The 288358-nt window shown below is 45.6% G+C and overlaps 1 long non-coding RNA gene across 1 annotated transcript; it reads left to right on the plus strand.

Annotated features, from left to right (window-relative positions):
- Positions 1-21470: 21470 nt before the first annotated feature.
- On the plus strand, positions 21471-144823 carry LOC141164972 (uncharacterized). Its single transcript, XR_012251007.1, has 3 exons — positions 21471-21543; positions 141912-142046; positions 144236-144823. It is a non-coding gene; the product is annotated as an uncharacterized lncRNA (long non-coding RNA).
- Positions 144824-288358: the final 143535 nt, after the last annotated feature.

Genomic DNA, 288358 nt, shown 5'->3' on the forward strand with positions numbered 1-288358 from the left:
CAGCAGCCAGCGTTCTGTCTGAACGTGTGTTCAGCCCTGCTGGTGGTGTGCTGACAGATAAGCGCACGCGGCTCTCCACTGATAATGTAGACAGACTCACGTTCATAAAGATGAACAAATCATGGATCCGAAAGGACTTTTCTACCCCTGTGTCATCCTGGGGAGAGTAAAAGCTTGATAATTTGTTAAAATTACCTCACCAACCATTTTAACCTTTCAAATTACTAATCATGTTTATCTGTATCTTGGCTGGAAAATAATTTGGGCCTTGTAGCAGTTTGCAGTACTGATTCTTTTATTCCATCTATACTAAACTCCACCAGATTTAAAATTACTAATCATGTTTATCTGTATCATGGCTGGAAAATAATTTGGGCCTTGCAGCAGTTTGCAGTACTGATTCTATTAGGCCATCTATACTAAACTCCACCAGATTTAAAATTACTAATCATGTTTATCTGTATCTTGGCTGGAAAATAATTTGGGCCTTGTAGCAGTTTGCAGTACTGATTCTATTAGGCCATCTATACTAAACTCCACCAGATTTAAAATTACTAATCATGTTTATCTGTATCTTAGCTGGAAAATAATTTGGGCCTTGTAGCAGTTTGCAGTACTGATTCTATTAGGCCATCTATACTAAGCTCCACCAGCTTTCAAATTAATAATAATTTTTAGCTGCATCTAGCCCGTAAAATAATTTTGGGGCTCCTAGATGCGCAAGACACATGAAGGCCTTCTTGCTGCACTACCTGCAACATGACCCTCAGATTGTCAGAATTCGAAATAATCCTGACTACTGGGTTGCCACACTCTTAGATCCCCCACACTCTTCGATCATTTTTTTCATTTTAATAAAGAACAAAAAGATGGTAATTTTTGAAATTATAAGCAGTAGCAGGTTATTAGAAACTGAAATCAAACAGTTTTCAACTCAAAACTTTATTCTAGATGATGTTACATTTGCACATAGGTCCCCTTGTTCGAAAGGAGCTTCTGAACTCTCTCGTCCATTGAATTTTTCAGGTTTTGGATGGTTTCTGCTTCAATTGTTTTGCATGAGGACAGAATACCCTCCCAGAGCTGTTGCTTAGATGTGAACTGCCTCCCGCCATCATAGACACTCCTTTTGATGATGCTCCAGAGGTTCTCAATGGGGTTGAGGTCAGGGGAGCATGGGGGTCACACCATAAGTTTGTCCCCTTTTATGCCCATATCAGCCAGAGATGCAGATGTGTTATGTGCAGCATGAGACGGTGCATTATCATGCATGAAAATGATCTTGCTGCAGAATACACGGTTCTTCTTCTTGAACCATGGCAGGAAGCATACATTATGGAGTTCATCTTTACCCCTTCAGGGATCCTAAAGGGGCCGACAATCTCTCTCCCCATGATTCCAGCCCAAAACATTAATCCACCTCCTCCTTGTTGGCGCTGTAGCTGTGCTTGCATGGGGTGTCCATCAGCCAGCCATCCTCCACTCCATCCATCTGGACCATCAAGCGTTGCACAGCACTCATCGGTGAACAAAACAGTTTTGAAGTCGGTCTTCATGCATTGTTTGGCCCACTGGAGCCATTTCTGCTTGTGTACAGTGGATAGAGGAGGTCAACAGTAGTGTTGAGCCACCCCCGTAGTGTTCGAGTTCGGTTCGGTTCGTCGAACACCCGTGTGTTCGCCGAACTGTTCGTCGAACTGTTCGTCGAACACCGAACACCGTTAAAACCAATGGCAGGCAAACAAAAACACATAGAAACACATAGAAAACACCTTCAAAGGTGTCCAAAAGCTGACAAACTGCTCAGAAGACATAACTAACACATGGAAAAGTGACAAGTACATATAGTCATGCGAAAATAAAAGAGGTGGAGGAGTAAAAGGAGGGGGAGACACAGATATAGGCATGTCATGCCCTTCTAAAATCCAAAAAGTGAGAAGCCGACACGGCCAGTCCGCTCCTGCCCGTGCCACCTCCGTGTCGCCGGGTTTGTGCCAGAGCCGCAGTGAACCCTGATGGCCAGCCCCCCTCTCCCAATACTGGTGCCTGTCCGCTGGTGGGTCGAGCGAGCCCCCCAGTGGGGGAGGCAGCTCTAAGCTTTTTAATTTAAATTGTCTCTCTAATTTGAATGAATACACTTTAAATCCATTTACAAGGATCTATTGGAGGGCAAGTCTCATGCCAGCAGCCGCGTAATTCCAGCTCCAGTAGCGTCCACTAAAGCTGCTGCAGTTAAAAAGCTTTTATAAGGATCGAGCTCGGCTGTCCACCGCAAGGCATCCTAGTGCCAGTCCCAGCCCCTATGCCTTGGGGTGCCTCCTGATGCTCTTCACTGAGTATCCCATGGTCCCGAAGCATTTCCTTTGAAAAAATTAAGTGTCTAAACTACAGGTGGTGTAGCTTGCTTAACAGCCGGGATAATCCGCTGACTAGCAGACACTGCTACAAGGCACAAAGTATTTCCTGGGCTAGATGCAGTTAAAAATTTGTAATTAGATAATCTCGTTGGATGCTGAGAAAGCATTCCATAGAGTCTCCTGGCACGCCATATATGATTCTCTTAAAAAGCTTGGGGTAGGGGTGTAGGGGAACCTTTTATAGCCAAAATCACGGCCCTGTATCACAATACGTCACCTAGGCTGAAGATAAATGGAACTGTAGCACCCTGAGGGCTCGGTTGCTACAGAGGTATTGCACCTCACCCAGAGGTGTGATATCTCACTCTCAGGTAAGGATGGAGTGTGGATCAGGACCCGACACCTGCATGCATTACACCACATTGCCGTGGGGCAGGGTGACCAATATGCCTCTGAGATGGGCACGACAGTCCCTGTCCCTGGCTGGAGTGGGGGGAGGGAACACTGAGGAAGGGGAACCCTGTAGTGCAGGAGCAGGGAGGAAGCAGTTCCTGGGTGCATTGAGAAGGGAGTATAAAAGGTGGGCACCTTCTTAGTTCAGTGCAGAGAAGTCTGAGCAGAAGTGGCAGGGAGCAGGGGCTCTGCATGAGCTCTGCTCCGGAGGCGGGCCTAGTAACAGAGGCCCAGGCCTGGAAGAGGGAGAAGGAAGGAAGAGGAGCAGAGAAGGCTCCAGGAACGAGGAATGAAGGGATCCCAGGGGTGCGGACGGGCGAGTCGCCACCGCACGCCCGAATCCACCTGCGTGGAGGGGTCAGGCCAAAGGGGGAGACCGGTCCCCGAAACTAGTGGAGGCAGGAAACGACCCTCAGCTAGAAACCGGAGGCTGTGACATTTTATGTGGCGCAGCCCCTTGCTACACCCGCTAGGAAGGCACCACATAGGGTCAGGGAAACTGGCGCCAAGTTTACCAACAGGAGGCCCGAGGCAGCCGGACAGAAGGGTTGGTAAGAAAGGCGAGACAAAGGACACACAAAGGGGGTCCTGTGAAGTGCTCCAAAGTTATCTGGGAGTTGTCTGAGCCCCTCACCTGGTGAGCACAGTACGACGTGGGCAGCTGTTACCTGCAGACGTGATCTGTATAATAAGAACTGTGAGTAAAGGCCCTGGAATGCATCACTGACTCCGTGTCGTTACTGCTGCTGCCCTGCACCATCACCCCCATCCTCCGCATACACTGCCCTGAGGCTATACTCCTCCCGTGGGGAGTTATGCTACGCTCTGCTGCACCCACAACACCAGCCTCAGCGGTCTGCCCTGCAGCGGCGGTTCACTCTGACCGCAATCCACGGGTGGCGTAGTCGGACATTTAAACATCAAAACCACATAAATAGTTCCGCTACTGGTTTGACCACCCTGAGCCACGGAACCGGGTCGCCGCCACGAAGACTACAACCACCAGCATCCACCAAAAAGGGTCCGGCTCCGGGTGTCCCAAGGCCCAGGGGGTGCATCAAAACATTTTCATCACCTTTCACAATCACCAATGGGACAAGGCAGGGATGTCCTCTGTCCCCTCTCTTATACATCCTAGTGACGGAGCACCTGCTCTCATCAATTCGCCATAACCCCAATATTAGGTGGATTGAGGTGGGAGGCACCGAGTACATGTGCTCTCTATTTGCTGATGATGTCCTAGTATATATCACTCAATCACATATATCCATCCATGCTGTTATGGCTGAAATAGATCACTTTGTTACATGGTCAAATTTTAAAATCAATGCAGCGAAGTCTGAGGCCCTTGATGTCTCCCTCCCCAAATCCATATACGATTCCATCCAGTCCAACTTTCCCTTTGCCTGGCCCTCACAGGGTATCAAATACTTAGGAATTCCTATTCATAGAGACCTCTCCTATCTATGTTATCTTAATTTTGGGCCCTTTATTGAACAACTCCATACAGACCACGGTTGGCAAGTTAGAACTGTAAGATTCACTACGTGAACCACTGGTGTTTTGTGGAAAAGCACATGTACACTGCGTTCCAAATTATTATGCAAAAAGTGTTTAGGAGTGATAAGGGAAGAATTTGTTTGTTTGTCAGTTAAACTCATTGATGGTGATGTGTGTCAGGGCTCTTTATTAGTGTTGAGCCACCCCCGTAGTGTTCGAGTTCGGTTCGGTTCGTCGAACACCCGTGTGTTCGCCGAACTGTTCGTCGAACTGTTCGTCGAACACCTTCGAACACCGTTAAAACCAATGGCAGGCAAACAAAAACACATAGAAACACATAGAAAACACCTTCAAAGGTGTCCAAAAGCTGACAAACTGCTCAGAAGACACAACTAACACATGGAAAAGTGACAAGTACATATAGTCATGCGAAAAGAAAAGAGGTGGAGGAGTAAAAGGAGGGGGAGACACAGATATAGGCATGTCATGCCCTTCTAAAATCCAAAAAGTAAGAAGCCGAGACGGCCAGTCCGCTCCTGCCCGTGCCACCTCCGTGTCGCCGGGTTTGTGCCAGAGCCGCCGTGAACCCTGACGGCCAGCCCCCCTCTCCCAATACTGGTGCCTGTCCGCTGGTGGGTCGAGAGAGCCCCCCTGTGGTGGAGGCAGCTCTAAGCTTTTTAATTTAAATTGTCCCTCTAATTTGAATGAATACACTTTAAATCCATTTACAAGGATCTATTGGAGGGCAAGTCTCATGCCAGCAGCCGCGTAATTCCAGCTCCAGTAGCGTCCACTAAAGCTGCTGCAGTTAAAAAGCTTTTATAAGGATCGAGCTCGGCTGTCCACCGCAAGGCATCCTAGTGCCAGTCCCAGCCCCTATGCCTTGGGGTGCCTCCTGATGCTCTTCACTAAGTATTCCGTGGTCCCGAAGCATTTCCTTTGAAAAAATTAAGTGTCCAAACTACAGGTGGTGTAGCTTGCTTAACAGCCGGGATAATCCGCTGACTAGCAGACACTGCTACTAGGCACAAAGTATTTCCTGGGCTAGATGCAGTTAAAAATTTGTAAGTAGATACTCTCGTTGGATGCTGAGAAAGCATTCCATAGAGTCTCCTGGCACGCCATATATGATTCTCTTAAAAAGCTTGGGGTAGGGGTCTAGGGGACCCTTTTATAGCCAAAATCACGGCCCTGTATCACAATACGTCACCTAGGCTGAAGATAAATGGAACTGTAGCACCGAGGGCTCGGTTGCTACAGACGTATTGCACCTCACCCAGAGGTGTGATATCTCACTCTCAGATAAGGATGGAGTGTGGATCAGGACCCGACACCTGCATGCATTACACCACATTTCCGTGGGGCAGGGCGACCAATATGCCCCTGAGATGGGCACGACAGTCCCTGTCCCTGGCTGGAGTGGGGGGAGGGAACACTGAGGAAGGGGAACCCTGCAGTGCAGGAGCAGGGAGGAAGCAGTTCCTGGGTGCATTGAGAAGGGAGTATAAAAGGTGGGCACCATCTTAGTTCAGTGCAGAGAAGTCTGAGCAGAAGTGGCAGGGAGCAGGGGCTCTGCATGAGCTCTGCTCCGGAGGCGGGCCTAGTAACAGAGGCCCAGGCCTGCAAGAGGGAGAAGGAAGGAAGAGGAGCGGAGAAGGCTCCAGGAACGAGGAATGAAGGGATCCCAGGGGTGCGGACGGGCGAGTCGCCACCGCACGCCCGAATCCACCTGCGTGGAGGGGTCAGGCCAAAGGGGGAGACCGGTCCCCGAACTAGTGGAGGCAGGAAACGACCCTCAGCTAGAAACCGGAGGCTCTGACATTTTATGTGGCGCAGCCCCTTGCTCCACCCGCTAGGAAGGCACCACATAGGGTCAGGGAAACTGGCGCCAAGTTTACCAAGAGGAGGCCCGAGGCAGCCGGACAGAAGTGTTGGTAAGAAAGGCCAGACAAAGGACACACAAAGGGGGTCCTGTGAAGCGCTCCAAAGTTATCTGGGAGTTGTCTGAGCCCCTCACCTGGTGAGCACAGTACGACGTGGGCAGCCGTTACCTGCAGACGTGGTCTGGATAATAAGAACTGTGAGTAAAGGCCCTGAACTGCATCACTGACTCCGTGTCGTTACTGCTGCTGCCCTGCACCATCACCCCCATCCTCCGCATACACTGCCCTGAGGCTATACTCCTCCCGTGGGGAGTTATGCTACGCTCTGCTGCACCCACAACACCAGCCTTAGCGGTCTGCCCTGTAGCGGCGGTTCACTCTGACCGCAATCCACGGGTGGCGTAGTCGGACATTTAAACATCAAAACCACATAAATAGTTCCGCCACTGGTTTGACCGCCCTGAGCCACGGAACCGGATCGCCGCCACGAAGACTACAACCACCAGCATCCACCAAAAAGGGTCCGGCTCCGGGTGTCCCAAGGCCCAGGGGGTGCGTCAGAACATTTTCATCACCTTTCACAATCACCAATGGGACAAGGCAGGGATGTCCTCTGTCCCCTCTCTTATACATCCTAGTGACGGAGCACCTGCTCTCATCAATTCGCCATAACCCCAATATTAGGTGGATTGAGGTGGGAGGCACCGAGTACAAGTGCTCTCTATTTGCTGATGATGTCCTAGTATATATCACTCAATCACATATATCCATCCCTGCTGTTATGGCTGAAATAGATCACTTTGTTACATGGTAAAATTTTAAAATCAATGCAGCGAAGTCTGAGGCCCTCGATGTCTCCCTCCCTAAATCCATATAGGATTCCATCCAGTCCAACTTTCCCTTTGCCTGGCCCTCACAGGGTATCAAATACTTAGGAATTCCTATTCATAGAGACCTCTCCCATCTATGTTATCTTAATTTTGGGCCCTTTATTGAACAATTCCATACAGACCACGGTTGGCAAGTTGGAACTGTGAGATTCACTACGTGCACCACTGGTATTTTGTGGAAAAGCACATGTAAGATTCTGCAACAGTCTCTGCTGATACTCCTGCATGCGTGCATCCCTTTCTATGGCAGGAATAATTTCTGCAAATTTACTTTTGTACCAGGGATCTAACAGTGTGGCAACCCAGTAGTCAGGATTATTTCTAATTCTCACAATTCGAGGGTCATGTTGCAGGTAGTGCAGCAAGAAGGCACTCATGTGTGTTGCGCATCCAGGAGCACCAAGTCCCTGTTGTGTTGGTGGCGAGGTAACAATCATGCTTCCTTCCTCTGTCCTCTCCCCCCAACCTCGCACAACAGAAATGTGATCAAGGTCTCCCTCATCTGATGAGTCTTCCATCAGTTCGTCCTCCACTTCTTCCTGGGCTCCTGCACCTTCCTCACTAGTTTGGCTGCTACCATGCGCCCTGATAAAATCATCTACCCCACCCTCACATGCCTGCCGCCCTGGTGCTGCCGACCGTCTGGACCTTGCAGATGTTAGCCCTTCCGCATACAACTCCTCCTCCTCTACTTCCTCCACCTCCTCTTGTGCCACCACCTGACTCCGAATTCTGTTTAACATGTGCTCCAGCATGTAAATCACCGGAATAGTCATGCTGATAATGGCATCGTCAGCACTAAACATCTTCGTCGCCATTTCAAAACTGTGCAGAAGGGTGCATAGGTCCCTGATCTGAGACCACTCCTCCAGCGTGATTTGCCCCACCTCCGAATCTCGTTGGCCCAGGCTATACGTCAGAACGTATTGCACCAGGGCTTGTCGGTGCTGCCACAGTCGCTGCAACATGTGCAGAGTTGAATTCCACTGGGTAGGCACATCGCATTTTAGCCGGTGAAGTGGCAGGCCCAACGACTTCTGTAGAGATGTAAGTCGCTGAGCTGCGGGATGCGAACGGCGGAAGTGAGCACACAGCGACCGTGCCCTCTGCAGAAGGCCATCTAGTCTGGGATAGTGGGCTAAAAATTGCTGGACAACCAGGTTCAACACGTGAGCCATACAAGGCACGTATGTGACATTGCCCCGGCGAAGGGCCGCACCCAGGTTTGCAGCATTGTCGCACACGGCCTTCCCTGGTTTCAGGTCCAGTGGAGACAACCATTCATGAAATTGGTTCTCCAGAGCTGACCACAACTCCTCAGCTATGTGACTCACATTTCCCAGACATTTCAATGTAAAAACCGCCTGATGACGTTGAGCCCTACTGCCAGCATAGTAAGGAGGTGTGCAGGATCCCTTCTGCGCAGTTAGAAAGCTTGTGGCATGACCAGACAGGCTTTGGGTGCAGGTGGAAGACCGAGAGGAGGTTGAGGAGGCAGAAGCAGTGGAGGAAAAATGACATAAAGAGGATTGACGCACAACTCGTGGGGACGGCAAGACTTGGACAGCAGCCCCTTGTCCTGCTGTCACCATAGTTACCCAGTGCCCAGTCAGCGACATGTAATGCCCCTGTCCATGCCTACTCGTCCAAGTGTCTGTGGTGAAATGCACCCTGTCACACACAGAGTTTCTCAAAGAAGCGGTGATGTTGTGTGCGACATGCTGGTGGAGCGCAGGCACACCTTTCTTTGAGAAGTAGTGCCGACTGGGCATCTGGTACTGGGGCACTGCGACGGACATAAGGTCTCGAAAATCCTCTGTGTCCACCAGGCGGAAAGGCAGCATTTCTGTAGCCAAGAGCTTGCAGATGGTGAAATTCAACCTCTTAGCTTTCTCATGGCTAGGAGGAAATGGTCTTTTACTTGTCCACATCTGAGGGACCGAGGGCTGGCTATTGTGCTTAGACGGGGTTGATAAGGGTGTCCCCGGCAAACTGCCGGTCTGTGAGGAAGATGCAGGCGGACATGTTAGGTTGCCTTGATCCAAAGGTGGTGCTATCGATGTCGGACAGCGCTCAAGACCAGCTGGTGTTACCACCTCCAAAGAAAATGATGACCTGCCAATCACGCTGGCTGTTGCGGGTAAAGAGGTGGCAGGTCTGCGCCCCAAAACAGGTGTGACTGCTGTCCCCCCAGTCACAGAGGTTGAAGAGGCCGCGGATGCACAAGATATGGCAGACGGTGGTTGGCCCGGCCGGCTAGACCGCATTGTAGCACACTGAGCTTCCCACTGCAACTTATGCTTCATGTCCATGTGCCGGTTCATGCATGAAGTACTCAAACTATGTATTTTTTGGCCTCTACTTAGCTTTTGCTGACAAATGTTACAGATAACACGAGTTGGGTCATCTTTATCGATCTGAAAAAATGCCCAGGCTATGCAAGGCTTAGCACCCATGCGACCTGAAGAGCCATCACGACTTGTGGTGAGAGGCAGAGTTGTGTTTGAGGATGCAGTTGTTGACGTGCTTCCAGTACTACGTCTCTGTCCAGGAAGGCGCAACCTGACCTCGTCGTCACTAGCATCTTCCTCCACCTCCTCTGCTGACCTCATCTCTTGGCTGACTGTGGGTTGACAGTAAGTGGGATCTCCGACCTCATCATCATCACCCTGTGCGTTATCACACCCGTCGTCCTCAGAGCCAACCTGTTCCTGCCCTGACAAAAAACTAAAGTTGTCGCTCCAATCAGGTATTTGAGTCTTATCATCGTCTTCCTCATTGTCTCCACCAACAGGAGTTACAGTTTGGGAATGAGGGTCTACATTATGGTCAGAACCTTCTGCGTCTGGTCCTGGATCCGACTCATAAAGATTCTGGGCATCAGTGCAGATCATTTCCTCGTCTGGATTCACAGAAGCACTGGAGTCGACCTCTGATTCCCAGGCTATAGTATGAGTAAACAGCTCTGCAGACTCAACCATCTGTTCTACCTCATACTCAGACGGGCAGCTGGAGATTTGGGAGCTGTGAGGAAGCAAGTGCGATTTGGGTGACACCTTTGAGGACTGGAGTATTTGTGATGTTGAAGTTGATGTGGAGGAGAGCCCACTTAAAGGAGCACTTGATATCCGTTGAAGCACCTGCTGTTTTTGTGCCTCATCTGGAATTTGTAGCGATTGGCGTGGCCGTAAGAAAGGGATCTTATCACATTGTCCGCTAAAAGAAGTAGACATTTTAGTTTGGCTGGAAGATGGTCTTTCTTCTGCACCTACCCCACGGACACAACCTTTTTTCCCCTTCCCAACACGCCTATTCCCCTTTCCACCAGCAGCACTCCTTTTTCCACTCATTTTGGTGGTTAACTAATTCACAACTCTGGAGTTGTTTGCACAAAAAAACAATGGATGGTAACCGAGCAGAGCTGAGTGGCCAAACTGTGGTATTAGGCCAAAACTATTGGCTGGGTTAGATGCAGAAAAAAATTATTTTTAATTTGCAACCTGATGGAGGTCAGTATAGATGGACTAATAGACCAAGTCCCACACACCGCTAGAAGCCCAAATATTTTTTCAGAGCTAGATGCAGAAAATTTTTTTATTCAATTTGCAACCTGATGGAGGTCAGTATAGATGGACTAATAGACCAAGTCCCACACACTGCTAGAAGCCCAAATATTTTTTCAGAGCTAGATGCAGAAAAAAATTATTTTTAATTTGCAACCTGATGGAGGTCAGTATAGATGGACTAATAGACCAAGTCCCACACACTGCTAGAAGCCCAAATATTTTTTCAGAGCTAGATGCAGAAAAAAAATATTTTTAATTTGCAACCTGATGGAGGTCAGTATAGATGGACTAATAGACCAAGTCCCACACACCGCTAGAAGCCCAATTATTTTTTCAGAGCTAGATGCAGAAAAAAATTATATTCAATTTGCAACCTGCTGGAGGTCAGTATAGAAGGACTAATAGAACAAGTCCCACACACTGCTAGAAGCCCAAATATTTTTTCAGAGCTAAATGAAGAAAAAAATTATTTTTAATTTGCAACCTGATGGAGGTCAGTATAGATGGAATAATAGACCAAGTCCCACACACTGCTAGAAGCCCAAATATTTTTTCAGAGCTAGATGCAGAAAAAAATTATTTTTAATTTGCAACCTGATGGAGGTCAGTATAGATGGACTAATAGACCAAGTCCCACACACTGCTAGAAGCCCAAATATTTTTTCAGAGCTAGATGCAGAAAAAAATTATTTTTAATTTGCAACCTGATGGAGTTCAGTATAGATGGACTAATAGACCAAGTCCCAGACACTGCTAGAAGCCCAAATATTTTTTCAGAGCTGGATGCAGAAAAAAATTATATTCAGTTTGCAACCTGATGGAGGTCAGTATAGATGGACTAATAGAATGATGCTATGCCCAAAAGATTTTACTTCACTAGGTGCAGTAAAAAAATTGGTATTCTATACACAGGTGGTATATCTTGCAACACAGATAGGCTACTCCACTGACTAACACACTCTGCAATAGGCCAAAAAGGATTAGCTTTGCTAGATTCAGCCAAATGCTGTAAAAAAAACTTGCACAGCACTGGCACAGACCTGCCTGGCAAAAACTGATAGGAACTGATGTAACCTAGTCCTGAAAAGGACTCCAATTACAATTAGTCTTTACTCCCACAATCTATCTATTTAAGAGCACAGACCTGCCTGATAAAAGTCGTAGGAAATGCTGTAACCTAGTCCTTAAAAGGACTGCAATCACAACTATTCCCTACTCCCAAGCTATCTGTATATTTGTGCGAAAATTGGCTTGAAATTAACAAGGTATAGCGCACACAGCAACAGCGGTGCCGTCTAACACGCAGCTGCAGCAGTGAGAAAATGGTGGCGATGGGGAAAATGGCTTGGTCTTATAGGGCAAGGACATGTGACATACACTGCCAATCACACATGCCCTTGCTTGTGTGAAAAAAAGCACTTCGCTCCGTGTGTGCGCTGCTGATAGGCTGACAGATTGCACCTCCCCACTGCAAATGCGGGAAAGAGAAAAAAAAATGGAGATCTTCATTGTTCCTGCAGAGATCCATCCCCTGCCCCTCCCCCCGCCCCGCTGTACACTCAAACTGCGTATTAACATTAATTTTCATCATTACTGAGAAAAAATCCAGTTATGATTTTGGTGCACGAACAGTTATCGAACATAACCTCGAACAGCCGAATTTTTCTCAAATTGTTCGTGTTCGCCGACCGGCTCGAACACCGCCCAAAACAGCTCGAATTTGAGATTGGCGAACAGTTCGAGTCGAACAACGCTCATCTCTACTCTTTATATCACTGTAAGCAATTGCAGACACCTGTGCTAATTAGTTTGGCAGGTGTGTCCAATGAAAGGCAAGACTACTTAAGAAGGTTGTCTCACATTCTTAAGCAGCCTACATTTTCTGCCAAAATGGGAAAGGAAAAGGATGTGTCGGCTGCTGAGAAGCAACAAATTGTGGAGTGTTTAGGTCAAGGCATGACTACAATCAACATTGTGCGATGATCAGGATGAAGTGTCTTGGCAATCAAGAAGTATGTAGCTGATTCACAGTACACACGTGTGCGTGCTGATAAGGGCAAATTGAGGACTCTTTCCTACAGGCAATTACGTCAGGTTGAAAGAGCAGCGGCAAAAAAGCCTTGTCATAGCAGCAGACAAGTTTTTGAAGCTGCTTGTGCCTCCAACGTCCCCCGAACAACAAGATGCAGGGTCCTTCAGAGGTTTGCAGCTGTGCATACGCCATCCTGTCGACCTCCTCTATCCACTTCACACAAGCAGAAACGGCTCCAGTGGGCTAAACATTACATGAAGACTGATTTCAAAACTGTTTTGTTCACGGATGAGTGCCGTGCAGCGCTCGATGGTCCAGATGAATGGAGTGGAGGATGGCTGGTTGATGGACACCCCACGCAAACACGGCTACAGCGCCAACAAGGAGGAGGTGGAGTAATGTTTTGGGCTGGAATCATGGGGAGAGAGATTGTCGGCCCCTTTAGGATCCCTGAAGGCGCTAAAGATGAACTCCATAATGTATGTGGATTTTCTCAAACAGCACTTCCTGCCATGGTTCAAGAAGAAGAACCGTGTATTTTACAGCAAGATCATTTTTCTGCATGATAATGCACCATCTCATGCTGCACATAAAACATCTGCATCTCTGGCTGATATGGGCATAAAAGGGGACAAACTTATGGTGTGACCCCCATGCTCCCCTGACCTGTACCCCATTCAGAACCTTTGGAGCATCATTAAAAGGAGTGTCTATGAAGGCGGGAGGCAGTTCACATCTAAGCAACAGCTCTGGGAGGGTATTCTGTCCTCATGCAAAACAATTGAAGCAGAAACCATCCAAAACCTGACAAATTCAATGGACGAGAGAGTTCAGAAGCTCCATTCGAACAAGGGGTCCTATGTGCAAATGTAACATCACCTAGAATAAAGTTTTGAGTTGAAAACTGTTTGATTTCAGTTTCTAACAACCTGCTAATGCTTATAATTTCAAAAATGATCATTTTTTTTGTCTTTATTAAAATGAAAAGGTTGATCGAAAAGTTTGGGGGATCTAAGAGTGTGGCAACCCAGTAGTCATGATTACTTCGAATTCTGACAATATGAGGGTCATGCTGCAGGTAGTGCAGCAAGAAGGCACTTATGTGTCTTGCGCATCTCGGAGCCCCAAAATTATTTTCCGGGCTAGATGCAGCTAAAAATTATTATTAATTTTAAATCTGGTGAAGCTTTAGTATAGATGGCCTAATAGGATCAGTGCTGCACACTGCTACAAAACCCAAATTATTTTCCAGTCAAGATACAGATAAACATGATTAGTAATTTGAAAGCTTAAAACGGTTGGTAGGTTGATTTTAACCAATCATTAAGCTTTTACTCTCCCCAGGATGACACAGGGGTAGAAAAGTCGTTTCGGATCCATGATTTGTTCATCTTTATGAACGTGAGTCTGTCTACATTATCAGTGGAGAGCCGCGTGCGCTTATCTGTCAACACACCACCAGCAGCGCTGAACACACGTTCAGACAGAACGCTGGCTGCGGGGCATGACAAGATCTCCAAGGCGTAAGTGGCTAGCTCCGGCCATTTATCCAGATTGGAAGCCCAAAAAGAGCAAGGGTCCAGTGACACAGTCGTGGCTTCAATGTTTACTTGGAGATACTCCTGTACCATCGTCTCTAGGCGTTGACTATGTGTCAGACTTCTTGTCTCCTGTGGCCTTGCAAAGGATGGGCTAAAAAAGTGGTGAAATGATTCCGCAAAATTGATGTTACCAGCAGATACTGTGGTTCTGTTACGGTTTGAGTGCTGAACACTTGACGGTCCCACGGTTGGCAAGTTGGAACTGTGAGATTCACTACGTGCACCACTGGTATTTTGTGGAAAAGCACATGTAAGATTCTGCAACAGTCTCTGCTGATACTCCTGCATGCGTGCATCCCTTTCTATGGCAGGAATAATTTCTGCAAATTTACATTTGTACCGGGGATCTAACAGTGTGGCAACCCAGTAGTCAGGATTATTTCTAATTCTCACAATTCGAGGGTCATGTTGCAGGTAGTGCAGCAAGAAGGCACTCATGTGTGTTGCGCATCCAGGAGCACCAAGTCCCTGTTGTGTTGGTGGCGAGGTAACAATCATGCTTCCTTCCTCTGTCCTCTCCCCCCAACCTCGCACAACAGAAATGTGATCAAGGTCTCCCTCATCTGATGAGTCTTCCATCAGTTCGTCCTCCACTCCTTCCTGGGCTCCTGCACCTTCCTCACTAGTTTGGCTGCTACCATGCGCCCTGGTAAAACCATCTCCCCCACCCTCACATGCCTGCCACCTTGGTGCTGCCGACCGTCTGGACCTTGCAGATGTTAGCCCTTCCGCATACAACTCCTCCTCCTCTACTTCCTCCACCTCCTCTTGTGCCACCACCTGACTCCGAATTCTGTTTAACATGTGCTCCAGCATGTAAATCACCGGAATAGTCATGCTGATAATGGCATCGTCAGCACTAAACATCTTCGTCGCCATTTTAAAACTGTGCAGAAGGGTGCATAGGTCCCTGATCTGAGACCACTCCTCCAGCGTGATTTGCCCCACCTCTGAATCTCGTTGGCCCAGGCTATACGTCAGAACGTATTGCACCAGGTCTTGTCGGTGCTGCCACAGTCGCTGCAACATGTGCAGAGTTGAATTCTACCGGGTAGGCACATCGCATTTTAGCCGGTGAAGTGGCAGGCCCAACGACTTCTGTAGAGATGTAAGTCGCTGAGCTGCGGGATGCGAATGGCGGAAGTGAGCACACAGCGACCGTGCCCTCTGCAGAAGGCCATCTAGTCTGGGATAGTGGGCTAAAAATTGCTGGACAACCAGGTTCAACACGTGAGCCATACAAGGCACGTGTGTGACATTGCCCCGGCGAAGGGCCGCACCCAGGTTTGCAGCATTGTCGCACACGGCCTTCCCTGGTTTCAGGTCCAGTGGAGACAACCATTCATGAAATTGGTTCTCCAGAGCTGACCACAACTCCTCAGCTGTGTGACTCACATTTCCCAGACATTTCAATGTAAAAACCGCCTGATGACGTTGAGCCCTACTGCCAGCATAGTAAGGAGGTGTGCAGGATCCCTTCTGCGCAGTTAGAAAGCTTGTGGCATGACCAGACAGGCTTTGGGTGCAGGTGGAAGACCGAGAGGAGGTTGAGGAGGCAGAAGCAGTGGAGGAACTTTGACATAAAGAGGATTGACGCACAACTCGTGGGGACGGCAAGACTTGGACAGCAGCCCCTTGTCCTGCTGTCACCATAGTTACCCAGTGCCCAGTCAGCGACATGTAACGCCCCTCTCCATGCCTACTCGTCCAAGTGTCTGTGGTGAAATGCACCCTGTCACACACAGAGTTTCTCAAAGAAGCGGTGATGTTGTGTGCGACATGCTGGTGGAGCGCAGGCACACCTTTCTTTGAGAAGTAGTGCCGACTGGGCATCTGGTACTGGGGCACTGCGACGGACATAAGGTCTCGAAAATCCTCTGTGTCCACCAGGCGGAAAGGCAGCATTTCTGTAGCCATGAGCTTGCAGATGGTGAAATTCAACCTCTTAGCTTTCTCATGGCTAGGAGGAAATGGTCTTTTACTTGTCCACATCTGAGGGACCGAGGGCTGGCTATTGTGCTTAGACGGGGTTGATAAGGGTGTCCCCGGCAAACTGCCGGTCTGTGAGGAAGATGCAGGCGGACATGTTAGGTTGCCTTGATCCAAAGGTGGTGCTATCGATGTCGGACAGCGCTCAACACCAGCTGGTGTTACCACCTTCAAAGAAAATGATGACCTGCCAATCACGCTGGCTGTTGCGGGTTAAGAGGTGGCAGGTCTGCGCCCCAAAACAGGTGTGACTGCTGTCCCCCCAGTCACAGAGGATGAAGAGGCCGCGGATGCACAAGATATGGCAGACGGTGGTTGGCCCGGCCGGCTAGGCCGCATTGTAGCACACTGAGCTTCCCACTGCAACTTATGCTTCATGTCCATGTGCCGGTTCATGCATGAAGTACTCAAACTATGTATTTTTTGGCCTCTACTTAGCTTTTGCTGACAAATGTTACAGATAACACGAGTTGGGTCATCTTTATCGATCTGAAAAAATGCCCAGGCTATGCAAGGCTTAGCACCCATGCGACCTGAAGAGCCACCACGACTTGTGGTGAGAGGCAGAGTTGTGTTTGAGGATGCAGTTGTTGACGTGCTTCCAGTACTACGTCTCTGTCCAGGAAGGCGCAACCTGACCTCGTCGTCATTAGCATCTTCCTCCACCTCCTCTGCTGACCTCATCTCTTGGCTGACTGTGGGTTGACAGTAAGTGGAATTTCCAACCTCATCATCATCACCCTGTGCGTTATCACACCCGTCGTCCTCAGAGCCAACCTGTTCCTGCCCTGACAAAAAACTAAAGTTGTCGCTCCAATCAGGTATTTGAGTCTTATCATCGTCTTCCTCATTGTCTCCACCAACAGGAGTTACAGTTTGGGAATGAGGGTCTACATTATGGTCAGAACCTTCTGCGTCTGGTCCTGGATCCGACTCATAAAGATTCTGGGCATCAGTGCAGATCATTTCCTCGTCTGGATTCACAGAAGCGCTGGAGTCGACCTCTGATTCCCAGGCTATAGTATGAGTAAACAGCTCTGCAGACTCAACCATCTGTTCTACCTCATACTCAGACGGGCAGCTGGAGATTTGGGAGCTGTGAGGAAGCAAGTGCGATTGGGGTGACACCTTTGAGGACTGGAGTATTTGTGATGTTGAAGTTGATGTGGAGGAGAGCCCACTTAAAGGAGCACTTGATATCCGTTGAAGCACCTGCTGTTTTTGTGCCTCATCTGGAATTTGTAGCGATTGGCGTGGCCGTAAGAAAGGGATCTTATCACATTGTCCGCTAAAAGAAGTAGACATTTTAGTTTGGCTGGAAGATGGTCTTTCTTCTGCAGATGTTACTGTTGCTTTAACACCTACCCCACGGACACAACCTTTTTTCCCCTTCCCAACACGCCTGTTCCCCTTTCCACCAGCAGCAGAGGCCTTTTTCCACTCATTTTGGTGGTTAACTAATTCACAACTCTGGAGTTGTTTGCACAAAAAAACAATGGATGGGAACCGAGCAGAGCTGAGTGGCCAAACTGTGGTATTAGGCCAAAACTATTGGCTGGGTTAGATGCAGAAAAAAATTATATTCAATTTGCAACCTGATGGAGGTCTGTATAGATGGATTAATAGAACAAGTCCCACACACAGCTAGAAGCCCAATATTTTTTCAGAGCTAGATGCAGAAAAAAATATATTCAGTTTGCAACCTGATGGAGGTCTGTATAGATGGATTAATAGAACAAGTCCCACACACAGCTAGAAGCCCAATATTTTTTCAGAGGTAGATGCAGAAAAAAATATATTCAGTTTGCAACCTGATGGAGGTCTGTATAGATGGATTAATAGAACAAGTCCCACACACAGCTAGAAGCCCAATATTTTTTCAGAGGTAGATGCAGAAAAAAATATATTCAGTTTGCAACCTGATGGAGGTCTGTATAGATGGATTAATAGAACAAGTCCCACACACAGCTAGAAGCCCAATATTTTTTCAGAGGTAGATGCAGAAAAAAATATATTCAGTTTGCAACCTGATGGAGGTCTGTATAGATGGATTAATAGAACAAGTTCCACACACAGCTAGAAGTCCAATATTTTTTCAGAGGTAGAGGCAGAAAAAAATATATTCAGTTTGCAACCTGATGGAGGTCTGTATAGATGGATTAATAGAACAAGTCCCACACACAGCTAGAAGCCCAATATTTTTTCAGAGCTAGATGCAGAAAAAAATATATTCAGTTTGCAACCTGATGGAGGTCTGTATAGATGGATTAATAGAACAAGTCCCACACACAGCTAGAAGCCCAATATTTTTTCAGAGCTAGATGCAGAAAAAAATTATATTCAATTTGCAACCTGATGGAGGTCAGTATAGATGGACTAATAGAATGATGCTATGCCCAAAAGATTTTACTTCACTAGGTGCAGTAAAAAAATTGGTATTCTATACACAGGTGGTATATCTTGCAACACAGATAGGCTACTCCACTGACTAACACACTCTGCAAAAGACCAAAAACTAGTAGCTTTGCTAGATTCAGCCAAATGCTGTGAAAAAAACTTGCACAGCACTGGCACAGACCTGCCTGATAAAAGTCGTAGGAAATGCTGTAACCTAGTCCTTAAAAGGACTGCAATCACAACTATTCCCTACTCCCAAGCTATCTGTAGATTTGTGCGAAAATTGGCTTGAAATTAACAAGGTATAGCGCACACAGCAACAGCGGTGCCGTCTAACACGCAGCTGCAGCAGTGAGAAAATGGTGGCGACGGGGAAAATGCTTGGTCTTATAGGGCAAGGACATGTGACATACACTGCCAATGACACATGCCTTTGCTTGTGTGAAAAAAAGCACTTCGCTCCGTGTGTGCGCTGCTGATAGGCTGACAGATTGCACCTCCCCACTGCAAATGCGGGAAAGAGAAAAAAAAATGGAGATCTTCATTGTTCCTGCAGAGATCCATCCCCTGCCCCTCCCCCCACCCCGCTGTACACTCAAACTGCGTATTAACATTAATTTTCATCATTACTGAGAAAAAATCCAGTTATGATTTTGGTGCACGAACATTTATCGAACATAACCTCGAACAGCCGAATTTTTCTCAAATTGTTCGTGTTCGCCGAACGGCTCGAACACCGCCCAAAATAGCTCGAATTTGAGGTTGGCGAACAGTTCGAGTAGAACAACGCTCATCTCTAGTCAACAGGATGGCTTACGCACAGCTGCAAACCTCTGAAGGACCCTGCATCTTGTTGTTCGGGGGACGTTGGAGGCACCAGCAGCTTCATAAACTTGTCTGCTGCTATGACAAGGCTTTTTTGCCGCTGCTCTTTTAACCTGACGTAATTGCCTGTAGGAAAGAGTCCTCAATTTTCCCTTATCAGCACGCACATGTGTGTACTGTGAATCAGCTACATACTTCTTGATTGTGCGATGATCAGGATGAAGTATCTTGGCAATGTTGATTGTAGTCATGCCTTGACCTAAACACTCCACAATTTGTTGCTTCTCAGCAGCCGACACATCCTTTTTCTTTCCCATTTTGGCAGAAAATGTAGGCTGCTTAATAATGTTGGACAGCCTTCTTAAGTAGTCTTGCCTTTCATTGGACACACCTGCCAAACTAATTAGCACAGCTGTCTGCAATTGCTTACAGTGATATAAAGAGCCCTGACACACATCACCATCAATAAGTTTAACTGACAAACAAACAAATTCTTCCCTTATCACTCCTAAACACTTTTTGCATTACAGTTTGGAACACAGTGTACGTGTGCTTTTCCACAAAACACCAGTGGTTCACGTAGTGAATCTTACAGTTCTAACTTGCCAACCGTGGTCTGTATGGAGTTGTTCATTAAAGGGTCCAAAATTAAGATAACATAGACGGGAGAGGTCTCTATGAATACGAATTCCTAAGTATTTGATACCCTGTGAGGGCCAGGCAAAGGGAAAGTTGGACTTGATGGAATCCTGTATGGATTTGGGGTGGGAGACATCGAGGGCCTCAGACTTCGCTGCATTGATTTTAAAATTTGACCATGTAACAAAGTGATCTATTTCAGCCATAACAGCAGGGATGGATATATGTGATTGAGTGATATATACTAGGACATCATCAGCAAATGCAGAGCGCTTGTACTCGGTGCCTCCCACCTCAATCCACCTAATATTGGGGTTATGGCAAATTGATGAGAGCAGGTGCTCCGTCACTAGGATGTATAAGAGAGGGGACAGAGGACATCCCTGCCTTGTCCCATTGGTGATTATGAAAGGTGATGAAAATGTTCCATTTATCTTCAACGTAGGTGACGTATTGCGATACAGAGCCATGATTTTGGCTATAAAAGGGTCCCCTAGACCCCTACCCCAAGCTTTTTAAGAGAATAATATATGGCGTGCCATGATACTCTATGGAATGCTTTCTCAGCATGCAACGAGAGTATCTAATTACAAATTTTTAACTGCATCTAGCCGAGGAAATACTTTGTGCCTAGTAGCAGTGTCTGCTAGTCAGCGGATTATCCCAGCTGTTAAGCAAGCTACACCACCTGTAGTTTGGACACTTATTTTTTTCAAAGGAAATGGTTCGGGCCCCCGGGACACTCAGTGAAGAGCATCGGGAGGCACCCCAAGGCACAGGGGCTGGGACTGGCGGTAGGACGCCTTGCGGTGGACCGCCAAGCTCGATCCTTATAAAAGCTTTTTAACTGCAGCAGCTTTAGTGGACGCTACTGCAGCTGGAATTCCCGCAGCTGCTGGCATCAGACTTGCCCTCCAATAGATCCTTGTAAAAGGATTTAAAGTGTACTCATTCAAATTAGAGAGACAATTTAAATTACAAAGCTTAGACCAGCCTCCACCGCAGGGGGGCTCGCTCGACCCACCAGCGGACAGGTACCAGTATTGGGAGAGGGGGGCTGGTCGTCAGGGTCCACCGCAGCTTTGGCGAACATACGGGTGTTCGACGAAGCGAACCAAACTCGAACGCTACGGGGGTGACTCAACACTACTAACCACTGAGCTATAAACTCAGTTAAAAAAACCTGAGAGTTCTATTTGGTTATATGAGACTCATTGGGATTTATGCACAGACAGCAAGCAAGCCAAATTCAAATGATGTTTGATTTTGATGTGTGAGTCTGATGTGTGACTTTCTTCAAACATCAGAATCAGAATCACATTGACTTTTAATCACCCTGAGTATTTTCATGGTTGATCTCATAAGACAAGAAAAGCTGCCAGCTTCAATATCTTGACTGGATAGCGCAATGGTAAGGCATCAGTTTCTGAAACTACAGTGTCAGATTTCAAATCCCGATAGGAATAAGAATACTTTTTTTTTTTTAATTATGCCTATTTAGCACACAAACTACAGGGGTGTTTTACTTTAAATATCTGACACTCTGATTGTCATCCTGATGTGTTAAGAGTTTCAGACACACTGTCTATTTGGTAAATTACATAGCCAAAGTAAATTGGGACTTTGCAGCCAGTACTTGGGTGGATGGAAATAAAAATTTACAATAAAGAAATTCTATCATTACACCCCTTTAAGAAATTATGCAAATATAAAGTCACTTGGAAATAGATATGTAGTAAATTATTGCCTCCCAATTTACTTTGGCTATGTAAATAGCCTCAATAATAGAGGATAAGGCTGTGCTCCACCGATAATTATTCTGGTGCTCAGGAAAAAGACATTGAATATATAGTATACTATCCTGGCACACAAATTAGGAAGACAAAGAGATAATATGCAGAAAGAAGATCCTTTTATTAATTTGATCCAAAAAAAAAAAATCAGACTATCGTTTCAATCATAACATGATTTTCATCAGGGATGAGGATCTATACAGAAACAATGACATATTTTATAACATAATCATAAATACATAATTTCATGATACAACGAGTAAACAGTTAGGAAGAGACACTATAGTGCTGTCATACATGTATATGTGTTATAAAGCAAAAGAAAAAGAAAGCAGTGTATAAGGAGAGTTTAAGTGAAAAATATACAACGTATACCTCAGATATATCGTCTTCAGGAAAGCTACTAATGGAGCACAATAGGATGACCTGTGTTTGGGTCCTATAATTAGAGGATAAAGATTTGCAGTGATCACTTTAATCGTATTCAGAATTGTTATAATAAAGTGATGATAGGTAGTCACCTGTTAGCCCGGTAAGGGGAGCCTGATAGGGTTCTAATTCATTAGAAGAAAAAATGTTTTTGGAACTCTATAAGACATATGAATGACTCGCCCCCTGGGCCGTGGGGCACTCAGGACCGGACTTGAGGGCAACGCTGGGAGTAGTAGTGGCGACCCGGTCCCGTGGCTCAGTGTGGTCAGACCAGTGGCAGTCTTTTATATGTTGGGTTTTAAATGTTCAACTACGCCACCCGTGGATTGCGGTCAGAGTGAACCGCCGCGGCAGGGCAGACCGCTGAGGCTGGTGTTGTGGGTGCAGCAGAGAATAGTATAACTCCCCATGGGAGGAGTGTAGCCTCAGGGCAGTGAGCGTAGATGGTGGGGGTTGTGGTGCCGGGCGTCCCAGTACCGTTAGTGCTGGCGCGGTAAGAAACACAGAGTCAGTAATGCAGTCCAGGGTCTTTTACTCACAGTTGTTATCCGAGTCACTTCTGCAGGGAATGACTGCCCAAGCCGTGCTGCGTCCATCAGGTGAGGAGCTCGGTCAACCCCAAGGCAATTCAGGAGTATGGCACAGGACCCCCTTCTGTCCTTTCTCTGGCCTCTCGTGCCCCACCAGTGACCACACTTCTGTCCAGCTGCCTCGGGCCTTCTCTTGGTGAAACCTGTCGCTGGTTTCCGTGACCCTATGTGGTGCCTTTCTAGTGGGTGTAGCAGGGGGTCGCACCAATAGATGATCACGAACTCCGCTCTTTGGCTGAGGGATGATTTACCTCCAGCAACTTGGGAATCCGGTACCCTTATTCTGCCCGACCCTTCACCCGTTATCTCGTGGGTTCTTAGGGCCCCTTCTGCCTTCTTGTTTCTGGAGCCTTTCTACTCCTCTTTCTCTCCACCTTTCTTTCTTCCTTCCCCTTCTCCTCTTCTCCCTTCAGGCTCCGGCCTCTGTGCTAGGCCTGCCCAGGGAGCAGAGCCCATGCAGCAGCTCTGCTCCCTGCCTTCTCTTCTCACAGCACACTAAACTCCCCCCTAAGATGGCCCCCACCTTTTTATCTGCTTCACTGTGTCTGAGCTCAGGTGACCTGCAACCAATGAGCTCCTTCCTATGCTCCAGAAACCGTCCCATTCTGCTCCTACATCACTGGGTTCTCTTCCCCCTCCCCACTCCAGCCAGGGACATGATCAGTTGTGCCTGCATATATATACATGGGAGCACTGTAGAGCTGTCCCCCAGAAATGGGGTGTGTGTGGTGTATGCAGCTAACTGAGCCCTGGTCCATACTCCATCCTTACCTGGGAGTGGAATATCACACCTCTGGTTGAGGTGCAATACCCCTGTAGCAACCGAACCCTCGGGGCGCTACATTCCCACCTGGTAAACCACAGCACATCCTCGGGCTGGAACAAAGCAAAAGACAATTCAAGAACATGCAATACTTTTTCAATAACTTTTTACATTTAGAAAACGATCGACACTATTCAATTCCCTTTATGGGAAACACTTTCTCTTTACTAGATATTATACTGCACTTTTAATATTACTGGAACTCTTTTGTCATATAACATTTTCTAGCAGCATATAAAACTATTCAGTATATCAAACTTTTTCAGGTAAAACATTTTTTTAGTAGATTCTCTTCTTCACTGGCCACTGTGCAACTTTCGACCAGGTGTCCATTTTTTCAATAAGTGCAAAACTTCAGTAAACTTTCAAACATGTGGACACTTTGTCCAGAGGTAGACGTTGCAGTTTTTTTTTTTATTTTATAAAACCAGTAGGGGGCGCTTTTAGAAGCGCAACTATTTACAGGGACGGCCGCTCCCAGTCCTCGGCCAGGTAGGGAAGGGGATGGCTGTTCTCAGTCCTCAGCCAGGTAACTTGGGGAAGGGGATAACTTTAGCAGGTAACGGTCCCATACCAGTCCCAACGCGGACCACACTCAAATTTGAAACAGTCCCATGTACCCTGTCGGGTAACTATACACAATGGTATGCTACTGTTCACTGGTAGTGATACCCTCCATATGTGCCTTGTTCTTCATGGTGGTGGTCTTCAGACCCATCCGAGTCCTCAGCAGTGTGACTCTCTGCGTCCACCCGGTGGATGTCGAGGGCATACCCGCCCCCTGCGCCGCGGTGCAGTAGGCCTTGCGGCGGGGCCTGGAGAGGGCCGCTGTTGATGACGCCCGGAATCGGCGGCTCCACCAGGGGGCCTGGGAGCAGGCTGACGCTGGCAGCGTCCTGGACAGGGAGACTCCTCTTACCTGCTCCCGCGACCGCTCCTGCGTCACGCCTCTTCTCCTGGCGCTGTTCGGGACTCGCGACGGCTGGGGCACTGCCGATGCTGGGCAGCTTAGTCTGCTGCCGGTCCGCCATCTTGCTCTCCATTCCTGATGTCTTCCTCCCCCCTGGTTAACTGTGGCCTACCTTCCGGCGATCCTCTTCTGTAGGCCGCGGCTTCGCTGACGATGGTCTGCGTTGAGGACCTGGCGTCGCGCGCTGCTGACGTCAGCGCTCGCTGGGCTCCTTCCAGGACCTTGTGCGGCGTCAGCGCATGGGGCGGGGCCTCGGACTTCGCGTGTTTTTGACGTCCACACCCCTCTTCTTCCCACGCGGCGTCCCGAAGATGGTGTCCGATGGCGAGAAAACGGCTGAAGATGGCGGGAAACGGCTCCGGATGGCGGGAAACCTCTTTTAAGGTACGTATACAGTCTTTTTCAGGCACGCAATACCCGTTTGTGGCGGGTTGGTCACAATCCTGCCGACTACGCCAAAGCTGACTTGCCCCCTGGGCCGTGGGGCACTCGGGACTGGACTTGAGGGCAACACTGGGAGTAGTAGTGGCGACCCGGTCCCGTGGCTCAGGGTGGTCAGACCAGTGGCAGTCTTTTATATGTTGGGTTTTAAATGTCCGACTACGCCACCCGTGGATTGCGGTCAGAGTGAACCGCCGCTGCAGGGCAGACCGCTGAGGCTGGTGTTGTGGGTGCAGCAGAGAATAGTATAACTCCCCACGGGAGGAGTGTAGCCTCAGGGCAGTGAGCGTAGATGGTGGGGGTTGTGGTGCCGGGCGTCCCAGTACCGTTAGTGCTGGCGCGGTAAGAAACACAGAGTCAGTGATGCAGTCCAGGGTCTTTTACTCACAGTTGTTATCCGAGTCACTTCTGCAGGGAATGACTGACCAAGCCGTGCTGCGTCCACCAGGTAAGGAGCTCGGTCAACCTCCAGGCAATTCAGGAGTATGGCACAGGACCCCCTTCTGTCCTTTCTCTGGCCTCTCATGCCCCACCAGTGACCACACTTCAGTCCATCTGCCTCGGGCCTTCTCTTGGTGAAACCTGTCGCCGGTTTCCCTGACCCTATGTGGTGCCTTTCTACTGGGTGTAGCAGGGGGTCGCACCAATAGATGATTACGACCTCCGCTCTTTGGCTGAGGGTTGATTTACCTCCACCAACTTGGGAATCGGGTACCCTTATTCTGCCCGATCCTTCACCCGTTATCTCGTGGGTTCTTAGGGTCCCTTCTGCCTTCTTGTTTCTGGAGCCTTTCTACTCCTCTTTCTCTCCACCTTTCTTCCTTCCTTCTCCTTCTCCTCTTCTCACTTCAGGCTCTGGCCTCTGTGCTAGGGCTGCCCAGGGAGCAGAGCCCATGAAGCAGCTCTGCTCCCTGCCTTCTCTTCTCACAGCACACTGAACTCCCCCCTAAGATGGCCCCCACCTTTTTATCTGCTTCACTGTGTATGAGCTCAGGTGACCTGCAACCAATGAGCTCCTTCCTATGCTCCAGAAACCGTCCCCTTCTGCTCCTACATCACTGGGTTCTCTCCACCTCCCCACTCCAGCCAGGGACATGGTCAGTTGTGCCATATAGAGATGAGCGTTGTTCTACTCGAACTGTTCGCCAATCTCAAATTCGAGCTGTTTTGGGCGGTGTTCGAGCCGGTCGGCGAACATGAACAATTTGAGAAAAATTCGGCTGTTCGAGGTTATGTTCGATAACTGTTCGTGCACCAAAATCATAACTGGATTTTTTCTCAGTAATGATGAAAATTAATGTTAATACGCAGTTTGAGTGTACAGCGGGGCGGGGGGAGGGGCAGGGGATGGATCTCTGCAGGAACAATGAAAATCTCCATTTTTTTTTCTCTTTCCCGCATTTGCAGTGGGGAGGTGCAATCTGTCAGCCTATCAGCAGCGCACACACGGAGCGAAGTGCTTTTTTTCACACAAGCAAGGGCATGTGTGATTGGCAGTGTATGTCACATGTCCTTGCCCTATAAGACCAAGCCATTTTCCCCGTCGCCACCATTTTCTCACTGCTGCAGCTGCGTGTTAGACGGCACCGCTGTTGCTGTGTGCGCTATACCTTGTTAATTTCAAGCCAATTTTCGCACAAATATACAGATAGCTTGGGAGTAGGGAATAGTTGTGATTGCAGTCCTTTTAAGGACTAGGTTACAGCATTTCCTACGACTTTTATCAAGCAGGTCTGTGCTCTTAAATAGATAGATTGTGGGAGTAAAGACTAATTGTAATTGGAGTCCTTTTCAGGACTAGGTTACATCAGTTCCTATCAGTTTTTGCCAGGCAGGTCTGTGCCAGTGCTGTGCAAGTTTTTTTCACAGCATTTGGCTGAATCTAGCAAAGCTAATCCTTTTTGGCCTATTGCAGAGTGTGTTAGTCAGTGGAGTAGCCTATCTGTGTTGCAAGATATACCACCTGTGTATAGAATACCAATTTTTTTACTGCACCTAGTGAAGTAAAATCTTTTGGGCATAGCATCATTCTATTAGTCCATCTATACTGACCTCCATCAGGTTGCAAACTGAATATAATTTTTTTCTGCATCTAGCTCTGAAAAAATATTTGGGCTTCTAGCAGTGTGTGGTACTTGGTCTATTAGTCCATCTATACTGACCTCCATCAGGTTGCAAATTAAAAATAATTTTTTTCTTCATTTAGCTCTGAAAAAATATTTGGGCTTCTAGCAGTGTGTGGGACTTGTTCTATTAGTCCTTCTATACTGACCTCCAGCAGGTTGCAAATTGAATATAATTTTTTTCTGCATCTAGCTCTGAAAAAATATTTGGGCTTCTAGCGGTGTGTGGGACTTGGTCTATTAGTCCATCTATACTGACCTCCATCAGGTTGCAAATTAAAAATAATTTTTTTCTGCATCTAGCTCTGAAAAAATATTTGGGCATCTAGCAGTGTGTGGGACTTGGTCTATTAGTCCATCTATACTGACCTCCATCAGGTTGCAAATTAAAAATAATTTTTTTCTTCATTTATCTCTGAAAAAATATTTGGGCTTCTAGCAGCGTGTGGGACTTGTTCTATTAGTCCATCTATACTGACCTCCATCAGGTTGCAAATTAAAAATAATTTTTTTCTGCATCTAGCTCTGAAAAAATATTTGGGCTTCTAGCAGTGTGTGGGACTTGGTCTATTAGTCCATCTATACTGACCTCCATCAGGTTGCAAATTAAAAATATTTTTTTTCTGCATCTAGCTCTGAAAAAATATTTGGGCTTCTAGCAGTGTGTGGGGCTGGGTCTATTAGTCCATCTATACTGACCTCCATCAGGTTGCAAATTGAATAAAAAAATTTTCTGCATCTAGCTCTGAAAAAATATTTGGGCTTCTAGCGGTGTGTGGGACTTGGTCTATTAGTCCATCTATACTGACCTCCATCAGGTTGCAAATTAAAAATAATTTTTTTCTGCATCTAGCTCTGAAAAAATATTTGGGCTTCTAGCAGTGTGTGGGACTTGGTCTATTAGTCCATCTATACTGACCTCCATCAGGTTGCAAATTAAAAATAATTTTTTTCTTCATTTATCTCTGAAAAAATATTTGGGCTTCTAGCAGCGTGTGGGACTTGTTCTATTAGTCCATCTATACTGACCTCCATCAGGTTGCAAATTAAAAATAATTTTTTTCTGCATCTAGCTCTGAAAAAATATTTGGGCTTCTAGCAGTGTGTGGGACTTGGTCTATTAGTCCATCTATACTGACCTCCATCAGGTTGCAAATTAAAAATAATTTTTTTCTTCATTTAGCTCTGAAAAAATATTTGGGCTTCTAGCAGTGTGTGGGACTTGTTCTATTAGTCCTTCTATACTGACCTCCAGCAGGTTGCAAATTGAATATAATTTTTTTCTGCATCTAGCTCTGAAAAAATATTTGGGCTTCTAGCGGTGTGTGGGACTTGGTCTATTAGTCCATCTATACTGACCTCCATCAGGATGCAAATTAAAAATAATTTTTTTCTGCATCTAGCTCTGAAAAAATATTTGGGCTTCTAGCAGTGTGTGGGACTTGGTCTATTAGTCCATCTATACTGACCTCCATCAGGTTGCAAATTGAATAAAAAAATTTTCTGCATCTAGCTCTGAAAAAATATTTGGGCTTCTAGCGGTGTGTGGGACTTGGTCTATTAGTCCATCTATACTGACCTCCATCAGGTTGCAAATTAAAAATAATTTTTTTCTGCATCTAACCCAGCCAATAGTTTTGGCCTAATACCACAGTTTGGCCACTCAGCTCTGCTCGGTTACCATCCATTGTTTTTTTGTGCAAACAACTCCAGAGTTGTGAATTAGTTAACCACCAAAATGAGTGGAAAAAGGCCTGCTGCTGGTGGAAAGGGGAATAGGCGTGTTGGGAAGGGGAAAAAAGGTTGTGTCCGTGGGGTAGGTGCAGAAGAAAGACCATCTTCCAGCCAAACTAAAATGTCTACTTCTTTTAGCGGACAATGTGATAAGATCCCTTTCTTATGGCCACGCCAATCGCTACAAATTCCAGATGAGGCACAAAAACAGCAGGTGCTTCAACGGATATCAAGTGCTCCTTTAAGTGGGCTCTCCTCCACATCAACCTCAACATCACAAATACTCCAGTCCTCAAAGGTGTCACCCAAATCGCACTTGCTTCCTCACAGCTCCCAAATCTCCAGCTGCCCGTCTGAGTATGAGGTAGAACAGATGGTTGAGTCTGCAGAGCTGTTTACTCATACTATAGCCTGGGAATCAGAGGTCGACTCCAGCGCTTCTGTGAATCCAGACGAGGAAATGATCTGCACTGATGCCCAGAATCTTTATGAGTCGGATCCAGGACCAGACGCAGAAGGTTCTGACCATAATATAGACCCTCATTCCCAAACTGTAACTCCTGTTGGTGGAGACAATGAGGAAGACGATGATAAGACTCAAATACCTGATTGGAGCGACAACTTTAGTTTTTTGTCAGGGCAGGAACAGGTTGGCTCTGAGGACGACGGGTGTGATAACGCACAGGGTGATGATGATGAGGTCGGAGATCCCACTTACTGTCAACCCACAGTCAGCCAAGAGATGAGGTCAGCAGAGGAGGTGGAGGAAGATGCTAGTGACGACGAGGTCAGGTTGCGCCTTGCTGGACAGAGACGTAGTACTGGAAGCACGTCAACAACTGCATCCTCAAACACAACTCTGCCTCTCACCACAAGTCGTGGTGGCTCTTCAGGTCGCATGGGTGCTAAGCCTTGCATAGCCTGGGCATTTTTTCAGATCGATAAAGATGACCCAACTCATGTTATCTGAAACATTTGTCAGCAAAAGCTAAGTAGAGGCCAAAAAATACATAGTTTGAGTACTTCATGCATGAACCGGCACATGGACATGAAGCATAAGTTGCAGTGGGAAGCTCAGTGTGCTACAATGCGGCCTAGCCGGCCGGGCCAACCACCGTCTGCCATATCTTGTGCATCCGCGGCCTCTTCATCCTCTGTGACTGGGGGGACAGCAGTCACACCTGTTTTGGGGCGCAGACCTGCCACCTCTTTACCCGCAACAGCCAGCGTGATTGGCAGGTCATCATTTTCTTTGGAGGTGGTAACACCAGCTGGTCTTGAGCGCTGTCCGACATCGATAGCACCACCTTTGGATCAAGGCAACCTAACATGTCCGCCTGCATCTTCCTCACAGACCGGCAGTTTGCCGGGGACACCCTTATCAACCCCGTCTAAGCACAATAGCCAGCCCTCGGTCCCTCAGATGTGGACAAGTAAAAGACCATTTCCTCCTAGCCATGAGAAAGCTAAGAGGTTGAATTTCACCATCTGCAAGCTCTTGGCTACAGAAATGCTGCCTTTCCGCCTGGTGGACACAGAGGATTTTCGAGACCTTATGTCCGTCGCAGTGCCCCAGTACCTGATGCCCAGTCGGCACTACTTCTCAAAGAAAGGTGTGCCTGCGCTCCACCAGCATGTTGCACACAACATCACCGCTTCTTTGAGAAACTCTGTGTGTGACAGGGTGCATTTCACCACAGACACTTGGACGAGTAGGCATGGACAGGGGCGTTACATGTCGCTGACTGGGCACTGGGTAACTATGGTGACAGCAGGACAAGGGGCTGCTGTTCAAGTCTTGCCGTCCCCACGAGTTGTGCGTCAATCCTCTTTATGTCAAAGTTCCTCCACTGCTTCTGCCTCCTCAACCTCCTCTCGGTCTTCCACCTGCACCCAAAGCCTGTCTGGTCATGCCACAAGCTTTCTAACTGCGCAGAAGGGATCCTGCACACCTCCTTACTATGCTGGCAGTAGGGCTCAACGTCATCAGGCGGTTTTTACATTGAAATGTCTGGGAAATGTGAGTCACACAGCTGAGGAGTTGTGGTCAGCTCTGGAGAACCAATTTCATGAATGGTTGTCTCCACTGGACCTGAAACCAGGGAAGGCCGTGTGCGACAATGCTGCAAACCTGGGTGCGGCCCTTCGCCGGGGCAATGTCACACACGTGCCTTGTATGGCTCACGTGTTGAACCTGGTTGTCCAGCAATTTTTAGCCCACTATCCCAGACTAGATGGCCTTCTGCAGAGGGCACGGTCGCTGTGTGCTCACTTCCGCCGTTCGCATCCCGCAGCTCAGCGACTTACATCTCTACAGAAGTCGTTGGGCCTGCCACTTCACCGGCTAAAATGCGATGTGCCTACCCGGTGGAATTCAACTCTGCACATGTTGCAGCGACTGTGGCAGCACCGACAAGCCCTGGTGCAATACGTTCTGACGTATAGCCTGGGCCAACGAGATTCAGAGGTGGGGCAAATCACGCTGGAGGAGTGGTCTCAGATCAGGGACCTATGCACCCTTCTGCACAGTTTTGAAATGGCGACGAAGATGTTTAGTGCTGACGATGCCATTATCAGCATGACTATTCCGGTGATTTACATGCTGGAGCACATGTTAAACAGAATTCGGAGTCAGGTGGTGGCACAAGAGGAGGTGGAGGAAGTAGAGGAGGAGGAGTTGTATGCGGAAGGGCTAACATCTGCAAGGTCCAGACGGTCGGCAGCACCAAGGCGGCAGGCATGTGAGGGTGGGGGAGATGATTTTACCAGGGCGCATGGTAGCAGCCAAACTAGTGAGGAAGGTGCAGGAGCCCAGGAAGAAGTGGAGGACGAACTGATGGAAGACTCATCAGATGAGGGAGACCTTGATCACATTTCTGTTGTGCGAGGTTGGGGGGAGAGGACAGAGGAAGGAAGCATGATTGTTACCTCGCCACCAACACAACAGGGACTTGGTGCTCCTGGATGCGCAACACACATGAGTGCCTTCTTGCTGCACTACCTGCAACATGACCCTCGAATTGTGAGAATTAGAAATAATCCTGACTACTGGGTTGCCACACTGTTAGATCCCCGGTACAAAAGTAAATTTGCAGAAATTATTCCTGCCATAGAAAGGGATGCACGCATGCAGGAGTATCAGCAGAGACTGTTGCAGAATCTTACATGTGCTTTTCCACAAAATACCAGTGGTGCACGTAGTGAATCTCACAGTTCCAACTTGCCAACCGTGGGACCGTCAAGTGTTCAGCACTCAAACCGTAACAGAACCACAGTATCTGCTGGTAACATCAATTTTGCGGAATCATTTCACCACTTTTTTAGCCCATCCTTTGCAAGGCCACAGGAGACAAGAAGTCTGACACATAGTCAACGCCTAGAGACGATGGTACAGGAGTATCTCCAAGTAAACATTGAAGCCACGACTGTGTCACTGGACCCTTGCTCTTTTTGGGCTTCCAATCTGGATAAATGGCCGGAGCTAGCCACTTACGCCTTGGAGATCTTGTCATGCCCCGCAGCCAGCGTTCTGTCTGAACGTGTGTTCAGCGCTGCTGGTGGTGTGCTGACAGATAAGCGCACGCGGCTCTCCACTGATAATGTAGACAGACTCACGTTCATAAAGATGAACAAATCATGGATCCGAAACGACTTTTCTACCCCTGTGTCATCCTGGGGAGAGTAAAAGCTTGATGATTGGTTAAAATCACCCTACCAACCGTTTTAAGCTTTCAAATTACTAATCATGTTTATCTGTATCTTGACTGGAAAATAATTTGGGCTTTGTAGCAGTGTGCAGCACTGATCCTATTAGGCCATCTATAATAAGCTTCACCAGATTTAAAATTAAAAATAATTTTTAGCTGCATCTAGCCCGGAAAATAATTTTGGGGCTCCGAGATGCGCAAGACACATAAGTGCCTTCTTGCTGCACTACCTGCAGCATGACCCTCATATTGTCAGAATTCGAAGTAATCATGACTACTGGGTTGCCACACTCTTAGATACCCCAAACTTTTTGATCAACCTTTTCATTTTAATAAAGACCAAAAAAATGGTCATTTTTGAAATTATAAGCATTAGCAGGTTGTTAGAAACTGAAATCAAACAGTTTTCAACTCAAAACTTTATTCTAGGTGATGTTACATTTTCACATAGGACCCCTTGTTCGAAAGGAGCTTCTGAACTCTCTCGTCCATTGAATTTGTCAGGTTTTGGATGGTTTCTGCTTCAATTGTTTTGCATGAGGACAGAATACCCTCCCAGAGCTGTTGCTTAGATGTGAACTGCCTCCCGCCATCATAGACACTCCTTTTAATGATGCTCCAAAGGTTCTGAATGGGGTAGAGGTCAGGGGAGCATGGGGGTCACACCATAAGTTTGTCCCCTTTTATGCCCATATCAGCCAGAGATGCAGATGTTTTATGTGCAGCATGAGATGGTGCATTATCATGCAGAAAAATGATCTTGCTGTGAAATACACGGTTCTTCTTCTTGAACCATGGCAGGAAGTGCTGTTTGAGAAAATCCACATACATTATGGAGTTCATCTTTAGCGCCTTCAGGGATCCTAAAGGGGCCGACAATCTCTCTCCCCATGATTCCAGCCCAAAACATTACTCCACCTCCTCCTTGTTGGCGCTGTAGCCGTGTTTGCGTGGGGTGTCCATCAACCAGCCATCCTCCTCTCCATTCATCTGGACCATCGAGCGCTGCACGGCACTCATCCGTGAACAAAACAGTTTTGAAATCAGTCTTCATGTAATGTTTGGCCCACTGGAGCCGTTTCTGCTTGTGTGAAGTGGATAGAGGAGGTCGACAGGATGGCGTATGCACAGCTGCAAACCTCTGAAGGACCCTGCATCTTGTTGTTCGGGGGACGTTGGAGGCACAAGCAGCTTCAAAAACTTGTCTGCTGCTATGACAAGGCTTTTTTGCCGCTGCTCTTTCAACCTGACGTAATTGCCTGTAGGAAAGAGTCCTCAATTTGCCCTTATCAGCACGCACACGTGTGTACTGTGAATCAGCTACATACTTCTTGATTGCCAAGACACTTCATCCTGATCATCGCACAATGTTGATTGTAGTCATGCCTTGACCTAAACACTCCACAATTTGTTGCTTCTCAGCAGCCGACACATCCTTTTTCTTTCCCATTTTGGCAGAAAATGTAGGCTGCTTAATAATGTGAGAGAGCCTTCTTAAGTAGTCTTGCCTTTCATTGGACACACCTGCCAAACTAATTAGCACAGGTGTCTGCAATTGCTTACAGTGATATAAAGAGCCCTGACACACATCACCATCAATGAGTTTAACTGACAAACAAACAAATTCTTCCCTTTTCACTCCTAAACACTTTTTGCATAATAATTTGGAACGCGGTGTACATGTGCTTTTCCACAAAACACCAGTGGTTCACGTAGTGAATCTTACAGTTCTAACTTGCCAACCGTGGTCTGTATGGAATTGTTCAATAAAGGGCCCAAAATTAAGATAGCATAGATGGGAGAGGTCTCTATGAATAGGAATTCCTAAGTATTTGATACCCTGTGAGGGCCAGGCAAAGGGAAAGTTGGACTGGATGGAATCCTATATGGATTTAGGGAGGGAGACATCGAGGGCCTCAGACTTCGCTGCATTGATTTTAAAATTTTACCATGTAACAAAGTGATCTATTTCAGCCATAACAGCAGGGATGGATATATGTGATTGAGTGATATATACTAGGACATCATCAGCAAATAGAGAGCACTTGTACTCGGTGCCTCCCACCTCAATCCACCTAATATTGGGGTTATGGCGAATTGATGAGAGCAGGTGCTCCGTCACTAGGATGTATAAGAGAGGGGACAGAGGACATCCCTGCCTTGACCCATTGGTGATTGTGAAAGGTGATGAAAATGTTCTGACGCACCCCCTGGGCCTTGGGACACCCGGAGCCGGACCCTTTTTGGTGGATGCTGGTGGTTGTAGTCTTCGTGGCGGCGATCCGGTTCCGTGGCTCAGGGCGGTCAAACCAGTGGCGGAACTATTTATGTGGTTTTGATGTTTAAATGTCCGACTACGCCACCCGTGGATTGCGGTCAGTGTGAACTGCCGCTACAGGGCAGACCGCTAAGGCTGGTGTTGTGGGTGCAGCAGAGCGTAGCATAACTCCCCACGGGAGGAGTATAGCCTCAGGGCAGTGTATGCGGAGGATGGGGGTGATGGTGCAGGGCAGCAGCAGTAACGACACGGAGTCAGTGATGCAGTTCAGGGCCTTTACTCACAGTTCTTATTATCCAGACCACGTCTGCAGGTAACGGCTGCCCACGTCGTACTGTGCTCACCAGGTGAGGGGCTCAGACAACTCCCAGATAACTTTGGAGCGCTTCACAGGACCCCCTTTGTGTGTCCTTTGTCTGGCCTTTCTTACCAACACTTCTGTCCGGCTGCCTCGGGCCTCCTCTTGGTAAACTTGGCGCCAGTTTCCCTGACCCTATGTGGTGCCTTCCTAGCGGGTGGAGCAAGGGGCTGCGCCACATAAAATGTCAGAGCCTCCGGTTTCTAGCTGAGGGTCGTTTCCTGCCTCCACTAGTTCGGGGACTGGTCTCCCCCTTTGGCCTGACCCCTCCACGCAGGTGGATTCGGGCGTGCGGTGGCGACTCGCCCGTCCGCACCCCTGGGATCCCTTCATTCCTCGTTCCTGGAGCCTTCTCTGCTCCTCTTCCTTCCTTCTCCCTCTTGCAGGCCTGGGCCTCTGTTACTAGGCCCGCCTCCGGAGCAGAGCTCATGCAGAGCCCCTGCTCCCTGCCACTTCTGCTCAGACTTCTCTGCACTGAACTAAGATGGTGCCCACCTTTTATACTCCCTTCTCAATGCACCCAGGAACTGCTTCCTCCCTGCTCCTGCACTGCAGGGTTCCCCTTCCTCAGTGTTCCCTCCCCCCACTCCAGCCAGGGACAGGGACTGTCGTGCCCATCTCAGGGGCATATTGATCGCCCTGCCCCACGGCAATGTGGTGTAATGCATGCAGGTGTCGGGTCCTGATCCACACTCCATCCTTATCTGAGAGTGAGATATCACACCTCTGGGTGAGGTGCAATACGTCTGTAGCAACCGAGCCCTCGGTGCTACAGTTCCATTTATCTTCAGCCTAGGTGACGTATTGTGATACAGGGCCGTGATTTTGGCTATAAAAGGGTCCCCTAGACCCCTACCCCAAGCTTTTTAAGAGAATCATATATGGCGTGCCAGGAGACTCTATGGAATGCTTTCTCAGCATCCAACGAGAGTATCTAATTACAAATTTTTAACTGCATCTAGCCCAGGAAATACTTTGTGCCTAGTAGCAGTGTCTGCTAGTCAGCGGATTATCCCGGCTGTTAAGCAAGCTACACCACCTGTAGTTTGGACACTTAATTTTTTCAAAGGAAATGCTTCGGGACCACGGGATACTCAGTGAAGAGCATCAGGAGGCACCCCAAGGCATCGGGGCTGGGACTGGCACTAGGATGCCTTGTGGTGGACAGCCGAGCTCGATCCTTATAAAAGCTTTTTAACTGCAGCAGCTTTAGTGGACGCTACTGGAGCTGGAATTACGCGGCTGCTGGCATGAGACTTGCCCTCCAATAGATCCTTGTAAATGGATTTAAAGTGTATTCATTCAAATTAGAGGGACAATTTAAATTAAAAAGCTTAGAGCTGCCTCCACCACAGGGGGGCTCTCTCGACCCACCAGCGGACAGGCACCAGTATTGGGAGAGGGGGGCTGGCCGTCAGGGTTCACCGTGGCTCTGGCACAAACCCGGCGACACGGAGGTGGCACGGGCAGGAGCGGACTGGCCGTCTCGGCTTCTCACTTTTTGGATTTTAGAAGGGCATGACATGCCTATATCCGTGTCTCCCCCTCCTTTTACTCCTCCACCTCTTTTCTTTTCGCATGACTATGTGTACTTGTCACTTTTCCATGTGTTAGTTGTGTCTTCTGAGCAGTTTGTCAGCTTTTGGACACCTTTGAAGGTGTTTTCTATGTGTTTCTATGTGTTTTTGTTTGCCTGCCATTGGTTTTAACGGTGTTCGAAGGTGTTCGACGAACAGTTCGACGAACAGTTCGGCGAACACACGGGTGTTCGACGAACCGAACCGAACTCGAACACTACGGGGGTGGCTCAACACTAGTGCCATATACATGGGAGCACCGTAGAGCTGTCTCCCGGAAATGGGGTGTGTGTGGTGTATGCAGCTAACTGAGCCCTGGTCCATACTCCATCCTTACCTGGGAGTGGAATATCACACCTCTGGGTGAGGTGCAATACCCCTGTAGCAACCGAACCCTCGGGGTGCTACATGAACATACATATATATTTTTCTCATGCAATTTGTCATAGGGAGTAAAGAGAACGACAGTATAATGGGAGAACCCAAGAAGGTCAAACCTGTGCATATGAACGATTCTGTTTAGACAGGATCAGTGTTCCATTACTTTCAGCATAGGCCATGCAGTAGATACCGGGCTAAAAAAAGGGGGGGAATAGTGGTCTGCATTAGTAAATACAAATGCTGTGTCCACGTGTATCAGTTGAGGGGGATGCTCATGCCTACCTTTCGTGTGCCACGTCTCGGGAATGCGCGCCGCCGTGCAGTCAGGTGTACCGCCATAACCGCGGACCGCGGTTAAATACGTTCTCCAAATTAGGAGAAGAAGTGAAGGAAGTGCATGACTTCCGGTTTCCGGTGTGTGAAACACAAAGCGTAGAACGCAAAACCGGCGCATGCGCAATACCATTGTGAGTGAATTCTATAGGCAATCGCAGGGAAACAGTGACAGGGTGCCCTCAGATGGTGGTAACTTGTGCAGGACCCGGATAAATTCAATTCTATAACGGAAAGGAGACACAAAATTAATGAGCCGCGCAATAATTGAAAAGAAATACATAGAGAACAACGCTATATTATCAAGCCTGTATGGAGGTCAAAACACGTCACACCATTAAACTGCTATATCATATTCCCTATTAAGGCCCATTGGCTCCAGGGTTTGTAGGGAATGGATCCAAAATGCCTCTCTTTGGCGCAGTCTCAGAATTCTGTTCCCCCCTCTTCTTCCAGGGGGTACCTGTTCCAAAACTTGGAAGCGTAACTGAGAGATGTTATGTCCCATAGTCACAAAATGCTGGGGGATGGGGAGAACAGTCTGTTTGCACCGAATAGTGGATTTGTGTTTAGAGATGCGGTCATGGATATGCTGGATGGTCTCCCCAACATATCCGAGGCCGCAAGGACATTTAATTAAATATACCACAAATGACATGTCACAGGTAAAATATCCTTGTACGAGATATAATTTACCTGTGCGTGGATGCGAGAAATGTGTGCCCTTAATAATATGAGAGCATTGGAGGCAATGGAGACATGGAAAAGTGCCCTTACGTATAGTGGTTAGGTGAGTTTGTCTTGGTGTATTGGAGAAAGAACCTATATCAGCCAGAACTAAAATGTCCCTCAAATTTTGGGCTTTTACTACAGATTAATGGTGGTAAATCAAATTCTGGTATAGACGGGTATGCTTGTTTTAGTAGGGGCCAATGTTTGCGTATGGTGTTACATATCACAGTCTGATAGGGATGGTAGGTGTTGACAAAGGGAATGCGAGCTGGTTTAGGATGTTCAACAGTCCTAGTCGTTAATGATGGCATGCTAAGGGAGCGTGGATAGCCACGTTCTATAAATCGTTGGGACATTTCTTGATGATGGATTTCCCTAGTCTCTTGATCAGAAATGATTCTGGCTACCCGCATTTGCTGTGATTTGGGTAGTGACAGTGTGACATGTTTAGGGAGTGCACTGGAGTAGTGTAAAAGACTGTTTTTGTCGGTTTATTTTCGATAGAGGTCTGTGGTAATGTTACCTAAGACATCCAGTCGGACAACTGTGTCCAAGAAGCTAATCTCACTCTCACTGGTATGTAGAGTGAAGGCGAGATTGTTAGACATCCTATTCAGGTCAGAAAAAAAGGCATTCATCGATGTTGCATCTCCCTGCCACACTAGCAAAATGTTGTCTATATAACGTTTTCATGTTATCACTTGAGCTCTAAAGGCATGGTGTGCATAGACGAATATCTCCTCAAAGTGTGACATAAATATGTTTGCATAGGGTGGTGCGACGTTGGAACCCATCGCCGTACCCCTGCGCTGAAGATAAAATTGGTCACCAAATAGAAAAAAATTCTGTTCTAAAATGATTTGGAGAGCTTCGAGACAGAATGTTTTTTGCTTTGAATTCAATGAGTCACATTTATCAAGAAACCAGGAAACCGCTGTGAGTCCCTGGTAGTGGTCAATACTCGTGTATAGACTATTGATGTCCAACGTCACGAGAATGCAATGGTCTGGTGGAAAGGCCAATTGTTTAATTTGAGCCAAAAAGTCGTTTGTGTCCTTAATATAGGATGGTATGGATGGTATTAGAGGACTCAGAATTTTTTCTAGTGTGGCCGCCAATGGTGACAATATGGATTCTGTCGAGGCCACTATAGGGCATCCTGGTGGCCTCCACAGAGTTTTGCGTACTTTGGGCAGTGTATAGAACACTGGAGTAATTGGTTACTTTTTTATTAGAAACGTCGCGAGTTTATTATCTATTGAGCCCAATGAAAGGTGTCTGTCAACGAGTTCCTTAATGAGAGATTAAAGTGATCACTGCAAATCTTTATCCTCTAATTATAGGACCCAAACACAGGTCATCCTTTTGAGCTCCATTAGTAGCTTCCCTGAAGACGATATATCTGAGGTATACGTTGTATATTTTTCACTTAAACTCTCCTTATACACTGCTTTCTTTTTCTTTTGCTTTATAACACATATACATGTATGACAGCACTATAGTGTCTCTTCCTAACTGATTACTGATTGTATCATGAAATTATGTATTTACGATTATGTTATAAAATATGTCATTGTTTCTGTATAGATCCTCATCCCTGATGAAAATCATGTTATGATTGAAACGATCGTTGGATTTTTTTTTTTTTTTTGGGATCAAATTAATAAAAGGATCTTCTTTCTGCATATTATCTCCTTGTCTTCCTAATTTGTGTGCCAGGATAGTATACTATATAATGTAAATAGCCTCAAACTGACATCATTCTGATGTTTGATTTTGAATGATATCTGATCATGTCCTAAAATGGACACTGTATAGCAGAACAAATGTCAAATTGATGATTTTGTACTGCCCCCGAGTGATATACATGCCCCTGGCAGCAAAAAGGTTCCCCACCGGTACTTTACATGCTCACAGAATCCATGAAAAAAAGGCTAGCTGGAGTGGTGCTTCCCTTCTTCAGACCTCAAAAGAGCCACAGCTCCTGATTCTGTGATACACACATATGGTATACACACATACGGTATATATGCTCAGTCTATACTATACACACACACAGCATCTACATTATATATACATAATCTATACCATATACATTGTCTACACTATATACACAAGAAGACTGTAGAGAGATCACTAGTCTCTCTTCTCCTCTTCAAATACTAGGAGACTCCAAAAGGGTGAAGGACCTTTGTTAACATGACCATGGTGTCATCAAATGTCATTCAACCCTTCTAAACTCACACTACAGTGATATTCCAGTATAAGTGCAGTTTCTGTTTTTTTTCCCAAAGCATTTAGCCCCTCAAAACTGCAGCTGTGTAAAGTCTGGCAGAGCATCCGCTTCAATTTTTTATTTATTTTTCTGGCCAATTGAGTCAAAAATCACAGACAGCTCAAATTTGTTTGCGAACATACACTCTGCCCTTTTAGGTTGTATTCACAGGTTCATTTTTTTATGCATTTTTGTGACTTATATGTCTTTATAGTGCAGGATCTACTTCTAGCTTTGACTCAGAAAACAGCATAAAAAGCTGCCTAACACAATGGGTTATTGTAAGAAAAAAATCCTACAGTCTATCAGACGCTGACATGTAATACCTGGAGAACCAAACAGAGAGTATCTGAGAAATATCATATACCATATGCCAGTATGTCCATAAAAACATGGGGAATATAGTGGTAAATAAAGGAGATATCCGGGACTTTAAAAAAAGAATGTGCTTAAGCACTAACAGGCATGTGGTTGCTACCTGCCTACCTGTTGTGCCCGATGCTGGAGCGGTCACTGGATACAGCGCCGTGTACAACATTGCCTCTGTTAGTAACTACATGCCTTATTTTTTTAAAGTCCCGGATATCCCCTTTAAGGCCACAGTCCCACTATCAGTATTTGGTCAGTATTCGGTGAGTATTTTTTCTCAGGAGTGGGAGCAAAAACCAGGAGTGGGTGATAAATGCAGAATTGGTGACTTGTTTCTATTATACCTTTTCTCTGATTGTTCCTCACCTGGTTTTGGCTCCCACTCCCGAGAAAAAATACTGACCGAATACTGACCAAATACTGATAGTGGGGCCGTGGCCTAAGAGCTGCTATACTCCTAGGTTCATATCTACATTGAAGCCTCCATTGAGTAAAATGTCTCCATAGCAAATTTTGTCAATTTTACTTCTGCTTTTTTTTTCTAGTTAAATGACGGACAACCTAACAGAAATATGTTGTATCCGATTGTAAGCCAGTGGGGGCTGTCATGTAACAGATCCATTTGTCATATGAATTCCATTATTTTGTTCCTTATAAAGAACAGAATGAGATTGCTAGTGTGACCCCCACCTTATACTGACAGATGTATCAGCAGTGGACATACAGCTGCACAATATAGAAGGATTCCTTAAACTTAAAGGGAACCTATCATGCAATTCATTCTGCCCAAACTGTGAGCACCATGAATCAGAGCCTGGCTGCTCAAATGCAGCCAGGTATATTATTCTCTTAAATGGTCTGGGCTTTCAGAGAATATATACTTTGAAGATCTTTGGACCATAGAGGAAGATCAGACTAGTCCGGTAGTGCACCTTGCAGGCTCTTTACAGCACAGCAGCAGGCGACTGAAAGGTATTTTCCCCATGTGTACTTAAGGAGAGACCTAGCATTCACCTGCAGTGGAGCTAGGAGAAGAAAAGAATCTTTAGGCTATGTGACCACCTTGCAGAAATGCTCCGGATTTTTCCTGAGCATTTCTGCATCTCCCTGGCAGAAAAAACGCATGCGGATTGTACATGTGGATTGTACATGCGTTTTTCCTGCCAGGGACATGCGGATGTGAAGCGTTCTTCACATGCATTTCCACATGCGGGTTGGCAAGCGCTTTCCGAGCGATTTTAGCATCACTTGGAAAAGTGCTTGACAACTTGGTCACACTATATAAATCCATGCAACCGGCATGGATTTATATAGTGTGACCGAAAGAATGGTAAAAAATAAAAAATAAATCTATACTTACCTTCCGATGGCCCCCGGTGTCTTGCTTCACTCCGTCCTGGCTGCCGGCAGATCGCGATAAACTGAAGGACCTGCCGTCACATGACTATGACATCAGCGCAGGTCCTTCAGTCCATCGCGATCTGCCTGCATGGGAGGACGAGCGCAGCGGGGGCCATCAGAAGGTAAATATAACATTTATTTTTTATTTTATTCTTTTTTTTACAAGTTCTATGGTACCCAGGTCCGGAGGAGAGTATTCTGTCCTCTAGACTCCCGGGTACCATCTGCACATTGAAATGCATGGAATGCGCATCTACAGATGCAGTGATGCGTAATCCATGAGTTTCAATGCAAGTCAATAGCGGCAAAAACGCAGCGCTTCCGCAAAATAATTGGTAGTGCTGCATTTTTTTCTGCAATGATAATCCGCAGCGGAAATTTCCGCAGCATGTGCACAGCACATGCGGATTATCATTGGGGAACATGGCAGGCCTTCTACCATGCATTTTTTAAGCGTTTCTGCAGCATTTTTGCCGCTGCGAAAACGCTTAAAAAATGCATCGTGGGCACACAGCCTTAAAGTAATTTTTTTTCAGAAACATTGGAGCATTTCAAAAAATAATATACCTGCCTGCAATTGTGCAGCCAGGCTGTGATTCATGCTGCTCATGAATTGGGCAGCACTAGTGATGAGTGAGCGTGCTCGCCACTGCTCAGTACTTGCACAAGCTTCACTCTTCTCGACATGCTCGGCGAGTATTGCCGGGGAGCTCTTGTCCCCGCCCTGCATGTTTGGTGCTCTTTAGAGAGCCAATGAACATGCAGGGATTGTCTGCCATGCACTGTAATGCCGTAGCCATGTTGGTTGTGGCATTACAGTGATTGGCTGGCCCCATAGCATCATCGGATATTTATATAAGACCTGGCGCCGCTATGCTCATGGCAGTCTATCCTGGAAACAGGCAGAGTAGAGAGAGGTGCTGCTGTAACATAGTAACATAGTAACATAGTTTGTAAAGCCGAATAAAGACATGCGTCCATCAAGTTCGACCTGTTAGTTCTGTAGTTGCTAAAGTTGATCCAGAGGAGGGCAAAAACCCCAAATGATTTGGCCAATCTTCACCTGAGGAAAAATTCCCTCCCGACTCTGAAACCAGCAGTCAGAATAAATCCCTGTATCAACCTACTATTTTATTTTATTTTTAAGTATATGCAGAAATCTGCCTGGTATCTAGAAATGCATCCAGTCCCCGCTTGAACTGGTGTAGTGAATCCGACATTACCGTCTCCTCACTCAGTGAATTCCATATTCTCACTGCTCTTACCATAAAGAACCCCTTCCTATGCTGCTGCTGAAACCTTTTCTCTTCCAGTCTTAGTGAATGCCCTCTTGTTACCGTAATATCCCTCCTTTTGAACAAATCCCGGGCAAGATCTCTATACTGTCCCCTAACATATTTGTACACATTTATTATGTCCCCCCTCAACCTTCTCTTTTCCAGGCTGAATAGTCCTAGTTTTGCCAACCTCTCTGGGTATTGCAGTCCCTCCATTCCCTTTATTAATTTTGTTGCCCTCCTTTGTACCTTTTCAAGCTCATTTATATCCTTTCTATATATTGGGGCCCATAACTGAGCACAGTATTCCAAGTGTGGTCTGACCAGTGCTTTGTACAGTGGAAGAACAATGTTCTCATCCTTTGCAGCTATACCTCTTCTGATACATCCCATTACCCTGTTTGCCCTTACAGCAACGGCCTGACTTTGGGCACTCCAATTTAGTTTGCTATCAATCAAGATGCCCAAGTCCTTCTCCATCTCTGAATTCCCCAATGATTTCCCATTCAGTGAGTACTGGTGACTTCCATTTTTCCTTCCCATATGCATGACCTTACATTTCTCCTCGTTAAACCTCATTTGCAATTTAATGCTCCACCTACCCAGCTTATCCAAATCCCTCTGTAGGTCTGCACTGTCCTCTTTTGTATTAATTGTTTTACATAACTTTGTGTCATCTGCAAATATTGATATTTTACTATTTATCCCATTGACTATGTCGTTAATAAAGATATTAAATAACATTGGGCCTAGTACAGACCCCTGTGGTACCCCACTAGTGACGCTTACCCAATCTGAGTATATTCCATTTATAACCACCCTCTGCCTTCTATCCTTTAGCCAGTTAGCTACCCACTTGCAGACATTTTCCCCCAGCCCCATCATTCTCATTTTGCATACCAACCTATTATGTGGCACGCTATCGAACGCTTTTGAGAAGTCGAGATACACGACATCCACTGGTTCCCCCTGATCTAGTCGAGAGCTAACCTCCTCGTAGAAGTCAATCAGGTTTGTTTGGCAGGAGCGATTCTTCATGAATCCATGTTGGTTCGGGATTAAAAGATTATTAGCATCAAGATGCTCCGCAATTGCCTTTTTAATGAAGCTTTCAAAAATTTTGCCCACAACGGACGTCAGACTCACCGGCTGATAGTTTCCGGCGTCACTTTTCGCTCCCTTTTTGAATATTGGCACTACATTCGCCTGTCGCCAATCAAGTGGCACAGACCCAGTCTCAACAGAGTCCTTAAATATAAGATATAACGGTCTGTCTATCACATTACTTAGTTCCCTTAGTACCCGTGGGTGTATGCCATCAGGTCCTGGTGATTTGTTTATTTTAATGTTACTGAGGCGTTTCTGTACCTCAACTTGGGTTAGATTTGTCATACTTAGTGGAGGATTAAGCTTGTCACTTCTCATTTCTCCTGTTAGTTCTATTTCCTTTGTGAAAGTTGTTGAAAAAAAATTATTTAATAGATTAGCTTTATCCTCATCTTTCTCTATGATTTTGCCTTCCTCACTTTTTATCGGTCCAATATTATCCGATTTAATCCTTTTACTATTTATATACGTAAAGAACAGTTTGGGATTTGATCTACTTTCCCTAGCAATACGTTTCTCTGTTTCCTCCTTCGCTATTTTTATTTGTTTTTTACAGGTTCTCCTTTTTTTCCTTGTAACACATTAGTGCCTCCTTACTGTTTTCCTGTTTTAATCTCTTGAATGCTTCTTTTTTGCTATTTAACGCCCCTTTTACGTTCTTGTTCAACCATATTGGTTTCCTCTTATTTCTGGCCCTTTTATTCCCATACGGTATATACCTCTCGCACTGAGTATTCAGAATTCTTTTGAAGGTTTCCCATTTACTATTCGTATTCCATTGATTAAGTACTTTGTCCCAGTCAATAAGTTGAAGGTTTTCTATCAGCTGATCAAACTTCGCCCTCCTAAAGTTTAATGTTTTTGTTGTTCCCTTATTGATAACCCTACTGAAGGGCATTTTGAAGTCAATAATATTATGATCGCTATTACCTAGGTGCCCCCCTATCTGTACCTCAGTTATTCTATCAGGCCTATTAGTCAATATTAAGTCCAACACGGCCTTCCCTCTCGTTGGTTCCTGCACTAGTTGGGAGAACCTTTTTCCTTTCTGAGATCTACAGGTTTCTGTTTCCCAGTCAATATCCGGGTAGTTGAAATCCCCCATTACAATCACTTCATTATGTTTTGCTACTTTGTCTATTTGTCCTAATAGCAGATTCTCATTCTCCTCTGTTATATTTGGTGGCTTATAGCAGACCCCCAGTAATATTTTATTATTATTTTTTGCCCCCTCTATCTCTACCCACATGGACTCGACCCCCTCTTCTCCCTCTCCTATATCTTCCCTTAGTCTGGGTTTTAGACATGACTTTACATATAAGCAGACTCCTCCGCCTTTCCTCTGTTTCCGGTCCCTTCTAAATAAACTATAATCTAATAAATTTACCGCCCAGTCGTAGCTATCGTCTAGCCAAGTCTCTGTTATACCTACAATGTCATACCTCTCCTCCGATATAAGCGCCCGCAGCTCATCCGCCTTATTGGTCAGGCTTCTTGCGTTGGTCAGCATGCAAGATAAAACTTTGGTGTTATTTAGCATCCTATTCTTCTCTAACGATCTAACTGTACTATCCCCACCCCCCTCTCCACCCTCATTATATTCACTTCTCCCCTTCCCCCTTGCTTGCCTCACATCCCACCTATTTCCTTGGTCCCCCCCCCCCATCTCTAGTTTAAAAACTCCTCCAACCTATTAGCCATCTTCTTCCCCAGCACTGCTGCACCCTCCCCATTGAGGTGCAGCCTGTCCCTACGGTAGAGCCTGTAGCCGACCGCGAAGTCGGCCCAGTTCTCCATGAACCCAAACCCTTCTGCCTTGCACCAACTCTTTAGCCACTTATTTACCTCCCTAACTTCCCGTTAGCGCTCCTGTGTGGCTCGCGGGATTGGTAGTATTTCTGAGAAAACTACCTTGGAGGTCCTTGCCCTAAGCTTCCTACCTAGGTCCCTGAAATCATTTTTAAGGACCCTCCATCTACCACTCACTTTGTCATTGGTGCCGATGTGGACCATGACCGCTGGGTCTTCGCCAGCCCCACCCAGTTACCTGTCAACCCGATCCGCGATGTGCCGGACTCGAGCGCCAGGGAGGCAGCACACCGTTCGGCGATCCCGGTCTTTGTGACAGATTGCCCTGTCTGTCCCCCTAATAATAGAGTCACCCACTACCAGAACCTGTCTTCCCTGCCCTACACTTCCCCCCTTCCCCTCATTACTGGAGCATATACTCCCCCGGCGGTCAGAGGATCTGTCGTGCTCCAATAATGCCAGTTCTGAACCAGCCTTCCTATACTTCTTCCCTCTATCCCTCCTAACTGTTATCCAGCTCCCTGTCTGTTCAGCCTGCACTTCCCCTCTATGCTCCACCCCCAGTATTGACCCATTGAGTGTCTGCTCGGTGAGCAGCAAACTCCGTTCCATGTTGTCGATGCTCCTCAGTATCGCTATCTGAGCACTTAGATCCAGAATTTGGGCTTCCAAGTGCACGATATGCTCGCATCTCTCGCAGCAGTATGGATCCTCGAGCGGTTGCTCATGGAATGCATACATTGCGCAAGATGTACACTGCACGGCTCCGGCCAACATGGACGTCATTCTCTGTTTGAGAGTATATACAAGTGCTTCTCACTAAATTAGAATATCATCAAAAAGTTAATTTATTTCAGTTCTTCACTACAAAAAGTGAAACTCGTATATTATATAGAGTCATTACAAACAGAGTGATCTAGTTCAAGTGTTTATTTCTGTTAATTTTGATGATTATGGCTTACAGCCAATCAAAACACAAAAGTCATGATCTCAGTAAATTAGAATACTTCATAACAACAGCTTGAAAAATGTTTTTAAAATCTGAAATGTTGGCCTACTGAAATGTATGTTCAATAAATGCACTCAATACTTGGTCGGGGCTTTTTTTGCATCAATTACTGCATCAATGCGGTGTGGCTTGGAGGCGATCAGCCTGTGGCACTGCTGAGGTGTTATGGAAGCCCAGGTTGCTTTGATAGCAGCCTTCAGCTCATCTGCATTGTTGGGTCTGGTGTTTCTCATCTTCCTCTTGACACTACCCCATAGATTCTCTATGAGGTTAAGGTCAGGCGAGTTTGCTGTTATTGCTGATATAATGCTGTTATCATTGGCTGTAAGCTATAATCATCATTATTAACAGAAATAAACACTTGAAATAGGTCACTCTGTTTGTAATAACTCTATATAATATATGAGTTTCACTTTTTGTACTGGAAAACTGAAATAAATTAACTTTTTCATGATATTCTAATTCAGTGAGAAGCACTTGTGTATATCCATCTGAACTAACAGTCCTTCTGAGGACTAATCCAGCTGCATATATTAATCCTGACAGCAGGAGTTAGGTAGCAGGCAGGGTTTGTGGCAATGTATACATCACAAGAGGGTACATTGCGTTCTGTCTGCTCCTGCTGTTACAGATATCCATAGACATTGCCCCAGATATCAGGGGCCAGTGATAATTTTTTTTATCTTAATTGTTATTATTTGCTTAAAAGCAATCCAGAGTACACCATTTTACTGCTCCATTTGCTTGTTAGCAATGCAAATTACAGCTAGATCTTTTCCATAATCTGATGTGATCCCATATTACAGCAATAAAAATCCAGAAATTTGTAGCAAGCGTGGAAAATATTATCCTTCATTTACAGTTCGTAGCAGTGTGTCAGTGAAGCTATTCAAACATGGTCGCTGTGAATAATAGGAAACTACAAGCCAGCTATTTAAAACCGTTGACGCCCGTCAGACGTATCACATATAAATGCAGTACAAATCCAGCCATTTGTAGCGAGCATGGAAAATATTGTCTTCCATTTACAGTTTGTAGCAGTGTGTCAGTGAAGCTATTCACACATGGTCATTGTGAATAATAGGAAGCTACAAGCCCGCTATTTAAAACCGTTGGCACCCCTCAGATGTATCACATATAAATGCGGTACAAATCCAGCCATTTGTAGCGACCGTGGAAAATATTGTCTTCCATTTAAAATGGGCAAGGCGAGTACCAAGGGACGGGGAAGTGGATGTGATTGCTGATGGCGCATGCAGAGACTGAGGCCGTGGACATGCTGAAATTGTGCCACAACAAACACCCACTTCTAGTCACCCGACCTTCTTGTCCCAATTGCTAGGGGACCGCAGCATACCACTATTGAACGCAGAGCAGTGTCAAAAGGTTGTTGGTTGGATAGCAGATAATGCTTCCAGTCACTTTGCCACTTCCAACACCACCCTGTCTTCCACACGGTCAAGTCTCAGTAGCCGTGAGTCTGGACTGTATATTCCTCACCCTTATCCTCCTTCCTCCCACCATGCTGAGTGCCCGGAGACAACTGATCCAACACTCGGACACTCTGAAGAGCTGTTCACTTTTCCATTTTTAGATTTGGGCCACTTGCCCAGCCAGCTTCAAGTGGGGCAAGAGGAGAGCACATGTAGCGATGCCCAAATATTTGAGCAGCCACGGTCAGATGAAGGCGATGGTGAGAAAGTGCAATTACTGTCGCAAGAGGTGGATGATGATGATGAGACACAATTGCCTGAAAGTCAGGAAGAGGACCAGGGTGCGGAAGCGGAAGACGAGGTGGTGGACGATGAAGTTACTGACCCAACCTGGCAAGGTGACATGCACAGTGAGGACAGCAGAACACAGGGGGATTGAAGTGTAGCATCACAACAGGCAGGAACAAGCAGTGTGGTGGCCACAGACACAAGGCGGGCAACCGTTCCCCGGAACACCAACATGATGGAAGTTGCCAGTACAACTGTTAGGTCTTCTCAAGTCTGGTTCTTTTTTAAAGACTCTTCAGATAACTCCAAAAAGGCCATTTGCACCATCTGCCAGGCCTGCATCAGCAGGGGTAGCAAAGCTAGCAGTCTGACCACCACCAGCATGATCAGACACATGACAGCAAAGCACCCAACTAAGTGGGCCAAATGCCAGGGTCCAGAAACAGTGTCTGCGGGTAATACACAGCTTCTTCCGCTGTTATGCGTGCACGCCAATCCCCTGTCCATGGCGCATTCGAAGATGCCTCCTGCCCTGCACCTGTCGTTGCACATTCTCAACTAGCACGATCAGCAACCACGCCCACGTCCTTGTCCCAGCGCAGCGTTCAGTTTTCAATACCACACTCCTTGGAACGCAAGTGCAAATATGCAGCCAATGCCCCACAGGCCACACTACTAAATTCACACATTTTGTGAATGCTTGTGCTTGAAATGTTGCCTTTTAGGTTCATGGAGATGGAAGATTTCCGCAACCTGATGGCCATGGCCGTCCCTCAGTACTCGGTCCCCAGCTGCCACTATTTCTACCGGTGTGCCGTCCACGCATTACACTAGCATGTTTCTCAGAACATTAGCCATGCCCTCAACAACGCAGTTACTGGGAAGGTCCACCTAACCATGGACACGTGGACAGGTGCTTGTGGGCAGGGATGGTACATCTCAGGATTGCGGGCCCCGGGTCAATTAGCATCCATCTCTGAAATGCCCACATCAGTCAGAAGCTGGATGCACTGCAGCACTGCCTCGGCCAAGCGGCAACAGGCTGTGTTGAAGCTTAGGTGTGCTTAGGTGACAAATCGCAGACCGATGAAGAGTTGTGGACAGCTCTGAAAGAGCAGGCAGATATGTGGCTGTCACCGCTGAACCTACAGCCAGGCATGGTCATGTGTGACAATGACCGGAACCTGGTGATGGCTCTGAAATGAGGCGGGCTCACACATGTACCATGCCTGCCCCATGTGCTTAACCTTGTGGTTCATCGGTTTATCAAAACCTACCCAGATCTGCCGTATCTGCTTGTCAAAGTACGCCGCTTATGTGTCCATTGTAGACAGTCAGCTCTAACTTCCGCCGCCCTTGCCATGATTTAGCATCGTTTGCAGCTTCCAGCTCACCGACTGGTGGGCGATGTCCCCACGAGTTGGAACTCAACCTTGCAGATGTTGGTAAGGATTTGAGAGCAGCAGAGGGCAGTTGTTCAGTACGAGCTTCAAAACATCCGTCGGTATTCAGGTCAGCCTCGGCACATAAGAGCTGAGGAGTGGGTATGGAAATTCAGATATCTGTGCCGTCCTCCAAAACTTTGAGGACTCCACCAAGATGGTGAGCGGCGATGATACCACAATTAGCGTCATCATCCCGCTTCTCTGTTTTCTGTAATGATTGCTGCTCACAATTAAAGATGAGGCATTGCAGGCGGAGCACGATGAGATGGATCAAGGAACTATACATGGTGATTCCACACAGCCCAGCCTCATCTCATCCCAACATGGATTGGGTGATAATGAGGAAGAAGAGGAGGAGGAGGAAGAACAGGAGCTAGTTTCCTGTGCTATCGACGGTACTACCCACACAACTTTCATACCGTCTGTTCAGCATGGATGACCTGAGGAGAGGGAGGAGGAGGAGAGCATGGTCAGTCGTCCTCTTCGTGAGGACGCTGAAGTCTTGCCTCTTAGCAGTCTGGCACAAATGGCTGAGTTTATGCTACGCTGCCTTTCCAGTGACCCTCGCGTTCTCCAAATTTTGGGTGACAGTCATTACTGGTTGATGACTTCTAGACCCACGCTACATGGAGAACTTTATATCTCTTATTCCTGAGGCGGACAGGTCTACAAAAATGGGGCAGTATCAGAAGGCCCTTATTGGATTATAATTATTGGGTATCCAAGCTGGACACATGGCATGAACTGGCTCTCTACGCCTTGGAGGTCCTGGCCTGCCCTGCCGCTACCATTTTGTCAGAGCGGGTTTTTAGTGCCACCAGGGGAATTATAACTCATAGGCGCATCCGTCTATCAACTGAAAATGCTGACAGGCTGACTGTTATCAAAATGAACAAGGGCTGGATTGGGCCAGACTTCTCAACACCACTGAATGATAGCAGGGTAACATAAACTCAAATCCAGTGTCTTTTTTTTGGGAGGTCTTTTCCCATGCACCTCTTCACACCCAGACATGGGTATATACTTTCTGATTTTGTCTATTTGCTGTTGTCCTCCTCCTTCTCCTCATCCTCCACCACCATATCACCACCATATCTACCATATCACCGTGTCTACGTCTCTTGCAAGGGGCATTGGAGTGCCTCCAAATTTTTGGCAGCCCTTGCATTCACTGCATAGGCAATAACAGTATAGGAGACCCACTTCCTAATAATGGGAATCATTTTTTAATAAGGCCCTCCTCTACGTCTCTTCCTAGGGTTATTGGAGTGCAGTCACTGCATACGCAAGAACAGTATGGGAGACCCACTCCTTTATAATGGGAACATGTTGTTACTGAGGCCCACCTCTATGTGTCTTCAAATTGTTATTGGGGTATTTCCCAAATTTAGGCAGCCATTGTACTCACTGCATTCGCAATAACTGTATAGCAAAACTACTCCTTTCTAATGGGAACATGTTGTTACGAAGGCCCACCTCTATGTGTCTTTAAATTGGTATTGGGTTTTTTACCAAACTTAGGCAGCCATTGTACTCACTGCATACGCACTAACTGTATAGCAGAACCGCTCCTTTCTAATGGGAACATGTTGTTACGGAGGCCCTCCTCTATGTGTCTTTCACAGTCCCTCCTTCATAAATGAAACAGGATGTGTCTGATCATGTCTCACACACCACATGGCCAGATAAGGTAGTAAAATGTTAAAATGAAATTTAACGGTAAATGTATTTTTCACCATTGAAAGCAATGCAAAAGTGTAAAAACGCATAAAAAATCCTACCTGTAAACATAGCCCAAGGTGTGGAGGAGCATTTTTGTTTTTGGTTATTTATTTTACCTTACATACAAGGCATTACCCTGGAAAGGATGTTCCTTAACATTTTTCCAGGAAAATTAATTTTGGTTTCGTTTTTGTATGTTTTATTGTGAGTCCATAAAAGTGGCACAATACCTCTGAAAACCTGGGAGTCAGAAATGCTTCCAGTGGTCTTCCCCATGCTCTCATATCATTTGAGCACTGTTCCCATTGATTTGGACAATTTTTAGGCCCTCTGCAGACCTCCGGGGGGGGGCCCCCATAAGAATGCTCAAGTTTCCCATTGACTTACATTGGACTCGCTGCTCGGGTGGAGCCAAAAAAACCAAGCCAAAATGGATTTTCCTGGAAAAAATGTTAAGGACCATTCTTTCCAGGGTAATGACTTGTATATAAATCAAAATAAATAACCAAAAACAAAAATGCTCCTCCACACCTTGGGCTATGTTCACACGTAACGTTTTTGATGCATTTTTGGACTTTTGCATTGCTTTCAACGGTGAAAATTACATTTACCAGTAAATGTAATTTTAACATTTTACTACCTTATCTGGCCATGTAGTGTGTGAGACATGATCAGACACATTCTGTTTCTTTTATGAAGGAGGGACTGTGAAAGTCACAAAGCCTATTTTTACAAAGCCAACAGGTGTCCCTAACTATTGTTCGAAGGCCAGCAGTCGTCCCTCTCTATTGTTAGAGGGCCATCAGCCGGCTATTCTTTGCTGTTTCCATTATTAAGGAGTTGGTCTCCTATATTGTTATTGCATATGCAGTGACTGCAAGGGCTGCCAAAAATATGAACGCACTCCAATAGAGACATAAAGGAGGGCCTTAGTAAAAAAAAAATGTTCCCATTATAAAGGAGTGGGTCTCCTATACTGTTAATTCGTATGCACGGGCTGAAATACATTTACCCCTGGGGGGTATATATGAACATACTGTATAACATACAGAAAGTTAGAAGTAGGCCTCTAAAAAGATTTCCTATGAGCATCATAAACACCCTTAAAAAAATTATGTGGGTGTTGCATGATGGTCACCCTGTTAATATGATGGTGGAGGATGAGGAGAAGGAGGAGGGTGACATAAAATGGACAAAATCAGGAAGTGTATACCCATGTCTGGATGTGAAGAGGTGCATGGGAATAGACCCCCCCAAAAAAACACTGGATTTGACTTTATGTTCCGCTGCTATCATCCATTGGTGTTGAGAAGTCTTGGCCAATCCAGCCCTTGTTCATTTTGATAAGAGTCAGCCTGTCAGCATTTTCAGTTTATGCACCAATCAATTATAATACCCCTGGCGGCACTAAAAACCCTCTCTGACAAAACGCTAGAGGCAAAGCAGGCCATGACCTCCAAGGCTTAGAGAGCCAGTTAATGCCTTGCGTCCAGCTTGGATAACCAATAGTTATAAGGCACAGAGGAATCATGGAGATTGTTGGTATTATTGGCAAGGTACTCCTTCAGCATCTTTCAAAACATTTCCCTCCTTGTCAGAGTACCCCGCGCATCAGGGCCTGGGTACTCGGAGGGTCTGAGAAAACTGTCCCAGACCTTTGACAGTGTTCCTGTTAGAACCCTCCTGTTTGATTTTTCCATCTTGTGTTTTGCTGTCACGTGACCATCTGCCTTTATATTCCAGCTCCGCCCTTTTGGCTGTGCTGGACTTCAGTGTTGTTTGACTGTTTTGCTAGCCATGTGCTTTGGTGCCTATCTCTGTCAATTCGCTTGGTCCTTCTGTGACCTCTAGTACCTTTTTGTCAGTTTGTCTTTTTGTGTTCTGCAACAACTTTCTCTGTTCAGGAGGTGTCCCATTTTTGTTCCTTAGTTCTTTTAGGGACTCCTTCCTTTATTCTATAGGTCTTCGTTCAGACTAGCTGAGGACTTAGGCGGGTCCGTTCGCTAGGAACAGGCAGCCCGCTACATCGTAGGGATTCAGCTTAGTCTTACTGTAGGGACAGCTTTCCCCTTTCTTTCCTTAGTACATGTTGCAGATCATAACAGTTCCCCTGCCTCTGCTGCATTGTATTTGTGTCTCCCTTTTCCTGTACTGTTTGGTTGTCCAACAAACTGTGACCTCTGCTGCCAGCGTTTTCAGATTTTTTAAATAATTCTTCAACAAGGGCCTTCTGGTACTGCAACATTTTATTAGACCTCTCTGCCACAGGAAGGAGAGATTTAAACTTCTCCTTGTAGCGTGGGTCTAGAAGTGTGACCAATCAGTAATTAGTATTGGCTAAGATGTGTAAAATGTGAGGGTCACAGGAAAGGCAGCGGAACATAAAGTCAGACAGTCCAGGCCATGAGGGACAGTGTGGAGCTATAGAGTGTATAAGAGAAAATAGTGGAGAGAGAACAGTCATGGTATAGGCCTTTGTTCATAAGGGTAGACGGTGTGGCGGTTATAGCTGATAATGGTAGGCATTGGGGCGGTTATAGCTGATAATGTCAGGTAGGGGACAGTGTGGCAGGTGTAGCTCATAAGGGCAGACAGTGTGGAGGCCATATACTATAGGAAGCTTATTTATGTAATAATATGGAGTTTTCTGGCCTTGTGGGATTTCGCATAATGCCCTACTGCTATGACATCTAGCAGATTATCATACATACATTTTTGGTCGGTATATGAACCAGCACAGATCAGTGGTTCCTGGTGCAGCACAGTTTCCATTTCAGAGTCGTTTTCCATCTCCAAAGTAATTTAGTTAGTCTCTCTCTCCTGTAGCGTAAAATCTCTTTGGGAAGCAGGGTCCACTCTCTCTCTTGCTTTCTCCTGTAGATTGTAAGCTCATATGATCCTCCTATGTTCCTCTCTTTCTCTTGCCTCTCCCCTATGTCTACACTGTGTGTCGAATTATTAGGCAAATTAGTATTTTGATCACATGATGCTTTTTATACATGTTATGCTACTCCAAGCTGCATAGGCTTGAGAGCCAACTACCAATTAAGTAAATCTGGTGATGTGCATCTCTGTAATGAGGAGGGGTGTTGACTAATGACATCAACACCCTATATAAGGTGTGCTTAATTATTAGGCAACTTCCTTTCCTTTGGTCAGAAGAGAGATTTGACGGGCTCTGAAAAGTCCAAAATTGTGAGATGTCTTGCAGAGGGATGCAGCAGTCTTGAAATTTCCAAACTTTTGAAGCGTGATCACCAAACAATCAAGCATTTCATGGCAAATAGCCAACAGGGTCGCAAGAAGCATGTTGGCCAAAAAAGGCGCAAAATAACTGCCCATGAATTGAGGAAAATCAAGCGTGAAGCTGCCAAGATGCCATTTGCCACTAGTTTTGCCATATTTCAGAGCTGCAACGTTACTGGAGTATCAAAAAGCACAAGGTGTGCAATACTCAGGGACATGGCCAAGGTAAGGAAGGCTGAAAAATGACCACCTTTGAACAAGAAACATAAAATAAAACGTCAAGAATGGGCCAAGAAATATCTTAAGACTGATTTTTCAAAGGTTTTATGGACTGATGAAATGAGAGTGACTCTTGATGGGCCAGATGGATGGGCCAGAGGCTGGATCAGTAAAGGGCCGAGAGCTCCACTCCGACTCAGACACCAGCAAGGTGGAGGTGGGGTACTGGTATGGGCTGGTATCATCAAAGATGAACTTGTGGGACCTTTTTGGGTTGAGGATGGAGTGACGCTCAACTCCCAGACCTACTGCCAGTTTCTGGAAAACAACTTCTTCAAGCAGTGGTACAGGAAGAAGTCGGTATTGTTCAAGAAAAACATGATTTTCATGCAGGACAATGCTCCATCACATGCATTCAACTACTCCACAGCGTGGCTGGCCAGTAAAGATCTAAAGGAAGAAAAAATAATGACATGATCCCCTTGTTCACCTGATCTGAACCCCATAGAGAACCTGTGGTCCATTATAAAAGGTGAGATCTACAGGGAGGGAAAACAGTACACCTCTCGGAACAGTGTCTTTGAGGCTCTGGTGGCTGCTGCACGCAATGTTGATCGAAAACAGATCAAGCAACTGAAAGAATCTATGGATGTAAGGCTGTTGAGTGTCATCATAAAGAAAGGTGGCTATATTGAGCACTAATTTTTGGGGTTTTTGTTTTTGCATGTCCAAAATGTTTATTTCTGAATTTTGTGCACTGATATTGGTTTACCTGGTGAAAATAAACAAGTGAGATGGGATTATATTCGGTTTTTATTAAGTTGCCTAATAATTCTGCACAGTAATAGTTACCTGCACAATCAGATATCCTCCTAAGATAGCCAAATCAAAAAAAAACCCATTCCAACTTCCAAAAATATTAAGCTTGGATATTTATGTCTTTTGGGTTGATTGAGAACATAGTTGTTGATCAATAATAAAAATAATCCACTAAAATACAACTTGCCTAATAATTCTGCACACAGTGTATATTCTGAGCAGTTCCAAGCTTTCAACTATTGAGATTTGCGCAAATCCACTTTTCTGCGGAAATTTGGTAAACCTAGCGAATTCCAGTTTCAAAAGATCTGCTCATCTCTAGTAGCTGCCTCTTAAAGATTTCATTGTAAAATCCATAAAGTTCTCAGATTCACATTGAAGCAAAATTTAGTTCCATGATCTCCCTTAACCCATAACTGCGACTGAGACCCTCTAACTCCCCTTCTGCAAACACAAATAATTAAATATGGTCTTCTGATAGATCACAGACACCATTCCATTCCTCAACTTTCAGAAGAATGGAGGAGGTGACAGATTTATGGCCCTTGCCTGCCTGTGTCTCAGAAATGGCAGGCAAACTACTTTAAGTTACTCTGCCCTGCTTTGCAAGTTACGAATATTGAGGATTTAATGTACAGCATAGACAAACATAACGCCTTGTTTTATGGCACTGGGTAGTTGCGGTAACACTTTCACCACTTCACTTAGATGGATGATGCTGTCCAAGCCATGTTTCCTATCTATAGAAAGGTAAAATAGTGACATAAAACGTGACAGTAATATCTCCCGCCTGGGAGCTCCAGGGGTGAAGATAACAAAGAAGTTTGGGATCCCATAATTTTCTAACAAGAACTAGCCACATCCCTGACCAGCCCTGTTTTGAGTCACCAGAGTAGAGGCATATGCTCGTGACTTGTGTTTTTAAAAGCAAATACCGAAGGATGATTAGTGTCAGTCTTGGGAGACATAGTGAGCTGTGGTGCTGTACCGTTACTCCCAAAAAATGAAGAACCCCCCTTCATAAGAGATATGCAAATTGCCTCTTCAGAGAAAAAGAGGACTTGTACTCTATAGTGCCACCTATTGGAAGTAGCAATCCTACAAGTCACAATCAACTCTTTAACGAGTCGTGCATTATGACTTAGGATAAAAGCCAAATCAGAATCTCAATTTGCAGACACGGTGTTTCGGGCTGTTGGTCCTCATCAGTGCAAAGTATGAGTACTGATTTGGCTAGGTGAGAGGCTCTGGACTGAGGTCTAACGGGTAGCGTTTCTCCTTATGGAGAGTGACACACTAGCTCTGGCACGTCAAGGTAAGGAGGCTTATTCGCCATGCAATGCTCCTCTGGGAAATTTAATATGCAAATTGCCTCTTCAGAGAAAAAGAGGACTTGTACTCTATAGCGCCACCTATTGGAAGTAGCAATCCTACAAGTCACAATCAACCCTTTAACAAGTCGTGCAATATGACTTAGGATAAAATCCAATTCAGAATCTCAATTTGCAGACACGGTGTTTCGGGCTGTTGGCCCTCATCAGTGCAAAGTATGAGTACTGATTTGGCTAGGTGAGAGACAAACTCAACCCTGCAACATCAGGCTTAGTACATTTCTTCTGTTTATTCTTTTTATTTTATGTAACTGTTTATACTTTATTGTTTTGTCCATTTTGTTACATCTTTGTATATTTTTATAAACACTGCCTACTTTTTCAATTAACAATATAAAATGTAAAAGCTTTGTTCCTCTTGATCCATAAACCGCATGCCTGAAGCAATATGGTATCTGCAACAGGTGCCAATTGGCCTGTGTAAAAGATTGGTGGTGGCAGCCAGTTCCTTGTATTATTGGTTGTGATTACTAAGATTACTATGCCTTTAAACAATTCTGGACTGCCCATATGATGATGTCATGTGTTTGGAAGCTTTTTGCCAACATCTGAGTTAATTATAAACACACTGTGGATGTATTTTAATGCACACCTGAAACACACTGCTTCTTTGTGTAGCATCATGGGAAAGTCTAAAGACTTTGTTTCTTTTTTTTCACCTTAGTGATTGCTTGCTTACAAATTACTTTTTTTTTTTTCAGGCTAAGATTTTTGCTAGTTATTTGCTTGTTGCCTCTCAGCACATACTGTAGATCAGTTGTAGATATCAGTCAGGTATATTCAGACTTCAGCAGTGACCCAATAGAAGATAGAAAAGATCCATCATTTTCAGATGAAACTTCAAAAAGAATTAGAGTTCCATGCTGCTTGGTTTTCTGTTTTATTATGTTATTATGTGGATTGTCTGTGCCTGATCACAAAATGTAATGGATACATATTTAAAAGTGTCAAAATCAGGAATTCTTCAGCTCAGCAAAAGGAGTAAGATCTACAACAAGAAAAAGTACAACCCCTATTCCAAAAAAATGGTACGCTGTGTAACATGTAATGAAAACAAGAATGCATTGATTTGGAAATCTCGTATAGCCATATTTCATTTACAACAGAACATAGAGCACAGATCGGAAGGTGAAAGTTACACATTTTTCCATTTCCTTTAAAAAAAATTAACTCATATCTAAATGAGGTTTGTTTTTTCTTTTTTTTCTATAAAATAGAAAAATATATGTTCAACTTCTGATCTTTGTTCTATTTTCTGTTATGAATACAATATGGATGTTAAAATATTCCATTTGCATTCTTGTTTTCTTTACATTTTACACATTGTCACAACTTTGACCCATTGTAAGGTTTTAATACTAGAGGTTAGGACCATCCCGGTTGTGGTACACCTTGATGCTGGTGGGATGGCTTTTATGATTTTTTTTTGTTTAAAAATGGTGTTTACTAAGAACACTATATTATTTATATGCATTATTGATTTTACTTATTTACTTAGAGCAGGATATATGCTCATTTTGTTTCTATATTGGATTTTGTTTGTTTAACGGCCAGTGTGAACATGCTCTTATTTCGCATGCATACCAATTTATACTCCACTTCATTTTTTCAGTAAAGTTTCAAGTTTCTGTGTTTAATGCAGGTAAAGGTGGGGCTTCCCATTCTTTGAATTGGACATAACGTTTATTTAGCGTAATATCTGCTGGGTGTTCATTCGGGACCCTGTCCTGCTCTGCCCTTATTCACATTGTAATCACTTTGACACATGGTAAGGTTTTAATACTAGAGGTTAGGGCCATCCGGGTTGTAGTACACCTTCATTTCAATTAAGTTTTTTAGAAATGGTGTTGTATAATTCAGAGATTTATATTAATATCTTAAATATTAAAAGCTACAATGAATACACCAAAATCAATATTATCAGGATGTTAAGGATCCTATCAAATTCATATGTTTATTCCATTTTAGCCTAACCTTCGATATGCTGCTTTTTACTTCCATTAGCATCGGTGTGAGGCTTTACACAAAAAAAGTGGCCAAATGCTCCAAAATCTATCCTACCAGGTGACAATTACCACTTTGTTATTTTCCTTTCTTGCATTTCATCTATCATGCAGTATAATTAAGTCATCTCATTATTACTCACCCTCATATGTGCTTTTAATAAATCCATGTTCTATTAGCCTGCCTACAACTCTGGCGGGATGCAAGATTACTGATGAATGATGATTACTATCATACTGATACTATAATTCTTCCGTATTGACATTAAAATCAATGGTTACTTCAAGGTTGCCCTACTATAACTATGGTTCAATAAGAAATACTGTAAAGTGTTTATTTAACACATGCTGTAATTTATTTCTGTGCAAGGGTCAACTTCCATTTTTTTGGATGATGAGTGCAGGATATTTCAGTGCTTTCTTACTCTAATAGCTGGTAAGACACAGAGGGAGTCATATCGATTTACATGTACACATATACAATGCTTCTCAGTTCTCTGTGCTGTAGACGTGTTCCTATGTACCAGTAGTTTCAGCTTTTTTTACTATGGTATTTTGATGGTTTGGTATTACTACATCACATTGTCATGCTGGTAACTCGAACACCTTCTCAGGGTCGTCCTACTCAATGCGTTTGCCGCTCTGCTTATCCCCATGTCCGGCTGTCTTGCTGAGCTGCTTCCTGCAGTACTCCCAGCACTGCTGCTTCCTCCTGCTGTTTCCACCTGGCTATAGGGAGGTGCGACCAGACTCTGCAGGAATTTATCCCTGCTGTGTCCTACAGAATTTTGCTTCCTTGGCCTATCCCTTGACAGCAGGAGATATATTAGGCAACTCCTGCCTCCACACTTTGCCTGAACTTAGGTTTCTAGTTGCAGTCTGTCTCTAAAAATCTGTCAAGGTGCATGTTCAAAAATAGAAAAGAGCCAGCTAACAGTGTCATGTAGTCCAGCATGCAGGGACAACACTCTGACCAGCATGTAGACAATGGATAAAGGAAGGGTAGTCCAGCTTCTGGCTTTGAGGAAGAAAGCCGTCCTGCATTCGAAACATGTCGCCATGTGCTCTCCTGCTCCCCACTTTACCTGTATCGAATTTTAAAATATTTTAATAAAGAGGATTCAGAAGCTGGACTACCTTTCCTTTTTCCAAGGTGCATGTTCGTTTGGATTCTCCTGTTACCGACCCGACTTCTTCTCTCGTTTTGTCTGTCTTCTCCACTCCTCACCCCCCACCCCCCAGGCTTCATATTCTGATCCTGTGCTGCCCACCCCAACCTTGGATTGTCTGACCACATCTCTGTCTTTGCCCTCTGTACCTCGTGCTCTGCCTGACCCTTCGGTCAGCTGCTGCAGGTCTGGAAAATGCCCTGGAGTGGCACCTGATGGCTACCCTAATAGGCACAAGACTATCCTCACTATTAGAGGCTCTAGTGAAGACCAGGTAGCAACTTAGTCACGCCCTTGTAGGGTAAGCCTGGCCAGTGGTGCAGTTGGTACACAACCACCACCGTCACACACATGTTTAACATCACATGTGTGTTTTTAGAAGTATTATTATGTCTTAGCTTTCTCTTTCTTTCAGTATTATATTTATTGTTCTAGTATATCCCATATGATGTTCATCTTAAAATGTCAGGGTATAACTTGAATCTACAGGACTTCAATGCAAAATATCTAAGAGACCCCCCCACATAATCTGTGGTATTTATAATAATGGTATATTACTATGTGGCAGAGTGGTTTTAAGGCCTCCTCAGACATCAAGTCCCAAAGAGACTTCTACTTCTGAACCCGTGTTGTACCTAATGGATGTTTCATTAAGTCAGATCCATGATTCAATTGGAATTGTTTGGTACTCAGCTCAAGAATTGCAAAGGAAGGAGAGAAAAAAAGAAAACTGAACACCTTCCTCCCTCATACTGTGTAGGAGGATGACAGTCGAGTGCTCTCCTTCATGCATTCAATACCTTGATTAAAATAAGTCTACCAAAGGACCTAGCACTATTTGTCAAGCAGATGATTGTGCCAGGAGAGCAGCCTGCACTCCCAAGCAAGTAGCATGAAAAATTAAAACCTTTTATTCTGTGATTGATTGGAAGCTTTTTCATAGCTATAGGTGAGAATTCCTGGGGAAAAGGGGTTAATAAGATGATGGCATAGTGCAATGGTGCTTGAGATAGGATGTTCTGACAGCTCCAGTTGTTTTGCAGTCTGAGTCTCTGGCAGTTGTCTGTTTTGCCTCACACGTTGTCTTCGGTGTGTTATATACTGTTGCACATGCTTTTTTTTCTACAGCAATTCACTGCAGCAGACAGATGTTACATTGTGCATTAGCCAGATGTTACGCTGCAGTGAGAGTTCCCACTCATACATTAAACTGCCCATTTTTGGAGGCATTGATATAAAAAAAATCTTGCTTAATTGCAGTTTTGCTTTGTTTGTTTTTTCCTGTAGTTTTGGTGCAATTCATCCAATTTACTTTTTTATGAGCAGTAGCGCTATGCTGCTTTCTATAGATACTATTCTGGGAACATTGTCCTAAAAGTGTAATTTTGAACAAAGTTGTGATCTCTCAAAATGGAATAAAATACTAACCCTCCTTGTATTTCATTCTGTAGTGCGCTCTCTGCTGTACTATTCTGACAGAGGGTTCAAGAACTCTAAAGCACTAAAAGGGGTTGTCTAGGACTATTTAATTTTTTTTTACTATGGCCTAAAAACGAGTAAGCAGTTAATTGCTAACAGGGGCAACTACCTGCCTGATCTACCTGGCACCGGTTCCTCATGGTTAGGCAGCAGGGAACCGGATGGCTGTCAATCATCATGACATCAGCTGTCATGCTCTGTCAATAGAGTAGAGTGGAAGAGAAGCCGCTGCTCTGTCGACGTGATGTCAGCGGAAGACACAGAATTGCTGTCAGGAGCGGTCCAAGACCACTCTGTGCTGGAAGTGATCGGCACCGGGCACAACAGGCAGGTAGTTAGCAAGTTCCTGCCTGTTAGTCCTTAGGATCGTTTGATAAAAGTTAAATAATCCTGAATCACCACTTTATGCTGGGGACATTGAGGGGGTTAAAGTGTTTTGAAGAGGTCAATCATCACTTTCTTTAACTAAAAAAAAAAGTAGATAGTGAAAAAAGAAAAAAAAATGAAATTCCCTATACCATCATGTCTCGATGTAGGAAAATACTGCATTAGCTCATAATTGATGCAGACTTGACATTATAAAAATGAAAGGAAAATGTGTAGGTGCAAGGAAATGCAAGCAGAAAATTGCAGATTTTGATCCCAGCACAAGAAGGATTTCTTACAAAAGAGTGCGCCTTCAGAATGGTGCTGGAACTTTGCGAAGGGTTAAACAACTGAGAAAAGCTTTACAGCTCTCTGCTTCAGAGTATTGTATGGCAATTATAGGCAGGGATTAAAAGTAAGCGGCTAAGGGAGGGAGATGTGAGGGAGAAGCACTGAAGCGCCAGTGGGCAGATGAAAATCTAATCCTTCAATAATAATGTCCCTTCTACCTGAATGCATTGTGTCACAGGTCCCACGCAAAGGGATTACTTCAGGCAGGTGCCGCCAGCAGCAGATGAGTTAACGCATCATCAGTACTCAGATGTCCTCTCTGAGTATTTAATCATATTTAAACCAGAGAGAGCTGTATGAAGGAAGCGTACATGTTCAGACTGTGCTTAAGATGGGTTTTTACTGCTCGATGTTATGAGCGTAATATGTGATTCCATTTACATACAGAACATATTCCACCTTCCCTCGGGTGGCATCAGTGCAGGAAGAAAGTACAAAACACATGATAATCCAACTCAATCTTATGTCATCTGAACAAAAATCAGGTCCCAGAACCAAATCAATGAATCATAAATCATCTCAAAGCGATCCAATCAGCAAGGCTCATTAGAATGCAAATGTATTCAAACCTGTGGCTCTCTGCATTCTGCTTATTACTGGAACTATCCGAAATCATCACTGTCTGAAACATTCTTTAAAATAATACTGCTGCTAGGTTAAGTGGAGCACATTGCAGTCATACCGTACACAGGAGCTTAGATGGTAAGTGCAATTAGTAAACTAATGGTTTATTTACACAAGACAGTTTTGTAGCTTTTTTTGTCTAGAGTATCCAAAAATTGCTGCAAAAAATGACACAATTAATCAAAAGTGAGAAAATGTGCACATTAAGTTTAATTGAAAAGTAATGTTAGAGCTCTTGACGCACCCCCTGGGCCATGTTCAGGGGATACCCGGAGCCGGATCTGGATAGGGGTAGTAGTCCTTGTGGCGGTGACCCGGTCCGTGCCCAGGGTGTCAAACTAAGTGGCAGTCTATGGCAGTAGATGTTAACTTGGATGTCGACTGCGCCACCCGTTGAGTACGGCTTTGCAGCCGCCGCTGCAGAACAGTCCGCTGAGGCCGGTGGTATGGGTGCAGCGATGATGGTATAACCCCCAACGGGAGGGGTATGGCCTCAGGGCAGCAGGTGAAGATGATGGGGGTTGTGACGGTCAGTAAGAAGAGTCAGAGTCAGGAGATGCAGTTTCAGGGGTTTTACTCACAAGTGTTCTCTCAGTTACTCTGGCCTTGAGTGACCACCCGAGCCGTGCTGCGTCCACCAGGTCCTGGACTCGGCTAACCCCCAGGCAGTTCTGAAGCGTGGTCCTGAGCTCCCTTCTCTCTCTCTGTCTCTGGCCGTTCCCACCAGGGATCCACCTTTGGCCGGCTCCCTCGGGTCTCTTGGTGGTCAAACCTCCTCTGGGTTCCCTGACCCTATGCTTGGTGTGCCTTTCTGGTGGATTTGGTGAGGGTCGTGGCAAATCTTGACCACGACCTCCGGTTCCTGGCTGAGGATAAGTGGCCTCCACCAGTTCGGGTTCCGGTACCCGTGTCCGCCAACCCTTCACCCTTCTGTCCTTATTCTGGGATCTTGGGGTTCCTTCTTGTTTCCTCTCTGGGTCCTTCTCACTCCTCTCTCTCTCCTGCAGGCTCTGCTCTGGAGCTGGGCCCAGCCGGAGCCACAGCTCCCTGTCAGCCCTTCTGGCTGAGCTCCTCTGCTCTGCTCCTCAGGCTAAACTCTCACCCTGTTCTAAGATGGTGCCCACCTTATATACTCCCTCTATGTGTGAGCTCAGGTGACCAGCACCCAATGAGCTCCTATCTTTACCCAGACTACTCCCCCTATCTGCCCCTACACTACTGGGATGTTCCACCCCCCTCCCACTCCAGCCAGGGACAGACGCTGTCGTACCTGCACATATACTGGTGGGAGTACTGTCGTTCTGTCCCCCGGAAATGGGATGTATGTAGTGCATGCAGCCTACTAGCTCAGTTCCACACTCCATCCTTACCCGGGAGTGGAATACCACACCTCTGGCTTGAGGTGTAATACCCCTGTAGCAGCCGAGTCCTCAGGGTGCTACATTCCCCCCTGGTAAATCACAGCACGTCCTCGGGCTGTAAAAGAATAAAAACATCCACAAATATACAATTTTTTCAAAAACATCCCCTGTCAGCCCTCCTGCTCCTTTCTGAGGGTAATCTTCAAACCCGTCCGGGTCCTCTTGATCCTCCTCATACCGCAGCTCTTCCTCGGTCAGTCGGTTCACATGAAGAGCATATGGTCCCTTAGCACACTGATGCCGGGTGAAGATGACCTCGTCACCCGGGTAAAGGTCACGTCCTCTGTGTCCCTCCGGCAGATGACTCTCGACATCTCTGCGGGTGACAAAGACGTTGCCGGGGGTTCTGTGATCCCGGATAAAGCCCCAACCGTGCTCCAGTTGGAACTTGATTATGGTCCCGGTGGCGCAGGGACCGTGGGCTGCACGGGGGTTTCGCCGGGTCTGACGTTTCTGCTCCGCACTCTGAACTTGCAGCCGCTCCTCGCGGACCCGCCTCTCTCGCCGTTCCCTGTCGAAGACCTCCAGTTGTTGCCGGCAGCACTCCGCATGCTGGGCTGCGGCCGCCCGGGTCTCTTGGGTGAACCCGATGAGGTTTTCTCCAGTGGGGTCCCATGCGAACTACGCCTCCTCCAACGGGAGTGGGGTGATCTTGGCGGGCGCCGGAGCCGGAATCAGGGGCTCACACAGAGGCCATTCCTTCTGGAGTCGGGGAGTGGTGTACTCCGGAGGCCACACAAAGGGTTGCCCATCCGGGCAAGTATGCTGGGCGAACAAGTCTTCACCCAAGGGTAGCACTCTGGAGGTCGAGGGCGCGGTGGTGGCAACGGCGCCCGGGGGTACTCGGCCCTGCGACCAGGCCGGTGGCGTTTCCTGCTTGGCCACGCTCTGGATTGAGGCGCGTGACGTCACAGAGGGTGCGGCCGCGGCTCCTGCCGCTTGAGGCCTAGTTTGGAGCGGTGACGGTGCAGCAACGGGCTCGGTAAGGGGAATTTCGGGCTCTGCGACGGGGAGCTGGGGCAGGCTTACGGCTACTAGGCTTGGGGTGGTGACGTCCCCTTTACCTGCTTCCATCTCTTCAGCTCCTTCCACGGCGTCGTCTCCGGCCTTCGTCCCTCCTGCACCATCTTCAGGGGCAGGCGTGCTCCTCGTTGCGGGTGGCGGCCTTTGCTGGCGGGTTCCAGCTTGCAGGGCCATTTCTTTGCTCCACTCGGCCAGCACTTCTTGCTGCACTCGGGCCATCTTCCGAGCCAAGCCCTCCAGTGCAGTCTGTGCATGCTCCCGATCTCGGGGGAGCTGTGCCAGAATCTCCACCAGGCCTTCGGGGGTGGCGGCCTGCAACAGGCTCCTGACCACAGGGTCGGTGCTGCCTGACTCTCCCTCCATCTCCGGGTGCGATCTCTCCAGACTCCTCCAGGCTCACCCATCCTCTCTCTTTTGTTCTTGATCCGCCCATACTGAGGGCGGTCCTGGGGCAACTTGGTGATTGTCAGTTCCAGGGGCAGACCCCCCACTCTGATGGACATCTCTATCATTGCAGTCTCTGCTGGTGGGGGCGGTCTTTGCTTTTGGCGCTCTTCTGGGACCAGGCCCACGATGGGAGGTGGCCTCTTGCCACCCTCTGGCACGCCCATAATGGCGTCCACTCTGCCAGGGCGGGAAATCATCTCAGATGGCGGGAATCGTCTCCTAATGGCGGGAAACTCCGTGGATGGCGGGAAAAGGCTGCAGATGGCGGGCAAACGGCGGGAAACGATCCGAGATGGCGTCCGATGGCGGGGACCCTCTGGAATTGGCGGGAGACCTCCTCTTACGGTAACTGTGAACTTTTCTTCAGGCACGCAGTACCCGGTGGTGGCGGGCACGTGATCCTGCCGACTACGCCAAAGTTGACGCATCCCCTGGGCCATGTTCAGGGGATACCCGGAGCCGGATCTGGATAGGGGTAGTAGTCCTTGTGGCGGTGACCCGGTCCGTGCCCAGGGTGTCAAACTAAGTGGCAGTCTATGGCAGTAGATGTTAACTTGGATGTCGACTACGCCACCCGTTGAGTACGGCTTTGCAGCCGCCGCTGCAGAACAGTCCGCTGAGGCCGGTGGTATGGGTGCAGCGATGATGGTATAACCCCCAACGGGAGGGGTATGGCCTCAGGGCAGCAGGTGAAGATGATGGGGGTTGTGACGGTCAGTAAGAAGAGTCAGAGTCAGGAGATGCAGTTTCAGGGGTTTTACTCACAAGTGTTCTCTCAGTCACTCTGGCCTTGAGTGACCACCCGAGCCGTGCTGCGTCCACCAGGTCCTGGACTCGGCTAACCCCCAGACAGTTCTGAAGCGTGGTCCTGAGCTCCCTTCTCTCTCTCTGTCTCTGGCCGTTCCCACCAGGGATCCACCTTTGACCGGCTCCCTCGGGTCTCTTGGTGGTCAAACCTCCTCTGGGTTCCCTGACCGTATGCTTGGTGTGCCTTTCTGGTGGATTTGGTGAGGGTCGTGGCAAATCTTGACCACGACCTCCGGTTCCTGGCTGAGGATAAGTGGCCTCCACCAGTTCGGGTTCCGGTACCCGTGTCCGCCAACCCTTCACCCTTCTGTCCTTATTCTGGGATCTTGGGGTTCCTTCTTGTTTCCTCTCTGGGTCCTTCTCACTCCTCTCTCTCTCCTGCAGGCTCTGCTCTGGAGCTGGGCCCAGCCGGAGCCACAGCTCCCTGTCAGCCCTTCTGGCTGAGCTCCTCTGCTCTGCTCCTCAGGCTAAACTCTCACCCTGTTCTAAGATGGTGCCCACCTTATATACTCCCTCTATGTGTGAGCTCAGGTGACCAGCACCCAATGAGCTCCTATCTTTACCCAGACTACTCCCCCTATCTGCCCCTACACTACTGGGATGTTCCACCCCCCTCCCACTCCAGCCAGGGACAGACGCTGTCGTACCTGCACATATACTGGTGGGAGTACCGTCGTTCTGTCCCCCGGAAATGGGATGTATGTAGTGCATGCAGCCTACTAGCTCAGTTCCACACTCCATCCTTACCCGGGAGTGGAATACCACACCTCTGGCTTGAGGTGTAATACCCCTGTAGCAGCCGAGTCCTCAGGGTGCTACACTCTCAATGAGGCCAGTCATAGTTTTTCGATAAGCCCTTATGATTTCTCTCGACCTCTTTTCTGATCATTTAGTGACTTAAATGTATTCCATATCTTTAAAGAGATTGTCCAGGATTAAGATGCTAATGTTCCATCCATAGAATAAGTCATCACCAACAATCAATGTCAAATCAGTGGGCATCTGACAAACAGCACCCCCCACACACTCCACTCAGCTGTAATCTGTATCAGCAGGATGTAAATGTGACGCCTCATGCTCGAAAAAGCCCTTTAGTTTACCCTGGGTGATGGGGGACTCGGACTCGGGTCCTGTGATGGAGAGATGGGGTGCAGCCGTGGCCCGGACCCGACCCGTGCTCAAGACCGTCACATTAAAAAGGATGGTGTGGGCTTATCCGGGTTGAGTGGCTGATTTACGACTACGCCACCTGTGGCACCTGGTGAAGGCCTCCAGCGCCGCCGCAGTCCGCTGAGGCATGGTGTTATGGCGGCCAGAGTTCTTACTACTCCCCACAGGCGGAGCAGGGCCTCAGGGCAGAGGGCCAGGATGGAGGGGGTAGTAGTAGAGGATGACGGGCGCCGCGTCTCGCGGTGTGGCGCAGAATAAACAGTCCGGAGGCCATAGGGGTGAACTTCCAAGGCTTTACTCACTTTAGAGTTGGCAGAAGGAAGGCGACTCCCTGCTCCCCGCGGAGTCCTGCGGTCACCAGGGACGGGGGTCCGACAACCTCCGAGTAAGTCCAGCATTCAGTCGGGACCCTACACCAGAGTGTTCCTGAACTACAGACCGAATCCTTTCCTGTCTGTGTGTGTGCGAATAGGCCGGGTCTCCCTCTGAGCTCCTCTCAGAACTAGGGCACGGGTGGCAGCTCCGCTCCGTCCGATACCCGGTGGGATCCTCAGGGCCTACCGGGCTTTCCCGAGCAGGACATAGAGTAGCAAGGTCGGGTGTTGGGGGCCGGTACCCCTCTTGCAGCCGGAGTCCCTCTGAATATATCAGCATGGCGAGGACAGGTGGCGTACTCCGCTCCATCTGCATCCTGCCTGGGATTCATTTGCTGTGGAGCCACACTCTTGAGCTCCCGGGCCTTCTTGGTCTAGATCATTGGCCGGGTTGAGACATTTCCTCGTCTACAACCTGCCCCTCATCCCAAGGCTAAGGTACGAGGGCTGTGTCCCTTGCCGATGCAGGCCCACACAGGATCTGCGCGCCGGGAGGGAGGTCACATTTACACACAGTCTATGACAGCACAGAGAACAGCCGAAAGACCTTGACTATCAAGGACCAGCAAAAGACCAAGACCAAAGATGGCTTTTTATTAAATATGAAATCTAAAGTGTAACTAACTTGTAAGTCCTCCACCCTCACCCACTAACTGGTTCCCCTAACTCTTGGTTCCCCAGTCTCCCTGTAACCAGGGGAGCAGCACCTAGTGCATACTAGCCGCCTCTGGTGGAGAAATGTGGTGATGGAATGCAAGGTTGGGTCACGACTATCACACTGTTCTTACCTCAGAGGAGGAACACTACACTCCATTAGAGAAGTGCAGCATCCCTGTGGCGGTCGAACCCTCAGGGGCGCCACATAAACAATGTATGAACACAGAATGGTACAGCTCCATCCTTTGTTTAGTGGTCATTGCCAGATATTGCACCTTATCTCCTATTCCATTGAATGGAAATTAAAGTGCAGCACCTATGAGCAGCCACTTGACAATGTTTAGTGCCATGTTGCTCCAGCTCTGTATATTGTAGCAGATAACAGCTAATTGATGGAGTTTTCATGTGGTGGACCCCATCAGATCTGATATTGATGACCTATGTTTAAGATCTTTAGGATACGTTAACAATTGTTCGTCCCAGGCAACCCCTTTTAAAGGGGTTTTCTCAAGATTAATCTTCCCAAACCCTGGCGCTCCTGAAGATTGACAGTTCAGACTAGTGACACTGCTGCACTGCTGATCCAAATTATGCTCTCTCCCAAGCTGCTAGTTGAGGCAGAAGCATTAGGGGTTTGAGCCTGGCCATCTTCAGAGTAGCGCAAGCAGGTTGTAAAGTACAGAGATTGCATGCATAGCACAATCTTTGACTAGGTATCCAGCAACCGGCTTGGACCGCAGAGTTGCAAGTAACCTAGCCAAAGAGCTGGACATTATAAAATTAAAAGTCTCCCCATGCTTGAGAATGATTAGGATTTTTTTTTATAAAGGGTGAATTGCAAAATTTCATGTTTTTACAAACACTTGTAATGTTACCCATTTATGAACTTGATACAACCCCTTTACAAAGAGGTTATCCAGGTGTATAGTAAAATTAATTTTATACTACCTGCTATGCATTATGAACAATATCAGCACTCATCATTCAGCAACTTTGTCCTCTTACATAGTGACATAACTCCCTGCTGACTGCTATGATTAAAAAAAAGTTCATTTTTTTCTCATTAAAGTACACTCTGCACACCATCTTGACTGGAAAAAACAGAAATGTAGAAATTTTTGCAAATTTATTAAAAAAGGAAAACTGAAATATCACATGGTCATAAGTATTCAGACCCTTTGCTCTGACACTCATATTTGAGTCACATGCTGTCCATTTCCTTGTGATCCTCCTTGAGATATTTCTACTCCTTCATTGGAGTCCAGCTGTGTTTAATTAAACTGATAGGACTTGATTTGGAAAGGCACACACCTGTCTATATAAGACCTCAGAGCTCACAGTGCATGTCAGACCAAATGAGAATCATGAGCTCAAAGGAACTGCCCAATGAGCTCAGAGACAGAATTGTGGCAAGGCACAGATCTGGCCAAGGTTACAAAAGAATTTCTGCAGTACTCAAGGTTCCTAAGAGCACAGTGGCCTCCATACTCCTTAAATGGAAGAAGTTTGGGACTACCAGAAGTCTTGCTAGACCTGGCTGCCCAGCCAAACTGAGTAATAGTGGGAGAAGACCCTTGGTGAGAGAGGTAAAGAAGAACCCCAAGATCATAGTGGCTGAGCTCCAGAGATGCCGTAGGGAGATGGGAAGAAAGTTCCACAAAGTCAACTTTCACTACAGCCCTCCATTACAGCCCTCCCGCCTTTATGGCAGAGTGGCCCGACGGAAGCCTCTCCTCAGTGCAAGACATATGAAAGCCTGCATAGAGTTTGCTCAAAAACACATGAAGGACCCCCAGACTATGAGAAATAAGATTCTCTGGTACGATGAGACGAAGATAGAACTTTTTGGTGATATTTCTAAGCGGTATGTGTGGAGAAAACCAGGCACTGCTCATCACCTGCCCAATACAATCCCAACAGTGAAGCATGGTGTTGGCAGCATCATGCTATAAGGGTATTTTTCAGCTGCAGGGACAGGACGACTGGTTGCAATTGAAAGAAACATGAATGCGGCCAAGTACAGAGATATCCTGGATGAAAACCTCTTCCAGAGTGCTCTGGTCCTCAGACTTGGCCGAAGGTTCACCTTCCAACAAGACAATGACCCTAAGCACACAGCTAAAATGACAAAGGAGTGGCTTCAGAACAACTCTGTGACCATTCTTGACTGACCCAGTCAGAGGCCTGACCTAAACCCAGTTGAGCATCTCTGGAGATACCTGAAAATGGCTCTCCACCAACGTTCACCATCCAACCTGACGGAACTAGAGAGGATCTGCAAGGAAGAATGGCAGAGGATCCCCAAATCCAGGTGTGAAAAGCTTGTTGCATCATTCCCAAGAAGACTCATGGCTGTACTAGCTCAAAAGGGTGCTTCTACTCAATACTGAGCAAAGGGTCTCAATACTTAAGACCATGTGAGATTTCAATTTTTTTTTTTTAATAAATTTGCAAAAATTTCTACATTTCTGTTTTTTTTTCAGTCAAGATGGGGTGCAGAGTGTACTTTAGTGAGAAAAAAAAATGAAGTTTTTAGAATTTACCAAATGGCTACAATGAAACAAAGAGTGAAAAATGTAAAGGAGTCTGAATACTTTCCGTACCCACTGCATATAGTGCATATATGCAGGGTCGGTCTGGGCTGGCGGGATACCGGGAATTTTCCTGGAGGGCCCCGCCCCCTGCTGCAGAGGAGAGGGGGGAGAAGAGAGCAAAAAAAAAATCCTGCGGTTTTAAGGGGCACAGGCCCTTTAAAAGCGCAGGCACAGTGTATGCAGGGACGCGTGCACGCGGCGTTCATTACCTGAACCACCGCGGTGCACGTCCCAGTGAAGCAGCTGAAGCTGCGCGTCTCCCTTCGCCGGCCGGCGTATGACGTCATCGTCATGCGCCTGCTGTGAAGGAGGCGCGCAACTCAGGAGAAAGAGGACACCGCACGGGAGCGCAGGAAGGTAAGAGGTGTGTGTTTAATGGTCTGGGCCCCTGGCTGGACACACAAGGGGGGGCCTAGCTGGACACACAAGGGGAAGCCCAGCTGGACATACAAGGGGGGACCAGCTGGACAGACACACAAGGGGGTAGCCTGGCTGGACACACAAGGGGTTAGCCGACTGGACACAAAAGGGGGGGTCCTGGCTGGACACACAGGGGGAGCCCTGGCTGGACACACAAGGGGGACCCAGCTGGACACACAAGGGGGAGCCAACTGGACACAAAAGGGGGGAACCCTGGCTGGACACACAAGGGGGGAGCAGAATGGACACACAAGGGGGGGCCCTTGCTGTACACACAAGGGGGAACCCTGGCTGGACACACAAAGAGGGGGACCAGCTGGACACACAAGGGGGGAGCCGACTGGACACACAAGGGGGGGCCCTGGCTGGACACACAAGGTGGAACCCTGGCTGGACACACAAGGGGGAACCCTGGCTGGACACACAAGGGGGAACCCCGGATGGACACACAAGGGGGAACCCCGGATGGACACATGAGGGGGAACCCCGGCTGGACACACGAGGGGGAACCCTGGCTGGACACACGAGGGGGGCCAAGCTGGACAAACGAGGGGGGGCCAAGCTGGACACACGAGGCGGGAGCCCTGGCTGGACACACGAGGCGGGAGCCCTGACTGGACACACAAGGGGGGAACCCTGGCTGGACACACAAGGGGGGGCCCAGCTGGATGCACAAGGGGGGAGCCGACTGGACACAGAAGGGGGGGCCCTAGCTGTACACAGAAGGGGGGACCCTGCCTGGACACACAAGGGGGAACCCTGGCTGGACACACAAGGGGGGGCCCAGCTAGACCCAAAGGGGGGAGCCGACTGGACACACAAGGAGGGGCCCTGGCTGGACACACAAGGGGGAACCCTGGCTGGACACATGAGGGGGAACCCTGGCTGGACACACGAGGGGGGGCCAAGCTGGCACACGAGGGGGGCCAAGCTGGACACACGAGGGGGGTCAAGTTGGACACACGAGGCAGGAGCCCTGGCTGGATACACGAGGCAGGAGCCCTGGCTGGATACACAAGGGGGGCCCTGGCTGGACACGCAAGGGGGAACCCTGGCTGGACACACAAGGGGGGATCCCGGCTGGACACACAATGGGGGGGCCTTGGCTGGACACACAAGGTGGGACCCTGGCTGGACCCAGGCAAAGGGGGGTGGGCAGGATGGGTATATGGGGGCAGGCTGGACACATGGAGGCCAGGATGGATATATGGGGGGGCAGGCTGGACACAAGGAGGCCAGGATGGAAATATGGGGGGGCAGGCTGGACACATGGAGACCTGGATGGATATATGGGGGGGGCAGACTGAACACATGGAGGTCAGGATGGATATATGGGGGGGCATGCTGGACACATGGAGGCCAGGACGGATATATGGGAGGGCAGGCTGGACAAATGGAGGCCAGGATGGATATATGGGGGGGCAGGCTGGACACATGGAGGCCAGGATGGATATATGGGGGGGCAGGCTGGACTCATGGAGGCCAGGATGGATATATGGGAGGGGGCAGACTGGACACATGGAGGCCAGGATGGATCTATGGGGGGGACAGGCAGAACACATGGAGGCCAGGATGGATATATCGGGGGGGGCAGGTTGAACACATGGAGGCCAGGATGGATATATGGGGGGGTGTCAGGATGGATATATGCAGGGGGGAAGGGCAGGATGGAAATATGGGCGGGCAGGCTGGAAACATGGAGGCAAGGATGGATATGGGGGGGCAGGCTGGCCACATGGGGGGCTAGGATGGGTATATGGGAGGGGGCAGGCTCGATACACGTGTGCTAGGATAAATATATGGAGGGGTCACACTGGACAAATGGGGGCCAGAAGGGATATATGCAGGGGGGTGTCAGGATGGATACATGGAGTCCAGGATGGATATATGGGGGGGCAGGCTGGAAACATGGAGGCAAGGATGGATCTGTGTGGGGGGGCAGGCTGGCCACATGGGGGGCTAGGAAGGATATATTTGGGGGAGGGCAGGCTAGATACATGTGGGCTAGGATAAATATATGGAGAGGCCACCCTGGACATATGGGGGCCAGAAGGGACATATGGGGGTGCCTGGCTGGACAAGGGACTTAATTACTGTTTGGGGGCCAGATTGAGGAACATACTTTATTAGTTTATGGTGGCCAGTGGGGAACATTATTACTTTAGATTCCAATTATTATTATTACATTATTACTTCTGTAATATAATTTACATTTTAGGAAACTGTTTTCCATGGGATGGGACAAAAGAGGAGTCCTGTTACTGTGCAGGATGGCACTATGTTGCTTTTTTATTCAACTGGTATAGTGTAGAAGTCAGGGGGGAAAAGTGGGAATATTCTCTAGAAGAGATCAGTTATTGGTAACTGTGTGTTATTTTCTGCAGAGACGATTCCTGGCTGGAAGAAGTGATGGCGGTCTGTGCCTGATGAAGAAGAAAAAAAAAGATGAAGGACTTCACCTAGAGACATCACTGGTGAGTCAGTGTATTACATGTACACTTACACTACACACGTGGTCAAAATTGTTGGTAACCCTCGTTTCATGAAAGAAAAACCCACAATGGTTACACAAATAACTTGAATCTGATAAATTACAAATTTTTGAAAATGAACAAATGAAAGTCAGACATTGCTTTTCTGCTTCCACAGAATTTAAAAAAAAATTAACCTCATGAAATAGGCCTGGACAGAAATGATGGTTCTTCTTAACTTAATATTTTGTTGAACAACCTTTCGAGGCAATCACTGCAATCAAACGATTCCTGTAACTGTCAGTGAGACTTCTGCACCTCTCAACACGTATTTTGGCTGACTCCTCATGAGCAAACTGCTCCAGTTGTCTCGTGTTTGAAGGTTGCCTTTTCCAGACGGCATTTTTCAGCTCTTTCCAAAGATGCTCAATAGGATTTAGGTCAGTGCTCATAGAAGGCCACTTCAGAATAGTCCAATGTTTTCTTCTTAGCCATTCTTGGGTCACTATCCTGTTGCAAGACCCATGACCTGCGACTGAGACCAAGCTTTCTGACACTGGGCAGCACATTTCTCACTAGAATCCTTTGATAGTCTTGAGATTTCATTGTACCCTGCACAGATTCAAGACACCTTTTGCCAGATGCAGAAGAACAGCCCCAGAACATAACAGCCTCCCCCATGTTTCACAGTAGGGACAGTGTTCTTTTCTTGATATGCTTCATTTTTCCGTCTGTGAACATAGAGCTGATGTGCCTTGCCAAAAACTTCCATTTTTGTCTCATCTGTCCATAGTACATTCTCCCAGAAGCTTTGTGCCTTGTCAACATGTAGTTTGGCAAATTCCAGTCTGGCTTTTTTATTATTTTTTTCAACAATGGTGTTCTCCTTGGTCGTCTCCCATGAAGTCCACTTTGGATCAAACAACGATGGATAGTACGGTCTGACACTGATGTTACTTGAGCTTGAAGTTCACCTTTAATCTCTTTAGAAGTTTTCCTGGACTCTTCTGTTACCATTCATATTATCCGTCTCTTTGATTTGTCATCAATTTTCCTCCTGTGGCCACGTCCAGGGAGGTTGGCCACAGTCCCATGGATCTTAAGTTTCTGAATAATATGTTGACACTGTAGTCAAAGGAACATAAAGCTGCATGGAGATGGTCTTATAACCTTTACCTTTAACATGCTTTTCTATAATTTTCTTTCTAATCTCCTGAGACAACTCTTTCCTTTGCTTCCTCTGGTCCATGTTAAGTGTGGTACACACCATGTCACCAAACCTCACAGTGAGTATCTGTAGCCCTATATACAGGCCACTGACTGATTACAAGATTGTAGACACCTGTGAGGCTAATTAGTGGACACAACTTGATTTAACATGTCCCTTTTGTCACATTATTTTCAGGGGTACCATAATTTCTTTCCAGGCCTATTTCATGAGTTAAATTTTTTTTTTAAATTCTGTGGAAGCAGAAAAGCAATGTCTGACTTTCATTTCTTCATTTTCATAGATTTTTAATTTATTATTACTTTTGTCAGATTCAAGATATTTCTGTGACCATTGTGGGTTTTTCTTTCATTAAACAAGGGGTACCAACAATTCTGACCACGTGTGTATATAGTATATACATAGCTCCTGTGTATGTCACTGGTGATCACTGTATTACGTATACACTATATACAGAGCTTCTGTGTATAATGTCACTGGTGACCACTGTATTTCCTGTACACTATATACAGAGCTGCTGTTTATAATGTCACTGGTGATCACTGTGTTACCTGTACACTGACACAATATACAGAGCTCCTGTGTATAATATCACTGGTGATCACTGTATTACCTGTACAATGACACTACATACAGAGCTCCTGTATATAATGTCACTGGTGATCACTGTGTTACCTGTACACTGACACTATATACAGAGCTGCTGTGTATAATGTCGCTGGTGGTAATAACAGGGTTTTTAGTATTGTGGTTTGTATTCATGATCAGTATTGTAGTATTTGGTCACTTTGGGGTGGTAATATGTGGTCTGGTCATGGTGTGGCCATATTTGTTCCTTGTATGTGGTATTATTCAGTCACTATGTGGTGGTAATATGTGATCTAGTTGTGTCACCCTGGCCTGGATGCCACAAATATAATAAAGCTGTGTCTGAGAGCAAGGGGGAGGTTCTCTAGTCAAGGACCATTAGCATGCAATACCTCCTGTCCCAGGCCAGTAGGGGGAGCAGGCTGCCCCTATAAATGCTGGAACTGGGGGCAGGGTTAGGGAGAACTGGACAGCCTGTCTCTGGATTGAGAGGTGTCCCAGAGCAGGGACAGACAGTTGTGTTGCAGCCTAAGAGGACGTGTGGCAGTAGGAGAGCCACGAGCCAGGGACAAGAGGCGAAGTGAGTCTGTCCTGGCAGATAAAGAGACTAATCTACCAGACTTTGGTGTCTGAGGCTGTGAGGATTCCACGTCCTATAGCAGATAACCAGTTCGCAGGGGACTGTATGTTCCTTGGCCTAAGAAGCCCGGAGGCTCCGCCACAGCAGAAGGGACCAGCAAAGCCGTACCAGGCCGGGAGTAGAAAGGGACCCAAGTTGCAATCCATACGGGCGAGAGGACACGGTGAGCTCAGGAATGTGGGCTTTTACATTAAAGAAGGGAAATAGCCAGAAGGATCACAGAGAGCACGGTAGGCCTACCCCCTCTCCTTGACCAGGGCCAGCTTCCCACTTGTTCTCAGACATCCAGGCCCCCTCCTAGCCGGGCTTGTTTCTGGGTCATTTTACCTGTTCTAATAAAGACCCTGAGCTGTTTAAGAGGCCTCTGTTTCCTGGCTATCGCGGTCGGAATCATCCCCTCCATCCTCTATCTATACACTGCCCTGGGGCCATACTCTTCCCGTGGGGAGTTGTACTATTCAGAGCTGCACATTTACATTTGCCCCAGCGGTCTGCACTGCAGCGGCGGTTAGCACTGACCGCAATCCACGGGTGGCATAGTCGGACATTACTTAAAACTTATAAAGGACTGCCACTGGTCTGACCACCCTGAGCCATGGACTGCATTGCCACTACTACCCGGCTCCGAGTGCCCCACGGCCCAGGGGGCGAGTCATAGTCATGGTGTGGCGATATTTGTCCCTTTTGTATGTGGTATTATTGGTGTTGATATAGTGAACTGTGTTGTGTATGGCGGTCATTTTGTTCTTGCTGATATTAACTAGGAAAAGATTTTTTTCCATTAGGCCACAGCCCCACCATTAGTATTTGGTTAGTATTTTTTCTCAGGAGTCGCTGCCAAATCAAGTAGTGGGTGATAAATGCAGAATTGGTGACTTGTTTCTATTCTACCTTTTCTCTGATTGTTCCTCACCTGGTTTTGGCTCCCACTCCTGAAAAAAAAATACTGACCGGATACTGACCAAATACTGATAGTGGGGCCGTGGCTTTAGAGATTAAATACTTGGACCAGAGCAGCAGAGATGCACTTACAGAGGTTCTGCGGTGAAAACAAGTAATCACCTCTCCACAGGATCAGTGATAATATTGATTGATGGGAGCCTGACTGCTGGGACACAATTGGCCGAATGTGGAGCTTTTCTCCCCATTAGACTGGCGCTGCATGTGAGATGCGACTACTGATCCATTCATTCCTTCAGTGGCTGTGAGCGCTGCTCTTTTTTGGAAGCCCCCAAGAGAATGAATGGAGCTGCGGTCAGACGTCCCAGCTGTCGCTGCATTTTAAAATGGGGATAAGTGTCCTGTCAGTGATAAAACTTCCCCATTCTTCCGATAGGTGCGTTTTCCAATGTTCGGACCCAAACGATCAATAAGTTATCACCTATCCTGTAGAGCCCATGGATCGGTGATAACGTGTTTTAACCAAAGAAGCCCTTTAATGCAAACTACCGTAATTGTACATCCCAGTTAGTGTCGCACAGTAGATGTGCAGGAGCCGCCAGTCAATGCTCCACTATAACAGGGATAGCGGATAACAGATATTTGCATATGGCTGTAGGTGGGCCCCTAGAGTCAGTTCTCCCTGTGGGCCCCAGACACCCCAGTCCGACCCTGCATATATGTACACACTAGCAGCCTGAGTTCCGAAACAAATATGTTTGCTCTACATAATAAAAACTAACTCAAATTAGCCATGTCTATCTACTTTCATTCTTTTAACACGATAAACAACAAAGTTGTCATAATTAATAAATTAGTAAATGGCATTATGGAAAACAAAAATAAAATTTAGAAGATTACAGCGACTTTCGCCAATTCAAAAAGTGAATTTCCCAGGGCAGATCAGGGGGCCTCAAGAACATTTCTATTCGATGATGTTACAACTAATCGTGTACCATTGCAGTGTCCTTGTTTTGTATTCAGATTTCTCAACAACATAATAATGCTGCCCACCTTAAGTCTAAGGCAATGACTTGGCATGCCTGATGGGGTTAAGCTATTTAAAAATTCAATGGGAAAATGTTCCCTTTCATCGTCGTCATCTACAACAACTCAGTCTTCTCTCCAACGTCAGCTGATGTTTTTCTCAGACTCACTACAACATAAAGCTCTTTATGTAGTAAGAAAACCAATTCTTTAATTATAAAGTATATCTGATGTTTCATTGAAGGATAGATTTCCAATTACATAGTTTTGCTTCTATATGTGATATTAAACCAGAGGTGTATGTAGGTTTTCTGACACCTGGTGTAAGAATTCAGTTTTGCATTCCCCCAACCACCACCCCTCCCCCAGCACATATGCGATTTGCACACTTACAGTCAAGTGCCAATGAGCTGCTCTTCCTAATTCTCTCAATGTTCAGTGAGAAACTGAGAAAAGCAGGAAGAGAAGCTCATTGTCACGTGGCTAAGTATGAAAATCGCATATGAGTGAAGTGGTCATGTGATGATTGCTGGAACCAGCAAGCCGAGCTGAATCCTGACAGTGAGTATATTACACACTATTAGGATTGGCATGCTATAAGGCTTCATTTTATAATTAAAGGGCTTGTCCAGTTTTAAGATGAAAGTCTGCAGTCAGTCTATTTGATTGCAGGCTTCTAAATTCTCACACCGCATGCACTACACACTTTTAGGCTACTCCCTTGTTGGTGGCAAGAGTGGATAGTCATGTGAGCACAAGTATGTGATTTGTTTACTTCTGGTCATATTCCGATTAGATGTGTCTGGCCTCACTCAATTCATTTTCAGGCCACGCACGTCTAATCAGCACATGACCGCATGTTTGCAAATCGCCAGCACCAGAGAATCCTGACAGTGTGTGCAGTGTGCTCTGTGAGAATTTAGATGTCCTTATAGATGACGTTTCTGATTGGAGCCATTCTCTTTCTTTTCTTCATCTTGTCCAGGTGCCATGATGACTTTTCACAGCCACAGCAGGTCTCTGCAGACTTCCATCTTCTCTGCAGCACATCCCTACACAAAGCCCTTAAAAATAGCAGTGTCTTTATAATGGTCCTGAATAAAAATATCTGCCCTACGCTGGGCCCCTAAATAAATAATTGCCCCTCACTATATTACCTGCCCAAAATATGACCTACACACTGTCCCTCTTATGGTACATGCCCTCCACAATGTCCTCTCCTTTCCATATTGGTCCCTTCTTCACACTGTCTTCCAACACTGGGCCCCTCCTATAGGGCTAAGTCTCTATACATTCCCCCCCTCGCTACTCATACTGTGTCTGCACCCATCCCCCTACTCACCATACTGTGTCTGCACCCATTCCTCCATACTGTTTCCTCATACATTGCCCATCATACTGTGTCTTCAAATTCCTCCCTCTCCCCATATGTGTACGCACCTGTACCTTCCTTGCTCTCCAAACTGTGTACTCAAATCTCCTCCCCATTTAACTAAATCTTCCCCACCCCATCACCCCACTACACTAAATCTTCTCCACCACCCATCCTCGTTACACTAAATCCGTGGTCCCCAACCTTGTGAGCCACATTCAGCTTTCTTACTCCCACCCCCATTACACTAAATCTTCCCCCCCTCCCCTGTTACACTAAATCGTTCACACACCCCCGCCCCGTAACACTAAATCTTCCAGAAACCCTGCCCCGTTACACTAAATCTCCCCACCCCCCGCCCCCGTTATACTAAATCTTCCCCACCCAGTTACACTAATACAATAAATCTCGCCCATCCCCACCCCTGCCCCGGTTACACTAAATTTTCTCCACAACCCCAGCCCCCATTACACTAAATCTTCTCCACCCCATTACGCTAAATCTTCCCCACCCCATTACACTATATCTTCTCCACCCCCCTGCCCTCGTTACACTAGATCTTCCCCAACATACCGCCCCATTACACTAAATCTTCCCCGCCACTGTTACACTAAATCAGTGGTCCCCAACCTTTCTAACCTTGAGTGTCACATTCAGCTCTGATAGAAGGTCACGAGCCATGTCCAGCTCCCGCCCCCCTCACAGTAGTGGCAACTAAAACCCACATTACGGGTAAAATGATAAGCAAAGTTTTTACACAGAAATCATCCCAAAGCAGTATACCAAGTTCCAGGGCGTCCCACAATACCCTCATACAGCATTCTCCCATCAAGCACTCCCAACACACTGTTGTATCCAGCTTCAAGCACCTTCTCTGACAGTAGTATCATCTTGTCTCTAGCGTACCATACATATCTCTTAAACCCTAAGACCAGTATATGTGCATTCAGATCTACTCACAAACGTCACAGTCTGGAGTCCTGCTTTACTAGCTGTTTGCTAGACCTGCAGCTAATGCACTAAGCTGGCAGACAGCCACGAGCCACAATTCATGGGACCGAAGCCACATATGGCTCCCATGCTACAGGTTGGGGACCCCTGCACTGAATCTTTGCCACCCCACCCCATTACATTAAATCTTCCCCACTCCCCAGTTATACTCAACTCCACTGAAGCACTTACCACCATTTGCACCTTTTCAGAGCCGTCGAGTGACGTCAGCAACATGATCACATGACCTGATCATGCTGCTGACTTCACCCTAGCCCGGTGGTCAGAGCTTCAATTGTTCTCGCGTCTGAAAGATGTGAGTACAATTGATCACTGGCAGCTGGTGTGCTGCATCTTCTCATGGCCAGCGTTCAGTATGGCAGCCGGCTCACAGCCGACTCACATTCCGGGGGGCCGCAAAAAGTAGCCACCGGGGAGACACCTTGGACCGAAACACAATGCGGCCCACCGGTGTCCCCCTACCGGCTGGGCCCGGGAGAGGTGCCCCACCTGCCCCTAGATATGCCTCTGTATTAAACATTTCAGGCCACGCTGTCTTATATGTGAGAAATATGGCTCCATAAAATCTGTCCATGGGTAATAAAGCCACACAGCATATTCCTAGGCAGTTTAGATGTTCTGGGACCAAGTAACACTGCATAAATGTGACGCACCCCCTGGGCCATATTCTTTAGGGGGAATATCCGGAGCCGGATCAGATGGGGGTTGTAGTCTTCCGAGTGGCTGTGACCCGGTCCGTGCCCAGGGTGTCAAACTGAGTTGTAAGTGGCAGTCCTACAGATGTTATTAAGTTCTTTATTGTCGACTACGCCACCCGTTGTATTGCGGTCACTATGGCCGCCGCTGCAGCTGGGTCCGCTGAGGCTGATGGTATAGGTGCAGCTTGTGATGGTATAACCCCCAACGGGTGGGGTATAGCCTCAGGGGGATCAGGTGCAGAGGATGGGGGTTGTGGTGATGCAGTGTAGACGGCAATCAGAGACAGAGTCGGGTTATGCAGCTTAGGATGTTTACTCACTGCTGATGTTCCGGTCACTCCAGCTTCGAGTGACCTCCCGAGCCGTGCTGCGTCCACCAGGTTCTGGATCCAGCCAACCCCCAAATAAGTCCGGAGCGTGACCCTGAGCTCTCCTTCTGTCCTTTCCTCTGGCCGTCCCCACTAGAGATCCACCCAGGTCCAGCTCCCTCGGGCCTTCTGTTGGGAGACCCTTGGCCTTGGGTTCCCTGACCCTCCACGTGGTATGCCTTCGTGGTGGATGTGGTGGGTGGCCGTGGCAAACGCTGCCCACGGCCTCCGGTCTCTGGCTGGGGTGTGTTTTTGCCCCCACCAGCTTGGGTTCCGGTACCCTGTGCCGACTCTTCACCCAGGGATTTAATTTGGGGTCTTAGAGTCCTTTCTTCTGTTTCCCCCTCTGGGTCTCTCTTGCTCCTCTCTCACTCTGGGTCTCTCTTCTCCTCTGCTCGCTGACTTTCTCTCTGCAACTGACCCTGTTCTTAGTTGGTGCCCACCTTATATACACCCTCTATGTGTGAGCTCAGGTGACCAGCACCCAATGAGCTCCTATCTTTACCCAGGCTGCTCCCCCTATCTGCCCCTACACTACTTGGGATGTTCCACCCCCCTCCCACTCCAGCCATGAACAGACTCGGTTGTACCTGCACATTTCTAAGTGGGAGTACCGTCGGTCTGCTCCTCGGAAATGGGATGTATGTAGTGCATGCAGCCTACCGAGCTCAGATCCACACTCCATCCTTACCCGGGAGTGGAATATCACACCTCTGGGTTGAGGTGCAATACCCCTGTAGCAGCCGAATCCTCAGGGTGCTACATTCCCCCCTGGTAAATCACAGCACGTCCTCGGGCTGTAAGACATAACACCAAAACATACAAAATTTTGCATAACATATAAAACATATAAAACAATATATATATATTAGCATATAAAACATTCTCGTCGCCTCTGGCTCCTCCTCCGGTCACTGTGCAACGTGTGACCGGGTAAAGTGCGACAGTCTCTTAGAAAAATGGTTTTCCTATAAAACCGGTAGGGGGCGCTTTAGGACGCGCAACTATTTACAAGGGTATGGCCGCTCTCAGTCCTCGGCCAGTTAAGGAGGGAAAGGGAATGGCTGCTCACAGTCCTCAGCCTGTGGGATTAAGGGTAAACGGGTAAACAGTTCACTCAGCTGGTCCCAACGGGGACTATATTTGCAGTAACAGTTTCTTTATACCCCGATCGGGTAACTATTTACAGCACCTACTCCGCTGTACTCAACAACGTCTTCCTCCTGCTCCTTCTTTGGGGATCTCAGCTTCAGACCCGTCCGGATCCTCTTGCTCTTCCTCCTCACATCGCAGCTCCTCCTCTGTCAGGCGATGCACATGGAGGGCGTAAGGTCCTTTGGCACACTTGTGCCGGGTAAAGGTGACCTCGTCCCCGATATAAAGGTCACGACCTCTGTGCCCCTCCGGCAGATGGGACTCCACATCTCTGCGCGTGACAAAGACGTCGCCGGGGGTGTTGTGGTCTCTGATGAAGCCCCACCCATGCTGCATGTTGAACTTAATTACAGTCCCGGTGGTGCGGGGACTGTGCGCTGCACGGGGGTCCCTCCTGGTTCGGCTCTTCTGCTCGGCGCTCCTTATTTGGGCCTGTTGTTCCCGGACCCGCCTCTCTCTCCGCTCCCTCGCAAACTCCTCGAGCTGCTGTCGGCAGCACTCAGCACGCTCCGCTGCAGCTGCCCTGGTTTCTTGAGTGAACCCCATTAGGTCTTCTCCGGTGGGGTCCCACTCAAATTGGGTCTCTTCAAGCGGGGGCGAGATCCTTATCACGGGCTTCGGAGCCGGAATCAGGGGTGCACACATGGCCCCAACTCTCCTCTGGTGCTCCAGTTCATAATATCTCTGGGGCCAGATGAAAGGCTGCCCGTCCGGCCACGTGTGCTGGGCAAACAAGTCCTCTCCCAGACGCGGCACCCTTGGTTTTACGGGTGCGGGCGCGGTGGTGGTGGCGCCCGGGTTGCCCAGGCCTTGCGGCCAGGCCTGGGGCACCTGGAAGGTGAAGGGCACCGTCAGGACGGCGGCGCCCTGGGCTACCTGGCCTTGCGGCCAGGCCGGAGGCTCCGCGGAGGTAGGGGGCGCTGTTGGTGATGCGACGCTCGGGAATTCTAGGCCCTGTGACCAGGCTGGTGTTACTTCCTGTTTTGCCACGCTCGGGGTCGGTGCGCATGGCGTCACAGGGGTCGCGGCGGCGGCCTCCGGTTGGGGCCTAGTCTGCGTCGGTGACATGGCGTTTTCGGGCACAGCAGGGGGACTTTCGGGCTCTGCGACGGGGAGCTGGGGCAGGTAAGCGGTTTCCCGGTTTGGGGTATAGACGTCCCCTTTACCTGCCTCCATGCGTTCGGCTCCCTTCTCGGCGCCGTCTCCGGCCTTTGGTCCTCCCGCGCCATCCTCAGAGGCGGTCTGTCTCCTCATCTTGGCTGGCGTGCTCCGGGTCTTGGTTTGCTGGGCCATCTCACGGCTCCACTCCGCCAACGTCTCTCGCTGTACCCGGGCCATCCTCCGTGCGAGGCCCTCCAGAGCGGTCTGTGCACACTCCCGGTCTCGGGGGAGCTGTGCGAGGACCTCCACTAGGCCTAGTGGGGTCGTGGTTTCCAGCAGGCTCCTGACCAACGGGTCGGTGCTGCTCTGCTCTTCTTCCAGCAGGCTCCTGGCCAGCGGGCCGGTGCTGCTCTGCTCTCTGGCCATCTCCGGGTGAGCTTCTCTGCTACTCCTCTCCAGGCTTCTTGCCTCCGGGTGCGCTCGCTCTAGACTGCTCCAGGCGGCACCCATCTTCGTTCTCTCCTTTCGTCTCCTCCCACTTCGAGGGCGGTCCCGGGGCCACTTGGTGACTGTCAGCTCCAGGGACTGTTCTTTCACGCTGACAGACACCTCTAGCATCACAGTCTCTGTTGGTGGGGGCGGTTTCCACTTTTGGCGCCATTTTCGGTCCTGGCCCACGATGGGAGGTGGCCTCTCGCCACCCTCTGGCACGCCCATAATGGCGTCCGCTCTTCCAAGGCGGGAAACCTTTGGAAATGGCGGGAATCGCTTCCCAGTGGCGGGAAACTCTGCAGATGGCGGGAAAACGCGGTTAATGGCGGACAACCGGCGGGAATCGACTGGTGATGGGGTCCGATGGCGGGGACCCTCCGGAACCGGCAGGAGACTTCTTTTTGAGGTAAACTCGTTCTTTTCTTCAGGCACGCAGTACCCGGGTGTTGCGGGCACGTAATCCTGCCGACTACGCCAAAGTTGACGCACCCCCTGGGCCATATTCTTTAGGGGGAATATCCGGAGCCGGATCAGATGGGGGTTGTAGTCTTCCGAGTGGCTGTGACCCGGTCCGTGCCCAGGGTGTCAAACTGAGTTGTATGTGGCAGTCCTACAGATGTTATTAAGTTCTTTATTGTCGACTACGCCACCCGTTGTATTGCGGTCACTATGGCCGCCGCTGCAGCAGGGTCCGCTGAGGCTGATGGTATAGGTGCAGCTTGTGATGGTATAACCCCCAACGGGTGGGATATAGCCTCAGGGGGATCCGGTGCAGAGGATGGGGGTTGTGGTGATGCAGTGTAGACGGCAATCAGAGACAGAGTCGGGTTATGCAGCTTAGGATGTTTACTCACTGCTGATGTTCCGGTCACTCCAGCTTCGAGTGACCTCCCGAGCCGTGCTGCGTCCACCAGGTTCTGGATCCAGCCAACCCCCAAATAAGTCTGGAGCGTGACCCTGAGCTCTCCTTCTGTCCTTTCCTCTGGCCGTCCCCACTAGAGATCCACCCAGGTCCAGCTCCCTCGGGCCTTCTGTTGGGAGACCCTTGGCCTTGGGTTCCCTGACCCTCCACGTGGTATGCCTTCGTGGTGGATGTGGTGGGTGGCCGTGGCAAATGCTGCCCACGGCCTCCGGTCTCTGGCTGGGGTGTGTTTTTGCCCCCACCAGCTTGGGTTCCGGTACCCTGTGCCGACTCTTCACCCAGGGATTTAATTTGGGGTCTTAGAGTCCTTTCTTCTGTTTCCCCCTCTGGGTCTCTCTTGCTCCTCTCTCACTCTGGGTCTCTCTTCTCCTCTGCTCGCTGACTTTCTCTCTGCAACTGACCCTGTTCTTAGTTGGTGCCCACCTTATATACACCCTCTATGTGTGAGCTCAGGTGACCAGCACCCAATGAGCTCCTATCTTTACCCAGGCTGCTCCCCCTATCTGCCCCTACACTACTTGGGATGTTCCACCCCCCTCCCACTCCAGCCAGGAACAGACTCGGTCGTACCTGCACATTTCTAAGTGGGATTACCGTCGGTCTGCTCCTCGGAAATGGGATGTATGTAGTGCATGCAGCCTACCGAGCTCAGATCCACACTCCATCCTTACCCGGGAGTGGAATATCACACCTCTGGGTTGAGGTGCAATACCCCTGTAGCAGCCGAATCCTCAGGGTGCTACAAATGGACATAACTAAAATGTATTAACATACATTTATAGAAGATGGAAATACAGTAGGGAAAATAAATATTTGATACACTGCCGATTTTGCAAGTTTTCTCACCTACAAAGAATGGAGAGGTATGTAATTTTTATCGTAGGTACACTTCAACTGTGAGAGACAGAATCTAAAAATGAAAACCAGAAAATCACATTGTATGATTTTTAAATAATTAAATTGCATTTTATTGCATGAAATAAGTATTTGATCACCTACCAACCAGCAAGAATTCTGGCTCTCACAGACCTATTAGTTTTTCTTTAACATGCCCTCCTACTCTGCAATCATTGCCTGTATTAATTGCACCAGTTTGAACTCGTTACCTGTATAAAAGACATCTGTCAACACACTCAATCAATTACATTCCAACCTCTCCACCATGGCCAAGACCAAAGAGCACAACAACTGTTGGCACAATTATTAGAAAACAGAAGAATCACAAGATGACTGTCAATCTTCGTTGGTCTGGGGCTCCATGCATGATCTCGCCTCGTGGGGTAAGAATGATTCTGAGAAAGATCAGGAACCAGCCCAGAACCACGCAGGAGGACTTGGTCAATGGCCTAAAGAGAGCTGGGACCACAGTCTCTAATATTACCATTAGAAACACACTATGCCTTCATGGATTAAAATCCTGCAGGGTACGCAAGGTCCCCCTGCTCAGACCAGCACATGTTCAGGACCATTTTAAGTTCGCCACTGACCATCTGGATGATCCAGATGATGCATGGGAGGAGGTCATATGGTCAGATGAGACCAAAATAGAACTTTTTAATATTAACTCCATTCGCCGTGTTTGGAGGAAGAAGAAGGATGAATACAACTCCAAGAATACCTTCCCAACCGTGCAGCATTGTGGTGGAAACATCACGTGGCTGGGACTTCCAGCATGACAATGAGCCAAAACACACAGCCAGGGCAACTAAGGAGTTGCTCTGAAAGAAGCATTTCAAGGTCCTGGAGTGGCCTACCAAGTCTCCAGAGCTGAACCCAGCAAAAAATCTTTCAAGGCAGCTGAAACTCAATGTTGCCCAGCAACAGTCCCAAAACCTGAAAGTTCTGGAGAAGATATGTATGAAGGAGTGGGTCAAAGTCCCTGATGCATGCTGTACAAACTTGGTCAAGAACTACAGGAAATATCTGACCTCAGTAATTGCTGATGTGCCTTGCCAAAACAAAAACTTCCATTTTTGTCTCATCTGTCCATAGGACATTCTCCCAGAAGCTCTGTGGCTTGTCAACGTGTAGTTTGGCAAATTCCAGTCTGGCTTTTTTATGATTTTTTTTCAACAAAGGTGTGCTCCTTGGTTGTCTCCCATGAAGTCCACTTTGGATCAAACAATGACGGATGGTGCAATTTGACACTGATGTTCCTTGAGCTTGAAGTTCACCTTTAATCTCTTTAGAAGTTTTCCTGGGCTCTTTTGTTACCATTCGTATTATCGGTCTCTTTGATTTATCATCAATTTTCCTCCTGCAGCCACGTCCAGGGAGGTTGGCTATAGTCCCATGGATCTTAAATTTCTGAATAATATGTGCAACTGTAGTCACAGGAACATCAAGCTGCTTGGAGATGGTCTTATAACCTTTACCTTTAACATGCTTGTCTATAATTTTCTTTCTAATCTCCTGAGACAACTCTTTCCTTTGCTTCCTCTGGTCCATGTTGAGTGTGGTACACACCATGTCACCAAACAGCACAGTGAGTATCTGTAGCCCTACATACAGGCCCACTGACTGATTACAAGATTGAAGACACCTGTGATGCTAATTAGTGGACATAACTTGATTTAACATGTTCCTTTTGTCACATTATTTTCAGGGGTACCATCATTTCTGTCCAGGCCTATTTCATGAGTTTAATTTTTTTTTAAATTCAATGGAAGCAGGGTTGAAAAGCAATGTCTGACTTTCATTTGTTCATTTTCATAGATTTTTAATTTATAATTACTTTTGTCAGATTCAAGTTATTTCTGTGACCATTGTGGGTTTTTCTTTCATTAAACGAGGGATACCAACAATTTTGACCACGTGTGTATGTTCCTATTGTATGCCATTTGTTGTAGGTTTTTGTTAGCACTTGGAATGATGCTGAATATTTGATGGGGTTACCAAGGGATTGCCCTTTTTCAAACTGAAATTCATCCTTCTGAAAAGCTCTGTTCCTGCTAGTTATGTCCATCTCTCCTTAAATTATCCAATAATCTATGCTTCCAAGGTTAAAAAGTGACTCAAATATAATTTTATATTAGCCAATCAAATTGTCTCCATGCTATGGCAAGTCTCCACTTCCCCCTCAACACTCCAATGAACATAAAGGAAATCAGAGCTTCAGATATGAACAGTTTTCCAGCCTTTTACACCAAATGGTTCCTTTGGATTTAATCCCCTTTCTTTGCTGCCTGACTGGTTACTGGCTCTGTGCCACGTCAAGGAAAGCTCGTCTGACTGCATCTCATATAACCATATGAGAAAAAGTATTAAATAAGTAAGTGCATATGCAATTTTATCCATACCATACATACAGTTAGGTCCAGATATATTTGGACTGTGAATCAGGTTTTGGCATTTTTGCTGTTTACCAAAACATATTCAAGATACAGTTATAAATATAATCAATAAGGGCTTAAAGTCCAGACTCTCAGCTTTAATTTGACAGTATTCACATCCTAATTGGAGTAAGGGTTTAGGAATTAAAGCTCTTTAATAAGTAGCTGCCTCTTTTTTAAGGGACCAAAAATAACTAGACAATTATCTCAAAAGCTCTTTAATGGGCTTTCCCTCATTAATCCATCATTATTTAAGCAGGTAAAAGGTCTGGAGCTGATTCCAGGTGTGGAATTTGCATTTGGAAGCTGCTGCTGTGAACTCACAACATGGGGTCAAAAGAACCCTCAATGGAAGAGAAACAGACAATCTTTAGGCTGAAAAAATGAGAAATTCATCAGAGAGATAGCAGAAATGCTAGAAGTGGCCAAATCAACAATTTGGTATATTCTGCAAAAAGTGGGCACTGGTAAGCTTGGGAACTCAAAAAATGACTAGACATAAAAAAACAGTGGTGGATGATTGCAGAATCATTTCCATGGTGAAGAAAAACCTCTTCAGGAAGGCAAATTTCCAATGGTTGAGAGATGATCTTAGTGCAATAAACTGGGACGATATCCTGAGACATAAAACTACACAAAGCAAATGGGAGACATTTATTAGCATCCTGAATAGGACCTGTGCACAATATATACCCTATGGGAATAAACATGCTAGAAATAGGAGGAAACCACTATGGCTTAATATAGCTGTAAGGGGCGCAATAAGTGACAAAAAGAAAGCATTTAGAGAACTAAAGCAAGTAGGTAGTGATGAGGCATTAAATAAATATAGAAAATTAAATAAATTATGTAAAAAACAAATCAAGGCAGCAAGGATTGAGGCAGAGAGACTCATTGCCAGAGAAAGTAAAACTAATCCCAACATATTATTTAACTATATAAATAGTAATAAACTAAAAAATGATAGTGTTGGTCCCCTTTAAAATATTCTGGGTGAAATGGTGGATGAGGATGAGGAAAAAGCCAATATGCTAAATGATTTTTTTTCAACCGTATTTACACAAGAAAATCGCATGACAGAAAACATGATCAGTGATAACAAAAATTCTCCATTGAATGTCACTTGCTTAACCCAGCAGGAAGTACGGCAGTATCTAAAAATCAATAAAGTTAACAAATCCCCGGGCCCGGAAGGGATACACTCGCGAGTACTGCAGGAATTAAGTAAAGTCATAGATAGACCATTATTTTTAATCTTTAAAGATTCCATAATAACAGGGTCTGTACCACAGGACTTGCGTATAGCAAATGTGGTGCCAATATTCAAAAAGGGGACAAAAACCGAACTTGGAAATTATAGGCCAGTAAGCTTAACCTCTACTGTGGGTAAAATCCTGGAGGGTTTTCTAAGAGATGCTATGCTAGAGTATCTGAAGAAGAATAACCTCATGATGCAATATCAACATGGGTTTACGAGGGACCGTTCCTGTCAAACTAATCTGATCAGCTTTTATGAAGAGGTAAGTTCTGGACTGGACCAAGGAAATGCAGTGGATGTTGTGTATATGGACTTTTCAAAAGCTTTTGATACGGTTCCACACAAAAGGTTGATATATAAAATGAGAACAATGTGGGATAGGGGAAAATATATGTAAGTGGGTTAAGAACTGGCTCAGTGATAAGAAACAAAGGGTGGTTATTAATGAAACACACTCAGACTGGGTCACAGTAAACAGTGGGGTACCACAGGGGTCACTATTGGGGCCGCTTCTTTTTAACATATTTATTAATGACCTTGAAGGGCACATACAGAGTAGTATTTCAATATTTGCAGATGACACTAAACTCTGCAGGGTAATCAATACAGAGGAGGACAATTTTATATTACAGGAGAATCTATGTAAACTAGAAGCTTGGGCTGATAAATGGCAAATGAGCTTTAATGGGGATAAATGTAAAGTAATGCACTTGGGCAGAGGAAATAAAATGTATAATTATATGCTTAATTGTAAATCACTGGGCAAAACTGTCACTGAAAAAGACCTGGGTGTATTGGTGGACAACAAGCTCACGTTTGGTGGCCAGTATCAGGCAGCTGCTGCAAAGGCAAATAAAATAATGGGATGCATTAAAAGAGACATAGATGCTCATGAGGAGAAATTAATTTTACCTCTATACCAGTCACTAGTGTGACCACACTTAGAATACTGTGTACAGTTCTGGTCTCCGGTGTATAAGAAAGACATAGCTGAATTAGCGCGAGTGCAGAGAAGAGCGACCAAGGTTATTAGAGAACTGGGGGGTCTGCAATACCAAGACAGGTTGTTACACTTAGGGTCATTTAGTTTGGAAAAACAAAGGCTTAGGGGTGTTCTTATTACTATGTATAAGTATATGAGGGGACAGTACAAAGACCTTTCTACTGATCTTTTTACTCTGAGGCCTGAGACGGGGACAAAAGGGCATCTTCTATGTCTGGAGGAAAGAAGGTTTAATCATAATCACAGACACGGATTCTTTACTGTAAGAGCAGTGAGACTATGGAACTCTCTGCCGCTTGATGTTGTAATGAGTGATACACTACTAAACTTTAAAAAGGGCCTAGATGCCTTTCTTGAAAAGTATAATATTACAGGTTGTATATACTAGATTCCTTGATAGGGCGTTGATCCAGGGAACTAGTCTGATTGCTGTATGTGGAGCCAAGAAGGAATTTTTTCCCAATGTGGAGCTTAGTGTTTGCCACATAGGTTTTTTTGCCTTCCTCTGGATCAACTTATGCTATGGGTTGAACTAGATGGACTTCCTTAAATCTTAAAAACTATGTTACTATGTTACTATGTTCACAACATCCACTTACTTGAAGAACACTCTCCAGGAAGGAGGTGTTTCAGTATCTAAGTCTACCACAAAGAGAAGACTTCATGAAAGCAAATACTGAAGGTGTGACTCATTGGAATGACTCATTAATCAAAGGACACCACATCCTCTGTAAAACATGGTGGAGGCAGTGTGATTGCATAGGAATGCATAACTTTCAATGGCACTGGGTCACTAGTGTTTATTGATGATTAAAGACAGAAGCAGTCAGATGAATTCTGAAGTATACAGGGCTATACTTTCTGCTGTGACTCAACCAAATGCAGTAAGATTGATTAGACGGCACTTCACAGTACAGGTTGACAATGACCCAAAACAACCTATGAGTTTTTTAAGGCAAAAAAGTGAAATATTCTGCAATGGCTGAGGCAATCACCAGATTTCAACCCCATCAAGCATGCATTTTATATGCTTAATTTAAAACTTAAAGGGGTTTTCCCACAAACAAAAGTTAATTTTATTCAATTACTGTGTCTGACCATGTATGGAACATGGTCTGATCATACCCCATCTCCTGGGCAGGGGAGGAAACAAAAGACAATAGAGACATTATAGCAGGGGATCGCAGCTGATTCTTTTTGTGAGGTAAAAAATTTCAATGCCTGTTTTTAAACAATGTTTTGGCTTCAAAGAAAGAATCAGCTGCCATGCCCTGCTGAAATGTCTGTATACTCTTTTGCTTCCTCCCGTTCCCAGGAGATGTGGTATGATCAGACCATGTTCTGTACACGGTCAGACACAGCCATTGATTACAATGAACTTTTGTTCGTGGGAAAACCCCTTTAAGGCAGAAAGAGCCACAAACAAGGAACAACTGAAGTCAGCTGCAGTAAAGACCTGGAAAAGCATCACAAGGAGCAAGCCCAGCGTTTGATGACATCCACGGCTTCCAGACATCAGGCAATCATTGTGTTATAACCCTCCTGTTTGTTTTTTCCATCTTGTGTTTTGCAGTCACGTGACCATCTGACTTTATATTCCAGCTCCGCCCTTTTGGCTGTGCTGGACTTCAGTGTTTGACTGTTTCTCTAGCCAGATGCTTCTGTGCCTTTCTCTGTCAGTTCGCTTGGTCCTTCTGGGACCTCTAGTACCTTTTTGTCAGTTTGTCTTTTTGTGTTCTGCAACTACTTCTCTGTTTAGGAGGTGTCCCATTTTTTGTCCCAGTCCTTAGTTCTTTAGGGACCCCTCACTTTTTGCTATAGGTCTTCGTTCAGACTAGCCGAGGACTAAGGCGGGTCTGTTCGCTAGGAACAGGCAGCCCGCTACATCGTAGGGATTCAGCTTAGTCTTACTGTAGGGACAGCTTTCCCCTATCTTTCCTTAGTTCATGTTGCAGATCATAACAGTAAGTCCAGCCCAAAAAACTAAAAGGAAAGAAATTCAGGGATCAGTATGGTTTCCGTCCAGGATTTGGCTCAACACATGCAGGGATTGTCTCTGGAGGTGGCCGAGCTTCAGCAACATGTGAGAAGCTGTTCTGGAGCGCATTTTGTCAAACCCAACGTAGGACTGCCTGATGTTTTTTATGGTAAACAGCAAGATTTTTTTTTCCTTTAAAAATGCTTGTTTGTTATATTTTCGTTTGAGACCAAGGTCCTCTGGGAATGAATCACAGTGCATTGGTTTTATTATGTCACTTTTGTGCAATGAATCACAGGGGTGGGCCTTTTCTCTCCAACCTAATGATCCGTGATTAAGGTCTGTTGAAGAATTTTTTTCTGCTATGGGGCTATTATATGATGATTCTGATCAAATCTCATCTGCTGAGGCAGAACTCAGGCGTTTGAATCAGGGGTCAGGTGATGTTGAAAATTATTGCACACACTTCAGGAGATGGGCCTCAGAAGTTAAATGGAATGATCCTGCGCTGAAATGTTTATTTCTTGATGATCTGAGTGAAATGGTTAAGGATCTGCTAATTGCATTACCTGCACCTGAGACTTTGCAGGATGCCATGCAATTAGCTGTTCATGTGGACAGGAGGCTGAGGTTCAGGCTGAATGAGGTAAAGACTCCTGTAATGTCAGTTCCTAGTCCCCAGAAAATCTGCTCAGATGGCGGAGAACCAATGGAGGTTGGGGTGATGTTACTCCGCTCTCAGGAAAGAGACCGGAGGTTCGCCAAGGGATTGTGTCTTTATTGTGGTAAACCTGACCATTTGATTAAGTATTGTGAGCTTCGTTTAAGTAAAGAAAAAAAAAGTTCCGTTACGGCCGTATAGCTTGTTTACGCTCTGCAGGAGTATTTCTTTCTGGGAGTACTATTTTGCAGGGAGATTTGATTGAATTTCAGGTATTTTTGGATTGTGGTTGTGTATTTGGATGACATTTTGGTTTATTCACCAGATCTAGAGTCCCATTGGCAGAGTGTACGTGAAGTTTTGCAGTTACTGAGTGATAATTCACTCTTTGCTAAGCTCGAGAAATGTGAGTTCGCTGTGCAGAAAATTAGTTTTTTGGGCTACATTGTCTCCAGCGAGGGCTTTGAAATGGACCCTGTGAAGGTTCAGGCTGTTCAGGAATGGCCTAGGCCTATTGGTTTGAAATCTATACAGAGATTTTTGGGTTTTGCCAATTATTACAGGAAATTCATTAAGAATTTTTCTGTAATTGTTAAACCTCTAACTGATCTCACCAGGAAAGGTGCGAATACGGCCCAGTGAACTACTGAGGCCATTGAAGCGTTTCAGTATCTCAAAGAGAGGTTCAGTTCTGCCCCTATCCTCATGCAGCCTGATGAGACCAAGCCTTTTTTGGTCGAGGTCGATGCTTCATCGGTGGGGGTCGGAGCAGTTTTGTCTCAGGAGAATAACGGTGGAGTACATCCTTGTGCCTTCTTTTCGAAAAAAAATTTGGAAACCGAACTGAATTATAATGTTGGAAATCGGGAGTTGCTGGCTATTAAACTCGCGTTTGAACATTGGTGTCATTTTTTGGAAGGCGCTAGATTTCCTATTCAGGTTTTCACAGATCATAAGAATTTCATCTATCTGGATGCTGCCAAGCGCTTGAATGCCCGTCAAGCTAGGTGGGCACTTTTTTTTTCTCGGTTTCATTTTCTGTTACCTATATCCCTGGTACTAAGAATGTTAAAGCCGATGCTTTATCTCGCAGCTTCTCTCCTACGGTCGGTGCCAAGGAGGAAGATAGCGTTTTACAGAAAGGAGTTGTGGTGGCGGCATTGAACTCCGTGTTGGAGAATGGGATTCTGAAGGCTCAAGATGATGCTCCATCTAACACTCCCCATGGGAAGTTGTTCTTGCCTAGAGCCTTTAGGAGAGATTTGTTTGTGGAGTGTCATGAGTCTCGGTTGGCAGGTCATCCAGGAATTTCGGAGACTAAGAGACTTATCAGTCGCAGTTTTTGGTGGCCTGGATGGCAGAAGGAAGTCATCAAGTGGGTGCGTCAATGTACTGTGTGTGCTAAGTCAAAGGCCTCACATACTCCTGCTGAGGGGTTGCTTTGCCCTCTGGAGGTTTCTAGTGTGCCTTGGACTCATCACACAATGGATTTTATTACTGATCTGCCTGTGTCCGAGGGTTTTACTGTCATCTGGGTGGTCGTGGACCGTTTTAGTAAGATGTGTCATTTGGTTCCATTCATTAAGTTGCCCTGCGCCAAGACACTCACTAAGGCGTTTGTTAAGGAGATTGTCAAGCTCCATGGCGTTCCCACGGATATTGTTTCTGATAGAGGACTTCAGTTTGTGGCTCGCTTTTGGCATGCTTTTTGTAACAGGTTGGGAGTTCATTTGTCATTTTCGTCTGGTTATCATCCTGAGTCTAATGGACAAACTGAAAGAAAGAACCAGGATGTTGAACAGTTTTTGCGTTGTTTTGTGGCGGACAATCAAGAGGTGTGGTCTGAGTTTCTGCCTCTCGCAGAATTTGCTCTTAACAATCATACATCCTCCTCTCCTGGGTGTTCTCCATTTTTTGTTGTACTGGGAGACATCCGTATTTTGGTTCGTTCTCCAAATTGGGGTTGGCGGTGCCAGAGGAGGAGAATTTTTCCGGTGATTTGGAGAGAGTATGGACTAATGTACGTTGCAACCTTCAAGAGGCTAACAAGAAGTCCAAGAAGTATTTTGACAGGAAACGTAAGGAGTTTTGTTTACTGTGGGTGACATGGTTTGGTTGTCCTCGAAGAACCTGCGGTTGAGGATTCCCTCTAAAAACCTGGGTCCTAAGTTTATGGGTCCATTTAAAGTGCTTCAGGTTGTTAACCCATCTGCTGTTAAGTTGGATGTCCCTACTTCCTGGAAGATTAATCCTGTGTTTCATGTTTCCTTGTTGAAAAAGGCTGATGTATCAGATAGGGATGCCACTGTCACAGTTCCTCCTGTGGTGGAAGACGGCGAATATGAAATTTCTCGTATCTTGAATTCTAGATGGCATAGAGGGAGATTACAGTATATCGTCTCCTGGAAGGGTTTCGGTTCCGAAGACAACTCCTGGGTAAGGACGGATGATGTCTCTGCTCCTAGGCTTGTTAAAGCTTTCCACAAGAGGTCATCGGATAGGCCTGGGCCTGGAGGATCCGGAGGATCCTCATAAAAGAGGGGGTACTGTTAGAACCCTCCTGCTTGTTTTTTCCATCATGTGTTTTGCAGTCACGTGACCATCTGCCTTTATATTCCAGCTCCACCCTTTTGGCTTTGCTGGACTTCAGTGTTTGACTGTTTCTCTAGCCAGGTGCCTCTGTGACTTTCTCTGTCAGTTCACTTGTTCCTTCTGGGACCTCTAGTACCTTTTTGTCAGTTTGTCTTTTTGTGTTCTGCAACTACTTCTCTGTTTAGGAGGTGTCACATCTTTTGTCCCAGTCCTTAGTTCTTTTAGGGACCCCTCCCTTTTTGCTATAGGTCTTCGTTCAGACTAGCCGAGGACTAAGGCGGGTCTGTTCGCTAGGAACAGGCAGTCCGCTACATCGTAGGGATTCAGCTTAGTCTTACTGTAGGGACAGCTTTCCCCTATCTTTCCTTAGTTCATGTTGCAGATCTTAAAACATTGCATGCAAAGGATTCCCTGCAAAGCATTAAAAATTAACATTTTATTTATGTTAAAGTTAATTTGTCAAATTACTTTTGAGCCCCTGTAATGAGGAGACTTTGTAGAAAACTGATTGCAATTCCTAAACGTTTCACAGGATCTTTTTGTTAAACCCTTTTAATTAAACCTGAACGTCTACATTTCAAATGAATGTCAGTTGTTTCATTTTAAATAAAAAATAGTGGCATGCATAGACCAAATCACAAAGATTCGGTCACTGTCCAATTATTTTTGGACCTGACTGTACATAGAGGTACAATATATGGCTGTAGTTGCTACTTTTCAGAATATTTTTATTTGTTGATGGTCATTCAAGGTTTCGTTGAGTCAACATTGCCATATGTAGTTTACGGAATGTACTTATTTTATAAAAATAAGTACTTTTCATCTATGAAACTCCTAAGACATTCATTGAAAATAATAAATCAGCTTAGCTATCCACTCAGAAATTAGTATGAAGCTTGGAAAATTCAAAAGATTATATATTCATATATATTAGTAACAGGTGCTGTATGTGGGGCATATGAGTGGTATATAACAAACATAACTAATTTATAGCATCTCTATAGTAGAATAATAAATGCTTTGTCTTCAGCATTAGCACTGAATAAGCCCTTAGTCGGTCAGAACATTTTCCTAGGTTCCCCAAGCTGCTCCAACAATCCAATGCTCTTTAAGTTTATACTTTCTTGAACCCCGGACTGTATAAATTCACTACAGGAGATACAGCACATTTACTGGTTGCCAAGGAAATGGAACATAAAAAAAAGACTCAGAGGTAAAAGATTCAGTGAATAGTTCAAATGTCACTTTGTGCTGTAGGGTAAACCTTCAGATGTCTGAAAATAGATTTATATACATTTGGCAGAAAAATCAATATGGGGGATCATTGCATGCTTCACTCTTCTCCTGATTAACAAACCTCTCATCAGTAAGAACATTTCCAGTTAGTAATTTTTGCATGCTTCTTATTACCTGTATTTCCTCTGTAAGTAATTAAAAATGTCATTCCCCTCCCCCACCACACACCCTATCAGGCTAATAATGCCAATACAAATTTCTCCTGGGAGGCTCCACATAATCTGTAATTAGGCTGGATATTTTGTAATCTCTTAAACATTTGATAAATATATGTCATGACAAATTCTTAGTCACTCTGATTTGACATTTGTCCATTTTTTTTATTAAATGTTATTAATTACACAAATATTATACACAGAGAGAAGTAAAATGTAAAACCTAAAACCCAATTTGAATAGTTTGTGCATTTTTTATCCACTTTATTACATTTATCCAATATCTTTACTTTGGGAGAGGGACACAATAAGTCCATTAAATGTGCATCATTCAGACCACATTTAAGGTGTAATTTGTCCTTCTTTTTATTTGAAATAATAGTTTAAGTATGTAATACGGCTGTTGTCATATCATGAATTGAGTTGTGTCATATGATGTGCTCATTTTAACCAAATAATTTTCTAATGCATTTATTTATTGTGATATTTATGTCTCCTCTACAGTAGATCATTCTCCTATTTATCCTTCTATTATATCAAGTCTACGTCTTTGACCCAGCTGTTTTAATTTTCTGAGACAAGAGCACAATATTAAAGAGCTGTTACAACAGGACATTTGTGCATAGGGTGGATGGGATGATGCCTCCTAAAGATAAGCCAATGTTCTAAAATGCAGAGTTTTGCTATAAATGAATGGAGATGCGGTGGGAGTTTGGTGATCTGCAGTCAATCTAGCGTAGGTGTGAAGTGTGTTTCGCTTTGTAACACTATGTGACTCAATTTTGGTACTACTTTATTGTTTGAGTATTTTTTACTCATTATTTGCTTAGCTGCAGGAAGTGTAAATTATCCGAAAGTGGTGAAAAGCTAACTCCATTAAGTCCTCTGCAATTGCTATGCTAGAAAGTGTGGCATCATACTTTATTCAACATCCTGCCCTGCCCATTCACGTTAATGGGTTGATTGTTACTTGTAGGATTGCTGCTTCCAATAGGTGGTGCTATAGAGTTCAAGTCCTCTTTTCTCTGAAGAGGCAATTTGCATATTAAATTTCCCAGAGGAGCATTGCACGGCGAATAAGCCTCCTTACCTTGACGTGCCACAGCCGTTATGTCACTCTCCACAAGGAGAAACGTTACCCCTTAGACCTCAGTCCAGAGCCTCTCATCTAGCCAAATCAGTTCTCATACTTTGCACTGATGAGGGCCAACAGCCTGAAACATTGTGTCTGCAAATTGAGATTCTGATTTGGCTTTTATCCTAAGTCATATTGCACGACTCGTTAAAGGGTTGATTGTGACTTGTAGGATTGCTGCTTCCAATAGGTGGTGCTATAGAGTTCAAGTCCTCTTTTCTCTGAAGAGGCAATTTGCATACTAAATTTCCCAGAGGAGCATTGCATGGCGAATAAGTCTCCTTACCTTGATGTGCGACAGCCATTATGTCACTCTCCACAAGGAGAAACGTTACCCCTTAGACCTCAGTCCAGAGCCTCTCATCTAGCCAAATCAGTTCTCATACTTTGCACTGACGAGGGCCAACAGCCTGAAACACTGTGTCTGCAAATTGAGATTCCGATTTGGCTTTTATCCTAAGTCATATTGCACAACTCATTAAAGGGTCGATTGTCACTTGTAGGATTGATGCAATAGGTGGCGCTAAAGAGTTCAAGTCCTCTTTTTCTCTGAAGCGGCAATTTGCCTGTGAAAATAAAAACACAGTCACCTCCTGTGCCAGCATTATTCCAGAAGTGTCGGCGCTCACATTCCTTGGGCTCACGTGCGGTTGTTATGACATGTGATCACCACTGACGTCACTGTCTCCACCTTCAGACGTATATGTAATCAAGAGAAGGTGAGAGCTGTGGCTGGCTGCTCACTTCACCTTGATTACTAATTCGCCCAAAGGCAAGGACAGCGATGCCAGCACTGATTGGGAACAGGTCTCACGTGTCATAACAAACTCACTTGAGCCCCGGGAATATGAGTGTCGCCACCAGTGGAATGGCACCGGCACGAGGTGACTATAAATGTTTTTATTTTCATCAAGGTACATTCAGATCGAGAAGGGGTTGTCCTAGTAGCGGACAACCCCTTTAACAGGTTTTTTTTATCTGTTTTCTCTGCCAAATGCACTTCAAATTCCTCTATTCTTGAAATATCTATCAATCATTTTATCCAGAGTTGTAGCTAGGGGAGGGGGGAGTAGGGAGAGAGGAGTTGGAAACACATCTGAATGGGCCCCCAACCTGGGCAACCATGTTTATAACTATGGAGAGCTCCATCATTATAGTTGTAATAGTGGAAACCTCAGCAGATGATCATGTTGTTACTGAACAATATTCACTATACAAAGACCATGAATGATACAGACTATTAGTCCATACTATGGCATGAATAATATAAGGTGATTTCAACCAAATTTAGCAATTATAGCAGCATGTACATTACTTTGAAGCATTACATATGAATTCATGATAATAATTAAAGAATTTGTTAAATAATAGCCTAATTATGTAGAATATACTTTTAGGAAAAGCCTTGAGAGAAAGTATGACGTAGAAGCCAACAAAGGTTTTAAAGGAAAGAAAAAACATTGCGTGACTGAATTGTGTATTACATGGAACTTTTGGGATCTAGAAACAAAAGACATGTATTTGGTTTTAACGTTATTTGGGATCCCACATGAGCATCAGAATTGTCAGCAGGAGAGGTCTGTGACCACTCTGAGATGGCACCACTCAGAACAAGCAGATAGTTAGCAGCTGCCTGCTTATCAGTTCTTAGCCTCATGAGAAAAATAATAAACTAGTCCCAGATAACCCTTTTAAGCTTCACTGTTTTATAATCTTTGTTCTTTAAACTAATTAGTCTTTAACTATGTGTCCGATAAGTCTGGTCTGTATCTGTGATGTAGTAGTATACATCATGTATTGTACAGTCATATGGTCTTTGTAGTTTAAGGTGATGTGAGGACCTTAATGTTAATGTTACTATTAAACCTTCAGGAACACCAAATCGATTGGACATGCAAGTTTTGTATTTCTGTAAGCAACTTCCCTGGCCGAGGTTTGCTTCAGAAGCCCTAACCACCAAACAGGCACGTGGCAAGGGATAGGGAACTGGACGTCATGGTGATGATGGTGCATGCAGAGACCGAGGCCATGGGCAAGCTGAAATTTTGCCACAACAAACACCCACATCTTCTCGCTCGACCTTCCTATCCCAATTAATAGGGGACTGCAGAACACAACTATTGAACACAGAGCAGTGTGAAAAGGTTATTGGTTGGATAGCAGATAATGCTTCCAGTCACTTAGCCACTGCCACCACCACCTTGTCTTCCACACTGTCAAGTCTCAGTAGCTGTAAGTCTAGACCGCATATTCCTCACCCTGATCCTCCTTCCTCCCACCATGCCGAGTGCCCAGAGACAACTGATCCCACACTTGAACACTCCGAAGAGCTGTTCACTTTTCCATTTATAGATTCGGGCCTCTCGCCCGGTCCACTTGAAGCGGGGAAAGAGGAGATCTCATGTAGCGATGCCCAACTATTTGAGCAGCCACGGTCACATGAAGGCAATGGTGGGAAAGTGTCACAAGGCAAGGACGATGATGAGACACAATTGCCAGAAAGTCAGGAGGAGTACCAGAGTGCAGAAGAGGAAGACCAGGTTGTGGGTGATATAGTAACTGACCCATCCTGGCAGGAGGACATGCAAAGTCAGGACAGCAGCACACAGGGGGAGGGAAGCAGAGCACCCCAACAGGCAGGAATAAGCAGTGCAGTGGCCGCAGACAGAGGGCAGGCAACCGTTTTCGGTAACACCAACACGAAGGAAGTTGCCAGTACAACTGTTAGGTCTTCCCGAGTCTGGTTGTTTTTTAAAGACTCTGCCGATAACCCCAAAAAGGCCATTTGCACCACCTGCCAGGCCAGCATCAGCAGGGGTGGCAAAACGACCAGCCTGACCACCACCAGCATGATCTGGCACATGGCAGCAAAGCACCTGACATTGTGGGCCGAACCCCAGGGTCCAGGAACAGTGTCTGCTGGTGGCACCACTGCTCCTTCTGCTGTTGTGCATGCAAGCCAATCCCCTGTCCATGCTGCATGTGAAGATGCCTCCTGCCTTGCACCTGTCATTGCACACCCTCAAGTAGCAGCATCAGGAAGCACGTCCACGTCCTTGTCCCAGCGCAGCATTCAGTTGTCCATACCCCAGTCCTTGGAAAGTAAGCGCAAATACGCAGCCAACGCCCCACAAGCCACATTACTAAATTCCCACATTTCGCGACTGCTTACGCTAGAAATGTTGCCTTTTAGGCTCGTGGAGATGGAAGCATTCCGTAAGCTGATGGCTGCGGCCATTCCTCGGTACTCGGTCCACAGCCACCACTATTTCTCCTCGTGTGCCGTCTCCGCATGACACAAGCACATGTCCCAAAACGTTAGCCGTGCCCTCAACAACGCAGTTGCTGGGAAAGTCCACCTAACCACGGACATGTGGACAAGTGCTTGTGGACAGGGACGGTACATCTCGATGACGGCACACTGGGTTAACATAGTGGAAGCTGGGACCCAGTCGGACCTTGGGACGGAACACGTCCTCCCGACGCCAAGGATTGCGGGCCCTAGGTCAATCAGGGTTGCCCCCACAGTCTACAGCTCCTGCACCTCATCCTCCACAGCCTCCATCTCCGAAACGAAATGATCAGTCTGGAAGCACTGCAGCACTGCCTTGGCCAAGTGGTAACAGGCTGTGCTGAAGCTAATATGCTTAGGTGACAAACCGCACAATGCTGATGAGTTGTGGACAGCTCTGAAAGAGCAGGCAGATCTGTGGCTCACACCGCTGAACTTACAGCCAGGCATGGTCGTGTGTGACAATGGCCGGAACCTGGTGGCGGCTCTGAGGCGAGGAGAGCTCACACACGTACCATGCCGGGCCCATGTGCTAATCCTCGTTGTTCAGCGGATTCTCAAATCCTACCCGAAGCTGCTGGATCTGCTTGTTAAAGTACGCTATCTGTGTGCCCAGTTTAGAAAGTCACCTACAGCTTCCGCCGCCCTTGCCGCGTTTCAGCAGCGTTTGCAGCTTCCGGCTGACAGACTGGTATGTGATGTCCCCACGAGTTGGGACTCTACACTGCAGATGTTGGGAAGGATTTGTGAGTAGAAGAGGGCAGTTGCTGAGTACCAGCATCAACAAGGCTGTCGGTATTCAGTTCAGACTCCACACATAAGACCTCAGGAGTGGACATGGATGTCAGACATATATACCATCCTCCAAAACTTTGAGCATTCCACCAAGATGGTGAGTGGTGATGACTCCATAATTAGCATCACCATCCCGCTTCTGAAATGCTCTCTGCTCACAATCAAAGATGATGCATTGCAGGCGGAGCACGATGATATGGAGCAAGGAACCATACAGGGTGATTACACACAGCCCGGCCTCATCTCATCCCAACGTGGATTTGGTGACAATAAGGAAGAGGAGGAAGAACAGGAGCTAGTGTCATGCACTATAGACGGTACTACCTGCACAACTGTCATATCGTCTGTTCAGCGTGGATGGCCAGAGGACAAAGTGGCGGAAGAGGAGGAGGAGAGCATGGTCAGTCATCCTCTTGGTGAGGACAAGGAAGTCTTTCCTGTTAGCAGTCTGGCATGCATGGCTGAGTTTATGTTACGCTGCCTTTCCCATGACCTTTGCGTTCTCAAAATTTTGTGTGATAGTCATTAATGGTTGGTGACACTTCTAGACCCACGCTACAAGGAGAACTTTATATCTCTTATTCCTGAGGCGGACAGGTCTACAAAAATGGGGCAGTACCAGAAGGCCCTTGTTGCATAAGTATTAAAAAAATTCCCATCTGAAAACGCTGGTCACAGTTCGTTGGACAACCAAGGAGTACAGGCGAGAGAGACACAACTTCAATCCAGCAGAGGCAGGGAAACACTGTCAAAGTTCTGGGAGAAATTTCTCAGCCCCTCCCATCGAACAGTCCCTGAGGCGCGGGGTACTCTCAAAAGGAGTGCAAAGTTTGGGAAGATGCTGAGGGAGTACCATGCCGACCATACCAACGTTCTCCGTGATTCCTCTGTGACTTATAATTATTGGGTATCCAAGCTGGATACGTGGAATGAACTGTCTTTCTATGAAGTCCTGGCCTGCCCTGCTGCTAGCATTTTATCAGAGCAGGTTTTTAGTGCCGCTGGTGGAACTCAAATCACGTGTCTTTTTTTGGGAGGTATATTCCCATGCACCTCTTCATACCCACATATGGGTATACTCTACTTGATTTTGGCTATTTGCTCTTGTCTTCCTCCTTCTCCTCATCCTCATCCTCCAATACCATATCACCAGGGTGACCGTGATCTGTGATGCAACACCCACATAATTTTTTTAAAGGGCGTTTATGATGCCTGTAAAAAAAATTTTTTATACAGTATGTTCATGTATACCCCCCAGGGGTAAATGTTTGCCAGCCCATACACTTAGTGTGCATTGGCATTCCAAGTATAGGAGACCCGCTCCTTTCTAATGGGAACATTTTTTTATAAGGCCCTCTAAGTCTCTTCCCAGGGGCATTGGAGTGCCTCCCAATTTTTGGCAGCCCTTGCATTCACTGCATAGGCCAACAATATGGGAGACCCTCTCCTCTCTAATGGAAATTTGTCATTACTGTGGCCCTGCTCTATGTGTCTTTAAATTCTTAGTGGGATTTTTCCTAAATTTGGTCAGCCGTTGGACTCACTGCATACCCTATAACTGTATAGCAGACCCTCTCCTTTCTAATGGGAACATGTTGTACTCGTTACTGTGGCCCTGTTCTATGTGTCTTTAAATTGTTAGTGGGGTTTTTCTTAAATTTGGTCAGCCGTTGGACTCACTGCATATCCTATAACTGTATAGCACACCCACTCCTTTGTAATGGAAACATGTCAATACTGTGGCCCTGCTCTATGTGTCTTTAAATTTTTAGTGGGATTTTTCCTAAATTTGGTCAGCCATTGGACTCACTGCATACCCTATAACTGTATAGCAGACCCTCTCCTTTCTAATGGGAACATGTTGGACTCGTTACTGTGGCCCTGCTCTATGTGTCTGTAAATTGTTAGTGGGGTTTTTCCTAAATTTGATCAGCCATTGGACTCACTGCATACCCGTAACTGTATAGCACACCTGCTCCTTTGTAATGGAAACATGTCATTACTGTGGCCCTGCTCTATGTGTCTTTAACTTCTTATTGGGATTTTTCCCAAATTTTGGTCAGCCCTTGCAGTCACAGCATGGGCATTACCAATATAGGAGACCTGCTCCTTTATAATGGGAACATTTTTTTTACTGAGACCCTCCTCTATGTCTCTTCAAAGGGGTATTGGGTTGTGTCCGAATTTTTGGCAGCCCTTGCCGTCACTGCATACACAATAACAGTATAGGAGACCCACTTGTTAATAATGGAACAACAAAGCATAGCCGGCTGATGGCTCTCTAACAATAGCGAGGGCCGACTGCTGGCCTTTTAAGAATAGTAAGGGCCACCTGATGGCCCTATAAAAATAGGCTTTGTGACTTTCAGAGTCCCTCCATCATAAATAAAACAGGATATGTCTGATGATGTGTCACACACCACATGGCCAGATAAGGTTGTAAAATGTTAAAATGACATTTCCCGGTGAATGCATTTGTCTTAAAAAATAACATAAAAAACAAACAAACAGTAGGATCTTTCTTTAGTATAAAAAGCAGAGTCGCCAATGTAACCTCATTGTAATCACATTGTTCAGCTCCTGCACTTCCTCCTCCATCTCCGAAATGACCACATCAGTCACGAGTAGTGTTGAGCGATACCTTCCGATATCGGGAAATATCGGATCGGATTGGATCGGACCGATACCGAAAAAGTATCGGATATCGCCGATTCCGATACCGGAAACCAATGCAAGTCAATGGGACATAAATATCGGAATTAAAATAAACCCTTTCTTTCCTTGTAGGTTATTTCTACATGAAGGAAAACAACTAAGAATAATGTAGAATGTATTGGGGGAGGTGGGGGAGACAATAAAGGCATAGAGGTTTAGCCCAGTCAAATGGAATAGCAGGAATTAATATTTTTTTATTATGTTCTGAGTTACGGAAATATTAACTATGTTAAGTATTTTTATATTTTGTCAGATATTTATGTTTCACTACTTCCATGCTCTTCACCTTCTTTTTTACTTCTCCCACACTTTCTCCTTCATCATCCTCAGCATCTTTTTCATCCACTTCTTCTTCACCTTCTTCTTCTTCACCTTCTTCGTATTATTCTTTTTTTTACATTCTTCATATTCTACTTCTTCATCTTCTTCATATTCTTCTTCTTCATCATATTCTTATTTGTGACAGGCATTCCTGTAGTTGTTATCTATAAAAGGTTGGACATTACACCTTTCGTTCTGCCCGTCACAAAAGATTTACAACAGGATTTGTCCGCGTTCAGTTTGGCCTGCAGCAGCAGGTCTTTTCCAGGGGCACCACGAGGAGGAACGGACTCACCCCCATACACTGCTTAGTCATCTTCTGCTTATAATTTAGATATTATCTTTTGCTCTGATTTTTAGTCTTATGCTTAATGTTCTTCCGCTTTTTGTTCTGCAGCTTCTTGTATTTCTGCTTCTTGGTTTTCTGTCTCTTGTTTTTCTGTATCTTGGTGCTTGTCTTCTCTTCTTTGTCTTCTTGGTCAACTTCTTCAGGGTCATCTTCTTGGTCTTCTTCGGGGTGGTCTTCAGGGTCGTCGTCTTCGGGGGTCCTCGTCTTCGGGGTCCTCGTCTTCTTCGGGTTGGTCTTCTGGGTCCTCGTCTTCGGGGTCCTCGTCTTCTTCGGGGTGGTCTTCAGGGTCCTCGTCTTCTTCGGGGTGGTCTTCAGGGTCCTCGTCTTCTTCGGGGTGGTCTTCAGGGTCCTCGTCTTCAGGGTCATTGTCTTCGGGGTCCTCGTCTTCTTAGGGTTGGTCTTCAGGGTCCTCGTCTTCAGGGTCCTCGTCAGGGAGATCCAGAGTGATTACCAAGAACCATTTCAAAAAGCTTGAACTTGGAAATGTAGCAGAAGGTACAAGAAAGCTGAGGAACTACCGAGGACCAGCTGACGGTACTGGAACCCGGATGGATAGCAGAAGGTACAAGAGCCAATGGAACTACCGAGGACCAGCTGATGTTACTGGAACTCGGTTACTAAGCAGGAGGTACCTGTGCCAGAAAGCACTACCAAGGACCAGCAGACGTTGGTGGAACTTGGATACCGAGAAGGAGGCACCTAATCCAAAGGCACTGCCGAGAACCAGCTGACGGTACTGGAACCCGGATGGGTAGCAGAAGGTACAAGAGCCAATGGAACTACCGAGGACCAGCTGATGTTACTGGAACCCGGATGGGTAGCAGAAGGTACAAGAGCCAATGGAACTACCGAGGACCAGCTGATGTTACTGGAACTCGGTTACTAAGCAGGAGGTACCTGTGCCAGAAAGCACTACCAAGGACCAGCAGACGTTGGTGGAACTTGGATACCGAGAAGGAGGCACCTAATCCAAAGGCACTGCCGAGAACCAGCTGACGGTACTGGAACCCGGATGGGTAGCAGAAGGTACAAGAGCCAATGGAACTACCGAGGACCAGCTGATGTTACTGGAACCCGGATGGGTAGCAGAAGGTACAAGAGCCAATGGAACTACCGAGGACCAGCTGATGTTACTGGAACTCGGTTACTAAGCAGGAGGTACCTGTGCCAGAAAGCACTACCAAGGACCAGCAGACGTTGGTGGAACTTGGATACCGAGAAGGAGGCACCTAATCCAAAGGCACTGCCGAGAACCAGCTGACGGTACTGGAACCCGGATGGGTAGCAGAAGGTACCCATGTAAAAAAAAAGTTCAAGGCCGCGAGCCGGCCGCAGTTACCAAAACCCACAGTCCTACAGAGGGTGCTTGTCCTATTGGCACTATGGAACCAGCCTTCATTGCCAGATCCCGCAGCCCACATAGGAGTCACCTAAACTGCAGGCACCATAGAGTCGGCTAACCCGACCGCAACACGACAGGACAACGCATTGGAGGCAAAGTGACGTTGACACTACCCGGAAACAGCTGGCGTGCTGGAACCAGGCTGGGCAGGAGGGAGTACCCGTGCCAAAGACACTGCCGAGAACCAGCTGACGGTACTGGAACCCGGATGGGTAGCAGAAGGTACAAGAGCCAATGGAACTGCCGAGAACCAGCTGGCGGTGCTGGAGCCCAGGGTAAATACTAAAAACAGAAGAGCCAGAGGTGTATTTGGAGGAGGTTTTAAATCCGTACTACAGTGGATGTGGACAAAGCAGGAGAATTTGCCGGACACACAGCTGGGGATCAGCTGACGTTACTGAATCCCAATAACACTGGAGCAAGCGTTGACTGTGCAGACGGCACTTCTGAGCAGCAACTAGCGGTATTGGAGCCCAGGGTAAATACTAAAAACGGAGGAGCCAGAGGTGTAATTGGAGCAAGTTTTAAATAAGTAGCACAGTGAATATGGACAGAGCAGGAGAAATTGCCGTGAACACAGCAGGGGAACAGCTGACGTTACTGAACCCCAATAACATGGTAGCAAGTGTTGACTGTGCAGACGGCACTTCCGAGCGCCAACTGGCGGTGCTGGAGCCCAGGGATAAGAATGAAAACAGAGGAGCCAGAGGTGTAATTCGAGCAACTTTAAAATGTGTAGTACAGTGGATTTGGACAAAGCAGGAGAAATTGCCGTCCGCACAGCAGGAGAACAGCTGACGTTACTGAACCCCAATAACATGGTAGCAAGTGTTGACTGTGCAGACAGCACTTCCGAGCGCCAACTGGCGGTGCTGGAGCCCAGGGATAAGAATGAAAACAGAGGAGCCAGAGGTGTAATTGGAGCAACTTTAAAATCTGTAGTAGTGAGAATGTGGACAGAGCAGGAGAAATTGCCGTCCGCACAGCAGGGGAACAGCTGACGTTACTGAACCCCAATAACATGGTAGCAAGTGTTGACTGTGCAGACAGCACTTCCGAGCGCCAACTGGCGGTGCTGGAGCCCAGGGATAAGAATGAAAACAGAGGAGCCAGAGGAGTAATTGGAGCAACTTTAAAATGTGTAGTACAGTGGATGTGGACAAATCAGGAGAAATTGCCGTCCGCACAGCAGGAGAACAGCTGACGTTACTGAACCCCAATAACACGGCAGCAAGTGTTGACTGTGCAGACGGCACTTCCGAGCGCCAACTGGCGGTGTTGGAGCTCAGGGATTACAGTTCAGGTGGTAGAAACATGAACAGAACAGGAGACCTGGATACTGTTGCCAACCAATTATTTATTCTGGAAGAGGACTGGCAAATTCATGAGAGATCCAGGCCTTGTTCATTTTGAGAAAAGTAAGCCGGTCAACGTTATCGGAGGATAGTCGCATGCGGCGGTCTGTTAGTACACCACCTGCGGCACTAAAGACGCGTTCCGATAATACACTAGCAGCAGGGCAAGCTAGCACCTCCAGTGCATACTGACTAAGCTCTGGCCATGTATCCAGCTTACAGACCCAAAACTTGAAGGGAGAAGAGCCGTCTGGGAGTACACTAAGAGGGCAAGACATGTAGTCTGTCACCGTCTGACGGAAACTTTGCCTCCTGCTGACTGGAGCTGTCTGTGATGGTGTAGACATTTGTGGCGGCGGGGACACAAAACTTTGCCACATTTCGGCCATACTGGTCTTGCCTTGTGCTGAGGCGCTGCTTCTGCTCCCTCTTTGTGCAGAGCTTCCTCCACTGCCTCGACGCACTGAGCTTTGTAAAGCACTAGCAGCACTGCTCTCGGTTGGAATGGAGAACATGATGGAATGCACCAGTGCGTCTTGGTACTCCCGCATTTTACGCTCCCGGTTCAATGGTGTTATGAGGCTTTGTAAGTTGTCCCGGTAGCGAGGATCTAGGAGGGTGGACACCCAATAATCAGCCGTGTTGAGAATGTGGGCGATGCGGCGGTCGTTTCTGAGGCACTGCAGCATGAAATCAACCATGTGCTGCAGACTGCCAACTGGCCAAGAAACGCTGTCCCCTGCTTGAGGCGTGATCTCTGCCTGCTCTGCATCACCCCACCCTCGCTCTAGATACTGACTACTAGAGCATTGTGTACCTCCCTCCTCTGGACAGATGTCTTCCTCATCCATTGACTCCTCCTCATCCTCCTCACAAAGTGTCCCCTGCCTAGGCCTTTGTGAGGAACCACGTTGCGCAGACTGTAGAGAAGCAGATGGCATTTGTGACTCCTCATCCTCCACCTCTTCCAAAACCTCGTCCCTTAGTGCTTGCAGTGTTTTTTCAAGCAGGCAGATAAGGGGGATAGTCATGCTGACTAGTGCATCATCTGCACTCGCCATCCGCGTGGAATAATCGAAGGCACGCAAAACGTGGCAAATGTCCTTCATAGAGGCCCACTCAGTGGTGGTGAAGTGTGAACGGCGCGCACTGCGACTTGTTTGCGCCTGCTGCAGCTGGTACTCCATTACTGCTGCCTGCTGCTCACACAACCTCTCCAACATATGTAACGTTGAATTCCACCTGGTGGGTAGGTCACATATGATGCGATGTTCCGGAAGACATAATCGGCGCTGCAGAGCTGCAATGCGTGATCTTGCATTGCTGGAACGCCGCAAGTGAGCGCAATCTATGCGGACCTTGTGAAGCAGTGCATCAAGATCCGGATAGTCCCTCAAAAAACTCTGCACGACCAAGTTGAGCACATGTGCCAGACATGGGATGTGAGTGAGGTTGCCTAGGCCCAGAGCTGCCACCAGATTTCGGCCATTGTCACACACTACCATGCCTGGCTGGAGATTCGCTGGCACAAACCACACGTCACTCTGCTGCTTGATGGCATTCCAGAGCTCCTGCGCTGTGTGGCTTCGATTCCCCAAAGAAATTAATTTTAATACGGCCTGTTGACGTTTGGCCACGGCTGTGCTCATATCGGTCATCATAACAGGTAACCGTTCACGGGTCGATGTGGAGGTAGACCGTGACGGCTCCTGCAGCGCTGATTCAGAGGAACTGGAGTATGAGGAGGAGTCAATGTGTACAGACTGGATTCCTGCAATCCTTGGAGTTGGCAGAACACGTACAGCGCCACTCTCAAGATCTGTACCCGGCTCCACAACATTTACCCAATGGGCAGTGAGGGAAAGGTATCGTCCCTGTCCATGCTTACTGGTCCACGCATCAGTGGTCAGGTGGACCTTGCTACTGACGGCGTTTTGTAGCGCATGTTTAATTTTTCCCTCCACATGATGTTGCAGGGCAGGGACGGCTTGCCTGCTGAAATAAAAGCGGCTGGGCACGTTGTATTGTGGGACTGCCAATGCCATAAAGTTACGGAATGTGTCAGTCTCCACCAGCCTGAATGATAGCATTTCAAGGGCCAGTAGTTTAGCAATGCCAGCATTCAGAGCCTGTGCTCGGGGGTGGTTTGCCGAGTATGGGCGCCTTTTCTCCCATGCCTGTGCTAACGATGGCTGTAGACTGGCCTGGGAGTGTGAGGATGACTGGGAAAGTGGTGCTGTGGGTGGAATTACACTGTGTCTCTGTACAACAGTGCCAGAGATTCTTCCATGGCGATCCTGTGAGGAAGCCGAACCAGCTGTGTGTGAGCTGGAGGAAGAGGCTACAACACGAGCTGAAGAGGTGGTAGGTGGCGCTGTAGGTTGGCCTAGGTCTTCAGTGTGTTTGTGTAACTCCACCACGTGCTTGGTCCGCACATGTTTCCACATATTTGTGGTATTGAGGTTGCTGACACTTTTCCCTCTTTTCACCTTCTGATTACACAGCTTGCATTTGACAAAGCAAATGTCATCTGCAACTGTGTCAAAAAAGGACCAGGCACTGCAAGTCTTGGGAGCGCCCGCTTTGGATTTTGGAAGAGCCATGCTCCTAATGGGTGCCGAAGTGGAGGCTACAGGCAACCAAGTCTGCCCCCTCCCTCTCCCTCCTTTTTGGGCCGTTCGGGGAATCTCTTCCTCAGAGCTGCTCCCACCACCTTCCTGTCCCTCACGCCATGATGGGTCAAGGACCTCATCATCTACACCACCCTCTTCAAACAACTGCTTCTCCTGGGTAGTCTCGACAGCACAGTTCGCACCAGAAAGTGGCACCTGGGTCTCATCATCAGATGCGTACTGAGGTGTGCTGCTGACCATAGGCACTGGCCCACCCGCCTCTTCAGATTCAGAGAGACAAAACGGTTGCGCATCACTGCATACTACCTCTTCTTCAAATTCTCGAATTCTGCTTGGCTGGCCCCCTCTTTCCAAGCCAAGAGATTCAGAGAACAGAAGTAGAGATGGCTCCTGTCCAGGGCTCTCTGACTGCCTGGGCAATTTGGCAGGTGGTGAAGAGACAGATGGGTGCTCTTCAGTGCTCAGGACCTGAGAGGATCTGGAACTAATTGAAGTCGATGCGTTAGCTGCCATCCATCCGACAACGGCTTCAATTTGGTCCTCGCGCAGCAGTGGGGTACGGCTAGCTCCTACAAAGCTGCGCATAAAGGACTGTTCCCTGGTAAAACTGGGGGATGCTGAGTCACTGGTGCCCGCAGCAGGCACAGAATCCCCACGTCCTCTCCCTGCAGGCACAGAATCCTCACGTCCTCTCCCTGCAGAAACTCCACGCCCACGCCCACGACCACGACCACATGCCTTACTCCCTGCCTTCTTCATCTTGGTAGACTGATAAAGATAGGCAGAAAAGTACTAAGGGCTTAGTGTGCTTATTCCTGAACAGCTGCTAACAGGTATAAGAAACACTAATTTTATAAAGTGTGGACTAGACTTTAATATGAGCTAATGTGGCCTACACAACTGTAAAGTGGAGTGTTTGGTGAACTTTATTTAGGTTTTTTTTGTCACAAAAAGACACTGGATGTGCCTAAAGATGTAATAACGATAGTATCACAAACTTTTTGTAGCTATTACAATGTAGGAAGGTAACCTACAATGCAATAGATGAGGCTGCAAAAAATAGGCTAATACTAATCTGGCTGGGGCTGCAGGGCCCAATGCTGCAGAAAGGCTCCTCTATCTACTCCTATATAGTGTGTTTGGAATCAATTTAGCTGAATATGGATGGAACCACCACACTAATAGGAGATATCAGGAAAAATTATGAATTGGCAAAAAAGGACAATGTATGAGGCAGTGACACACACTGAGTGCACTACAACCAGACTTGGCTGAAGCACACACTACAGGGTGAGCTGCACTCACACACACAGACCTTGCAGATAGCGGTGAACAGCACAGGGAACTGTGCACTAGCACTGCAAGGCACAGTGATTTAGAAAGTAGCTTGGGTAAAGCAGTATAGAGCAAATAGGTAGCTAAAACTGTCCCTCAGAACAACAGCGTCCTATCCCTAACTGAATTCACAGCAGAGTGAGCTCAAAATGGCGGCGGTGGCTTTTATAGTGCATTATGACATCATTTCAGCAGCCAATCACAGCCATGCCATTAGTTAAGATGCCTACATGCCTAACAGGATGTGCCCACACTTCTTAGGATCCTCATTGGCTGAATAAAATGAAAATGTCTCATTGCATTATGGGAACTTCCGATTCCGGTATACGATATTGCAATAGTATCGGAATTAAGTATCGGAATTCCGATACCGCGAATATCGGCCGATACCCGATATTTCAGTATCGGAATGCTCAACACTAGTCACGAGCTAAAAACACTGCAGCACTGCCTTGGCCAAGTGGCAACAGGCTGTGCTGAAGATAACATGCTTAATGCTGAGGTAACAAACTGCCCAGCGCTGCAGAGTTGTTGAAAGCTGTAACACAGCAACCTGATCTGTGGCTCTCATCGCTGAACATACAGCCAGGCATGGTCATGTGTGACAATGGGTGGAACCTGGTGATAGAGAAATGACAGCCGGAGTAGATACGGTTTCCCTCTGTGCCAGTCCTTTAACCAAGCTAAAGAATATGGCTGTAGTGAAATATAACTCCCACTGAGAAGCTTTTTCAGATTGAAAAACATTGGGCCCACCAGAGTATTTGATTCTGAGAGCTCACCTTTCTCCCCTGCTCAAGAGCCCCATAGCATCTGCAAAGTTAGTGCTATCATGAACTCTCCTGATGTAGAAGCCAGGGCACACCAGAGGATTCTCTGGTGGACCATCCAACCCTGCCGAGAAGCAGTCCTGGCTAAGAAAAGTGTGTGGGAAGGTTCCCTGACACTCTATGGCTGCTTTTTTACTGAGGTGGAAACCCACGCAAACACGGGGAGAACATACAAAATCCTTGCAGATGTTGTCCTTGCTGAGATTTGAACCCAGGATCCCAGCGCTGCAAGGCTTCAGTGCTAACCACTGATCCAATGTGCTGCCGTTCACCCTCTGATATCTAACAGGCTGGAGAAACTTGCACCTACTGCCACTCTATCTTCAGCTCCTTTGTGAGAAACTAATGTATTTGGGCAGCCACTCAGTCTACCAAATAAAATTCCTGAGAAGGAAATTGGGGATGGCTTCGCTACTGGTACTGGGGGCAGTGCTAACACTATGGCGTCGTACCATAGTTTACTGGAAATATTCCAAGCTGGTAGGAGGCAAGCAGATACCCACAGAAAAATACCAGCAGTAATGTTCAGGGACCCGCGCTTGTAGAAGGCGGGACAACACCGGGAGAAATAGTGGTGGCTGGGGATCGAGTATGGACACGAGGCATGAGGCATGAGGTTGTGAAAAGTTTCTGCCTCCACGAGCCTAAAAGGCCACATTTCAAGTACAAGCAGCTGCCCAGAAATCTGGCAGTTTAGTATTGCAGCCTGTGTGTAAGTGGGTGGGTGGGTGTCTGGCTGCATATTTGTGCTTGCATTTCAAGTAACAGAATACTAAGCAGATGATGGCCTCTATCATCATCATGGCCTCTCATTGCTACTATGAACTCTCCTGAAGGAGAAGCCAGGGCCCACCGGAAGAGTCTGTGGTTTTCTGGTGGGCCCGTCCAACCCTGTCGAGAAGCAGCCCTGCCTAACAAAAGTGTGGGGGAAGGTTCCCGGACACTCTATGGCTGCTTTTTTAATGTGGATTGGACGTGCTTATGCATGTTATTTCTCAAACCGCATTGCAGAACAGACCATTGCCCAACTCTGTAGTCATGAAATTAAATGCGCAAAGAAAGATGTTTGTGTGCCAAAGCACCACCGACAAGTGCGAGTTGATGTTGGGCTGCCATTGCTTCTGCAACAAGCTGCATTAGAGGACTTCCTGGGAGAAATGACACCCAGAGTAGATACGGTTTCCCTCTATGCCAGTTCATTCACCGAGCTAAAGAATATGGCTGTGGTGAAATACAACTCTCAGCAAAAAAAAGCTGTGAACTGGCTCCTTACCGTCCCTGGCCACATTCACCTGTCCTCGTGTTTGTTGGTAGGCGGTCACCTAGTATGGACACCCGGCCACTGCTGGCATGAGGTCATGAAAAGCTTCCGCCTCCACGAGCCTAAAAGGCCACATTTCAAGTGAAAGCAGCTTTAGAGGACTTCCTGAGAGGAATGACAGCTGGAGTAGATATGGTTTCCCAAGTCCTTTCACCGAGCTAAACAATATGGCTATGGTGAAATACAACTCAGCAAAAAAAGCTGTGGACTGGCTCCGTACTGTCCCTGGCCACATTCACTTGACCACGTGTCTGTTGGTAGGCTGTCCTTCCCAGTAAGTGCACTGGGGAGGGCACGGGTAATGTTGTGGGACCCATGTTTGTGGAAGGCGGAGACGATACCAGGAGAAATAGTGGCGGCTGGGGACCGAGTATGGACACCTGGCCGCCGCCAGCATGAGGTCATAAAAAGCTTCCACCTCCACGAGCCTAAAAGACCACATTTCAAGTGAAAGCAGCTTTAGAGGACTTCCTGAGAGAAATGACAGCTGGAGTAGATATGGTTTCCCAAGTCCTTTCAACAAGCTAAACAATATGGCTGTGGTGAAATACAACTCAGCAAAAAAAAACTGTGGACTGGCTCCGTACCATCCCTGGCCACATTCACTTGACCATGTGTTTGTGGGCAGGCGGTCCTTCCCAGTAAGTGCACTAAGGAGGGCACGGGTAATGTTTTGGGACCCGTGCTTGTGGAAGGCGGAGACAACACCGGGACAAATAGTGGCGGCTGGGGGCCGAGTATGGATACCCAGTCGCCGCTGCCATAATATTGTGGACAGCTTCCGCCTCCATGAGCCTAGAAGGCCACATTTCAAGTGCAAGCAGCTGTCAAAAATTTGGCAGTATAGTATTGCAGCCTATGGGTGGGTGTGTGGCTGGCTGCATACTTGCACTTGCATTCCAAGGAATGGGGTAGGGACAACTGAACGCTGCACTGGGACATGGACGTGGAAGATGATTGTTGCAAGTCTGCAATAACAGGTGCATCTCAGGAGGCATCTTCACATGCGCCAAGGATCACTTATGATGGGCACACTTTTAGGCAGTGACCTGGGAGTCAGAAATGCTTCCAGAGGTCTTCCCCATGCTGTTCCCATGTCTTTTCAGCACTGTATGCATGTGTCTGATGATGTGTCACACACCACATGGACAGATAAGGTTGTAAAATGTTAAAATGACATTTCCCAGTGAATGCATTTGTCTTGGTTGAAAGGAATGCAAAAGTGCAAAAACGCATCAAAAACGCTATGTGTGAACATAGCCCAAGGTGTGGAGGAGTATTTTTGGTTTTGGTGATTTATTTTGCCTTATATACAAGTCATTACCCTGGAAAGGATGTTCCTTAATATATTTCCCAGGAAAATCCATTTTGGATAAGTTTTTGTATGTTTTATTGTGAGTCCATAAAAGTGTCAACATTGTTGACAGCAGTGACCTGGGAGTCAGAAATGCTTCCAGGGGTCTTCCCCATGCTGTTCCCATGTCATTTGACTGTTCCCATCGATTTGGGCAATTTTTAGGCCCTCTGCAGACCGCCGGGGGGAGCAGCCTGAAAAATGCTTGAGTTTCCCATAGACTTATATTGGGCTCGTTGCTCGGGTCGAGCACCCGGGTATTCCAATTTGCTCGACCCGAGCATCGAGCCCCCGAGCATTTTTTGTGCTCGCCCATCACTAGTTATGACCCTTTTGTTAGAGATTTTCTCCCAGTCATTTGGTGTTACAGTGTGCAAATAACACACATGACCTTCTGACACCAGTATGTGCTTGTGATCAGCTGGAAAAGGTTATCTAGAGATGAGTGGAGTTTTTGAAATTCAGATTTGCAGACTTCGGTGAATTTTCCCCAAAAATTGTTATATGATTTTATATGAATAATGTATCTTCAAGAATTGCTTCTCAAACGACATATTTAGCTTATTCCATACATTTATCTTTTTATTTTGATTTTCTCTGCTCAGTAACCAATTATATGCAGATAGATTAATGGATTAACACAAACTAACTACAAAAGAAAACAGCAAATTGTGTGTGCTACTTGCTATAGAGGACAGCAAGGATTAGAAAGCTGTTCAAACTCTGCTAATTAGTGTCTCCAAGGGACAGGTTTCCAGCTGTGTTCACATACAACATACATCCTCTCACTTTCTATTGATTTCTCTCATAATGGTAGAGGATCTACTTATTGAATGAATTCAGTGCTTAAACGCAAGCAAGAAATGAATAAGCTATTGTATGTGTTACACGCATGCCGCTAGGTTCGGATAGGGCAAGATGGGTTTCATGAATTCTTTGGAATTCTGGGGGAACTGTTACTCAGGGCGACCAAAGGCTGCAGCTTCTCTCAGGCACATGATAGATTCAATTGCTGACCAGACACATCTGACAAGAATCTTTTTCAACAGCTTAACAGTGGAATTTAATCTGAAGCACGGCCAGAGCAATTCAGGGATATTACAGCAACAATATTCATTACAGTACAGTCTGAGTTTCTTGAGCAATAGGCTCCAGTAACAATACAGTAGTTTCTTCACAAGGTAAAGTATTACAGTCTCTTCAGTAGCATAATTCATCATAGATTAGATCTCTTAGCAGCACACTTCTATAGATACACAACAACAGGCTTTTCCTTCACAAGGGCACAATAGTACACAGCATTCTTTATCCTGAATTGAGATGGAGGGGGGGGGGTTGTCGAGGGAGATGATCCCTGTGACACAATTCCTTCCAGTACTTATCTTCCTGCCTGATAATAAACTTTCTGAGCTAACAGTGTAGAGTATCTTACCTGTGTTTAGTTTCTCTCCTGATCTGAATCCTGTTCAGTTGTCTTCTGTCAGATCCAGATAACACACCACCTTTCTCTTTGGCTTTAGCCAGACTTCAATAACAAGTTCCCCACAATCCCCCCTGGGGCTTTGCTAAAACACTCCCTGTCTCCTGTGACTGTGTTAACCCCTCTAGTTGCTGGATGCTTTTGAAGCACAATACTTCCTGTCTTCTGTGCTTGTGTTATTTGTAACAGTTGCTGGATGCTTTGGAAGCAACAGCACTACTTCTGCATGTCACATATAGAATGTAATCTAGAGTGCAGTGGTCAACCTCATCATCATCATCATCATCTTTCTACCTTAGAGTACATTTGCAATAGATAAATACAGGGGAAGACATACCACATGCAGCCGAGTGGGAGGTGGTCAATTGCCATTTTAAAAACTGCAGCCAGCAATATACAGTTGTATTAGATTGTAAATAAAAGGACTGAATTTACGAGTTTCATAGCACGCAATTACCTGTTGAGAGATATAAGGTGGTGCTCCATGAAATGTGGTGGTACGCTATAATTTAAAGGAAATCTGTCAGCAGGTTTTTGCTACCTCATCTGAGAGCAGCATGATTTAGAGAAAGAGACTCTGAGACGATATACAGTACAGACCAAAAGTTTGGACACACCTTCTCATTTAAAGATTTTTCTGTATTTTCATGACCATGAAAATTGTACATTCACATTAAAGGCATCAAAACTATGAATTAGCACATGTGGAATTATATACTTAACAAAAAAGTGTGAAACAACTGAAAATATGTCTTATATTCTAGGTTCTTCAAAGTAGCCACCTTTTGCTTTGATGACTGCTTTGCATACTCTTGGCATTCTCTTGATTAAGATTCTCAGATTAAGTACACTGTAGTAATGATCGAGCATGCTCGTTGCTCGAGATTTACGAGCATGCTTGGATGAGCACCTATTATCTTCAGCGGGCTCGGGCTTTAAGTTTTCGGCGCTCCTTGAACATAATTTGTGACTGTTTGACAGCTTTAATACATGTGAGGAATGCTGGAAAAACAGGCATTCCTCATATATATTAAAGCTGCCAAGCAGTGACAAATCATGATCACGGAGTGACGAAAACTTAACGCACGAGCACGCTGAAGATAATAGGTGCTCGTCCGAGCATGCTGGTAAATCTCGAGCAACGAGCATGCTCGATCATCACTACTAGACTGTTAATATTCTTGCTCAGAAGTGTGTTGGCATTAGGTAATTTACCGACTATCAGCCAACTGCACTTGTATGATTATCTTCATATAAACTAGAATACCTAGCAGAGGAGAATCTATGTTTTCCTGCAGGGACAAAAATTCAGTTTGGTTCCCCCCTTCCTATACACAGCTCAAATAGTTTGAGTAATTGTTATGTGACCGCTCAAATGCGATTTGCACACTTACAGTCATGTGCCAACTAGCTGCTCTTCCTAAATTTCTCATGTACAGTGAAAAACTACAGTACCTGCTTCATTGAGAGAGGCAGGAAGATAATCTAGTCGGTAAGTGAATGTAGGTATGAAAATATCACATGAGTGGCACGCTTGATTGGCAAGCAGAGATGAATCCGGGGTGAGTATAATACATACTGTTAGGATTTGGCATGCTACAGTGCCTAAAGGGGTTGTCAGGTCTAGAATGACAAGTCTGAAGTCAATCTGTGTGGCTGCAGACTTGTGAATCCTCCTAGTGCGCACTATGTGCTGTAAGTATTCGCAGGTTTCTGCGCGGGGATGCCGGTCAAGTATGTGATATACAAACTCCCAGCAAGAATCCTTCTAGTGAGCACAGTCAGTACATCATTAGTAGTGATGAGCGAGCATGCTCGCCACTGCTCGGTACTCGCCCGAGCATCTCAGTACTCGAGATGCTCGGAGCTCACCGAGTACTTGCGCGATGCTCGGGCGGTAGCTAGGGTCCCCGTCCTGCATGTTTAGCGCTATTTAGAGCACCAATCATGCAGGGATTGTCTGCCACTCACTGTAATGCCACAGCCATGGTTTTTGTGGCATTACAGTGATTGCCCAAATCGATGGGAACAGTGCTCACAGTGAAACATGAAAAGCCGGCAATTCATCAGAGGCATACACCGGTACCCGACAATTTAGAACAGAAAGAATAGAGCATCACACATAGATTAGATAGATAGAAACATGTCAATCACATATATAATAAGTACAGTGACAGTGTTGGTTACTGTACTTGATATTTAGTGTTAAAATAAAGGATTTATTAAAAAAAAAGAATAGTGTTTTCATGCACCCGTCTCTTTAAAAAAGCCGGCCGGCAATTCCTCAGTGGCATACATCGGTGCCCGACAATTTGGAACAGAAAGAATAGAGCATCACATATAGATTAGATAGATAGAAACATGTCAGTCACATATATAATAAGTACAGTGACAGTGTTGGTTACTGTACTTGTCATTTAGTGTTAAAATAAAGGATTTATTAAAAAAAAAATTGGCGTGGGGTTCCCCGTAATTTTAGTCTCCAGCAGAGGTTAAGCAGACGGCTGGGGCAGATGTTTGAAGCCTGGGAAGGGGGTAATACCCACGGAGCTTCCCAGGCTACTAATATCAGTCCCCAGCTGAATGCCCAGTCTTTACTAGCTATTAAAATGGGTGACCCAAAAAAAAATTGACGTATGGTCCCCCCTATTTTAATAGCTAGCAAAGGCTAGGCAGACAGCTAGGGGCTGATATTAATAGCCAGGAAGGGTGCCATGAATATTGGCCCCCTCCCAGGCTAGAAACACCAGCCGTCAGCCGCCCCAGAAATGGCGCATTCATAGGATGCGCCAATTCTGGCACTTAGCCTCGCTCTTCCCACTGCCCTGTAGCGGTGGCAGTGGGGTAATAGGGTTGGGGTTTATGTCAGCTTATAATGCCAGCTGACATCAAGCCCAGGTTAGTAATGGAGAGGCGTCTATAAGACACCCCCATTACTAACCCCATAATGAAAGTTAAAAAAAAACACAAACACCCAGAATAAAGTCCTTTAATTGAAATAAAGACACAATTCTTTAATGTTCTAAATTAAACTCTACTTACCGTCACGCCCATTCCAGCTGAAGCCAACGATCTCCTGCAATAAAAGTAAAATAATAAACCAACCTCATCCTCACCTTTCCATGGTTCCCAGGCTTCAGCTCTGCTACATTGACATGACAGGCTGGATCGCAGCAGAACGCTGCCATCCAGCTTTCCATGCCACAAACACTGAGAAGCTCCTCAGTGAAGCTCCTCAGTGTCTGGCTGTGACAGCATCCAGATGAGCCGAGTTCATGTCCAATGAACTCAGCTCACCTCATGCACGTCACTGACAGCATGGAGAATTTTCCTGCTCAAGCGGTGCCGGCAAATGACGTCACCACTTGAGCAGGAGAATTCTCCCACGCTGGGATGGCATTGAGATAGCAGGCTGGATGGTAGCAGAACGCTGCCATCCAGCATGCCATCCTTCAGAGACACTGCAGAGCGCAAGCTCGGTGGTTCTCCTGTCTCCTTTATTATATATGTGACTGACATGTTTCTATCTATCTAATCTATGTGTGATGCTCTATTCTTTCTGTTCTAAATTGTCAGTTACCGATGTATGCCACTGAGGAATTGCCGGCCGGCTTTTTTAAAGAGGCAAAAACACTATTATTTTTTTTTTATATAAATCCTTTATTTTAACACTAAATAAGAAGCACAGTAACCAACACTGTCACTGTACTTATTATATATGTGACTGACATGTTTCTATCTATCTAATCTATGTGTGATGCTCTATTCTTTCTGTTCTAAATTGTCGGGTACCGGTGTATGCCGCTGATTAATTGCCGGCCGGCTTTTTTAAAGAGATGGGTGCATGAAAATCGGAGGGCACTAGTGTGTTCTGAGTGCCCTGCTATGTTTTTCATGCACCTTCCTATATTCCCTGCCTGCCTGTCTGCCTATATATTCTGCCTGACGTTTAATTGAGCACTGTTCCCATCGATTTGGGCAATTTTTGACCTTCTGCAGACCGCCGGGGGGGACCGCCAGAAAAATGCTCGAGTATCCCATAGACTTACACTGGGTTTGTTGCTCGGGTCGAGCACCAGAGTATTCCAGTGTGCTTGACCTGAGCTTTGAGCACCCGAGCATTTTAGTGCTCGCTCATCACTAATCATTAGCACAAGAATTCATCACCCAACTTAGTACAGCTATCAACTGCAGTGTGAGGTCAGCTCCATATATAATTGTATTACACGAACGTACTACTGCCAGTATGTCCTTAGTAAGGAGATACTGAGAGTGTTTGTTAAAGGGCAGAGACACACTGCTGTATTTTTCTTGTAAGTATCGCATCATAAACCTCATACTGGCCGGCACCTCTCCTGACCTGAGCTTGACCACTGCATTGAAATCCATCATGCTATTGTGCTCAGGTCAGGAGAAGTGTCGGGCCAGTCCATTCAGTGCGATGCAATCATCGCACGAGCCAAACGGCTGTGTGTCCCTGCCCTTAAAGACTATCAGCAGACTGCAGATCACACAGGAACCACAGTACTGATGAGATGTAGTCAGTATAACAAGTAATCACTTACAGCTAGGAACCTTATAGATGACATCTTCTAAAAATGGAGTTGTTTCTTTTCTTATACATCTGGTCAAGACACCAATATGACTTTTCACATCTACTGCTTGTCTTTCCAACTTCTCCGGTATTCTGCAGCCAACTCTGGCAGTGCTCTTAAAAATAACACTGTCATTATAATGCTCCTCAATAGAAATATCTGTTCAAAGCTGTGCCCTGATTAAATATTGCCCCTCACTGTGCACAAAATATGGCCCTCACAATGTCCCTCATATGGTACATGCTGTCCACACTGCCCTCTACATTAAAATATTGTCTTCACACTATTCCCTCTTACAAACTATAGAGGTCACCTAGGTGACACCATGGGCTCAGAGCAAGTTCCCAGCCCACCCACTTTAGATACACCCCTGACCTAGGATGCATTGTTTGAAAAGGCAGAAAATTATTTTAGATAAGATGACTCCTAAATGGTGAACTCTCTTTATGATTGTGTTACTCACCTGTCCCAGTTTCTCAAGTAACTGGGTGAACTCTGACATCATCACCCTAAGCCTTTTAAGGCTAGCTTTTGTAGAGGCTAGGTACTTGGGTATTATACAGCTTTGTTTGAGTTGCCTTAAGTTTGTTAGGAGTTTGCTGCTACTTTATTGATTCATTGATTCAACTCTTACCAAGTGTCTGTCATCTCCTTAGCTTACCCTGACTTCCATGCTACAACCAGAGATATTTCCAAGCTTAATTCAGTTTACTTAGGTATTGTCCACACCAACCTCTCAGCAAGTTACCAAGTTCTCACAATTGTTTACATCCAGTCTCTGAAATCAAGATAAGACATATCTTCGAGAAAATCTCCAGTTTGCTTATAACTTATTGCATTCCTATGATTAATCATTGCCTTAGTGGAAGATAGCAGACTGTATTTATTTTTATTACTATTTTTATTACTATTTTATTACTATTATTTTATTTACATTGCTGCTATTAACTACTGCCCTACAGGATGATATAAGACTACATTTACAGTACTTCTCTGTTACATTGTTGCTATTAACAATTGCACTATTGGAAGATAAAAGACTGCATTTACTTGTCAGTTAATCCTATGTTTAACCTTTCCTGTGTTTAACCTGCTTTTTTGGTACCAGGCTACATTTTTGGCATTCACTGCTTCCCTGCTGGAAGATACCAGTTTCTTACTCTGCTATTGTTTCTGTGTATCCAGAAACCTGACTCTGCTTCATCTGTGCTATATGTTCCACTTGTTTGTCTGTCATCCTGCATATACTGTATTTCTGGGTCTTGCTGATTCTTATGTCGCCTGTATTCGGTCCGCTGCACTGATGCCACCAGTTTGTGCTGTTCACCCACGACAGCTTAGAGAATCCACCTGACCAGATCTCATATTACACTGAAGCCATTATAAGATGGAAATTCACTATTTCAGTATGCTTTACTAATTTTTAATGACTAATGGTCATATAGCCTAAGAAAACAGCAGTATAATTGAAAGGATTTTATTTTCCTAGTGTCCATTTTAGGAAATTGGGGACTTGGTACTGTGACCCTATACTTTAATGTGTTTTCTCATAATAACTCAGGATCATCTAGATGGGATCACAGATAGGAGAAAGTACCCTGCTCAGAACCATCTTCTTTAAGATAAAGTAGAGAGCCGGTCACAAAGAGAAACACAATTCATTTGAATGGCTGCAATAATGAAAATACATAAGGGGAAATGTGCTCAGCAAAGGCCATCTCTGGGAATGACAGCTGATTGCTGAGTTTAGAGAAGTTGAGTTCATGGTGAACATGCCTTAAAGCTTTTACCTTGAGTGAACATTATGAATGGAAACATATAAACATTTGAGAGTCCTCAGTAATTGATGCCTTTTAATGGCTAATTGAAAAGATTGTAACGAATAGCAAGCTTTTAAGACTACTAAGATATTTTCATCAGGCATGGTATCATAGTATTTTCTGTCAACTGGCTAACACGGTACAAAGATATAGCTTTTTCTGTATTATGAATGGAAAATTATGAGCTCTGGATTCACTTCATGGAGTGCAGCATTCTTTTCTGCCTTGCCTCTTATACTATACTAGATGGAGGCCCGATGCTATCGCATTGGGAGCGCGGTAATGTTACGATGGGGGCAGGCTTTTCAGGGTTGAGAATCTCTCCCCCCATGTGCTCACCCACCTACCTGTCTCTCTCCTTCCTGTGCTGTGTTCTCCCCTCATGTGCTGTCCCGTTTGAGCTGTCTCCCCCCTGTGCTCTGTCTCCCCCCTGTGCGCTTTCTCTCTCCCCCATCTTCTGTCTTCTCCTCTCATGTGATCTCTTCTTTGACCTGTGTACCCATGTGCTCTCCTCCTTGTCTGCTCTCTCTCTCCACCCCTCTGCTGTCTTCTTCCCTCATGTGTTCTCTCGTTTGAGCTGTCTCCCGGCGCAGTAAATCAGACCCCGCCATCTTTGTGCAGACAGATAGCGGCGGTCACATTAAAACTGCGCATGCGCTCCTCCTGTACAAAGATGGTGGCGGTCAGTGAATCATTCGGCTGATCCCGACGGCGGCGTGTGCAGCGTGTTCGCGACGGTGTTCTGCTGGTGGTACCGCGCAAGAGGCTTGTACCACCAGCAGTTTCCATATTGAGACAGCCATCACTTGGGTGTCCCAATATGGCGGTCGACGAACTTCCGCCGCTTGGAATTCTGGGATCCGGACACATCTGGACGGAACAGGATGTAAAGACATTACAAGGTAAGTACTGTATATTATATATTCATAGATATGCTCATTGAATTTAAATATTAATGTATTTGAAATAGTAATGGCAACCATACACCAATGATATAGACAGGTTAACTCCTTCATGATATCTGCCGTACATGACGGAAGAGGGTGTATGGAGTGGGTTCCCGCAGCGAGCCCGCCCCATACATGGCAGGTGGTGGCTGTATATTACAGTGTGACATGAGCATGGATTGTCATGACAGCTAAGGGTCAGCTGATGACCCTTGTGCCTGTTATTATGGAGCTCCTTTGAAACTCTGTGGTCGGGTTTCAAAGGAGACCATGATTTCTGCTATTTGCTATTTCCCTTTTTCCCCATTGAAAATAAAGATATATAAAAAATACACATATGCGGTATCGCCGTGTTCAGAAAAGTCAGATCTATCAATATATTTAAAAACAATTAATCCAATTGGTAAAAAACTGTAAACTAAAAAAATTCAAGAGCGCCAAAATTAATTTTTTTGTTGCCTCAATTCAACAAAAAAGGCTGTAACAAGCGATCAGAAGGCACATCTATCCCAAAATGGTACTCATAAAGTCATTGTCTTGTCCTGCAAAAATAAGTCATCACACAGCTTCATCAACAGAAAAATAAAAATGTTATGGTTGTCAGAAAATGGTGACCCAACCCAAAAAAATGTTTTTTCCAAACTTCTTTTTTCACCACTAAAATAGTAAAACACTGGACAGTTTGGGTATCACCATAATCGTATTGATGAGGCAAATTAAAGGTGCATCTCACTAAATTAGAATATCATCAAAAAGTTAATTTATTTCAGTTCTTCATTATAAAAAGTAACATAGTAACATAGTTTTTAAGGTTGAAGGAAGACCAAGTCCATCTAGTTCAACCCATAGCCTAATATGTTGATACAGAGGAAGGCAAAAAAAAACATGTGGCAAACACTGAGCTCCACATTGGGGAAAAAAATTCCTTCCTGATTCCACATACGGCAATCAGACTAGTTCCCTGGATCAACGCCTTATCAAGGAATCTAGTATATATATAACCTGTAATATTATACTTTTCAAGAAAGTCATCCATATCCTTCTTAAATTTTAGTAATGAATCACTCATTTCAACATCATGTGGCAAAGAGTTCCATAGTCTCACTGCTCTTACAGTAAAGAATCCCCGTCTGTGATTATGATTAAACCTTCTTTCCTCCGGACGTAGAAGATGCCCCCTTGTCCCCGTCTCTGGTCTCAGAATAAAAAGATCAATAGAAAGGTCTTTGTACTGTCCCCTTATATACTTGTACATAGTAATAAGATCACCCCTAAGCCTCCGTTTTTCCAAACTAAATAACCCCAAGTGTAATAACCTGTCTTGGTATTGCAGACCCCCAAGTACCCTAATAACCTTGGTCGCTCTTCTCTGCACCCGCTCTAGTTCAGCTATGTCTTTCTTATACATCGGAGACCAGAACTGTACACAGTATTCTAAGTGTGGTCGCACTAGTGACTTGTATAGAGGAAAAATTATGTTCTCCTCATGAGCATCTATGCCTCTTTTAATGCATTCCATTATTTTATTTGCCTTTGTAGCAGCAGCCTGACACTGGCCACCAAACGTGAGCTTGTCGTCCACCAATACACCAAGGTCTTTTTCAGTTACAGCTTTGCCCAGTTTGGGATGTGATATCCAGCAGAAAGATTCAGTATAAATAAACTGTACAGCAATGTGAAAAAATAAATTATGTGTCACATAAATTACTAATTGAAATGTAATCTTGTAGAATTTATACAGTCATAGCCGAAAGTTTTGGCACCCTTGAAATTGTTCCAGAAAATGAAGTATTTCTCCAAGAAAATTATTGCAATTACATATGATTTGTTATACACATGTTTATTTCCTTTGTGTGTATTGGAACAACACAAAAAAACATAGAAAAAAAGGCAAGTGGACATAATTTCTCTCATTATGGAAGGGTGATTTCTCCCAACAGCTTGATCAGGTGACCTCTGGCTGTGTGGTCGGTTTCCCTCTCTGTTGGACCACAGCCTGTGTTGGGGCTATTTATACTCTCCAGGCACATGCAGTCTTTGCTGGCTTCATTCCAAGTTAGATGGATGTTTGGAGTCCCAGCTCCCCAGTCAAGAATAATCTTTAACTTTTTACTAGCGACCGGTTAATCACAGTAACATCAGTAGCCAACATGGCTACAGCATTACCATGTACTGTATAGCAGGCAATCCCATGTTTATTAGCTGTTTAACAGCCGTGAAGCATAGCGCTCGAGCACCCGCGATATATGTACGAGTTATGCGTAGTTGCAAGCACGCTCGCTTATCACTAGTGAATTTCAATAATTTTCTGTTAGAAATACTTCATTTTCTGGAACAATTTCAAGGGTGCCAACACTGTCGGCCATAACTGTATATACAAAACAGGTCAAAAATTTGAACACATGCAATGGTTTTCCTTGTTCTCATTGGAATGTGTGTATTGTATATTTAGACTGAAGGCTACAAAACCATGAGGGAACACGTGTGGAGGCAAGTATGGTAAAGAGCAATGAACCGAGCAATGAACCAGAAGGAGGATTCTTGCAGGATGTGCCAGAGATGAGGAAGGATTGCCAACTGCTGGTCAGACGAAAGCAAGCGGAACCAAGTTATGCTAGAAGAGTGGAAGGGGGAGCAAATTCAGATGCTGGACCTGATCAGGTGACCTCCAGGAAGGATTTCCTGGATATAAAAGTCCAGCCTGCCAAAATATAGGCAGATATAAGCAGACGTGCTCCAGAGGGGCAGCAGAGCCCAGCGCAACAGGCCTCAACAAGAGGCCTGCGCTGCACCAGAGTTGGACATCGCCTGAGAGGCTTCAGACTCCTCACAGAAGCGCCCTGAGCCCTGCGCATATTGGTCCTAGCCAGGACCAGCGCCCCACACTGAGTAAGTTCCCGGGATCCAACGCCGCCTGTCAAGAGCCAAAGTCTGGACCCCCTTACCCAAGCGTGAGAGACTACTGTTGACGGTCAAGCAGAGAAGAGCTGAGAGAGGAACGCGGATGGATTGCGCAAGTGAACTGAGCCATCACTTCCGATTCTCACACACGGCATCGGAGACAGTTGGGGTTAGGATCTCAGGTTGGGTGGGGGCCGGTTGGTGTGTGGAAGGCTAAATGGGATCTGACAGACTTCATCCGGAAGAGTCTTGTAGCCTAGCGGGAGGAACCGGTGACCCCCGCTAGTGCCATATAAAGAGAACTCATGTGGTGACTCCCACGACTGGGTGCATCACATTTTTGCAAAAAACTTTACTGTTACTCACTGAAAATACTTCTAATTGTTATTTCAAGTTACTGTTTATTACCATTGTTGCTAACCCCCTGTCAAAATAATTGTTATACATATAAAGTGGTTATATCAACCTCTGACTAGTGTTGAGCAATACCTTCCGATATCAGGAAATATCGGATCGGATTGGATCGGGCCGATACTCAAAAAGTATCGGATATCGCCGATTCCGATACCGGAAACCAATGCAAGTCAATGGGACACAAATATCGGAATGAAAATAAACCCTTTCTTTCCTTGTAGGTTAATTCTACATGAAGGAAAACAACTAACAATAATGTAGAATGTATTGGGGGAGGTGGTTGCCCAAATCGATGGGAACAGTGCTCACAGTGAAACATGAAAAGCCGGCAATTCAGCAGCGGCATACACCGGTACCCGACAATTTATAACAGAAAGAATAGAGCATCACACATAGATTAGATAGATAGAAACATGTCAGTCACATATATATGAAGTACAGTGACAGTGTTGCTTACTGTACTTGTCATTTAGTGTAAAGGATTTATTTAAGCAAAATATTAGTGTTTTCATGCACCATCTCTTTAAAAAAGCCGGCCGGCAATTCAGCATCTGTACCCGACAATTTAGAATAGAAAGAATAGAGAATCACACATAGATTAGATAGATAGAAACATGTCAGTCACATATATATGAAGTACAGTGACAGTGTTGCATACTGTACTTGTCATTTAGTGTAAACGATTTATTTAAAAAAATATTAGTGTTTTCAAGCACCGTCTCTTTAAAAAAGCCGGCCGGCAATTCAGCATCTGTACCCGACAATTTAGAATAGAAAGAATAGAGAATCACACATAGATTAGATAGATAGAAACATGTCAGTCACATATATAAGAAGTACAGTGACAGTGTTGCTTACTGTACTTGTCATTTAGTGTTAAAATAAAGGATTTATTTTAAAAAAAATTGGCGTGGGGTTCCCCCTAATTTTAGTCTCTAGTGGAGGTTAAGCAGACGGCTGGGGCAGATGTTTGAAGCCTGGGAAGGGGGTAATACCCACGGAGCTTCCCAGGCTACTAATATCAGCCCCCAGCTGAATACCTAGCCTTTACTAGCTATTAAAATGGGGGACCCCAAAAAAAATTACGTGGGGTCCCCCCTATTTTAATAGCTAGCAAAGGCTAGACAGACAGATGGGGGCTGATATTAATAGCCCAGGAAGGGTGCCATGAATATTGGCCCCCTCCCAGGCTAGAAACACCAGCCGTCAGCCGCCCCAGAAATGGCGCATCCATAGGATGTTCCAATTCTGGCACTTAGCCTCGCTCTTACCACTGCCCTGTAGCGGTGGCAGTGGGGTAATAGGGTTGGGGTTTATGTCAGCTTATAATGCCAGCTGACATCAAGCCTAGGTTAGTAATGGAGAGGCGTCTATAAGACACCCCCATTACTAACCCCATAGTCAAAGTTAAAAAAAACACAAACACCCAGAATAAAGTCCTTTAATTGAAATAAACACACAATTTTTTATTGCTCTAAATTAAACCATACTTACCGTCACGCCCATTCCAGCTGAAGCCAACGATCTCCTGCAATAAAAATAAAATAATAAAGCAACATCATCCTTACCTTCCCATGGTTCCCAGGACAGCTTCAGCTCTGCTACATCAAGATGACAGGCTGGACCGCAGCAGAACGCTGCCATTCAGCCTGTCATGCCGCAGGCAGACACTGAGACGCGCAGGCATGCTTGCGCTCCTCAGTGTCTGGCTGTGACGGCATCCAGATGAGCCGAGAATGAACTCAGCTCACCTCATGCACGTCACTGACAGCGTGGGAGAATTCTCCTGTGCATGCGATGAGCGTGAGAGACTCGGCTCATCTGGATGCCGTCACAACCTGACACTGAGGAGCGCAAGCATGCCTGCGCTTCTCAGTGTCTGCGGGATGACAGGCTGAATGGCAGCGTTCTGCAGGTCCAGCCTGTCATCTCGATGTAGCAAAGCTGAAGCTGTCGTGGGAGCCATGGAAAGGTAAGGATGAGGTTGGTTTATTATTTTTCATTTATTGCAGGAGATTGTTGGCTTCAGCTGGAATTGGCGTGATGGTAAGTATGGTTTAGTTTAGAACAATAAAGAATTGTGTGTTTATTTCAATTAAAGGACTTTATTCTGGGTGTTGTGTTTTTTTTTAAATACTTTACTAGAAATTCATGGCGGTCATGTCTAATATTGGCGTGACCCCATGAATTTCGGGCTTAGGGCCAGCTGATAATGCCAAGCTGGCCCTAACCCCTTTATTACCCAGTGAGCCACCGCACCAGGGCCCTGAATGAGTTGGGTACAGCGCCAGAAGATGGCGCTTCTATGAATGCGCCATTTTCCGGGATGGCTGCGGACTGCAATTTGCAGCGGGGGGGGGGGGCAGAAAGCTTGGGCCTCCCTGCGCTGCAGATTCCAGCCCCCAGCTGCCTAGTTGTACCTGGCTGGACACAAAAATAGGGCGAAGCCCCACGTATTTCATTTTTTTAATTATTTCGTGAAATTCGTGAAATAATTAAGAAAAAAAGGGCTTTCCTATATTGTTGTGTCCAGCCAGGTACAAATAGACATCTATAAGATGCCCCCATTTCTAAAACATAGTGAAAATTAAATGAAAATTTAATGGATTACCGTCGGTCACATGCGGGCAGCGCTTCTCACACTTTGCTCAGTATGAGCCGGCTGGCGTCAAGAGCGGTTGCATCACTGATGTAACTGCTCTCCAAACATTCCGGATCATCGTGGGACATGGCCATTAATGGATTATCAATCGGTAGAAAGGTGAGGAATATGGTGCTTTATTATTTTTTAATTTACAAATATAAATAGATGAAAGAGGGTAGGAAGTTTTTATTTCAAATTTAGGAGTATGTGTGTTTATTTCAATTAAAGGACTATTTTTAGTGTGTCTCTTTATTTAATCATCACTATGGGGTTAGTAATGGGGGCATCTTACAGATGCCTCTCCATTATTAACCTGTGGTTTTGATATCAGCTGACATCAACCCCAAAAATATTACCCCACTTGCCACCGCACCAAAGCAAGTGGGCAAAGCACCAGAATTGGAGCATGTAACAATTTTCTGGGGTGGCTGTGGGCTGCTATTTTTAGGCTGGGGAGAGCCAATATTCATGGCATCTTCCCAATCTGAGAATACCAGCCCCCAGCTGTCTGCTTTAGCTTGGCTGGTTGTCAAAAATGGGGGGACCCCACTCTGTTTTTCTAGATTATTTATATGAATTTTGTGATTTATTTAAATGAAAATGTGAGCAGATGTGTGGTGCCCACTGTGAAACATGGAGGAGGAGTTGTGATGGTGTTGGGATGCTTTGCTGCTGACACTGTTGGTGATTTATTCCAAATTCATCTGTAACAACATGCCATCCCATCTGGTTGCCAACTTTTGTGTTGTAACAGGACAAATACCCAAAACAAGCTTCCAGGGTAATTAAGAGCTACATCGCAAAGAAGAATAGGAATGAGTTGCTGCAACAGATGACATGGCCACCACAATCACCTGCCCTCAACCAAATTCAGATGGTTTGGTATGAGCTGGACCACAGAGTTAAGACAAAGCAGCCATGAAGTGCTGAGCACCTTTGGGAATGCCTTTACAATTATTGGAAAGCCATTCTATGTGATTATCTCATAAAGCTATTTGAGAGATTCCCTACCATATGTAATGCTGTCATCAGTGTAAAAGGGGAGTACTTTGAAAAATCTAAAGTTTAACATACTGAATATTCTGGTTGTTTCACCACTGTTTTTATACTCCTCGTTTCCATATGTATTATCTCGCTGTTTTACTGCCTTCTGTCTGAACTTACAATGTGCACATCCCATAAGAACAAGGAAAACCATTGCATGAACAGATGTGTCCAAACTTCTGACTAGTACTGCTATAAACATACTTTATTCTTAAAATGCAGCTTGTTAAAGAGTAGTGATGAGCGAACGTGCTCGCCAATGCTCGGTACTCACCCGAGCATCACGGTGCTCGACAAGCTTGGCGCTCTTCGAGTATTTCCAGGTTGCTCGGGCGGGAACTCGGGTCCCCTCCCTGCATGTTTGCCGCTCTTTAGTGAGCCAATTAACATGCAGGGATTGCCTGCCACGCAGTGTTATGCCATAGCCATGTTGGTTGTGGGCATTACAGTGATTGGCTGGCCGTACAGCGTCATAAGGTCTATATAGGACCTGGCGTCGCTATGCTTGTCACAGTCTACCCCGGAATCAGGCAGAGTAGGGAGAAGTACTGCTGTGTCAGGGAGAGATTTGCTTGTTTATAGCTAGTATAGGTATTCCACAATATATATATATATATATATATATATATATATACAGTATATCCAACTGAACTAACAGTCCTTCTGAGGACTAATCCAGCTGCATATATTCAATGGTGATAGCAGGAGTTAGGCAGGCAGGCAGGGTATGTGGCAGACTGCAGTGTATATAGTGCAAGAGGATCCATTGAATGTCCTGTTAGTATAGGTATTCCACAACATATATATATATATATATATATATATATATATATATCCACCTGAACTAACAGTCCTTCTGAGGATTAATCCAGCAGCATATAATCAGTGTTAGGAATGCAGGCAGTGTATGTGGCAGACTGCAGTGCATATAGCGTAAGAGTGTCCATTGAATGTCCTGTCTGCTGCTGCTGTAAGAATTACAGATATTTCTAGACATAGCCCCAGATATCAGGGGCCAGGGCAAATTTTTTTTTTATCTTAATCCTGGTTATTTGCTTAAAAAGCAATCCAGAGTACACCATTTTTCTGCTCCATTTACTTTTTAGCACTGCAGAATACAGAAATTTGAACTGAACGTGGAAAATATTGGCCTCCTTTTCCATTCTGTTGCAGTGTGTCGGTCAAGCTATTCACACTAGGTGTCTGTGAAGAATAGTATTAGTAAATTACAGGCCTGCTATTTAAAACCGTGGTTCTCTGTCACACATATCACCTATAAGAGTGTTCCAAAATCAGCCATTTCTTCCATTTTCATTTTGTTGCAGTGTGTCGGTCAAGCTATTCACACTAGGTCTCTGTGTAGAATACTATTAGTAAATTACAGGCCTGATATTTAAAACCGTGGTTCTCTGTCAGACGTATCACATATAACTGTGGTTCAAATCCAGCCATTTATAATGAACTTGGAAAATATTGTCCTCCATTTATAGATTGTAGCAGTGTGTCGGTGTACACCATTTTAAAACTCCATATGCTTGTTCGCAGAATACAGCCAGATTTTTTGGGGGTTTTATTCATATTACTGTATTGTGGAAGCAGAGGAACTTTTTTCAATGATCAGACGCACGTGATCCATATGACTGCCGTAATAATGCAGAAATTTTGTGGAGCGTGCCAAATATTCCACTCCTTTTATAATCAGCCACCTGTGTTTTGTTGAACCAATTGACACTTGGTCGCTGACAAATACCGTACTATTAGGCGACTGCCTGAAACCATGGCCATCAGACATTATCCCATTTGGCTGCCCTAATAATCCAGCAATTATTGTGAGCATGTCAAATATTACACTCCATTTAAAGTATTGCAGTTGAGGGTTCAAACCTATTCTAAGTTGGCCGCTGACAAATAGCATATCTGTGAACAATGTTGTCAGAGTATTACGTCACTTTTGCGGACTGACAATAAAAAAAATCATACAAAAACCAAGTTAAAATGGAAAAAATGTTAAGAAATATTCTTTCCAGGGTAGTGACTTGTATATAAGGCCAAAGAAATAAAAAAAAATAAAGTTATGGACTGTGGAAAACATTTATGAGACCAGAATGAACACTCATGTGTAGCTGGTGATGATACCACTTAGCAGCAGCACTTGTTCCTATTGTAAATGCATCTGACAGCGTTATCGATAGGGAATAGAATAGATTTAAATTTTTTTTGGGCAGCACCAGAAGCATGCAGTATAAGGCAATAATACCTTGCTGGATCGGTGTAATATGCTATCCATACTGCGATACGTCACCCGTAAAAGAATTTCAGATAAGACAGTTAATATTCTAGAACATAGAATCTATTTGACTTGCCCTTCCCATTATTAAGGCGTGTGTTTCAAATACTGTTATTGCATATCCAACAATTTCAATGGCTGCCAAAAATTAGGACGCACTCCAATACACATTTGAAGAGACATAAAAAAAAAATAAAAACACAGTAGGATCTTTCTTTAGTATAAAAACCAGACTCGCCAATGTAACCTCAATGTAATCACATTGTTTAGCTCCTGCACCTCCTCCTCCAGTTCAGTCTCCATCTCCAAAATGACCACATCAGTCACAAGCTGGAAGCTCTGATGCACTGCCTTGGCGAAGCGGCAACAGGCTGTGCTGAAGATAATATGCTTAATGCTTAGGTGACTAACCGCCCACCGCTGCACAGTTGTAGAAAGCTGTAACACAGCAGCTTGATCTGTGGCTCTCGTCGCTGAACATACAGCCACTCATGGCCGTGTGTGACAATGGGTGGAACCTGGTGGTGGAGAAATGACAGCAGGAGTAAATATGGTTTCCCTTTATGCCAGTGACTCGCCCCCTGGGCCGTGGGGCACTCGGGACCGGACTTCAGGGCAATGCTGGGAGTAGTAGTGGCGACCCGGTCCCGTGGCTCAGGGTGGTCAGACCAGTGGCAGTCCTTTATAAGTTTTAGGTAATGTCAGACTACGCCACCCGTGGATTGCGGCTATTATGAACCGCCGCTGCAAGGCAGTCCACTGAGGCTGATGGTGTGTGCAGCTGAGATAGTATAACTCCCCACGGGAAGAGTATAGCCTCAGGGCAGTGAGCGCAGATGGTGGGGATTGTAGTGCAGGGCGTCCCAGCACCGGTAGTGCTGGCGCAGCAAGAAATGCAAAGACAACGTGTTGCAGTCCAGGGTATTTTACTCACAGTTCATATAGTCCAAGTCACTTCTGTACAGGTAATGACTGCCCGAGCCGTGCTGCGTCCACCAGGTGAGGGGCTCGGTCAACCCCCAGGCAATTCAGGAGTATAGCACAGGACTCCCTTCTATCCTTCCTCTGGCTCGTGCCTCACCAGTGACCAAGCTTTTGTCCAGCTGCCGCGGATCTATGCGGGTAAACATGGGCCCCGTTTCCCGCTATCCTATATGGTGCCTTCCTAGCAATGTTTAGCAGGGGGTCGCACCAAGTGATGATCACGACCTCCGGTTCTTGGCTGAGGGATAATTTACCTCCACCAATTTTGGATCCGGTACCCTTTTCTTGCCTGACCCGTCACCCGATTTCACGTTGGTCCTTAGGGTCCCTTCTGCCTTCTTGTTTCTGAGCCCTTCTGTTTCTCTGTCACTTTTCCTCCTTTCCTGTTCCTTCTTCTCCTCCTTCCCTCGGCCTCTTCTCCAGGCCTACTTCTCCTTCTCCTCCCAGGCTCCGGCCTTCACCCTAGGCCTGCCTTTGAGCAGAGCTCCTACAGAGCCTCCGCTCCCTGTCTTCTCCTCTCACTCTGAACTGACTGAACCCTGATCTAAGATGGTGCCCACCTTTTATACCTCCCCTCTGACTGTGAGCTCAGGTGACCAGCACCCAATGAGCTCCTTCCTATGCTACAGAAACCGTCCCCTTCTGCTCCTACATCACTAGGTTTTCCTCCCCCCTCCCCACTCCAGCCAGGGACATGGTCTGTCGTGCTTGCATTACTGTATAAATGGGAGCACCATTGAAATGTCCCCTGGAATTGGGGTGTGTGTGATGCATGCAGCTAACTGAGCCCTGGTCCATACTCCATCCTTACTCGGGAGTGGAATATCACACCTCTGGCTCTGGCAGAGGTGCAATACCCCTGTAGCGGCCGAACCCTCGGGGCGCTACACCAGTCCTTTCACTGAGCTAAAGAATATGGCTATGGTGAAATTCAACTCTCACCGAGAAGCAGTGTCAGACTGAAAAACATTGGGCGCATCAGAGGATTTAATTCTGAGGGCTCAGCTTTCTCCCCTGCTCAAGAGCCCCATGGCAGCTGCAAAGTTTGCGCTGTCATGAACTTTCCTCATGGAGAAGCTAGGGCCCACCCGAGGATTCTCTGTTGGGCCCGTCCAACTCTGCTGAGAAGCAGCCCTGGCTAAGAAAAGTGTGTGGCTGCTTTTTTCCTGAGGGGGAAACACACGGAGAGAACATACAAAATTCTTGAAAATGTTGTCCTTGTTGTCCTTCCCACTTAAGTGCACTGGGGAGGACACGGGTAATGTTCTGAGACTTCCGCTTGTGGAGGCGGAGACGATACCGGGAGACACCCGGCCACCGCCGCCATAAGGTTGTGGAATGCTTCCGCCTACACGAGCCTAAAAGGCAACATTTCAAGTGCAAGCAGTCCAGAAATGTGGCAGTTTAGTATTGCGGCCTGTGGCTGGGTGGGTGGCTGGTTGCATACTTGCACTTGCATTCCAAGGACTGTAGTAGGGACAACTGAATGCTGCAAAGGGACATGGACGTGGATGGTGATGGTTTCAAGTCTGCAATGACAGGTGCAGGACGGGAGGCATCTTCGCATGCGCCATGGACAGGGGATTGGAAGAGGCAGTGGTGTCACCCGCAGACAAGGTTTCTGGACCTTTGTGTTCGGCCCAGCTAGTCAGGTGTATTGCTGTCATGTGCCTGAGCATGCTGGTGGTGGTCAGGCTGGTAGTTTTGGTGCTCTTGCTGATGCTGGCCTGGCAGATGTTGCAAATGGCCTTTTTGGGGTTATCTAAACAGTCTTTAAAAAAGAACCAGACTTGGGAAGACCTAACAGTTGTGCTGGCAACTTCCGTCGTGTTGGTGGTCCGGGGAGCAGTTGCCCGCCTTGTGTCTGTGGCTACCACACTGCTTGTTCCTGCCTCTTGTGGTGCTACACCTCTCTCCCCCTGTGTGCTGCTGTCCTTGCTCTGCATGTCCCCTTGTCGGGTTGAGTTAGTGACTTAATTGTCCACTGCTTCATTTTCCACTTCCACACCCTGGTTCTTCTCCTGACTTTCTGTCCATTGTGTCTCATCATTATCCACCTCTTGCGACAGTATTTGCACTTTCCCACCGTCACCTTCGGGTAACCATGGCTCCTCAAATTGCTACATGTGATTTTCTATTACCCTGCTCAAAGCTGGCAGGTCAAGAGGCCCAAATTTATCGATGGAAAAGTGAGCAGCTCTTGGGGTAACCCTGGACTCTAATCTCTCCTTCAAATCACATATCCAAGCTCTTTCCAATTCCGAGCGGACCGAGCAAGAGGCCAGAATTTATAAATGGAAAGATGAACAAAACAGCTCTTTGAAGTGTCCAAGTGTGGGATCAGTTGTCTCAGGGCACTTGGAATGGTGGGAGGAAGGAGTATCAGGGTGAGGAAGATGCCGACTCCAAGTAAAAAACATCTCCTGGATCCGCACATTCCTTAACCACGAATCTGCAAAAACACTAGTGCATGTGCTGATCATCTCCCTTCTCGATGACTGCAACCTCATGCTCTGTGGCCTCCCTTCTAACACTCTCACATTCCTCTGATGTATCCTAAACTCTGTTGCCCAGCTAATCCACCTGTCCCCTCGCTATTCCCTGGCCTCTCCTCTCTGTCAATCCCTTCACTGGCTCTCTATTACCCAAAGACTCCAGTTCAAAACCCTAACCTTGGAATGCAGAGCTATCCACAACCTGTCTCCTCCCTACATCTGTGACCTAGTCTCCCGGTACTTACCTGCACGCAACCTCCGATCCTTACAAGATCTCCTTCTCTACTGCACTCTTAACCTGCAGTAACCCTCGCTCCACAATACCGCTGCAAGACCAACTCTATCCTCACCTAATGTATCCTCCCCCATGCCTTGTAGACTGTGAGCCCTCGCAGGCAAGGTCCTCTCCTTTCCTGTACCAGTCGCTGTCACATTTTTGTTCAAGATTATTGTAATTGTTTTTGCGATGTATACCCCTTTTTCACATGTAAAGTGCCATGGAATAAATGGCGATAAAGTAATAATAATAATGTGATCCAGACTCACATCTACTGAGACTGGACCATGTGGGACACAGGGTGGTGGTGGTGGCAAAGTGATGGAACCATTATCTGCTATCCAACCAACAACCTTTTTACACTGCTCTGGTTTCAATCGTGCTGTTCCTCGGCCCCCTAGAAATTGGGACAGGAAGGTAGTTCGACATGACGTGCCTGTTTGTTGTGCTCCCTCAGCAGGCACAGTTTCATCTTGCCCACGGCCTCTGCGTGCACTCGCACTCACCATCACCATAGCGTCCACTTCCCTGTCCCTTGACACACAACACCTTGCCCATTTTAAAAGGAGTTTAAGATTTGTCACGTTACCAAAAATGTCTGTATTATTACCGCAGTAATATAGGATCACATCTGATGAGAAGATCACAGTTTTAGGCAGTGCCCTGGGAGTCAGAGATGCTTCCAGGAGTCTTCCCCATGCTGTTCCCATGTTACATACCACATGGCCAGATAAGGTTGTAAAATGTTAAAATGAGATTTCCCGGTGAATGCATTTGTCTTGGTTGAAAGCAGTGCAAAAACGCATCAAAAACGCTACGTGTGAACATAGCCCGAGGTGTGGAGGAGTATTTTTGGTTTTGTTATTTATTTTGCTTTATATACATTGTACATGTCATGGAAAGGATGCTCATTAACATATTTCCCAGGAAAATCCATTTTGGTTTTGTTTTTGTATGTTTTATTGTGAGTCCGTAAAAGTGGTGTAATACTCTGACAATGTTGTTGACAGCAGTGACCTGCGAGTCAGAAATGCTTCCAGGGGTCTTCCCTATGCTGTTCTCATGTCATTTGAGCACTGTTCCCATCGATTTGGGCAATATTTAGGCCCTCTGCAGACCGCCGGGGTGGGGTGGCCGCAAGAAAAGTGCTCGTGTTTCCCATAGACTTATATTGGGCTCGTTACTCAGACCGAGCACTCGAGCATTCCAATTTGCTCGACCCGAGCAACGAGTACCCGAGCATTTTAGTGCTCGCTCATCACTATTAAAGAGGTTTATGATATTTTGTTAAAATCAATATGTAATTTAATGCATCTTTTACGAGATTTAGCATTGTTTTATATTGTATTGTCTCATTATAGCATTTTATTAACCTGATTAAATGTGCAACTTGCCCTCTATAACACTTCCTACATTCAGCATGAGACGATCATTAGGGGATGATTATTTTTTCTCCTTTGGGAGATATCATCTTATAGAATGACTACTTGATGTGTTCATAGTCCATAAGAAGCAGAGATAAACAAGGTCTATTTTAAAGTACTTGACAGTTTCAGAAGTAGTTTTTAGAGACTGTAGTTGAGTGAACAAAGCTTGAGAAGTGCATAATGTACTTGCTAGGTTAATATGGTTTCCTTCAGCAGCTGGTGATTTAAAGGCGTCTCGGCTCATATCTCATTGCCCCAGTGTTCTTGTCAGGCAATTACACATCTTCTGTAAATAAAAAGTCATCTAAAAACCTCCTAGGACTCTCAGTGGGACAAAGTAACCAATTTATTATATGTAATGGTTAATATTTCTCTTCCTTCTTCTTTTCTTAGAAAGAAACCCCATTGCATGAATCTCCAGACCAATAAATAATAAAGCTCACACTCAGTGAGATTAAATATGCTGCTAGAAGATTTTGCTGTCTTCTTTTACACTGATATTACTGGTTGCTGCTACTACTGATAATGGTAAACACTGCGTACACATATTAGAAAGCTTGTCTTCTCTACATGGTTCTCTCTTTTAATTCTGCTATCAATCTAAAATATGGTTTTAACAGCCATCCTATTATATCATGCTAGCTTTAATAAACAAGAACATTAAAAGTTCAATGAGGACTTTCATTTTCTCATAAATTCACTTTTTATACATATTATTGCACTGGGATGCAGCAATTTGTCCTGCTACGAATAACTTAAGAATTCAGAGTGATAATTATTTTCAAGAATAGAAGATTTTAGTAGGAATGCCCCCTATTAATTTTTTTAAACTTTCAAAATATGTGGACTAAAATGTGTCTATAATTACTGGTGATTATATGACTGGTATCCTGCAGTATCGCTATTTTTGTCCTCTGTAAGGTATCTCTAATTTTCAGTTGTCTCTGAGCTAGTGGGTGGAAACTAGCTGCTATGATTTCTCCTATACATTGCACCCAGAGCCATAAGGGATTCCTCTTCTGTCTATGCTGTCTCTTTGTAGCAAATGTTCAGTAGCAGAATGGAGGACATTGTAAGGCTGGGCAGTGTAGTTTTCAATATAGTTTTGGTTAGGCAAAACATTTACTAGAAGGTAGCAACACCATCTATGTTGGTACTCTCTACCTGTTGCCTCACTCTGCTCCTTTGCTTCCCTTTTCAAGTAAGCAACTATAGTTTGATCACTTGAACAGCTGGGAGTCTTTGGCCTTGATTCATCAAAGCTTTTTCACCAGAAACAAAAATTGAAAAGTTGCAAAATTTTTGCACAATGCGATACTGTGAAAAAATGTTGTGAATTTTATCATTTTCACATCATTTTCGCCCAGCTCAAACAAAGTAGGGAGAGCTGGGTTGGAATGAGGGGTTACTGCGCATGGCAACCCCTACTTATCAAATTCATAAAGAGCGGTGGAGTTTCTTATAAAACAAATCTTACTCCTGTTATTGACTGGAGTAAGATGTATGGTGTGGTGCACGTCACTTTGCTCCTCACCTAATTCATTCAGAGAAGTGGTTCATATGTGGAGAAAGAAGTGGATTCTCTGATAAAACATATTACATAAGTTCTTTGAACTGCCATAAGTTTTTTTTGTTCTGCTCTTATAGTGTAATGAATACTGTAGATGTGAACATAACTAAGACTAACTTAATGCACTACTTTTTTGGATGGCGTTTCGTGTTAGCATCTTGAAACAGACTTTTTTTGGTGAAAATGCTGGGGTCTGATATTCATTTGACTCCTTCCAAACATAAGACATACTGGTATGATGTGTGGGATTCCCCCAGACCCTGCATCATTGTTGGCAAACACTGGCTGTGTTATTCACCTTCTAACACCAAGAAATGGAGTTGGACTCAGCCCCCTGCTGTGCTGATGTGTTACTATGGTAGCAAGGGGTCTGGTGAGGACCCCATGTCTGTAGCTATGGTATGCTTGTGAAGACCAATCTGTGGCTGGCATACATAGGAGACCATGATTTTTACTATATATTGTAATATTTTGGTATTACGGTATATACTGTAGGATAAGCGTTCGGACAATCACATGTTCTAGTGCCCTAAGAAAACCATAAAATAAAGAAAAAAAATATATTTATATAAATATAGAAAAGAAAATTTAAAATATTGGAAAAAAATTACAATTCCTTTTTCCACCCAATAAAAAATAATAATAAAAAAAAACATTTTTGATATTGTTGCATCCATTTAACATCCATTCTATCAAAGTACAAAAAAAGTATTAACACAATTTGTAAATGCCCTACAAAGAAAGAAAATCGAACTGGCAAAATTGGGTTAGTCACCAAAACACAGCAAAAAAATGCTATAAGTAGCAAGGCATTATATCTACCTCAAAATGGTATCAATAAAAACATGAGCTTGCTACACAGAAAACAAGCCCTCACACAGCTCCATTGGCCAAAAATGTAATTGTACAGGTCTCAGAACATGGCAATACACCACAATTTTTTTTTTTTTTGAGTTCCCAAATTTTTTTACCACTTAATTAAAACCTAAAAATTTTTGGGTAATGATTCAGTGCACTGACCTGGGGAATTATGCTCCTATATCATTTTTACAGCATGATATTTGCAGAATGCTGTTAAAAAAAAAACAGTTGAGGAATTGCATTTTTTCCACAATTTCATTGCACTGTTTTTTTTTCTATTTTACAGTACATTGAACGGTGCAATTCGAAAAAACAAACCTTCATACAACTGCGTGGATTGAAAAATGAAAAAGTTGTATCTCTTGGAAGAAAAGAAGCTGAAAGCTTTGGGGCTTGAAAATGCCAGAGTTTAAAATGCCAAAAGAGTTTTGTGAAGGGAAAAGGCCATATCATATTATAACTTGTTTTTTTTTACCAGGCTTCATGCCTTTTTTTTTCTAACCATACAAAATCATTAACCAAAAATTGAATTGTGAATGATACTTTGCACCAAATTTACAGCATAGAGATGTACAGTAACATGTAGAGACTCCTTGTGCGGGTAGCGGAAAACAATTGTAGTAGTGGACTGAACGTTGGTTTCTAGTGATATTTTGCATAGAAAAATGACTATTGCTAGCCATCATTGCCCATACAGTTCTGCATATGCCAAGGTCAACAAATAAGTAAAAATTTAATGTCTTTGCAAACAATCTTCCTTATTGTATACTCTTCCCCCATTATATGGTGAGATTAAATGGCATGGGAAACCAAACCATTTTAAAGTTTGATTATATTTTTATTATCATTATTTGTTTTTTTTTATGATGATAGTATCTCCAGTGAAGTTTGCATTTCTAATGCTAATAGAGATGTCCACAAACTGTGCTGGACAAGAAGCATGTGTCTTACTGGGCTCAGTGGTGCATGCAGTAAAATCTTTGCATCATTTTAGCATCGTAATGTCTTTAAAAATGCTGCACTCCCTGTGTTCGCATCAATGCCTCATGCATTTGCTTCTCATATTTTAGAGAACAACTTATTTTATTATTTTTACATATTTCACATCTTGATTTGCAGTCTGTATTTTGAATCTGGATAATGTCTTCATTTTATGCACTTGTATAAGCAGTGTTAATACATTATGCACATATATAACGAGATTTCCTTCCTGCTGCACAATCTTTTTCCATATTATTTGGTTTGGGAATCCTGGAGCCATTGTTAATCTCTTTGTTTTGACGCTTCCTCACTACACATGTATACACTGTGCCCCATAGTCTTTGTTATTTTAAATGATAGCAATTGCGTAGAAAGCCATCAAAACTAAAATAAATATAGTGGAACAATGTGTGAAGAATTTATTGTGTATGGTTTCCTATAAATCAATGCAGAAAAATTTGGGAACATACAGTTTTATTATTTCAAAATAAATTGATAATTATTTCTATTTTTCAGGAAAGGTGAAAATGGGTCATAGATTATAAAACAAATTACGTCAATGGAGGCCATAGAGTCTCAAATCTCTTTAGACTGCTGCTGACCCCAACATTCTAGATTTTGGGGTACAAACGAGGTATAGTCTCCTCGGTTAGCAAGTAGCGCCAAAATGACAATATTGCACATCACGTACTAAAAACAATTAGAGAGAACTTCTATACAAAGTACCCCTGAATTTTGTCTGAAATTGAGCCAGAATTCTGGCGTACTGGACATGCCAGGTGCCACAATTTTTAGAGGAATTTTCTGGGACTAACATATTGATGATCAATCAGTGGGGGTCTGATACTTGGCACCTTAGTTATTATCTGCGATGTTGGTTACTGGATATAAACAATCAATAGTAAAAGGAAAAGGCAATCAGCTCATCTATTTGGTGCATGGCAAAAAGCCCTTTGTAGTGATATGAGTAGATCCATGTAGAAGCCAGCATGTGTAATATTGCATAAAAAATCTACAGTACAGACCAAAAGTTTGGACACACATTCTCATTTAAACATTTTTCTGTATTTTCATGACTATGACAATTGTACATTCACACTGAAGGCATCAAAACTATGAATTAACACATGTGGAATTATATACTTAACAAAAAAGTGTGAAACAGCTGAAAATATGTCTTACATTCTAGGTTCTTCAAAGTAGCCAACTTTTGCTTTGATGACTGCTTTGCACACTCTTGGCATTCTCTTGATGAGCTTCAAGAGGTAGTCACCGGAAATGGTCTTCCAACAATCTTGAAGGAGTTCCCAGAGATGCTTAGCACTTGTTGGCCCTTTTGTCTTCACTTTGCGGTCCAGCTCACCCCAAACCATCTCGATTGGGTTCAGGTCTGGTGACTGTGGAGGCCAGGTCATCTGGTGTAGCACCGCATCACTCTCTTGCTTGGTCAAATAGCCCTTACACAGCCTGGAGGTGTGTTTGGGGTCATTGTCCGGTTCAAAAATAAATGATGGTTCAACTAAACGTAAACCGGATGGAATAGCATGTCGCTGAAAGATGCTGTGGTAGCCATGCTGGTTCAGTATGCCTTCAATTTTGAATAAATCCTCAACATTGTCACCAGCAAAGCACCCCCACACCATCACACCTCCTCCTCCATGCTTCACGGTGGGAACCAGGCATGTAGAGTCCATCCGTTCACCTTTTCTGCGTCACACAAAGACACAGTGGTTGGAACCAAAGATCTCAAATTTGGACTCATCAGACCAAAGCACAGATTTCCACTGGTCTAATGTCCATTCCTTGTGTTCTTTAGCCCAAACAAGTCTCTTCTGCTTCTTACCTGTCGTTAGCAGTGGTTTCCTAGTAGCTATTTTACCATGAAGGCCTGCTGCAGAAAGTGTCCTCTTTAACAGTTGTTGAAGAGATGTGTCTGCTGCTAGAACTCTGTGTGGCATTTACCTGGTCTCTAATCTGAGCTGCTGTTAGCCTGCGATTTCTGAGGCTGGTGACTCGGATAAACTTATCCTCAGAAGCAGAGATGACTCTTGGTCTTCCTTTCCTGGGGTGGTCCTCATGTAAGCCAGTTTCTTTGTAGCGCTTGATGGTTTTTGCAACTGCACTTGGGGACACTTTCAAAGTTTGCCCAATTTTTCGCGCTGACTGACCTTCATTTCTTAAAGTAATGATGGCCACTCGTTTTTCTTTACTTAGAATTTGTATTATGGCAAGAAAAAAGCAGCTAACAGTCTATTCAGTAGGACTATCAGCTGTGTATCCACCAGACGTCTGCACAACACAACTGATGGTCCCAACCCCATTTATAAGGCAAGAAATCCCACTTATTAAACCTGACAGGGCACACCAGTGAAGTGAAAACCATTTCTGGTGACTACCTCTTGAAGCTCATCAAGAGAATGCCAAGAGTGTGCAAAGCAGTCATCAAAGCAAAAGGTGGCTACTTTGAAGAACCTATAATATAAGCCATATTTTCAGTTGTTTCACACTTTTTTGTTAAGTATATAATTCCACATGTGTTAATTCATAGTTTTGATGCCTTCAGTGTGAATGTACAATTTTCATAGTCATGAAAATGCAGAAAAATCTTTAATTGAGAAGGTGTGTCCAAACTTTTGGTCTGTACTGTATGTTTATTGTTCAGATTAAAAACATGAGTGGCAAGGAGCAGCAATAAAAATATTTAAAACAAATATTTATAACAATGGAAGAGAATAAATGCACGTCAAATCAGGCATCCAGGCAACTAGTTTCTGACTTGTGGAGCTCTTAGGCCACAGCCCCACTATCCATATTTGATCAGTATTCGGTCAGCATTTGTCCTCAGGAGTGGGAGCCAAAACCAGGTGAGGAACAATCAGACAAAAGGTATAATAGAAACAAGTCACCAATTCTGCATTTATCACCCACTCCTGGTTTTGGCTCCCACTCCTGAGAAAAAATACTGACCAAATACTGATAGTGGGGTCGTGGTCTTAGTCCGAGCCTATCAGGAATACTAAGAGTGATGGCTCCTACGTGGATCTATGGATATAAACAATGTATGGTGTGGAACACAGTAGCCCCATAGATTGTTTATTGACCTTGGCTGATTACTGATCCTGATCTAATTTCTAAAGGAACGCTCCAGTTTTTCGCCTAAACAGTGGTCTAAAATTAAGTAAATTCACCAGATACAATATCCAGCATGAGCCATTTTGAAAATGTTGTGCATTTTAAGATTGGTTTAAAGAAGAAACCTGCATTAGTCTTTTTTTTTTTATTTTTTTACTAAACTCTCCTAATTATGTAGAATAATTGATTTATTTCCTTTAGTCACTTATATGGCGCCATTAATCCCACAACACTTTACAGACATTATCCCCAGTGCATGGCCCATAAGTATCTGCAGCTGGCCACTGTATTCAGGTGGCATCTCAAAGCTCAGGGATCACACTTTCATTTACGAAATGAAACAAACCTTAAATTTACAATTTGGATTTAGCTGAGAAATCTGCATTAGTAATTTAATACTTTCCTTGTTTGCTGGCACTGTGAGAAAACAAAACAAAATAAAAACAGGTATTAACCTCTTAATAACGTAAACTATGTCCATCATAAGTCGGCTCCCTGCCTTTGAGGCTTCCTTCCTGGTAGATGATGGCTGTGATATTCAGCCATCACCTGCCTCTAACAGCTGCGGGTAGAGCTAAGCTCTGTCTGCGGCTGTTAACTTGTTAAATACCGCTGTCAATCTGTCACAGACACATTTAATGCACGCCAGCATGGGGCGCGCCGTTCTATCACCTCATTGCTGCTCCTGGAACACAATCGTGTGATGCCGATGTGTTGCCATGACAGTCAGGGGTCTACTGAAGACCCCTGTGTTTGTCATCACTATACTCCTGTGAAAGCCAGCTAGTGGTTGGCATTCAAAGGAGATGGTGATCTCTGCTACATAGAGCAATGCTGTGGCAAAAAAGAGTCAAAACACAGAATTAAATATAATAACAGGCAAATCAAAACATTATATACCCCAAAATTATATCAATTAGCTCGGGGCGCAAAAAACAAGTCCTCACACAGCCCCATATTTCCAAAACTGAAAATGTTATAGTTCTCGTAAACAAGCAACATTGTTTTTTTTTTTTTACAAATTTCTGAATTTTTTTTTCACCACTTAAGTAAAAGAAAAATTCTGCATGTTTGTTATCTGCATAATTGTACTGACCTGGATAATCATGTTGCCGTTGCCAGGTCAGATTTATCGTAAAATCAATGCTGTAAATAAAAACAAAACAATTGCACTTGTTTTTACTATTTCGTCACACTTTGAATTTGTTTCCCTGTTTCCAGTACATCATTTGAGAAAATAGATGGTGTCATTGAAAAGTACAATTCTTCCTGCAAAACCAGTCCACACACGGTAAAAAAAATAAAAAAATAAAAAAGTTATAGCTCTTGGAATAAGGGGAGGAAAAACCAAAAGTGCAAAAACGAAAAACTGCCACGCCTTAAGGGGTTAAGTTTCTGTTGCTGCTATAAATTCACAGTCACACACTGAGAGATAACATAGTAACATAGGTTGAATAAAGACCTAGGTCCACCCAGTTCAACCTTCCTCCCCAATTGTACTCCCTACACTAACACTACACGAACTTACTAACTTACTGGAACCAGCACTCACAAATGTATTATTACCATTTTTATTATTACTGCACTATTACAATTAAAAATTAACCCGTTTATAATTTTTTAATTAGTTTTATATTTTGTATTACTCTTGTGATTCTAATAATGGTATTACTAAAATCCCTATGCCTAAATCTGTTGATCCAGAAGAAGGCAAAAACCCTAGGACACATTCAGCCAATTTGCATCACGGGGAAAAATTACTTCTTGACCCCGAGAAAAGGCGATCAGTCCTAGGACCCTGGATCAAACCTAATTATGAAACTAGTAATTACTATTATCGTATTAAATGTACTACTATAGGTGTAATATTTTGTCTAATTTAACTGTAACCCACAATGTTATATGTATCAAGGAAATCATCCATACCTTTTTTGAAAGCTGTTATAGTGTCGGCCATCACTACCTCTTGTGGTAGGGCATTACACAGCCTGACCGCTCTGACTATAAAGAACCCTTTCCTGTTTAGGTGCTGGAATCGCCTTTCTTCCACCCGTAATGAGTGCCCCCATGTCCTTAGTATGGTCTTTGGAAGGAATAAGTCATGTTCTAGCCCTTTGTACTGACCACACATATGTTTATACATATAAATGAGATCCCCTCTGAGGCATAATTTTTCTAAGCTAAACAGACTCAACTTTTTCAACCTCTCATCATATGAGAGGCCTTCCATCCCTTGTAATAATCTGGTTGCCCGCCTTTGAGGTGACTCTAACTTCTGAATATCCTTTTTAAAATGTGTAGCCCAAAACTGGATCCCATATTCCAGATGTGGCCTCACCAGTGATTTATAAGGGGTAACAATATGTTGGGATCACGAGATTTTATTTCTCTTTTTATACATCCTAAAATCTTATTTGCATTTGCGGCTGCTGCTTGACAATGAGTACTGCTGCTTATTCAGCTTACCAGAATACCCATATAATGCGTATGCAGCAATAGGATTACTCCGTTCTAGGTGAATTACTCTACATTTATCTACATTAAACCTCATCTGCCAAGTGTTTGCCCATTCAGTCATCATATCCAGATCGTTCTGCAATATCGTAATATCAAGATCAAATTTTAATGTCCTAAATAGTTTGGTGTCGTCAGCAAAAACTGACACTTTACTCTCCATCCCATCCACAAGGTTAATAAAGAGGTTAAAAAGAATCGGTCCTAGCACAGATCCCTGCGGCACCCCACTGCTGACTATATCTCATTTAGAGAATGTACCATTTATGACAACTTTGTGTTTCCTGTCATTTAGCCAATTCCTTACCCATCTACATATAGTTCCCAAAGTCCTTGCATCTGTAGCTTCAGTATAAAGCTGTGTGCCCACTATGCGTTTTTTAAGCGTTTCCGCAGCGACAATTCCGCTGCAGAAACGCTTAAAAAACGCTTGGTAGTAGGTCTGCAATGTTCCCCAATGATAATCCGCATGTGCTGTGCACATGCTGCGGAAATTTCCGCTGCGGATTATCATTGCGGAAAAATCCGCAGCACTACATGCTACATAATTTTACATGCATTTTTCCTGTCACATAGAAGAGTTTTTGCATGTATTTCTGCATGCGGGTTGTAGAGCGCTTTTCCAAGTGATTTTAGCAACACTTGGAAAAGTGCTTGAGAACTTGGTCACACTATATAAATCCACGCAACCGGCATGGATTTATATAGTGTGACCAAGTTAATAGTTAAAAAAAAAAACATACTCAACTTCCGATGGCCCCCGGTCTCCTTCTCCGGTGCGTCCGGTGTCTTGGTTGGCTCGCGGTAGTGTAAAAGGACCTTCCATGACGTCATTTAGTCATGTGACAGGTCATGCGACCGCTGACGTCACCTCTTCTCCAGACCCGGGTACCATCCGCACATTGAATCGCTTAATATCCGCATGTGCACATGTAGTCATGCGGATATTATACGATTCAATGCAAGTCAATGGCGGCAATTATGCCGCGTTTCCGCAAAATTAATGGACATGCTGCGTATTTTTCCACAATGATATTCCGCAGTGGAAATTTCCGCAGCATGTGCACAGCACATGCGGATTATCATTGGGGACCATGGGAGATCTTCTACCAAGTGTTTTTTAAGCGTTTCCGCGGTGGAATAGTGGGCACACAGCCTTACTGAGCTTAATTCCCTCAGTATCCGTGGATGAATACCACCTGGGCCAGGGGATTTGTAAATGTTTAGTTTTCTCAGACGCAGGCGTACTTCTTTTTGTGTTAAACTACATTATGATAAAGCTAAAACAGTTCACCGTATATCACTTGAATCTTAGATTTCTATTCACAGAGTATCTGTTCCATTTTCAATCTGGTACTTCAGCATTGAAGTAGTACATCACAATCGCATTTGGTCTGATTCTTTTTCTATCCCTATACAGTGTGTTCTGAGAACACCTATCCATACTCAGTACAAGCATAAAATAGCATTCTGTGGCTGGCACCTATGTTTTATACTGCCAGTGTGATAGCCCCCCTGATTCGCTGTGTTACACTATGTATATGCTGGATACTGTGTGTAAGTTTGTGCTGCCGAGTGTGCAGCATGTGTGAAATTCACCTGAATCCTTGGGTTTCAGGAAGTTCAACTCAAATTTGATCTTCTGCGGTTCCATTCGCTCATCTCTATTGAGTTTCTATATCAGAATCTAATTAAAAAATGAAATCTTGCTGTTTTTACTATGACTACTGAGCCTCAATTGATTGACATCTACCATTCTCTTGAGCTCCCTTTTTTGCTTCCAACTTATAACTTCTACAGGCATTTTTACAATGTGGAGAAACATATACTGTATGCCCAGACAACAAACATTCTACTATTAACAATAATCAAGATTCACAGTTCTGCTCCCCTTCCGGCTCCCTGCACATTGTCCTCCACACAGATCACAAAGGCATGCCTAGGAATCACATCCATAAAAGTAATTGAGTCAGCTCCTGTTTGCAAGTTCCTAAAGTCCTTGTGGCTGCTATATCTAAATGCTTATCTTGAAAAGGCAGATCAGGCAAGATAGTCATCCCATAAGGCTAAGTGCCCACGATGCAGAAATGCTGCATATTTTTTACGCTTCCCCTGGCAGGAAAAACCCATGTGGATTTTACATGCATTTTTCCTGCCAGGTAGAAGCGTTTGTCAAGCGTTTTTGCATGCATTTCTGCATGCGGGTTATCAAGCGCTTTTCCAAGCGATTTTAGCATCACTTAGAAAAGTGCTTGACAACTTGTTCACACTATATAAATCCATGCAACCGGCATATATAGTGTGACCAAGTAATAGTTAAAAAAAAAGAATAAAAATGGTAAAAAATAAAAAATAAAGAATATACTCACCTTCTGATGGCCGGTGGTCTCCTTCTCCGCTCCGTTCGGTCTCCCCGGAGTCTCGCGGTGGTGTGAAGGACCTGCGATGACGTCATTGAGTCATGTGACGTCATGTCAGGTCTTCACACCACCGCGAGCCGTCCAACACATCGCACGCATCGCTGTGGAGGCCGGGGGCCATCGGAAGGTAAGTATAATCTTTATTTTTTATTTTAAATTCTTTTTTTTACAGTTTCTATGGTACCCGGGTCAGGATAAGAGTCTCCTCTCCTCCAGACCTGGGTACCATCCGCACATTGAACCGTGTCATATCCGCTTGGGCAGATGCAGTGATGCGGATGTCACGCGGTCCAATGCAAGTCAATGGCAGCGATTACGCTGCGTGTCCGCAAAATTAATGGACATGCTGCGGATTGTTCCGTAATGATAATCCGCAGCGGAAATTTCCGCAGCATGTGCACAGCACATGCGGATTATCATTGGGGACCATGGGACACGTATTACCAAGCATTTTTTAAGCGTTTTCGCTGCGGAAATTCCGCGGCAGAAACGATTGAAAAATGCATAGTGGGCACGCAGCCTAATGATGTTCAGAACAAAGAATAAAAAGCAAATTGTTGCATATGATGCGCCCCTGGGCCGTGGGGTAATCAGTAGCCGGGCCGGTCAATGCTGGGGATGTCACAGTGGCAGTGACTCGGTCCGTGACCCAGGGTGGTCAATTAAAAGGGAAAAGTAAAAGGGGAATGAAGTTTTTATAGATAATGTTCGTGACACCAGCTGTGGTTTGTGGCTATATGGGGCCGCCGCTGCGGTGCAGATCCTCTGGAGCTGATGGTGACGCAGCAGAGTTGGTTCAGCTCTCCACAGGCAGAGCTAAGCTCCAGGGCAGTATAGTGATGTTATGAGGTAGATGTTGCTGGTGCTGTGTAGTGCAGGGCTGGTGATGGCGCAGCAATAATTCTAGGACACAGTGGGGTGCAGTCTACAAGGTTTACTCACGCTTCTCCAGGTTACAACTGCCAAATTATAACCACCCACGTGGTCCTGCGTTCACCAAGAAAGGGGTTCAGCAGCTCTCAGGTAGTTCAGGAGCACTCAAACGGGACCCCGTTCCATGTTCCTTCCTCGGTCGTCTTCCTGCGCTGGCTCTCACCCTCCTGCCTTGCGCTTCACAATCAGTGTCCCAAGCCGGTAGCCTCGGATCTTGTCGGGCTACCTGAAGTCCCCTGAACCCTATGCATCCACCTTTTTGGCAATATAATTGTGGTAGTGGGCAGCTGCTCCTTGAAAGTACAGTAGCCTCCGGTTAGCTAGCTGAGCCTGATTCTTCTCCACAAGTTTAGGGGCCGGTCTCCTCTGCGGCCTGATCCCTCCACGTCCATGTAGATTCGGGCGCACGGGTGGCTACCTGCACTTTCCGTGCCCCTGGGATCCCCTCTGTTTCTCTGGAGCTTTCCCTCTGCTCCCATTCTCTCTGTCTCTCTCCTGAACCTCTCAGACTAGGCCCTGCTCATTTCCCAACTCCTCCTGCTCCTTTCTCCACTCCTCCTGAGCAGATCTCCTCTTGAGCTCCTGCTCCCAGCTCTCTCTCCTCTGTACTCTCTCCTCAGACTGGCTGATCTGCTTCTAGATGTTTCCCTTCTTTCTTATACTCCTTCTGAAGGTGCTCCCCTGACCTACTTCCTCCACCCACACCCACCACATGGTTCCCCCTCTCTTGGTTCCCCCCCTTCCAACCAGGGGGCAGGGCTCAGCACTGTGTACATGCATCTTGCCCCTCCTGCTGGTCTGGAATGGTGTAGTGTTGGATGCAGGTGGTTGGGTCCCGGGTAGTACTTCCTCCTTACCTGAGAGTGGGGTACCACACCTCTAGGTGAGATGCAGTACCTCTATGGTGACTGAACCCGCAGGGGCGCCACACATACTTACCTGGCCAATCTTCCAGAACCTTCTGTTGTAAGGTGCCAGTGTTCTGATTTTACAAATAGGGTTGATAGCATTAAAAGCGGAGCAGAAGTCAATGCTAGCCAGCATGCGCAGCCCAGCTGCAATATCAGCCCAATATTAGCCCCGCTGAACAGCCTGTATTGCTACCTAGAAAATAGTTTTAATTATGTATTTACAGACTGTTCAGCTGACCAATTCCTGAGCAAGGCACCTTATTGTAAATCCCTATTTAGTATTCTTGATACCTGACCTGGCTTTTTACTTCACTTGTCTTTGCTGGGCCCCTTGGAATGCTATACATATTTGACCTTGGATTGATTAACCTTTCTTATCTCTGATTTTGTCATTTTGTCCTCCTAAATTGACACTCTGCTAATCTTTGTTTATGCTCCTGCCTGCCGATGCTGTCTTTGGTACTGCTCTTGTTCCAATCCAGCTTCATGACTTGATAATTGAATTAATTTAATTCAAATCAAATTCAAATAAAATTTTATGTAATTTGCAGATCCAGGCAAATTCAAACAATTTTTTATTCCATTTGCATGGATTGCCCAAAAAATGCCTGCTGCCATTTTAGACTTTGTATCAGACAATGAAGGTTGACATGATCTAAAGCTAGACCACACATGATTCCCTGTAATACAGCTATCACATCACATAGTATAGCTGTTATGCACGTAACGCGCACACTCATGGGTAGCAAAAAAAGGGAAGCCCTACTACAGGGAGATGCCATACCCACACCCAACTAGTCTCTGTACAGACTAGAAAGGCTTTAGCTGCTCAACTCAAAAACCCCACCTGGGACCTGGGACACTAAAAGGCCATTGAGGGGTTTCTCGTACCTCCACAGGAACCGAAACAAAGTGGAGGCCGGAACACACTGCAAACAAGAGGAGAGGTAATTGTGCAGGAAGATATGAAAATCCAGGGTAAGAAAATTAAAAAAAATTCATAAGGTAGAGAGGGAAAGATAAGGAGGGCCAACAAACGTAGCAAGAATAACCTCACAGAAACCAAAAGAGGTGAAAGGAAGAGGAACTAGGAAGAAAAACAAACAGTCTCGTTGCAGGAATTCAACTAGTTTTACCATGCAATGTAAGCCCCTTAACTGGATTGCTGGAACTCTTAAACCCAAGTCCATCTAGAGGTATAGCCATCAAGGAAGTGCAGTGAAGGGTGAACAAATAAAACCCAACCCAGAATGTGATAGGGCAGACCAAAATGGGAAAATGGAAAACACATGGAGAGGAGAAAACCAAGAAGGGGGAACAAAGACAATTGAAACCATCAGCATTTAGACAGGGAAGAAAAGGCAATAGCTGAGCAGACAGAGGGACCAACCACCAAGCAAAAAATCAGCGGATCGAATCCCCAAACTGAGCCATAGCAATAGTGCAGTCAATCAGGAGGGACTACCATGGCCTGTAGAAAGCAGGGAATGCAGCAGCTATTTTAGGGTGTTTTAGGATAGTGAGAGTTAGCGCTAATAGATCTGGAATTTAAGCCATAAGAAAAAGAGGTACAAAAATTGGACAAATACTACAGATAGTAATATGCTGAATAGCTGCAGCAGTAGAGAAGATGAGAATAGTATTCTGCAAATAGTACAGAGATTCCACAGAAAAGTAAGAGACATATGGTAGGTAACAGCAACAGTGCCAGGCTCAGTGTGATTGATAAGTGATAAGATGTAGCTGGTGTAACCCCAACTGACAACTCCCTGCTTTCCCGTGCAAACCTCCTTTTTCTCCCTCTTCCTAGACATGCCCCCAGCTTCCCTGTCACATGACTCCTGTGCTCGTAGTCTGTCTTCCCCCTGCAACCAGAGGCACGGCCCCGGCAGTTCTGGATACCTTGTTCTGAAAGTACTTACACCCCGGTCTTCCCCCTTACACTGGCATCTGTCCTACTGCATTTGAATTAGAGTGAAAAATTCTTTTTTTTCATTCTCAATTTGATAAAAAGCAGAAGCAAGATAGCACGATAGCGTTTTCTCTAAAAAAAAATTTGAAATCAGTGTCGGAAGGTGTGTTTGCTTGCCAAAAATGACTGTACTGAGTTTTTTTTATTTCTTGTGCAATAATTTTTGTGAAGAAAGAATTTAAAAAAAAGCAGCAACAAAAGAAAATTCCCCAACATCCATATATTTAAAAACATCAATTCACCAGTTTGAGCTTGCAAAACTGTCCACATCATTGAATACTGGCAACAGAGCTGAGTAGAACATTGGGTACTTGGAAAAAAAACATACCATCACTTGGAATGTGGGAGCCATTAGCAGTAGTAGAAGCACCACTACCACCCCTGACACCAGTTGATCTGGCAATAGTACTACCAAAGTAGTCCACAATTGGCCTCCATTGCCTCCGGTGAATGAATTAATGGGGAGGAAGTGGAGGGCAGTATGACACGTCTTAGTCACAGCAGGATGATATTCCCTCCAACATCAACATCGTCAGTTTGAGTGGGTGTTCTGCCCAGAACTATCTTATCACAAATCACTAAAGTGGATAGTACTTTTTTATTTAAAAAAAAAACATAAAAAGTCTATCCGTGCTCTGTGTTATTAAATGTAAAGTTGGTTACCAGGGCCGGCGTCAGCACCCGGTGCACCCGGGCAAGTGCCGGGGCCCTGAGCAGGCGGAGGGGCCCACTCACTGTCGGGGACCCCTGCGTGCTATGAGACCCGTGAGCGGTGCGGTGCCAGCGCCCACTCCCCCCCACTTGCTCAGGGCCCCGGCACAATACTACAATGCTTACCTCTCCCCGTGCCTCCGCAGTAGGTCCGGTCTCTTCCGCAGCTGCTGCACTATGACGTCTCAGGTCAGAGGGTGCGGTGACGTCTTTACACCGCGCTCTCTCCTGAGCCGTCACATCACAGAACAGGAAGACGCCGGCGACGCTGGAGCCTGGAGCAGCGGCAGCAGGTGAGAAGTGAGGTGAGTATTTGTTTTTCTGTTTCTAATATATGGAGGCATGGGGCATTATAAGGGGGGGAGAGATGACATCCTGTATGGGGCATTATAAGGGGTGGTGACATCCTGCATGGGGTATTATAAGAGGGTGTGACATTCTGCATGGGGCATTATAAGAGGGGGTGACATCCTGCATGGGGTATTATAAGAGGGGGTGACATCCTGCATGAGGCATTATATGGGGGGGAGGTGACATCCTGCATGGGGCATTATATGTGGAGGGGAGAGGTGACATCCTGCATGGGGCATTATATGGGGGGGAGAGGTGACATCCTGCATGGGGCATTATAAGAGGGGGTGACATCCTGCATGGGGCATTATATAGGGGGAGAGGTGCCATCCTGCATGGGACATTATATGAGGGGTGACATCCTGCATGTGGCATTATATGAGGGGCGACATCCTGCATGGGGCATTAAATGAGGGAAGACATCCTGCATGGGGCATTATAAGGGGGGTGACATCCTGCATGGGGAATTATAAGGGGGTGACATCCTGCATGGGGCATTATAAGGGGGGGTGACATCCTGCATGGGTCATTATAAGGGGGGTGACATCCTGCATGGGGCATTATAAGGGGGGGTGACATCCTGCATGGGGCATTATAAGGGGGGTGACATCCTGCATGGGGCATTATAAGGGAGGGGAGAGGTGACATCCTGCATGGGGCATTATGTGGGGGTAACAGCCTGCATGGGGTATTATGCGGGGGGAAAAGCCTGCATGGTGCATTATGTGGGGGAACAGACTGCATGGGGCATCATGTGGGGGGAACAGCCTGCATGGGGCATTATTTTGGGGCCAGTATTCTGTATGGAGCATTATATGGGGGCCAGTATCCTGTGCAGAGCGTAACATGGGGGCCAATATCCTGCATGGAGAATTATTTGGGGGCCAGTATTCTGTATAAAGCATTATAAGGGGGCCAGTATTTGTACAGAGTGTAATATAGGGGTCAGTATCCTACATGGAGCATTATTTGGGGGCCAGTATTCTGTATGGAGCATTATAAGGGTGCCAGTATCCTGTACAGAGCATAATATGGGGGCCAGTATCCTGCATGGAGCATTATTTTGGGGCCAGTATTCTGTATGGAGCATTATAAGGGGGCCAGTATCCTGTACAGAGCATAATATGGGGGCTAGTATCCTGCATGGGGCATTATTTTGGGGCCAGTATTCTGTATGGAGCATTATAAGGGGGCCAGTATCCTGTACAGAGCGTAATATGGGGGCCAGTATTCAGCATGGAGAATTATTTGGGGGTCAGTATTCTGTATGGAGCATTATAAGGGGGCCAGTGTTCTGTACAGAGCGTAATATGGGGGTCAGTATCCTGCATGGAGCATTATTTGGGGGCCAGTATTCTGTATGGAGCATTATAAGGGGGCCAGTATCCTGTACAGAGAGTAATTGTAATGGGTCTGGGAGGTGGAACTTCTGAGCTACTATACAAAGGGCAGTTATTGTAAGGAAGCGGGTGGCCCCTAGGGAAGGCGGGTAGGTAGACACGGCAAGTGACAAGAACAGTCTCAGGGTAGAAGGACAGGGCGGTCACAGCAAGTGACGGGGACAGTCTCTTGACAGGCGGGTGGTCACGGCAAGTGACGGGAACAGTCTCTTGACAGGCGGGTGGTCACGGCAAGTGACAACAGGGTAAGAGTCTCTAGGCAGGCAGGGGATCACGGCAAGTGACAGCAGAACCTCCAGGTAGGCTAGCAGGCAGGTAGCAGGTGAGCGTTCCCAGGTGAGCGAGTAAGAGTCTCTGGACAGGCAGGTGGTCACAGAAAGTGACGTCTAAGCCTCCAGGTAGGCTAGCAGGCAGGTAGCAGGTGAGCGCTCCCAGGTGAGCGAATAAGAGTCTCTAGACAGGCAGGTGGTCACAGCAAGTGACGGCTAAGCCTCCAGGTAGGCTAGCAGGCAGGTAGCAGGTGAGCGCTCCCAGGTGAGCGAGTAAGAGTCTCTGGACAGGCAGGCAGGTATCAGGCAGGTATCTGGCAGGTACTTCCTGGTCCGCGGGTGGACTGATCCATAGACAGACTGGCAGGTGCTGGTAGGCAGACTGTCGGACCACAGGATTGCAAGCAGGTAGACAGAAATCAGGCAGGTATCAGGCAGGTATCAGGCAGGTATCAGGCAACAGGACCTGAGGGCTGAAGCAGAGTTGAAAGGCTTTGCAACAACATTGCTCGGGCACTTCCATTTTGGAGGAGGTGCCTTATATATGGTGAGGTTCTCCGGCCATTGGCCGGGGACTCCTTAGGATGGCGCACGCGGCCCCTTTAAGGGATAGGGAGCGCGTGCGCCCTAAGCACAGTGGCCGGGAAGCAGTGCGCGCTGCCAGCAGAGCGGGAGGAAGACGCCGGGCACGGAGCGGAGAGGTGAGGGGAACGGCGTCCCTACCTAGCAGGAGGCAGGGACGCCGACGCTACAGTACCCCCCCCTTTAGGCCCCCCCTTTTTTATCAAGGATGAGAGGGGCATGGATGTTCTCCCGGGGCTCCCATGTTCTCTCCTCAGGACAAAACCCTTTCCAATCCACTAGAAAAAAGGTCTTTCCTCTTACCCTTTTGGTGTCTAGAATGCTCTCTACCTCAAACTCGTCTTCAGCGGAAACCGGAGCAGGAGGCGTACCTGTAGACTTGGAAAAAGAGTTTAGTACCACGGGTTTGAGTAGAGATACATGGAAGGAGTTAGGGATCCGCACATTGGCCGGGAGTTTCAATTTATAGGCCACCGGGTTGATTTGCTTGATAACTTCCAGTGGGCCGATGAACCGAGGCCCTAACTTGTAGGAAGGAATCTTGAGCCGGACATATTTGGATGATAGCCAGACTTTATCTCCAGGACGGAACTGCGGTGGATCCAGACGTCTTTTGTCAGCCTGTTTTTTCATCCACTCGGATGACTGAAGAAGTGCGGATCTGGTACTCTCCCAAATGGAGGAAAATTCGCTAACAATAGATTCCGCAGCCGGGTTGTCCACCGAGGTGGAGACGGGAAACGGGATCCGAGGATGCTGACCGTAGACTACAAAAAACGGGGATTTGGAGGAAGATTCGCTCTCGTGATTATTGTAGGAAAATTCGGCCCACTGTAAAAGATCCACCCAGTCGGAATGGTGAGCATTAATAAAGTGCCGGAGGTAACTGGTTAAATTTTGGTTGACCCGTTCTACTTGACCATTGGACTGTGGGTGATAAGCAGAAGAAAAGTCCAAGGTGACCCCCAGCAATTTACACATGGCTCGCCAAAAGGGAGAGGTGAACTGAACCCCTCGGTCGGATACAATGTGGAGAGGATGACCATGAAGACGGAAAATATGATGTATAAAGTCTTTAGCCAACTCAGATGCAGATGGGAGGCCCGGCAGGGGAATGAAGTGAGCCATCTTAGAAAAGCGGTCAGCGACCACCCAAATGACCGTACAACCGGCAGAGACAGGGAGGTCCGTTATAAAGTCCATAGCTATATGCTGCCACGGGGCAGCAGGTACAGGAAGAGAAAGGAGGCTGCCGGCTGGCAGGTGTCTCGGAAACTTGTTGCGGGCGCAGGACACACAGGCTGAAGCAAAGTCTATTACGTCCTTGTGCAGGGTAGGCCACCAGTAATGCCGGGTAATTATCTGGAGGGTCTTTTTCTGACCAGCGTGGCCAGCTAGCTTAGACGAGTGTCCCCAGTGTAGCACCTTCTCACGATCAGGGACTGTTACAAACGTCTTACCTTGTGGAAGACGATTTAGATTCACGGGGGCCACCTGCATTACTTTGGCGGGGTCGATGATGTGCTTAGGCTCCTCCTCTAGATCAGAGACCAAAAAGGATCGGGACAAGGCATCAGCTTTGATGTTTTTGTCTGCCGGACGAAAATGAAGAGTGAAATCAAAGCGGGCGAAGAACAAGGACCACCGGGCTTGGCGCGGGTTAAGTCTCTGGGCACTCTGGAGGTAAGCCAGGTTCTTGTGGTCCGTGTAAATTATTACTGGATGAAGAGCCCCTTCGAGCAGGTAACGCCACTCCTCCAGCGCCAGCTTGATGGCCAATAATTCTCGGTCTCCTATAGAATAATTGCGCTCAGAAGAGGAGAAGAGTTTGGAGAAGAAGCCGCAGGTTACCTTTCTTCCGGAAGACGACTTTTGGGTGAGTACCGCTCCGACTCCAGAGGAGGAAGCGTCAACTTCTAGGAAGAATTGTTTGTTGCTGTCCAGACGATGCAGCACAGGGGCGGAGGAGAAAGCTTGTTTCAAAGAAAGGAAGGCCTCCTCAGCTTCGGGCGGCCATTCTCTGGGATTAGCACCCTTACGGGTGAGCGCAGAGATAGGGGCGGTCCGGGAAGAGAAGTGCGGAATGAAGAGGCAGTAGTAGTTGGCGAAGCCCAGGAACCGCTGAATAGCCTTCAACCCCTCCGGTCGGGGCCACTTCTGGATGGCAGACAGTTTCTCAGGATCCATTCGTAGGCCGGTCTGAGAGATTATGTAGCCCCGAAACGGAAGCGAGGTCTGCTCAAAGAGGCACTTCTCATATTTTGCGTAGAGGTGGTTCTGCCTGAGCCTGAGCAGAACCTGACGAACGTCCCTCCGGTGAGTGAGAAGATCCGGAGAGAAGACCAAGATGTCGTCCAGGTATACCACCACGCAGGAGTAGAGAAGGTCACGGAAGATGTCATTGACCAACTCTTGAAAGACGGCGGGAGCGTTACAGAGACCGAAGGGCATTACAAGGTATTCATAGTGGCCGTCCCGGGTGTTGAATGCCGTCTTCCATTCATCCCCCTGACGGATACGGACCAGGTTATACGCCCCACGGAGGTCCAGTTTGGTGAAGATTCTAGCACCCCTCAGACGGTCAAATAATTCGGGAATGAGCGGAAGAGGGTATTTATTTTTCACCGTGATCTGGTTAAGACCTCTATAGTCTATACAGGGACGGAGTGAGCCGTCTTTCTTTTTGACGAAGAAGAAGCCTGCTCCCGCCGGGGAGGTAGATTTCCGGATAAATCCCCAGGCCAGATTCTCCTCAATATATTCAGACATGGACCGGGTCTCAGCAGCGGACAAAGGGTAAATACGCCCACGGGGAGGAGTAGTGCCGGGTATCTGGTCGATTGGGCAATCGTATGGTCTATGAGCGGGTTATGTCTCTGCTTCTCTTTTATTAAAGACGTCCGCATAAGACCAATAGGGAACTGGTAGGCCGGGTAGATTGGCTGGGGTAGGAGAAGGACGAGCAGGATGAACGGGAACTAAACAAGTCTTATGGCAGTCCTGTCCCCAGCGAAGGGCTTCTCCGGTCTGCCAATCAAGCACGGGTGCATGTTTCTGGAGCCAAGGTAGGCCTAGCAAGAGGGCGTGAGAGAGTCCAGGCAGAACATGGAAGAAGATGCTCTCAGAGTGCAGCATTCCCACCTGCAGAGTTATGGATTCGGTGATGAGTTGAATGGGATGCGGTAAGAGACCCCCATCCACGGAGGCGACCGATAAGGGTACAGCCAGGGGTTTGGTGGGAATGCGGTATTTCTCTACCAGGGATTGAGAAATGAGATTTCCGGCAGCTCCAGAGTCAAGTTGAGCTAGTTCACAGAAACGGTTCTCCCCGCAGATGATAGAGACCGACAGCATCAGACACAGGCGTTCCCCAACCTCTCCGGGCAGGAACGGATCCGGTGCTCCTTACTGCCACAGTAGAAGCAGCTCCCCTCGGCACGGCGTAATTCTTGACGGGTTTTGACCATCTTGGTCTGGTCTGGTCGACCTGCATAGGCTCGGGTGAGTGCGCCTGAGGAGTAGTGTTGAGCCACCCCCGTAGTGTTCGAGTTCGGTTCGTCGAACACCCGTGTGTTCGCCGAACTGTTCGTCGAACTGTTCGTCGAACACCTTCGAACACCGTTAAAACCAATGGCAGGCAAACAAAAACACATAGAAACACATAGAAAACACCTTCAAAGGTGTCCAAAAGCTGACAAACTGCTCAGAAGACACAACTAACACATGGAAAAGTGACAAGTACATATAGTCATGCGAAAAGAAAAGAGGTGGAGGAGTAAAAGGAGGGGGAGACACAGATATAGGCATGTCATGCCCTTCTAAAATCCAAAAAGTGAGAAGCCGAGACGGCCAGTCCGCTCCTGCCCGTGCCACCTCCGTGTCGCCGGGTTTGTGCCAGAGCCGCGGTGAACCCTGACGGCCAGCCCCCCTCTCCCAATACTGGTGCCTATCCGCTGGTGGGTCGAGAGAGCCCCCCTGTGGTGGAGGCAGCTCTAAGCTTTTTAATTTAAATTGTCCCTCTAATTTGAATGAATACACTTTAAATCCATTTACAAGGATCTATTGGAGGGCAAGTCTCATGCCAGCAGCCGCGTAATTCCAGCTCCAGTAGCGTCCACTAAAGCTGCTGCAGTTAAAAAGCTTTTATAAGGATCGAGCTCGGCTGTCCACCGCAAGGCATCCTAGTGCCAGTCCCAGCCCCTATGCCTTGGGGTGCCTCCTGATGCTCTTCACTGAGTATCCCGTGGTCCCGAAGCATTTCCTTTGAAAAAATTAAGTGTCCAAACTACAGGTGGTGTAGCTTGCTTAACAGCCGGGATAATCCGCTGACTAGCAGACACTGCTACTAGGCACAAAGTATTTCCTGGGCTAGATGCAGTTAAAAATTTGTAAGTAGATACTCTCGTTGGATGCTGAGAAAGCATTCCATAGAGTCTCCTGGCACGCCATATATGATTCTCTTAAAAAGCTTGGGGTAGGGGTCTAGGGGACCCTTTTATAGCCAAAATCACGGCCCTGTATCACAATACGTCACCTAGGCTGAAGATAAATGGAACTGTAGCACCGAGGGCTCGGTTGCTACAGACGTATTGCACCTCACCCAGAGGTGTGATATCTCACTCTCAGATAAGGATGGAGTGTGGATCAGGACCCGACACCTGCATGCATTACACCACATTGCCGTGGGGCAGGGCGACCAATATGCCCCTGAGATGGGCACGAAAGTCCATGTCCCTGGCTGGAGTGGGGGGAGGGAACACTGAGGAAGGGGAACCCTGCAGTGCAGGAGCAGGGAGGAAGCAGTTCCTGGGTGCATTGAGAAGGGAGTATAAAAGGTGGGCACCATCTTAGTTCAGTGCAGAGAAGTCTGAGCAGAAGTGGCAGGGAGCAGGGGCTCTGCATGAGCTCTGCTCCGGAGGCGGGCCTAGTAACAGAGGCCCAGGCCTGCAAGAGGGAGAAGGAAGGAAGAGGAGCGGAGAAGGCTCCAGGAACGAGGAATGAAGGGATCCCAGGGGTGCGGACGGGCGAGTCGCCACCGCACGCCCGAATCCACCTGCGTGGAGGGGTCAGGCCAAAGGGGGAGACCGGTCCCCGAACTAGTGGAGGCAGGAAACGACCCTCAGCTAGAAACCGGAGGCTCTGACATTTTATGTGGCGCAGCCCCTTGCTCCACCCGCTAGGAAGGCACCACATAGGGTAAGGGAAACTGGCGCCAAGTTTACCAAGAGGAGGCCCGAGGCAGCCGGACAGAAGTGTTGGTAAGAAAGGCCAGACAAAGGACACACAAAGGGGGTCCTGTGAAGCGCTCCAAAGTTATCTGGGAGTTGTCTGAGCCCCTCACCTGGTGAGCACAGTACGACGTGGGCAGCCGTTACCTGCAGACGTGGTCTGGATAATAAGAACTGTGAGTAAAGGCCCTGAACTGCATCACTGACTCCGTGTCGTTACTGCTGCTGCCCTGCACCATCACCCCCATCCTCCGCATACACTGCCCTGAGGCTATACTCCTCCCGTGGGGAGTTATGCTACGCTCTGCTGCACCCACAACACCAGCCTTAGCGGTCTGCCCTGTAGCGGCGGTTCACTCTGACCGCAATCCACGGGTGGCGTAGTCGGACATTTAAACATCAAAACCACATAAATAGTTCCGCCACTGGTTTGACCGCCCTGAGCCACGGAACCGGATCGCCGCCACGAAGACTACAACCACCAGCATCCACCAAAAAGGGTCCGGCTCCGGGTGTCCCAAGGCCCAGGGGGTGCGTCAGAACATTTTCATCACCTTTCACAATCACCAATGGGACAAGGCAGGGATGTCCTCTGTCCCCTCTCTTATACATCCTAGTGACGGAGCACCTGCTCTCATCAATTCGCCATAACCCCAATATTAGGTGGATTGAGGTGGGAGGCACCGAGTACAAGTGCTCTCTATTTGCTGATGATGTCCTAGTATATATCACTCAATCACATATATCCATCCCTGCTGTTATGGCTGAAATAGATCACTTTGTTACATGGTAAAATTTTAAAATCAATGCAGCGAAGTCTGAGGCCCTCGATGTCTCCCTCCCTAAATCCATATAGGATTCCATCCAGTCCAACTTTCCCTTTGCCTGGCCCTCACAGGGTATCAAATACTTAGGAATTCCTATTCATAGAGACCTCTCCCATCTATGTTATCTTAATTTTGGGCCCTTTATTGAACAATTCCATACAGACCACGGTTGGCAAGTTAGAACTGTAAGATTCACTACGTGAACCACTGGTGTTTTGTGGAAAAGCACATGTACACCGCGTTCCAAATTATTATGCAAAAAGTGTTTAGGAGTGATAAGGGAAGAATTTGTTTGTTTGTCAGTTAAACTCATTGATGGTGATGTGTGTCAGGGCTCTTTATATCACTGTAAGCAATTGCAGACACCTGTGCTAATTAGTTTGGCAGGTGTGTCCAATGAAAGGCAAGACTACTTAAGAAGGCTCTCTCACATTATTAAGCAGCCTACATTTTCTGCCAAAATGGGAAAGAAAAAGGATGTGTCGGCTGCTGAGAAGCAACAAATTGTGGAGTGTTTAGGTCAAGGCATGACTACAATCAACATTGTGCGATGATCAGGATGAAGTGTCTTGGCAATCAAGAAGTATGTAGCTGATTCACAGTACACACGTGTGCGTGCTGATAAGGGCAAATTGAGGACTCTTTCCTACAGGCAATTACGTCAGGTTGAAAGAGCAGCGGCAAAAAAGCCTTGTCATAGCAGCAGACAAGTTTTTGAAGCTGCTTGTGCCTCCAACGTCCCCCGAACAACAAGATGCAGGGTCCTTCAGAGGTTTGCAGCTGTGCATACGCCATCCTGTCGACCTCCTCTATCCACTTCACACAAGCAGAAACGGCTCCAGTGGGCCAAACATTACATGAAGACTGATTTCAAAACTGTTTTGTTCACGGATGAGTGCCGTGCAGCGCTCGATGGTCCAGATGAATGGAGTGGAGGATGGCTGGTTGATGGACACCCCACGCAAACACGGCTACAGCGCCAACAAGGAGGAGGTGGAGTAATGTTTTGGGCTGGAATCATGGGGAGAGAGATTGTCGGCCCCTTTAGGATCCCTGAAGGCGCTAAAGATGAACTCCATAATGTATGTGGATTTTCTCAAACAGCACTTCCTGCCATGGTTCAAGAAGAAGAACCGTGTATTTCACAGCAAGATCATTTTTCTGCATGATAATGCACCATCTCATGCTGCACATAAAACATCTGCATCTCTGGCTGATATGGGCATAAAAGGGGACAAACTTATGGTGTGACCCCCATGCTCCCCTGACCTCTACCCCATTCAGAACCTTTGGAGCATCATTAAAAGGAGTGTCTATGATGGCGGGAGGCAGTTCACATCTAAGCAACAGCTCTGGGAGGGTATTCTGTCCTCATGCAAAACAATTGAAGCAGAAACCATCCAAAACCTGACAAATTCAATGGACGAGAGAGTTCAGAAGCTCCTTTCGAACAAGGGGTCCTATGTGAAAATGTAACATCACCTAGAATAAAGTTTTGAGTTGAAAACTGTTTGATTTCAGTTTCTAACAACCTGCTAATGCTTATAATTTCAAAAATGACCATTTTTTTGGTCTTTATTAAAATGAAAAGGTTGATCGAAAAGTTTGGGGGATCTAAGAGTGTGGCAACCCAGTAGTCATGATTACTTCGAATTCTGACAATATGAGGGTCATGCTGCAGGTAGTGCAGCAAGAAGGCACTTATGTGTCTTGCGCATCTCGGAGCCCCAAAATTATTTTCCGGGCTAGATGCAGCTAAAAATTATTTTTAATTTTAAATCTGGTGAAGCTTATTATAGATGGCCTAATAGGATCAGTGCTGCACACTGCTACAAAGCCCAAATTATTTTCCAGTCAAGATACAGATAAACATGATTAGTAATTTGAAAGCTTAAAACGGTTGGTAGGGTGATTTTAACCAATCATCAAGCTTTTACTCTCCCCAGGATGACACAGGGGTAGAAAAGTCGTTTCGGATCCATGATTTGTTCATCTTTATGAACGTGAGTCTGTCTACATTATCAGTGGAGAGCCACGTGCGCTTATCTGTCAGCACACCACCAGCAGCGCTGAACACACGTTCAGACAGAACGCTGGCTGCGGGGCATGACAAGATCTCCAAGGCGTAAGTGGCTAGCTCCGGCCATTTATCCAGATTGGAAGCCCAAAAAGAGCAAGGGTCCAGTGACACAGTCGTGGCTTCAATGTTTACTTGGAGATACTCCTGTACCATCGTCTCTAGGCGTTGACTATGTGTCAGACTTCTTGTCTCCTGTGGCCTTGCAAAGGATGGGCTAAAAAAGTGGTGAAATGATTCCGCAAAATTGATGTTACCAGCAGATACTGTGGTTCTGTTACGGTTTGAGTGCTGAACACTTGACGGTCCCACGGTTGGCAAGTTGGAACTGTGAGATTCACTACGTGCACCACTGGTATTTTGTGGAAAAGCACATGTAAGATTCTGCAACAGTCTCTGCTGATACTCCTGCATGCGTGCATCCCTTTCTATGGCAGGAATAATTTCTGCAAATTTACTTTTGTACCGGGGATCTAACAGTGTGGCAACCCAGTAGTCAGGATTATTTCTAATTCTCACAATTCGAGGGTCATGTTGCAGGTAGTGCAGCAAGAAGGCACTCATGTGTGTTGCGCATCCAGGAGCACCAAGTCCCTGTTGTGTTGGTGGCGAGGTAACAATCATGCTTCCTTCCTCTGTCCTCTCCCCCCAACCTCGCACAACAGAAATGTGATTAAGGTCTCCCTCATCTGATGAGTCTTCCATCAGTTCGTCCTCCACTTCTTCCTGGGCTCCTGCACCTTCCTCACTAGTTTGGCTGCTACCATGCGCCCTGGTAAAACCATCTCCCCCACCCTCACATGCCTGCCGCCTTGGTGCTGCCGACCGTCTGGACCTTGCAGATGTTAGCCCTTCCGCATACAACTCCTCCTCCTCTACTTCCTCCACCTCCTCTTGTGCCACCACCTGACTCCGAATTCTGTTTAACATGTGCTCCAGCATGTACATCACCGGAATAGTCATGCTGATAATGGCATCGTCAGCACTAAACATCTTCGTCGCCATTTCAAAACTGTGCAGAAGGGTGCATAGGTCCCTCATCTGAGACCACTCCTCCAGCGTGATTTGCCCCACCTCTGAATCTCGTTGGCCCAGGCTATACGTCAGAACGTATTGCACCAGGGCTTGTCGGTGCTGCCACAGTCGCTGCAGCATGTGCAGAGTTGAATTCCACCGGGAAGGCACATCGCATTTTAGCCGGTGAAGTGGCAGGCCCAACGACTTCTGTAGAGATGTAAGTCGCTGAGCTGCGGGATGCGAACGGCGGAAGTGAGCACACAGCGACCGTGCCCTCTGCAGAAGGCCATCTAGTCTGGGATAGTGGGCTAAAAATTGCTGGACAACCAGGTTCAACACGTGAGCCATACAAGGCACGTGTGTGACATTGCCCCGGCGAAGGGCCGCACCCAGGTTTGCAGCATTGTCGCACACGGCCTTCCCTGGTTTCAGGTCCAGTGGAGACAACCATTCATGAAATTGGTTCTCCAGAGCTGACCACAACTCCTCAGCTGTGTGACTCACATTTCCCAGACATTTCAATGTAAAAACCGCCTGATGACGTTGAGCCCTACTGCCAGCATAGTAAGGAGGTGTGCAGGATCCCTTCTGCGCAGTTAGAAAGCTTGTGGCATGACCAGACAGGCTTTGGGTGCAGGTGGAAGACCGAGAGGAGGTTGAGGAGGCAGAAGCAGTGGAGGAACTTTGACATAAAGAGGATTGACGCACAACTCGTGGGGACGGCAAGACTTGGACAGCAGCCCCTTGTCCTGCTGTCACCATAGTTACCCAGTGCCCAGTCAGCGACATGTAACGCCCCTGTCCATGCCTACTCGTCCAAGTGTCTGTGGTGAAATGCACCCTGTCACACACAGAGTTTCTCAAAGAAGCGGTGATGTTGTGTGCGACATGCTGGTGGAGCGCAGGCACACCTTTCTTTGAGAAGTAGTGCCGACTGGGCATCTGGTACTGGGGCACTGCGACGGACATAAGGTCTCGAAAATCCTCTGTGTCCACCAGGCGGAAAGGCAGCATTTCTGTAGCCAAGAGCTTGCAGATGGTGAAATTCAACCTCTTAGCTTTCTCATGGCTAGGAGGAAATGTTCTTTTACTTGTCCACATCTAAGGGACCGAGGGCTGGCTATTGTGCTTAGACGGGGTTGATAAGTGTGTCCCCGGCAAACTGCCGGTCTGTGAGGAAGATGCAGGCGGACATGTTAGGTTGCCTTGATCCAAAGGTGGTGCTATCGATGTCGGACAGCACTCAAGACCAGCTGGTGTTACCACCTCCAAAGAAAATGATGACCTGCCAATCACGCTGGCTGTTGCGGGTAAAGAGGTGGCAGGTCTGCGCCCCAAAACAGGTGTGACTGCTGTCCCCCCAGTCACAGAGGATGAAGAGGCCGCGGATGCACAAGATATGGCAGACGGTGGTTGGCCCGGCCGGCTAGGCCGCATTGTAGCACACTGAGCTTCCCACTGCAACTTATGCTTCATGTCCATGTGCCGGTTCATGCATGAAGTACTCAAACTATGTATTTTTTGGCCTCTACTTAGCTTTTGCTGACAAATGTTACAGATAACACGAGTTGGGTCATCTTTATCGATCTGAAAAAATGCCCAGGCTATGCAAGGCTTAGCACCCATGCGACCTGAAGAGCCACCACGACTTGTGGTGAGAGGCAGAGTTGTGTTTGAGGATGCAGTTGTTGACGTGCTTCCAGTACTACGTCTCTGTCCAGGAAGGCGCAACCTGACCTCGTCGTCACTAGCATCTTCCTCCACCTCCTCTGCTGACCTCATCTCTTGGCTGACTGTGGGTTGACAGTAAGTGGGATCTCCGACCTCATCATCATCACCCTGTGCGTTATCACACCCGTCGTCCTCAGAGCCAACCTGTTCCTGCCCTGACAAAAAACTAAAGTTGTCGCTCCAATCAGGTATTTGAGTCTTATCATCGTCTTCCTCATTGTCTCCACCAACAGGAGTTACAGTTTGGGAATGAGGGTCTACATTATGGTCAGAACCTTCTGCGTCTGGTCCTGGATCCGACTCATAAAGATTCTGGGCATCAGTGCAGATCATTTCCTCGTCTGGATTCACAGAAGCGCTGGAGTCGACCTCTGATTCCCAGGCTATAGTATGAGTAAACAGCTCTGCAGACTCAACCATCTGTTCTACCTCATACTCAGACGGGCAGCTGGAGATTTGGGAGCTGTGAGGAAGCAAGTGCGATTTGGGTGACACCTTTGAGGACTGGAGTATTTGTGATGTTGAAGTTGATGTGGAGGAGAGCCCACTTAAAGGAGCACTTGATATCCGTTGAAGCACCTGCTGTTTTTGTGCCTCATCTGGAATTTGTAGCGATTGGCGTGGCCGTAAGAAAGGGATCTTATCACATTGTCCGCTAAAAGAAGTAGACATTTTAGTTTGGCTGGAAGATGGTCTTTCTTCTGCACCTACCCCACGGACACAACCTTTTTTCCCCTTCCCAACACACCTATTCCCCTTTCCACCAGCAGCAGGCCTTTTTCCACTCATTTTGGTGGTTAACTAATTCACAACTCTGGAGTTGTTTGCACAAAAAAACAATGGATGGTAACCGAGCAGAGCTGAGTGGCCAAACTGTGGTATTAGGCCAAAACTATTGGCTGGGTTAGATGCAGAAAAAAATTATTTTTAATTTGCAACCTGATGGAGGTCAGTATAGATGGACTAATAGACCAAGTCCCACACACTGCTAGAAGCCCAAATATTTTTTCAGAGCTAGATGCAGAAAAAAATTATTTTTAATTTGCAACCTGATGGAGGTCAGTATAGATGGACTAATAGACCAAGTCCCACACACCGCTAGAAGCCCAAATATTTTTTCAGAGCTAGATGCAGAAAAAAATTATATTCAATTTGCAACCTGCTGGAGGTCAGTATAGAAGGACTAATAGAACAAGTCCCACACACTGCTAGAAGCCCAAATATTTTTTCAGAGCTAAATGAAGAAAAAAATTATTTTTAATTTGCAACCTGATGGAGGTCAGTATAGATGGACTAATAGACCAAGTCCCACACACTGCTAGAAGCCCAAATATTTTTTCAGAGCTAGATGCAGAAAAAAATTATTTTTAATTTGCAACCTGATGGAGGTCAGTATAGATGGACTAATAGAACAAGTCCCACACGCTGCTAGAAGCCCAAATATTTTTTCAGAGATAAATGAAGAAAAAAATTATTTTTAATTTGCAACCTGATGGAGGTCAGTATAGATGGACTAATAGACCAAGTCCCACACACTGCTAGAAGCCCAAATATTTTTTCAGAGCTAGATGCAGAAAAAAATTATTTTTAATTTGCAACCTGATGGAGGTCAGTATAGATGGACTAATAGACCAAGTCCCACACACCGCTAGAAGCCCAAATATTTTTTCAGAGCTAGATGCAGAAAAAAATTATATTCAATTTGCAACCTGCTGGAGGTCAGTATAGAAGGACTAATAGAACAAGTCCCACACACTGCTGGAAGCCCAAATATTTTTTCAGAGCTAAATGAAAAAAAAAATTATTTTTAATTTGCAACCTGATGGAGGTCAGTATAGATGGCATAATAGACCAAGTCCCACACACTGCTAGAAGCCCAAATATTTTTTCAGAGCTAGATGCAGAAAAAAATTATTTTTAATTTGCAACCTGATGGAGGTCAGTATAGATGGACTAATAGACCAAGTCCCACACACTGCTAGAAGCCCAAATATTTTTTCAGAGCTAGATGCAGAAAAAAATTATTTTTAATTTGCAACCTGATGGAGGTCAGTATAGATGGACTAATAGAACAAGTCCCACACGCTGCTAGAAGCCCAAATATTTTTTCAGAGATAAATGAAGAAAAAAATTATTTTTAATTTGCAACCTGATGGAGGTCAGTATAGATGGACTAATAGACCAAGTCCCACACACTGCTAGAAGCCCAAATATTTTTTCAGAGCTAGATGCAGAAAAAAATTATTTTTAATTTGCAACCTGATGGAGGTCAGTATAGATGGACTAATAGAACAAGTCCCACATGCTGCTAGAAGCCCAAATATTTTTTCAGAGATAAATGAAGAAAAAAATTATTTTTAATTTGCAACCTGATGGAGGTCAGTATAGATGGACTAATAGACCAAGTCCCACACACTGCTAGAAGCCCAAATATTTTTTCAGAGCTAGATGCAGAAAAAAATTATTTTTAATTTGCAACCTGATGGAGGTCAGTATAGATGGACTAATAGAATGATGCTATGCCCAAAAGATTTTACTTCACTAGGTGCAGTAAAAAAATTGGTATTCTATACACAGGTGGTATATCTTGCAACACAGATAGGCTACTCCACTGACTAACACACTCTGCAATAGGCCAAAAAGGATTAGCTTTGCTAGATTCAGCCAAATGCTGTGAAAAAACTTGCACAGCACTGGCACAGACCTGCCTGGCAAAAACTGATAGTAACTGATGTAACCTAGTCCTGAAAAGGACTCCAATTACAATTAGTCTTTACTCCCACAATCTATCTATTTAAGAGCACAGACCTGCTTGATAAAAGTCGTAGGAAATGCTGTAACCTAGTCCTTAAAAGGACTGCAATCACAACTATTCCCTACTCCCAAGCTATCTGTATATTTGTGCGAAAATTGGCTTGAAATTAACAAGGTATAGCGCACACAGCAACAGCGGTGCCGTCTAACACGCAGCTGCAGCAGTGAGAAAATGGTGGCGACGGGGAAAATGGCTTGGTCTTATAGGGCAAGGACATGTGACATACACTGCCAATCACACATGCCCTTGCTTGTGTGAAAAAAAGCACTTCGCTCCGTGTGTGCGCTGCTGATAGGCTGACAGATTGCACCTCCCCACTGCAAATGCGGGAAAGAGAAAAAAAAATGGAGATGTTCATTGTTCCTGCAGAGATCCATCCCCTGCCCCTCCCCCCGCCCCGCTGTACACTCAAACTGCGTATTAACATTAATTTTCATCATTACTGAGAAGAAATCCAGTTATGATTTTGGTGCACGAACAGTTATCGAACATAACCTCGAACAGCCGAATTTTTCTCAAATTGTTCGTGTTCGCCGACCGGCTCGAACACCGCCCAAAACAGCTCGAATTTGAGATTGGCGAACAGTTCGAGTAGAACAACGCTCATCTCTACTGAGGAGTAAAGGAGGAAGTGACGGGTTTCTGAAAGGTAGCGGCAAGGCGTGGAAACCTCCTCTCACGGTTGACCTCTTTGGTGCGCTCCTGGAACCGGATGTCAATCCGGGTGGCGAGTGTTATTAAGTCGTCGAGAGTGGTAGGAATGTCCCGACCAGCGAGTTCATCTTTAATACGGTCGGACAGACCCTCCCAGAAGACGGACACCAGGGCATCGTTATCCCAGGCAAGCTCCGAAGCAAGGGTACGGAACCGTATGGCATATTGGCCCACGGTGAGACTTCCTTGACGGAGGCGTAGTAGAGATGAGGCGGATGAGGTCTCCCGTCCTGGTTCGTCGAAGACTTTCCAGAAAGCCGTGAGAAAGGCTGGCAGGTTGGACACCAGGGGATCTCCTCTCTCCCATGGAGGATTTAGCCAAGCCAGCGCCTCCCCCGTGAGATGGGACATGATGAAGGCTACTTTGGCATGGTCGGTGGAAAACTGGTGTGCCAAAAGTTCAAAGTGCAGAGTGCACTGGTTAATGAAGCCCCGTGCCTGACTGGGATCTCCGCCAAAACGAGGCGGGGCGGAGAGACGGGGACCGGGAAGGGATGCCATGGTATTGATGGGCAGCGGCGGTGCCGGGGTAGTAAGTGTGCGAGTGGAAGCAGCTCCCGATGAGGCAGTCAGTGTGTCCAGGCGAGAGTTAACACTACGCAGGTGACTCAGGATGGACTCCTGTTGGGACCTCTGATGGGAAAGTTCATGACATAGGTCCGAGAGCGAGGGAGTTTGGGTGCCACCGGGTTCCATGGCCCGAGCAAACTGTAACGGGTCTGGGAGGTGGAACCTCTGAGCTACTATACAAAGGGCAGTCCTTGTAAGGAAGCGGGTGGCTCCCAGTGAAGGCGGGTAGGTAGACACGGCAAGTGACAAGAACAGTCTCAGGGTAGAAGGACAGGGCGGTCACAGCAAGTGACGGGGACAGTCTCTTGACAGGCGGTTGGTCATGGCAAGTGACGGGAACAGTCTCTTGACAGGCAGGTGGTCACGGCAAGTGACAACAGGGTAAGAGTCTCTAGGCAGGCAGGGGGTCACGGCAAGTGATGGCAGAACCTCCAGGTAGGCTAGCAGGCAGGTAGCAGGTGAGCGCTCCCAGGTGAGCGAGTAAGAGTCTCTGGACAGGCAGGTGGTCACAGCAAGTGACGGCTAAGCCTCCAGGTAGGCTAGCAGGCAGGTAGCAGGTGAGTGAGTAAGAGTCTCTGGACAGGCAGGTGGTCAAAGCAAGTGACGGCTAAGCCTCCAGGTAGGCTAGCAGGCAGGTAGCAGGTGAGCGCTCCCAGGTGAGCGAGTAAGAGTCTCTGGACAGGCAGGCAGGTATCAGGCAGGTATCTGGCAGGTACTTCCTGGTCCGCGGGCGGACTGATCCATAGACAGACTGGCAGGTGCTGGTAGGCAGACTGTCGGACCACAGGATTGCAAGCAGGTAGACAGAAATCAGGCAGGTATCAGGCAGGTATCAGGCAGGTATCAGGCAACGGGACCTGAGGGCTGAAGCAGAGTTGAAAGGCTTTGCAACAACATTGCTCGGGCACCTCCATTTTGGAGGAGGTGCCTTATATATGGTGAGGTCCTCCGACCATTGGCCGGGGACTCCTTAGGACGGCGCGTGCGGCCCCTTTAAGAGAGAGGGAGCGCGCGCGCGCCCTAAACACAGTGACCGGGAAGCAGCGCGCGCTGCCAGCAGAGCGGGAGGAAGACGCTGGGCACGGAGCGGAGAGGTGAGGGGAACGGCGTCCCTGCCTAGCAGGAGGCAAGGACACCGACGCTACAGTAATATGGGGGCCAGTATCCTGTATGGAGCATTTTATGGGGGCCATTATTCTGTATGGAGCGATTCACCGGTTTCTGAGCTGTTGTGGAATTTACAATAGATATCGGTCATGTAATGTAAGAAGTGAAATCTTTGGCCTTGTACTATATATATATATTTCTCTGCTGTATCTGTGCATCATGAAGTGTGGTATGTGTTAAAGGGGCCCACAGAGACTCTTTCGCCCGGGGCCAACAAAAACCTGGAGCCGGCCCTGTTGGTTACTATCAGGTTATTATTAGTGAAGGGCAAGCACTAAAATGCTCGTGTTTTCGATGTTCGGGTCGAGCAAATTGGAATGCTCGAGTGCTCGACCCGAGCGACTAGCCCAATGTAATTCTATGGGAAACTCGAGCATTTTTCAAGCGGCTCTCTCCGGCGGTCTGCAAAGGGCATAAAAATTGCCCAAATCGATGGGAACAGTGCTCAAATGACATGGGAACAGCATGGGGAAGACCCCTGGAAGCATTTATGACTCCCAGATCACTGCTGTCAACAACGTTGTCAGAGGTATTACGCCACTTTTAAAGACTCACAATAAAACATACAAAAACAAAACCAAAATAGATTTTCCTGGGAAATATGTTAAGGAGCATCCTTTCCAGGGTAATGACTTGTATATAAGGCAAAATAAATAGCCAAAAACAAAAATGCTCCTCCACACCTTGGGCTATGTTCACACGTAGTGTTTTTGATGTGTTTTTACACTTTTGCATTGCTTTCAACCAAGACAAATGCATTCACTGGTAAATGTCATTTTAACATTTTACAACCTTATCTGGTCATGTGGTATGTGACACATCATTAGATACATCCTGTTTCATTTACGATGGAGGGACTCTGAAAGTCACAAAGTCTATTTTTATAGGGCCATCAGACGGCCCTTACTATTTTTAAAGAGCTAGCAGTCGGTCCTCACTATTGTTAGAGAGCCGGCTATGCTTTGTTGTCCCTATTAATAATGAGTGGGTCTCCTATACTATTATTGCAAATGCAGCGACTGCAAAGGCTGCCAAAAATTTGGAGAAACTCCAATGCCCCTTGGAAGAGATGTAGAGGTCAGAAAGCCTCCTAAAAACAACTTTCCCATTATTAGGAAGTGGGTCTCCCATAGTGTTTGCCTATGCAGTGAAACGACGACTGCCAAAAATTTGGAGGCACTCCAATGCCCCTTGGAATAGACGTAGAGGGCCTACTAAAGAAAATGTTCCCCTTATTAGAAAGTGGGTCTCCCATAGTGTTTGCCTATGCAGTGAATACAAAAGCTGCCAAAAATTTGGAGACACTCCAATGCCCCGTGGAAGAGACATAGAGGTCGGAGAGCCTCCTAAAACATTGTTCCCATTATTAGGAAGTGGGTCTCCCATAGTGTTTGCCTATGCAGTGAAGCAAAGGCTGCCAAAAATTTGGAGACACTCCAATGCCCCTTGGAAGAGACGTAGAGGGCCTGCTGAAAAAAATGTTCCCATTCTTAGGAAGTGGGTCTTCCATAGTGCTTGCTTATGAAGTGAATGCAAAAGCTGCCAAAAATTTGGAGGCCCTCCAATGCCCCATGGAAGGAGACGTAGAGGTCAGAGAGCCTCCTAAAAACAACGTTCCCATTATTAGGAAGTGGGTCTCTCATCGTGTTTGCCTATGCAGTGAAGCAACAGCTGCCAAAAATTTGGAGGCAATCCAATGCCCCTTGGAAGAGACGTAGAGGGCCTCCAGAAGAAAATGTTCCCCTTATTAGAAAATGGGTCTCCCATAGTGTTTGCCTATGCAGTGAATGCAAAAGCTGCCAAAATTTTGGAGGCACTCCAATGCTACATGGAAGAGACGTAGAGGTCAGAGAGCCTCCTAAAAACAATTTTCCCATTATTAGGAAGTGGGTTTCCCATATCCCATAGTGTTTGCCTATGCATTGAAGCAACGGCTGCCAAAAATTTGGAGGCACTCCAATGCCCCTTGGAAGAGACGTAGAGGGCCGGCTGAAATTTTTTTCCCCTTATTAGAAAGTGGGTCTCCCATAGTGTTTGCCTATGCAGTGAATGCAAAAGCTGCCAAAAATTTCAAGACACTCCAATGCCCCTTGGAAGAGACATAGAGGTCGGAGAGCCTCCTAAAAACATTGTTCCCATTATTAGGAAGTGGGTCTCCCATAGTGTTTGCCAATGCAGTGAAGCAACGGCTGCCAAAAATTTGGAGACACTCCAATGCCCCTTGGAAGAGACGTAGAGGTCAGAGAGTCTCCTGAAAACAGCGTTCTCATTATTAGGAAGTGGGTCTCTCATAGTGTTTGCCTATGCAGTGATGCAACGGCTGCCAAAAATTTGGAGGCACTCCAATACCCCTTGGAAGAGACGTAGAGGGCCTCCTGAAAGAAATGTTCCCATTATTAGGAAGTGTGTCTCCCATAGTGCTTGCCTATGCAGTGAATGAAAAAGCTGCCAAAAATTTGCAGGAACTCCAATGCCCCTTGTAAGACACATAGAGGAGGTGATATGGTAGATATGGTGGTGAATGATATGGTGATGGAGGACAAGAGCAAATAGACAAAATCAGGAAGCGTACAACCATGTGTAAGTGTGAAGAGGTGCATGGGAATAGACCTCCCAAAAAAAGACACTGGATTTGATTTTATGTTACGCTGCTATCATTCAGTGGTGTTGAGAAGTCTGCCCCAATACAGCCCTTGTTCATTTTTATAAGAGTCAGCCTGTCAGCATTTTCAGTTGACAGGTGGATGCGCTAATCAGTTATAATTCCACCAGCGGCACTAAAAACCCGCTCTGACAAAAAGCTAGCGGCAGGGCAGGCTAGGACCTCCAAGGCATAGAGAGCCAGTTGATGCCACGTGTCCAGCTTGGATACCCAATAATTATAAGGCACAGAGGAATCACAGAGGATGTTGATACGGTCAGCAAGGTACTTCCTCACCATCTTCCCAAACTTTGCACTCCTTGTGAGAGTACCCCGCACCTCAGAGCCTGTGTGATGGGAGGGTCTGATAAAACTGTCCCAGAACTTTGACAGTTCTCCCTTGCCTCTGCTGGATTGGAGTTGTGCCTCTCTCACTTGTACTACTTGGTTGTCCATCGAACTGTGACCTCTGCAACCAGCGTTTTCAGATGGGAATTTTTTTAATAATTCCACAACTAGGGCCTTCTGGTACTGCCCCATTTTAGTAAACCTGTCCACCTCGGGAATAAGAGCTTAAAGTTCTCCTTGTAGATTGGGTCTAGAAGTGTCACCAACCAGTAATGACTGTCACCCAAAATTTGGAGAACGCGAGGGTCACGGGAAAGGCAGCATAACATAAACTCAGCCATGCGCGCCAGACTGCTAACAGGCAAGACTTCCGTGTCCCCACCAAGAGGACAACAGACCATGCTCTACTCCTCCTCCTCCCTGTCCTCAGGCCATCCATGCTGAACAGACGGTATGACAGTTGTGCAGGTAGTGCCGTCTATAGCGCATGAAACTAGCTTCTCCTCTTCCTCATTGTCACCCAATCCACGTTGGAATGAGATGAGGCTGGGCTGTGTGTAATCACCCTGTATGGTTCCTTGCTCCATTTCATCGTACTCCGCCTGCAATGCATCCTCTTTGATTGTGAGCAGAGAGTGTTTCAGAAGACAGAGAAGCGGGATGGTGATGCTAATTATGATGTCATCGCCGCTCACCATCTTGGTGGAGTCCTCAAAGTTTTGGAGGATGGTACATATGTCTGACATCCATGCTCCCCGCATGCTCGTGTAATGCGGGGACGGCACACCAGGAGAAATAGTGATGGCTGGGAACCAAGTACCGAGGGACGGCCGTCGCCATCAGGTTGCGGAAAGCTTCCATCTCCATGAGCCTAAAAGGCAATATTTCAAGCGCAAACAGTCGCAAAATGTGTGAATTTAGTAGTGTGGCCTGTGGGGTGTTGGCTGTGTATTTGCGCTTGCGTTCCAAGGACTAGAGTAGGGACAACTGAACGCTACACTGGGAAAAGGACGTGGACGTGCTTCCTGATGGTGCTAGTTGAGAGTGTGCAATGACAGGTGCAGGGCAGGAGGCATCTTCACATGCGCCATGGACAGAGGATTGGCTTGCACACACAACAGCGGAAAAAGCAGTGGTGACACCTACAGACACTGTCCCTGGACCCTGGGGTTCGGCCCACTTAATCGGATGTTTTGCTGCCATGTGCCTGATCATGCTGGTGGTGGTCAGGCTGGTAGTTTGCTACCCCTGCTGATGCTGGCATGGCAGGTGGTGCAAATGGACTTTTTGGAGTTATCGGCAGAGTCTTTAAAAAACAACCAGACTCGTGAAGACCTAACAGTTGCACTGGCAACTTTCTTTGTGTTGGTGTTGCGGGGAATGGTTGCCTGCCTTCTGTCTGCGGCCACCACACTGCTTCTTCCTGCCTGTTGGGTTGCTCTGCCTCCCTCCCCGTGTGTGCTGCTCTCCTCGCTCTGCATGTCCTCCTGCCAGGTTGGGTCAGTTACAATATCATCCACCACCTCGTCTTCCACTTCCGCACCCTGGTCCTCCTCCTGACTTTCTAGCAATTGCGTCTCATCATCGTCCACCTCTTGTGACACTTTCCCACCGTCGCCTTCGTGTGACCGTGGCTGCTCAAATATTTGGGCATCACTACATGCGATCTCTTCTTGCCCCGCTTCAAATGGACCGGACGAGAGGCCCAAATCTATAAATGGAAAAGTGAACAGCTCTTCGAAGTGTCCAAGTGTGGGATCAGTTGTCTCCGGGCACTCGGCATGGTGGGAGGAAGGAGGATCAGGGTGAGGAATATGCGGTCCAGACTTACGGCTACTGAGACTTTTCTGTATGGAAGGCAGGGTGGTGCCGGTGGTGGCTAAGTGACTGGAAGCATTATCTGCTATCCAACCAATAACCTTTTCACACTGTGTCAATAGTGGTGTTCTGCGGTCCCCTATTAATTGGGACAGGAAGGTCGAGCAAGATGTGGGTGTTTGTTGTGGCACAATTTCAGCTAGCCCATGGCCTCGGCTTCGTCCTCTGCATGCACCATCATCACCATCATGTCCACTTCCCCGTCCCTTGCCATAAATGGAGGACAGTATTTTCCACGTTCACTACAAATGGCTGGATTTGAACTGCAGTGATATGTGATACGTGTGACGGAAAACCACAGTTTTAGATAGCTGGCCTGTAGGTAACTATTTTTAACAGCGAACTGGTGTCAATAACTTCGCTAACGCACTGCAACAAAATTTCAGTGGAGGCCAGAAATGGCAGAATTTTCAGCGCACTTATATGTGATCCGTGTGACGGAGAAACCACAGTTTTAAATAGCTGGCCTGAAGGTAACTATTTTTAACAGCAAACTGGTGTCAATAATTTTGCTAACACACTGCAACAAAATTTCAATGGAGGCCAGAAATGGCAGAATTTTCAGCGCACTTAGGCTATGTGCCCACGATGCAGAAATGCTGCATATATTTTCCACTTCTATCTGGCAGGAAAAATGCATGCGGATTGCACATACGTTTTTCCTGCCAGGTAGAAGCGTTCGTCAACGTTTTTGCATGCATTTCTGCATGCGGGTTATCAAGCGCTTTTCCAAGCAATTTTAGCATCACTTGGAAAAGTGCTTGACAACTTGGTCACACTATATACAGTAAATCCATGCAACCGGCATGGATTTATATAGTGTGACCAAGTAATAGTTAAAAAAAAAGAATAAGAATGGTGAAAAATAAAAAAGATTATACTTACCTTCTGATGGCCCCCTTTCTCCTTCTCCGCTCCGTCCAGTCTCCCCTGTGTCTCGCGGTGGTGTGAAGGACCTGCGATGACGTCATTGAGTCATGTGACAGGTCACGCGACCGACGACGTCACCGGTCGCGGGACCTGTCACATGAGTCAATGACGTCATGTCAGGTCCTCACACCGCCGCGAGCCGCCCAACACACCGCACGCATCGCTGAGGAGGCCTGGGGACATCGGAAGGTAAGTATAATCTTTATTTGCTATTTTAAATTCTTTTTTTACAGTTTCTATGGTACCCTGGATGAGAGTCTCCTCTTCTCCAGGCCTGGGTACCATCCGCACATTGAATCGCTTCATATCCGCATGTGCACATCTAGTGATGCGGATATGAAGCGTTTCAATGCAAGTCAATGGCGGCAATTACGCTGCTTGTCCGCAAAATTAATGGATATGCTGCGTATTTTTCCGCAATTATAATCCGCAGCGGAAATTACCGCAGCATGTGCATAGCACATGCGGATTTTCATTGGGGACCATGGAGCACGTATTACCAAGCATTTTTTAAAGTGTTTTCACTGCAGAAATTCAGCGGCAAAAACGCATAGTGGGCACGCAGCCTTATATGTGATCCGTATGATGGACAAACCACAGTTTTAAATAGCTGGCCTGTAGGTAACTATTTTTAACAGCAAACTGGTGTCAATAACTTCGCTAACACACTGCAACAAAATTTCAATGGAGGCCAGAAATAGAATTTTCAGCGCAATTATATGTGATCCGTGTGACGGACAAACCAGTTTTAAATAGATGGATTTTTAGCGCTATAATATGGAAAGGATCTGCCTGTATTCTGCAGTGCCAACAAATGGAGCAGAAAAACTGTGTTCTCTGGATTGCTTTTTAAGAAAATAATCAGGATTAAGATCGAAAAAAAAATGATTCCTGGCCCCTGATACCTGGGGCTATTTCTAGAAATATCTGCAAAAGCACCAGCAGTAGACACAACTGGAATGGACCCTCTTGCACTGCAGTCTGCCACATACACTGCCTGCCTACCTAGCACTGATATCTATGCAGCTGAATTAGTCCTTAGAAGGACTGTTAGTTGAGATGGATATGTGAATAATATATGGTGGTATACCTACACTAACTAAGAAACAAGCAAATCTCTCCCTAGCTCAGCAGCACTTCTCCCTACACTGCCTGATTCCGGAGTAGACTGTGACGAGCATGGCGGCGCCAGGTCTGATGACGCCGTGTGGCCAGCCAATCACTGTAATGCCACAACCAACATGGCTGCGGCATTACAATGTGTGGCAGACAATCCTTGCATGTTCATTGGCGCTCCAAACATGCAGGGAGGGGACCCGAGCTCCCGCCAAGCAACCCTGGAAATACTCGGCGAGCACCGAGCATCTTGAGCAGTGAGATGCTCGGGCGAACACCGAGCAGTAGTGGGCATGCTCGCTCATCACTAGTTATTATCTGTTTCTATTGTAAGGTGACTGACATTATTAAGACTGTGTTTGCATTAGAGAGTTTGACAGGGAATGGATACAGTGCTAGGAGACCTCAGAGTATTATACACGTTTTTACAGGACCATTGAAGAACTTGTCATTCGCGGGAAATTGAATTTTTTGGAAAATTCGGTGAACCTGATGAATTCAAATTTAAAAGATTTTCGATCATCTCTTGGAATGATTGTATATCACAGCTGAGAGAGGTTGTTTCTTTAATTGGGTATATAAGAACACAAATAGTCTGTTAGAGAACAACATCTCCCATAGCATATATATTAGATGAGATAACCTCTCACCTATATCTTTTACAGAGCAGAGGCAAGCACATCAAAAGTGTGAGGAGCAAAAAAGACATAGGCTTCTGTAGGAGATGTTGTTTTCTAACACAGTGTATGTGTTCGTATACACCCCAAATGACGTCTCTCAGCTGTGATATACAGTCTTTTATGTTTCTTCTGATAGATAATGGTCAGAGAAGGCAGGTAAGTAGAAAGCACAACCTGTCTTATTTTGTTTAGCCCTAGTTTTGTGTTTATTATTGCGACAGAAGCCATTTTAAAATTCCTAATAATTGCCCCCTAGACCAGAGCATAAATAAATTATTAGTAGTATTTCTCAACTTATCTGTAATAGTTTAATTTTTAATTTATTGTTTTTCTTTCTTTTAAAGAGAACCCCTTTAAACCATTCTGGAACTAAGTACCTAGTCAGCCTTAGGGCAGGGGAGGTCGACTGTATTATCGGTCTGAGTGCAAACCGACAAAACATCAGATCGTGCCCGAACCAATAGTAGTCTATGGGGCCATGCATATGTCTGATTTTTTTTCCTTGCTTAGAGTCTTCACAATGGAAACAATGGAGACATTTTGTTCTCCATCTTCTCACAGTGTGCTCCGATTCTCTCAAAAATGGATTTATATTTGTTCATTCATTCACAATCTTAGCAGTCAGAACTTTCTCATCTTTATGTCAGTTTCACTATTATGGCATCTGTCTTTTTTACGTCTTTAAAGCCATGTTCACACATAGTGCAAATACCGTGTTTTTTGTTTTCTACAGGTGTCCGCACCAAACTACACAATAACAATCTTTTCTGGTTCTTGCGTCTTTGCTGTATTTTTATACATTTTTCCTCTTAGTTGATGCATTTTTGGTGAAGATGTGAAGACGCATCTCTATTGTGTTTTTTATAGCACAAAAAACAAACTCCTTTATTCTCCCTCTAGACTACCGAGACATAGATTGCTATGTACAGATGTATCTCTGTGTACCAGTATCATATTCCTTTGTGCTCAGGAGCTGCAATACAGATCAAGTATACAAAATTAGCCACAAGATTTCAGCAGAGCCTGTGGTTCAATAGATTTCGCTCCTTCTTGTAATGTTGTAGGTTGTAGGTTCAAATCTCAGGGAGACTCACAAAAAAGATAAAATTACATTATTGTAATTGTTTTTCATTATTTTTTAGTCATTTTATAGGAAGACAATAATCTCGTTTATTCTCTGTCTAGAATACGGGGACATAGAAATACACTGTAATATACAATGTATCTCTATGTACCTGTATAAGCTGCCTGTGGGATTAGTGGTTGTAATACTGATCAAGTATACAAATTTTTCCCAGGCATGTCACTGGAGCCCATGGCTCAACAGTTTTAGCTTTTGCCTGCCATTATAGAGATTGTGGGTTCAAGTCCTGAGGAGACTCACAAAAAAAGAAAATGCCATTTTTTGTATCTGTTTTTATAAATTATTTTTAGTAGTTTTATAGGAATAAAAAGATCTGACTTTTTTTTCAGTTCTAGGATATAGTGACATAGAAATATATTGCTATATACAGTTTATCTCTATGTAACTGTAGAATCTGCTTCTGGGTTTACTGCCTGCAATACAGCTCAAGATTACCAAATTCTCCTATGTTTATCATTGTGGCCTATGGCTCATTGCTAGAGCTAATGGCTAGAGACATGTAATTGCGAGAATGAGTCTCAGGGAAACCAGACCACTAGAGAAGGGAATAGTTTATTTAATTCATGTCAGATCAGAGAGATGTGGCCCCGCCCCCAAGTAGGAGGAGCTAAAGAGTGAAGACAACTTTGGAGAGAGGTTTTGGAAGTCAGGACTGAGTCCTAAAATCGGGGCAGTCCCACTAAATTTGGGACGGTTGGGAGCTACGCAGAAGCATATGGGGAAAAGTATGAAATAATATCACCCCTAAAACATGTTGCATTAGGAAAATAAATGCTAGAGACCCAAATAATAGATCCACAGAGAAAATAAAAATACACTCTTCCGCTAAAGCATATTTTCCTACGACCGGAGGTTCTTATGTGGCCAAAAAAAACAATGTTGTTAAGAGTGTGGCACTTTTGTAGAAATCACAATGTGAAAATACACTTTTAGATATTTGTCTCATGATTGCTCAAAACATCTTCCATATCATGCAGTATCACAATGACATGATAATCTAGAACAAAAGATGAGCAAATTGATTTGAGGCGAATCGAGTATAAAAAAAATTCAGATTCCCAGAATCCAAATTTTTTTGCGATTTATTTTGGAGAAATTCAGCAAAATTGTGGTCAGTCAGCTGTCTTTTTACTAGAGTATAGATGGCCAGGAAGATGTTGAAAAATAAAAATATTATACCCATCCAACCATCACCCATCACAATGAGCAGCCCTGCCCTCTTCTGGTTACTTTCTTTGGTCAAGACTTCAGTGGCATCTTAGGTACCTCTAGCTCTAATCACACTGTGCAGCTTTATGGCATTGATATCTGATCCTCATTGGCATCTTTGGCGCCTGAAAGGAGTCACGGGCACCAAAGATGCCACTCATAATCAGAATGGACTAGATTTCAAGCAATGTCATAACAGCATGGCTGTCATTAGTGTTGAGCATTCCGATACTGAAATATTGGGTATCGACCGATATTCGCTGTATCGGAGTTCCTATACTGAGTTTCGATACTTTTACAATATCGAATACCGGAATCGGAAGTTCACATAATGCCTGCGCTCTGCAGTGTCTCTGAAGGATGACAAGCTGGATGGCAGCGCTCAGCTGCGATCCAGCCTGTCATCAGAATGCCATCCCAGCATGGGAGAATTCTCCTGCTCAAGCGCTGACATTACATTATCTCCTTAACATTACAATTAAATGGAATAGCAGAAATTAATATTTTTTTAAGACGTTAATGCCACAGCCATGGTGGTTGTGGCATTACAGTGGTTGCCCAAATCGATACGAACAGTGCTCACAGTGAAACATGAAAAGCCGGCAATTCATCAGCGGCATATACCGGTACCCGACAATTTAGAACAGAAAGAATAGAGCATCACACATAGATTAGATAGATAGAAACATGTCAGTCACATATATAGGAAGTACAGTGACAGTGTTGGTTACTGTGCTTGTCATTTAGTGTTAAAATAAAGGATTTATTTTAAAAAAAATTGGCGTGGGGTTCCCCGTAATTTTAGTCTCTAGCGGAGGTTAAGCAGACGGCTGGGGCAGATGTTTGAAGCCTGGGAAGGGGGTAATACCCACGGAGCTTCCCAGGCTACTAATATCAGCCCCCAGCTGAATACCTAGCCTTTACTAGCTGTTAAAATGGGGGACCCCCAAAAAAATGACGTGGGCACCCCCCTATTTTAATAGCTAGCAAAGGCAAGGCAGACAGCTGTGGGCTGATATTAATATCCCAGAAAGGTTGGCAAGAATATTGGCCCCCTCCCTGGCTAGATGCACCAGCCGTCAGCCGCCAAAGAAATGGCATATCCATAGGATGCGCCAATTCTGGCACTTAGCCTCGCTCTTCCCACTGCCCTGTAGCGGTGGCAGTGGGGTAATAGGGCTGGGGTTGATGTCAGCTTATAATGCCAGCTGACATCAAGCCCAGGTTAGTAATGGAGAGGCATCTATAAGACACCCCCATTACTAAACCCATAGTCAAAGTTAAAAAAAACACAAACACCCAGAATAAAGTCCTTTAATTGAAATAAACACACAATTCTTTATTGTTCTAAATTAAACCATACTTACTGTCACGCCCATTCCAGTTGAAGCCAACGATCTCCTGCAATAAAAGTAAAATAATAAAGCAACATCATCCTTACCTTTCCATGGTTCCCAGGACGGCTTCAGCTCTGCTACATTCACATGACAGGCTGGATCGCAGCAGAAAGCTGCCATCCAGCCTGTCATGCCGCAGGCAGACACTGAGAAGCGCATGCATGCTTGCGCTCCTCAGTGTCAGGCTGTGACGGCATCCAGATGAGCCGACAATGAACTCAGCTCACCTCATGCACGTCACTGACAGCATGGGAGAATTCTCCTGTGGATGCGGTGAGAGGGTGAGAGACTCGGCTCATCTGGATGCCGTCACAGCCTGACATTGAGGAGCGCAAGCATGCCTGCGCTTCTCAGTGTCTGCCTGCGGCATGACAGGCTGGTGTTTCTAGCCTGGGAGGGGGCCAATATTCATGGCACCCTTCCTGGGCTATTAATATCAGCCCCCAGCTGTCTGCCTAGCCTTTGCTAGCTATTAAAATAGGGGGGACCCCACGTCATTTTTTTTTTGTGTTCCCGCATTTTAATAGCTAGTAAAGGCTAGGTATTCAGCTGGGGGCTGATATTAGTAGCCTGGGAAGCTCCATGGGTATTACCCCCTTCCCAGGCTTCAAACATCTGCCCCAGCCGTCTGCTTATCCTCCGCTAGAGACTAAAATTACGGGGAACCTCACGCCAATTTTTTTTTTATAAATCCTTTATTTTAACACTAAATGACAAGTACAGTAACCAACACTGTCACTGTACTTCTTATATATGTGACTGACATGTTTCTATCTATCTAATCTATGTGTGATGCTCTATTCTTTCTGTTCTAAATTGTCGGGTACCGCTGCTGAATTGCCGGCCGGCTTTTTTAAAGAGACGGTGCATGAAAACACTGTTATTTTCTTAAATAAATCCTTTACACTAAATGACAAATACAGTAAGCAACACTGTCACTGTACTTATTATATATGTGACTGACATGTTTCTATCTATCTAATCTATGAGTGAAGCTCTATTCTTTCTGTTCTAAATTGTCGGGTACCGGTGTATGCCGCTGATGAATTGACGGGTTTTCATGTTTCACTGTGAGCACTGTTCCCATCGATTTGGGCAACCACCTCCCCCAATACATTCTACATTATTGCTAGTTGTTTTCCTTCATGTAGAATTAACCTACAAGGAAAAAAAGGGTTTATTTTCATTCCGATATTTGTGTCCCATTGACTTGCATTGGTTTCCGGTATCGGAATCGGCGATATCCGATACTTTTTGAGTATCGGCCCGATCCAATCCGATCCAATATTTCCTGATATCGGAAGGTATCGCTCAACACTAGCTGTCATACAATTCGAATTTCCAGGCTGAAATCAACTTCAAATTTAGGTAGATTTGTTCATCCTTATGTAATAGTGCGGAAGGGCGTAGCCTTCCCTTGAGACTGAGAGAGTAAAAGGAAGAGTCCCTGAAGACAGACCTCCCCAACTGTGGTAGGCCAAGCTAAGGGGGTAGAGCAGAGGGGGAACTTAGTGCCCTTATCAAGCCTAGAGAGATATAGAGCTCGTTCCTGGTATAGTTCCTTCTGGGCTGTAGTACCTGAAAACAGCCACAAGATGCCACTGTTCGGGGTGCAGATGTCAGGATGAGTCTGCTAGCCGAGCTATAGACAGTGATGGGTTAAGGTTCTGTGATGACAGCTCACTGAGGGTGGGCATATTAGGAAAGTCTCTGTTTTAATTTCCTGAATCAGGAAGTGATTGAGTAGTACAAGAAGGGATTGCGACCTGATGAGACAGCCTTACTATAGTGGCTGCTAGGGTAGACGGGAGCTCCGAACCCTCAGACAGTGAGATCCCAGTGCGCAGTTCTCCCCACGCAAGAGCACGAGTCCTGTTCGCTCGCCGTAGAAACTCACCAAAGCGTAGTGAGGACACGGTGCACTTCTGGTCTGCAGGCAGCAGAGGAAGCTAAACAGTACTCCAAGCCAAGACGTGGGGGAGAGATATCGGATCCATTCACTGTTAATACAGAGGAGTCTCTAGGGCCAGGAATTATAGCCACAGAGATGCTCCGCTTAAAGAGGGAACCAGGGCTGAAGCAGTTAACGGCGCCTGTGAGGGAGATGATTGCCTGTCGGGCCTTATCCATTATATCTTACTGTAAATACTGTAAATATTCCTCTTCCCCAAGTAAAGTCCAAGTTCTGGTTAAGAACCTTGTGTCCTCTGAAATTATTGCTGCCCTGGTCCCAGAAGAAAATTGCCTGGAGACAGCCGCAATCGGATGGCGTGAAGTAAGTGAAGAGCACTACATACACAGCCACACTACAGAGAGAGGACACGTATTGTCTGTAGGGTGCCATAGCGAGAGGGGGCTACAGCTCGCCCACGATTACCTCGCTGGGGCACCTTACACTTATCCAGAACCCAACTGGACCACTGGTTTATTCACTTCATGCATACAAATACAATATTTGTGAAAACATCCCGTAGGCAAGAAAAAAACGTTTATAATCAAACATTCCCTTTTTCTCTCCAGTCGTGAATGTTTGCAGTCCCCCACAGCATAACTAGGGGGACTGTATTTTAGTGTAATTAAAAAATCATCATGTTCTCATAATATTCTTTACAAATATGAGATGACTGATTGAGACTTTTCTGTTTGTGAGCAACATATCCCAAAAAAAAAGATTTGCATGAGGCAAGTGATAAATAGATGAGTGCCTTACTGCAGCTTTGTATGAGATTAATTTTACTAATTAGTCACAGCCCATGCAAAAATGTTATTTAGGTTCTATTTGTTATTATGCAACCCAGGGCTACTAGTCTGAGAATGGAAAAACTGCTCCTCAGCCAGCTGCAAAGCCCTAGAGTGTCGCCTCTTTTTGTTATGAAGCGTAAGACAGGTAACTGCTTCACAGTGCAGGAAATGATTGGCAAACAGGCTTCCCTGAAGAGTTGTCACATTTACAGTGTCTCCAGCAGATACTATTTAATTCTTATGGATGCATTTTTAATCAGATACATTAGAATGCAGAAGTGCTTGTTATGTTGACTATCAAGAAATATATCCATATATTCCTATCTATTGATCTATCCATATCTATCTATCTATCTATCTATCTATCTATCTATCTATCTGTCTATCTATCTATCTATCTATCCATATCTATCTATCTATCTATCTATCTATCTATCCATATCTATCTATCTATCTACAGTCATATGAAAAAGTTTGGGCACCCCTATTAATCTTAAGCTTAATGTTTTATAAAAATTGGTGTTTTTGCAACAGCTATTTCAGTGTGATATATGTAATAACTGTTGGACACAGTAATGTTTCTGCCTTGAAATGAGGTTTATTGTACTGACAGAAAATGTGTAATCTGCATTCAAACAAAATTTGACAGGTGCATAAGTATGGGCACCTCACCAGAAAGGTGACATTAATATTTAGTAGATCCTCCTTTTGCAAAAATAACAGCCTCTAGTCGCTTCCTGTAGCTTTTAATGAGTTCCTGGATCCTGGATGAAGATATTTTTGACCATTCCTCTTTACAAAACAATTCCAGTTCAGTTAAGTTTGATGGTCGCTGAGCATGGAGAGCCCTCTTCAAATGATCCCACAAATGTTCAATGATATTCAAGTCTGGGGACTGGGATGGCCATTCCAGAACATTGTAATTGTTCCTCTGTATGAATGCCTGAGTAGATTTGGAGCGGTGTTTTGGATCATTGTCTTGCTGAAAGATCCATCCCCTGCGTAACTTCAACTTTATCACTGATTCTTGAACATTATTGTCAACAATCTGCTGATACTGAGTGGAATCCATGCGTCCCTCAACTTTAACAAGATTCCCGGTGCCGGCATTGGCCACAGAGCCCCAAAGCATGATGAAACCTCCACCAAATTTTACTGTGGATAGCAAGTGTTTTTCTTGGAATGCTGTGTTTTTTTGCCGCCATGCATAACGCCTTTTGTATGACCAAACAACTCAATCTTGGTTTCATCAGTCCACAGGACCTTCTTCCACAAAGAAATTGGCTTCTCCAAATGTGATTTTGCATACCTCAGCCGACTCTGTTTGTGGCGTGCTTGCAGAAACGGCTTCTTTCGCATCACTCTCCCATACAGCTTCTCCTTGTGCAAAGTACGTTGTATAGTTGACCGATGCACAGTGACACCATCTGCAGCAAGTTGATGCTGCAGCTCTCTGGAGGTGGTCTGAGGATTGTCCTTGACTGATCTCACCATTCTTCTTCTCTGCCTTTCTGATGTTTTTCTTGGCCTGCCACTTCTGGCCTTAACAAAAACTGTCCCTGTGTTCTTCCATTTCCTTACTATGTTCCTCACAGTGGAAACTGACAGGTTAAATCTCTGAGACAGCTTTTTGTATCCTTCCCCTGAACAACTATGTTGAATAATCTTGTTTTCAGATCATGTGACAGTTGTTTTGAGGAGCCCATGATGCCACTCTTCAGAGGAGATTCAAACAGGAGAACAACTTGCAAGTGGCCACTTTAAGTAGCTTTTCTCATGATTGCATACACCTGGCTATGAAGTTCAAAGCCCAATGAGGTTACAAAACCAAAAAAAGTGCTTTAGTAAGTCAGTAAAAAGTAGGTAGGAGTATTTAAAACAAGAAAATGATAAGGGTGCCCATACTTATGCACCTGTCAAATTTTGTTTGAGTGCAGATTGCACATTTTCTGTTAGTACAATAAACCTCATTTCAAGGCAGAAACATTACTGTGTCCAACAGTTATTACATATATCAAACTGAAATAGCTGTTGCAAAAACACCAATTTTTATAAAACATTAAGCTTAAGATTAATAAGGGTGCCCAAACTTTTTCATATAACTGTATCTATCTATCTATCTATCTATCTATCTATCTATATCTATCTATCTATCTATCCATACCTATCTATCTATCCATACCTATCTATCTATCTATCTTACACCCTGGTTTTTGAAACCAGCCACATCCAACCTCTATCAATCCCTACTGCATCCCTTTAGGCTGTGTGCCCACTATGCGATTTTCAAGCGTTTTTGACGCAGAATTTCCGCAGCGAAAATGCTTAAAAAATGCTTGGTATTACGTGCCCCATGGTCCCCAATGATAATCCGCATGTGTTGTGCACATGCTGTGGAAATTTCCGCTGCGGATTATCATTGCGGAAAAATATGCAGCATGTCCATTATTTTTGCGGACACGCAGCGTAATCACCGCCATTGACTTGCATTGGAACGCTTGGATTCCTCATCACTGCATCTGCACAAGCAGATATCACACGGTTCAATGTGTGGATGGTACCCAGGTCTGGAGGAGAGGAGACTCTCCTCCAGACCTGGGTACCATAGAAACTGTAAAAAAAAAGAATTTAAAATAAAAAATAAAGATTATACTTACCTTCCGATGTCCTCCCGGTGTTTTCTCCCCTCCGTCTGGTCTGCTGTATGGGTCGCGGTGGTGTGAAAGGAATGAATGACGTCGGCGGTCGCATGACCTGTCACATGACTCAATGATGTCACCGCAGGTCCTTTCACACCACCGCGAGCCGCCCAAGACACCGGACGCAGCAGAGAAAACACCGGGAGGACATCGGAAGGTAAGTATAATCTTTATTTTTTATTTTTTACCATTCTTATTCTTTTTTTTTTAACTAACTTGGTCACACTACTATAAATCCATGCCGGTTGTATGGATTTATATAGTGTGAGCAAGTTGTCAAGCACTTTTCCAAGTGATGCTAAAATCGCTTGGAAAAGCGCTTGATAACCCGCATGCAGAAATGCATGCAAAAAAGCTTGACAAACGGTTCTACCTGGTGGGAAAAACGCATGTAAAAACCGAATAAGTTTTTCTTGCTTGTCAACAGTTTGCAGTCCGTATACAATCCGTCTTTTTTACAGCAGCAGCTATTAACCACAAGATCATTTACAGTTTACTTTGTTACAGAACTGCAATGTATCAGTAAAAACCGTATACTGTCATGTGCCTCCATATGGCATCCGATTTTTTTTCTCACACCCATAGACTTGAATGGGTGAGCTTCATCCAATTTTCGGAAGAAAATCATGCATGCTGCGATTTTTTTCACATGCAGATTTGGACAGTGGAAAAATCATTCATCTGCACTACCTCATTAAATAACATTGGTCCGAGCGCGATCTGTGTTTTAACTGAAAGCACTTGGACCAAAAAAAAAAGTTGTGTGCACAAGCTCTTCGTGACATTAACCTAATGTATCAGTCATGATGTTTTTCATGGTTCACGTGTGCCCTTTTGCAGAAAGTGGGTTTCACACTATCAATCCGAAGAGATAGAGGGAGGACAAGGACAATTCTATTGAGAGACTCAAAATAAAGGTAGAACAACAAGTACCTATTGACCTTCATAAAGAAATATTTTTTGAGCCATTGAAGGTTATTTAGAGCTTCTAATTTAAAGGAAAATAGGTGTAAATGTAATGCACACAAAGGTAGTTTAAATGGAAGCTCTTTCTGGGTTATGGAGATCATTAGGAAACATTGGAGAAAGGGAATTTCACACATGTAATGTTAAGAGCAGAAAGCAGGTGGATTTTTCAATTGCCTCAGACCTACAGTGAGGAAAATAAGTACTTCATCCACTGCCGATTTTGCAAGTTTTCCCACCTACAATGAATGGAGAGGTCTGTAATTTTATCGTAGGTACATTTCAACTGTGAGAGACAGAATCTAAAAATAAAATCCAGAAAATCACATTGTATGATTTTTACACAATTAATTTGCATTTTATTGCATGAAATAAGTATTTGATACAGTAGAAAAACAGAACTTAATATTTGGTACAAAAACCATTGTTTGTAATTACAGAGGTCAGATGTTTCCTGTAGTTCTTCACCAAATTTGCACACACTGCAGCAGGGATTTTGGCCCACTCCTCCATACAGATCTTCTCTAGATCTTTCAGGTTTCAGGGCTGTCACTGGGCAATATTGAGTTTCAGCTCCCTCCAAATAGTTTCTTTTGAGTTCAGGTCTGGAGACTGGGTAGGCCACTCCAGGAGCTTGAAATGCTTCTTATAGAGCCACTCTTTAGTTGCCCTGGCTGTGTATTTCGGGTCATTGTCATGCAATAAGACCCAGCCATGACCCATCTTCAATGCTCTTACTGAGGGAAGGAGGTTGTTGGCCAAAAGCTTGCAATACATGACCCTATCCATCCTCCCTTCATTACGGTGCAGTCGTCCTGTCCCCTTTGCAGAAAAGCACCCCAAAGTATGATGTTTTCCCCACCATGCTTCACAGTTGGAACGGTGTTCTTGGGGTTGTACTCATCCTTCCTCTTCCTCCAAAAACGAGGAGTGGAGTTGATGCCAAAAAGTTATATTTTGGTCTCATCTGACCAGATGACTTTCTCTTATGCCTCCTCTGTATCATCCAGATGGTCATTAGCAAACTTCAAACGGGCCTAGACATGTGCTGGTTTGAGCAGGGGGACCTTGCGTGCCCCGCAGGATTTTAATCCATGAAGGCAAATCCATGAAGGCATAGCGTGTTACTAAAGGTAATGTTTGAGACTGTGGTCCCAGCTCTCTTCAGGTCATTGACCAGGTCCTCCTGTATAGTCCTGGGCTGATTACTGACGTTTCTCAGAATCATCCTTACCTCACGAGGCAAGATCTTGCATGGAGCCCCAGAGCGAGGAAGATTGACAGTCGTCTTGCGTTTCTTTCATTTTCTAATAATTGTGCCAATAGTTCTCTTTTCAGTTAACTTAGAAGTGGAGATTTGCTAAAAAAGCCTACAGTAACTATATTAAATCAATGAAAACTGTGAGTTCCCTGAGACCCTCCTGCCCCTGGCTGATTAACCCTCCAGATGCCATGATGGATAGCGATTGCGGCATTTAGAAGGTTGTGAGAGGGAGGGAGCTACCTCTCTCACCACCATGGGCACCCCTATGATGAAAACACGGGAAGCCGATGGTTGTCATGGCACCTGGAGGTCAAACAATGACTAGATACAGTGGCCTGTTAGACCCAGCCTTAGGTAAGGTGTAACAGTAACCTCAATGGTCATTTTAATGCATGAAACATGTGATCAGAGTAATAAAAGTTAAAGTCCCATAGAGAGACTAAATAAAAAAGTTAAAAAAGTTAAGAACAAAATTGAAAACAATTATTAAAAAAACAAAAACACAAAATAGAGAACAAAAAGTATTTCACCAATAAATACGCAAATTTATGTAAAAACAAAAAAAGTACACATATCGCCGCATCCACAACGACCTGATCTATAAAACTGTCACACTAAACTGTAACCCTTACAGTCAACTTCGTAAAACAATAAATAAAAAAAGGGGCAAAAAAATATGGTTTTTCATCATACCACCAGAATAAAAATTAAATAAAACGCAGTAAAAAAGACTAATGTAAATAAAAATGGTATTGCTGAAAATGTCATCTTATCCTGCAAAAAACAAGCCCCAATACAGCTCCATCAGTGAAAAAATAAAAAAGCTATGGCTCTAAGAAGATAGAGATGCAAAGACAATATATATATTTTTTTTATAAAATAGTTTTTATTGTGTAGTAGCGACAAAATATAAAGAAAATGATATACATATGGTATTGCTGTAATTATACTGATCTGAAGAATAAAGCTGTATTATCACTTTTACTACACTGTGAACAGCATTATAAAAATGAAAGAAGAAAGCAAAATAATCTCCAAGATGTTTTTTGTTCATTCTGCCTTCCAAAAATCCAAATAGAAAATGATCAAAATGTATTATGTGCTCAGAAATATAAAAAATTTATAGCTCTCAAAATATGGTGATAAAAAAACTTTAAAAAAAAAAACAAGGGTTTTTTAGTGTTCGATATCAGTTAAACCTAAAAAAAGATATAAATCTGGTATCTCTGTAATTGCACCAACCCGTAGAATAAAGCCGTCTTATTACTTATACCACATGAGGAATGGAGTAAAAAATAAATAAAACCAATTTTTCACCTGCTATTGATTTGTTTATTCTGCCTCACAAAGATTGCAGCAAGGCTCGTCTCACATTTATCCTGAGCTCTACACTGAGCTTGAAAATCACTGAAATCTTTGATTCAGACGGGACCCAGGCGGAAGATTCCCTATAATGAGGCAGATGGGGACACTTTTAACTGTGTTTAGCCTATGAACTGTTGGATTCCATCTTTTTAGCATGCATAAAAGCACTGTCAACCAGAGTTTTGTGGATGTCTTACAAGCAGGATACCACCGAGCAGATTCAACACAGAGTCCAGAGTATCTCTGCTGACTCATTAGTGAAGGGATCCTTCAGGGGTTTCATCTGAATCATGTATTTTGTTGATTTAAATGGAAACCCTGATGTAAGTGCTCAACATAGAGAACATGATAACTGTGAACTGACCGAAATGTTCTGTACCTCAAAATGCCACCAATAAAAGCTTCAAGTCAACCCACAAAAAATCAAATCCCCACTCAGGTCAATCATTTGTTAACAGAAATATATCAGGTGTCTACATTACTGTTAGCACAAAGGCTCTGGAAAAGTGACATGGCTCCCACCAAAGAAATCCAGGGAGATCTGTATTTCCAAATTCACATGCCCCCTCCTCCTCAGCCCCACTGTGTGCCTAAATCACAATTAGCATCCACATGTTTGACATTACTGTAGTGAGGAGAGCCCCATTAATTTACGTGTTGAATGTCTCCTAAAGCACCAGCTGGGCATAATGTACGGGCATTACAATGTGTTGAGCACTACAATGTATGGGGAATGCAATGGCATTTTTACAATTTCACTGTGCAACGCTCATTGCTGCTTGTTTCTGGAAAACACTGTTGGAGTCAAACTCATAGCTACATCCATAGATGCATTCCCAGAGGGGTGAAATTTCCAACTTGGGGTCAATTGAGGTTTCTACTCTTCTGCACGTAGGGGATTTGCACATAGAGACTACAAGCTATTTTCTTTACAAGCTAAATTTGGAGATAAAGCAACATTTTTGTTAGAGATATGTATTTTTCTATTTCCGCAGATAAATGTTATAAAATTTTGTGAAGCACTTGTGGGCTCTAGGTGCTCATCACTAGAGATGGGCGAACCCGAACAGTAAAGTTCGGGGTCCATACCAAGAACCTAGTGTTCGGGCACGGACCCTGAACACGGACTTCCTCAGGAAGTCCATGTTACTGTTTGGGTTCGGCACCCCGAACATTGGATGTTCCCACGCTGTCAAGTGTGTGACAGAGTGAGAAACACCTGCAGGCACTGATCGGCGGTAAGATCGTTAACACCAGTCAGAGCGCTGCCGGCTCACGCTGTCAGATGGCAATGTGATCCCGCAGCTTTGACTAGGGGTTAAAAGCTTAATGCTGGTCACAGGTGTCAACTGATGAGAAAGTACTACTCCCACCAGCCTACGCCTGCTTTCACTGATAACAACGAGACCAGGTATCGCTGATGGAAGTATTCATCAGCCGGCACCTGTGCTCCAAGTAAAAAAAAAAATTTAAATAAATAAATATTGAAATAAATATAAAAAAGCATTATACTCACCTTAACACCTAATCCTCCCATACCCTTGGCCCCTGTAAAAGACAAAAATAAAAAAACACCATGATACTCACCTGTCCACCATGAAGATAATCCATGTAACTGCTCTCCTGGTAGCCAGCTCACACTGACAGGAGCTTAATCGTTCCTGCAGTGTGTAGATCTGAGCTGCCATGAGAAAGTTCACTGGAGTTCATCAACTGATGAAACCCGGGGATCTCATTTATGGCGCCTCTCACTGTGTGAGAAAGTTGATGAACTCCAGTGAACTTTCACACCGCAGCTCAGCACTACACACTGACACAGGAGTGTTTACGCTACTGTGTCAGTGTGAGCCTGCTGTCCTGGAGAGCAGTGCCATCAGTGGCTACTGATTTGACTGCTCTCCAAGTCATCAGGATCGTCGTGGGACAGTATGGATTATCTCTTCACTTCAGACAGGTGAAGGATCTGGTTGTTGTTGTTTTTTTTTACAGGGGACAATGGCTTCATTGGATTAGGTGTTAGGTGAGTACAACTGTGTTTTTTATGTTAAAATAAATGTGTAAAACCATGTGGACATTTTTTTCAAATAAAGGATTTTATTTAGGTTGTCTTTATTTCCAAACTTTTACTATGGGGTTAGTAATGGGGACATCTTATAGATGCCTCTCCATTACTTACCCCAAGTAACTGCTGATGTGACTGCTCTCCAAGTCATCAGGATCATCGTAGGACAGTATGGAATAGCTTTTCACTTCAGACAGGTGAGAAATATGGTTGTTTTTTTTTTTAGTTTTTTTTACAGTGGACAATGGGGACGTCTTATAGACACCTCTCCATTACTAACTTCTGGGCTTCATGTCAGCTGCCAATACGAGGCTGACATGAACCTCAACCCTATTACTCCACTTGCCACCACACCAGGGCAAGTGGGAAGAGCCGAGGCTAAGCGCTAGATTTGGCGCATCTTATTGATGCGCCATTTCTGGGGCCACTGAGGGCTGATGTCATTAGCCTCAAAGGGGGCAAGTATCCATGATCTCATCCCTGGCTATTTATATCAGCCTACAGCTGTCTATTTAGCTTTTGCTAGTTATAATTTATAGGAGGACCCTACATCATTTTTTTCTGAGATCCCTCTGTAACCTAGCCAGTAAATGCAAATCAAAGAGCTGTGAGCTGTTATTAATATTAATAACCAAGGGAACATTTTGGGCTAATGGCACCTTTCTCTGACTAGTAATATCTGCCCCCAACGGGCAGCTTTCCCTCTGCTGGTTATGAATAATCGGCATGAGTCCACAGTTTTTTTAATTTAATTCTTCATTTTACACATAATGTACATAGTGAGCGGTCATTTATCAAACATTCTATTATTTTCTCCACACTATGCAATAATCTACATACTTACGATCTGTGAATCACTGAGTATGTGGTGCGCGTGCGTGGTGCGCGTGAGTGGTGTGCCATCTGGTGTCCCGCGCATGTCCGGCTGTCTCTGCTCCCAGGCATGCGTATCTGACTTGAGGGCTCGGGAGTGCGCCAATGATTCGGCGGACCCACCGCGCCACTTTAACACTCCACTTCCAATCACGCAGTCTGCCACGTGACATACTTCCGGTCGTGTGTCCATCCACATGACCATATACCAGGGCTATTTGAGAGCATTGTGCAGAATGCCAAAGGTATCTCGTCCTGGAGAAAGCGTGACTGAGAACACACGAAACGCGCATCAGGCTTATTTGTTTCATCACCCCTTCCTGGTCTGCCTCAGTCTCTAACCCTACCCAGGTAAGGCTCTCCTCCACTGGTCTAACCTTTTTTACTTTATTTGCTTCAGCACTTGCTATGACTATTGACCATTTGGGCAGGTTGCAATATATTATATTTGGGTTTCCACCAGGGGGTTACTTACTTCATTATTATTACTTGCATATGCTATTTATGTGTCATATTATTGTATATTGGGTTGATTGTTTATGGTAGATATTTTTCTTTTTCTGTCTAATTCACAATTTTTTACTCATGTTGAAGAAACATTTTTGACTTTTATGCCATCATCTGCATCTTTTTCTCCTATCTGTTCAATGTTTCTTCATGGAGTTGGTTTTGTTGGGTGATACATGGCTACCTACCAGTGCGGTGCCTCACCTTTTGTTCCAAATATGAGATTTGCAATTCTTGTATTTATAACTTGCTTCTCTGTGTTTCTCACAGTATTTGCTGTCAGGTGTGGATTTTAGAGCCTGTGACTGCACTTGGCTCTCACAACTGGAAAGCATGCTTAAAGACAGTCAAGAGGTTGAGACAGAAGGGGACAGAAATGTACAGGACGCTATTGTTAAATTTAAAGATCTTAGGAAAAGGACCCGGATTTGGTGGAACTTTGCATTCCTTGATAAATATATACAAAAGGACTTAATCACTAAGGGGCATAGGGTCCAGATTTTCCCCTCATTCCCCATTGAGGACGAAGTACTCAAAACCAAATGGGAGGAACTCTCCAATACTTGCTCCAATGGCTAGATGCTATTACTTAAAGAGATGAATTATTCATTCTTAAAGGAGATTGAGACAGAAATTGAAAGCCTGCAGGTCTTTTTAAAGAATGAGATGACGGGTGATGGTCTCAAAAAACGTAATGAGGACATGGACGCAGAACTACAAAAATGGGCCAACAACATCCCACTAATGAAAACTAAAAATTTCTAAAGGGATGTCCGAGACAAGCAAACCAAACGTGCATATCATTGGAAAAGTTTCAATGACCAATCCTGCCCTCTCTTTCGGAACACATCCAATTCAAGATTTAGGTCCACTTCGATTCAATCAAATATATCTTATGTGGAGAAACAGCCCTTATCGAATAACACATCAGTGTGTACCGTCCCTCAATCAACTAAAAAGATGTAAACCCGACAGATTAATAAAAACAGGGGACCAGTGACCCCACACCACGGGGTTGGCCCCCAGAGCGGGCTCCAAATAATCAATCTCTTCAATCATGTTTTGACTAGTGATGAGCGAGCACTAAAATGCTTGGGTACTCGTTGCTCAGGTCGAGAAAATTGGAATGCTCGAGTGCTCGGTATGAGTAACGAGCCCAATGTAAGTCTATGGGAAACTCAAGCATTTCTCCGGCGACCCCCGGCGGTCTGCAGAGGGCCTAAAAATTGCCCAAATCGATGGGAGCAGTGCTCAAATCACATGGGACGGTCCAGCATGGGGAAGACCCCTGGAAGCAATTCTGACTCCCAGGTCACTGCTGTCAACAATGTTGTCAGAGTATTACACCATGGACTCATAATAAAACATACAAAAATGAAATCAAAATGGATTTTCCTGGGAAAAATGTTAATGAACATCCTTTCCAGGGTAATGACTTCTATATAAGGCAAAATAAATAACCAAAAACAAAAATTCTCTTCTATACCTTGGACTATGTTAACACATAGTGTTTATGATGCATCTTTGCACTTTTGCATTGCTTTTGACAGTCAAAAATATATTCATCCATGAATGTCATTTTAACATTTTACTACCTTATCTTGCCATGTGGTGTGTGAGACTTGATCTGACACATCCTGTTTCACTTATGAAGGAGGGACTCTGAAGGTCACAACGACTGTTTTTATAGTGCCATTGGGCGGCCCTTACTATTCTTAAAGGGCCAGCAGTTGGTTATGTTTTGTCGTTCCCATAATTAAAGAGTGTGTCTCCCATACTGTTATTGCGTATGCAGTGACTGCAAGGGCTGCCAAAACGAACCCCAATACCCCAATAGTGGAGGGTGTAAGTAAAAAAATTTTCCCATTACTAAGGAGTGGGTCTCATATAGTGGTAATGCCCATGCAGTGACGGCAAGGGCTGTGAAAATTTGGGAAAAAACCCACTAATAATTTAAAGACACATAGAGCTGGGTCACAGTTATGACATGTTCCCATTAGAAATGAGTGGGTCTGCTATAGAGTTATAGGGTATGCAGTGAGTCCAACGGCTGACCAAATTTAGGAAAAACCCCACTAACAATTTAAAGACACATAGAGGTGGGCCACAGTAACGACATGTTCCCATTAGAACGGAGTGGGTCTGCTATGCAGTTATAAGGTATGCACTGAGACCAACAGCTGCCAAAATTTAGGAAAAATCCCAATAACAATTTAAAGACACATAGAGTTGGGCCACAGTAACGACATGTTCCCATTAGAAAGGAGCAGATCTGCTATACAGTTATAGGATATGCAGTGAGTCCAACGGCTGCCAAAATTTAGGAAAAACACCAATGACAATTTAAAGACACATAGAACTGGGCCACAGAAATGACATGTTCCCATTAGAAAGGAGTGGGTCTGCTATACAGTTAAAGGGTATGCAGTGAGTCCAACGGCTGCCAAAATGTAGGAAAAACCCAAATAGCAATTTAAAGACACATAGAGATGGGCCACAGTAACGAAAATATTCCCATTAGAAAGGAATGGGTCTGCTATACAGTTATAGGGTATGCAGTGAGTACAGCAGATGCCAAAATTTAGGAAAAACAACAATACCAATTTAAAAACACATAGAGCTGGGCCACAGTAATGACATGCTCCCATTAGAAAGGAGCAGATCTGCTTTACAGTTATAGGGTATGCAGTGAGTCCAACGGCTGCCAAAATTTAGGAAAAATCCCAATAACAATTTAAAGACATAGAGCTGGGCCACAGTAACGACATGTTCCCACTAGAAAGGAACGGGTTTGCTCTACAGTTATAGGGTATTCAGCGAGTCCAATCGCTGCCAAAATGTAGGAAAAACCCCAATAACAATTTAAAGACACATAAAGCTGGGCAACAGTAATGACATGTTCCCATTACAAAGGAGTGGGTCTGTCATACAGTTATAGTGTTTGCAGTGAGTCCAACGGCTGCCAAAATTTGTGAAAAACCCCAATACCAATTTAAAGACACATACAGCTGAGCCACAGTAACGAGTACGACATGTTCCCATTAGAAAGGAGAGGGTCTGCTATTTGGTTATATGGTATGCAGTGAGTCCAATGGCTGCCAAAATTTAGGAAAAACCCCACTAGTAATTTAAAGACACATAGAGCTGGGTCAGAGTAATGACATGTTCCCATTAGAATGGAGTGTATCTGCTATACACTTATAGGGTATGCAGTGAGTCCAACAGCTGCCAAAATTTGGGAGAAACCCCAATAAGAATTTAAAGACACATAGAGCTGGGCCACCGTAACGACATGTTCCCATTAGAAATGAGCGGGAGGCATTCCAATGCCCCTTGCAAGAGATGTAGAGAAGGGCCTGCTGAAAAAAATGTTCCCATAATTAGGAAGTGGGACTCCTATACTGTTTGCCTATGCAGTGAATGCAATGGCTGCCAAAAATTTGGAGTAACACCAATGCCCTTTGCAAGATACGTAGGTTTTGTGATATGGTAGATATGGTGGTGATATGGTGGTGGAGGATGAGGATGACGAGAAGGAAGAGGACAAGAGCAAATAGACAAAATCAGGAAGTGTATACCTATGTCTGGGTGTGAAGACTGAGGTGCATGGTAATAGAGTTAGACCTCCCAATAAAAAGACACTGTATTTGAGTTTATTTTACGCTGCTATCATTCGGTGGTAATGAGAAGTCTTACCCAATCCAGCCCTTGTTCATTTTTATAAGAGTCAGCCTGTCAGTATTTTCAGTTGACAGCAAGATGCACCTATCGGTTATAATTCCACCAGCAGCACCAAAAACCCGCTCTGACAAAATGCTAGCGGCAAGGCAGGACAGGACCTCCAAGGCATAGAGAGCCAGTTCATGCCACGTATCCAGCTTGGATACCCAATAATTATAAGGCACAGAGGCATTACGGAGGACGCTGGTACAGTCGGCAAGGTACTCCCTCACCATCTTCCGAAACTTTTCCCTCCTTGTGAGAGTACCCCGCGCCTCAGGTCCTGTGCGATGGGAGGGTCTGAGAAAACTGTCAGAGAACTTTGACAGTGTTCCTGTGCCTCTGCTGGATTGGATTTGTGTCTCTCTCGCCTGCACTCCTTGGTTGTCAAACGAACTGTGACCTCTGCCACCAGCAATTTCAGATGGGAATTTTTTTACCAATTCCTCAACAGGGGCCTTCTGGTACTGCCCCATTTTATTAGGCCTGTCTGGCATGGGAATAAGAAGTAGAAAGTTCTCCTTAGCTTAGCGTGGGTCTAGAAGTGTCACTAATCAGTAATGACTGTCACCCAAAATTTGGACAACGCAAGGGTCACAGGGAAGGCAGCGTAACATAAAGTCAGCCATGTGTGCCAGATCCGGCAGATCTGGGTAGGTTTTGAGAAATCTCTGAACCACAAGGTTAAGCACATGGGCCAGGCATTGTACGTGTGAGCTCGCCTCGCCTCAGAGCTGCCACCAGGTTCCGGCCATTGTCACACACAACCATGCCTGGCTGTAGGGTCAGCGGTGTCAGCCACAGAGCTCTTCAGCATTGTGCGGTTTGTCAGCACATTAGCTTCAGGACAGCCTGTTGCTGTTGGCTGAAGCAGTGCTGCAGTGCTTCCAGCTTGTGACTGATGTGGTCATTTCGGAGACAGAGGCTGAAGAGGAGGAGGTGCAGGAGCTGTAGAATGTGGGGGCAACCCTGATTGACCCAGGGCCTGCCATTCTCGGTGTCGGGAGGACGTGTTCCGTCCCAAGGTCCGACTGGGTCCCAGCTTCCACTATATTAACCCAGTGTGCCGTCAGCGAGATGTACCGTCCCTGCCCACAAGCACTTGTTCATGTGTCCATGGTTAGGTGGACTTTCCCAGTAACTGCGTTGTTGAGGGCACAGCTAATGTTGTGGGAAACGTGCTGGTGTAATGTGGGGACGGAACACCAGGAGAAATAGTGGTGGACAGAGTACAGAGGGACGGCCGCCGCCATCAGGTTGCAGAATACCTCCCTCTCCACAAGCCTAAAAGGCAACATTTTGAGCGTAAGCAGTCGTGAAATGTGAGAGTTTAGTAGTGTGACCTGTGGGGCGTTGGCTGCATATTTGTGCTTACGTTCCTCAATTGAACGCACACCGGGACACCGGGAAAAATAGTGGTGGCTGGGGACCAAGTACCGTGGACTGGCCATCGCCATTAGGTTGTGGAAAGCTTCCATCTCCATGAGCCTAAAAGGCAACATTTCAAGCCCAAGCATTAGCGAAATGTGTGAATTTAGTAGTGTAGCCTGTTGGGCATTGGCTGTATATTTGCGTTTGTGTTCCAAGGACTGGGGTAAGGACAACTGAACGCTGTGCTGGGACAAAGACGTGGACATGCTTGCTGATGGTGCTAGTTGAGAGAGTGCAACAGCAGGTGCAGGGCGGGAGGCATCTTCATATGCACCATGGACAGAGGATTGGCGTGCATGCACAACAGTAGAACAAGCAGTGGTGTCACCGGCAGACACTTTTTCTCAACCCTGGGCTTCGGCCCACTTAGCCGGGTGCTTTGCAACCTTGTGCCTGCTCATGCTGTTGGTGGTCACTCTGCTAGTTTTGCTACACCTGCTGATGCTGGCCTGGCAGGTGGTGCAAATGGCCTTTTTGGGGTTATCTGCAGAGTCATTAAAAAACAACCAGACTCGGGAAGACCTAACAGTTGTACTTCCTTCGTGTTGGGGTTACGGGGAATGCTTTCCCGCCTTGTGTCAGTGGCCACCACACTGCTTTTTCCTGCCTGTTGTGGTGCTACGCCTTTCTCCCTCTGTGTGCTGCTGTCCTCGCTCTGCATGTCCCCCTGTCAGGTTGCGTCAGTTGCTATATCATCCACCACCTCATCTTCTGCTTCCGCACCTTGGTCCTCCTCCTGACTTTCTGGCAATTGTGTCACATCATCATCCACCTCTTGAGACAGTAATTGCACTTTCCCACCGTTGCCTTCATGTGACCGTGGCTGCTCAAATATTTGGGCATATGCGGTCCAGACTCACGGCAACTGAGACTTGACCGTGTGGAAGAAATGGTAGTGGTGGTGGTGGCAAAGTGACTGGATGCATTATCTGCTATCCAACCAAGAACCTTTTGACACTGCTCTGTGTTCAGTAGTGGTGTTCTGCGGACCCCTAGTAATTGGGACAGGAAGGTTGAGCGACAAGATGTGGGTGTTTGTTGTGGCACAATTTCAGCTTGCCCATGGCCACGGCCTCGGCCTCTGCTTTCACCATCACCATCATGTCCACTTCCCGGTCCCTTGCCCTGCACCTTGCCCATTTTAAATGGAGGACAATATTTTTCCCCTTCACTACAAATGGCTGATTTTAGACCGCAGTTATATGTGATACTTCTGACAGAGAACCGTGATTTTAAACAGTGGGCCTGTAGTTTACTAATACTATTCTTCACAGACACCTAGTGTGAATAGCTTGACCGACACACTGCAACAAAATTGAAATGGAGGTGAGAAATGGATGAATTTGGAACACAGTTATATGTGATAAGTCTGACGGAGAACCACGGTTTTAAATTGCAGGCCTGTAGTTTACTAATACTGGAAAAATGAAAGCCAGAAATGGCTGATATTGGAACTCAGTTATATGTGATACATAAGACAGAGAATTACGGTTTTAAATAGTGGGCTTATAGTTTACTAATGTTATTCCTCACAGCGACCTCATGTGAATAGCTTCACCGACACACAAAATGGAAATTGAGGCCATTATTTTCCACGATCAGTTCAAATTTCTGGATTTTTATCGCTGTAATATGAAAACGATATGGCTGTATTCTGCAGTGCTAACAAGCAAATGGAGCAGAAAAAGGGTGCACTCTGGACTGCTTTTTAAGCAAATAATCAGGATTAAGATAAAATGAAAATATTAGCTCTGGCCACTGATACCTGGGGCTATGTCTACAAATATCTGTAATAGCAGCAGTCAGAACATGCAATGGGCCCTCTTGTGCTGTGTCATGCACTGCAGTCTGTCACATACCCTGCCAGCCTGTCTAACTCCTGCTATCACCGCTGAATATATGCAGCTGGATTAGTCCTTAGAGGGACTGTTATTTCAGATGTATATATATATATATATATACAGTACAGACCGAAAGTTTGGACACACCTTCTCATTTAAAGATTTTTCTGTATTTTCATGACTATGAAAATTGTACATTCACAATGAATGCATCAAAACTATGAATTAACACATGTGGAATTATATACTTAACAAAAAAGTGTGAAACAACTGAAAATATGTCTTATATTCTAGGTTCTTCAAAGTAGCCACCTTTGGCTTTGATGACTGCTTTGCACACTCTTGGTATTCTCTTGATGAGCTTCAAGAGGTAGTCACCGGAAATAGTCTTCCAACAATCTTGAAGGAGTTCCCAGAGATGCTTAGCACTTGTTGGCCCTTTTGCCTTCACTCTGCGGTCCAGCTCACCCCAAATCATCTCGATTGGGTTCAGATCTGGTGACTGTGGAGGCCAGTTCATCTGGCGTAGCACCCCATCACTCTCCTTCTTGGTTAAATAGCCCTTACACAGCCTGGAGGTGTGTTTGGGGTCATTGTCCTGTTGAAAAATAAATGATGGTCCAACTAAACGCAAACCGGAAGGAATAGCATGCCGCTGCAAGATGCTGTGGTAGCCATGCTGGTTCAGTATGCCTTCAACTTTGATTAAATCCCCAACAGTGTCACCAGTAAAGCACCCCCACACCATCACATCTCCTCCTCCATGCTTCACGGTGGGAACCAGGCATGTAGAGTCCATCCGTTCACCTTTTCTGCGTCGCACAAAGACACGGTGGTTGGAACCAAAGATCTCAAATTTGGACTCATCAGACCAAAACACAGATTTCCACTGTTCTAATGTCCATTCCTTGTGTTCTTTAGCCCAAAGAAGTCTCTTCTGCTTGTTGCCTGTCCTTAGCAATGGTTTCCTAGCAGCTATTTTACCATGAAGGCCTGCTGCACAAAGTCTCCTCTTAACAGTTGTTGTAGAGATGTGTCTGCTGCTAGACCTCTGTGTGGCATTGACCTGGTCTCTAATCTGAGCTGCTGTTAACCTGCGATTTCTGAGGCTGGTGACTCCGATAAACTTATCCTCAGAAGCAGAGGTGACTCTTGGTCTTCCTTTCCTGGGGCGGTCCTCATGTGAGCCAATATCTTTGTAGCGCTTGATGGTTTTTGCAACTGCACTTGGGGACACTTTCAAAGTTTGCCCAATTTTTCACACTGACTGATCTTCATTTCTTAAAGTAATGATGGCCACTCGTTTTTCTTTACTTAGCTGCTTTTTTCTTACCATAATACAAATTCTAACAGTCTATTCAGTAGGACTATCAGCTGTGTATCCACCAGACTTCTGCACAATACAACTGATGGTCCCAACACCATTTATAAGGCAAGAAATCCCACTTATTAAACCTCAGAGGGCACACCTGTGAAGTGAAAACCATTTCCGGTGACTACCTCTTGAAGCTCATCAAGAGAATGCCAATAGTGTGCAAAGCAGTCATCAAAGCAAAAGGTGGCTACTTTGAAGAGCCTAGAATATAAGACATATTTTCAGTTGCTTCACACTTTTTTGTTAAGTATATAATTCCACATGTGCTAATTCATAGTTTTGATGCCTTCAGTGTGAATGTACAATTTTCATAGTCATGAAAATACAGAAAAATCTTTAAATGAGAAGGTGTGTCCAAACTTTTGGTCTGTACTGTATATATATATATATATACTGTATATATATGTTGTGGAATACCTTTACTAACAAAAACAAGCAAATCTCTCCCTGACTCAGCAACAGCTCTCCCTACTCCACCTATTTCTGGGATAGACTGTGATGAGCATAGCGACACCAGGTCTTATATAGACCTGATGAAGCTGTGCGGCCAGTCAATCACTGTAATGCCCACAACCAACATGGCTATGGCATTACAGTGCATGGCAAGCAATCCCTGCATGTTCATTGGCTCTCTAAAGAGCGCCAAACATGCAGGGCGAGGACCCGAGCTCCCGCCAGAGCAACCTGGAAATACTCGCCGAGCGCCGAGCTTGTTGAGCACCGTGATGCTCGGGTGAGTACCGAGTAGCTCAATTGGAGGTTTTGGGTAAGGGACTCATCTTCTCCCCCATTAATGCCTTTAATTACTTTACAGCTTTAAAAGATCTGCAAATTTTTTTCCCGCAAGCTCATCCTCAAAAAACTACATAATAAACATGCCTTAGCACCGGATTCCCTTGACAGGACTGAGAGGAAGGCAAGGAAGGACCTCAACAATCAGGTTGGTTCCCTCAGTTCGCAGTGCCTAAATCGAAAAGGTTTCCCTTCTTGTCCTTAAGCCTAGCCATTGAGATCTTCACCAAGTTAGTGATAGATGATTTAAAAAAACTCTCTACCAGACGCAGTCAAGATAAGCTCACATACCCTCAACATGAGGCTATTACACAACTGCAATCAAACCATGATGTAGTTTATAAGGCAGCGGACAAAGGGGGAAATATCGTCATTTGGCCCTGTGAAAAATACAAATGCGAAACAAACTGTCAGCTGAGAGATACCCAGACTTATACTAGATTATTCTACAATCCAATGTCTTCCTTCTCGGTCCAACTCCAGGGTATCCTAGCACGAGCATGTGAGGTTGGAACGATTAATAAAAAGGTGGTGGAAAATTTGACGATGAGATTCCCCAGAGTCCCCACTTTTTACCTTCTACTCAAGGTCAACAAGAATGCCGTCAATCCTCTGGGATTTCATCTGTAAATTTATTGATTTCTACCTTAAACCACTAGTAGAAACCTTATCATCTTATGTTAAGGACACAATGGACGTCCTGACTGTGATTAACGGCATCCTTGTGGAAGAGGGGACCCTGTTGGTCACAGCCGACGTTGAAACTTTGTATACATATATCAGCCGTGCTGAGGGTTTGGATGCAGTTTGTCTCTTCTTGGGGGCCTCCAACTTGAGCTGCTGCCTATCCTATCCTTGAGCTGCTGCACTTTACCCTCACCCATAATTTTTTTTGTGTTTAAAGACCTCTTTTATCTACAGAAGCGTGGCACAGCAATGTGGGCAGCCTGCGTGCCTTCGTATGCCAATCTCTTCCTGGGCTCATGGGAGAGACCAATTTTTGGTGACGGGGGCATTCTGTTTACAGAAAACTGACCTTTGTTAATTCTTTGATTCATGCTAGCTCCGCCCACAGTCCTGCCACCATTAGGGCCATCCCGCTTGGACAGTACCTAAGAATGAGGTGAATTTGTTCATCCTATTACAGGTTCGAGAGACAAGCTCGGGACTTGAAAAACAGGTTTGAACAAAGAGGTTATAGTCATAGATGCATCAGGCTATATCCTTTTATATTCAAAAAATCCCTTGGGTCGAAGTGAGGAAAGGATCAGATTTATTTCCACCTTTAATCAACAGGGTTCTGTTATGAGAAACATCCTCATTAAACACTGGGCTATACTAAAAACTGAGCCCTCCCTGGGACCTTCCTTTGGTGACTTCCCTTCTATGACTCCCAGGAGATCAAAGAATCTGACTGACCTCCTTCCTTCGGTTTGAGGGGGCCTGTACTGGGCAACTTCACGTGCGGTCACTGTCTTGCCTGTGCCAGTGTCCTTCAATGTTCCATGTTTAAATCTGCTGATGGTCTCAAGGAATTCCACATTAGACAACACATTTCATGTAGCACCACAAATGTGATTGAATATGGTACTTGTGGTTGCTCACTTATATGATGGGCTTACTTCTAGGGAACTCAGAATTCTTGTATGTAAGCACTTCATGGACATTGGCGCAGCCAGGACAGTAACCGACTCCTCCTCTCATGGAATTTTCTTGCAGTACATAGCTGTGATCCTATATCATAAAAAATACCGAGCATTGACACTGTCCACACGGGAATCCGGGGGGGCAAAATAAAAAAACTCTTAGCGCTAAGAGAAGCACAATGAATCGTTAGACTAAATTCTATGGTCCCCAACGGCCTGAATGAGGTCCTTAGTCTTTCTTCTTTCCTATGAACTTAGAATTTTCCCATTGTTCCTGTTTATATCACATCTATTTCTTTTTGTCTATTGTTGATGGACATTTTATTATTTCTTTTATTGTGTGTTTCCCTGCTTATTGCTTCATTTTTTTCTCTCATTACTCTTTCCTGTTATGCCCCTACTAGTTTGCTTGGGAATTTCATGATGAGCCTGCTGACTCCTTTGAATTGCCCGCTTGAATCCTCATATTAAGATTTAAACCATCACACGGCTGCTGTCTCCATGTCTTCTGCTCATGACCGGGGACCCACTGCTCCCGAGCAGCTTGAACACTCTCCTTCCGGTCACGTGGCCGGCCACGTGACAGACTTCCGGTCGCTTGACCACATACGTGACCATACACCAGGGCTATTTGAGAGCATTGTGCAGAACGCCAAAGGTATCTCACCCTGGAGAAAGCCTGACTGAGAATACATGAAATGCGCGTCAGGCTCATTTGTTTCATCACCCCTTCCTGGTCTGCTTCAGTCTCTAACTCTACCTCGGTTAGGCTCCCCACCACTGGTCTAACCTTTTTTACATTATTTGCTTCAGCTCTTGCTGTGACTATTGGCCATTTGTGAATGTTGTAATATATAGTATATGGGTTTCCACCACGGGGTTACTTACCTCATTATTATTACTTGCATATGATATTTATCTGTCATATTATTGTATATGGGGTTGATGGCTTGTGGTGGATCTTTCTCTTTTTCTGTCTGGTTCAAATTTTTTTACTCATGTTGAATAAACTTTTTTGACTTTTATACCATCATTTGCTCCGGTTTCTCCTATCTGTTCAACATAATGTACACTGCGGGTGCTGACTACAACTCCCATCTGTAACGGGTCTGGGAGGCGGAACCTCTGAGCTACTATACAAGGGGGCGGTCCTTGTAAGGGAGCGGGTGGCGACCAGGGAAGACGGGCAGGCAGTCACAGCAGGTGACCGGGACAGTCTCTGAGTGAACGGGCTGGAGGTCACGGCAAGTGACCGGGGCAGTCTCTGGATGAACGGGCAGGAGGTCACGGCAAGTGACCAGGGCAGTCTCTGGATGAACGGGCAGGAGGTCACGGCAAGTGACCGGGGCAGTCTCTGGGTAAAGGGTAGGTACGACCTGTGATGGCAGAGCCTCCAGGTAGGCTAGCAGGCAGATGGTTGATGTGTGCTCCCAGGTGAGCAAGCGAGAGTCTCTGGAATGGCAGGTGGTCACAGCACGTGACGGCGGAGCCTCCAGGTAGGCTAGCAGGCAGGTAACAGGTGTGCACTCCCAGGTGAGCGGGCAGGAGTCTCTGGAATGGCAGGTGGTCACAGCACGTGACGGCGGAGCCTCCAGGTAGGCTAGCAGGCAGGTAACAGGTGTGCGCTCCCACGTGAGCGGGCAGGAGTCTCTGGAATGGCAGGTGGTCACAGCACGTGACGGCGGAGCCTCCAGGTAGGCTAGCAGGCAGGTAGCAGATGTGCGCTCCCAGGTGAGCGGGCAAGCTGGTCCATAGACAGACTGACAGGAGTTGGAGGGCAGACCGTCGGACCTCAGGCTAGCAGGCAGGTAAGCAGAATATCAGGCAGGAATCAGACAGCAAACTGGCAGGAATCTGGCAGGTAACTGGCAACGGGACCTGAGGGCTGAAGCAGAGTAGTGAACAGTGCAACAACATTGCTCGGGCACCTCCATTTTGGAGGAGGTGCCTTATATATGGTGAAGTCCTCCAGCCATTGGCCGGGGACTCCTTAGGACGGCGCGCGTGGCCCCTTCAAGAGGGAGGGAGCGCGCGCGCGCCCTAAGCACAGTGGCCGGGAAGGAGCGCGCGCTGCCAGCAGAGCTGGAGGAGGACGCCGGGCTCGGAGCAGAGGGGTGAGGGGAACAGCGTCCCTGCCTAGCAGAGGGCAGGGACGCCGGCGCTACACCATCATTGTGGCTGATCTCAGGGAGAACAGGCAACAATGGCGTCAGCAGCACTTAGCACCCAGTGCCTGTCCGGCACTCGGAATTCTGGCATTCAACAGTCCCGCACTAGAGCTACAATGAGACCTGGTGGCTTGAACTCAAGTATCCTTCAGGTTACCAGAGTTCAAAGCCACCGGGTCTCCCGGCAGCTTCGAGGCCCTGAAACCTCATGGGAAACTTTGAGGGACATTTTAAGGTAACTGGAGTTTACAGCTGCTTGAACATCTGGAGGCTATGAATTAAGGTTACATTGGGTGTGTATTTTTACTGTACTTGGTAATTTTAAAAAAATGTAAAAAAAAATGTGTGGTGTCCCCCATAATTTTCACAATCAGCAAAGTTTAAGGGGTCAGCTATAATCAGCTACGGTTGGGGGCTGATGTTAATATTCTGGGAATGGGCCAATAGCCCTAAAGGTTCCCAGGCTATTAATATCAACTCTCAGCTGTTTGCTTAGCCTTTGCTGTTTATTATAGGGGAGACCCCAAACAAATTGATGTGGTGTCTCCCTATATTCACTAAATGGATAGCTGTGGGCTGATATTAATAGCCTAGGAAGGGGCCATTAGGCCCAAATGTACCCTGGCTGTTAATAACAGCTCACAGCTGTTTGATTAGCATTTACTGGCTTAATTACAGGGCGACTACAGAAAAAAATTGTCAGAGTGCCCCTTTAAATTCTAACCAGAAAAGACTAAAAAACAGCTGTTGTCTGATATTAATAGCCAGGGAAGGGGCCATGGATATTGCCCCCCTCGAGGCTAATAACATCAGCCCTCAGCCGCCCCAAAAATGTTGCATCAATAAGAAGTGCCAAATCTATCGCCTAGTCTCGGCTCTTCCTACTTGCCCTGGTGGGGTGGCAAGTGTGGTAGTAGGGTTTGAGTTCATGTCATCCTTGTACTGGCAGCTGACATGAAGCTCAGGGGTTAGTAATGGAGAGGCATCTATAAGATGTCCCCATTACAAACCCCATAGTAAAAGTTTGGAATTAAAGACACAGCCTAAATACAATCCTTTATTTGAAAAAAATGTCAACATGGTTTAAACATTTATTTTAGAATGAAAAACACAGTTGTACTCACCTAATTCCTAATCCAATGAAGCCATTGTCCCTTGTAATAAAAAATAAATAAATAAAAAACAACCAGATCCCTCACCTGTCTGAAGTGAAGAGATAATCCATACTGTCAAATGATGATCCTGATAACTTGGAGAGCAGTCACATCAGTAGCAACTGATGTGACTGCTCTCCAAGACAGCAGGATCACACTGACACAGTTGAATAATCGCTCCTGTGTCAGTGTGTAGCACTGAGCTGCAGTGAGAATGTTCACTGGAGTTCATCAGCTGATTAACCCCGGTGACCTAATTTACGGCACCGCTTGCTGCGTGAGATCTAAGTGAGATCACCAGGGTTCAGCAGCTGATGAACTCCAGTGAACTTTCATTCCACAGCTCAGAGCTACACACTGCAGGAATGATTACGCTAGTGTGTCACTGTGATCCAGCTGCCAGGGAGAGCAGTCACATGGATTATCTTCATGGCTGACAGGTGAGTATTATGGTGGTTTATTATTTTTTCTCTTTTACAGGGGACAAGGACATCGGGATTAGGCATTAAGGTGAGTATAATGCTTTTTTATTTTTATTTCAATATTTATTTAATTATTATTATTTTTTTACATGGAGCACAGGGGCCGGGTGATGACTACTCCCATCAGCAGTGTCTGCTCTCACTGATATCAGCAGTAGTACTCTCTCATCAGCCAACACCTGTGACCAGCGGTAAGCTTTTTATGGCTGGTCACAGTCACAGCTGCAGGCTCACACTGTCGTCTGGTAGCGTGAGCCCACAGTGCTCTGACTGGCAGTAACGATCTTACCGCCGATCAGAACCCGTATTTCCCACGCTGTCACACAGATGACAGCATGGGAAACAATGGATGTTTTGGCCTCCCATTCATATGAATGGGGTTTGGGTTCAGGTTTGAGTTCCGTTCTAGTACCCGAACCGAACTTTTTTTAGATGTTCGGCCGAACCCGCTGGACCACGAGTTCGCCCATCACTATTCACCACACATCTAGATAAAATCTTTGAGGGGTGTAGTTTCCAAAATGGAGTCACTTGTGCAGAGTTTAAAGTGTTTAAATAGATCTGGGGCTCTGCAAACGTGACATGGCGTCTGCTATTTATTCCAGACAATTCTGCACTCCAAAAGTCAAATGTTGCTCATTCCCTTCTTGGCTCTGTTGTGTGCTCAAACAGTAGTTTTCCACCACATATGGGGTATTGGTGAAACATTTGGGGCTAAAGCAACATTTTTGTGGGGAAACTTCACCTAAAGGATTAATAAACTTCTTGAATGTGGTTTTGAGCACTTTGAGGGGTGCAGTTTTTAAAATGGTATCACGTTTGAGTATTTTCAGTCCCATAGGCCCCTCAAAGCTATAAAGCCATTTCAAAGATGCTGTGGCCCCTAAAAAAATAGGTTTTATAAATTTTGTAATTACGTAACTATTTTGTGTGGTATAACTATCTGGTTTAAGGGTATAAAAAAACTGCACCTTTTTTTTAATTTTTTTGCCAAATTTTTGATATTTTTATAAATAAACACAAATCATATCAACCAAAATTTACCACTAACATGAATTACAATTTGTCACGAAAGAACAATCCCAGAATCACTGGTATACATTGAAGTATTCCAGAGTTGTTAAATAAAGTGACGCTGGTCAGATTAGTAGTATAGTGTGCTTCAGTGGATATAAGGGTGTGGCCACCCTTTGTTTGAGCTGAAAGGTTCATTCTGCCTCTCAGGTCTATGCTTCTACTAGGGGTTCAGTCTCTTTGCCCTTATCTATATGTATGTCACTTAACAAATGGTAAGATTTTAATATTAGAGTTAGGACTGTCCCATAAGGGTTGCCGTGACGTCGTGGGATGGCTTTTACATTATTTTGATCAAAATTATGTTAACTAAATACTCTTTATTATTTATCATATTTTTTTGCACTGTGCGATTTATCCATTTACTTCCAGTTATTTGGGTATTTTGCGTCTGTTTGGTTTTCTCTGTCTAGTGGCCTTATGTGAACATGCATTTACATTTTGCATGCACATCAATTTACGTTTCAGTTCAGACTCCCAGGTTTTTTCTTTGTAGTTTAGTGTGCTTCAGTGCATATAAGGGTGTGGCCACCCTTTGTTTGCGCTGAAAGGTTCATTCTGCCTCTCAGGTCTATGCTTCTACTAGGGGTTCAGTCTCTCTGCCCTTATCCATATGTATGTCACTTGACAAATGGTAAGGTTTTAATAGTAGAGTTAGGACTGTCCCATAAGGGTTGCCGTGACGTGGCGGGATGGCTTTTACATTATTTTGATCAAAATTATGTTAATTAAATACCCTTTATTATTTAGCATATTTTTTGCACTGTGCGATTTATCCATTTACTTCCAGTTATTTGGGTATCTTGCATCTCTTTGGTTTTTCTCTGTCTAGTGGCTTTATGTAAACATGCATTTACATTTTGCATGCTCATCAATTTACATTTCAGTTCAGACTCCCAGGTTTTTTCTTTGACACATAAGGTCAATGTCATGGCCTGCAAATAGTCCGGATCTCAATCCAATTGAAAATATTTGGTGGAAGTTGAAGAAAATGTCCATGACAAGGCTCCAACCTGCAAAGCTGATCTGGCAACAGCAATCAGAGAAAGTTGGAGCCAGATTGATGAAGAGTACTGTTTGTCACTCATTAAGTCCATGCCTCAGAGACTGTAAACTGTTAATAAAGCCAGAGGTGGTGCAACAAAATACTAGTGATATATTGGAGTTGTCTTTTGTGTGTTTATTTTTCATGATTCCATATTTTTTTTCTCAAAATTGAGTGATTCCATAATTTTTTCCCTCTGCTTGGTATGAAAAAAATTACCCTTACTGAGTACCACATTTTTAACCTTGATTTCTTTCAGTGTTTCTTAAAGCCCTAAAGTTGCCATTTGAAATTACTTTAGTTTTATGCCATGTCTGCGATCTGCCTTTTTTCAACAACATTAAACAATTGAATGAACATCCTCCGAACCCGGTGATTCCATAATTTTTGCCTGGGGTTGTAATATTTACTGTTATAGACAATTTTAGGAAATAGTAGACAGCATCGGCACACCTGCTATACCTAAAATCCAGCAGGGTGCTGAACCACTGGCTGATCAAAAAAAAGGCAGATGTTATCTGATACCTGTCTTATATCTGTTGTCCACCTATCACATAGCTTTTGTCTATCTATGAATTAAAGGGGTTTTCCCGCAAACAAAGTTAATTTAAAGTTGATATTAATCAATACATCTTTGAATAATAATAATTTAAACAATTGGACATGTTTAAATAAAATGTTCCTGTGCTGAGATAATCTTATAAATGTGCCCCTGCTGTGCACTGTGTAATGGTTGTGTCTGACCATACAAGGTCATGGTCTGATCATACCACATCTCCTGGCAAGAGAGGAAGCAAAAGAGAGTATACAGATAACACAGCCCGGGATCACAGATGATTCTTTTTGTGAGATAAAACATTTCCCTGACTGTTTTTAAAAAATGTTTTACCTCAAAGAAATAATTATTTGCAAACATGTGCCTTAATGTTTGTATACATTTTTGTTTCCTCTCCAGCCCAGGTATGAGCAGACCATGTTCCGTGAACGGTCAGAAACAACAGTACACAGCAGGGTCACAATTATAAGATTATCTTAGTACAGGAACATTTTTTTAAAAGCATCCAATTGTGGAACTTTTTCTTATTCCAACATCTATGGATTAAAATGAACTTTGCACATTGGACAACCCTTGCATGTATATACATTTTTGATGCATATGACTGTTGTAGCGCGGCGGTGTTCACATCATACAGTAACTGAGGCAGTGACCCAAGCAAGTCCAACATAAGCAGCTTTTATTCAGCACTCACGGGTAAACAGAAAAGTCCTCCGGTTCGCAGCCGGGTTAACACAAGTCATGGGTTCAGCTACTCACAGATCCGCCGAGATTTCCTGCTATGCTCCTAGCAGGTCCCAACACAGAACTACACTAATCTTTAATGCAGGGTTTTTAAAGGACATGTGACAAGAGCCACTGGAAAACCCGGGTTGGAGGGAGGAGGCCGCCCTACTGCCTTCCTGCAGCCTCCTCCAAGAAATGAAGGCCCTTAATCTGCCTTAGCCAGATAGCATGATCAGGTCAATGCTCACCTTCATTCCAGCATAGCAGCCGCAGCTGTGTCTGTGACTGCAATGCACTCCAATGGGTTTAATAGGTCTCTGAACACATTCTGGGGGATATATACCGTCCCTCGTACATGATCCCCGTCACTGCCTCACATATCCCCCCCACTTGTGGAGTTGAACATTTGTCACCATACAGGGTGCTCGGTCGGGACAGGGCATCCACATTTGCCTGCGACTTCCCAGGTCAATGTTCTACAGAGAAACTGAAATTTTGTAGTGATAGAAACCACCTGGTGACTAGCGCAATCCTTTCCTTGGCGTTCCTCATCCATACCAAGGGTGAGTGGTCCGTCACCAAGCGGAACTGACGCCCGAGTAAATAATAATGTAGCAATTCCAAGGCCCACTTAATAGCCAAACACTCCTTCTCTACCACGCAATAGTTTTTCTCTGTCGGGATAAGTTTTCTACTCAAGTAGGTGACCGGGTGCTCTTCACCATTCACTTTTTGTTACAATACCGCCCCTAGGCCTACCTCCGAGGCATCTGCCTGTACAATAAAGGTTTCCTTGAAGTTGGGGCTGATGAGGACCGGCTGTCCACACAGGGCCAATTTCATAGACTGAAAGGCTTCTTCTGCCTGAGGGTTCCACCGAACCATTGCTGATTTTTTCCCTTTCAGGAGATCGGTCAGGGCCGCCGTTCTCCCAGCAAAATTAGGTATAAACTGACGGTAATACCCAATGATGCCAAGGAACGCCCTCACCTGCTTTGTAAACTGGTTTAGGCCTGTTTTTTATGGCCTCAACTTTATTGATTTGGGGCTTGATAATTCCTCGGCCAATCACATACCCCAAATATCAGGTTTCCTCTAACCCTATCGCACATTTTTTGGGGTTTGCCATTAACCCCGCAGCTCTGAGAGAATCCAGCACTGCTTGTACCTGGGATAGGTGCGTATGCCAGTCGGTGCTAAAGATGATAATATCATCTAGATATGCGAACACGTACTCCTGATGAGGCTTGAGCACTATGTCCATCAGCCTCTGGAATGTATCTGGGGCCCCATGTAACCCAAAACGTAAGACCACATAGTGATATAGACCCTCCGGAGTTATGAAGGTGGTCTTTTCCTTTACCTCCATGAGAGGTACCTGCCAGTAACCCTTGGTGAGATCGAGCGTGGTAAAGTATTGACCCTGCCCCAGTCTCTCAATCAGCTCATCCACCCTGGGCATTTGATAAAGGTCAAATTTCGACACTTCATTTAATTTCCATAAATCGTTACAGAACAGTAACGATCCGTCGGGTTTCGGGATCAGTACGATGGGGCTAGCCCACTCACTCTGTGATTCCTTGATGACGCCTAACTGGAGCATTTGTTTTACCTCATCCGTGATGGCTTGCCTCCGGGCTTCGGGTTCCCGGTACAGTCTCATTCGTACCCTTACCCCAGGTTCAGTGACAATGTCATGTTGGAGAACCGTAGTCCTACCTGGTAGCTCTGAGAACACGTCGGTATTCTGCTGCACCAGCGAGCCAGCCTCCCGTCGCTGCTGTTTAGTGAGAAAATAACTTATCCTGACCCCTCCCCCGGACACATCCCTGGCTGAAAGTAGAGAACTCTCTGACGGCATGCCTGAAGTGACGTCTGTAACTAAACACTCTCGATCTTTCCAAGGTTTTAGCAGGTTTACATGATAAAGTTGCTCCGGTTTCCTCCTTCAGGGCTGATACACCCGGTAATTTACCTCTCCCACCTTTTCTCAAACCTCATATGGCCCTTGCCACTTGGCCATGAGCTTACTCTCGGCTGTGGGTACCAGTACTAACACCCGGTCACCCTTGTTAAAAGACCTGATGGTGGCTCTTTTATTATATGTACGCTTCTGTGCTGCCTGGGCATCTAACAGATGTTCTTTCATGATGGGCATGACCTCCGCAATCTGGTCCTGCATACTAGCGATGTGTTCAAATATACTCCTATGTGGAGTCGGCTCTTGTTCCAACGTCTCTTTGGCTACTAGGGTGTCTGCCGTACAATAACTCAAAGGGAGAGAACCCTGTGGAAGCCTGGGATACCTCACGGACGGCGAACATCAAATAGGGTAGCAACATGTCACAATTCCTTCCGTCCTTAGAAACCACCTTTTTAACATGGACTTGAGGGTTTTATTGAATCGTTCTACTAGCCCGTCTGTTTGAGGGTAGTTCACCGAGGTGCGCAATTGTTTTATTTTTCGCAGTTTGCACAGTTCCTCATCACCTTGGACGTAAAAGCGGTCCCTTGATCCATCAGGATCTCCTTAGGTAGCCCAAGTCGTCAGAACATCGCAAACAGCTCCCGTGCAATCAGTTTCACCGAGGAGTGGCGCAGCGGTACAGCCTCCGGGTACCGGGTGGCATAGTCGATGACCACAAGTTTATGTTGGTGGCCACATTTACAATGGGCCCTACCAAGTCCATTGCAATCCGTTCAAAAGGTACCTATATCACTGGCAGAGGTACCAATAGGCTACGGAAACTGGCGGTGGGTGTGGTCAGTTGACATTCGGGGCAGGATTCGCAGTACTTTTGGACCTCCGCGTAAATCCCAGGCCAAAAGAACTGCTGCAAGATACGTTCTTGCATCTTTTTAACTCCTAAGTGTCCACCCAGCAGGTGTGTGTGTGCCTCCAGAACCGCCCGATGGTACGACTGAGGTACCACTGACTGTTCCACGACCTCGTCCCTGATTTTGTCTACCCTACAGAGCAACTCACCATTGACTACCATGTGTGGAAATGCAGTACCTGCACCGGCTGTTGAGCTACGCCATTTACATCTAACACCCTTTCCCACGCCCGAGTCAGGGTGGAATCCTGAAGCTGAGCTGTCCCAAACGTGTCCCCGGACACTTTCAGCTCGGGGATTGATGGGGTCTCCTCGACCTCTCCTGCCAGCACCTCTAGGGGAGACCTATCGGGGTCACAATCTGTCCCTAGGTTGGACACTCCTACGGCAGGTACCCCTGACTCGGGTTCGTCGGGTACAACGCCTGTAACAAATTTTACCGGGGGAGAGTGGTTTTTGTTTTTCCACAGAGTCCAGAACAGGGGCAAGTCTCTTCCCAACACAGTTCCATAGGGAAGAGTTTTCACCACCCCCACCACATGTTTTATGTTGCCACATGGCATGGACAACACTACCTCCACGGTTGGGTACTCTTGGAGGTCCCCATGGATACACACAATCCCGACCGTCCGTCCACTGGGGTTGTCTCTTGCCACCAGCGACCCATGTATCAAAGTCACTAGGTTCCCCGAGTCTAGGAGGGCCTCCATGGGGTACCCATTAACCAGTACCTGGAACAATTGGGGTTCACTGTCCGAGGGGTCGACACTCGCAGCGCAGACGGTCTGGGCGTACATTGAGACCCGGCGGTTATACCCGCAGTCCATGGGCACCGTAGTCAGGGGGCAGTTAGCAACCACATGTCCCGGCCCCTGACACCGCCCGCACCTAATGGTGGAGGTGCTGTTAGTTCTTATGACCATTTGGGAGGGAACCAGTCTCCTGCCACTCTCACTCTGGGGTACCCCTTCAGCCCCAGTACGTTGCTGACTGTCCTCAGGAGAGGGACGCTACCCCTTTCCCGGTTCCTGGGTTGGCATGGATTGGCGTGACAGCCGCGAGGGGGCAGAGTTCCGGATAAAGTCCTGAGTGGCTGAGTAGCTCTCGATCAGGCTGACCACCTGGTCGAGGGTGCTGAGGTCCCCTTGCCCCACTCAACATTGGATAGCGCCCGGCAGAGTCCTCATCAGCCGGTAGAAAACCCTCTGCACTATCTGGGCTGGAGTAAAAGACTCAGGCTGGAGCCTCCTCTTTACCAGCTGCAAAAGGTCATAAGCCTGAGACCGGGCAGGTCGGGTCTCCACAAAGGCCCATGAAAATACACGCTGAGCCCTCACGTACAGTACAGACCAAAAGTTTTGACACACCTTCTCATTTAAAGATTTTTCTGTATTTTCATGACTATGAAAATTGTACATTGAAACTGAAGGCATCAAAACTATGAATTAACACATGTGGAATTATATACTTAACAAAAAAGTGTGAAACAACTGAAAATATGTCTTATATTCTAGGTTCTGCAAAGTAGCCACCTTTTGCTGTGATGACTGCTTTGCACGCTCTTGGCATTCTCTTGATGAGCTTCAAGAGGTAGTCACCGGAAATGGTATACCAACAATCTTGAAGGAGTTCCCAGAGATGCTTAGCACTTGTTGACCCTTTTGCCTTCACTCTGTCGTCCAGCTCACCCCAAACCATCTCGATTGGGTTCAGGTCTGGTGACTGTGGAGGCCAGGTCATCTGGCGTAGCACTCCCTCACTCTCCTTCTTGGTCAAATAGACCTTACACAGCCGGGAAGTGTGTTTGGGGTCATTGTCCTGTTGAAAAATAAATGATGGTCCAACTAAACGCAAACCGGATGGAATAGCATGCCGCTGCAAGATGCTGTGGTAGCCATGCTTGCTCAGTATGCCTTCAATTTTGAATAAATCCCCAACAGTGTCACCAGCAAAGCACCCCCACACCATCACACCTCCTCCTCCATGCTTCACGGTGGGAACCAGGCATGGACTCTACATCCGTTCACCTTCTCTGCGTCGCAGAAAGACACGGTGGTTGGAACCAAAGATCTCAAATTTGGACTCATCAGACCAATGTACAGATTTCCACTGGTCTAATGTCCATTCCTTGTGTTCTTTAGCCCAAACAAGTCTCTTCTGCTTGTTTCCTGTCCTTAGCAGTGGTTTCCTAGCAGCTATTTTACCATGAAGGCCTGCTGCACAAAGTCTCCTCTTAACAGTTGTTGTAGAGATGTGTCTGCTGCTAGAACTCTGTGTAGCATTGACCTGGTCTCTAATCTGAGCTGCTGTTAACCTGCGATTTCTGAGGCTGGTGACTCGGATAAACTTATCCTCAGAAGCAGAGGTAACTCTTGGCCTTCCTTTCCTGCGGCAGTCCTCATGTGAGCTAGTTTCTTTCTAGCGCTTGATGGTTTTTGCAACTGCACTTGGGGACACTTTCAAAGTTTTCTCAATTTTTCTCACTGACTGACCTTCATTTCTTAAAGTAATGATAGCCACTCGTTTTTCTTTACTTAACTGCTTTTTTCTTTCCATAATACAAATTCTAACAGTCTATTCAGTAGGCCTATCAGCTGTGTATCCACCAGATTTCTGCCCAACACAACTGTTGGTCTCAACCCCATTTATAAGGCAAGAAATCCCACTTATTAAACCTGACAGGGCACACCTGTGAAGTGAAAACCATTTCCGGTGACTACCTCTTGAAGCTCATCAAGAGAATGCCAAGAGTATGCAAAGCAGTCATCAAAGCAAAAGGTGGCTACTTTGAAGAACCCACAATATAAGACATATTTTCCGTTGTTTCACACTTTTTTGTTAAGTATATAATTCCAGATGTGTTAATTTATAGTTTTGATTCCTTCAGTGTGAATGTACAATTTTCATAGTCATAAAAATACAGAAAAATCTTTAAATGAGAAGGTGTGTCCAAACTTTTAGTCTGTACTGTACATGTTGACCCCCAGCCGGGCAAAGATCTCACCTTTGAGCCTCTGGTAGTCCTGGGCGTCCTCCCGGCTGAGGTCAAAGTAGGCCTTCTGGGCATCGCTGACCAAAAACGGAGCCACCACTTCTGCCCACTGGCTGGCTGGTAGGTTTTCCCACTCTGCCGTGTGTCCATAGATGGTCAGGAAAGCTTCCACGTCCTCCTCCAGTGCCATCTTCATCAATGTGAGCAAACCTTGTCCCAGACCTCTCGACGTTCCGGGATAGGCATTGTGCCTGTTTCCCGCAGGGCAGCAATCTGTTGTAGCATCAGTTCATTTGTTTTTTGCTGCTGCTGGAACAGTAGCTGCTGGTGGTACAGTAGCTGCTGCTGCTGAATGTGCTGCTGTTCCCGCTCCTGCTGTTGCCGTTGGAGATTCTGGTGCTGATCCTGCTGTTGCCACTGAGACTGCAGCTGTTGCTGCTGGGTGAGTACCAACTGCTTTAACAGCTCCTCCATTTTGTCCACGGGCGTGGGGCTGAAAGGTGGCAGTCCAGATTGTGGTTATGCAGCTGCTTGTAAGGTATGCCTCAGTCACAATGCCCGCATTCTCCACCAAGCTGTAGGGCAGCGCTGTTCACACCGTGCAGTAACTGAGGCAGTGACCCAAGCAAGTCCAACATAAGCAGCTTTTAATCAGCAGGCTCACGGGTAAACAGAAAAGTCCTCTGGTTCGCAGCCGGGTTAACACAAGTCAAAAACAACGGCTGACGGGGGCAACGGTGGCGCCGGGTCGCTCAGAGCCTGACGAGTGCAGAGCCTTCCCAGGCGTGTGTTCAGCTACTCACAGATCCGCCGAGCTTTCCTGCTATGCTCCTAGCAGGTCCCAACACTGAACAACACTAATCCTTAATGCAGGGTTTTTAAAGGACCTGTGGCAAGAGCCACTGGAAAACCCGGATTGGAGGGAGGAGGCCGCCCCACTGCCTTCCTCTAGCCTCCTCCAAGAAATGAAGGCCCTGCCAGGTTTTACTAATCTGCCTTAGCCACATAGCCTGAACAGGTCAATGCTCACCTTCATTCCTGCATTGCAGCCGCGGCTGTGTCTGTGACTGCAATGCACTCCAATGGGTTTAATAGGTCTCTGTACAGTTTCTGGGGGATATATACCGTCCCTCATATACGATCCCCGTCACTGCCTCACACTGTACATGTGTGTGTATAAATGTATGCTTTTGTTTGCGCACATGAGCAAAAGGGTAACAATGTTTTGAATTTTTAACTTTCAGGCTCCATATCAGGCCATCCACTACTGCTTTGAACATGCGACTACAATCACTTTACAGACAGTCATCTTTGCTCTCTCATACATAAATTTGACTGTCATGTTACTTTTTTTTTTATATTTTGTTAGTATTTTGTAAATCCACCTTTGGCTTTCAACATTGTCTGAATCCTTCTGGGTATGCTCTCAATTAGTGATGAGCGAGCATGTTCGTTGCTCGAGATTTACGAGCATGCTCGGGCAAGCACCTATTATCCTTAGCGTGTTCGGGAGTAAAGTTTTCGTCGCTCCCTGAACATAATTTGCGACTCTTTGACAGCTTTAATACATGTGAGGAATGCCTGTTTTTCCAGCATTCCTCACATGTATTAAAGCTGTCAAACAGTGGCAAATCATTTTCAGGGAGCGATGAAAACGTAACGCCCGAGCACGCTAAAGATAATAGGTGCTCGCCTGAGCATGCTCGTAAATCGCCTGAGCACGGTAAAGATAATAGGTGCTCGCCTGAGCATGCTCGAAAATCTTGAGCAACGAGCATGCTCGATCATCACTACTCTCAGATTCAAACATGTCATGACTGAAATTCCAGGTCTTTTCTACACATTGACAAACTTGGTGCATACTGGTCGACTCACTTGGAAATATATATAGTTTTTTCTTCAACTCTACCCACAAATGTTCAATTGGGTTGATGTCTGGGCACTGTGGGGGCCAATCTAGCACCTCTACTTCATTGTCATTGAACCATTTTTTTGCCAAACTCAATGTATGCCTTGGGTCGTTGTCCTCCTGGAACACTATATCCTCTTTTTGTGCCCATGGTATTTGAGTGTACGAAGTAACTCGTCTTGTAGGTTATAGCTGAACATTGAGGCCGATCCACATCATCAGGCTTTCTTCACCAAACTTGACTATGCCTTCAATTTCTCAATACGTTAGCACCTTTATCTCTTCCCAACCCATTTGGGCCCATCAAAGCCTAGTCTATTGAATTTTGTCTCTTCGCTCCAAATCACCAGTTTCCAATCTTCTACTGTCCACTTTTCATACTATTTTTGCAAACTAGAGCTAACACTTAATTTGACGATATTGAAGTTGAACTAACAAACAAAGTAGCACCCTGTAACGATAAGTATGCGAACATGAAATATATGAAATATGAATAGCATTACTGCTGTAGAAAATAGAAATAAATGAGAAATCTTAGTACATAAATTGGCCAATTCATGTGTACCTGGTGGCCGCGATAAGGCGTTTCTCAAAATACCAGGACCCTATCAATGCAAATTCCTCTCCAAGAGACATCCGTCTGCTTATGTGTGGGATAATGTGTGGGATCCTGCTGTAATTAAAATTGCCTGTGGCATAGAGGCGAAGTGCTCAGTAAAAGCTTATATATAGAAACAGAAAAAACTGACCGACAATTCTAAAGCAAAAAATAGGTGTGAACAGGTGCTTACTAGGAGCAGCCATCTCCATATACAATAACAAACAAAGTAGAACTCTGTTACACTAAGTATGCGAACATGAAATATATGGTAACTAGAGGGGTCTTATCCAAGATAAAAGGAATATTCATGAAAGATAATTCAAATTCACTCACCTATTAGGGTTGTGTAAGACACAACCACTGTACTTAGCATTGGCGGCTGCTGCAAACCCCGAATCAATGTTCCTTTGTTGGGTGAAGAGAATGGGGCATCAGACTCGTTTGTCAGGATAATGTACCATAGGAATCCAAGTCGTTGTAATGATGAAATAGACTTTATTTCTACGCGTTTCGTGGTCATCATCCCACTTTCTCTGGACAGTCTATACACATACACATACAGGTTCTGTTATTTATAGCAAAAGAATGCACATGGAGATGCCTCCCTTCAAAAAAATCACCACACCCAGTGGGCGGGGAATCAGACTAAATGCATGTATACACCGTAAAGCACACGCAAAACAATCATAAAGCATAATAGAGTATATAACTTAAAAATAATACTCATACATTTAAAAATATAAATGAAGATTTTTTTTTTTAAATACATTAGAAAATATATTAAATAAGTAGTTAAATGAATAAATAAATTTTACAAGCTAGGTGAGTGCTTGAACCTATGATGTTGACCCATTCGTTTTTTGTCAGGACCCTGCTGTTGCTGTTTTAAACCATTGAGCCATGGGTGAATTTGATATCTTTATTTGGTGATAGTTTCACAAGAATCTATGAAATAGAAAAAATAATAAAATAATAATGGTAATGGATAAAAGAAGCTCTAAAGCTCTTAGATTAGTTTAAAAGAAGGAATGTTCAATATTATGACAAATTTTTGTTAGGTGATCCCTATAAAAATCTCATAGCAATTGATAGGTCAAAACTAAAAAAACGGGGGTTAGAAAAAAGGAAGCAAAGATAAACCACAATGAAGTTATGAAACCCCTTCATAGAAAGAGCAGATGTTTGTCAGTAACATTCATCATTACAAAACACAGAGAAAAAGGAGGTGGGTTGTACAGAGGAACAAAGCAGAAACCATAGATAAACCTAAATTAATTGAACAAATCAGTTCTTTCATTGAGTCCATGTGGATTTACAGTGATCAACTTATGAATCCAGAAGATCTCTTTCCTGTTAAGAGTCTGGACTCAGTTGGAGGTCTCATGGGGGACATGGTTAATAGGGATCACCCTAAAGGAGATCCTTTGTTTGTATTATATTGCATAATGCCTAGAAAGGCCATGTTGTAAAAATCCTTCTTTTATATTATACCTGTGCAAGTTTATTCTTTCATGTACAACCCCTGGCAAAAATTATAGAATCACCGGGCTCGGAGGATGTTCATTCAGTTGTTTAATGTTGTTGAAAAAAAGCAGATCACAGACATGGCACAAAACTAACGTCATTTTAAATGGCAACTTTATGGCTTTAAGAAAAACTAAGAGAAATCAAGATTAAAAATGTGGTACTCAGTAAGGGTAATTTTTTTCAGACCAAGCAGAGGTAAAAATTATGGAATCACTCAATTCTGAGGAAAAAATTATGGAATCACCCTGTAAATTTTCATTTCCAAAACTAACACTTGCATCAAATTAGATCTGCTCGTTAGTCTGCATCTAAAAAGGAGTGATCACACCTTGGAGAGCTGTTGCACCAAGTGGACTGACATGAATCATGGCTCCAACACGAGAGATGTCAATTGAAACAAAGGAGAGGATTATCAAGCTCTTCAAAGAAGGTAAATCATCACGAAATGTTGTAAAAGATGTTGGTTGTTCACAATCAGCTGTGTCTAAAATCTGGACCAAATACAAACAACATGGGAAGGTTGTTAAAGGCAAACATACTGGTAGACCAAGGAAGACATCAAATTGTCAAGACCGGAAACTTAAAGCAATATGTCTCCAAAACAGGAAATGCACAGCAAAACAAATGAGGAACGAATGGGAGGAAACTGGAGTCAATGTCTGTGACCGAACTGTAAGAAACCACCTAAAGGAAATGGGATTTACATACAGAAAAGCTAAACATAAGCCATCATTAACACTTAAACAGAAAAAAACAAGGTTACAATGGGCTAAGGAAAAGCAATCGTGGACTGTGGATGACTGGATGAAAGTCATATTCAGTGATGAATCGCGAATCTGCATTGGGCAAGGTGATGATACTTTTGTTTGGTGCCATTCCAATGAGATTTATAGCGATGACTCCAGGAAAAGAAAATGCAAATTTCCACAGTCATTGATGATATGGGGCTGCATGTCAGGTAAAGGCACTGGGGAGATGGCTGTCATTACATCTTCAATAAATGCCCAAGTTTACATTGATATTTTTGACAGTTTTCTTATCCTATCAATTGAAAGGATGTTTGGGGATGATGACATCAGTTTTCAAGATGATAATGCATCTTGCCATAGAGCAAAAACTGTGAAAACATTAATTGAAAGAAGACACATAAGGTCAATGTCATGGCCTGCAAATAGTCCGAATCTCAATCCAATTGAAAATCTTTGGTGAAAGTTGAAGAAAATGGTCCATGACAAGGCTCCAACCTGCAAAGCTGATCTGGCAACAGCAATCAGAAAAAGTTGGAGCCAGATTGATGAAGAGTACTGTTTGTCACTCATTAAGTCCATGCCTCAGAGACTGCATGCTGTTATTAAACCCAGAGGTGATGCAACAAAATACTAGTGATGTATTGGAGTGTTCTTTTGTGTGTTTGTTTTTCATGATTCCAGAATTTTTTTCTCAAAATTGAGTGATTCCATATTTTTTTCCCTCTGCTTGGTCTGAAAAAATTACCCTTACTGAGTATCACATTTTTAATCTAGATTTATTTTAGTGTTTCTTAAAGCCCTAAAGTTGCCATTTGAAATGACTTTAGTTTTGTGCCATGTCTGTGATCTGTTTTTTTTTCAACAACATTAAACAGCTGAATGAACATCCTCCGAGCCCGGTGATTCCATAATTTTTGCCAGGGGTTGTAGCTGTTGCGCTGACCTTCCCACTTATAATTTCTTACATTCGCATATAATGACATAGATGACGAAACTGGATTGGCAAGTCAAATGATATTTGATTTGGAACTCATCGGGATTTTTACTGTCTGATGGAAAAGTTTTTGAATTATGAATACTGCCAGAGCAACATAGGCATCTCGGGATGCCACATCTATAGGAGCCTTGTCTGGGCTTTTCTACAGAGGGATTAAAATCCTCTTTTTTTCTTTAGCCGACTTGGAGCCAACATATTTCTTAATGTCGGGGCCCTTCGGAAGGTTATCAGGGGATCGTTGGGAAGAATCCTCCCCAATATGGGATAATTGAGAAGTATACCCCAATGTTTTTTTCAGAACTAAACGAATTCTCTTGTTTTGGGCTCAAAAAGTGGTGATAAAATTAAACGTAGTATTGGATGCTGATTTTTTTTTTTTTATTATTAGAGATTAAGTCTGTCCGTTCTATTTTTTTGCTTTCAGAGAATGCTCTCTGGATCAATTTTTTCAGGTAACTTCTTTCAAGAAATCTATGTGATAAAACTTTTGATTGGTTGATGAAATCTATGTCCATACTACAGTTCCTCTTAATTCTTTTGTATTGGTTGAGCGGAATATTCCTCAACCATTTAGAGTAATGTCCACTTTGATAATGGACATAACTGTTCGCATCCACAGGTTTAAAGTAGGTTCTTGTGTGAATTTCTTTATTGTCAAAGAAAGTGAAGTCACAGTGGTTTGTCTTTGCTTCCTTTTTTCTAACCTCCGTTTTTTCCTTTAGTTTTGACCCATGGCTCAATGGTTTAAAACAGCAGCATCAGGGTGCTTACGAAGAACGAATGGGTCAACATCATAGGTTCAAGTACTCCCCAGCTTGTAGAATTGATTTATTCATTTAACTACTTTTTTAATAAATTTTTTAATATATTAAAAAAAAATCTGCATTTATATTTTTAAATGTATGAGTATTGTTTTTAAGTTATATACTCCATTATGCTTTATGATTGTTTTGTCTGTGCTTTACGATGTATACATGCTGATTCCCCGCCCACTGGGTGTGGTGATTTTTTTGAAAGGAGGAGTATCCATGTGCATTCTTTTGCTATAAATAACAGACCCTTTATGTGTATGTGTATAGACTGTCCTGAAGAAGTGATGTGATCACCACAAAACTCGTAGAAATAAAGTCAATTTCATCATTACATCGACTTGGATTCCTCTGGTACATTATTCTGACAGGCGAGCAGCGCAGTCTGATGCCCCATTCTCTTCACCCAACAAAGGAACATGAAATATATGAAATACGAATAGCATTACTGCTGTAGAAAATAGAAATAAATAAGAAATCTTAGCACATAAATTGGCCAATTCATGTGTACCTGGTGGCCGCGATAAGGCGTTTCTCAAAATACCAGGACCCTATCAATGCAAATTCCTCTCTACGAGACATCCGTCTGCTTATGTGTGGGATAATAAGATCCTGCTGTAATTAAAATTGCCTGTTGCATAGAGGCGGAGTGCTCAGTCAAAGCTTATACATAGAAATAGTGATGAGTGATTGTATTCGTTACTATTTGCTATTCGCACGGATAGTGCGGTATTCGGGTTACTCGTTATAAGTTTCGACGCCTCCTTTGCAGCCACTAAACATGCTGGGCTTCTTAACCAATCACAGTAATGCCGCAGACATCTTGGTTGTGTCATTACTGTGATTGGCTGGCCACCCAGCGTTATAGGATCTATTTAAGCCCTGCCGCCGCCATTTTGTGCACATTGCGTCTGGAGCCTGCGTTCTACAAGCATAGGGAGAGATCGCAGAGCTGCTAGGGAGATTGTTTAGGCCTCTTTATAAAACAAAAGCCCCTTTAAAGGCTACCTGCAGTGTATACTAGTTCAGTGTAGAGTAGGGAGGGAGAGATACTCGGGCAGGGACAGTCTAAAGGAGCCACTCACTAGCTCCATAATACCACCAAAAAATAGCTCTTTCAGAGCTGAAGACACAAAAAAAGTCAGAGTACAGGGAGACAGAGATTGTCTATTAGGTAGGGAGAGGTTAAAGAGTTCTTCCAGTGTCCATCTTAAAACAGCTCTTGTCAGAGGCAAAGCAATATTTTTCCAGCACACAGAAGTTGCATTTTGTGCTGCCTTTTTTTTTTAAAGCACCGGTCTATTTTCCAAGCTGTTTTAGGGGTCAGAGCCTGGCTTCTGCTGTTCACATTAGTCCACTTAAAAAGGCGGTTAGTGCCCAATGCAAAGCAGTAGTCCAAACATTTCCTACTGCCTGCTACCAAGCATGCCCAAGGCCATTTTCCCTACTGTTTTGGAGGTGACAGCCTGCCTTCTGTCCACATTAGTCCACTTAAAAAGGCATTTAGTGCCCTATGCAAATCAGTAGTCGAAACAATTCCTACTGCCTGCTTCCAAGCACACACCAGGCCATTTTCCCCACTGTTTTTTGGGTGACAGCCTGCCTTCTGTCCACATTAGTCTACTTAAAAAGGCGTTTAGTGCCCTACGCAAAGCAGTAGTCCAAACAATTTCTACTGCCTGCTACCAAGCATGCACCAGGCCATTTTCCCTGCTGTTTTGGGGGTGACAGCCTGCCATCTGTCCACATTAGTCCACTTAAAAAGGCGTTTAGTGCCCTACGCAAAGCAGTAGTCCAAACAATTCCTACTGCCTGCTACCAAGCACACACCAGGCCATTTTCCCCACTGTTTTTCGGGTGACAGCCTGCCTTCTGTCCACATTAGTCTGCTAAAAAAGGCGTTAAGTGCCCTACGCAAAGCAGTAGTCCAAACATTTCCTACAGCCTGCTACCAAGCATGCACTAGGCCATTTTCCCAGCTGTTTTTGGGGTCAGAGCCTGGCTTCTGCTGTCCACATTAGTCCACTTAAAAAGGCGGTTAGTGCCCAATGCAAAGCAGTAGTCCAAACATTTCCTACTGCCTGCTACCAAGCATGCCCAAGGCCATTTTTCCCGCTGTTTTTGGGGTGACAGCCTGTCTTCTGTCCACATTAGTCCACTTAAAAAGGAGTTTAGTAAAGCAGTAGTCCAAACAATTCCTACTGCCTGCTACCAAGCATGCACCAGGCCGTTTTCCCAGCTGTTTTAGGGGTCAGAGCCTGGCTTCTGTCCACATTAGTACACTTAAAAAGGCTTTTACTATTGTTGAGCGAGCACTAAAATGCTCGGGTGCTCGAAGCTCGGGCCGAGCTCGCCGTGATACTCAGGTGCTCAACCCAAGCAACAAGCCCAATGTGAGTCTATGGGAGACCCAAGCATTTTTGCGGCGGCACCCCCGGCAGTCTGTAGAAAGCCTAAAATGTGTCCAAAACGATAGTGACAGTGCTCAAAAGACATGGGGACAGCATGGGCATCGCCCCAGGAAGCATTTCTGACCCCCAGGTCACTGCAGTCAACAACGTGGTCAGAGGTATTAAGCCACTTTAACGGGCTCACAATAAAACGTTCAAAAACGAAACTAAAACGGTTTTCCTGTGAAATATGTTAAGGAACTTCCTTTCCAGGGTAAAGACTTGTGTATAAGGTAAAAAAAATAATCAAAAACAAAAATACTCCTCCACACCTTGGGCTATGTTCACAAGTAGCATTTTTTATGCGTTTTTGCACTTTTGTATTGCTTTCAACCGTGACAAATGCATTCACCGGGAAATGTCATTTTAACATTTTACAATCTTATCTGGCCATGTGCTGTGTGACACAAGCATACAGTGCTGAAAAGACATGGGAGCAGCATGGGGTAGACCCCCTGGAACCATCTCTGACATCCAGGTCACTGCGTAAAAGTGTGCCCATCAGAAGTGATCCTTTCCGCATCAGAAGATGCAGACTTGCAACTATCCCCGTGCAAGTCCTTGTCCCAGGGCAGTGTTCAATTGTACCTCCTCCATTCCTTGCAATGCAAGTGCAAGTATGCAGCCAGACACCCACCCACCCCCAGGCAGCAATACCATACTGGTAGCCTGCTTGCACTTGAAATGGGGCCTTTTAGTTTGGAGGAGGCCGAAGCTGTCCACTACCTCATGGTTGCTTCGGCAGCGAGGTATCCATGCTCAGTCCCCAGCAGCCCGGCGGCCGGGTGTCCACACTCGGTCCCCAGCCGCCAGGGGGAGGCCACGTGTCCATACTCGGTCCCCAGCCGCCCCGCGGCCGGGTGTCCACACACGGTCCCCAGCTGCCTGGCGGTGGCCGGGTGTCCATAAACGGTCCCCAGCCGCCCCTATTTCTCCTTGGAACATCCCCCCACACACTTTTCTTAGCCCGGCCTGCTTTAGGGCAGCATTAGTCGAGCCTACCAGAGAACCAGACTCCTCCGGTGGGCCCTGGCTTCTCCATCAGGGGAGTTGAGATTGCCAAGGTGAAGAGCATGATGATGATGATAGAAGTTAGCACATGCTTTGTTTTCTTGGAATGCAAGCGTAAGTGTGCAACCTGCCAGCCACCCACCCCCAGGCTGCAATACCATACTGCTAGCTTGCTTGCACTTGAAATGGGGCCTTATAGTTTGGAGGAGGCCGAAGCTGGCCATTATCTCATGGCTGCTTCGGCAGCGAGGTATCCATACTCAGTCCCCAGCCACCCGGCGGCCAGTTGTCCACGCTCGGTCCCCAGCTGCAAGGGGGCGGCCGCGTGTCCATACTCGGTCCCCAGCCGCCCCGCGGCGGGGTGTCCACACATAGTCCCCTATTTCTCCTTGGAACTTCTCCCCACACACTTTTCTTAGCCCGGCCCGCTTTAGGGCAGCATTGGACGAGCCCACCAGAGAACCAGACTCCTCCGGTGGGCCCTGGCTTCTCCATCAGGGGAGTTGAAAGTGCCAAGGTGAGGAGCATGAAGATGATGATAGAAGTTAGCATCTGCTTTTTTTTCTTGGAATGCAAGCGCATTGTATGTAGTAGCGGCTAGGCCTGAGGTGGTCAGCGTTTTGGCGCATATCCTACCTCCTCCGAGGATTGCTGGATTTTTCCTGCTACTATCCCAGTTCTATGACTCCCGTTAAAACAAAGCTTCAGGTGATGGATGATGGATGAGGTGGTGGCAAAGGAGAAAGAGCAGGAGGAACAGGGACCATTCAATACCAGGCCAGTCAACCACACATGTCTAGTAGGATATGTTTCTGTACCAAAAGGAGAGGTTCGGCTACACAGTTATAGGGCATACAGTTGTAGCACCCCGAGGGTTCGGTTGCTACAGAGGTATTGCATGTCACCCTGAGGTGTGATATCTCACTTCCAAGTAAGGATGGAGTATGGCTCAGGACCCTAACACCCACATGCACACCACAACATTTCCGGGGGACAGGGCGACAATGCTCCCAAGATTGAGCACAACTGTCCCTGTCCCTGGCTGGAGTGGGGGGAGGGAACACCTAGAAAGGGGGAACCCGGTAGTGTGTGGGTGGGGAGAGTAGATCCCGGGTGCACTGTATAGAGGAGTATATATGGTGGGCACCATCTTAGAGTCTAGGTTAGAAAGTAGTAGAAGAGCAGAGAGAGAAGGAGGCGGGGAGCAGAGGCTCTGCATGGGCTCTGCTCCGCAGGCAGGCCAAGTCTTAATGCCTGGGCCTGGAGGAGAAGGAAGGAAGGGAGAAGAATGGAGGAAGCTCTAAGAGAAGACTGAAGGGACCCCAGGGGTGCGGACCGGCCAGCCGCCACCGCACCCCCGCCGCTACCAGAGTAGAGGGGTCAGGCCAAGAAAAGGGAACCGGATCCCTCATCTTGTGGAGGAGAGCAACTACCCTCAGCTAGTAACCGGAGGCCGTGGCATTGTACATGCACGGCCCCTCACTACACCCGTTAGGAAGGCACCACATAGGACCAAGGGAAACGGAACATACGTTTGCCCGCCAAGGCTCGAGGCAGCTGGATAGAAACGTGGTCAATTGTGGGGTACGACAGGCAAGAGAAAGGACACACGAAGGGGGTCCTGAAAAGCACTCCAAAGGTACCTGGGAGTTGGCCGAGCCCCCCACCTGGTGAGCACAGCGCGACGTGGGCAGCCATTACCTGCAGAAGTGGCTCGGATTGTAAAACTGTGAGTAAAGACCCTGGACTGCATCACTGGACTCTGAGTCATTACTGTTGCTCCCGCGCACCATCACCCCCATCATCTGCACTCACTGCCCTGAGGCTATACTCCTCCCGTGGGGAGTTATACTACTCCCTGCTGCGCACACAACATCAGCCTCAGTGGTCTGCCCGCAGCGGCGGTTCTCAGTGACCGCAATCCATGGGTGGCGTAGTCAGATATTTAAACCTTACAAAACCCAAATAAACAGATCCGCCACTGGTTTGACCACCCTGAGCCACGGGACCGGGTCGCCGCCACGGAAACTACAACCCCCAGCGTTACACAGAGACTCGGATCCGGGTATTCCCCTACACACACGGCCCAGGGGGCGCGTCACAGTGAGTGCAATGCATAACAAAAATTTCGAGGCACTCCAATGCCCCTTGGAAGTGACATGGAGATCAGAGGGCCTTAACTAAACCGTTTTTTCCATTTATAGCAACTGGGTCTCCTGTGCACTGTTGGCCTAAGCAGTGAAAGGAATGCTTTCCATAAATTATGAGGAACTGCAATGCCCCTTGAAACAGACGTGGATTACAGCATAGTAAAAACCTTCTACCAATTATTGAGGAGTGAGTCTCCCTTAGTGTTCGCCTATGCATTGAAAAGCAAAAGCTGACTAAAATTAGGAGGAAAGGCAATGCCCGTTGGAAGAATGGTGGAGTTCACAGTGGAATAAAAAGACAATATCAATGCCCCTTGAAAAAGTGGTGGAGGTCGCAGTAGCTTAACAAGACGCTTTTAATGCCCCTTGGAAGAGACGTGGAGGTTGCAGTAGCTTAACACGACGGTTTAAATGCCCCTTGGAAGAGACGTGGAGGTCGCAGTAGCTTAACAAGATGGTTTTAATGCCCCTTGGAAAAGTGGTGGAGGTCGCATTAGCTTAACAAGATGGTTTTAATGCCCCTTGGAAGAGACGTGGAGGTTGCAGTAGCTTAACAAGACGGTTTAAATGCCCCTTGAAAGAGACGTGGAGGTCAGAGTGGTTTAACAAGACGGTTTTAATGCCCCTTACAAGAGCCATGCAGTACAGCATATTGAAAACATTATTCCCATTATTGTGGAGTGGGTCTGCCATAGTCTTTGCCTATGCCTTCCAAGCAAAAGCTGCCAAAAATTAGGACGTAGGAACTTGCAATGCTGGCAACACAGACTATGATCACCCTGGTAGTATAGTGGTGGTGGAAGCTGAGGATAAGGAGAAGAGCAAAAAAAAGCCGAAATGAGGAAGCGTATACCCATGTGTGGGTGTGAACCGGTGCATGGGAATACACCTCCCGAAATAACACAGTGGATTTGACTTTATGTTACTCTGCTGTCATTTGGTGGTAATGAGAAGTCTGGCCCAATCCAGCTCTTGTTCATTTTGATAAGGGTCAGCTTGTCAGCATTGTCAGTTGACAGGCGAGGGCGCTTATCAGTTATAATTCCCCCAGCGGTAGAGATGAGCGTTGTTCTACTCGAACTGTTCGCCAATCTCAAATTCGAGCTGTTTTGGGCGGTGTTCGAGCCGTTCGGCGAACACGAACAATTTGAGAAAAATTCGGCTGTTCGAGGTTATGTTCGATAACTGTTCGTGCACCAAAATCATAACTGGATTTTTTCTCAGTAATGATGAAAATTAATGTTAATACGCAGTTTGAGTGTACAGCGGGGTGGGGGGAGGGGCAGGGGATGGATCTCTTCAGGAACAATGAAGATCTCCATTTTTTTTTTCTCTTTCCCGCATTTACAGTGGGGAGGTGCAATCTGTCAGCCTATCAGCAGCGCACACACGGAGCGAAGTGCTTTTTTTCACACAAGCAAGGGCATGTGTCATTGGCAGTGTATGTCACATGTCCTTGCCCTATAAGACCAAGCCATTTTCCCCGTCGCCACCATTTTCTCACTGCTGCAGCTGCGTGTTAGACGGCACCGCTGTTGCTGTGTGCGCTATACCTTGTTAATTTCAAGCCAATTTTCGCACAAATCTACAGATAGCTTGGGAGTAGGGAATAGTTGTGATTGCAGTCCTTTTAAGGACTAGGTTACAGCATTTCCTACGACTTTTATCAGGCAGGTCTGTGCTCTTAAATAGATAGATTGTGGGAGTAAAGACTAATTGTAATTGGAGTCCTTTTCAGGACTAGGTTACATCAGTTCCTATCAGTTTTTGCAAGGCAGGTCTGTGCCAGTATTGTGCAAGTTTTTTTCACAGCATTTGGCTGAATCTAGCAAAGCTAATCCTTTTTGGCCTATTGCAGAGTGTGTTAGTCAGAGGAGTAGCCTATCTGTGTTGCAAGATATACCACCTGTGTATAGAATACCAATTTTTTTACTGCACCTAGTGAAGTAAAATCTTTTGGGCATAGCATCATTCTATTAGTCCATCTATACTGACCTCCATCAGGTTGCAAATTGAATATAATTTTTTTCTGCATCTAGCTCTGAAAAAATATTGGGCTTCTAGCTGTGTGTGGGACTTGTTCTATTAATCCATCTATACTGACCTCCATCAGGTTGCAAACTGAATATATTTTTTTCTGCATCTACCTCTGAAAAAATATTGGGCTTCTAGCTGTGTGTGGGACTTGTTGTATTAGTCCATCTATACTGACCTCCATCAGGTTGCAAACTGAATATATTTTTTTCTGCATCTACCTCTGAAAAAATATTGGGCATCTAGCTGTGTGTGGGACTTGTTTTAGTAATCCATCTATACAGACCTCCATCAGGTTGCAAACTGAATATATTTTTTTCTGCATCTACCTCTGAAAAAATATGTGGCCTTCTAGCAGTGTGTGGGACTTTCTCTATTAGTCCATCTATACTGACCTCCATCAGGTTGCAAACTGAATATAATTTTTTTCTGCATCTAGCTCTGAAAAAATATTTGGCCTTCTAGCAGTGCGTGGGACTTTCTCTATTAGTCCATCTATACTGACCTCCATCAGGTTGCAAACTGAATATATTTCTTTTCTGCATCTACCTCTGAAAAAATATTGGGCTTGTAGCTGTGTGTGGGACTTGTTCTATTAATCCATCTATACAGACCTCCATCAGGTTGCAAACTGAATAAAAAAAATTTCTGCATCTACCTCTGAAAAAATATTTGGGCTTCTAGCTGTGTGTGGGACTTGTTCTATTTGTCCATCTATACTGACCTCCATCAGGTTGCAAATTGAATATAATTTTTTTCTGCATCTAACCCAGCCAATAGTTTTGGCCTAATACCACAGTTTGGCCACTCAGCTCTGCTCGGTTCCCATCCATTGTTTTTTTGTGCAAACAACTCCAGAGTTGTGAATTAGTTAACCACCAAAATGAGTGGAAAAAGGCCTGCTGCTGGTGGAAAGGGGAATAGGTGTGTTGGGAAGGGGAAAAAAGGTTGTGTCCGTGGGGTAGGTGTTAAAGCAACAGTAACATCTGCAGAAGAAAGACCATCTTCCAGCCAAACTAAAATGTCTACTTCTTTTAGCGGACAATGTGATAAGATCCCTTTCTTACGGCCACGCCAATCGCTACAAATTCCAGATGAGGCACAAAAACAGCAGGTGCTTCAACGGATATTAAGTGCTCCTTTAAGTGGGCTCTCCTCCACATCAACTTCAACATCACAAATACTCCAGTCCTCAAAGGTGTCACCCCAATCGCACTTGCTTCCTCACAGCTCCCAAATCTCCAGCTGCCCGTCTGAGTATGAGGTAGAACAGATGGTTGAGTCTGCAGAGCTGTTTACTCATACTATAGCCTGGGAATCAGAGGTCGACTCCAGCGCTTCTGTGAATCCAGACGAGGAAATGATCTGCACTGATGCCCAGAATCTTTATGAGTCGGATCCAGCACCAGACGCAGAAGGTTCTGACCATAATGTAGACCCTCATTCCCAAACTGTAACTCCTGTTGGTGGAGACAATGAGGAAGACGATGATAAGACTCAAATACCTGATTGGAGCGACAACTTTAGTTTTTTGTCAGGGCAGGAACAGGTTGGCTCTGAGGACGACGGGTGTGATAACACACAGGGTGATGATGATGAGGTTGGAGATCCCACTTACTGTCAACCCACAGTCAGCCAAGAGATGAGGTCAGCAGAGGAGGTGGAGGAAGATGCTAGTGACGACGAGGTCAGGTTGCGCCTTCCTGGACAGAGACGTAGTACTGGAAGCACGTCAACAACTGCATCCTCAAACACTACTCTGCCTCTCACCACAAGTCGTGGTGGCTCTTCAGGTCGCATGGGTGCTAAGCCTTGCATAGCCTGGGCATTTTTTCAGATCGATAAAGATGACCCAACTCGTGTTATCTGTAACATTTGTCAGCAAAAGCTAAGTAGAGGCCAAAAAATACATAGTTTGAGTACTTCATGCATGAACCGGCACATGGACATGAAGCATAAGTTGCAGTGGGAAGCTCAGTGTGCTACTATGCGGCCTAGCCGGCCGGGCCAACCACCGTCTGCCATATCTTGTGCATCCGCGGCCTCTTCATCCTCTGTGACTGGGGGGACAGCAGTCACACCTGTTTTGGGGCGCAGACCTGCCACCTCTTTACCCGCAACAGCCAGCGTGATTGGCAGGTCATCATTTTCTTTGGAGGTGGTAACACCAGCTGGTGTTGAGCGCTGTCCGACATCGATAGCACCACCTTTGGATCAAGGCAACCTAACATGTCCGCCTGCATCTTCCTCACAGACCGGCAGTTTGCCGGGGACACCCTTATCAACCCCGTCTAAGCACAATAGCCAGCCCTCGGTCCCTCAGATGTGGACAAGTAAAAGACCATTTCCTCCTAGCCATGAGAAAGCTAAGAGGTTGAATTTCACCATCTGCAAGCTCTTGGCTACAGAAATGCTGCCTTTCCGCCTGGTGGACACAGAGGATTTTCGAGACCTTATGTCCGTCGCAGTGCCCCAGTACCAGATGCCCAGTCGGCACTACTTCTCAAAGAAAGGTGTGCCTGCGCTCCACCAGCATGTCGCACACAACATCACCGCTTCTTTGAGAAACTCTGTGTGTGACAGGGTGCATTTCACCACAGACACTTGGACGAGTAGGCATGGACAGGGGCGTTACATGTCGCTGACTGGGCACTGGGTAACTATGGTGACAGCAGGATAAGGGGCTGCTGTCCAAGTCTTGCCGTCCCCACGAGTTGTGCGTCAATCCTCTTTATGTCAAAGTTCCTCCACTGCTTCTGCCTCCTCAACCTCCTCTCGGTCTTCCACCTGCACCCAAAGCCTGTCTGGTCATGCCACAAGCTTTCTAACTGCGCAGAAGGGATCCTGCACACCTCCTTACTCTGCTGGCAGTAGGGCTCAACGTCATCAGGCGGTTTTTACATTGAAATGTCTGGGAAATGTGAGTCACACAGCTGAGGAGTTGTGGTCAGCTCTGGAGAACCAATTTCATGAATGGTTGTCTCCACTGGACCTGAAACCAGGGAAGGCCGTGTGCGACAATGCTGCAAACCTGGGTGCGGCCCTTCGCCGGGGCAATGTCACACACGTGCCTTGTATGGCTCACGTGTTGAACCTGGTTGTCCAGCAATTTTTAGCCCACTATCCCAGACTAGATGGCCTTCTGCAGAGGGCACGGTCGCTGTGTGCTCACTTTCGCCATTCGCATCCCGCAGCTCAGCGACTTACATCTCTACAGAAGTCGTTGGGCCTGCCACTTCACCGGCTAAAATGCGATGTGCCTACCCGGTGGAATTCAACTCTGCACATGTTGCAGCGACTGTGGCAGCACCAACAAGCCCTGGTGCAATACGTTCTGACGTATAGCCTGGGCCAACGAGATCCAGAGGTGGGACAAATCATGCTGGAGGAGTGGTCTCAGATCAGGGACCTATGCACCCTTCTGCACAGTTTTGAAATGGCGACGAAGATGTTTAGTGCTGACGATGCCATTATCAGCATGACTATTCCGGTGATTTACATGCTGGAGCACATGTTAAACAGAATTCGGAGTCAGGTGGTGGCACAAGGTGGAGGAAGTAGAGGAGGAGGAGTTGTATGCGGAAGGGCTAACATCTGCAAGGTCCAGACGGTCGGCAGCACCAAGGCGGCAGGCATGTGAGGGTGGGGGAGATGGTTTTACCAGGGCGCATGGTAGCAGCCAAACTAGTGAGGAAGGTGCAGGAGCCCAGGAAGAAGTGGAGGACGAACTGATGGAAGACTCATCAGATGAGGGAGACCTTGATCACATTTCTGTTGTGCGAGGTTGGGGGGAGAGGACAGAGGAAGGAAGCATGATTGTTACCTCGCCACCAACACAACAGGGACTTGGTGCTCCTGGATGCGCAACACACATGAGTGCCTTCTTGCTGCACTACCTGCAACATGACCCTCGAATTGTGAGAATTAGAAATAATCCTGACTACTGGGTTGCCACACTGTTAGATCCCCGGTACAAAAGTAAATTTGCAGAAATTATTCCTGCCATAGAAAGGGATGCACGCATGCAGGAGTATCAGCAGAGACTGTTGCAGAATCTTACATGTGCTTTTCCACAAAATACCAGTGGTGCACGTAGTGAATCTCACAGTTCCAACTTGCCAACCGTGGGACCGTCAAGTGTTCAGCACTCAAACCGTAACAGAACCACAGTATCTGCTGGTAACATCAATTTTGCGGAATCATTTCACCACTTTTTTAGCCCATCCTTTGCAAGGCCACAGGAGACAAGAAGTCTGACACATAGTCAACGCCTAGAGACGATGGTACAGGAGTATCTCCAAGTAAACATTGAAGCCATGACTGTGTCACTGGACCCTTGCTCTTTTTGGGCTTCCAATCTGGATAAATGGCCGGAGCTAGCCACTTACGCCTTGGAGATCTTGTCATGCCCCGCAGCCAGCGTTCTGTCTGAACGTGTGTTCAGCGCTGCTGGTGGTGTGCTGACAGATAAGCGCACGCGGCTCTCCACTGATAATGTAGACAGACTCACGTTCATAAAGATGAACAAATCATGGATCCGAAACGACTTTTCTACCCCTGTGTCATCCTGGGGAGAGTAAAAGCTTGATGATTGGTTAAAATCACCCTACCAACCGTTTTAAGCTTTCAAATTACTAATCATGTTTATCTGTATCTTGGCTGGAAAATAATTTGGGCTTTGTAGCAGTGTGCAGCACTGATTCTATTAGGCCATCTATAATAAGCTCCACCAGATTTAAAATGACTAATCATGTTTATCTGTATCTTGACTGGAAAATAATTTGGGCTTTGTAGCAGTGTGCAGCACTGATCCTATTAGGCCATCTATACTAAAGCTTCACCAGATTTAAAATTAATAATAATTTTTAGCTGCATCTAGCCCGGAAAATAATTTTGGGGCTCCGAGATGCGCAAGACACATAAGTGCCTTCTTGCTGCACTACCTGCAGCATGACCCTCATATTGTCAGAATTCGAAGTAATCATGACTACTGGGTTGCCACACTCTTAGATCCCCCAAACTTTTCGATCAACCTTTTCATTTTAATAAAGACCAAAAAAATGGTCATTTTTGAAATTATAAGCATTAGCAGGTTGTTAGAAACTGAAATCAAACAGTTTTCAACTCAAAACTTTATTCTAGGTGATGTTACATTTTCACATAGGACCCCTTGTTCGAAAGGAGCTTCTGAACTCTCTCGTCCATTGAATTTGTCAGGTTTTGGATGGTTTCTGCTTCAATTGTTTTGCATGAGGACAGAATACCCTCCGAGAGCTGTTGCTTAGATGTGAACTGCCTCCCGCCATCATAGACACTCCTTTTAATGATGCTCCAAAGGTTCTGAATGGGGTAGAGGTCAGGGGAGCATGGGGGTCACACCATAAGTTTGTCCCCTTTTATGCCCATATCAGCCAGAGATGCAGATGTTTTATGTGCAGCATGAGATGGTGCACTATCATGCAATAAAATGATCTTGCTGTGAAATACACGGTTCTTCTTCTTGAACCATGGCAGGAAGTGCTGTTTGAGAAAATCCACATACATTATGGAGTTCATCTTTAGCGCCTTCAGGGATCCTAAAGGGGCCGACAATCTCTCTCCCCATGATTCCAGCCCAAAACATTACTCCACCTCCTCCTTGTTGGCGCTGTAGCCGTGTTTGCGTGGGGTGTCCATCAACCAGCCATCCTCCACTCCATCCATCTGGACCATCGAGCGCTGCACGGCACTCATCCGTTAACAAAACAGTTTTGAAATCAGTCTTCATGTAATGTTTGGCCCACTGGAGCCGTTTCTGCTTGTGTGAAGTGGATAGAGGAGGTCGACAGGATGGCGTATGCACAGCTGCAAACCTCTGAAGGACCCTGCATCTTGTTGTTTGGGGGACGTTGGAGGCACCAGCAGCTTCAAAAACTTGTCTGCTGCTATGACAAGGCTTTTTTGCCGCTGCTCTTTCAACCTGACGTAATTGCCTGTAGGAAAGAGTCCTCAATTTGCCCTTATCAGCACGCACACGTGTGTACTGTGAATCAGCTACATACTTCTTGATTGCCAAGACACTTCATCCTGATCATCGCACAATGTTGATTGTAGTCATGCCTTGACCTAAACACTCCACAATTTGTTGCTTCTCAGCAGCCGACATATCCTTTTTCTTTCCCATTTTGGCAGAAAATGTAGGCTGCTTAATAATGTGAGACAGCCTTCTTAAGTAGTCTTGCCTTTCATTGGACACACCTGCCAAACTAATTAGCACAGGTGTCTGCAATTGCTTACAGTGATATAAAGAGCCCTGACACACATCACCATCAATGAGTTTAACTGACAAACAAACAAATTCTTCCCTTATCACTCCTAAACACTTTTTGCATAATAATTTGGAACACAGTGTACATGTGCTTTTCCACAAAACACCAGTGGTTCACTTAGTGAATCTTACAGTTCTAACTTGCCAACCGTGGTCTGTATGGAGTTGTTCAATAAAGGGCCCAAAATTAAGATAACATAGATGGGAGAGGTCTCTATGAATAGGAATTCCTAAGTATTTGATACCCTGTGAGGGCCAGGCAAAGGGAAAGTTGGACTGGATGGAATCCTATATGGATTTGGGGAGGGAGACATCGAGGGCCTCAGACTTCGCTGCATTGATTTTAAAATTTGACCATGTAACAAAGTGATCTATTTCAGCCATAACAGCATGGATGGATATATGTGATTGAGTGATATATACTAGGACATCATCAGCAAATAGAGAGCACTTGTACTCGGTGCCTCCCACCTCAATCCACCTAATATTGGGGTTATGGCAAATTGATGAGAGTAGGTGCTCCGTCACTAGGATGTATAAGAGAGGGGACAGAGAACATCCCTGCCTTGTCCCATTGGTGATTGTGAAAGGTGATGAAAATGTTCTGACGCGCCCCCTGGGCCTTGGGACACCCGGAGCCGGACCCTTTTTGGTGGATGCTGGTGGTTGTAGTCTCCGTGGCGGCGACCCGGTTCCGTGGCTCAGGGCGGTCAAACCAGTGGCGGAACTATTTATGTGGTTTTGATGTTTAAATGTCCGACTACGCCACCCGTGGATTGCGGTCAGAGTGAACCGCCGCTCCAGGGCAGACCGCTGAGGCTGGTGTTGTGGGTGCAGCAGAGTGTAGCATAACTCCCCACGGGAGGAGTATAGCCTCAGGGCAGTGTATGCGGAGGATGGGGGTGATGGTGCAGGGCAGCAGCAGTAACGACACGGAGTCAGTGATGCAGTCCAGGGCCTTTACTCACAGTTCTTATTATCCAGACCACGTCTGCAGGTAACGGCTGCCCACGTCGTACTGTGCTCACCAGGTGAGGGGCTCAGACAACTCCCAGATAACTTTGGAGCGCTTCACAGGACCCCCTTTGTGTGTCGTTTGTCTGGCCTTTCTTACCAACCCTTCTGTCCGGCTGCCTCGGGCCTCCTCTTGGTAAACTTGGCGCCAGTTTCCCTGACCCTATGTGGTGCATTCCTAGCGGGTGTGGCGAGGGGCTGCGCCACATAAAATGTCACAGCCTCCTGTTTCTAGCTGAGGGTCGTTTCCTGCCTCCACTAATTTCGGGGACCGGTCTCCCCCTTTGGCCTGACCCCTCCACACAGGTGGATTCGGGCGTGCGGTGGCGACTCGCCCGTCCGCACCCCTGGGATCCCTTCGTTCCTTGCTCCTGGAGCCTTCTCCGCTCCTCTTCCTTCCTTCTCCCTCTTCCAGGCCTGGGCCTCTGTTACTAGGCCCGCCTCCGGAGCAGAGCTCATGCAGAGCCCCTGCTCCCTGCCACTTCTGCTCAGACTTCTCTGCACTGAACTAAGATGGTGCCCACCTTTTATACTCCCTTCTCAATGCACCCAGGAACTGCTTCCTCCATGTTCCTGCACTACAGGGTTCCCCTTCCTCAGTGTTCCCTCCCCCCACTCCAGCCAGGGACAGGGACTGTCGTGCCCATCTCAGGGGCATATTGGTCGCCCTGCCCCACGGCAATGTGGTGTAATGCATGCAGGTGTCGGGTCCTGATCCACACTACATCCTTACCTGAGAGTGAGATATCACACCTCTGGGTGAGGCGCAATACCTCTGTAGCAACCGAGCCCTCAGGGTGCTACAGTTCCATTTATCTTCAGCCTAAGTGACGTATTGCGATACAGGGCCGTGATTTTGGCTATAAAAGGGTCCCCTAGACCCCTACCCCAAGCTTTTTAAGAGAATCATATATGGCGTGCCAGGAGACTCTATGGAATGCTTTCTCAGCATCCAACGAGAGTATCTAATTACAAATTTTTAACTGCATCTAGCCCAGGAAATACTTTGTGCCTAGTAGCAGTGTCTGCTAGTCAGCGGATTATCCCGGCTGTTAAGCAAGCTACACCACCTGTAGTTTGGACACTTAATTTTTTCAAAGGAAATGCTTCGGGACCACGGGATACTCAGTGAAAAGCATCAGGAGGCACCCCAAGGCATAGGGGCTGGGACTGGCAGTAGGATGCCTTGCGGTGGACAGCCGAGCTCGATCCTTATAAAAGCTTTTTAACTGCAGCAGCTTTAGTGGACGCTACTGGAGCTGGAATTACGCGGCTGCTGGCATGAGACTTGCCCTCCAATAGATCCTTGTAAATGGATTTAAAGTGTATTCATTCAAATTAGAGGGACAATTTAAATTAAAAAGCTTAGAGCTGCCTCCACCACAGGGGGGCTCGCTCGACCCACCAGCGGACAGGCACCAGTATTGGGAGAGGGGGGCTGGCCATCAGGGTTCACCGTGGCTCTGGCACAAACCCGGTGACGCGGAGGTGGCACGGGCAGGAGCGGACTGAACGTGTCGGCTTCTCACTTTTTGGATTTTAGAAGGGCATGACATGCCTATATCTGTGTCTCACCCTCCTTTTACTCCTCCACCTCTTTTCTTTTCGCATGACTATATGTACTTGTCACTTTTCCATGTGTTAGTTGTGTCTTCTGAGCAGTTTGTCAGCTTTTGGACACCTTTGAAGGTGTTTTCTATGTGTTTCTATGTGTTTTTGTTTGCCTGCCATTGGTTTTAACGGTGTTCGAAGGTGTTCGACGAACAGTTTGACGTACAGTTCGGCGAACACACGGTTGTTCGACGAACCGAACCGAACTCGAACACTACGGGGGTGGCTTAACACTACCCAGCGGCACTAAAAACACGCTCCGATAACACGCTAGCGGCAGGGCAGGCCAGGACCTCCAAGGCGTACAGAGCGAGTTCATTCCAAGTGTCCAGCTTGGATACCCAATAATTAAAAGGCACAGAGGAATCAAGGAGGATGCTGGTGCGGTTGGCAAGGTACTCCCTCACAATCTTTTGAAACTTTCCACTCCTTGTGAGAGTACCCCGCGCCTCAGAGCCTGTAAGCTGGGTGGGTCTGAGAAAACTGTCCCAGAACGTTGACAGTGTTCCCCTGCCTCTGCTGCATTGGAGTTGCGTCTCTCTCGCCAGTACGCCTTGGTTGGTCAATGAACTGTGACCACTGCCCCTAGTGTGTTCAGGTGGGAATTTTTTTAACAGTTCTGCAGCAAGGGCCTTCTGGTACTGCCCCATTTTTGTAGACCTCTCCACCTCAGGAATAAGAGAGTGAAAGTTCTCCTTGTAGCGGGGGTCTAAAAGTGTCACCAACCAGTAATGACTGTCACCCAACATTTTGGCAGAGCGGGGGTCACGGTTAAGGCAGCGTAACATAGAGTCAGCCATGCGTGCCAGACTGGTAATGGCAAGACTTCCGTGTCCTCACCAAGATGACGACTGACCATGCTCTCCTCCTCCCCCCTGTCCTCCGGCCACCCACGCTGAACCGACGGTATGACAGTTGTACAGGTACTACCATCTACAGCGCATGATACCAGCTTCTGTTCTTCCTCCTTCTCTCCCTCATTGTCCCCCAATGCACGTTGGGATGAGATGAGGCTTGGCTGTGTGTAATCGCCCATTACGGCTTGTTGATCCATCTCATCATACTCTGGCTGCAATGCCTCCTCTTTAATTCTCTGCAGAGAGCGTTGCAAAAGACAGACAAGTGGGATGCTGACGCTAATGATGGTGTCATCACCACTCACCATCTTGGTGGACTCCTCAAAGTTTGTCAGGATTGTACATATGTCAGACATTCAGGTCCATTCCTGAGGTCTTATGTGTGGAGTCTGACCTGAATATCCACGGCCTTGTTGCAGCTGGTTCTCCACAACTGCTCTCTTCTGCTCACAAATCCTTTGCAACATGTGAAGGGTAGAATTCCAACACAGCAAGGGCGGCGGAAGCTGTAGCCAACTTCCGAAAATGAGCTGACAGGCGGCGTACTTTGACGAGCAGATCTGGCAACTCGGGGTACGATTTAAGAAACCGCTGAACAACGAGGTTAAGCACATGAGCCAGGCATGGAACGTGTGTGATCTCACCTTGCCTCAGAGCCACCACCAGGTTATGGCCATTGTCACACACGACCATGCCTGGATGTAGGTTCAGCGGTCTCAGCCACAGATCTGCCTGCTCTTTCACAGCTGTCCACAACTCACAAGCAGTGTGAGGTTTATCACCTAAGCTTATGAGCTTCAGCACAGCCTGTTGCCGCTTGGCTGAGGCAGTACTGCAGTGCTTCCAGCTTGTAACTGATGTGGTGATATCTGAGATGGAGGCTGAACATGATGAGGAGGAGGAGGATGATGCGCAGGAGCTGTACACTGTGAGGGCAACTCTGACTGACATAGGGCCCGCAATCCTCGGTGTGGGGAGGATGTGTTCCGTCCCAAGGTCCAACTGGGTCCCGGCTTCCACTATGTTTACCCAGTGTGCCGTCAGGGAGATGTACCATCCCTGGCCTCAAGCACTTGTCCACGTGTCTGTTGTCAGGTGGACTCTCCCAGTAACTGCGTTGTTGAGGGCAAGGCAGATGTTTTGGGACACGTGCTTGTGCAGTGCGGGGATGGCACACTGGGCAAAATAGTGCCGGCTGGGGACCGAGTACCGAGGGACGGCCACCGCCATAATTTTGCGGAAGGATTCCGTCTCCACCAGCCTAAAAGGCAGCATTTCCAACGCAAGCAGTCGTGAAATGTGCGAATTTAAAACTGTGGCCTGTGGGGCATTGGCTGCGAATTTGCGCTTTCGTTCAAAGGTCTGGGATATGGACAATTGAACGCTGCGGTGGGACGTGGACGTGGACGTTGATGCTGTTTCTTGAGAAACTGCCATAACAAGTGAAGACTGAGAGGAGGGGGCATCTTTGCATGCAGTATGGACAGGGGATTGCCTTGCACGCACAACAGGGGGTTCTATTACACGCACAACAGTGGTAAAAGCAGTGGTGACACCCGCTGACACTGGTCGTGGACCCTGGGGTTCGCCCCACAAAGTCTGGTGCTTTGCTGCCATGTGCATGATCATGCTGGTGGTGGTCAGGCTGGTAGTTTTGTCACCCCTGCTGATGCTGGCATGGCAGGTGGTACAAATGGCCTTTTTGGGGTTATCAGCAGAGTCTTTAAAAAAATTCCAGACTCTGGAAGACCTACCGGTTGTACTGGCAACATTCCTCGTGTTGGTGTTACGGGGAACTGTTGCCTGCCTTCTGTGTGCAGCCACCACACTTCTTCTTCCTGCCTGTTGGGGTACTCTGCTTCCCTCCCCCTGTGTGCTGCTGGCCTCGCTCAGCGTGTCCTCCTGCCACGTTGGGTCAGTTACTAGATCATCCACCACCTCCTCCTCTTCCACTTGCGCACCACAATCCTCCTCCTCACCGTGGCAATTGTGTCTCGTCATCGTCCACCTCTTGTGAGAAATTGCCAGCGTCGACTTCCTCTGGCCGTGGCTGTTCAAATATTTGGGCATCACTACATGGGATCTCCTCTTCCACCACTTGAAGCGGAGCAGGCGAGGGGCACAAATATGGAAATGGACCAGTGAACAGCTCTTTAGAGTGTCCAACTGTGGGATCAGTTGCTGTCTGACGACACTCGGAATTGTGGGAGGAAGAAGCATCAGGGTGAGGAGGAGTATGTGGTCGAGACTCAAGGCTACTAAAATTTGACCATGTGGAAGACATACCGGAGGTGGTGGTGCCCAGGTAACTGGAAGTATTATCGGCTATCCAATTAATAACCTGTTCACACTGATCAGTTCACAATACTGGTGTTATAGTGTGCTTCCCTAGTAATTCGGTCAAGAAGTGGGAGCGAGAAGATGTGGCTGTTGGTTGTGGCACATTTTCACCTTGGCCACGGTCCCGTCCTCTACACGCACCATTGCTAGAACACCCAGTTCCACGTCCCTTGCCACGCGCCTTGCCCATTGTAAATGAAGTAAAATAGCTTACACTCGCACTATCAATGTAAAAAGGGTAATAAAAATGAGATTAGAACCGTGGAAGAGGAAAACCACAGTTCTATTTCTCTGGCCTACACCAGAATCTTTTAAACAGATATATTTGTGACTGAACAGACAGGGAGACACTATTACTGTTTTTTTTTATGTAAAACAGACCAAAAGCTGGATAATACAGAGATTTGAACCGTGGAACTGCAAGACCACAGTTCTAATTTACTGGCGTATACCAGACTTTTCTAAATAGATATATTTGGGGCTGAACAGTCAGCGACACACTCAAACTGTTTTTTTTTATGTAAAAAAGGCCCAAAAGCGGATAATACAGAGATTTGAACCGTGGAACTGCAAAATCACAGTTATAGCTATGTGGCGTACAGCAGAATCTTTCAAACAGATATATTTGTGTCTAAAGAATCAGGGAGACACTATTACTGTTTTTTTTTACGGAAAAAATACCAAAAGCTGGATAATACAGAGATTTGAACCGTAGAACTACAAAACCACAGTTCTAATTTACTGGCGTATACCAGACTTTTTTAAATAGATATATTTGGGACTGAACAGTCAGCGACACACTCAAACTGTTTTTTTTAATGTAAAAAAGGCCCGAAAGTGGATAATACAGAGATTTGAACCGTGGAACTGCAAAACCACAGTTATAGTTATGTGGCCTACACCAGAATCTTTCAAACAGATATATTTGTGTCTGAACAAACAGGGAGACGCTATTACTGTTTTTCTTTATGGAAAAAATACAAAAAGCTGGATAATACAGAGATTTGAACCATGGAACTGCAAAACCACAGTTCTAATTTACTGGCGTATACCAGACTTTTGCTGACCAGTCAGCGACACACTCAAACTGTTTTTTTTTTATGTAAAAAAGGCCCAAAAGTGGATAATACAGAGATTTGAACCGTGGAACTGAAAAATCACAGTTATAGCTATGTGGCATACACCAGAATCTTTCAAACAGATATATTTGTGTCTGAACAATCAGGGAGACACTATTACTGTTTTTCTTTCTGGAAAAAATACCAAAAGCTGGATAATACAGAGATTTGAACCGTGGAACTGCAAAATCACAGTTCTAATTTACGAGCGTCTACCAGACTATTTTAAATAGATATATTTGGGGCTGAACAGTCAGCGACACACTCAAACTGTTTTTTTTTATGTAAAAAAGGCCCAAAAGTGGATAATACAGAGATTTGAACTGTGGAACTGCAAAACCACAGTTATAGTTATGTGGCGTACACCAGAATCTTTCAAACAGATATATTTGTGTCTGAACAATCAGGGAGACACTATTACTGTTTTTCTTTACGGAAAAAATACCTAAAGCTGGATAATACAGAGATTTGAACCGTGGAACTGCAAAACCATAGTTCTAATTTACTGGCGTATACCAGACTTTTTTAAATAGATATATTTGGGGCTGAACAGTCAGCGACACACTCAAACTGTTCTTTTTTATGTAAAAAGGCCCAAAAGTGGATAATGCAGAGATTTGAACCGTGGAACTGCAAAACCACAGTTATAGTTATGTGGCGTACACGAGACTCTTTTAAACAGACATATTGGTGTCTGACCAGTCAGGGAGACACTATTACAGTATTTTTTATGGCGAAAAATGCCAAAAACAGGATAATACAGAGATTTGACCCGTGGAACTGCAAAACCACAGTTATATTTTTCTGGCCTACACCAGAATCTTTTAAACAGATATATTGGTGTCTGACCAGTCAGGGATACACTATTACTGTGTTTTTTACGGAAAAAAAAGCCAAAAAGCAGGATAATACAGAGATTTGACCCATGGAACTGCAAAACCACAGTTATATTTTTCTGCCCTACACCAGACACTTTTAAACAGATATATTGGTGTCTGACCAGTCAGGGAGACACTATTACAGTTTTTTTACGGCAAAAAATGCAAAAAACAGGATAATACAGAGATCTGACCTGTGGAACTGCAAAACCACAGTTGTATTTTTCTGGCCTACACCAGACTCTTTTAAACAGATATATTTGTGTCTGAAAAGTCAGGGAGACACTATTACTGTTTTTTTTATGTAAAAAATGCAAAAAGCAGGATAATACAGAGATTTGACCCGTGGAACTGCAATACCACAGTTATAGTTATGTGGCGTACACCAGAATCTTTCAAACAGATATATTTGTGTCTGAACAATCAGGGAGACACTATTATTGTTTTTCTTTACGGAAAAAATACCTAAAGCTGGATAATACAGAGATTTGAACCGTGGAACTGCAAAACCATAGTTCTAATTTACTGGCGTATACCAGACTTTTTTAAATATATATATTTGGGGCTGAACAGTCAGCGACACACTCAAACTGTTCTTTTTTATGTAAAAAGGCCCAAAAGTGGATAATGCAGAGATTTGAACCGTGGAACTGCAAAACCACAGTTATAGTTATGTGGCATACACAAGACTCTTTTAAACAGACATATTGGTGTCTGACCAGTCAGGGAGACACTATTACAGTATTTTTTATGGCGAAAAATGCCAAAAACAGGATAATACAGAGATTTGACCCGTGGAACTGCAAAACCACAGTTATATTTTTCTGGCCTACACCAGAATCTTTTAAACAGATATATTGGTGTCTGACCAGTCAGGGATACACTATTGCTGTGTTTTTTATGGAAAAAAATGCCAAAAAGCAGGATAATACAGAGATTTGACCCGTGGAACTGCAAAACCACAGTTATAGTTATGTGGCGTACACCAGAATCTTTTAAACAGATATATTGGTGTCTGACCAGTCAGGGAGACACTATTACAGTTTTTTTTTATGGCAATAAATGCACAAAACAGGATAATACAGAGATTTGACCCGTGGAACTGCACAACCGCAGTTATAATTTTGTGGCCTACACCAGACTCTTAAACAGATATATTGGTGTCTGACCAGTCAGGGAGACACTATTACAGTTTTTTTTTAAGGCAATAAATGCCCAAAACAGGATAATACAGAGATTTGACCCGTGGAACTGCAAAACCACAGTTATATTTTTCTGGCCTACACCAGACTCTTTTAAACAGATATATTGGTGTCTGACCAGTCAGGTAGACACTATTACAGTTTTTATTTACGGCAAAAAATGCCAAAAACAGGATAATACAGAGATTTCACCCGTGGAACTGCAAGACCACAGTTCTATCTTTCGGGCCTACACCAGACTCTTTTAAGCAGATATATTGGTGTCTGAACAGTCACAGTCACACTCAATTTATTTTTGGGGGGGATACCAAAAGGTTAATAAGATGCGTATTTGGACATTCTGACTGAGGAAAAGAAAAATACAGGATTTAGATGAAAAAAAAAATAAATTTCCTGGCCCCTGAGACCGGGGTGATAAGTCAAGCAATTTGACCTACAGGAGCACACAGGACTGTAATGCAGCGTTTGATGGTATAACCACTGCGACTCCTATACAGCCTGCCTGCCTGCCTGATATCTGTGATGGATATTAGTTCTGAGAAGGACTGTTTGTTTGATTTGGCAGGCTTTAGAGACCCTACACTACCTATTTCGCACTATATATGTCTTCCTAACTCAGCAGCACTCTCCCTTCACCGTCTGATCCGGAGCGACTGTGTCCAAGATGGCGGCGCTCGGTTTTAAATACTCGAATTGACGCTGTGCGGCCAGCCAGTCACTGTAATGCCCACAAACAACATGGCTGCGGCATTACAGTGACTGGCTGGCAATCCCTGCATGTTCATTGGCTCTGGAAATAGCGCCAAGCGTGCAGGGCAGAGACCCGAGCTCCCGCCCGAGTAACCCGGAAATGCTTGGTGCTCGCCGAACATCCCGAGTAGCGTGATGCTCGGGCGGGTAATGAGTACTGTCGAGCATGCTCCCTCAACACTAGCGTTTACTGCCCAACGCAAAGCAGTAGTCCAAACATTTCCAACTGCCTGCTACCAAGCACGCATCAGGCCATTTTCCCTGCTGTTTTGGGGGTGACAGCCTGCCTTCTGTCCACATTAGTCCACTTAAAAAGGCGTTTAGTGCCCTATGCAAAGCAGTAGTCCAAACATTTCCTACTGCCTGCTACCAAGCATGCACCAGACCGGTTTTCCCGCTGTTTTAGGGGTCAGATCCTGGCTTCTGTCCACATTAGTCCACTTAAAAAGACGTTTACTGCGCAACGCAAAGCAGCAGTCCAAACATTTCCTACTGCCTGCTACCAAGCACGCACCAGGCCATTATCCCCGTTGTTTTGGGGGTGACAGCCTGCCTTCTGCCCACATTAGCCCACTTAAAAAGGCGTTTAGTGCCCTATGCAAAGCAGTAGTCCAAACATTTCCTACTGCCTGCTACCAAGCACGCACCAGGCCATTTTCCCCGCTGTTTTAGGAGTCAGGGCCTGCTTTCTGTCCACTTTAGTCCACCTAAAAAGGCATTTACTGTCCGACGCAAAGCAGTAGTCCAAACATTTCATATTGCCTGCTACCAAGCACACACCAGGTCATTTTCCCTGCTGTTTTGGGGGTGACAGCCTGCCTTCTTTCCACATTAGTCCACTTAAAAAGGCGTTTAGTGCCCTATGCAAAGCAGTAGTCCAAACATTTCCTACTGCCTGCTACCAAGCATGCACCAGGCCATTTTCCCCGCTGTTTTTGTGGTCAGTCTGCCTTCTTCTATCCACATTAGTCCAATTAAAAAGGCGTTTAGTGCCCTACGCAAAGCAGTAATCCAAACATTTCCTACTGCCCGCTACCAAGCACGCACCAGGCCATTTTCCCCACTGTTTTGGGGGTGACAGCCTGCCTTCTGTCCACATTAGTCCACTTAAAAAGGCGTTTAGTGCCCTATGCAAAGCAGTTGTCCAAACATTTCCTACTGCCTGCTACCAAGCACGCACCAGGCCATTTTCCCCGCTGTTTTAGGAGTCAGAGCCTGCCTTCTGTCCACTTTAGTCCACCTAAAAAGGCATTTACTGCCCGACGCAAAGCAGTAGTCCAAACATTTCCTATTGCCTGCTACCAAGCACACACCAGGCCATTTTCCCTGCTGTTTTGGGGGTGACAGCCTGCCTTCTGTCCACATTAGTCCACTTAAAAAGGCGTTTAGTACCCTATGCAAAGCAGTAGTCCAAACATTTCCTACTGCCTGCTACCAAGCATGCACCAGGCCATTTTCCCCGCTGTTTTTGTGGTCAGTCTGCCTTCTTCTATCTACATTAGTCCAATTAAAAAGGCGTTTAGTGCCCTACGCAAAGCAGTAGTCCAAACATTTCCTACTGCCTGCTACCAAGCACGCACCAGGCCATTTTCCCCACTGTTTTGGTGTGACAGCCTGCCTTCTGTCCACTTTAATCCACTTAAAAAGGCGTTTAGTGCCCTACGCAAAGCAGTAGTCCAAACATTTCCTACTGCCTGTTACCAAGCATGCACCAGGCCATTTTCCCCGCTGTTTTTGTGGTCAGTCTGCCTTCTTCTTTCCACATTAGTCCAATTAAAAAGGCGTTTAGTGCCCAACGCAAAGCAGTAGTCCAAACATTTCCTACTGCCTGCTACCAAGCACGCACCAGGCCATTTTCCCCGCTGTTTTGGGGGTGACAGCCTGCCTTCTGCCCACATTAGTCCAGTTAAAAAGGCGTTTAGTGCCCTATGCAAAGCAGTAGTCCAAACATTTCCTACTGCCTGCTACCAAGCACGCACAAGTCCATTTTCCCTCCTGTTTTGGGGGTGACAGCCTGCCTTCTGTCCAAATTAGTCCACTTAAAAAGGCGTTTAGTGCCCTACGCAAAGCAGTAGTCCAAACATTTCCTACTGCCTGCTACCAAGCATGCACCAGGCCATTTTCCCAGCTGTTTTTGGGTTCAGAGTCTGGCTTCTGCTGTCCACATTAGCCCACTTAAAAAGGCGTTAACTGCGCAAGGCAAAGCACTAGTCCAAACATTTCCTACTGCCTGCTACCAAGCATGCACCAAGCCATTTTCCCCGCTGTTTTGGGGGTGACAGCCTGCCTTCTGCCCACATTAGTCCAGTTAAAAAGGCGCTTAGTGCCCTATGCAAAGCAGTAGTCCAAACATTTCCTACTGCCTGCTACCAAGCATGCACCAGGCCATTTTACCCGCTGTTTTAGGGGTCAGAGCCTGGCTTCTGTCCACATTAGTCCACTTAAAAAGGCGTTTAGTGTCCAACGCAAAGCAGTAGTCCAAACATTTCCTACTGCCTGCAACCAAGCATGCACCAGGCCATTTTCCCCGCTGTTTTAGGTGTCAGAGCCTGGCTTCTGTCCACATTAGTCCACTTAAAAAGGCGTTTAGTGTCCAACGCAAAGCAGTAGTCCAAACATTTCCTACTGCCTGCTACCAAGCATGCACCAGGCCATTTTCCCCGCTGTTTTAGGTGTCAGAGCCTGCCTTCTGTCCACATTAGTCCACTTAAAAAGGCGTTTAGTGTCCAATGCAAAGCAATAGTCCAAACATTTCCTACTGCCTGCTACCAAGCACGCTCCAGGTCATTTTCCCCACTGTTTTGGGGTGACAGCCTGCCTTCTATCCACATTAGTCCAATTAAAAAAGCGTTTAGTGCCCTATGCAAAGCAGTAGTCCAAACATTTTCTACTGCCTGCTACCAAGCACTCACCAGGCCATTTTCCTCGCTCTTTTTGTGATCACAGCTTTCTTTCTGCTGTCCACATTAGTCCACTTAAAAAGGCGTTTATTGCCCTACGCAAAGGAGCAGTCCAAACATTTCCTACTGCCTGCTTCCAAGCACGCACTAGGCCATTTTCCCCGCTGTTTTGGGGGTGACAGCCTGCCTTCTGTCCACATTAATCCACTTAAAAAGGCGTTTAGTGTCCAACGCAAAGCAGTAGTCCAAAAATTTCCCACTGCCTGCTACCAAGCACGCACCAGGCCATTTTCCCCGCTGTTCTGGGGGTGACAGCCTGCCTTCTGCCCACATTAGTCCAGTTAAAAAGGCGTTTAGTGCCCTATGCAAAGCAGTAGTCCAAACATTTCCTACTGCCTACTACCAAGCATGCACCAGGCCATTTTCCCCGCTGTTTTAGGGGTCAGAGCCTGCCTTCTGTCCACTTTAGTCCACTTAAAAAGGTGTTTAGTGCCCTACGCAAAGCAGTAGTCCAAACATTTCCTACTGCCTGCTACCAAGCATGCACCAGGCCATTTTCCCCGCTGTTTTTGTGGTCAGTCTGTTTTCTTCTATCCACATTAGTCCAATTAAAAAAGCGTTTAGTGTCCAACGCAAAGCAGCAGTCCAAAAATTTCCTACTGCCTGCTACCAAGCACGCACCAGGCCATTTTCCCCACTGTTCTGGGGGTGACAGCCTGCCTTCTGCCCACATTAGTCCAGTTAAAAAGGCGTTTAGTGCCCAACGCAAAGCAGTAGTCCAAACATTTCCTACTGCCTGCTACCAAGCATGCACCAGGCCATTTTCCCCGCTGTTTTGGGGGTGACAGCCTGCCTTCTGCCCACATTAGTCCAGTTAAAAAGGCATTTAGTGCCCTATGCAAAGCAGTTGTCCAAACATTTCCTACTGCCTGCTTCCAAGCACGCACCAGGCCATTTTACCCACTATTTTGGAAGCCACCATTCCAAGGGCCACCAATCACAAATAGTAGTTTGGTTGGAGTAGGAATTCTGTCCTGGCTTGTCCACTGCGCAATGTGCATAGGGTTTGTAAAAATTAGCCCTATGAGCTGAGTCATGGTTGATGCAGGAATCCACCATCCCAAGGGCCTCCAATCACAAATAGTAGTTAGGCTGGAGTAGGAATACTGTCCTCGTTTATCCACTGCACAATGTGCATAGGGTTTGTAAAAATTAGCCCTATGGGCTGAGTCATGGTTGATGCAGGAAGGGAACAGTTTCTTAAGGGAAGGGGGTGACATTAACAGCAGTAGCATGAATCTGCATTTTTGGTGAATTTAGTTTGGCTTGCTGTCATCTGGAGGGATTACAAACTGTGGAGATATCCAGTCCCTGTTGAATTTAATCAGAGTAAGTCTGTTGGCATTCTCCGTGGAGAGGCGTGTGCGCCTATCAGTGATGATTGCCCCAGCGGAACTAAAAACATGCTCAGACACCACACTAGCAGCTGGGCAGGCCAGTACCTTCAAGGCATGTAAGGAGAGGTCGGGCCAAGTGTTCAGCTTAGTCACCCAATAATTAAAGGGAACTGAAGCGCCAGAAAGACGCACGTATGGTCACTTAAGTACCCCTTGACCATGTTCCTCAACTTATCCCTCCTTGGCATTGTTACAGGCACAGATAGCCCTTGCTGTTGTGCTGGTTTATTGAAAATTGCCCAATTTGTGCACATTTTCTCCCCACCTCTCTTGGAGTTGGTGTACATGTCTCTCCCCATTATCCCTTGATGTACCTCTGCCACCAGCATTGTCTGAGGGTGATGTTTTCAGCAACTGATCTACAACGGCCCTCTTGAACGATTCCATTTTAAAACTCTTTGGTGACTCCAAAAGGAGAGAAGGAAATTTCTCCTTGTACCGTGGATCGAGACAGATGGCCAACCAGTATAGGTCGCTCTTGTCACCTGCACCTTAAAAACAACTTCAGAATCCAACCTTTTCTCACCTTTGAAACTGCTAAAACTCTTACTGTTGCTCTTATTCACTCTTGTCTGGACTACTGCAACTCTCTTCTGAATACTTGATTGTTGCACTTAAGCATACTGGCTGATGACCAGATCATGCAGCTAGCTTTACATGAAAATCCCTACTTATAATTGCCAGACCTGAATTAACAAGCACTTTTCACCTATTGTGTCCACCCATTTCGTTGTAGAATGTAAGCTTGCGAGCAGGGACCTCACTCCTAATGTAACTGCTTAAACTGTCTTACCTTGTATTAAATTTATTGTATGTACATGTCCATGCTTAATTGTAAAGTGCTGCAGAATATGTTGGCGCTATATAAATAAAAATTGTTATTATTATTATTGGATTGTGTCTTGCCACAGACACTTACACATGAACTGTGCCATGTGGGCCAAGCTGCAAAAAGGCAACTGTTCTGTGTCCACAACAGTAGAAACAGTACCCATCCTCTCAGCATGCTGACTCGCCTCCTCCTCCTACACCTACTCCTCTCCAGCCAATCCAGGCTGAACAGCTTGGGTTGGGTGTCCCCTCTGTAGCATTACAAACCCCCTTGATAGCACAGAAAAACAAGTCCTCTCCCTCCTCATCCTCCTCATCACCCAATGTTGCCTCAGAATATTTGCTGGGCTGGGTAGTATCACCCATTGGGAAATCTGGCTCCATGTCAACATGCTGGGCACTCAAAGGTTCTTCTTTGAGATTATGCAGTGATTGTTTCAAGAGACACAGCAATGGGATGGTTACGCTGATAATAGCCTGATCACCGCTCACGAGGTTGGTGCAGTACTCAAAGTTCTCAAGAACCTCACAAATGTCAGCGATCCACACCCACTCGACAGTTGTTATGTGTGGTGGCTGACTCTCAGTCTGATGGCATGTTGAAGCTGGTATTCAGCTACTGCCCTCTGCTGTTCTCTAATCCTCGCCAACATATGAAAGGTTGAGTTACACCGCGTGGGCAGGTCGCAAATGAGTCAGTAACTTGGCAAATTCAAGTGCTTTTGCAGCGCTGTAAGAGCAGCAAAAGCGGTAGAGGAATGGCTGAAATGGGCGCTCATACGGCGCACCTTCTCAAGTAGGAACAGCAAGTAACGGTAAGTTTTCAGAAATTTCTGAATAACTAGATTCAGCACGTGAGTCATGCATGGCACATGTACCAGCTTGCCGACCTTTAAAACTGCCACCAGGTTACTCCCATTATCACAGACGACCAGACCGGGTTGGAAGTGCAGCGGGGAGAGCCACTGATCGGTCTGTTGTTTTAAAGCTTGCCACAGCTCTCCTGCAGTGTGTGCTTTCTGAGCTAAACAGATCAGCTTCAGCAGAGCGTTTTGCCGCTTTGCCGATGCGCTGCTCCACAGGTCCCAGCTTGGCAGTGATGGGGAGGGTAATTCAGCAGAGGATGAGGAGCAGGAGGGGGAGAGAGAGGAAGTGGAATATGAAGAGGCGGAAACCCTGACAGAAGTTGGTCCCGCTATTCTTGGCGTGGGTAGGATGTGTGATGTTCCAGTTTGCGCCTTTATCCCACCCATCACCAGGTTCATCCAGTGTGCCGTGACAGAAATGTATCGTCCCTGTCTACAAAAACTTGTCCAGGTGTCTGTTGTTTGGTGGACCTTCCTGGTTACGGCATTGGTGAGAGTACGGTTCAAATTGTTTAACACGTGCTTGTGTAAAGCAGGGACAGCACACTGGGCAAAATAGTGGCGGCTGGGAACACTGTATTGTGGGGCAGCCACAGACAAGAGATCACGGAAAGACTGTGTTCCCACAAGCCTAAACGGCAACATCTCCACAGCTAGCAATTTGGCAATGGGTGAGTTTAGTATTTGTGCCTGTGGGTGCATGGCTGGGTATTTACGCTTTCTTCCCATGCTCTCAGGCACGGACAATTGGATGCTTCGCTGGGACAAGGAAGTGGATGTGGTTGATGTTTGTTGTGTGTGAGCAGTCGCAGCTTGTGGGCAGGAGGTATGAGCGCCTGCTTCCTGAACAGCAGATTCTGAAGAACATAGCCCAGGCGACATGGCATTGGTTTGACCCGCAGACGCAAATTTGGTACCCTGGTGTTCCGCCCACCTACTGGGGTGCTTGGCTGCCATGTGGTTTTGCATACTGGTGGTGCTCAGATTGCCTTTGCCCTGGCCTCTGCTCAACTTGGTATGGCAGATGCTACAGACTGCAATGTTTTTCTCTGAAGGACTTTCAGAAAAAAAATTCCACACTGCAGCTGAACGCCCCCTTGCCCTGACTTGGAGCACATTGGGGGTGCTCCTGGGAACAGTTGACCCAGTTCTTACTCTGGGCAAACCACGACCCCTTGGTGCCTTTGTTGGTGCTACATATCCATCTTCCTCTGTGTTGCTGTCATGGCTATGCATACCAACGGTCCAGGTCAGATCAGTGGACTTATCATCGACCACCTTGTCTTCCATCTCATCCTCCTTCCCAGTTGAGATTGTAGGCTGACCTGATGGCAACTGTGTCTCATCATCATCAGCCTTCACCTCTGGAGACCGTAAATGACATTTCTTCAAGTGGCTTTCTTCTGGCTGTAGGTCCTCAAATACTTGAGCATCAATGCGTGCCACCTCCTCTTGTCCCTCTTCAATGCTGCACGGTGATAGGCCAGAGCCAACCAAAGGATACGTACCAAACAGATCCTCGGAGTGGCCAAGCTTGTGGTCATCTGACTCCTATGACTGATAATGGCTGGAGGAAGGAGAACCAGCTTCAGGATTGGACGGGCAAGCCTTCTGTGTATCCATAGTAGACTGTGTGGTCGTGGAAGATTTGTTGCTGCTTAATAAATGCGTAGAGGCCTTGTCTGCTATCCAAGACAAAATCTGCTTTCAGTCTTCTTGCTTCTTCCAGACTGGGAACTTTTTCCAGGAACATAGTGGATGCATCAAGCTTCTTCTGACCTGACACAGATTGAGTGCCTTCTCGCGCACCACTGAGCAACACCACGTCCACGTCCTTTAACAACAGGCTTTTTTGGCATTTTGAGTTTTGTTTACAGATTTTCAGATGTTGATGGCACAAGCTAAGCTAGCTGTCACAGCCAAAATAGTGAGTTAACCATGACTCAGCCCATAGGGCTAATTTTTACAAACCCTATGGACTTTGTGCAGTGGACAAACCAGGACAGTATTCCTACTCCAGCCTAATTACTATTTGTGATTGGAGGCCCTTGGGATGGTGGCTTCCTGTGTCAGCCATGACTCAGCCCATAGGGCTAATTTTTACAAACCCTATGCACATTGTTCAGTGGACAAATCTGAAATGTACAGTGGTCCTACCAAACTAATATTTGTCATTGGAAGCCCTTGTGACTCATTGATAGGGAATCAAGATTGTTAGCCCCAATGGGGACAGTGATGATAATATCTGTAAAGCGCTGTGGAATTAATGGTGCTATATAAGTGAGTAACATGAATAAATATCTGTGGTGGAGTAGTGTTTCAATTTTCAGAATCTTATCTTGATGGTCATATCCATTATGATATCTTATGAGCCATGCTGGAAGATTCACTTGAGAAAATGTATTAAAGCTGGTTAATTTGTGCAAATAAGGCCACATTCGGATATCCGATTTTCGCATATGAGTGCTATTTACCAGAAAAACTGATGACACTGGGACCAAACTCTAATTAAACAATGATCCCTGTCTGATCAAAATAATTGGTTAGTTTTTCTCATATGTGATAAAATCAGACGTCTGAATGAGGCCTAAAGAGCATCGTTTTTGCTATGAATGAGAGATTCTGACAAATTCAAATTTATCAGATTCATTCGAATTAAGCTTGGAAACTTGATTCACATCAAATGTATTTTGTTCCAAAATAAAATTGCCCCTATTGGTGTTAAAAAGCCATTTAATATGCTCTAAGGATAGTAAACAAATGGGCCAGGGAGGGGTTAAAAAAGCAATAAAATATCATATTCACGTTAATTCTTAGTTGTGAATCCATCAGCTGACCAGAGAAAATTTTTATCCCCAGATGTAAATAGTTAAAGGGGTTTTCCAGTTTTGGAAATTCCTATCCCACAACTGCAGTTTGTCTTAAAAAGCAAACAAACACCTGTGGTTTACTCACCCTCCCCGGGTCTCCACCGCCTTAGTGTCTGTTATTGTCCACAGAGCTGACTTTGTGTAGAAAACACTGCAGCCAATCAGATAGATCAGCTGCTCTGAGTGGCTCATGCAATTTAGTTGAGCAGCGCAGCTGAGCTCAGTTATTTGCTGCAGTCCTTTCTTGTGATATGAGCTCTGTAGACAATAACATACATCTGAAGCAGAAGCTGAGACTCAACACTGTAGGGTGAGTAAAGTCCAGTCTTTTTTTTTTTTCTTCTTTAAAGAACTGCTTTGGGGTAGATGGGTTGGGGAATTAGTTGCACACATTTTTTTCACAATGAAGATTCTTTATTTGCTGAATGACAGTGGCATAGGTACCAGGATGGGGAGGCAGAGGGTGTAATCGCCCTGGGCCTCATGTTCGGAGGGGCCAACCCAGAGCTACTGGTACTGTTGACTATATCGGTGTGCGCAGTGTGTCGATATAATTAATCTCTGCAGTAGAACAGAGAGATACGATCTCCCTGCACTACCACTCTCAGTTCTGTTGACCACAGTTCTGTAGCATGCAGTCTACAGAACAGCAAGTGATGTGCTGGCGCAGTGGCGCACACACAGGACTTCAGAGTCCCGGTCTGATGACGTAATTGCAGTGTCCCGGGACTCTGCTGTCCTGTGCGAGCGATGACAGTGCATTGGTCCGCCCTTGCTTTGCCGGAGGACTCATCAGGATCCTGGATTAGGTGAATATAGGATGCTTTTTTTTATTTAAAATGGCTACCTTGAGGAGCCACCTCATACGGCATGGGAGCTAAAGTGGGGGGCCATTATATAGTTGAGAGCTAATCCAGGAGCCCTTATACAGCATGAGAGCTCATCCAGGGGCCCTTATATTGCGTTAGAGCTAATGCTGGGGTCCTTATATAGGGTGGGAGCTAATGCCGGGTCCCTTATACAGCATAGGAGCTAATGTAGGGGCTCTTATACAGTGTAGCTAATGCCGGAGGCCCTTATACAACGTTGGAGCTAATACCGGACGCCCTTATTCTGTGTGGGAGCTAATGCCCAGGCCCCTGTACAGCATGGGAGCTAATGCAGGGGCAATTATACAGCAAATGTTAACTACTGCACATGTGAACACTGCAGCCAACCATTGGGCCCAAGCAGAGTAGAAATTTGCATATGGCGCTAATTCCAACTACAATATACAAAGTGAAATATTTTGCATATGAATATACCCTTATATATTAGGCACCAAATACATATACACTGACTAGCAAAAAGGTAACAATGATTTGAACTTTTGACTTTCAGGCTCCATATAGCACCATTCACTAGTGCTTCGAATGTGAGATTACCATCATTTTTGAAACAATCATCTTGGCTATCTCATACATAAATATGACTTTCAATTTAGCATAAGATTAGTTATGAATTGTTGTCATGTCACTGCATTGTGATTGTTTTGCTCCTGGTGGTGGAAAAATCTTTTTCTTAACTGTATGCTACAAAATACAACCTGTTCTTACATTCCCTAATAGCTCAGTGTGTTATTAGGTTGATTCCCAAGTGAAAAGTCACTGATTCAAATCTAGGAGAAGCCATGAAGAAGATTTCCCAAGAAAAGAGAAACAGCATCATCCAGCTCATTGACAGTGGTCTCCCAGCCAAGAAAATTTCCAAACTGCATCATGTGATTGCCATGACAGTTGGAGGAATATGAAATGAAGTCCTTCCATCCATTCAAAACTCAAGAGGTGGATGTCAAGGCAAAATATCAGAGTCAACGAGTTGGCTTTCACAAGGTCTATCAGTTCTGGTGCAACAAACATGGCAGTGGATGTGGTTCATATGCTTTGTAATAGTGAGACCACGAATGTCCATGCAAGCCGCGTGTGACATACATCTCACAAGTCTGGAATGGTGTCCTGAAGAAAGGTGAAAAAGCCTCAACTTCAATATCATCATAAGAACCATCAGGTTGGCCAATTTATGCACTAAGATTTCTAATTTATTTCTATTTTCTACAGCAGTAATGCTATTCATATTTCAAATATTTCATGTTTGCAAAGTTAGCGTTACAGAGTGCTACTTTGTTAGTTGTATATGGAGAAGGCTGCTCCTAGTAAGCACCTGTTCGCACCCATTTTCAACCCACTGGAAGTGCGGGTCAGTTTTTTCTGTTTCTATGTAGTGATGAGCGAGCACCGTAATATTCGTAATCACTATACTCGTAATGAGTGCTTTGTAATAATCGCGTATTCGTTCCGAATAGCGAGTACAATGTAAGTCAATGGGAAATGGAGTAATTTTCTGCTGGACCCTACAAAGAGGTTTGGGGGCCTGAGGAAAAGGCTGAAATGGATGGGAAAGTAATGAAACAGAATGAGAAGAGCCTGGAGAATATGCCTGCATGCATTTCTGACTCACATATGATTTCTGGGAATAAGTTAGTCGCAGTATTACGCCACTTTTACAGACACGCAAGAACAACTACCAAACTTAACCTAAATTACATTTATCAGGCCAAAAAAGTTAAGAAACAGTTTTTCCTGCATAATCACTTGTACACTGCTCAAAAAAATAAAAGGAACACTCAAATTACACATCCTAGATCTGAATGAATGAAATATTCTCATTGAATACTTTGTTCTGTACAAAGTTGAATGTGCTGACAACAAAATCACACAAACATCATCAATGGAAATCAAATTTATTAACCAATGGAGGCCTGGATTTGGAGTGACCCCCAAAATTAAAGTGGAAAAACACACTACAGGCTGATCCAACTTTGATGTAATGTCCTTAAAACAATTCAAAATGAGGCTCAGTATTGTGTGTGGCCTCCACGTGCCTGTATAAATTCCCTAAAATGCCTGGGCATGCTCCTGATGAGGTTGCGGATGGTTTCCTGTGGGATCTCCTCCCAGACCTGGACTAAAGCATCCGCCAACTCCTGGACAGTCTGCGGTGCAACGTGACATTGGTGGATAGAGCGAGATATGATGTCCCAGATGTGCTCAATCGGATTTAGGTCTGGGGAACGGACGGGCCAGTCCATAGCTTCAATGCCTTCATCTTGCAGGAACTGCTGACACACTCCAGCCACATGAGGTCTGGCATTGTCCTGCGTTAGGAGGAACCTAGGGCCAAAGGCACCAGCATATGGTCTCACAAGGGGTCTGAGGATCTGATCTTGGTACCTAATGGTAGTCAGGCTACCTCTGGCGAGCACATGGAGGGCTGTGAGGTCCTCCAAAGAAATGCCACCCCACACCATTACTGACCCACTACCAAACTGGTCATGCTAAAGGATGTTGCAGGCAGCATATCACTCTCCACGGCGTCTCCAGACTCTGTCACATGTGCTCAGTGTGAACCTGCTTTCATCTGTGAAGAGCACAGGGCGCCAGTGGCGACTTTACCAATCCTGGTGTTCTGTGGCAAATGCCAAGCGTCCTGCACGGTGCTGGGCTGTGAGCACAACCCCCATCTGTGGACGTCGGACCCTCATACCACCTTCATGGAGTCGGTTTCTAACCGTTTGTGCAGACACATGCACATTTGTGGCCTGCTGGAGGTCATTTTGCAGGGTTTGGCAGTGCTCCTCCTGTTCCTCCTTGCACAAAGGAGGAGGTAACGGTCCTGCTGCTGGGTTGTTGCTCTTCTACACTGTGTTCCAAATTATTATGCAAATAATATTTTCTCAGATTTTCCCAAATTACCTATATGAATTGCAGTCATTGTAATTTTCCAGTCAAATAACTATTAGAGTACAATTGAAAGGTTTTTGTACAAACTGCCTATGATAACAGTATATTTTTTAAAAAATAAAACACTCAAACTGCACTCAAAATGCATGTTCCAAATTATTATGCACAGCAGAGTTTTCAACCTTTTCATTTTAATAAAAAACAAAAAAAATGGTCATTTTTGAAATTATAAGCATTAGCAGGTTATTACAAACTGAAATCAAACCGTTTTCAACTCAAAACTTTATTCTAGGTGATGTTACATTTGCACATAGGACCCCTTGTTCGAAAGGAGCTTCTGAACTCTCTCGTCCATTGAATTTGTCAGGTTTTGGATGGTTTCTGCTTTAATTGTTTTGCATGAGGACAGAATACCCTCCCAGAGCTGTTGCTTAGATGTGAACTGCCTCCCGTCATCATAGACACTCCTTTTGATGATGCTCCAGAGGTTCTCAATGGGGTTGAGGTCAGGGGAGCATGGGTCCCACACCATAAGTTTGTCCCCTTTTATGCCCATAGCAGCCAGAGATGCAGATGTGTTATGTGCAGCATGAGACGGGGCATTATCATGCATGAAATGATCTCGATGGTCCAGATGGATGGAGTGGAGGATGGCTGGTTGATGGACACCCCATGCAAACACGGCTATGGCGCTAACAAGGAGGAGGTGGAGTAATGTTTTGGCCTGAAATCATGGGGATAGAGATTGTCGGCCCTTTTAGGATCTCTGAAGGGGTAAAGATGAACTCCATAATGTATGTTGAGTTTCTCAAACAGCACTTCCTTCCACGGTTCAAGAAGAAGAACCGTGCATTCCGCAGCAAGATCATTTTCATGCATGATAATGCCCCGTCTCATGCTGCACATAACACATCTGCATCTCTGGCTGCTATGGGCATAAAAGGGGACAAACTTATGGTGTGGCCCCCATGCTCCCCTGACCTCAACCCCATTGAGAACCTCTGGAGCATCATCAAAAGGAGTGTCTATGATGGCGGGAGGCAGTTCACATCTAAGCAACAGCTCTGGCAGGGTATTCAGTCCTCATGCAAAGCAATTGAAGCAGAAACCATCCAAAACCTGACAAATTCAATGGACGAGAGAGTTCAGAAGCTCCTTTCGAACAAGTGGTCCTATGTGCAAATGTAACATCACCTAGAATAAAGTTTTGAGTTGAAAACTGTTTGATTTCAGTTTGTAATAACCTGCTAATGCTTATAATTTCAAAAATGACAATTTTTTGGTTCTTTATTAAAATGAAAAGGTTGAAAACTCTGCTGTGCATAATAATTTGGAACATGCATTTTGAGTGCAGTTTGAGTGTTTTATTTTTTTAAAAATATACTGTTATCATAGGCAGTTTGTACAAAAACCTTTCAATTGTACTCTAATAGTTATTTGACTGGAAAATTACAATGACTGCAATTCATATAGGTAATTTGGGAAAATCTGAGAAAATATTATTTGCATAATAATTTGGAACACAGTGTATGGCTCCCTCTACATCTCCTGGTATCTGCTCCATGCTCTGGACACTGTGCTGACGGACGCAGCTACCCTTCTTGCCATAGCTCACACTGATGTGCCATCCTGGATGAACTGCACTACCTGACCAACTTCTGTGGGTTGTACTGTAGACACCACCTCATGCTACTGTACCTCTAGGACTGAGAGCAATGGCAAAATGAAAAAGTGATCAAAACAACAGCCAAAAAGGATGAGAACAGAGAAATGGTCTATGGTCACCATCTGCAGAACCACTCCTTTATAGGGGGTATCTTGCTAATAGTTGTCTGTTCCATTTGCACAACAGCAGGAGAAATTGATTCACAATCAGTGTTGCTTCATGACTGGACAGGTAGATTTCACAGCAGAAGTGTTATTGACTTGGAGTTACATTGTGTTGTTTAAGTGTTCCGTTTATTTTTTTGAGCAGTGTATATAAGGCTAAATAAACTAGAGAAACCAAAAAATATCCCTTTTAGCGTTTGTTCACAAATACAGTTGTGGCTTTTTTTCGCCTTTTACAATTGGGAGGGCCCTGACTTATACATTTTGTAGGTCCCTCTGTCATACATCATTTTTAGTTCGCTATTCCCCAACACTTTACAAGCACAGCTAGGAAGCGCCAGTAGGTATGTTGATCTTTGACCTGAGAGGCTTCAGGTCCTCTGTAACATGCGTTTTGGAGGGACAGCTGTTACTTAGACATTTGGGTGGTCCCATCATCATTGACACTCAGATAGTGGAATACATATTCCATAGCAGTTAAAATATGCCCATTGTAGCGTTGGGCTTGACCCTCCTCCTCCTCCTTCTACACCACCATGTGATACTGCAGCCCTAAATTCAAATGTTCAGAGGGCCTGCAGTAGGTAGGAAGGCTGAGTTTTGTGAGAGCCCTCGTGTGGCCCTGTAACATACATTTTGAAGTGCCCTCCTCTACTAATTTTGGACGTCCCTCTTGTGTATATTAGAGAGTGTCCTCACTTATTCATATTGTAGGGCCCTAGCTCTATTATTTAACTTATTAAAAGGCAGAGACTAAAGAGAAAAAGGCCAAGAGACATGGAGTACTAGAAGATAGCAGTGAGTGCGGCCTGCGATGCTCAAGTATGGCTGAACTCTGTTAACCAGAAAAATAAAGCTGCACTAGTCAACTGGATGACAAGCTCAAATATATTACTTCTGCAAGTCAAAGGACAAAGGATATATGGTGCCCCCACTCCAGGATGGGTTGGAGAAGCTTCTCCAAATGGCTCAGAGATTTTGATTGTCAATATTCCCCAGATTACATAGGAAGAGAAGACTTCTTGATACTGTACTACCTAGTCCAGTGCAGAATGTGCATCGTATTTCCAAAAATTACTCCTGGGGGCTGTGTCATAGGTGCAGGAAGATTCCATGACAAGGGCCTCTCTTGACAAACATTATTTACGATGGAGTACTGTTGTAGTTGTGGACCTCAATTCAAGTTTTCAGAAGGTCATCAGTTGGTCATCAGCAGTCAGTGTAAATTTCGATTGAATATGTATCCTCTATCTCAGTCACAATGTGGCTCATTGGACGTGGCCGGATATCTGCCGATGTGACAAGGAGACCCAAGTGAACCGAGCCATTTCTTCAAGCGTAGACGTACGGTACAGGGTGTGGGCTGCGGCCGCTTGTCGGAAGGGAACGAGGGCGGCCAGTGTGACGAACACACAAAGAGTAATAACTGTCTCACTCATGAAGGACTTGTGGCCTAGTGGAAATATTTAGAATAAAATATTGCAATTGTTATACTGTTGTTCTTCTCATTGTTGCTAAGATTGTGTTACGTGTTTCCATATATTTGAATAACCATCTGCTCTTATAGTTAAACTTTCATTTAGTGGTAGGAGAAATAAATAGCTTTAGTTGAATACTTCCGCATCATCATTATTTGCGTCGTTGCATCCCAGTAACCTGTTGCCATTAGAACAATATGAATTATTATGTTAAATGTTTGTTTTTCCCTCTGTTCTTCCATTCATATGAAATAATGCGGTGACTTACCTAGATGTACAGTATGTTGCGAGTTGATACATATGACAGCTTTGGAGCTGCTTCTACAGAAGCATAATAATGAAATAGTTTATCAGAGTAAGATCATTAAGGCCTTAGAAATCCAGAAAAAATGCAACTACTTTACCTTAAAAGACCCATAGAAGGAATAGTATATGTTTTTCCCTACTGTCTTAGCCATAGGTCCATTGTTCTGAGTGTTCTTCTGCCTCACCTCCCATTGTATATACCCTTGATCTGGCACAGGGGGGTCCTGAAGCAAGAAAAATAATCTGACAGCAGGAGACAAGGCAAAAAGAGCGATACCTGTCAGACTGTGAGAAGCAAGTCATCCATCATAGTGTTTATGGGACTGGAGCGAGAGGACACTTGAAGAAAAGGCCTGGAGAAATCCCTTCATATCACATCAAGGAGGCAAAGGTGATGATGCTGCACGATAAAAAGAAAAAAAAAATGAAAGTCTCCACAAGTCCATTTAAAAATGAAAACTATATCTCGATCAGCAATGTTATACTATAAAGAAACATGCAACATTTAAAATCATTATTATTAAATCATTCAGTTTGTTTCTTGCATTTCATCTATTGTTTGAGGTTTTAAGTGACTGTTTTGCCATGTGTAGTCCCATATTAAAGAAGCACTCCCATGAAATGTTTTAGGCCCTAAACCAATGTAAATGTGTATGTAATGAAGTCTAAGTGTGTTATTCTACTTACCAATCGCTGTCTTCCCTAGTTTCCAGCACTTCTAAGGTCCTCGTCTCACTCATTTGACTGCAATTTAGAGTTGTTGCATCAGTCAGGAGATTGTGGGTAAGGCTGGGGTCCCACTAGCGTATCACATCTGATGCAATATGCTAATGATATTCAGCTCCTGCTCTGCTGCCGCGCTCTCGCATGAGAGGACTGCAGCACAGCTGCAGAGAAATTTTTAACCACAGGGGTATTGGCGCACACAGGAGAAATTGCGCAACAAATTGTACCATTCATTTTCTCCTGTTACCCTTATGAAAGAGAAAAATTTGGGGCAAAAGCAACATTTTTCTGTAGTGTAATTTTCTGTAGCGTAGAAAATTTTGACCGATTGAAATGACATTATATGCGGTGGATCCGCATGTACTGACAAAACAAATGCGGCATTAGAACACAGTGAAAATACTCACTCCTGGTCCAACGGTAATCCTAGGGTTAGGGTATGTGCACACGATCTGGACAAGCGGCACTTTGGACGCAGCATACTTTATGCTGCGTCCAAAGCACTGCCTTCAATTGATCGCAGGTGAATCCGCATCTGTTCATTGAACCGTGCGGATTCACTGAATTCAATACATTGTACTGATCAGATTTCTCCGCAAGAGAAATTGACACGGTGCGGTCTTGAAAGACACGCCGCATGTCCATGTCCATGGGTGATCTGCAGGCACAGATTAACGCATAGTGGACATGGGATTTATATAAATCCCATCCACTATGCTGTAATATGTGGCCGCTGCGGTCAAACCCACAGCGGCTCCTGATTGTAGATTTGTGAGCCCTCGCGGGCAGGGTCCTCGCTCCTCCTGTACCAGTCGCTGTCACATTGCGTTCAAGATTATTGTAATTGTTCTTGTATTATAACCCTTTTTCACATGTAAAGCGCCATGGAATAAATGGTGCTATAATAATAATAATAATAATAATAAAATTGTGTGCACATACCCTTAAAGCGATGTCCCAGGTTTCTTTTTTCAAATATCTTTATTTAGTTCCAAAAAGCATTCATTTCTGTACAAAAATGCATGCAAAAACGCACCAAAAACTCTGCAGCAAAGTGAATGAGAAACGTGAAGTGTCATGCACATGTCGAGTATTTTTTTACTTGCAGATTTGGTGCTGCATATTTTGCCTGCGTTGTTTCAGTGCATTCAATGGGTGAAAAATGCAGGCGAAATGCACCAAAAATGAAAATAGAAAATAATCTTCAGCATGTCAATTCTCTGTGCATTTTTGCCTGCGCTTTTCACCCATTGAATGCACTGAAAAAACGCAGACAAAATCGCAACAAAAAATGCAGCAAAATCGCGGCAAAAAAACACATCGAAATCACGGTAAAACGCAGGCAATAACACGCATCAATATCGCAGTAAGGCTATGTTTACATGTTGAGTTTTTAGCTGCAACAAAAACTGATCTCTTGCCAGGAGGTTTGTTCAGGATTTTTCTTGCTTTTTTGCTTGTTTTTTGTGCGTTTTTGCTGCGTTTTTTCACTGTCCTTTTCTACATAAAGTTCAGTGAAAAAACAAAATCTCATTCTGGTTTTGGCAAAAAAAACGCTGAAAAACCTGACACCTGCGTTTTTGGTGCATTTTTTTCAGAGTTTGTTTTACCACCCATTACTTCCAATGGGTGAAAAAACACTGAAAAACGCTGAAAGAAGTGACATGCTCTATTTTGCAAAAAAAACATGCAAAGCACAAAATCCTGATAAAAAATAACCCAAGATGTGTGCATGAGATTTCTGGAATCTCATAGACTTTGCTGGTACTGTAAAATGCAGCTGCAAATTTGCATAAAAAGAGCATCAAAAAACGCTGAAAAAAACAAGATGTGTTAACATAGCCTAAAAACGCAGACAATAACACGTATCAAAATTGTGGTAAAATCGCGGTAAAAATTGCTTTAGGCTATGTTCACACATTGCGTTTTTGCTGCGTTTTTTTCTGCAGCAAATCCTGATGTCTTGCCAGGAAGGTTTGTTCAGGATTTTTCTTCCATTTTTGGTGTGTTTTTTCAGCGTTTTTTGCTGCTTTTTTTTCACTGTCGTTTTGTGTCTTTATGCTTCTACATAAAATTCATTAAAAAAAATCTCATCAGGTTTTGGCACAAAAAAACGCTGAAAAAACACTGAAAAACTACATCTGCATTTTTGGTCCGTTTTTTCAGCTTTTTTCACCACTCATTACTTCCAATGGGTGAAAAACGCTAAAAAAATGCTGAAAAAACACTGGTATATGCATGCACATGAAGTTCAGTGAAAAAAAAAATCTCATTCTGGATTTGGCACAAAAAACGCTGAAAAACCTGACAACTGCGTTTTTCAGCGTTTTTTTCACCACCCGTTACTTCCAATGGGTGAATAGCGCTGAAAAAATGCTGAAAGAAGTGACAAGCTCACTTCCGAACCCTACCGTGCACCCAAACAGTGGTTTTTCCCCACATATGGAGTATCGGCTTACTCAGGAGAAATTGCACAACAAATTGTATGGTGCAATTTCTCTTGTTACCTTTATGAAAATGCAAAACTGGGGGCTGAAAAACACTTTTGTGGGAAAAATGTGAACATTTTATTTTTATGGCCCAATGTTATAAACTTCTGTGAAGAACCTGGGGGTTCAAGGTGCTCGTCACACATCTAAATAAGTTCCCTGAGTGGTCTAGTTTCAATCATGTAAACAATAGAACCGAATTCTATGATAATGTAACATCCACATATTTGGTATTACGGGTACTCTACTGTATAACACATAGCCTATAAAGAATATAGAGTATCTACCCAAACAGAGACAATTCTTCAATGATATATAAATGGTATTAAAACTAGAGATGAGCGGTGTTCGACTAGAACTGTTCGCCAATCTCAAATTCGAGCTGTTTTGGGCGGTGTTCGAGTTGTTCGACGAACCCGAACGATTTGCAAAAAATTCGGCTGTTCGAGGTTATGTTCGATAACTGTTCGTGCACCAAAAGCGTGTCCTGCATGTCTGGCGCTATTTAGAGCACCAATCATGCAGGGATTGTCTGCCACTCACTGTAATGCCACAGCCATGGTGGTTGTGGCATTACAGTGATTGCCCAAATCGATGGGAACAGTGCCAACAGTGAAACATGAAAAGCCGGCAATTCAGCAGCGGCATACACCTGTACCCGACAATTTAGAACCGAAAGAATAGAGCTTCACACATAGATTAGATAGATATAAACATGTCAGCCACATATATACGAAGTACAGTGAAAGTGCTGCTTACTGTACTTGTCATTTAGCGTAAAGGATTTATCAAAAAAAATAATAGTGTTTTCATGCACAGTCTCTTTAAAAAAGCCGGCCGGCAATTCAGCAGCGGTACCCGACAATTTAGAACCGAAAGAATAGAGAATCACACATAGATTAGATAGATAGAAACATGTCAGTCACATATATATGAAGTACAGTGACAGTGCTGCTTACTGTACTTGTCATTTAGCGTAAAGGATTTATCAAAAAAAATAATAGTGTTTTCATGCACCGTCTCTTTAAAAAAGCCGGCCGGCAATTCAGCAGCGGTACCCGACAATTTATAACAGACAGAATAGAGCTTCACACATAGATTAGATAGATAGAAACATGTCAGTCACATATATATGAAGTACAGTGATAGTGTTGGTTACTGTACTTGTCATTTAGTATTAAAATAAAGGATTTATTATTAAAAAAATTGGCGTGGGGTTCCCCTTAATTTTAGGCTCTAGCGGAGGTTAAGCAGACGGCTGGGGCAGATGTTTGAAGCCTGGGAAGGGGGTAATACCCACGGAGCTTCCCAGGCTACTAATATCAGCCCCCAGCTGAATACATAGCCTTTACTAGCTATTAAAATGGGGGAACCCCCAAAAAAAATGACGTGGGGCCCCCCCTAATTTAATAGCTAGCAAAGGCTAGGCAGACAGCTGGGGGCTGATATTAATAGCCCAGGAAGGGAGCCATGAATATTGGCCCCCTCCCAGGCTAGAAACACCAGCCGTCAGCCGCCCCAGAAATGGCGCATTCATAGGATGCGCCAATTCTGGCACTTAGCCTCGCTCTTCCACGCTGCCCTGGTGCGGTGGCAGGGGGAAATAGGGTTGGGGTTGATGTCAGCTTATAATGCCAGCTGACATCAAGCCCAGGTTAGTAATGGAGAGGCGTCTATAAGACACCCCCATTACTAACCCCATAGTCAAAGTTAAAAAAAACACAAACACCCAGAATAAAGTCCTTTAATTGAAATAAAGACACAATCCTTTATTGTTCTAAATTAAACCATACTTACCGTCACGCCCATTCCAGCTGAAGCCAACGATCTCCTGCAATAAAAGAAAAATAATAAAGCAACCTCATCCTTACCTTTCCATGGTTCCCACGACAGCTTCAGCTCTGCTACATCGAGATGACAGGCTGGACCGCAGCAGAACGCTGCCATCCAGCCTCTCATCCCGCAGACACTGAGAAGCGCAGGCTTGCTTGCGCTGCTCAGCGTCTCTCTGTGACGACATCCAGATGAGCCGAGTTCATGTCCAATGAACTCGGCTCACCTCATGCACGTCACTGACAGCGTGGGAAAATTCTCACGCTGAAGCGGTGAGTGCAGGAGAATTCTCCCACGCTGTCAGTGACGTGCATAAGGTGAGCTCATGTCCAATGAACTCAGCTCACCTCCTGCAAGTCACTGACAGCGTGGGAGAATTCTCCTGCACTCAGCGCTTCAGCGTGAGAATTCTCCCACGCTGAAGCGCTGAGTGCAGGAGAATTTTCCCACGCTGTCAGTGACGTGCATAAGGTGAGCTCATGTCCAATGAACTCAGCTCACCTCCTGCACGTCACTGACAGCGTGGGAGAATTCTCCTGCACTCAGCGCTTCAGTGTGAGAATTCTCCCACGCTGAAGCGCTGAGTGCAGGAGAATTTTCCCACGCTGTCAGTGACGTGCATGAGGTGAGCCGAGTTCATTGGACATTAACTCGGCTCATCTGGATGCCCTCACAGAGAGACACTGTGGAGCGCAAGCAAGCCTGCGCTTCTCAGTGTCTGCGGGATGACAGGCTGGATGGCAGCGTTCTGCTGCGGTCCAGCCTGTCATCTCGATGTAGCAGAGCTGAAGCTGTCATGGGAACCATGGAAAGGTAAGGATGATGTTGCTTTATTATTTTTCTTTTATTTCAGGAGATCGTTGGCTTCAGCTGGAATGGGCGTGATGGTAAGTATGGTTTAATTTAGAACAATAAAGAATTGTGTGTTTATTTCAATTAAAGGACTTTTTTCTGGGTGTTGTGTTTTTTTTAAATACTTTACTAGAAATTCATGGTGGTCATGTCTAATATTGGCGTGACCCCATGAATTTCGGGCTTAGGGCCAGCTGATAATGCCAAGCTGGCCCTAACCCCTTTATTACCCAGTGAGCCACCGCATCAGGGCCCTGGATGAGTTGGGTACAGCGCCAGAAGATGGCGCTTCTATGAACGCGCCATTTTCCGGGGTGGCTGCGGACTGCAATTTGCAGCGGGGGTGGCCCAGAAAGCTTGGGCCTCCCTGCGCTGCGGATTCCAGCCCCCAGCTGCCTAGTTGTACCTGGCTGGACACAAAAACAGGGCGAAGCCCCACGTCAATTTTCTTTAAATTATTTCATGAAATAATTAAGAAAAAAAGGGCTTCCCTATATTGTTGTGTCCGGCCAGGTACAAATAGGCAGCTGGTGGTTGGGGGCAGCCCGTTCCTGCCTGCTGTACCTGGCTGGACACAAATATAGTGCGAAGCCCCACGTCAATTTTTTTTAAATTATTTCATGAATTTCCAGAAATAATTTAAAAAAATTGAAGTGGGGCTTCGCACTATATTTGTGTCCAGCCAGGTACAGCAGGCAGGAACGGGCTGCCCCCAACCACCAGCTGCCTATTTGTACCTGGCCGGACACAACAATATAGGGAAGGCCTTTTTTTCTTAATTATTTCATGAATTTCATGAAATAATTAAAAAAAAAGTACGTGGGGCTTCGCCCTATTTTTGTGTCCAGCCAGGTACAACTAGGCAGCTGGGGGCTGGAATCTGCAGCGCAGGGAGGCCCAAGCTTTCTGGGCCCCCCCCGCTACAAATTGCAGTCCGCAGCCACCCCGGAAAATGGCGCGTTCATAGAAGCGCCATCTTCTGGCGCTGTACCCAACTCATCCGGGGCCCTGGTGCGGTGGCTCACTGGGTAATAAAGGGGTTAGGGCCAGCTTGGTATTATCAGCTGGCCCCAAGCCCAAAATTCATGGGGTCACGCCAGTATTAGACATGACCGCCATGAATTTCTAGTAAAGTATTTAAAAAAAACACAACACCCAGAATAAAGTCCTTTAATTGAAATAAAGACACAATTCTTTATTGTTCTAAATTAAACCATACTTACCATCACACCCATTCCAGCTGAAGCCAACGATCTCCTGCAATAAAAGAAAAATAATAAACCAACCTCATCCTTACCTTTCCATGGTTCCCACGACAGCTTCAGCTCTGCTACATCGAGATGACTGGCTGGACCGCAGCAGAACGCTGCCATCCAGTCTGTCATCCCGCAGACACTGAGAAGCGCAGGCATGCTTGCGCTCCTCACTGTCTCGCTGTGACGGCATCCAGATGAGCCGAGGTCATGTCCAATGAACTCGGCTCACCTCATGCACGTCACTGACAGCGTGGGAAAATTCTCACGCTGAAGTGCTGAGTGCAGGAGAATTCTCCCACGCTGTCAGTGATGTGCATGAGGTGAGCTCATGTCCAATGAACTCAGCTCACCTCCTGCACGTCACTGACAGTGTGGGAAAATTCTCCTGCAATCAGCGCTTCAGCGTGAGAATTTTCCCACGCTGTCAGTGACGTGCATGAGGTGAGCCGAGTTCATTGGACATGAACTCGGCTCATCTGGATGTCGTCACAGAGAGACGCTGAGCAGCGCAAGCAAGCCTGCGCTTCTCAGTGTCTGCGGGATGACAGGCTGGATGGCAGCGTTCTGCTGCGGTCCAGCCTGTCATCTCGATGTAGCAATCCTCATAATAAAGGCGACATCCATTAGAAGACATGTACAAAAGTTTCCCAAGATGCAGTATCTTCAATTGATAAAGTCCTAGATGTATATTATGTCTTGTGGTGTTGCCTTAGACTCAGTCCCATACACGTCCATGAGGTGCTCATACACAATGCGAAAAACAGTCCTGAATATAATCCAGTAGAGTGTAGTGATGATGGCTCCAACATAGAAACACTAGAACAAAATGTGACGAAAGTAATTAAAATCCACATTAAAAAGACAAGGGAAAAAGAGAAATCTACAAAAATGAGGCAAAGCTATTATATTCATTAAGGCCCCTAGGGGTCATCGTATCTAAGACTGTGATCCAGCGACACTCACGCTGCGCCAAAATACGTTTATAATTGCCCCCCCTGCTTCCCAAGTGTATCCGGTCAATACCACGAAACTTAAGAGAAGAGGGGTCACAACCATGGCGCAGCCTGAAGTGTCGCGGGACCGTCTTGAGTCCACGACGTCCCTAGCTGCCAACACATCCCTAACATGTTCCCTAACCCGGACCCGAAATTCCCTGGAGGTCAGCCCCACATAGCTCAAATTACAGGAGCAAGTAGCCATGTACACGATATATGTGGAGCTGCAGGAGATATGATGGAGAATTTTATATTTCGTCCCATCTACGGAAGTAAATGACTTAGTGCGGACTATATTCCTGCAGGCTAAGCATGACCCGCAGGGATAACATCCCCACTGCTGTTTCCCAGCACCAAAGAGGGTGGGGATGGGTGCAACGTAGTGACTACGAACTAGGGAGTCTCTAAGACTCCTCCCCCTCCTAGCCGTCATCATGGGTCTCTCCGATAAAATTTTATTTAAGGTCGGTTCCGTTTTAAGGATAGGCCAATGTTTATTAAGGATATCTCTTATGGCAGACCAGTGGCTATTGAATGTTGATATGAATCTAATGGGACATTCCTTCCTAGATTGTGTCTTAGAATCAATTAAAAGGAGGTCCCGTGGAGTTCTCCTAGCGCGTATATAGCCTTTTTTAATACAACGGGTACTATATCCCCGTTCAAGAAATCTCTGACCAAGGTTACAAGCCTGCGCCTCAAATACCGAATCGCTGGAACAAATACGTTTAGTTCTTAGATATTGTCCAACAGGAATGGCACGAATAGTAGATGGTGTATGAGCTGAAGTAGCGTGTAACAACGAATTCACCGAGGTCTCCTTTCGGAATAAATCAGTCTGTAAAGAGCCATCCTGTTGGACAGTAATTCAAATGTCCAAAAACTCGATTGAGGTCGAATCGCATATGTATGTAAGTTTAATATTGTGATCATTGGAATTTAAAGAGGATACAAAATTACGAAGCTCAGTCTCAGTGCCCTGCCAAATGATCAGGACATCGTCTATATATCTATACCAGCACTGCGCCTGGGAGGCGGCGCCCGCTCCATCCCCGAAAATCTCCCTCTCCCAGAACCCGAGAAAGAGATTAGCATAGGATGGCGCCCATCGCAGTGCCCCGCTTCTGCAAGAAGAATCTGTCCTTAAAAACAAAAAAATTGTGGGTAAGTATGAACTGCAATAATTCCAAGATAAGAGCACGGAGCGGAATGTCTAAACTACTGGCATCTAGGAAGAACTCCACAGCCCTCAACCCATCCTCATGGCTTATACTAGTATAGAGTGATTCAACATCCACCAATGCCAGAATCATGTCTGAATCAAGATAGAGGCCATCAATTTTCCTGAGGACATCACCAGTGTCTCTGACATAGGAGGGCAGCGTCTCAACCAACGGGTGAAGATAATATTCACTGAATTTACAGATTGGATCACACAGCCCTCCAATGCCAGAGAAGGCACCCTTCAAATATCAGGGACCTGGAGCAGTTTGCCAAAGAAGAATGGTCTACAATTCCAGCAGAGCATTGTAAGAAACTCATTGATGGTTACCGGAAGCGGTTGTTCGCAGATATTTTGGCTAAAGGTTGTGCAACCAAGTATTAGGCTGAGTGTGCCAATAATTTTGTCTGGCCCATTTTTGGAGTTTTGTGTGAAATGATCAATGATTTGATTTTTGCTTCATTCTCTTTTGTGTTTTTTCCTTGCAAGCAAATTAAATGAAGATAATAATACCAAAGAATTTGTGATTGAAATCATTTTCAGGAAGAAACTGAGTATTATCTGGCAGAATTGCAGGGGTGCCAATACTTTTGGCCACCACTGTACAAGCAGATGACATGGCTCATCAAACCATCACTGATTGTCGAAACTTCACACTAGACCTCAAGCAGCTTGGATTGTGTGCGTCTTCACTCTTCCTCCGGACTCTGGGACCTTGATTTCCAAATGAAAATTGGAACTCTGTGACCTTGTGGAGTGTGTCAATGACTGCCTTCTGAACATCTGTCAAGTCAGCAGTCTTCCCCATGATTGTGGGGCCTACTGAAACAGACTAAGGGACCTTTTTAAATGCTTAGGAAGCCTTTTCAGGTGTTTTAATTTACTGAGCTAATGACTTCTGTGTTTTCATTGGCTGTAAGCCATAATCATCAACATTAACAGAAATAAACACTTGAAATAGATCACTCTATTTGTAATGACTAGAGATGAGTGAATGTTTCAATATTCGATTCTGATTCCGATCGCCGAATTTGCAATATTAGCCAATGTATTCATTGAATGTTCGTCAAACGTTACCAAACGCCATAGGATTCAATGGGGTGCCAAAAAAAATGCATACACAACACCTTCAAACTAGCCCAAAAGCTGCCAAAACACATCAAATTAGGGGTAGACACCTGGAAAGTGCCATCAATTGACCCAGAGTACAAGTACTATAATTATTATTAATATTGGAGCGACATTTATTCCGTGGCGCTTTACATGTCAAAAGTAGTCACCGTCGGTGACTCACCAACTGATACAAGAGGAGAGAGGACCCTGCCCGCGAGGGCACACAAATAATCTACAAGGGATGGGTTAGGATACAGTAGGTCAGGGTACAGCTAGTCGTGCAGCGGTATGTTGGAGTAAGGTTACAGTTGATTGTACGCTTGTCACAAGAAGTGGGTCTTCAGCTTCCTTTTCAAGGTTTGCACGGTAGGCGAGAGTCTGATGTGTTGAGATACACAGTTACACAGTAGCGGAGATGCACAGGACAAATCTTTTATGCGATCGTCACAAGAAGAGGTAAGAGGGAACTAGCAAAGGAAATCTTGGAAGGATGGGAAGTTGCGTGCAGGTAACTAGTACAGGGAGACTGGGTCACATATGTATGGAGGAGACAGGTTTTCGATGGCTTGGTCTGCCAAAGTTAGGCTTTTCAACTGGAGTCTCTTGGCAACAGGGAGCCAGCACAGGGACTGACAGAGGGGAGGAGCCTGGGAATAGTGGGGTGACAGGTGGATTAATCAGCCAGCACAGTTTAGGATTGGAGGGGTGCGAGAGTGGTAGAAGGGAGGCCACAGAGCAGGAGCTTGTAGTAGTCGAGGCAGGAGATGATGAGGGCGTGCACTGGTGTTTTTCTAGATTCATGGTTGAGGAATGGGTGGATCCCCGAGATACTTTGGAGTTGGAGTCAGCAGCAAGTGGAAAGGGCTTGGATCTGACGTTTGAAGGAGTCCAGCTTGCGGGACTGGGGAAAGTAGGCAGCCATTCACTTTCATGGATAGGTCAGTTGGGGAAGGGGGTGAATGAGATGGTGGAAAGATGATGCATTCTGTTTTATCCATGTTAATCTTTACAAATCTAGCAGAGAATAAATATGAAATACAGAGCACACATTGTGGAATTCTGGTTAGTAAGGAGGTGATATTAGGTCCAGAGAGGTAGATCTGTGTGTCATCAGCATAGAGGTGAAACTGAAAGCCGTGAGACTATGAGCTGTCCCAGGCTGAAGGTGTAGATGGAGAAAAGCCTGGATCCTACAACTGATCCTTGGGGGACACCGACACATAGGAGGTGAGATGAGGAGGTGGTGTGTGAGTGGGAGACACTGAATGTCCTGTCGGTTAGGTATGAGAAGATCCAAGACAGGGCCAAGTCTTTGATGCCGAGAGATGAGAGTCTGTAGTAAGAGGGTATGGTCTACTGTGTCGAAGGCAGATGACAGGTCTAGGAGGAGGAAGACAGAGTAGTCTGGCTTGGATTTGGCAGTTAGTAGGTCGTTGGTGACTTTAGTCAGGGCAGTTTCAGTGGAATGGTGAGGTTGGAAGTCTGATTGTAAGCTGTCAAAGAGGAAGCAGGAGGAGAGGTGGGAAGACAGTTCAAAATAGACGTGTTGATCCAGTAGTTTGGAGGCATAGGGGAGAAGTGAGATGGGGCGATAGCTAAACATAGGATGGGTCAAGGGAGGGCTTTTGGAGGATGGATGTGATCGAGGTATGTTCGAATCAGGGGAAGATGCAGTTGTTAGAGACAGGTAGAAGAGGAGGGTTAGGCTTGGGATGAAGACAGTGATACAGTTTGGAATGAGGTGGGATGGTATTAGTTCAAGTTCACAGGTGGTGAGATGTGATTTGGAGAGCAAAGATGATCTTCCGTGATGGCGGAGAAGCTGGTTTTGGAGGAAGAGAGTTGAATCATTATGGGAAGGGGCTGTTGCAACTTTAAGAAAAAGCTTTGCCCTATGTTGTCAATCTTCTGCTTGAAGAATGAGGCTAAGTTTTCAGTTGAGATGAGAGGAGAGGGAGGGGGAGCTGGTTGACAGAGGAGGGACTTGAATAGCTGTTTAGGGTTTTGAGACACATATGATATGAGAGATGAGAAGTAGGTTTGTTTTGCTGCAGTGAGCAATTGTGCAGCATTTTGAAAACTTCTCTTACTGGACTGGACTCCCTTTCTTTGGCAGTCGCACAGTGGTACACCTTGTAGATGAGGGACAGGAAGAACATGTGCTCCAGTTGATGACAAGTGCTGCATCAAGTGGCCTCTGCTCCTCTTCCTCCACATTAACATCACACACAGTACAGTTCTCAGAGGTGGCACCCCAATTACCCTTGTTTTCACCAATGTCACAACTCTCCAATCGGCCAACTGATTATGGGGAAGCACAGATGGGCGACTCTGCAGTGCTGTTTACACATTCTATTATGGGGCATCAGAGATCTGATCCAAAGGTTCACAGACTCAAGAGGGGGAAAGCATGTGTAGCGATATCCAATATTGTTTTCAGTTGATCTGGGCCCGGACGAAGTAGGGTCTGAGAAGAATCCAAACCCTCGTCACAAGACGTTAACCCCTGGGGGTGGGCATGGATGGGTTGGAGAAAGAAATAAATATACACCAGAACATGGAGAACTAAACTTATATACAACAGGGGTTGGAGAACTAAACTACTAAACAGCTAAGGTTTGAGAATTAAACAAATACACACCAGAACATGGAGAACTAAACTAATGGAAAACAGGGGTTGAAGACAATAAGACAATAAGACAACAGGGGTTGTCGAACTAAACTACTAAACAGGTAAGTTTGGAGAATGAAACAAATACACATTAAAACATGGTGAACTAAACTAAGAGAAAACAGGGGTTGGAGAACTAAACTAATAAGACAACACGGGTTGGAAAACTAACCTACTAAACAGCTAGGGTTAGAGAACTAAACCACTAGACACCAAGGTGTCACTAGACAGCAAGTGTTGGAATCCCCATGGCTTGCGAGACAAACCTCTGTATCTAACTCTTTTTCCACTGCTTCTGCATCCTGCACCTCCTCTAGGACCTCCACCTGCACCCTCAACCTCTGCCTTACTGAGACATATGTTCCAATAGTGCAGAGATAATCCCCTCCACCTCCGTACTGCGCAGCCAGGTCTCACCGCAATCAGGCAGTGTTAAAATTATTATGCCTTGGAGATCGCAGTTATACAGCTGAAGAGTTGTGGACAGCTCTTCAGGCCGAGTTTGAGCAATGGCTGTCTCCACTGAACCTGGAGCAAGGGAAGTCCGTGTGCGATATCGGTGCAAACCCAGTGGCGGCCCTATGCCGGGGCAACCTCAGACACGTGCCTTGTATGGCTCTCATCCTCAACCTGATGGTACAGCACTTTCTCCGCCACTATCCCGGCCTGGATGTGCTGCTGCAGAAACCACGGTCTCTGCGTGCTCACTTAAAACTATAAAAATGAGCAGGATCTTTAGTATAAAAGCCAGACTACTAGACAATGAGCAAATGCCCTCATGATGATAGAGGCCACCATCTCCTTAGCTCGATGGTACTTTTCTGTGGGAATGAGCTTGTCTGCAACCAGACAGGAATATCCAGTGAATGGTATGCCACGGTTTGGTATTAGCACCCATTACCAGAAGCAAAGCCATCCCCAATTTCCATACCAGGATTTTTTTTTGTTAGACTGGCTGAGCAAACATTAATTTCTCACAAAGCATCTGAAGACACTGAGTGGCAGTAGGTGCAAGTTTCTCCAGCATGACCTGTTTGTTATTGTTAGAAATCAGAGGGAGAACATAACTGGGCTTTGCCAAGGTGCCATATTGCATCTTAAGTCTTATAGATCCTGCACTTGTGGCACTTACATTCTACAGGATGGTGGGGAAGGAGACAGTAGGTTGTGGAGTTGCATTAGCTCCGGTGGTGTTGAGGTGAGGTGGCAGCGAGGCAATGGCAGGCTGTAGGTTGTCTTGAAGAGATGTGTTTTCAGGTTGCGTCTGAAGGATTCGAATGTGGTGGCTAATCAGACCTGTTGAGGAACAGAATTCCATAGGATGGGGGATATTTGGTAGAAGTATTGGAGGTGATTGGGTGAGGAACAAATAAGTGTGGAAAGAAGGAGGTCTTGGGAGAACCGGAGATTACATAAGGGAACATATCGGGAGATTAGTTCACAGGTGTACGGAGAAGAAAGGTTATGGATGGCTTTGTACGTCAGTGTTAGTAGTTTGAACTGGATACGCTGGACAATTGGGAGCCAGTGAAGGGAACTTATAGATTGCAATCTTATGGATTGCTGGAGCCTGTCCACAGTAAAAAAAAACAGCCATAGAGTTTCTGGGAACCTTCCCACATACTTTTCTTAGCCAGGGATGCTTCTCGGCAGGGTTGGACGGGCCCACTAGAGAACCGGAGAATCCTCTGGTGGGCCCTGGCTTCTTTTTCAGGAGTGTTCATAGTGCAAACCTTGCAGCTGCTATGGGGCTCTTTAGTGGGGGAGAAAGATGGTACCTCAAGTTCAAATCCTCTGGTGAGCCCAATGTTCTTCAGTCTGACACTCGGTGAGAGTTGTATTCTACCACAGCCATATTCTTTAGCTTGGCAAAAGGACTGGCATAGAGGGAAACTGTATCTACTCTGGCTCTCATTTCTCCCAGGAAGTCCTCTAATGCAGCTTGTTGCATAAGCAATGGCAGCCCATCCAACATCAGCTCACACTTCTCGATGGTGCTTAGTCACAGACAAAGATCTTTCTTTACGCCTTGAATTTAATCACTACAGAGTTGGACAATGGCCTGATCGGCAATGCGTTTTGAGAAATAACGTGCATAAGCAAAGCCACGGTTAGGCCACTGAAGGTCATTAAGCGAAACTCATACAGCTTTCCCACAGAATGAAAGAGGGGTATCAAGACTTCCAAGACAGCCAAGACTTCCCTGTCCTCCCCAAGAGAATGACTGTCCAGGTTCTCCTCCTCATCCTCAACCTCCTAATTATCACCCAATCCGCATTGAGATGAGATGAGGCTGGGCTGCAGAGTTCCTTTTTCTGCCTGCAATGCCTCCTCTTTAACTGTGAGGACGAGCGTTTCAGTAGACAAAGAAGCGAGATGGTGACGCTAATTATGGCGTCATCACCGCTCACCATCTTGGTGGAGTCCTCAAAGTTTTGGAGGATGGCACAGATGTCAGACATAAATGCACACTCATCAGTTCTATTGTGCGGAGGCTGACCTGAATGCCGATGGACGTGTTGAAGTTGGTACTCAACAACTGCCCTCTCATGCTCACAAATCCTTTCCAATAACTGCAACGTTGATTTCCAACATGTGGTGACATCGCACAACAGTCGTTGAGCATGAAGCTGCAAATGCTGCTGAAGAACTGCCATGGTGGCGGAAGCTATAGCTGACTTTCTGAAATGGGCACACAAGCGTTGTACTTTCATAAGCAGCTCTGGCAGATGTGGGTAGGTTTTGAGAAATCGCTGAACCACTAAGTTGAGCACATTTAGTGCTTTCTCATTACTAATGTGTACCGCTGTAAGGAGAACAATATCAGCACCAAAAAATTAAAAGATGAAATATAGCTTGCTTTTTAAACCACGGTACTAAGAAAACCAATTTCAATTATATCTTGTGTACCCTGTGACAAAAATACCTGCACCAAAGAATTAATTTCACTAGAGTAGAACTAGTATAATGGTGACCAACAACTCTTCCACTACAGCCAAACCCAATAGATGGAGACCCGCTCAGGATTCTCCACATTTCCAAAAATTAGTGGCAGACACCAGCAAAGTGGCATCAATTTCACCAGAGTAGAAGTAGTTTAATGGAGACCGAAACCTCTTCCAGTACAGCCAACCCAATAAATGGAGACCCAATCAGGAGTATTCACATTTTAATAAATAAGGGCCTAAAACCATCAAAGTGGCATTAATTTCACTAGAGTTTAAGTAGTATAATGGGGACCAACACCGCTTCCACTACAGCCAACCCAATAGATGGAGACCCAATCAGGATCCCCACATTTCCAAAAATTTGTGGCAGACACCAGCAAAGTGACATCAATTTCATTACAGTAAAAATTGTAGAATTTGGAAAGACACCTCTTTCCCTACAGCCAACCCAGTAGATGGAGACCCTATCAGGATTCTCCAAATTTCCAAAAATTTGTGGCAGACACCAGCAAAGTGGCATAAATTTCACCAGAGTAGAAATAGGTTAATGGAGACTGAAACCTCTTCCACTACAGCCAATCCAATAGATGGAGACCCAAATCAGGAGTGTTCACATTTTAATAAATTAGGGCCTAAAACCACCAAAGTGGCATCAATTTCACTACAGTAGAAGTAGTATAATGTAGACCAAAACCTCTTCCATTACAGCCAACCCAGCAGATGGAGACTCAATCTGGAGTGCACCATTCTCTCCAGTCGTTCACCACGTGTCAGACTTGTACTGTGTTGTGCAGGTGCACGAGCTGGTCTAAAAAATGTGTGAAAGCATTGACAGAAATTGCTTCTGCCTCTTACGCTACTGCTGCTGCTAATATCTTGGCGTTGACGAATTGACATGCCGGAGGTTGGAAGTGTAGAGCTACGATGAACTCTGTGTGCCTCACTGCTGGCTTGGGGAAAACCTATCTTAAGGTTGTGTAAAAGCGTGTTTCGATGCTCCAGCATTCACAGGTCCTTTCCAGGGGGCGGGAAGCATATGGCAAAATTTATTCTTATAACGTGGATCTAACAGAGTGGCAACCCAGTAGTCAGCACTATTTCGAATCATAATTATACTGGGATCATGTTGCACATACTGCAGCAAGAATGCATTCATATGTCAGGCTCTTTCATGAGGTTTATGTTAGAAACCTCCTGTTTGTTTTTAAAATCTTGTGTTTTGCGGTCACGTGACCATCTGCCCTTATATTCCAGCTCCGCCCTTTTGGCTGTGCTGGACTTCAGTGTTTAACTGTTTCTCTAGCCAGGTGCTTCGGTGCCTTTCTCTGTCAGTTTGCTTTGTCCTTCTGGGACCTCTAGTACCTTTTTGTCAGTTTGTCTTTTTGAGTTCTGCAACAAATTCTCTGTTTAGGAGGTGTCCCATTTTTTGCCCCAGTCCTTAGTTCTTTTAGGGACTCCTCCCCTTAGGCTATAGGTCTTCGTTCAGACTAGCCGAGGACTAAGGCAGGTCTGTTCGCTAGGAATAGTCAGCCCGCTACATCGTAGGGATTCAGCTTAGTCTTACTGTAGGGACAGCTTTCCCCTATCTTTCCTTAGTACTAGTTGCAGATCATAACAGTAAGTCCAGCCCAAAAAACTAAAAGGAAAGAAATTCGGGGATCAGTATGGTTTCCGTCCAAGATTTGGCTCAA

This window comes from Phyllobates terribilis, unplaced genomic scaffold, assembly GCF_046119375.1.
Source record: "Phyllobates terribilis strain yellow unplaced genomic scaffold, ASM4611937v1 Scaffold_11__3_contigs__length_659146591, whole genome shotgun sequence".
NCBI lineage: Eukaryota > Metazoa > Chordata > Amphibia > Anura > Dendrobatidae > Phyllobates > Phyllobates terribilis.